Genomic DNA, 288,358 nt, shown 5'->3' on the forward strand with positions numbered 1-288,358 from the left:
TCCTCTCACTCTCCCTGTCCCTTCCTCCTACTCTGCCTCTCAGGTTACGATGACTGGGGGTTTTCTTGCTTCCATCTCGTAGAGTGTCTGTGTGTGTGTGTGTGTGAATGCATGTGTGTGTGTCTCCCTCAGCGCTGAGCTGTGTCCTTGTCCCTGCCTCCTGGCAGCAAGGAGCCACCCAGCAGCCGGTCTGTGATTGGGCAGGGGAGTGGGGTTCTTGACACAGCGCGGTGCTGACTGCTCCGGGACGTGTTTCAACAGATGGTCGAGGTTAGAGAGTGTCATCACATCGGAGAGAGGATTAGAGGAGAGAGGTTGTCTTCCAGGAGCTGTGTGGTCCCCCCTACTCTTCAACCCAAAATCCCAGCACCAACACACAAACCCCTCTATGAGCAGAGGGAGACCCGGTGAAGAAACGCGAGAAGAAAACACAGAGAGGAATCCTGCCTCTCACTCGGACAGCACTCTGCTCTCCTCCCTTTCAGGTACTTAACAACTTTCTCTCTGTCTTTTTTTTTTGGTCTATTTTCTACCATTTTCCACCATTTCTCCACTGCTTTTTGCAGTGTTTGTGCCTGTTAGTTTGTTTAGTTGGCACTACATTTCTGATGCAGCATATAGTCAGAAGTGGGAGTTTACTAGCGCAGTAGATCTGTGTTGCCTGTACAGCAGCTCTGTGTGTGCTGGACTTCATAGTTTCCCCCCTGAATGACAGGAATTCCCTCCGTCGCAAATTCCTCCGTCTCAAGGGATTAGAAGGCAGCACATTCCATTAATGTCATTTTTTCCCTCAATCCATAAGCACCCATCTGTTAATTTCTAGTTTTCTGAATGCAGGATATTTGTATTTCAGTGGGGGCATTCTATGAGTTATAATAGGGACAAGGGTTAAAAAATTCAGTTTGTATATCTTTTTTTAAAATCCTAAACACTTTAGTGAAGATGAACTGTCAGTTCTTGTAATAGGAAATGAAAGCAGAATTTTTCTACATTCCCAAAACTCAGTGTGGCATTTAACATTCCCTCGCTTCAGCCCAGATAAGTTTTTTCATAAATCTTATTCAGAGTGCACCTCTGGCAGATCGTGTCAGTATACGCTAAATGGATGAGCTGCTGAAGAGCGCTTTCCGGACAAACTGTCAGAGCAAAGCAGAAAGTCAGGGAATGTACACCTCACTTCAGCTATTTAACTCAAGTCAAGTGAGAAGGGAAACCTGCCAGTGGAGTGGGAATATGATGTATAGTATTTATACCTACCTCCAGGCACTCTGTGTGTGTGTGTGTGTGTGTGTGTATGAGGTGTATGCTAATGGAGATTGTGCAGCTGTGAAAGGAGAGCTGAGAGGAGAGGAGGTTGTATGGGTGAAAGCTGCTGTTGTGTGAATTTGTGTTTACCTTGGTAAACCAGCAGTAGCTACACTTCCTGCTTGTTACTTGAAGTATTTAACACAACCACCAATAGGTTGTGATGACTGCTGCTTTAAGGCCAGTGGAAACGTTCGTACAATTTTGCTGTATGAGCAGATCAATGAGGGGAACAGTTGAAAGATTTCTGAGAGAACTGGGAGCGAAAGTTGATTATATATAGTTAGATATTAACCAGAGACAGACATTACATGTACATATAACATTGCGTCTGAATGATATTAAAGTTCCTTTGTTTTCAGGACCAAGTGAGTGACTTGGGACACTGTATTTTATTATTTTATGTATTATTCTATATATAGCCCACAAAAAGTAGAGAATTGATCCTTCTGAACTAGTTTTCCTAAAGGGCAATATTATGCTGTGGTCCTCTTCAACGGCAATTGCTTACACCAGACACAATTAGCAGAGTGGCTTACATTTCAATACATCGGCAGAGCCAATTTGTGTTAGTGAATGAGAAGGCTGGAGAAATGTGGAGAAGCCTAAGATCAAACTTTCAGTATTGACGAGACTGTCCCATAAATCTTCCTTCACTTCAGTTTCACCCAGCAGTGTTTAGATTCAATTTCTGATTACCCTACCCGGAGCATAGCAAAGCAGCTTTGGGGCATTTTAAAGTGCAGCGCTGACTGCCAGCTCAGAAGAGAAGGGAGATCCTTTAAACTGTTTAGCTTCACTGTGCTACAAACAAGAGCGTGAGCAGCTGCTGCAAATAATTAGGTTCTGGGGGGTAGACGCTTGCCAAGACAAACGTTGTTCCAGTAGCAGCGCTGCCATCACTCGAATCTACTGTGGTGTGTGTGTGTGTGTGTGCGAGAAAGCAATAAGTGAAGTAATTCATTCTTCTGGTAAGCATGGTGAGTGATTGAGTAGAAGGGAAGAGGTAGTATCTGCGCTTTTCATTATTTGTACAAACAAGACCAAAAGTGTGTGTGTGCGTGTGTCCTTTAAATGCCAGCCACAGTGAATCAAAGACTTCCCAGACAGTGTGCGTGACTTCATACTCGCCTACTGATGAACAAGGTCAAAGGTATTCACGGCAGACTAATTATTGTAAGACATGAAAAGGACATTAAATATATGCATTTGTTCTAATATGTGCTGTACCTGTTGAAGGTACTGCATTTCATTAAGATTCTAGTATGTGTGAGCAGTGGAGTTTCAAGGCAACTGTCCTCCCTTCTTCACTCCAAATCAGTACCATAATTTTTTATCTCAGCCAAGTCAGACTGTTATCATGCTGCGTTTTACTTTCTCAACTTGATCCTACAATGACAGAAGTCACATTTATGAATTCTGTCATTATAGGGTTGGTTGCAGTGAAATTGAAAGCCTTGCAGATGACTTTCCATTGTCCTGTAAGAATAGGGAGATGCTCATGGCCAACAAAAAATGCTCCAAGTTCAGATGGTGTTGAAATGGAGAAGATCTGGAACTGGAGAATCTGGCATTATCCAAACTGCCGAGAAACGTTTTGATCAAATTGCACTTGATCAGTTAAACTGGCTGACGATTTAATGAATACTCTTACTGAATTATTCAACATCTTTGCTTTTGGGAGACTAGTGGTTCCTTGCATTTTTCATCTCTCTGGAAAATACAGAAAGAGATGCTTTATAACTATAGTGTGTGTGTGTTCTCTTGTGTGCGAGCATGTTAAGAAAAGATTTCCTAAACCACCCTCTCCTCCGGCACTTGTTTATCTCTTCAGCTTAATGATAGTGTTCCTCATACTAGCCTGATTGCATAGTAGCGCTGGAGTAGATTGCACAGTCCTATCACTGCAAATGACCAGTATTTGAACAGCGAGCATTTGGCATGCTTTTATTTATGTGGAATCAAGAAAGGCTATCTTTAGATGAGTCAGCCACTTTCTCAGTTCCTTTGTCGTCCTTACTGATCAAACATTTCCATGGAGTTTCAATGCACTTGCATGCAGCCCTTAAACGTGTCCTTGACTTTTGAGGATGTATCTCCAGGGAAATATACCATGCATATCTGGATGCACACAGACACACTGCATAGATCTATTTTTGGGGTGTTGGGTAGCTCACAATAGCACCCCCAAGTGTTTGTTCAGCCTTTCCTTTGAGCGGAAAAGGTCAGGGCATGCAAACATCACATTCTCTCATCATTGGTAGGAATGCCTGATCCTCCTTCCTGCGATCTAGTACTTGCACACGTTAAACAGAGCAGCAAACCAGACGTATATTTGATGCTTTTTTACTTTTTTGCGTCTGGCATTGTTCCCCTTGTCTTTGTCTTGAGCCTCAGCCCTGATGACTAGTTGGAAAGATAAGATATGTTTTGTGAAGAAAAGGTTTTGCAAAGTTCTCAGCTATGCAACCGCCAGGAATGACCCCTGACCAGGTCCGTGCAGTTTTGGCCCGAGAATGAATGGAGAGAGAGAGGGAAGATGCAGGATTTCTGTTAGGCTTTATTCATTAATGTGCACTTTTAGCCACTGAGTGAGAGAAAGAGAGGGTTTTAATGCTTTTTCTGTGATGTCTTGAGCGGCTTTTGTTCAAATGTCACTGCACATAGATGCAGCATGGGCTTAGGAGGGAGAAAGAGAAAGCTGGGTCAAGAGAGACACAGAGGGGGAAGTGGAAGAGGGATAAAGCAGAAGAGGCCAAGATAAGAGAGAGGGAGGTGTGAACATGTGATAAAGAGAGGAAGAAAGTAGTAGCTTGAAATGGACAGAAAGATCCAATGATCTTGTCGTGATCACAGGCTCGATCTTGCACACACGTTCTTGGTTGTCACCCACACGTGCGCGCATTTGAAACACATGGACACAAACATAATCTTCTTGTGACACAGGCATGTACAAAAGAGAAACATAGAAAAAACCGTGTACACACACACACACACACACACACACACACTACCCACAAGCTTACCCCCTCCGTCCTCCACCCCCCAGAGGGCTGCACTGTCCCTGCTTTGTCATCTCTCTTGTCCAATAATCCCCTCCCCAGGGAGAAGCAATCTGTTTTAGATTTGAAAGAGAAAGGGCCCTGCCTGTATCACGTACAATTAAGCAGCCGTCAGAATGCGTCGGCGTAAGTTTGGAGGGAGAAGTGCTGCCACTGGGGGGTTGTCCCTTTCATCCGCCGCCTTTCCAGAATGGAGATAATGGGGTAGGAGGGTAGGAGGGATGGGAATGGATGGGGGGGGCAGAGGGAATGAATACATTTCCTCACCCCTCCATCCCGCTCCACAGCTCAACTAATAGAAGCCAGCATGCGTTTGTTTCAGCTCTTCTGCTCCCTTTCTTCCCTTCTCCCCTGGAGCGGGCAAACACATTCAGCCTCTGCCAGCACTCCCCTCCTCTGCCCGTGTGTGTGTGTGTGTGCGCGCGCGTGCGCGTGCGCATGCACAAACACTTATATGTGTGGACTTGGCCATGTGCTACTGGTAGCCTCTGGTCCTGTTTGCCCTTACGTGAACAGCCCGACTTTGCCATGTGGATGCAGAGTGGCTGGATATTTGAACAGTTGTAGTATTAAAGGTTGAGTAACTTTGTTTATACTGACAAGGTCCAGCGTTGCATGACACACATTATCTTCGCTTCGCTTTTCTTGAATTGCCTGCGGCAGCTGAGTTTGGCTGGTGTCTCTTGAACATGTTGGGATGATGTGTTGACTGCATTCCTTCAGCTTTGGCTCAAATGTAAAGAAATGGAAGCATTTGGAGGGGTAAGCTTCCTGTTTCATGCTTTGTAAGCTAATTAGTCTAGATATCGTATTTTAGATATTTTACAATGCACTAAGATCTGGAATTTTTGCCAGACAGGATAAAGTTAATTAAATTACAAATGACGTTACTGCATGCTTTGGAAAGCCACACACTGAGCCAGAGGCAATGGAAGGGAGAGCTCCCCTGTGTACAAATTACAGGTTACGTGTCTGTCTGTCTGTGTTCACGTCTCACTGATTCTTACTCTGGCTGTTTCAGTGAATGACTAGTGCCTAGTGACTAACACACGCAGAGTATATGATATCCAAATACACAAAGGCATATCCGCCCACAGGCATAGACCGAGAGAGGGGTGTGCTGAACGGGCACAGGTGCAATCGGACGAATGTGTTTTTATGAGTGGTATCATGTTGGTGTGTCACAGCCATGGAGAAGTTTGTTTATGACGTCCAGGGTCACGCAGGCTGGTTCTCATGGTCTATGTTTGTCTACGGTTCCCAGAGAATATGCCTACACATGTTCCACATTTTAGGGGTGTTAAGTTTCATGCACCAGCAGCAGCGTTACACTTAACTGGGCTTTGCTGACTGAGCAGCTACCATCTCAACCTTTTTCTCCTTTTATTGATTGCCACTTGATTTGGTTTATATTCTCACAATTAGGGGAACTTTATATTAAATGTTAAATGCTCGTTCACATTTCATTCCTCTACATCAGCTGGCTCTACGGGGCAGTAGATAGCACTGTTTCTGTAATATTAAGCATATTTCAGGTCACTTTGCTTGTGACCAGTGACTAGAAATAGAAATCATTGGCTATTGGGTCTGTCTGGTCTTTGTAGCAAACATGTCGGCATTACTGAGAGGAGTATTATTATTAGTAGTAAATCTAAATCATCTGCTTAATCTATTTTTTAACTTGTAGCTAACTTGGCTTTATCAGCTCAAAATAAACAGTTATTGGTACAGTGAATTTATAATAGTGTATACTATGTTTATTGGTTGAGTTTGATACACGCTGATCATCTTCATAGACAAAACAGCTGCTAAACTTGTTTCTTTTCTCAAGTTTGCGTTTATTTCAGGTGCACGCAGTTGTCTGACTGTCTGTCTGTTAGGAATTATGTCATAGATGTGATGTTTCAAGGCTTATTTTCCCCAGAAGCACAGTGTTTGTTCAGTTTGAACCCAAACACATCTCTGTCTGTATTGACATTGACATAATTCTCTTTAGTCTGTATTATGAGTTATTTATATTCTAAACACAGACCCACACAAACACAGGGATGGGAAAAGTAAAGCTCATTTTGCTATATAAAACACGATTCTGCCGTATCCTACCTTTCCTACTTAAATCAAGTCAATGGGTTATCCAGGATGAACCACAGTCTTTTTTTTTGCCAATTAGTAATCCCACGTCTTCCTAATGATGTGTTACTAGTTCAGTTACTGAAACTCAACAACAGGTCTTTTTTTCCTAGTCAATTTCCATGATATACAAGACAGAGGATTCAAGTCACACTCCTCAAGTCAGCAATCAGTGAACATTACAGGGCTATTGAACTTGGTAAACTGCCGAGCAGCACAGAAAGAAATCCTTCAGACTTGGTGCATTTGCTCTCTCTCGCTCCCTCTTTCTCTCTGTCTCTCGTTCTTTCTCTGTGCCACCATGCTGCTGATTTCATGGAAAAGAAGTCAATCTCTTTAGTCTTGACAATTACCTCAGTGGAAACCCATTGAAGCAATTTGCCATAGCTCTCTTTTGTGGTAAAAGGAATAATTTATCTGGGGTATATTTGACGAGTCAAAGAGACAAGAAAGCCACCCGTGAGTGAGCAATACACTCTATTCCCTCTCGCTCTGACTTTCTCTGGAGCTCTCGCAGCCTGATAGAGTGTTTCTGATGGGAGTGCGGGTTTTGACAAGAAAGTGGCTGGGGGAATATAAATGCGCTGTATTTCATTCATCTGAGGTCGTCTATCGCTAATGGTTTCCATTCATGGCTTAGAATAGATTTAACGAGAAAGTGCTTGCTTTAGGCTCCTATCATATAACTGTGGCTGCTGATCCTCTGATTGTGATTCCATGTTTTCTTATCACACTATAAATCAAAGGAGTGGTCCCCCTTTTGCACCATTATATATATATATATATATATATATATATATATATATATATATATATATATATATATATATATATAAAGCAAATGTATGCAGTACTGTTTTCCCAGGGCACTGAACATAATGATAATGAGTGTACGTGAGTGGTACCAGTCGTGTTGACTGACTCCAAGCCCTAATTTGTCAGTGTTACCAGCATGAAGCTTTTGCTTAGATATACAGACCTCAACAAAGGGTGCCCATGGTTGAGGATATGAACACTTAAATATACACCACCTTCAGGACAGGAACACACATACATACACGCATACACAAATAAATACAGGCGGCTTTCCCCATTTCTGAAATGACCTTGTGTGTTTTTTAATCATTTCCCTCTTAGGGTTCTTAAAACCCCCTCATGATTTCCAACAGACCACCTGGTGGCCCGCAAGCCATTCCCACTTTGAAGTCTTTTGGACCAGGATTCATTTAATTATACATTAAGATGCATCCATAATATTGATGGGGTGGCCTGGCAGCCTTGGCACTACAAAGGGTCTCTTACCAAGTCCGAGAGAAACATGAGGGGTTTAACTAATGGCCGTGAATGCACTCGCTCCAGGTTCACATTTCACTGAATTGAGGCCATTCTTCTTCATTAAAGTGGCCTGCGTTGTACCCCAAACACGCCGCATACCAGTGGATGGGAATCATTTCTAGCTGTAACATCTGAAGTTTTATAGTTGTAGCATGGATGAAATGAAGATCCTGAATGCGCCTGTCAAGGTTAAGAGTTGTGTAGCCATAAACATGTTGGAACAAAGAGCCAGTGATCTCTTCTCACTGGAATTTTTTGTCATAGATCCTACACTAATTTGGGCATTCTGGTCAAACAAATCAGTGGAGTTAAGAGTCTGAAAACACCAAGGTCTGAGCATTTTCCGAGTGCATACCCACAGCCAAGTGAGTGGACTGGGACAGAGCTCTCCTTCAGTCAGCTCAGTGCGGCTGACGGGCGGGTCTTGGTGGGTACAATGTGCTGCCCTTGGCCTGCCGGGCACAGCGGGCCCTGACACAGGCCCTCCTCAGTGTAAAAGGCCCTCGTCAGTCCTCGTGGCAGCAGACCAGCCAAATTCCCTCGGATTACAGAAATATTTGGACAAACCTTAATCTAAGGCCTCGCAATAATCATTTTTTCCCCTGTGAAATGGAGAGGGTGCAATCTGAAAAATGTCACTGGTCTGAAGCAAAAATCAAGAGATCTAACATTGTTCTCTGTCTTTTATCTCTTCTGCTTTGTCTCTCGGATCAGTTTGTAACCAAACATGTACTATATTTCTACTCTCTGTGATTTTATTTTCTCTCATGGTAGACGTTGGAGTTCCTACACAAAGTTGTGACTGTATGCAGAAAGGCCATTACCGTTGTTGCTAGTCATGGAGCCTGTAGTCACAGAACAGCCTCCAGAATTCAAACTATGCCATCAGACTAATTCCCCCCTCTTTGCCATTGTTCCTCTGTGACCTGGCTGCTTTAGAGATGGACTGGGCAAATAAAGAGGGAGCGAGAGAGAGAACGGACAGGAATAAGAGGGATTGGAGGTGCTTTGAAATGGCCATTGTCCTTAATAGTAAGGCCGTTTATGAATGACTGATTTACTTTAGCGCGGCATGGCATCTGGTTTGGGTTTGACTTGCATCTTGTTTTGAGACGGTGAACCCCCTCACCTCCAAACTCTCCATGTTAAGTTGAACAAGATTCAAAATCTGTAGGCATTAGAGGACAGATACGCTGCTTTAAGGGATACATGGATTCATGGCTGTCAGTCAGTGTGGTTTTCACTTATGCGTCTTCTCAGTGCGTCTGCTGTTTTTCAATGACAGCTGATAAATGTTGACTGCCACTGCTGACTGAACAGAACCTAAGCCAGATGCAGCCTGTCTGCCATTTCTGAAATGAATATGCAGGCCAATCACAACCAGGCTTTTACAAGACTTTTGTTACCTTCATACCTCTGTACCGAGCCCCCTCCACTCAGTTTTTTTTCTTCCCTCAGAGTTTCCCCTCTTAACCCCTGTGTGTGGGTAGCCTCAGGTTGCTGAGGTTAGGTTAAACAAGCCACCATCAAAGCCATATTACCACTTGGGTCAGAGGAGGGTCAGGGTGCAGCAGGGTGTGTGGTTTGAGGCCCTAACTGGAGGGCACAACTGCCAACCAGCCAACGAGTACTGCCCTGGATGGTTACACAAGCAGCAACTCTATTATGTTCAGCTTTACTCAGCGCACAAAGCACAGCTGTCTGTACAGCCATACCAAATCACTGAGCAATGCTGCATGTGCCAAAGGAGAGTAAGTGAAAGAGCTGTTTTCTGCAAGTAAAGTAGGAAAAAAACTTTACAATCTTGAAAGTAAAGATTAGTATGGTGTTGAGGTGTGCTAAAAGTCCCTAGTGTTGATGGCCATTAATCTGAAAATTGCACATCTTTTATGTATCTGGCAGCTGTGTGTCTGAAAACCCCATAGTGGCCTTTTTGTTCCAGTCCTTTATACCCCTGGGCATTTTACGTTCCTCCCATCCCTCCCCAATATTCCTTCCCCAGCTTAACCATGATGAGTACAGTAAAGGCTCATTTAAAGGGTCATTAGTGCTAATCCTCCAAAACAATGAGGAAGGAGAAACAATGTGCTCCCTAGTCCTCTGACTCTGTCCAGGAATAAAGACCTCTTGTCTGTTCTACAGATGTATAGAAGAAGCCTGTTCTACTTATATCACGCTAGATGACACAAATAAATGAGTCATTCAAAATGAAGCGTTTATGAAAATGACATGAAACATTCTCATAGAGGGTTCTCAAGAGGTTCATGAAATTGGCAACATGCATTTTAACTCTGGAGGCAAGTAAGAAGCGGTGGCATAACAGAAGAGTGGTTCAGAAGCCAATTATATAATAACTTTCAGATTTTAGCATATTTGCTCATATTATTTCTTGTATTTACAGTGTATGAGCTGCCTCTTCAGTCTGAATATATTCAGCAATGTTTACAGCTGGATGTACTGGGTACCTTCCCTGCTGCGTGTGTGCAAGTGCGCCTGAGGGCAAGAACTCTTTTTTTAACTTTTTTAAAGCGTATGTACAGAACAAAACACTCGGAAGTGACTATTTGAACACACTGATCTAATTCAGTTAATCTTATGCGGTGAATCCTGATAACCAGTAGTGATTTAAAGCTGCATTTAAACTGTCCAATGTGGACAGTTTAAATGCACTCAAATGTTCAAATCTGGAGCGGATGTAGTTTTTAATATACATATTAATTGTAAGTATTTACCATTAATAGTGCTTTGTGCAGTTGATTTAAATCCCTTGACAAGAGGTTTTAGTAAAACTTGATGCATATTTAAACCATTTCATACCCTCATCGCCCTCTCTGTAGCCTCTGGACTTTGACTTTGTCCATTCTGATTGACATACACTCAGACTAAGGCTGTTTTTGGTTCTTAACTGTTTATTTTTTTAATCAAAAGTATGCAGGGAAGAAATGTCTGCTAAATATTGAAATATTTATAATGGAACACACTTGCACAAACACACACACACAAATAATCACATAATTTTGATTGTGCGTAAAGTCACTCTGCCATAGGTCTTATACACGTAGGTCAATACAGCCAGCCAACTGCCATCAATCTACACACTGCTCTTATCACTTAGCTGCTCATTTCCTTTTAGCAGCTTAAAGCTCCATATGTCACATTAACATGAAAATGTCTGGTTAATGAGGATGCTACATAAATAAATAATTGTGGTGTTTCCTTTGATGAGGGGTGACTTTGAGATGGGCAGCTGTCAGTTGATCCAGGGGTACGTTCGTCAGACCCGGAGCTGCTGGAAATCCTTTTGGTTCTAAGTGAACTTCAGATGACCTTGTGAGGAAAGTGGATCAGGTGAAATTGAGTTAGGATGAGAGGTGGCCCAAAGGACAAGGGGAGGTCTTCTCTAGTTCGTGGCAGCAGCTGTGTCGTTTTGCCTGCGTAACCTCGGCCCACATCCCATTGGTCGTTATGTGAGGCACTTTATTAGTCCTGCCATCTTGGCTGTTTCAGACAGTGTAGCTATTGATACCACTATAGCTAACCACATCAGCACCACAAGGTTTGTATCAGATTCCACAATGAACCTTCTTGTCTGTTTTCTCACTTCTCTAGGTCGCATGAAGAGGCTATTGCTGGGAACCATTGGCATGTAAAATTGAATTTGCGTTGGGTGCTAACATTACACTAGTTGGCTGACTGGCTTACAGTTGATTTCAAGTCGTCCACAGTTTGACAGAAATAGAGACTTGAGTTAGATTTGGGCTCCGTCTATTGTTTCTGGGAAGCCTTCCCGTTTATGTAGGAGGACTTGGACCCTCACAGCAGGAGAATTGGTTTTTGTGGCAGAGAGCCTTTTGTGTGTGAGTGTCTTATGAGTTTCCTGCGTGTCACCATATGTTTGTACAGTAGTTTGTGTTGTGTGTGTAATTCACTATGAGGTTCTGTGCACTCTGCCACCCTGCGCTGGAGGGGTGTTTGTCCTAACGGCGCCAATGTTTGCACAGGGCTGTCACGATGACTGGGTTGGCTGGCCCGGACACTGCTCATCTGAAATGCAGGACAGACCAAAGTGCTCTTAAAGCTCCGCCTGAAGCTCTGCTTATCACAGACAACATCTAACTAGAGGAAAAACAAATAAACAATGCAGTGCAAGGAAAAGAACATGACTCACCTATTCACCCATTTGATGTGTTGGTTGAAGAAGGTTATTTGTAGTGGTGTTATCTTATCAAGGGCCATCTGTTTAACACATCAGAGCAAGTGTTTGCAGATGTTTGCAGATTACTTTTTCTGGATGTTAGTTGGACAAATAAACATTATGATTATGATATAGTAAGGGCTGATACGTGGCAATGGAGTTAGTGTGTATTATGCTAGGCCTCGTCCATCTTATCATTCATGGCCCTTTGTGGAGGGTGAGGGCGGAGCCACCCAGTGGGGTTTGACCAGGCTCAGGTGTCATAGACCTGCCATTTGTTTCCAGGCCATTAACTCAGAATAGCGAGCAGTATGGTGCCACACGGCGGGATTGCTGTCCATAAGGCACTTTTTCGCAGGCAATGATGGAGTACTCATTGTTACAGCGTCATAGTTCATCTCACAGCCACAGGCCATTCTTCAGGTCACTGAAAGTTACCTGCTAATTTAAATCATTCCATTTTGTCCATATTACCTGTGCACTCTTTTAATCTTTTAATGTTACTGTGGATTTGCGGATCAGTGTTTTGAATTATGATGTGTTTAAAGTGTGATCTCTCTTTTGGTGATAGCATAATAATCGGCATAATATCTACCTTCTTGTGAAGTTGGTTAGACTCGTGCTTAGTACTACTGCTTGGTACTACTATACATTTTTCCCTGGTCCCTGGCATTTAGGCAAAGGACATGCAGACCATGACATTGTAAGTGAGCAAGAGGCTGCAAAGTGCTATGATGACTCAGTGGTAATCTGTGATTGGCGACAGTGGCACTGGGGTTAATGTAGCGGAACCCTCTCTCCGCCTCCCGTGCCCCCTAACCCCCTCCCCCCTAGTGTGGTCCCATCCTCCCCACTGGCCCTCTGTCACGCTTGACTCACCAGGGGGTGACTTTTGAGTGACAGGTGGAAGGTGGACTGCGATTGGCTGACACAGGAGATTGTATGTGGGTGTTTGAGTGCAGACAGCCAATAGCGCAGCCTCTGCACAGTTAGCTGAACAACAGCTCTCCAGCAGTGATAGAGAGTTTCCGTTTGTGAGTGTGTGTTATCTGCCACAGAAGGAGAGAGTGAAAAACACAAGAAAAAGTACTTGGATAATATGAGAAAAGATCAAACAAAATGAGACTTATGGGATTCTCTGAGGTGAGATCTGTGTTTCTAGTTCTTTGCTGTTCTTTTGTTGTTTAAAATGTTTCCATGGGTTGCCAGGATTTAGTTATTTTTTTCAGGAGAGTTGATGTCGAGGGATTTTGTTTTCAAGGTAGAGTATTGATGGGGTGGATGCAACATATGTTGGAACTGTTGGGTAAGTTTTCCTTGGTGGACCATCAAGGGCTAAAGCACGGAAGAATTTTTTGGCTTCTCTGTTTATGGATAAACTGTTTGAGAATGATCTGTGACCAGATGCACACAATTTCTCTAAAGTAAATATGCTTAAATCTTCCTAGAGGGAATCTTTGCTTTTCACTGACTGTCTCTCTGAGAATATAATGCAGTTCTCTCTTCTACTACTTTAAAATGTCCCTGTGTTCCTTGTTTTAATGTCTCCATGTGTTTTCTCCTTCTGTCTCTTCATAGTTGACCACAGCTGTGAGAGCTGCACGGGTGTGAGTGAGTGGCCTGGCTGGACCTCTTCTCCCTCCCTTCATCCCTCCATTAATCCTCCCATCTACCCATCCTGTCTCTAGCCGTCTCAGGCACCATGCTGATGCAGTGGCTGGCTTGGATGGCCCTGCTGTCTTTGGACTGGGCTCCAGGCAGCTGGGCCTTCATCACCACCAGGGCTCAGGGCCTGAGGGGTCGCATCCAGAGAGACCGCAGAAACATCCGGCCCAACATTATCCTCATCATGACTGACGACCAGGATGTTGAGTTGGGTAAGGTTGGCACACTTCCTGGTCTTCCTGGAATTCTACAGGCCCTCTTTACTTTTCATTTGGGTCCTATTACCTTACTTAAAAAAGAAAAACTTAATTTCTGTGATTTTTCTCTCTATGCTGTCTTAATCAATTTCTTTGTCTTTGTGGATATTTGCATCAGGATTTATGTGGTCTTTCTCCACACATGAAATATTAAATAGAGGCCATAAGCCAGAGCCGAATGGCCATCTGGCCTATTAACTGCTGAATTCTAATTGTTTGCCACTTAGAGAGTTCAGTGAGAAAAGGTCAAGTGATCTAAATAGACTGAACTGTGTTTATCCACATGAAAATGAAGTCATTTTCGTTATTGAAAAAAAGTGATAAGTCAACATAAAAACATTTGTCATGATGTGTATTGGCACAACCTATTTTTCACAGTATAAACAATGAACGTATTAAATGAAGATTTCAGTGACACATAGCACTCAGCACTGACGTCCATACCTTGTCCTCCAGGTTCTCTACAGGTAATGAATAAAACCCGTAAGATCATGGAAGACGGAGGCACAAGTTTCACCAACGCCTTTGTCACCACACCCATGTGCTGCCCGTCACGGTCCTCCATGTTGACGGGCAAGTATGTCCACAACCACAACACCTACACCAACAATGAGAACTGCTCCTCCCCTTCCTGGCAAGCTCAGCACGAGCCACGCTCATTCGCTGTGTACCTGAACAACACTGGCTACAGGACAGGTTGGTGAACAAAGACATGCACTCACGTATGTGACCACTTTCCTGTATACAATAATCAGCATTAAGGGTATTAGGCTGCTGTATGTCCATCAATGACCTTCTAAATGCAGTGCTGGTGATTTAATATGGAAAAGTTGCATTTTTCAGGTTATGATTGGGTACCATCCCACTTTTTGCCAAGATACTGTCAATCACCACCAGCTCAAATGTCCTCCTGGCCCCTCTGTATTCACTCAATGCAGATTTTTTACAGTAAGCTAGACTCTGCCGCCCTGCCTGGCTGTCTGCTGTGAGAAATGCAAACATGGTGAGCGTGCCAGGTCGCTGTCATGTCTCATCAGACGGTGTCTGTGTGAGTGATGGGCAGGCGTTGGACTGGGCAGCTCAGTGGGGTCCTGTGGGCTGCAGCACGGCCTGCGGTTTTCGAGCTGATGCGTTAGTCTGCAATTAGCCTTCTCTGGGACAGGCTGGCTCCCTGCCCAGCCTATCCGAGAATGCTGTGCAGTGGAGCAAGGGAAAAAGAGACGAGCAAAAAAGTTATGCGTCACATACTCTCACACACACACACAGATAAAGTCACACAGACGCCCAGAGTTGAGATTTTCACAGGTAAACAAGGAAAACATGCATTTATGGCATAAGACTGCAAATTAAAAGAAACCCTATTTTCTGTCTACTTCTCTCATGCAGGCTTCTTCGGCAAGTACCTCAATGAGTACAATGGCAGCTACATCCCACCTGGGTGGCGCGAATGGCTTGGATTGATAAAAAATTCCCGCTTCTATAATTACACTGTCTGTCGGAACGGTTACAAGGAGAAACATGGTGCCGATTATGCTAAGGTATGTGTTCCCATAATTTCTAAAAAAGGGACCATTAACTCAATCACTCATTTGTTTTCCCTTTATGACCTAATAGAAAGACTTCGCCTGACAAATTGCAGGTTCCACTCTACTTATAAATACAGACAGTGAAGCACTTCACTTATCACGGTGTTGTGATCCAGGCTGACAGGAATTTTCATTCGAGAATTAAAGGGAATGAGCTGACTCGAGGTGGCGTCTCCTCTTTCTGCGGCATCCTTTTATTATGACACTTACCTCAACATTTATGCCCTGTAAAATTGAAGCATATTTATGAGAAGCCAATGTTGCCTGTGATAAATACAACCCTGCACTTGTTTTTGTCTCTCTTTCTGTCTGTCTGCCTTTTTCCTCTTCTTTTTTTCTCACTGTGACGTTTTGCAGAATGATTTTGTGCAATAATACCACAATAAATAAAAAAAAAAGGAGGGGAAATTTCACTCTACTACTGTCAGACTCTGGGGATGAACACTGTGGTTACACTGTCTTTCTGTGGCTCCGGATGGCACCGGTCATCAATCTTCCCCAAATGTTTTTGTAAGAGCTGTCAGTTTGTTTTTGCAGCTCTATGCCAATATCTTCCCAGGTAGCGTAGTCCTGGGTACATGAGGAATCCTTGAGGAGGGTTTATAGTTTGGATACATGTCAAGTTTCAAGATGGCCTGCCCGAAAGATGGGCAAACAAATGTTTGGACTGCTATTACTCTGCCAACTTGGACTGAGGTGTAAAGTTACCCACAAGCTGAGGCTGAGGTGTTTACATGACATGGGCTTGGTCAGCAGATTGTGGTTTAAAACCAAATGGACACACTATTTGCTATTTACTGCCAAAACCATTAACCTGCGACCACTGGGACAAACACAGCTCCTCTTTTTAGATTCACACAGGGTGAGTAGGTCATGGTATTCCACACAGTGAATGCATCTGGCACACCTAGTCATTGTGATTAGATGAGGCACTTGCCCAGTGATTTCATTCAATTTGGTCCCATTTGATTTTCCATCCGTAGGAGGATGAGTTCATTGAGGTTAAGGCCTTTGTGAACGCCTTTTGTGTGAGATTTAGTTTGAGAATATGATTCATACCCTTTTTTCTTTCAATTCCATGTCAGAAGACAACTGTTATAAAGACACAAAGTAGCCAGATGTGGTATGTCGGTGTCATCAATGCTAACAGACATTTCATCAAACAGCTTGAAATTAATAGACAAATCCACATCTACAAATCTTGTAAATTCAAAGCCACAGCACCCCACAGCTTTGACAGTCAAACCACGTAAGTTATAAAACTTAAAATGTCAGAATCTCAATTTAAATAGATGAATGTCATTGGGAAATTAAACCATCTGTACATTAATTTGTATTACGTGACTGCTACTTAGCGCTCATCATCTCCAAAAGGTTCTGGGAAAAGTGATACTCTTCACCTCCCTGACAATTTTATAGCTGTTGGCCAGGCATTCCCCATGACACTGTCACTTCCTTTTGACCTGCCAGAGCCCTTAGCTGCAGTGGCTCAGATTTTGGAGAGCTGGTAACACAGAGAAAACAAGTATGGCAATGCTTTGCCATGTGCACGCAATCACCAGCCTCCACGGGCATGTGCAGCCGCCAGGCCATTAAAGCTGGCCTGGCTATAAAGCCTATTAATAGAGACAGGATGAATCAGCCAAACCCACTACTGACATTTCAGGGAAATCACCCTTTACCCTTTCATTCTGAACCTGGCACTCCCTTCCGCATGCTGTATGCCAGACAGTGGCATGCCAAAACTGCAGGTAGAATGGTTAATCTACTGTTGGAAACTTGGCAAATGCTTTTGTGATTTTAGTTCAGGGTGTGACCTACCGTACATTCACAAAAGAGACGCCACCTTGCCTGGAATAAAGGTTTTGATAAAATGTCACGCTTGTGGGTTGTTTGATGTGACAATTTCACATTTCCGAAGTCTAAGTTCTTTACAGTAAGTTATACTTACATTCATTCTGTTGTCCTCTCTTTGCCCTTGCCACTAAAATTTGAAAGAGCACTCTGGGAACTTGTGTCTTTCCCATCTCCTGTATACAAGTCATCACTCACCCTAGCACTTTTCCCCAGTAATGCCTGAGGCTTATATCTTTTGAGGTCATTGTGCCTGTTTTGTGTGTTCCATTATCTCCCAGAGTGAATCGGTGGGAATGAAAGAAAACACATGTTAAGAGAAAAGGGATATAATAAAATGAAGCTAAATAGGAAAACGAGAATGGATAGCCCGGAGAGGAGTAGAGGGTGGGAGCTGTCATAACAACATACCATTTGAGAGCGCCAGGCTCCTCTCACCATCAAGTGGTGTCACATTCAATAGTGCAGAGATTCACTGATGAGGCAACAGCCCATATTCTGTATACACATACACACACAGACTCAAGCGCACACTCACATTTAGACACACACACACACACACACACACAGGCAAGCTGCCAGCTGTTGACTCGACAGATTGGTAGTGTAGTGTACTCAATGGCCCCAGTTCATATCCCCACTGGCCCCTCTCCATTTATTTGAAAATGACTGGAAGAGGGAAAGCAACATGTCATGGTGATTGGACTGCGAACGAGTTTTATCAAAGCTTGTGTTGTTTTGCATTTTCCCCCAATTCCACCTCCTCTTTCAGCCTTCACTAGATGGGATTTTAGCCCCGCAGCACCTAATAATTCCAATGTATTCATGGTATAATCTCTCTCTCTTTTCCAGGACTATTTCACAGATCTAATCACCAACGACAGCATCAACTTTTTCCGTATGTCCAAGCGGATGTACCCTCACCGTCCTGTGATGATGGTCATCAGTCACGCTGCTCCTCATGGCCCAGAGGACTCTGCTCCACAGTACGCTGAGCACTTCCCAAATGCTTCGCAGCACATGTAAGTTTCACATTCAGACTCACATTATCACACACGCTCAAACACATTCAGGGTTCCTACATTTCACCCTGGAAAATAATGACAAATGAATGTTTAGGGCCCATATTTAGAGATTATATACACAGACACTCCGGCAGCTTTCATCTGCTGCTGTATGGAATTTTCCTTGTTAACATCCAATTAGAGTTTTTATGATTTGGTGTACCTAACATTATTACAGTGCACACGCCCCTCAATCCCCAGTGATGACAGGTTGCTCAGAAGCTGTGAGGGCCGACGACTCGGCAAGCGTGAAATCAAAATGATTTATAATCCAAGAATAGCTGGGGCACATACCATCAAGAAGATCAGGGATGGCTTGTTTTACGGAGCACTGCGCTCATGCCAAGCCCACATTGGCCTCCCACAACTCTCATCACCGAGTTGAGGCAGCGCTGCAATACTCTGGGTCGTTCCATGGCAACGTGCCCTGCCATCTCTTGGTGGGCCCTCCAACAGGCTCCCAGAATGCACTACTGGTGGGGGGAGGGATGGTGTTTTAGAAACATAGATGTCGTTTGCAAGGCTGCCATTTCTGCTCAATATTCCTCTTTCTTTCTGTTTCCCAGTGCTTTCAGTGTTTTTAACTTCCTTCTTCTCACTTTCTGTCCACTTAACATTCCCCTCAGTCTGTTTGCTCTACCGCTGTGTTGCTCTATCTGTATATCTCTGTTTGTGTCTGTCTCTCTGTTTATCTCTCCCTCTGTGTCTCCCAGTGTCTTGTCTCGTTTTCCTATCCCTGTGCCGCTCTCCCCACCCCTCCCTCTCCTCCTGTGAAATTCTGCAAAGGGCTTCCTGATCCTGTCCATATCAATCAGTAGCTTCTCCCCGCGGCTCTTGGGACGAGAGGAATGCATTGTGTTCTTCGGAACACCCTTTTGTGACATTATTAATTTATTTTTAGCTCGAGCCTCCGGGTGAAGGGGGTGGAGCTGGGGCCCGTGGGTGACTAAAGGGGTTGCCCCAGTGATTGTGTGTAGGTGCAGTGTGTGTGTGGAATATGTGGTGCGGTTGCTGTGGCAGCACAGGTGGTTGATGTGGGTGGGTGTTTTTGTTTTGGTGTTTGTTTAGTACACACTTCCATAACAGAAAAAGTTTTATTCACTGGCAGATGCTGTGGAGCAAATTTCCTTTTATAAATGTGATTTTGTTTTTGGCAATATTCCATTTTGAGTTGGTTCAGAGGGCTTTTGTAATTCTCTACAAAAGCCAGTAAATCTGTGGTAAGGTCATCCACTAATGGAAAGATATGACTGAAAATGTGTTTGGTCTGTCATTTTCTGTCTTTGCAGCAGATACAATATACCTCTAATTCGTAATATATTGAGTTGGGAAGAGGCTGCGTGGCAGTAAAGGAGGAGCCGCCTCATAAATTAAATGAGCGTCTGTACTTTTGACAGCAACAATAGCAGGGGAGGGTTTGATGTTAATGTCATTAACATTCCTCACTGAAGGTGTTTTTACCCGGTCTCTTAGCCAAGCTCCTGACTTATTTTAAGCACTATAGATGTGGTGCGGTTTCTCAATGGCATGTCTCTCTAAAGCAGGGAGTGAAGGGAAGTTATTCTGGTCGTAGCTCAACAAGTTGCTTTAGGGAATGTCACTAATCCTCATGCGGGATGTGTCTATGTTAAGTTTTGTAAGGTCAGGAGGCATTCTGGGGTGAACAGCGGGCCCTGGGCTGCTGTAATCCAGGGCTAATGCCACAAAACATCGACCTATATGTGACAGGTGGCAGGTGTGACCTCTCCTATGGACCGGCTTCATTCCACTGACCTCTGCATTCCTGGTTCCCTGGTGCCCAGGGCCCCATACTTTGGTGGCCCATTGCCCAGAGACAGGTCCCTTTGTGGGGCTTATTAGACCGCCTGGCTAGGTGGGTGAAGAGTTCACGCTTCTCACAAAGCAGACCTGAGGAGACGAGGGCAGAAGGCAGCTCACTCAGTCAGAGCAAAGCAGCTCCCATGGCAGGTCTTCATTAAGTATCTAAGGCCCTGTTTACACCTGGCATTAACATGCGTCTTGGGTGATCCAATCGCAATTGGACAGCTCTAAATACGTCAGTTCATACCTGGCATTAGAATGCGTCTCGAGTGACCACTTGTGATCGGATCTCACTTCCCCGCTCTATATGTAAATAAACAGGTACATCATTTCCGTTTGCAAAGACCAAATGCATTGTTTTTAATTGCTGGGAGGCAGCAATGCACTTCACGTGCCTAGTCTGTCGCAAATTAAAAGTACAAATACATTTAAAAAATGATTTTATTGTTGTTGTTGTTTCTTCTTCTTGTGTCACACTTTAATATGATGCTGTTGGTGCGCGACTGAGTACATACTTCAGCTTACACAGAGGACGTCAGTTGAATAGGCAGTCCTTCAATGTACACACTGCCAAAAGAATGTGGCCGTATGCGGTCTAGACCACCTCCGAATGTGGTCTGAAACTTTGCAGACGCAAAGTCAACTTCATACATTAGTCTACTGTTTATCTCCCTCCTTTACTTTACAGGTAATACCGCAGACGGGTGATAACCCCATATAACTCCACAAACAAGACCGCTTCTCTCTCCCTCTTGCTCTTTATCCACTCTTGTTATTCCCCCATTTCAAATGACCATGACTTATTGAGTTTTTGGTCCTGAAGTTGTTGCAAACTTGACTTTGGGGCCTATTATTTTCTTAAGCATGTGCCAACCCTCAAATGACTCGTCTGTGCCAAGAACACTGTGGAGCAAGGAGACTCTCGTCTCTGTGTGAGGGGAGAGATGGTCGGAGAGAGGTGTGGAAAAACAGCTAAGGTGCTGGCTGCTGAGCATTAAGACATTTCCTTCAACAAACAGAGCAGCTATTGATGCGTGTCAAACACAGCGGACAACTGTGGCACCTGTTACTGAGCAGTAGTTTGTGAAAAGTAGCAGACAGGTGTTTTTTGGCATCTTAAATCGAGTCTTCATAGCTGTTGCGTGCTCTGATAACTCACATCTAGACAAAAGTCCATAAAGATTTTCTTACTGACTTCATCAGGCACACAGAATATATGTATGTTCTATCAATGCTAAATAGAGTCAATTTTTTCACTGTCTCCTCTCTCCCTCCTTTGTTCCCTCCTAGCACCCCCAGCTACAACTATGCTCCAAATATGGACAAACACTGGATCATGCAGTACACAGGCCCAATGAAACCCATCCACATGGAGTTCACCAACTTCCTCCATCGGAAGAGGCTGCAGACTCTCATGTCTGTGGATGATTCAGTCCAGAAAGTAAGTGTAATTACTAATATCTGCTCCTTTCAGGCATGTAGTTACTGTAAATGTCTTGGTGGTCCACTGTTTATCTTCTCAACGTCACTCATTTTACTTCCCAGGTTTATGACATGCTGGAGGAAACTGGAGAGCTGGACAACACTTATGTCATCTATACAGCAGACCATGGCTACCACATTGGTCAGTTTGGATTGGTCAAGGGCAAGTCGATGCCTTATGACTTTGACATCCGTGTGCCGTTCTTCCTGAGAGGACCCAACGTAGAGCCAGGGGCAGTGTAAGTCTAAGCATCAACTACAATCATTATCAGAGTTTCTTTTCTTACAAATGACATTGTCTCCACATTGTATGAACTGCAGTGTGTGTGTATCTTGATATTCTTTCCCTCAGCATACAGATTAAATAAACTTCATGTGCATGTACTTCTTCAGAAACCCTCATCTGGTGCTGAACATTGACCTAGCTCCCACGATCCTGCACATTGCTGGGCTGGACACCCCTCCAGACATGGATGGAAAGTCCATCCTTAAGCTGCTGGAACAGGAAAGGACTGGCAATAGGTCTGTATGGATCCATCATGCCATGTTGTAATGGATATTATGTACAGTAATTGCACAGTGTGCATGATATGTGCAACAGTCATATTCATTTGCCATTATTGAGCAAATGCAAATTTCCATAGCCAAAATAATTGCTTTTACTCCAGCTGAGCACAAAGTGGGTTCAGGGCAATTTGGTGGATTTTCCTTGGCTGTGGGACTTTGGCTGGGGTTCACTGAGGTTCCTCTTATGAAGTTTCCTGTAGAATTTGTTTGCAAGTTGAATCATTTGTTTTCCCAGTATAACCCACTGTAAAACAAAACAGTGTCTAATATAAATACAAAAGCATTGTCCTTTACTAGGCATTTAAAATAGCACAAACAGCAACTGATAATATATTTGCACTATTAAAGAAGAAAATCAGTGAAAATGGAAATCATTTCCAGAGCAACAGAGAGAACTGGGATAATCTATTTAAAGCTCACCCACAAGGTCTTGAGCTTGCTGTGATCAACATAATGTTGGCTAGCTGCATGCCCGGCATGCTGTAGCTGATGGTGAGTGCATAGGCCATATGAATTGTATAAACTTTGTGCGTTTTTATTTTCCCAGATTTAAACCCAACCGGAAACCCAAAGTCTGGAGGGACACATTCCTGGTGGAGCGAGGGTAAACTGGGGCTCTTTATTCCCTTTCCACACCACAGGCACATCCATGTCATTGCACAGCATTGTGTGTCATACAAACCTGACAAAACATTTCAATGAACCCGAAATGTGTGAGGCTCAGTGCACGTTCCCTCTTCCAGCAACACAGTCGCTTTTCCCAGTTATTTGTTATCTGACAGACATTTCCTGACCACATTCGGCTTGGAAGGGTACAGCGGTGGACGAGGTTGAAATATTCAAAGTTGTTTGGTAAAGCTATAAGCGGCTGGCAAATTGTGACAGTTCACGCAAGAGGCGCTGACACATGGGTAACCAGGTCATTTGATCATTTACAAGAAAAACAAGCAGGGCCTTTGTCTTGTGAGGGGCCTAGCATATATTGAGCACATGATCGGGGTCCTAAACCTGACTTAGTCTGCTGTTCATTCACTGGCGGAGACAGACGGAAGATACATTTCAGTAACATGGTAGAGCTAGACACACGCAAAATAAACAAAGGCTAGCCAGGTTCAGGATGATGTTACCTGAGGAATGGCTTGAAGGCTCACTCTCAATCCACGCACAGGACATGTCACCAGCTCCCCCAGTGTGGAATGCAGCAGCCAACGCTTGACTGTTTCCCCAAGACTGTTTTCTTTGTAGTGCACGCGATCACATATAGTACGTGCTCTCTTACAAACCCCGTCGGTTCTTTATTTAACCTCTCCTCTGCTGCCAGATATATGTTGCAGAAAACGATACCTCCAATCTGACAGCAGGCTTTTGTTCTCTTAACATGTTAAGCTGTGGTAATGCCAGGGGTACACTGACAGAAACCTGACAACTTGGAGAGAAATAATCCCATCAAGTTTGTTTTCGCATGATACAGGTGCCAGAGGGAAAAAAAAGGTTAAAATTGAATAGATAAGGAAGGAAAGACATATGGGCATTGGAAGGAAAATGAAGGGGGAGAGAACAGTAACAGTGGTTGAGGCCAGATTTTGCTGGCAGCATGTGTAATGAGACTGTATATTACAGTATGTCATGTTCTCCCATACAGCTGCTGTTTTTCCCCACTATCATTTCCTCACAATCCCTATTTTTTTTCCAAATCGCTGGCTTGGCCCTCTCACCTCCTTTCCTCTAATTTGCTCATTTGCCAGCGACTGCGTCAACATCTGCAGACACGTATCCAAGAGCATATAAGAAGCATTAGTTAGCTCTGCTGCCACGCATGCAGTCTCCTGCTGGCATATGTTTGTGTGACTGAAGAACTAGCTGCTGGTCTACAGGCCGCTGCGTATGAATTGAAAAGAGTGTGACCTTTGACCTGTAGCGGCTTTAGCTCTTTCAATCCATTCCTCCATTAATCCACACTGTTTATAAAGGCTGTCTGCTTATGCGCTTGTCTCTAAATGCTGAGATTAGCCTCCACAGACCTTTCACTCAGTTACTCGGGCACAGATGTAGCAGCACACACACAGTAGCTAATGTTTTTTGTACAGTGGTCATGTGATATGCTCTATGATTTAATATCCTCGCATGACCTTACAGTACTGCACCTCTGAGCCTGTGAAATGCTGACTGACAGCTGGGACTGACTGTGTTGTTTGAGAATCCAATCATCTACGTAATGCAGCCGTCAGGGAGTGACATCGACAACAACTGTTAGCTCTTTAATCACCCTTGGCTAAAAGCAAGAGACTATAGCCAAGCCACTGTGTGAACATTGGCTGTTTTCTCCTGGAACAGAGAGCTAGACAGGATCGGACAAGACAACGGCCCTACTCTTGAAGGGGACAGGTTGTTCTGTGCTTCGTTGTCGCCGTCATTCTGTCTGTGTGTCGCGAGCTTACCAGGCCATGTTGGCAGAGAGTTTGGGATAGAGCAGGATGGGGGCAGGAGTTGTTGGCATGGCCTTAGCAGAGACGCAGCCAGGCCTTGTGGTGTGGGCAGAGGAGAAGGGGGCAGGGCAGTTGAACGTGATGCCAAGCCGAGGTCAAACAGCTTGGCCTGGAGCTGAGCACTGGTGTGAGTCTGAGCTGAGCGCCATGGCCAGACCCTCTGGCACACACAGACGCTACATAACTTACCCATTCATCAGCCATGACCATGTGAAGCACAGAAACAGAAAGTAAAAAACAGGAAACTCTTACAGTGAATAAAACTTCAATTCATCTCACTTAAGTTCAGTAATACTGTAACAGTATATTGACTCCCTGAATATGTTTCTTAGATTCTGATTTCCTCTTGATCCTGTTGTGTACTTGTGTTGCAGAAAGATTCTGAGAAAGAAGGATGACTCAGTGAACACTCAGCACACCAACAGCCTGCCCAAGTACAAGAAGGTCAAAGAGACTTGCCAGCAGGCCGAATTCCAGACACCCTGCGAACAGCCTGGACAGGTAAAACAAACACACCCATACAGCTTATTTCTTCAAACCTTTGTGAGCAGAAATGAGTTCCCCTGATATCCACTGAGAAAAGTTTCTTCAGTTCTTTTCTAACAGTAATGAGTCACTCGTGAAGTGACCTCCATGATGCCTGCTGAACTATTCTGAAGGAGCCACAAGTGAAATAGTCATTTACAGTCCATCAGTTGGTTCATAATTGGACCCTTTTGCACTGTTTTGTGGTGCATTCATTTGTTGGTACTTCTCTTTCATTTGTGCCCATTAATGTTCTGGCAGATCAACAGCCAAGTGCTACAGTATGTGGCCTTGGAGCACACAGACCAGAACAATACAAATTGTTACAAGTTTCAGGTAGCGTTAAATGACAGGCAAAGTTTCTGAGGGGCTGACTAATGTGATCCAGATCCAGTTTATGGTCACATAAATGTGTGTATGTAACAATCAGTTATTAAAGACAGCAATGGAACAATTTGAGTTGAGCAGTGTGTGTCGTGTGAATGCACGTGAGAGTGTGGGTACAGTGTGTGTGTGTGTGTGTGTGTGTGTGTGTGGACCTGTAATAGTGCACAAAAGATGTGTAGAAATGTGTCTTTTTGTAGCTGTGATCATTTACAGTATGCAGCGTCATAAGCATGAAGGACAAGATTTGATCATAAATGGTCCGTCTGGTATGATTTAACATTTAACATGGCCTCCCAGTGAGCAGCCTGAGAGCTAGTGGAGTGTTTCTTACCAAACTGCGGACACTTACACAACTTACACACAGCAGGCAAGTGCTCTTCATTTTATTTGAATCTTTCTTATTCTAGCTCCTGCTTCTGTTTACGTATGGAGGAAAAGTTTGATCAAACTGAAGCATTGTATTGGAATAGTTAAAGGGGCCTTCAGGTCTTCAACAAGGACATTAAACCTCAGCCTTGAACCTGATTTAGGTTGGAATGAGAGAAGTTTTGTTCTTGAAAAGCCTTAAAAGTTACTGCCTCTTGAATATTGACCACATGATCTTGGTTCAGACAGACCAGATTTTTAACATGACAGTGAAAGTGACTTGCGGTCGTCCACTTAGCACTCATGTTTCAACTCGCATGGTCATCCATGTCTGCTCCTATCTAACCACTCCCCTCCATCTCTGCTGTCCTGCTGCTGCAGTGGCACTGTTGTGCCTCAAAAGCACTCACAGGAGGGAGAAGGATAAAGAAATCTCTGAGTGACAATACATCACTCTCTCTCTGTCCCTTTCGTCTTGTCTTATGCTGATATAACAGCTCTGTTGGGCCTGTAAGCTCTTCCACTATATGAGCCTTCCAAAGGAAACCTGATCTGCCTTATGGCCCTTTGTTTGGACCCTCGTTCCCACACTCTCCACTGATCATCTGCGCTGCACTCTGCAGATGTGTCTCTTCAATTTATATGAGACTTAACCAGCGGCACTTCTCACAGCAATTAGCCTCAGCTTTCTTTTCCTGGTGGGAATGGATGTTGAGAAAGACACAAGTGCGTGGATATGTATGTACACAATTACACTGGTGACGCACTTGGCACAGACATAGCCAGTGTGAGAGTGATAGGGGTTTCCACTTTATTTTCTAGACACCAGACAGGCCCAGTTCATCTCATGTGGTTGTTTTGGTTTATCTTTCCTGCTGCTGTTGGATGCCATTCTTTTCCACAGGCTGAGATTTGAGATATATCTGTCACAGTTTCTAAAATCACAGCAAAACAGAGGCTTTGTCTGAGATTAAGATTTTCATATTGTTAACATCTACAGAGCTTAGTAGCTATGCCAGAAAATCTGTTCATTGTTAAAGTAACGTGGTAATTTAGATCAAGAACACTTTGGTTTGTTGTTATTTCTAGAAATCTACACACAGAAATTGAGTTAGGGGATAGAAAACTTAAAAGACTTCATGAGGGAATATTATTCCTCCCTGTTTATTTCTGCTTTGGTTGTTGACAGAAATGGCACTGTGTGGAGGAGATCACAGGGAAGTGGAGGATACAGAAGTGTAAAGGTGGTTCAAAAGAAGGCTCCAGGAAGAGGGCCCGCAGCCTGAAGCCCCGCAGCAGTTATGACAACAGAGAGAGGGGCTGTGACTGTGGGGACGCCGTCTTCAAACCCTCCAGAACGGACCGCCGCTCCCACCGACAGTTCTCTGCCTCATCAGGCCAGCGTGAGTATACGTGAACCTGTTATTGCTTCATCTAATATTGTATGAATGGAGGATCGGGTATACATGTGTGTAGGTTTACTGTTGTTATTTCAGTTCAACAGAATCAGAATCAGAATCAGAAACTGTTTATTGCCAAGTAACATACATTACAAGGAATTTGCTGTGGTCTGAAGGTGCTATTGTTTTGATAACAAATAAGTAGAATATAAAAGCTAAAATAAGAATAAGAATAAAACTAAAAATAAGATAAGATAAATAACAACAGTGCAGTGACCAGAATAAAGCAGTAAAGCAATAAACAGCAGAGGATCTGGCACAGGGCAGACTGCCTCATTTAACATCCAGCTTTTTCTTAACTTATAACATTGTATTGATGTCTGTCTCTCAGTACCAGTTGGTGAAAACGAAGTCTGCAAAGGCTCAAGGCTTTATTTCCCGTAATGGATTATTTATGCTCTAAAGGGAGACAGATGCACGGAAAAAGCAAACATCCTGCAACAAGTCCTGCAATTTGTTCTGTGGATGTTGCTGTGTGTGTATGTGCTGTTGGGATTGGGGTTTCGAATGGTTTGATGCCCTCTACTGTTACTTTGAAAAGGTGCAACTGAAGTATGAACAGGATTTGGACCTTGGGGTTTGAAAAACTGAAATAAGGACTTATCGTCAATCAATTAAGTGTATTAAATTAGTAAAATGGGCGCAGAAAAGCATTTTTTGACCCATGTTATTTTTTTTATAGGTTACCGGCCACGTTTTGTCCACACCCGGCAGACCAGGTCTCTGTCTGTGGAGTTTGAAGGTCAGATATATGACATTGACCTTCAAGCAGACGATCAGTCAGCTGTCCGCCGCCGTGTCATCTCAAAGCGTCACCACAACCCAGAGGACCCAGAGTTTGATTTGGGGTCAGATGACGGTTCAGAGGAAATGCTGGCGGACGATACCAATGCTGTGGGATACCCAAACTCTCTGAAAGTTACCCACAAGTAAGAAGGCAGCCTCGCTTCAATATTTAAAGAATGTCCCAACAAGGACTTCTCACATGCATGTTTACTGTATGTCCATCAAGACAGCAGTGTAAGTGTGTTTTTTTTGCATGTTTCAGGTGTTTTATCTTGATGAATGACAGTGTCCATTGTGAAAGAGAAGTCTACCAGTCCTCCAGAGCCTGGAAAGATCATAAGAGCTATGTAGACCAGGAGGTGAGTGTACAAAGCTCAGAAGCTCAGACCATAAGACACACACACACACACACACACACACACACACACACACACACTCACCATTTCCAGGTTACCCATTTTGTCAGCGGTCAAGGATTTGTCATGATTGATAAAAGATCATTGATAGCATTTGTTGCGTATTTAATTCCAGATTGAAGCACTTCAAGACAAAATCAAAAACCTCCGGGAAGTAAGAGGCCATCTGAAGAGGACACGACCAGACGAGTGCGACTGTGGAAAGAAGAGGTTAGTGATTTAAATTTCACCTCAAAAATACGTTTCTCTCTTTCATGTGATTTCCATGCAGATTGCAAGTTATCTATAACTTGTTTAAGGCCTGATGCAAAACCCTATTTGAGTCCATTCCTGAAGAAGTTTTCTGTCTGGTCCTTAGTCTCTCTCTCTGTTTATAAAACCAGCTATTATAGCAAAGGAGACAGAAACAAGGCAGAGAGAGTGAGGAGCAGGAATGATCAACTCCATCCGTTTAAGTGAGTTTCTCTTCCCCTTTAATTATGGGTTTGCCCCGTTTACTGCCACCCCTTTCCTTATTAATGAATACTGACCATGACTGTACATTGCTGTCCTTGTTGTTGAGTATCTGCATGGTCACTGCATGTCCAGTGTAAACATACAGCTCACCTTCATTTAGATGACTATGTAGATCCCAGATGACCGGTCCAGCATGTGTGTGTTTTGTATCTGTAGTGTGATGTGTTGATGATGTTTATGGCCCTAAAATAGTTTCTAAGGGAAACATGTTATTTAGAAATTTTCATTCAGTGTTTAATCCCTGAATGTAGTATAAATGACAAAGCAGATGTATGGTCAGGGACCTATTTTATGTGTGTGTTTCTGGAAGTGATTGAGTCGCATGGAAAGATAGAATGACTCAACAGAGGGGAAATCAGTCAATCCCTCAAACACAGTGATCAACTTGCACCAGGAAACATTGGGAACAGATTATGCCGATATAAAGCAGCTGTTTTTTTGCGGTGTCTGTTCTGTGTTCAGGGGAGGAAGAGGGGACAGTGGCTACAATTTCATCCCAGAGAAAATTAGACATAGCGAGAGCTTAAACATGAAAGTAAACAGACTGTCACATCCTGGCATCGGCGGTGCCTTCTGGAAGTCCCCTCCAGATCTCCCACCACTGCGGTTGCTGGTATTAGAGAGGGTAGGGGGCTGATGACATCTTTGAATCGTGCCCGTTTTGTAATTCTCTCACGTTTGTGTCCAACAGGGAGGCTGCGCAGGAAATAGATGGGAAGACCCAGTTGTACAACGAGATCCGGAGAAGGAAGAAGGAAAGGAAGGAGAAGAAGCGGCAGCGGAAGGGAGACGACTGCAGCCTGCCTGGCCTCACATGCTTCACGCATAACAATGACCACTGGCAGACTGCTCCCCTCTGGTCATGTATGTACACTGACATTAACAGCTTTTTCTACCATCTACACTACCGCATTTCTTCATTCATTCATCTTACACACATCAACTTTATGGTTTTTCCTCTCTAAAATGTGAAAATGGCTTATTTGTACAATCTGTTAAGATATTTGTTAGTAGCTGCAGGAGAATTGACTGCAATGAATCTCGATTGCTGTCTAGTGGGTGGATTCTGTGCATGCACCAGCTCCAACAACAACACCTACTGGTGCCTGAGAACCATCAACGACACCCACAACACACTGTTCTGCGAGTTCTCCACCGGCTTCCTGGAGTACTTTGACCTCAACAGTGACCCGTACCAGGTGGGCGAACATCTGTCTGCAGTCATTCAGCTGTGCTTCCTGTCTGTATCTCTCGAATGTATTATAGAACCAGTAATGTTGAAGGTTTTTATGTGGAAACAGCAACTTGCAATGTCATCCTGCCCTTTCTTGTAGATGGATAAACATGCAGATAAAACATCGTGGCACTAAAACAACATTTTGTGTGCGTAGTGGTTAAATATCTGTTTTTGTTTCACCTGTGCAGCTGACCAACGCGGTGTATGCAGTGGATCGGGAGGTACTGAACGCTCTCCATGCCCAGCTGATGGAGATGAGGAGTTGTCAAGGTTACAAGCAGTGTAACCCTCGCCCAAAAGGCTTGGATGCAGGTAAAAATGCTCACTTTCAGCCTGTTTATCGTTCCTACGTATCTGCCCTAGGTTGGACATATGGACTATTACACTGGGTTTAGTGGTAGTTGTGATGCCAACAATGACTGAAACAGATTTTACACACAGAAGAATTAGAGTGAAGTGATTTAAATTTGAATTAGTTTGAGTTAAAAGGCCACATAGATAGTAATATTTCAAAGTGACTATATGGTAATAGGCATACTTAATATATTTCAGTCTAGTCTTCTGCTGTGTTTAGTATCTGTTTCAGTCTCGGTGTGTGTTTGCACATATCTGCATGCTGCATGTGTTTGGGGATGATCCACTCAGTGAAGTGTGCTGAAATTTCAGGTGGAGGTCAAGGAATCATCACACACGTGTGTCCTTTTGTTGATGTGTGTTCAGTGTTTTCTTTATGACGTCACATGCACACATACACTCTGACCTCTCTTTCTCAGCCCAGGATCTTCCACTCTGCTGGAATATTTTCCCCGTTTACATTAACTGAGTTCTAGCGGTTTGAATTATAGTATTTTACAGTAAAAATAAGGCCATGTTACAGTTGTGTGTGCTGGCCCCCATCCCCTTTGTGACTCACTGAGCGTTGGAGATATTATTTGAAGGATGCTGTCATCACGGCAATTGAGGCTGTCATTTTATTTGAGCCTGTCATGCATCACCGCTATAATCAGCCACAATATGTTTTTCACTACCAAAACATGGTCCAAGCCTCCTTACAGAGCAGACATCCCAGCGACGGAGGTGGCTAATAAGTGATGTCGTGATGACCAAAGCCCGTAGCGTTCGTGTGTGGTGTGAGCTGGCCGCGTTGTTTATGTCCCGAGGATAAAAACTTAATGTCTGTAATTACCAGCTGGAGAGTGGAGCACTGGAGCGGCCGAGCTGCTCTGAGAAAACTGATTGTGTTTCAGTGCTGGCACGCTGGACTTGTCAAACACACGCCAACACATGTCACATAGCAGCCTAAAATCTCTTACTTGCACTGGCTGCCCTGGCTCGGGTACGATGCCAGCGCCGTGAACCAATGAAATTGCTGTTGTGGTTACACCAAGTGGTGTTTTTGTTGGAGGAATAGATTATTAAAATGTAACTGGTCCGGTGAAATGGATCTAGCAGTTACTTGCGTCTATTTACAGAGTGTGACTTAACTGTCATTATCACCTGACTGGATAACCTTGTGTGTTTTGCTTTGAAGAGGAAGCCCTGTTGAACTCGACACCTCACGAACCACTCAATTCTGATCAATCCTCATCTCTCCATCCAGCCCAATCATATGACCTTTCAAACCTCCCTGTTTTCATCCAATTAAAATCCAAATCTCTCTTCTCCTCATTCTGATCGTCCAATAATTGCATTTCTCCATAGGGACTAGCAGCTGTGCATGAAGACAACTTCAGTGTGAATGATCTTTTTATTTCCCCCCCTATATCTCCTTGAATCAAGACATTAACAATGGATTGCTTTTATTTTTCTGATCAGGAGGTAAAGATGGAGGAAGCTATGAGCCACACAGGTATCCACCAATTTTTGTTTCTCTTCAGTGGCTTTTTCTTTAACACCTGCATGGGCCGAGTTTTGCCTCATTCCCACTAATACATCCATCCATGGAGTGCTGGCGTTTAATCTGTGGCTGCATGCTGGGGACACGCTAACAAATCATAACAGATGATGTTTTTGTTTTTTTTCCTCATTAAAGCAGCTTCATTTGTTGTCACCTCTGTGCGCACAATCTGTCTTCACTTGTATCTGCTGTGTGATGTCATTCTGCAGCTGTTTGAACATACAATCAGCAGTTCAGATGTTCTTGACCGCGTATTTTCACACCTTTGCTTGAGAGTGCAACATTTATAGTGTGTATATATATATATATATATATATATATAAAGACTCAAATTGATCCTTTTTTAGCTTTTCTTGTGATAGCATGGCTAAATAAGAATTGAGAAGTTGTAAAGCGGGGTGCTGAATATGTGCTTCTACTTGAGACCCACCCAAGCATCAAGTGCACGTGAATGACAATGCATGATACTGTGTCACCCCCCCCTTCATGCATCACATTCTACATGAAAGCTTAAGGGAGGAGTTCAACATTTTGGGAAATAAGCTTATTCCCCTTCTTGCCAAGAGTCAGATGAGAAGATCGATACCTCTCTCACATCTGTGTGCTAAATATGAAGCTTCAGTCAAGATTCTCCAAAGCTAATAAAGCTAATGAAGCTAATTAACGTATAATATCTTGTTTTTTATAGCCTGTGCAAAAACTGTTGTGTAAAAACAACAATTTGCGTTTTTGCAGGGAAGTCGGGCTGGCTGTTTCCCCCTGCTTCCAGTTTTCATGCTAAGCTATGCTAATGGTCTCATACGTGTACTTAACAGACAGACTTGAGAGTGGTATCAATCTTCTCGTCTCACTCTCGGAAAGAAAGCGAATAAGTAACATTTCTCCCCAAAATGTCAAACTATTCCTTTAATATCACCCTCCACGCCACATCAGCCATTTCCACAAATCATGGTCACATTAATGTTCCAGTGTAACATTGCATTCAGATACCTCTCACATGTGCTCATGGCCATTAGCTTGTGGTAGAGTGGACACTAGAGTTGCTGTGACCTCTCTGCCCCCCCCCCCACTGACCTCTCCCCCTGTTGACCTCTGTTTCTGGCACCTGCTTACCAGGCAGCAGCAGCTTCGAAAGTGGTCAAAGAGGAGACCAAGCCTCTCCTTCCTGTGAGTCTGTAAGCCAAAGTCCAACCATCTCCATTCTCTAGCTGCAAGTAGTCACAAGAAAGCTGATCTCACGCAGGAAAGCCAACCTGAAGTGGCACTTAAACTTCTTTTCCTCAGTTTTTACTTGCAGACATCAAACTGAGCCAGACTCTGTTTTAGCCATTTGCTGCCATTTTCCTTTATTTGCCTCTTTTTCTGATAGCATTTTGAATTCCTTTATTTATTTATTCCTTTTCTGGGGCTATATCATTCAGCAGCAAGCTCATTTTCCTTGATCTTCTCATTTTGTTGATCACCTTTTTGTTTCCTCTGCTGTTAAGTTCTTTTATTCCAGGTTGCCTGACTTTGCATTTCAACCCAGTCCAGGCTTATCATTAACTATGCCATTACATTTTTCTTGTGCAGCTCAGTATGTTAGTCCATCATGATGGATCATTAAATATGTTTTCTTTTCAGTCCGTCTTTCTAATGTAAATTTCTAAGGCAGCATGTGTTTGCACTACTCATGGCTTGAGCTTAGTGTGGGTGCTGTGTTTATCTAGTTTATATAATGCTGCTTTGAAGTGTGTATGTGAATTTGTGTGTGTGTGTTGCTTGGGGCCTCAGACCCCATGGAGCTATCTGCTTTAGTAAGAGCTGGAGGCTGGGCATGACTGCATGGTGTCTGAGTAAACCTGAAAAGAGCTCCCTGTTCTTTCTGCTTCGCATCCTTACAGTCTTCTGTTTCTCTTTGGCAGCACACAGCCAATATGGGACGGACGACAGGGTTAAGCTACCCAACTTGACAGACGAGGAGGTGAACTGGCAGGGACTGGAGGATCTGTATAGCATAAACGAAAGCCTTTATGAATGTAGGCCTGACTACAGCCCCAGCCCAGACAACTGGTTCAACTTCCAGAAGGATGTAGATAATATATTTGCACTGCGACACGTTTTAAACAAATTCAACCGAACCCATGAGCTTGACGACTCCACCCTGCCAGAGCTGGGCTCCGGGGCCGGGGGTGGAGGCCTTGAAGAGAGCAGCGGGGAAGAGTTAGCCTCGGCCAGCGACGTCTGGCCGGGCCTGGCTACAGAGGTTCTCCTCGCCACCCCCGCCCCCAGCAAAACGCCATCAGCACCACCCACACCCAGGCCCACACTGGAAAGGACACTTGAATCTGTTGTCAACGACCTTCCAGAGAGGCTTATAAACAGACCTGGGGTGTCCGCTATGTCAGCGTCACCGGTGACGGAATCATCATCAGGTCCAAGAAGAGATGCAGTCATCTCCCAGAGCTACATGTGGGCGCAGCGGCTGGAGGAGATGGAAGGAGAGACGTTCAGCGGGAACGGACTGACTGAGCTGGAGACACGACACGACAACCTGCTGCGTACTCACAACAGCCTGCAGGCCCAGCTGGAGCCTGGCCTGGGCCACGGAGAGGAAACCGGCCCACATGGTCTTGGCCTGGACCACGAAGAAGAGGAGGACATTTTCCAAGCCCAAGGCTACCTCCCTTTCTCCCCACAGACACTGAGGCCCAAGGTGCAGGCCAGCACCACCGGGAGCCCCCCCACCACACAGACTAGCGCCCCGCGGAGTGTCGGGTTGGTACTACAGGTGCTGCCTCAGGCGGCGCTGCCCCTCACCTTGGACTACGAGGGCAGCGGCTCTCTGCCTCATCCCTCCAATCAGACCCTCTGAGGCAGACTCACGTGCCGGTCTGCCAGCCAACGAGCTGCTGGTCGCCATAGAGACACAGAGACACAGTGATTGGGAGATGAGCTCAGTCAGTCAGAGTTGTATAATGAGTATTAAAGTTATTGTTTATTTTTTTACAGGTGCCTACATTTATTAGTACAGAACAGTGTTATGTTTTTTTTTTTTCAAATATATATTTAGAAAAGAAAAAGCCTTAATGCAGCTAAACTTAAGTGTTGGGATTAAAAAAAAAGATTAATTCCATACAGATAACACCATTGATGTTTTTAATATGTTTTTATGAAAAACAAGTGTGAGTGGTGAAACCATTTCAACATCTGAACGAGTAGTTAGCATTAGTCAGCTTTCGGTACGCTCCAGTCTTTAAAGGATCTATATACCTGCCCAGTCACACAACAGCACCCACTCACTGAATACATAACAGCTGAATTTGACCCCAGATGCACTTTTGAATTTTCCACATTATAACTTTCGCCCTCCACTGTTTGTGTCCATTGTAAAATCTGATTTTTTGAAATGATTATTTCTACTGACTACTTTTTAAAACTAAGACTGGATTGTCACTTCTGAGGACGTTACAGAATCAACAAATGCACATCTGTTTCACAAGTTATTTTAAGTTTGCTATAATGGGAATATTTTAGCATTTGTTTTTACCTCCTTGCCTTATGGCGTTTACAGTATCAGACAGTTTCGACAATCACGGGACATTTTTAACAGTTAATATACTGACAGCTTGACATCGTCTGAATTATCCAGCCGCAGCAAACACATCTGACACTCTGAGTTCACGATTTACTGATTAGTTGCACCACTGCACCAGCTCTCACTTTGCACATTTGACACTCTTCACAGCATTTTATTTTTGACACAAGTAAAACTATCTTTACTTATCACAAGCAAATGCTGACACGATCACCAGGGGTTAGAAAATGTTCATTGTGTAACTTTTTTTTTTGTAAATGTCACCAATGAATCATGTGTATGATGTAGTGCTTTGATAATCCAGAGTATTATGTTGCACATGGCCAATTCATTTCGAATGTAACTGTATGGTCCAGTAGAACAGCACACTCTTTGTCTATGGTACAATACTCTGCAGACACAGTCATTGAGGGTAAAATGTTTAAACTTTGTGCCAGTAGTTCATCTCTGCTGTTGGTTGTAGAGTTGGTGCTTCACAAGAACAACCGAGATGTTAGAAAACTGGTTCTGCTAAAACCTCATGCTGTCCTAGAAGTGTTAGAAACAAATCTGGTTTCAGGAGCCGTGAAGCTGTTAAGAAATAAATCCTTTGAACCTTCCTGGTGATGTTTTGGCCTGAAGTGTTGTCCCAACGCATGTCTCTGTAAATAATACTCTGCAGCCAAGTCAATTTTTTTCTGTTTTTTTAATGACAAATATCAAGTATTCAAGGCATTTGTAAACCAAGTGTTCACAAACATCAATTGGACTTCTGCTCCTGAGGAACAAAAGCAATAAGAGCTCGACTTTCAGAATACAGCTTCTGTTCTGTCCAGGAAATTCTCTCAGTTCAAATACTGATGAAAGGAAAACGCGTTAAAGCAAATCTACAGTCAACCTGAAGTCGTCTGTCAGCAGTAGTAGTCCAGGCATTTGAACAGCAGGACATTTCCAAGTAGTAGGTGTACAGTACAGTAAAGGCAGACATCCCTGCATTTACTGTCTAATGTTCTGTGCGGCATTACTGGATGATTCTCTACACTTCCCTGCAAAGAGTGCACAGTTTGGTTCACTTCACCTCCTTTTCTTTAGGCGGTTTTGTGTGTAAAAGCCAATTTCTGACCCGTAACTAAGATCACAGAATCCACAAGATATGAACTATTTTTTAATCTGATAAAATAATCAAAATATTAAATATAACTGTTCTGTCTAGCAAAGGAGTCAATAAATAAAAGCTCAAGAGTTTGCAAAGTTAAGTAAGTATAAGGCTCTAAGAATCTATTTAAACATTTTTACTCAACATTTGGTTTTTTATCTGAACAGAATTTCATAAGCCGCCATAACACGAATGGAGTAAATATTTCATTGTAAGACGACTCAGAGAGGATCACGTTTGGCGTAACATTAGCCGAGGACCTGATCAATAACCCTACAATGGTATTCTTTTTTTTTTTTTGAGACTGATAAATACAGAGCACTGGAGGAAGGGTAGAGAATCATTACAGATAAAGAGAAGGGCATTCTGGGTAGCATAACTTGAAAAAAAAAAATACATTGCAATAACCCAACTCCCTCCCCACATGACGTTAAGTGAACTCAACCCTTCCCGTGTGAATAATACTGTTCAGGCACCGCGAGACAACTCCACTTTTTTTGTAGCTTTAAGTCTTATTTTTTAACTACAGTGTCATGGGTTAGTTCATAAATATGCTTCTAACTATGCGTGAGCTCTATAATACGCTTCATTTGCTTTGTCAATATTTACACGATGAATCACTTATGAATATGTCATTTGAGGTACTAAGTCACGATAATACTAAAATGAGTCACTGCCATTACCACTTGATAATCTTCACCTGGCAGAACACCATGAATCTTAGTAAAAAATGTTAACTTTTAAAATGGAATCACTGCACCAGACTCTCCGTTCCTCCGCAGACTTTTAATGACTAAAATGAAGTTGAACTCATCAGAATGTAAAATACAATAACTTTATTCTTATATGTCCCCCGCTCTGAAAAGAAAAAATACTCAAAAAATAAATCTGTGGTTTTCAAAGCATGTGCCACATATTTTACTTCTTTTTAACAGGAAAAAGGTCGTATTACCACTTCTTCGATTCAAAGGAAGGAAAATCCATAAGATACTTAACATGAGCCCAAGGTAAAAGACAATTCTATTAAAACATGGCACCTGCTAACATTCGTGCTATATACTGACTGTTGTGTGGACTTCAACTAGCAGACAAAATAAAAAAATTTAGTCACATGACCTGCAGCAAAAATATCAAAGACAGCAGGTCGTCTTTTGCTCAGGCATATCTTCGGGAAACTGGGGAGCTAAATTCAGTGCAGTGATTAAGTTTAATAATTAACCTTTTAACCAAGAACTTCATAGTACAGTAGGTCTGAAAAAGGGCAACATTCACTGGCCTTCACACAATCATCTCTCTGTCCACTAGAGGGCCCCAAAACACCCGGGAACTGAATAATCCACATCGGATTACTCTTGCTGATAAAAGGAGGTTTTACATGCTTGCCACGGTACTTTTTTTAAAAGCCTAGACTACTAGATAACTACTATGTACATCTGATGACCATTAGAATGGAGGCGCCTTTAAAATACGAAGCCAAAATGATGCATCCTTTCATTTGTTGCTGATTGTTGCAATAGATCAGATACAAATCATTTTACTTTGAAGAAGTTGTGTTGAAAAATGGGTCAAATTTGTAAAGAAAACAGCAGTTTTGCCACATTTTCTTAAATCTCCATCGCATTTCCAGTTTCAAGTACAATCACATCTTTTGGACACAGTAGTTTCAGCACATGGTCAGAGATGAGATACCCTTCTTATTCTTTTCTCCTGTTTGCCATTTGGCTAATTATTACACATTGTAATAATACAGTAGTGTGATGTGTAATGAAATATAGATTTCTTGCTCACATTTCAAAGAAGTCATTAAACACTGTACCATTGGTGCTTGTCGGCTTTAAGCTACATGGTTACCTTGCCGAGGCGAGAAGCATCGTCCAACGCGGCGCAACGACTCGAGCTCGGTGACAACTGTTCCCAAACACAGAAGCTGAGGGCAACAAAGCAGAATATTGTCGCTTAACTGAGAGGACAGTGACTGGCTTTTTCGCTAGCTAGCATTTACCCTGGTAGCTAGCTTTGTATACTGGACTGGCCGAGACAGCCTGAGAGGCACTGTTACGAAAAAAAGGAAAAAGAAAAAAAAAAAAAGGAGGTGAGAGGATTGAAAAATATCCCACTTTTGTCAATTCTGAAGATGCAACACGACGAGAGAACAGGTAGAAGAGGCGGATATGTTCACAGAGACTGTGAGCCAACAACAACATGGTGGTATGTATGAACTGTGCAGGGGAGAAGAAAGAGGTACAGATGGAATACAGGGGGAGCTGTACAGTACCAAGAAGGGAGGAGCTGTACATTGGATCTTGCATAGTACAGGTTTGTCAGTTGTGCTTTAGATGCCGTGTTGTTGATGACTCGTCTGTCTGTACAGAGATTTTAATGCCCTGCCTTTGAACAGTAGCACCATGAGACGTCTTTACATCGTCCGAACCTTGAAGTCTGACCTTCTGTGTGGCTGCAGCTGATGCTCAGAGTAGCAGAACATCTGTCAGTCTCCGGTTATTATAAACAACTATGAGCAGCCCTTTAAGTGTGGTGGGCACACCCGTGTCTCTGCCTGTCAGTCCTACAGCAGCTGTGGAGCCCCGCCTGGTGTCTGATTGGTGGAAAGCAGAAACACAAACAGGAAGGCACATGTCACGATGAACCCCGGAGGGAGGTTTGGCGCGCTCTCAGACATGGGCAGAGCCTCTGTGGTGATGCGGCAACAGGATGGGCGGGGTTATTGCTTTGAGGGCGTTGCCAGGGCAACTGAGGCTGCTGTGGCCCCGGTTGAGCAGCAGGGCGGCGGGCGGGTCGGCCCGCGGCGGGATGAACACGGGGCAGGAGCGGGTGCGCGCGTGGCTTTTCTGGCCCCCGGCGTGGCAGATGAGCTCGCTGACGGTGCCCAGCGGAGGGAGGTGCTGGCGCCAGCGCTCGGCTCGGTCCTCCTTGTGCTTGATCGAGTACCAGGTGAGAAAGATGAAGATGAAGCCGACAAATTTGAGGCTGGCGGCCAGGCCGAAGTAGACGAAGCGGAACGAGGTGACGTCGTACTCCCAGCATGAGCCGTGCACGCCACAGTCCTGCTGCCACAGCATGCAGGTGGTGTCGATCACAGCTCCAAAGTAGATGGGTGTGGGGATGTAGGCTGAGGGAGGAGAGAGATGTTGAGATAAATAATAAGTCCAAACTACATACTAATTATCAGCTGGTTTCGTGTATAAAGTGTGTTCACACTGCAAAGTTAAAGGCTGTGAAAACCTATTTTCTCAATCAACTTTTTATTACAAGTGATGGGGTCCGACATGTACACACTATTTTCTGCCAAATTTACAACAGTTTAGGTTATTTCACATGAGTTTCTATGTTTGTGTTTTTGGAGCTCAGTTGGAAAAAAAGTGATGTCATCGTATTTCCATGAACCAATCAGTTTAGCAACATTTGTAAGGCTGTTTGCCTGCCAAGCCCTGTCAATTAAATCTGATCCAACAAACCACACCGACAGAGTCCTGACGAAGCGTAATAGGTAATACGTTTTTGAGTGTTCACAAAAATGTTTTGGGTTTTTTCTTTTACTTTGAGTGTTACTTATTTAGTCATAAATATTTCATTTACTTAATATGACTTGTATTGAATTCAAGTTTTCAAAGGCTTTAAGTATTCTCCAGAAAGTGCATATGCATACTAAAAAAATACTTGATTTTACAGTTTTTAGTCAGTTTGATTGAAGTCTGCCAGCCCATACTGTATCATTTACAGTTAGTACAACACAGTAAAGCACATTCATTTCATATATACTTGCTGCAAAAAACACTTAACTATGACAGTTTGTTTATAGTACACACTGTATACAATGAAGTCATGCAATTGGGATTCAGCACTTGAATGCAGATTTACTGTATTGTAGCACCAATATTCTACCACTTGGTGGCACCATTTCATGCAGATCAGAAGCAGGTTTGATCCCCACATCTGTGTCAATTGCACTGGACAAAATATTGGAAACACCTTTCAAAATAATGACTCCAATACAACACCACCATTAACTCAAAAATGTAATGACTTTAGTGTTGAATCAGCACCTCCCTGGACACAAAAAAATGGAACTTGAACTATGAATGTAAAATGCGTTGCAGAGCTGTTGTATAGGATTGCATCAGACTGTATAATTAACTGATAACAGCTGGATTTAAAACTCTGAGTGAACTGAATAACCACACAGATACAGACCCCCTCCTGCCCCCTTATGTTGCCAGCACATCACACAACCATCAGATGGTTATAGAGAGGTGATGTGACAGCTTTATGTTCACGCAGCCATACCAAGCGCATCAGAGGCATGTTAGGGCAACGCTTACTAACCCTGAGGGCTTTTCTACACTTATCTACACAAACATTCAGAGAGGTCCACTGCAGCGCTGCACCCCTGCTCTCTTTCAACTTGTAGGACAAGAGAGAGAAGTAGAACCACAGAAAAGGGTGTTAGAAAAGAAGAAAAACCTCACCAATAGAAATTAGATGAGTAACGTTTCGTTCCAAATCCTTGAACTGCTCTGGTGGCCATTTACTGTCCAATTACGGACAAATTAATTACAAATACATTGCTTTCACTAAATTACACCCTTTGTGCTTTCTGAATAACATAAATACTCTTTATGACCAAAGTAGATACTGTGGATTAGAGTGTTTTAACCCGATTCACAAGATCACAAAGCATACAATGGGTGGTTCCAATACGTTTACTATTCATCATCACGCAAATATTCAGGAACTCACCAAGAGTTCGGAGCAAGACGAACTGCATCCCAAGAGCAAAAGGCCTCTCCTGTTCATCAACAGACCTAAGAACAGAGAAACGGCATGTAAATGATACAGATTGACTGCATCCATACAAAAGGGAGGTAGGAAAAAAACATCCATCTATAATTCAGGTCAAACAGACAGAAAATAAGACAGCCATTAGGCAGAGTGGACACAAAGTGAGACAAGCAGCTGATCGCCAGCTGCAACAGTAATCCCCTCTCCCAGTCCTACAGAAAGAGAGCTGGGGCGGATAAATTAAACTCTCCGTTACCTGAGTGTGACGATGATGGCGGAGGGCTGGGCACAGGCGGTGATGAGAGTGACGATGAAGAGGAAGATGAGGAAAGGGATGAGAGTGTTGCAGGTGCGGTCGCACTTCCCTGACACGGCGTAGCCGTTCTCATTCAGGTAGGTCTTAACGATGACCAGCTGGAGCTGGTTGACCTGGCCGCCGGAGGACGGAGTGATGACCTGTCTGCTCTGCACGCAGCCGCAGTCAGTGTAGTTCCTGATCTGTGGTCAAAAACAACTGGAGTAAATCCCACTATCCACGCAAGCTAAGTTGTCTCAAATCTGAAGCTAATGTCATTAAAAGACTATTGATATTGTCATTACATTGAAAAATCTAATGTGAATTCACACACAGACGGACAGACTGGGTGGCAACAGCAATGTGGTGCAATCAGTGATCTAGACGAAGAATCTGGACATTTCCTTGTTGTTATAATTTCCTATCAGGCATTATTGTGAAGTCTGTACATTCTCCTCCCCTAGCTCTGGAAGTACAGGAAGTGTCAGAACCGGTCTTTGTGTATCCATTATGATTAGTGTGTTCGCTGAAATCGTTTTCATCATTCTACTTGATGTATAAATGGCTGCATAGCAATTATTTCTGAGGCAGGAAAACAATGAAGCTATGAGTGTAGAGTGTGTGTGTGTGTGTGTGTGTGTGTGTGTGTGTGTGTGTGTGTGTGTGTGTGTGTGTGTGTGTGTTCACCCCAGTGCTGTCGTTGCCCACGGTGCTGCATCCGGCCAGACAGGGGTTGAAATAGGTGATGCCGTCTGAGCCACAGACTGGAGCGTACTCGTGGATCCTGCAGCCACAGTTCACGTTGCAACTGCCCGTCAGGTTCCTGTGGGTCATCGTCAGGGTCGGACTGCACAGACGGACGCAGAAAACATTTGTTAAGAACAAGAGGGACCCATCGCATCCATTCACTAGACCACAATACGACAAAGCTGAACTCCTGAGCCTGGAATCTCGGTGCCATTTACAAGTAGTCTTTTGTTTAAGTGCGGGGGTTGTGTGCTTATTTGTAACTCTAACTTTGTTTTTCCTAGCCTTTCAAACCCTATAGGATGATGTCATATGGCATTAATAAGGTTGTTTTTCTTTTTTAATTCACACTTTGGAGATGTATTTTCACAGTAATGCTGTGTCAGCAAAGGCCTGAGGCAGGCGACTTGGCCATTTTACCTATCTGTAGGAGCATTTATTCATTTTCTACACATTCATTTATTTAGGTTAGTCTCAGTAAAACCTCTTTCATAAGTGTGGACCTGCTGGGATAGCAGCACACCATTTAGCTCCAGAAATATTGAAAACAAATTTATGGTGCTATATGTCGCATTTTAGACCACATTTTACCATAAAACCCAATGCCTCCTGCTGCAAAGAGGATAATACTTCCACAGTATCACTCCATAATGTTTTGTTTCGACAGGAAAAAAAAGAGCCAAACAATGTTGTATATTATTTGCAAAGTTAAAATAACTTCTGTCAAACGAAACAAGAGCGTGTTTCATACAAAGCTAAATGTAGCGTGGAAGCTGACAAAGTCTGCCAATCTTCTCGACAATGTTTAGTGTAGTCTCTGTCTTGTTATTAATCTGCGGCACATAATCCTTTTAATTAGCTTTAATCTAGCTCCTCCACCAGCTGTGATGATAGAAGGACAGACACGAGGGGATCGAGGAAGTGACACCTCCAGTGGCTCGACAGGCAGTGTGGGAACAGTCGCTCTAAGCCAAACAGGACTTTGGCTTAGTCTACACCAGGAGCAGTGAGGCGAGTCCTGGGTTTTCTCTGGGAAGCTTTGCTCTGAGCCCCGCGGAACAGCCGGGGACAGGCCCTGACACCACAACAAAAACAACACTCACAGGACATCTCTTTGTATTCTGATAATATGTTTAGGATGATTATTTGTCATATAATGGCTGGCCAATAGTCCGATTTTATTTTATTTAAATTTTAAGACATTTTGTCAAAGACTACCAACAAATGAAAGGCCAAACAGGAAAAAGTTTAATTATTTTATGCTACTTCTTAAAATCAGTGGACCATCAAGACCATACAGTGATACTGATCCTCATTTCTATATTGGTTGCAACAGGAGAATCACATTTGGGCCTGTCCTGACATAACAGTGTCACATTCCAGACACATGAGGGGGAGAGTGTGTGCGTGTGCGCGCGCGTGTGTGTGTGCATATTTACATGCACGTAAAAAAGGCATCAGCCCTGCTGGACTGATTGCACATGTCCTTTTTCCCCCCAGACTAAACCCTGGCCTTGGCTGAACCCTCCAGATGTTGTGTCACTGTGTGCAGGCGGCACTGCATAAAAACCCAAACACAGAGCCAAGAGAGCGAGCGGCTTAAAGGGAGAATGACGGCAAACAAATTCTGAGGTCTTATAACGGAGGAAACAAAAGGGTGTGTTTGGCAGAGCCTGACTATTGGACAGCTTTATTTTGAAAGTCAAAGATGACTACACAGCAGCAGCCAGGCCAAAGTCATAATCAAAAACACTTTTGCAGATATTCAAGAATGTGGCTCTGAAAAGGTTGAAGACCTTTGGTGTGTGTCCTGTCCTTTTTTGTCAAATAGTCTCCGGCCTGTCAGCGGGGCAGAACTGCGTCTAGACTGGTGTGTGAGTTCAGACGAGTGACACAAAGGGTGGGCTTGGGCTAAACATTCCTCATGTGGGTGCTACCAGTGACCAGTGACCGGTGCTGTCCATAATGAGGAACCCCGCCGGCTCACATGTCTTGTTGACCCCTCCATAAACACCGGCTCAAACAAAGACTACAGTTATTAAAGGGTCAGCTATGGGGCTCTAAAGGGCACACCGACTAGTTGGCAAATACTCACTTTGATTAACGTAGTTATGTGAAAAGTAAATTTCACAGAGGTTTAGCAGTTTCACCTTTGTGTTCAGTGAACTCCTGTTGGCAGTTGGCCGGCCCATACAGCCAGGTCCATTATCAAATTTAATACTTATGACTAAATGCTTGCAGAAAGAAGTTTTTCATTTCTAATTGAAACGTTTGTTGATTTTTGATACATGACAGTTAGCAGCATACAGTATGATGAGATGGGATATTAATACAGTAAATGTGTAACATGTTTGCGGTGCATCATCCAAGGTCACTCCGTGCATGCTGCCTTTACGCGTCTGTCTGTATGAGTGTGTTCATAACCGTGTGTGCCGACAGACGTCCGCTCCGTATTTCTGTCCGCGGGGCCTGACACATCGGATGACTGTTTGTTAACTCTGCAGCCTGGCTGCTGATGTGGTGTCGAGCAGCGGCTTCAGAAATAGAGGTGGCAAAGTGATTCAACGGAGCCACGAGAGCAGATGCCAGTGTTGCTAATTAATCATTCGCACTCCAACTCAACGCCACAACGCATGAGGATGATGGGAGTGGTGACAGCATCCCAGGCCCACACCCTCCTCCAGTATGTGTGGATTTCAGATATAACTTCATATGCAGAGTAAGGTCTAGAAACAAATGTATACCTGGCTCCCAAGTACATCATGCGTGAAATGATTCATATTGTACATAGTCATGGAAAAGGGCTTACAAATCCTAACCCACATGCTAATGCAAAAAGCAGACATTTGCATGTGCACACAGAGGATCTAAAGTCTCCTGCATACTGAAAGACATCTAATGCCCTCCGACTCTTTGTTAGCATGTTTTAACCCATGGCTGATTAGGTCACTTCTGTCTATTGGCACATTTGTCCTTACCCGGTAGTGTAGGGTATGTTGATGCCTCCTAAATTGATGCTTTCACAGCCCACTATGAAGAGTGTGGAGAAGCAGAGTAGAGACACCCCGCTGCAGATCATGGCCAGCTTGGCCGACTCTCTGGCACCGAGCTTCAGCTTCTTGATGATGTAGCCCCCCAGCACGATGCCCACCCCGGCACTGGGTACGATGATCACACCTATGAGAGAGAGATCAAAGAGAAGAGAAGAGTGGGTGAGACGGGGGGGAAACTTCAGAAGTGTTGCAAACGGCACAGAAATAGAACAGCTAATTTGTGTCGTGAAATAAATGTTAACACTGAATTAATTACTGTAAAGCATGAAGCATCTGATTTACAGTATTTCAATCAGGCACACAACATGAATAATATGTGAACATGTTGTGCTTTTATATGAAAGATTTTATGATGTCTTGTTGGACACGGTGGCTTGAACAACAAACATCAATCTCAATGTGACTTCCCCCGTCAAACCAAGAATAAATAACTTCAAGGAAAAAAACAGGGACCAGAGAAGGCTCTGCTGCATCAATGTGACCAGGCTACGCTTCGGGCTAGCAGTGAGTCATTTCAGGCTGTGGCACGTGCTCTCAGTCCACTAGAGCTAGTCTAATTGACAGTATGAAGAAAGGCAAAGCTGGCTGCTGGCAGGATTGACCGGGTGGAAAGTGTCAGCGTGCAGGAGTTAAGGCCCGGGGAGGCTGCACATGGCAGCCCTCGAGCCCAGCCACAGGCGCTCGCAGCCGGGTACCGAGCAAGATGGGGTCAGTCAGCGGGGGCGGAGGGTCGTCAAAGATAGAGGATCAACGGAGAAGTGATCCAAGTACACAGAAAATGTCATCTGGCTTTTCCATCTCTGTATGCATGTGAGTAACAGAGCCATCAAGAGAAAGATGGAGAGAGAGATAGAAAAAGTGCCTCTTTGAGCGTGCTCAGTGAGAGCTCGGCAACAGACAGCTGTAGCATAATGTTATCCTGTAAGTGCATGTTTATGAGCTAAAACCTGCTTTCTGCAGGATTAAACATGTACACAGCCAAACCAGATATCATATTACAGTGTCATAAGGCACACACACACACACACACACACACACACACACACACACACACACACACACACACACACACACACACACACACACACACACACACACACACACACACACACACACACACACACACACACACACACACACACACACACACACACTATGCTGTCATGTTGAATGCTACGTGAATGATATACACATATACTTTATCTGGATTAACAGCTATGCTGGCATGAATGTGAGTGTTTTTTTCCGTAGTTATTTGAGAAATGAAGTCGTCGTGACTCTCCTGACAAGCAGAGACAGAAGAAAAATGCCTTGGACACACAAAAGAAAGAAGAGAAAATAGAAAGAATGGAAAGTGCATATTTAAAAGGAACACTGGCTGAGATTCAGAGAGCCACCAAGTGAAAATAAAGTCAGAGAAGCAGGCAGAGAGCAGCAGCAGCAACATGGGGGAAACTGCAGCGGAGGGAGGCGTGTGTGATATGTTACAATGCTATTTCTGTAGCAACATCTAATGAGCATGTAGCAGTGGCGGCAGGAATGACACAGACTCATCAAAGTGCGAGACTTCTATTTGCTTTCTACACTGTTGTGTTGTATATATGGTTACTTCCTATAGACTCTGCACTCAGTAAGACAAAGACGTCAGTTATCTACACCCTTCTTTGGACCTGTCAGCCACTGCAGCTGATTCTAGGTACCTAATACTTCACCTATTTATTTCTAACAAAGCACTGTTGGTGTTGCCGAAAAATTAAATGCATCATTCCTCTGTAGCTCAGAACATTTTCCAAAAAGAGAGTAACCTGACAAATACAGCAAATAAAATATTATGTTGAATCCACGGGCAATTCGGGCTGGGCTCTGTTAGCTGGTTCCATTTTGGATGTGGTATAAAGTTGGTAAAATAACCAAATTTTTTCCTGCCTTAACTAATGTAGGATATTATCATAACTTGATAAAGCCAACTTGTTAGCATACTGTTGATTATTTACACAACCAGTATGTACGGAGCAACATAACAAATAACAAATTTAAATTAATTAAAACTGTATTCCTATTTTTCTCTTGCAAAGTAATTTTTTTAGTTCTCCGATTGTCAATCCTTTTTGTTCTTAAACACCAACTTCTGTTGCTTCAACTTGTTGAAAGCTAATCCTGACTGGATTAGGTTTTCTACAACGGTCACATTTATGGTGGTCACATGATTACACATGCAAAAACACTGGTCTGGTCTTTCGGTCATTCTTGAAAAAAACAAACCCTCACGATCATCGGGGACATGTCGGAGTTGGTCATCTGCTTAAAGAAGCACTGTGCTCCCATCGACAGGCGTGCCCTCTCCTCCTTGCCAACCATCATCACATCCTAGAAGCTTGGCATCGTTTGGGTAGCCATAGCAACCGCACCACCCGTTTGCCCTTACCCCTTGTATCCTGGCAACAGGCAGATGAGATGAGGCAATGGTATTGTGTGTGTGTGTGTGTGTGTGTGTGTGTGTGTATGTTTAGAGATGACCATATGTTAGCCAGCAGAATACTTGGACACACACAAATACACACATACACCTTTCTGTTTTCAATCACTCCTTGCTGTAATAATCCCGACACCAGATTACTGTGTATCATCTCCGCTCGCTCTTTGTACAACCTACATATGTGGTGCACAAATTACAGGCAGAGCAGAGGGTAGTGTGTGTGTGTGCGCGCATGTGACCACATTATGATGAATGTGTCTCCCGCAGTCAATAGAGACTTGTGTGTTACAGTCAGGGGATGTAATGGAAGCTTATCACTGAATGAAAGTCAGCAAGACTGCATGACTCATAGCGCTGCCCTCCGACTGTGAGTCACTGTGTGCACGTGGAGAGGTGAGAACAAATGTGAGCTTAAACTGGTACAGACTGATGGCGCATTTAGGACGTGATGACGCATCCTTTATCTTCCTGTCCAGCATCAGGACGCACAGAATAAACACAAAGAAAGTAACACATTATGTAGAATAAACCACTTTTCACCAAAATCCATTATAGTGTATTAGAGCATATTTATGTAAATATTTCACATGTGGGTCTCACAATAATAATATATTTGCTACTCTTTAGTTGTAACCATTAGGTACAATTCAAAAAGAAAAAAAATCTATGATTTCTTTTTAAATGCTGCAGTGTAGAGGAAAAACACTAATTAACTGTTCATTGAGATAAAAGTTTGCATTATTTCAGATCTTTTCAGGGACAGTTAGATTAATGAAATTCTTAAACCTTTATAGACAAATAAACACACAATTCCTTCTACAAAAGACGTCCAACATTTCTTTCTTGCAGCTGAAAAGTGATGGCAGAGGAAAACAATCTAATTTTCTCTGTCCTCAACCGGTCCATTTACCCTCATTGATTGTTGAAATTTTCTTACAATATTTGTGCCTATTTTAAGTGATGAAACAACTACTTGATTAATCAATTAGTCGCTTGACAGACAATAAAATCGCAGACAATTTTTATGATAGCAAAGTGATTCATCAAGCACAAATGCCAATGCTTCTGAAATGTGAGAATCTGCACTTTTCTCCATTTCATCTCATTGGAAATGACTCTTTTACAGGCAGTCATATGGTGCCTTCATGTTCTACTGCATCGTTTTCAATGGAATATTTTATTTCACTTTATTGATCAGAACATATTGTACAGAATCCCTCATTAAAGGCTCCCACACATCCTTGAAGGTGGCCCACAGGGGACAGAGACTGCAGCGACTCACAAGACGACTCAAAAATGTGTCCAACTCTGCTGTACAACTGTGACGAACTGAATGAGTGAATACAACGGGAAATAACTGATGTAACAAAAAGAGTGAAGTAACAAAGAAAGACTTACCAGTGTATATGCTGGCGTTGGAGGCGGGGATACCAAACTGTGACTCTATAAACTTGGGAATGAAGGTGATGAAGGCGGTGACGATGGCACACTCTGCCGTGTAGGACAGGCTGACGAACAGGAAGGTCATGTTGCTGAGGATCCTCAGTGCTGCTTTGGGAAGGTCTGGAGACGGATACAAGACAAGACAGAGAACTTCATTACCTTGGCTCTCGCTTTCACATAAACTCCATGGAATCATCAGAGGAAGAAGAGCTGTAATTAAGAAAAGGCAGAAAAAGCTGCATCTGTAATCCAAATAAACCTTATGTAATGATAACCTTAGGTAATAATAGAGTAAAGTTAACACCATCTTTAAATGTCTCTGAAACACACACATAAATAAACACTCACATTCAAGCTTGTCTCATTACATCTGGATAAGTATCCTTGTTTCACGCAACACTGCAGGAGCAAACAACAATACATAAACACACAGATGCTAGTTGTAGCCTGAAATCGTATCACACTTTAAGAAGCTCAAACAGCTGACAGCGACTTTACTGTACAGTGCAAGCACGTGGATCATGTGCATCTCTGCTGCCAGCCCAAAACAAACCAAGCTCCGCAAATCCGCCCTGAATGCCGTCATCCTTGGTTCATCATAACAAGGGCGAACATGCCCTTTCGTCTGCTCGAGGACACTGTCCATGTGATTGGTGTTGGCATGATGCAGAATGCCCTCTCATCCTGCCACTCAAAAGTCATGTGGCCAAACTGTAAGTACATTACTGTTACTAGGCAGAATAAAAGTGTGCTGATGAAAAAGATAAAACTCTGCTGAAACTTTCTCTCCGTCAGAGGAAATGCAGTGCTAATGGGGGCTCAGTTTCTTACTCACGTCACATCTGCAGGGCAGATGCTTGCTGTCATGGCAACTCAAACATGGGCCTCCAGTTGAGCGACAAATCATGACACCACTATGCTGTCCACGCACCAACTCTATAAGATGTCTGCCAGTAGCAATAGCCATTTTTACTAAAATGATAAAAATGCCTGATCCATTTTTACCTTGTATCCATGGGTGAACCTGAGCACATCAATGCACTATTCCAAATATGTAAAAAATGCATTTCTGTGTATTTCATATTGGAATCCGAACCATCTACCTGTCTGACCTCTCATCATGCTCATGTCATCCAATAAGTGAAGCCAAGTGATTCTTAAACAGCTACCATCAGTGCACGATCACTTCCATGTCCCATCCTGTTTAATGTAGAAACATGTCACCACATTGGGATAAAAAAGCTACGAGCTCTGTCTGGTAATTTTAAGGCTACTATGACGGTCTTCTTGATTTGTTCAGGGTCTAGCCACTTTCATTTGAAAAGTTTGCTTTAAATGTCCTTGCCAGACACTGGAGCATACAAGCTCCTTCATCTCAACACGACTGAGGCAAAAGATTTCAGCAGCAGGTTTGACAGAATGGGGATCTCCATAATCCACAGAGACCTCAGATTCAAGCTGCTGCTTCTCTACATAAAAAGAGAAAGCTGATGTAGTTTGGGCACCTGGTTACGATGTCCTGAAGAAGACCAAGGACGTGCTGCAGGGACCACTTCTACAAACTGGCCTTGAGCTGGAGCAAAGTGCTGTTAAAGCAGATGTCTGGTCTGTTCTCTAGCCCCTCTTACAAAAATTATTAGATTGAAATAACCAATTTTTCAGAGTGAACAGAAAGACAGGAAATGAAAAAACAATTTTCTCTTTGCTTTTTTTTATGCAGCTGAAATCTGAAAGGCCAGGAAAGGTCCCTCCATCAGAAATAATGATCAGCAACTTAAAGAAGCGAGGTCACTTCAAGCAAGCAAAGCTTCTATATTCAGATGAATTTGGACTTTGGGGTCTGATTCCAGTCAGACTGTTGGGTTTGTTCGTCTACCATTGACCTTAACTACCTGTGGGATGAAAGATGGGGGAGGATGGCAACCAAAGGAAGCATTTATTAAAGCCTTTCAAACTAAAATGTTATATTCAGGTTTTTAGATTCTAGAAGTTTACCTCAGTCTTTGGGCTTTCTATTCTTCCTCCCACTCTGTAAGTGTGTGATATGTCAAGGGCCACATTAGGGAACAAAAGTCAGACTTCAGAGCATTTGGCTGGGGACAGCTCTGTCCTATGTGTGTGGAGTGTTTTAAACCCTGAGAGCAAATATTATGACTTTACAGTCATAAGGCTATCACGGGGACTTCTTTTGTCTCACATGCTTCACACACAGACGCCTCAAAGCAAAGCAAGAACAAAAGAAAAGGCAGGAAATGTACTGGGGATTATTACTGCCTTTTACTGGGGAGGTTATTATGAAGCTGGCCGGCCTAACTGGGTGGCACAGTGCCTTGATTTGGGGACAGTCGTCTCAGCACTAATTCCACTAATCTTGTTGTAGGTGGGGGAATGTTAGCACCTGTCAGTGTTATCTCAGATGAAAAGGTAGGAATGGAATAGTGACGCTAATTATTTCATTCCTGGGGAGCTGTAGTCTTGTCTGGAGGGGGACAGATGGCGAGGTCCCGGTGACGTCTACAGCAGCTGCTCCCTCTATCAGACAGACCACTGGCTCGCAATGGTTGCCACACTTGCTATTTTGTTTCTTTGTGAGAGTTTATTTGATGACTCGGCCAAATTGCTTCATCCATCTGCTTTTGCGAAACATTTCCCTTTGAGTGGAGACGAGTGGTAACAGCTTGTTATTTGTAATATCTATAAATGCCCTGCAGCTCATACAAGTGATGTTCCGACCCATGAAGCTAGTAAAGTCTATTGGTGTGCATGAGTCCTGCACAAGAGGTCTCAATGGACTTATAATCATTTTGAGCCTTAACAATACATCAACTTCTTAACACTGAGCAAATGTTAATTCTGCTAGTATTGAATGATTAATTGTTCAACAGAAAAACCACTAACCACCAACTATCTTCACAATCTGTATCTAGCTTCTCCAATATGTGGACATTTAAGGACGTCAAGTCATCAATGAAACTACATTTTGATTCTATATGTGTACTTTAAATCTTGTCAGGTAAGCAATCAGCAATTGAAATATGATTGTGATACACATGTACACATGATGTGGCTGCAGTTATTCATCTGTACAAAGTCCAACAACGTTAAGAAGTGCTTCCAAACAGCAGCTGACAAACTTCTGGAACATTCCACAATCAAAAGCATCTGACGGGAATTACTCGAAATATTCAGTGTTAGCATTTTTGAGTTTTTGGGGTTGATCTGAAGGGCAAAAATTCTTGGTGAAAACAGCCACTTAGTGCAGTATATCTTTGACAGAAAGTGCTGAATTTGTGCAGACAAACACACACACCCCTCAATAGAGGGACACGCACAGCACGACAATACATTACAGATCCAAACATTGAAGTGCCTGAGTCTGCAAAACTGGCCATAGTTTGCACAACAGCCCAAAACATCCTGCTGGGACAAGTAAAATAACAGGAGAGCTACCACGGGTCTGAAGAAGCTATTACGCATTCATGGTTACAGGATGTGTTATCTGCTCTCCGAGACTAAACGCTGTCTGGGCTGCTCTGGTGAGCACACAGAAGCGTGAATCTATGAGTAAGCAGCCATTTAAATACAAGAATTCACTTCAGTTATTTTGCATATAATAAAAAGAGTGTGACAGCAAACATGTATGCTACAGTTTTGCTCTGCTGCTCAGTCTGTCCTGTGTGTGGAAACATGACTGAGTTCTACTGAGAGCTCATTTAAAAAGAGAAAGAAAGAAATACAGAGAGAGAGAGAACAAAATCAGACGAGAGCAAAATTCAGCTTAATCAGGGAAAACCAGGAGATTCCTGCTATATCAGGAGATTCCTGGTATATCTGGCTCAGAGAAGAAATAAAAAATGCACAAAGGCACATAGCTGCCAGATGTTAACAAACACAATCTCCAATTTTCGTAATTTCATATTTCTATTCTAGTTGAAGAATGCATGATTTTTGGGAAGTATAATGTCAAAAGCATACTTAATTTCAAATCAAGGTTGCCAAGTCTTCAACTGACAGCAATGTGTGACCTTTAGCCATGTTTACTGTTAATTTACTCAAGTAAACAGAGCCCAATGTGCACTAAAACTGCCCATGTTTACAGTGAATTACCCGCTTCATTAGTCAACTGTGTGGACAACCTCCTCCATCACAAATCAATAACATCTTTAAAGAGGATCTCAATGCAGCTTCCACCATTAGATAAGATGGCTAATCCTGGCCATTGATTGATTATGGGTACATCAATAGCTCACAGCTCCTTTATGTGAGGTACTTGTAGCACCAAGGAGTCCAGTAGGTGGGAGAGGATAGCTGGTAGTATCTGTTCCTTACCTTTGATGTCCTTTCCAAAGCCCATGGAGGAGGAGACGTTCTGGCCTTTGCTACTGGACTTTTCCTTCATCACCTCGTCGTCGCTGGACACGTCGCCAGGCGAGCCGATCTTTTTCTTCCTCCTCTTTTTGTGGCGTGGAGGCAGCTTTTTGGGGAAGGCAAACATGGGAAAGATGACCAGAAGCATAGCTACGCTACACAAGAGAAAGCCGCTCCACCTGAAAGGAAGAAACAACAGATGGCTTGTAAAAGGCAACCGAGAACAGAGTGACCATCACACAGGGAACGCACATAAAGACTCTGGCAGCCGCACAGATGCATGTGCATATTTACCAGTTGCCAACAAAGCGAGGGTCACTCTGGTCGATGTTGATTACGGTTTTGGGGTCGACGTAGAAGCCGATGAGGACACCTCCCAGCAGGTAGCCAGCTGCAGGTCCCAGTGCTCCCATCACATACATGACGGCTAGAAGAGACACAGACAGAACCAATCAGAAACTTCCGTAACATCAAATACTCTTTAAACTAACTGGAAATACTATAAGTACTACATTCTGATGAAGCGTAAATTAACTCATTAAAACACGAAGACAGCACTTTGTTTCAGAGCTTTTCCACTTTATTCATTAATGCTCTTAATGACCCACGGTTAACTGGGACTGTTTAAATCAGACCTGTGGGAGCTGTTCATTACCCCCGATGCATCGCCCACCATATTCAGCACACCTGCACTGAGATCAGTGGGAACTCTCCTCCTGCCCTGAGGTCATTTCTCACAGCATTTGAAGCGTCTGGAACAACTGACCTGAACCCTCCAGAGGTCTCACGCTGACCTAAGGGCACGCCTGCAGCTCTCCCACACCATCACAACCTCAGAGTGAGCGGGGGCGAAACATTAACCCCTCGGGGGCTCTCCGACCGCCACTGAAGTGAGCCAATCACACTCCGTCACTTTGCCCCAGGAAGGGAAAAACTCATTAAAGTTAGATAACCTTAGTTGGACAAGTGGAAAACCCTCCTGCGGACATCCTGCAGAGACGCGAGTCAAAGCCATTTACCAGCTGTAATCAGGGGGCAAACTATAATTACACCTGAAACATTGCCGCCAGCCGTCAGAGAGAGAGTGTGTGTGTGTGTGTGTGTGTGTGTGTGTGTGTGTGTGTGTGTGTGTGTGTGTGTGTGTGTGTTGTGTGTGTTGTGTGTGTTGTGTGTGTGAGAGAGAGAGAGAGAGAGAGAGAGAGACTGTGGGTAGGGATTAGCTCTTTGATGGTTGTGTGTTTGTGCATATGCATTAAAATGTTTCTGTGAATGACTAAATTCTCACCCACAAATGCTCCCGTTCCTCTATTTGTGTCTCTCAAATGTCATTTTCTTGGATGCTGGCACTAAACCCCGTCGGCAGTGTGTCTGCGTTTTAGCAGCAGGTGTGCTGTGTGTCCAGACTCACTCAAATGTTTAATCTCTCCCCCGAGACCAGAGGAGCACCTCCTTTCTGCCAGATTACATAATAAATGCATGCATACATACACACGCACACTTCTCCTCCATCTACAAAGTTTGTTTTTGTCAGAGAGGAAGCTCAAAAGCCATTTTATCTCAGTCTGTTTCACCAAATGTTTCAGCTGCCCCGCCAACATTTGCATATAGCACTCCTACATGCCAAGAGGCTTGTGTCTTTTACTGCCCTCATATTTTCATCCCAACACTTTGAGTGCATTTGGACGTCCTTTCCTCCCTATGCATGTTCACTCCTATAGTGTGATTCCAACAATGTCCCAAAGCCCACTCGCTTATCTAGACTTAATTAAATCATGGCTTCCTTAAACAAAACTATTGGGGGAAAGAGAAAGAGAGGAAAATATTGCTTAAAGAACAAAGGGCCCTTCAACAAATCCTCTTATCAGCCTAAAGCAGACACACACACGCACGCTTACACACAAGCATCATAAAATGCAAGACAACAATGGTCAATTCCCTTGGCTCCAAACACTCTGGTGATCATTTTTTAGCATGTTTCTGCAGAAATACAGTACATACATGAGATGGAAGAGAAAAGGGAGGAGACATGTTCAGCGTATACGTTTTTTGTATACGTGTGTTGTGTGTGAGCCTGAAGGACTGTGGGAGTTTCATCTCTATAAATCTACACCAGTAGACATGAATCTCTTCTCTAAGCACCTAAAGCAGGTGTCTGTCTTTCACTTCTACTGCCTCTTTCTTCTCTTTCCCCCGCATATCGTATTTCATCTCCTTAAACTCCTTTCACTGTGCCATTTCTCATATCCTGCTAGCTGGAGAGTCACTGCAGCAGTCAAACCGTTACACAATGTAACTGGATAAATTACCACCCAGAGACAATAAACAATTAATTATAGTTGGGAAGGACGCCAAGAGGTCTCATCTTATTATCTCCATCTTGAAATTAAAAAACTTCTCACAAAACCTAAGCTAGTGAATCAGGCTTTTATTGTGCACAGCAAAATCATTTCCATCTATAAAGAACAGAAGATAGTCCGTAATGTAAGGCCTGTCTATAACGCTGACTAGACCTTGACGACCGAGTTTAAAAATGACGGTTTCAGATTCAGATCTCCTGCCTCTTGGTTGAGCTTCAGACTAGTCTGATGTTACAAGTGTAAATCTCGACAAATCTAAAGCTGGTTAATAAAGGAAATGTGAATGGACACGACCATAGTGTGTGAATCAGCTCTTGGAGTGGCCCATAAAGAAAAGCCCATCAATTAATCATTCTTAGCTCCTCACCTTGCAGACTGCTGACCCTTCCTGTGCCCTTCCAAATATAACACCCCATCATTTAAAACACATTCTGGCTTGAGCCAGATACACCGGGTGCATCCAGGCGTACATTCGACAGGGAAAGGTTGAGCACCAGGTATGGTCCATTTGGTTGCCGTCCAATCTCCATTCTCGCCATTTCTCGGGCACCCAAGCGAGGACAGCAATATTTTATCCCCCTTAGGCGATTGTGTAAGCACCTGTCTTGCCACTCCATCCATCACGGCAACAGTGTTCTGCCCGATTGGAGGACGTAGGGGCATCATAACTCGTTGCCCTACCCTGCCCGCTTGGCACTGGGCCGGGATATTTAGGGATGAAGGGATTGGAGGGCTGCGGCTGGGCTGAAGGGCGGCCAGGGAGGGCAGAGCCATCGGATTGAGGAATATGCTGGCACAGCAACAGCAGCAGCGCTCCATCACACATGCTGCGGTGACATACGTCAGTGGAGCGCAGGGGGTGCGCATGACAATGTGGAAAGCATGGCGCGCTCACTTTACTCAATTACGCAATAGACCTCTACCAGCAGAACGTGAAGGACAATGCATTATGGGCTTCATATGGCTTTCTACACGTGTGGAGGTAATGGATTAGGAGCTCTCCATTGCAGTTATTGGCTTTTCACTCTTATGTTATACAACGTCAGCATCCAAACCATCTACGTGACCATCAAGCCTGACTTTCACTATGTTGTGGTAATTTTGCGCTGACTTTGCTAAGTGCATTAGACACACATGAAAAGATGCAAATTGAGGATGAAGCCACAGAGCTTGCAAGTTAACATATTACAAGCAGAATCCAATATCAGCAACAAGATATTAATGAGGTTTGAGGAAATGTTTATTGCACAGGCCTGGAGAAAAAAACAAATACGCACACGTGAGCATTGACAGGAACTCACCGAGAAGCACCAAAGCATCAATTACAAAATGTGACGTCAACCAAGGTCAGTCCCTCCCTGAATCTTAAACACACACATGAAAGTGGATGCACATGGACACATGACAGGGGAGGTGCAAGGGCATCAAGGGAGAGAGTGAAGGAGGGATAAGGTTAGAGGGTTTTAGTGCATCATTGACCCCAATTTAGTGTTTCAGCTCCAGCGTTTGTGATGGATGGACACGGTGGTGTCAGGAAGAGGAAGAAGAGATTTACTGGACAATAATCCGGAAAGAAACAGGCAATGTAGCGGGATATAGAAAGCAATAAAAACTGATAAACTGAGAGAAAAGTGGCAGTGAGAGAAAGCAGAGACTACCAAAAACAGATGAGGTAGGAAGAAAGAGAATAACATCTGAGAAGGAGAGCGAGGAGCGATGGAACATAAAGAAACAGGGGGAGAGGAAAGGAGAGGAGCCGGGCTGCAGTCTGTGGTGACTGATCCTGCTGTGTAACTGAGTGATAAAGCTTGCTCAGCAACATCCCTCTCACATCTAACCTTCAGGGACCAGCGCTGCTCTGTTGTCTCCACTCTGCCTCCTCCACGCTCCGCAAGTGACTCTCTGTTTTCATGAGCTGCACTGACTCATTCAGAGCTTGTAGGAATGAATGAAGGTGAAAACAGGAAGCAAAGAGCAGAAGAGGCAGGAATTAGAAGCATGATTACAAGACGGTAAAAGCCCAGGTGTATTGTACCTTAAGGTCTTTGTTATTTTGCCCATCCTTTGTAGCTATCCAGGGCTGCAACTAATGACTTCTCATTTCAGATTAATTTGCTGAACGCTTTTTTATTACTTTTTTTAAATTTCAAGATGACGTCTTCAGATTGATTTTGTCCAACCACCAGTCCAAAACTCAAAGATATTCTATTTACGAGTTTATAAATGAGAGAAAAGCTGCACTTAAGAAGCATTTCTGTTCAATAATTGAATAATCAATAATCAAAAATGGCTAATACATTTTCAGTTGATCGACTTACTGTTTAATTGACCATTTATTTCAGCTTTATAGTTAACCAATATTCATTATAGATAGATGAGATAGATCTCATTAGATACAGATAATGAGAAACCAGTCTTCTTCCCTTCCCTGAAAAATGACAACCTCTGCAAGAAATGCAAGGAATTCTGGGATATACAGCACCCAGCTGCTTCCATAGTTGTCTTGGCTGTGAATGGAAATTCAGGCAAAACAATAAAATGGCGTCTGCGGCAGTCGCCCCACCCCACCCCCCACCCTCCCCCAACCTCTACCGACCTTCTGTTCTCCTCACCCCTCACCCTTGAGACACAGCCAGAGCAGCAGAGAGCGGAGGAAGAGAACGCACAGCAAACCGGACCTGATGAGGAGGCACATTGCACCTAATGAAGCAGCTCCCCGGTGGCCAAACTCATTACCACAGATAATGATTTGATTTAATTACGTGAACAAAATAAAAGGACAGGACTTTCACTGCTTGTCAGAACACAGCGGGGTTAAAAGGTTGAGGCTACAATTCACACGACAGGAGAATCATCAGTGTCAGACTTTTATCACATCTCCACACAAGCTGAAATGAGCACTGTGTGTGTATGCGAGTGTGTTTATGTTTACGAGCAGGCCACGTGCAGTAAGTCACATTTGTTTTGAGATTTGTTTCTCTCGTGTCACTTTCATGGATTACAGGCTGCTGAGGTATGAGCCTGGCTCTGCAAATCTCTCTCCGCTCTCTCTGGCTGGAAACTTGGTTTCAATGAATTATGTAGCGCTCCACCTGGCTATTAGCTTACAAAGCCCAATCAACCTCCAAACAAGCCTGGGAATGGATGGCAGGCAGCAACACGACGACCTTGGATTTGTATACAATGTGTTATGCCTGAGCTATCTAATCTCTAAAAGATGCAATCACACTGTATTCTCAGCATTACTCAAGGGCCAAATTGTGTCGATTTATGTAGCATTATGCATCACACATTACCCACCACTCTGACATGGGTTAGTAATCGATTTCCACAACTGCTGTATGACAGAAGAAAATCTAAATGAGCTACTTAATTTAATAACATCTACTTTATGTGATCCGTCAGCACACACTGCACAGTCCAGCTCAAGGCCTAAAGCTCTTTGGAAAGTGGAGCTGCGGGTGACGGCTGTATGATAGATGATCAGTGCGGTTACTGCTGTTGGAAAGAGAACCAAAAGAGAGGGCTCCATGTATCCCTGTGTTCTGGGGATCAATTCAGTCATGTGACCTTCCCCCAGGCCGAGAGACAAGAGGAGGAAAAAGACAAAGAAATAGGGCAACGACAGCACTGTCATAGCGACTTGCTGACATAGCAGTGTCTTCTTACAAGTCCTAACCTTACAGTTTCACGCAGAGGGCATGCAGGGGGACTATGGCCACACACACACACACACACACACACACACACACACACACACACACACACACACACACACACACACACACACACACACACACACACACACACACACACACACACACACATTAACATGCATGAGTTATCCAGATGATACCCATAAACAACCAGAATTCAACATTGTATATAAAAAGGAATGTTTTCTCTACATCCATTGTATGGAAAGTGTGCTGATCCTCTTTTTTTATGTTATATATCACTGTTATCCTGATGATACACAGATTCTATTTCTCTGCCAAACCCAATAACCCGAATCAACTGTCCTCCTTCCAAGATTATTATTTTAATTGGACCTGATAACTTTGCCACTGCAGCTTCGATCCATTTCACTCAAATATCAAATCAGATGTATCTTGTCTTCTATGGACCTCAAACTATTAATCCACACTTTCATTTTCTCTTTACTAGATTACTGTAGTTCCCTTCCTTAGTTCCTAACTTCCTTAGTCCAGAAACTGATATAGGGGGCCTATTTTAATCATGCAAGTGCAAAGCAGTCTTGGGCACACCTGATTTTGGTTCATGTATGTGCAGCAGCACAGTGCAAAGTGTAAAAGGATTGAGTGAAAGTGGAATATAGATCAGATGGTGTGGTGATTAATAAACACAATCTCAACCAATCAGATCACTTGTATCATAGCTCCGAAACAGCTCTGCCAATCACAGTGATGCATGACAGCAACAGCTCAACAAATGAAGATATGCGTTTTAAGGAAATAATTTTGTTATCTGGGAGGTGCGACATGACGTGAGCACACAGCACCATCAATCTGCAGCCAGAGGCAGATTGTGTGCGTTTGTTTAACAACAAAATTAGATAAAAAAATAAATAATTTAAAGAAAAGTTTGGTGAAGCAGTTAATGTGATTGCTTCATATCTTAAAATGTTATACAACAGCGCTCTCATGTAATACTTTTCAATAAAAAAACAAACCACTGAAATGTTTTTCTAAGAAGTTGGAGAGGAGGCTGTGATGCACAGAATTAATGAGCTCCGGTAATCCAATGTCTCTCGCATAAACAGGCAGAATACTGACCACCCTGATGTGTGTAGAGGTGTGTGTGGTTAGTCGCAGTCTGGTGTAATTTGCATGTGATTTAATGAAGGTAAACACAGTGGACGGCCGTGCATAATGGCACTGCGCTCTGGAGTGGCACGTCTCGAATCGGAGGCTGCTCAACATATCTGTCCTGCTGCCTTCAGATGGCTGCAGGGATTTAATGAACTGAATGAAAAGCTTTTCATACAGAATAATGGCAGTGGACAACAGATACTGCAAGAATTACTCATTAAATCATAGATAAATGCAGACTGATTTAAAAGGGTTCATGTTTTCACCACATTTTAAGTTATTGTTTGACGCAGATTTAAACACATTGCTGCAAGTCTTTAGTTTGCGCCCTGTCCACCAAAATACCAACAACTAAATGAACCTCCCGCCTGTTTGAGCCTCTCCACCTGTGCACTGTGCACTCTGCGCTGGTCAGGAGGTCATGTTTCAAGGTCAGGAGAAAACCTGGTCATTGCGCCACCACAAAAGTAGGGCCCATAGTGTTAAGGCAACTAATTCCCATCCCATGAGTAAGTGCAAATTGTCATTCATAGCCTTGGGAAAGAAAGTTGTCTTTGCTTAAATTAGAAGTAGGAAGTAGAGGTGGTGGAAATAAATGAGAATGAAGTGTGATACAAAATCCCAATTTCCTTCAAGTCAGAGACTAAACTACATGAACCCATCTACACTCACTAACTCTCACAAGTCAGATATTCATAGACAGAGAAACACATACATACACACATTATAGTGGCCTGTCGGGAATAAAATGAGTGATTACATGGGTGGGCTTGCTAATATGGAATGATAATCCAGATCCTGCCAGTGACCCCCAACCAGCCATTAGCACCACAAGCTTGCATAAGTAAATGTGTACTACCACACCAGTACACAACGTACAGAAATAGACACAGACTGACGAAATCCAGACAAAAGCTGTGCAGCTGCACAAACAGGTCAAGAAGTCATTTTCTGCCATGTGTTAAGCCGGAGGATATTGTCTCTGTGATAATATCATGCAGATTTAACTTTGCAGTGGCACACCAGTTGGTTTAGCACTACCAGTCTGTTTGGGCACCCAGACAGAGCACAGCCTCAGCAGGTCTATAAATATGCCCACTGCATGTGTGTGCAAACAATTGCCAGCGAACAGTGTGAACTTGACACACTGCAAAAGGCAATATCTTTTCTACTCGGGAAAACCCAGGTTTCCTTTAATTGTAAATACTTTTAAAATAGTCCAAAATTAAAAATTCACTACTGAATAAAATTATATAGTATGGTGATTTTGGTTAGATTTGATCATTAAACACTTGACCAGACTACTTTGAAAGTAGGGAGTGCATTGTACCTGGAATGGCCGAAAAGATGACAATCATTTGACTCAATCAATTGACTCATGCATATATTACATGTCCATAGTCATGTAACATTTAGCTAATAATACTAGCAGTCTACCAAAGTTCCACATCGGCCAGCGTCCCACAGGCAGAACAGTGGGTGGTAAAAGGCTAAGTATGAAGTTCAGATAATCAAAGCACAGTAAGATGCAGGATGTGGTAAATATTCTTATGGATTAAGTACAGTAAAAGGACTTTGATCCTGGTGTGCAGTCAGTACAGGCTGGTACAGACCAAGAGTCAAGACTTTATCAGCCAGACAAGACTTTTAAGAACCACACGAACAGCAACATCAAAGCCCGTCTTACTCGGAAATTGACTTTCAAGCCACCCATCAGGCTTTTGTTCCATTGCTGTTATAAGCCCCTTAAGCAAAGACATGACTGGTCACAAGGGAAAGAACTTGATCTGCATCTTAGCTCTGGTCTTTCCCATCCCTTCCCCCTACAGCATTCTTTGGTACAGCAAACTACCGCATGACCTAGTGACCTTGTATCTTATCCAGATGTAGGTCATGTGGTGCATGATTGATGGTGCAGAGGTGAGACACACAATGAAGGCAGGTGAAGATCTGATTCATAAATCTTCCGCATATACTCCACATGGTGATTTATACCAAAGCCCCTCACTGCAGGATAGCAATGCCCAAATCTTTTATCATGCAAGCTGCTATACTTTCCATGCAGGGGTTCCCAAGCTCACTCTGCTAATCATATATTTAGAAAATAAGAGAATGGAGGGATTTTCTGTATTTCCCCGTAGCCTCCCCAGCTGCAGGAGGGAGGCAACGGTACAGTAGTCAGCCAGCCAGTGAGGCAATGCTTCAGCCAGCCATGAACATGTGTTTCCTTATTCATTGATAGAAGGCAAAACCAAAAGCATCACAGCATAAAAGATGTATATGAAAGATATATTTCAGCCAGTCCACAAAGAACAAAGCTCTTGTAGCAGTGACCTTCATCAGTTACCACTTCAGCCAGCATGCAAGGCTTTCCTGAGGGACCTGATCCCGCATCTTCTGCAGCTTCTATGTGCGTCAGAGGGGTCACGGATCCTAACTCTTGACACCAAATGACCATTTTCTGCTGATTCCGATGCTGGCTTAAGGTTTCCGGACCTGCAGAGACAGCGCAAGACCACAAATCTGCTGCTGATGCCCACCAGAATGCACTCAAGGGGCCGAAGGCTGGGAGAGTACTGCTGCATCCAAAGAAATCTAAAAGGCAAAGTCGGAAAAATCCACTGGGAACGTGGTGATGGGAGGAGAACCCAGCCAGCGATGCATATCAGGTCAGTCCTCAGCTGCTCGCTCTTCTGTGCTGCAGTAAAACATGTGACTGGGCCTCTAAATCCAAAACGCTGTGTTTGGGACAAAAGATTTAAAGTGTGAGAACACTTTTGGAATCAGATTTGATCAAGTGGGGGTTCCTTTATAAAAACTATTGTGATGTACGTTGAATGAAACAACGGTTTTGTTGGTGTCCAAATTCTTTATTTGAAGATTTTCTTATTCTGATGATCAATTCCATTTTGTTTTATTGCGTTGGCATGCTTGGACCCCGTCTAGTATCTTATGTATTGTGATGTACATCTACTCGTGTCTTGTATGTTGCATATGTTAAAATAAAAGTTGCCAATTTTTTTGCCCACCTCCCAATAATTCTGCTATAGTAGAGACTGAATGCACCTGTCTCTGTCTGATGTGGTTGTAAGCTCAACCAAGGCTATTTATTCTTCTCAGAGAAAGTCTGTTGTGAGGGAAACCTGATGAAAGCCTGCGGCAAACAGCACTGTACACAGTTGCACTTGTTATTTAATAACGACTGAGAATTGTTGATAGGAGTGAGTGATGATTCACTTTTGATTTTACGGTCATATTAAATTCTGTTTTCACCAGAACCCACAAAGGTACTTCTGTGAATGTTGTGCACAAAGCAATCCTACTTTGTTGTCAGTCAAGAGTTTGTTGGAAAGGAGGAGAAAGATTCTCACCATCTATGCCAGTGTTATAAAGTGTTATTTATTAGACAGTTGGAAATCTATTTCACTCCCTCTTCCTCACAATCTCCCCTTGTGACAAACCAATCAAAACAACACAGTTCTCTTTAACTGGTTTAGTGATGGAATGTCATTCAAAGTCACAGCCAAAGAGAAATGTGCTAATTCCTTTGTGCCTCCTCCCTTTCATATTACTTCCCTTTCTAATATTCTTCCGAAGTCTTCCACACATTGCCACATTCAGTCAATCCTTTTGCTCTCCACTTAATTGTCTAATCCATCATCTTTAGTGGAATTTCCTTCTAATCCATCTTTTTTGTGACTTTTACTCCCATTCCTTTGACATAACATGAGCAAATCCACCGTTTTTAGTTTATCCTCGACTAACTGCTTATACTGGATGGTTGATAGGGCATTTTTCTGGCTATTTAGACATTGAAGGAAAAAGGTTCAGGTGCCTTGCAAATGTGCAGAACACCATGCTCAGACAGGGCAACGAGCAGGGAAACTGAGTCCGCTGTTGAGCTTGTTATTTTTTTTCACCACTTTCTGGCCGAGCTGTTAAATCAACAAATTGCTATTCTAGGTTAGGATTAGTCATCAGATTTGTGAGATTAAGGGTACAGGTAATGTTTATAAATGCCTTTCCAGGTCAAAATTGACCATGCTGTAGCTTTACAGCTTTGTCAAACAGTGCAGGTCATTGTGAGGAGGAAGACTGTGCCTTTACCTTCCTCAGTTGACATAAACATATGCAGTTATACTTCTGATCGAAACTGTACGTCATCCAGCCAATCTGAGGAGATGCCTCCTTTCATTCCCTCATGCCAAACACACACACACACACACACACACACACACACACACACACACACACACACACACACACACACACACACACACACACACACACGAGGAGAGTTCCCAAATGTAGCATCAAACACACCAAGTCTGTTGCCAAGTCTGTGTGTTTGCCTATGCATAGATAATGATCCAACATTTGAGAGGGTGGCAGATAATCTTTCAGCTGATGAGTGGCCATGAATGGGGCATCTGGACTTGGGGTATAACCACAATATACTTAGGCTCTGAGTGTGTGAATACATGAGAGTAGGGGCTTTGGTGTTAGTTAGCTACAAGCTTGCACCTGCAGCTTTTCAGCCTCTCTCATTGACAGACATGGCACAGCAATCTGGTCCATGGTGGTAAAGCTGTGCCCCCCCTCACCTTCAGACAGCGCCAAGAATTTGGCCAATTCATCAGCACATCCTCCTCCTTCCAATTCCTGCACCAGCTACTCCTCAAGAGGAAAACAAACAAGAAAGAATGCTGATTCCAAATCTACAGACCAACGGTGAACGTTCAAGCACCAAGCACCATTTCTAATATTCTACATTAGCTCATGCCTTGCCTTCAAGAAAACATAACATATCTGAGATTAGCCAGGATATCAAGGCATATCCTTAATCATATTTACAGATGCTCTTTATGCCTACAAGTGTGTTTTGCTAATTTGTGTCCTGTGTGAGCGCCATTTCCTTGACAACACTTCGATGATTGGATGAAAGGATAAAAGACTAAATGGATATATAAATAGCTGAGCTTATGTGATCTTAACCATGAACCTGGAATACTTTTACTTTTACTGTTCATGACAATATAATTACTGAGGTACAACATGTAGAAGATGGAGTGACTACACAGCACAGCCTTGCTTTCATTCACACAGTTTGGTGTTAATGCAGGTAAGAAAAGAACGCAGGCACACTGTTCTGCAGGAGAGGAGCCTCCTACACACTGTGACAGGAGTGTATGAAGCCGGGCTTGACAGGTTGATAGGTCAGACTTCCCTACCTTCCCCGCAGTCTCTTCACACAGGCACAGATGTTCAAATACCACTGCACGTTGCAGGAAAACCAAGTGTACAGTTTGCAACTCAGAACCCCCCAAAGCCCCAAACCTCACCCACCCCCGACTGCAGGTGCACACACGCTCACACACATACATGGGCACAGACACCCCCTGTGCAAGCACCCTGCCAGCTCTCAACAGCTGCTCTCTCACCATTCACACTCCTAAACTGTCTAACAACAACTTGGCCCCCCAAAATGTAAAACACACAGGAACAAAAGCCAGAAAAGCTGCGTACTTTTAATAAACTGGTAGCATTTTTCTCCCAAACATTCCACAATGATGAGCAAACTTAGTCAGCTAACAGCAGTGGACGACTCTTGTCAAAACACTGTCTCTCCAATGAGCTGTATCATGGTTACATGTTAGCCTATTAGCCCGCGTTATATAATGCACAACCAGCTTAACGCTACATTTGGTGGCATAACAGAGCCTGGCAGAGCCGCTAAGACAGACAGATGAATGTGCAGAGCCGAATTCTCCCCGGTCCAGAAAACGTTTAGTGCCATCCATCTCCCTCAGAGTGGGCTCCTGTCCCTCCAGGAGGCTCGACACAGATGGGTCTGCTATGTGCAGCCAGCACAGTAGAGTAACAGCTGAAGGTCAAACGCCAATTTAAGGAAAGAAAGTCCATGCAAAAAAAGGCCACCCAGTGTATAGAAAATGTCAATAGACAAAACACATAATAAAAGAAATGCTTTAATTTTCTCACCAGTGTTGTTCCAGTGAGCAAATCTATTTGGATGTCCATGTAGAGGACAGCATTTGTTGTGAACAATAGCACTTTTTACCCTCAAATACACAGCTTCTTTGTGTTCCACATGTTCTTACACTTATGTAAATGCCATTAACACTTCTCCCTCCAGCAGCCCTCCCTCCCTCATTCTCCAGCTTTGCAGCATGGGGGTCAAGGAGAACAATAGCCAGTCCACTGCTCTGAGGGCACAGCACTAGAATGGAGGACGATTTTTTTCATCTCTGTAGCAAAACAACACTCCTAACAACACCCTAAAGGCTGAATCAAACTGGAGGGCGGACTGAGCTGTGCAGATAAGATGCACAAGAGGGAGAGAAGGGAATGTAATTCCGCTTGACATGGACATACAGGCCGCCTCTGTTCAGTATTTGTATCTAGCTGATCCAGAGAGAGTTGACAGAGGTCAGATATGTCGAATCCCAAAGTAGAACAGTCAGAGTTTCTGTCTTTTTGGGAATCCAGCGCTTGAGTGCCCTCTGTGCCAATAGCCATCACAGGACATACTGTACCCCTGGCAACAGATAAACATCTGGTAATTACTGACAACAACTCATTTCCTGACAGGACACAACAGGCATTAGTTTAATCAAGGAAAACACAGAGGGAGGTTGTAGGTTTTTGTGTGTTTTCATCCAGCAGAGATGAAAGGGCAGAAAAATATAAAGTGAGAGAAAAATACAATGCAATTTGAAAGTACAGATGCCACATTAAGATGTGTTATCAATTAGATGTGAATCGGATTCTTTTGCGAATGAGGCACAGGTCATTCGTCCAGATTGTAATCCCAGAAGACATTCAATAATTAGGTTTCATGGCTTCGTGGGTGGGGGTGGAAGTGTCTGCATTCCTGAACGTTTTTGCAGTTACTATATAACATCTGACCAAACACATGAACCACCCAAAGTAATCAGACTGAAAATCTGAATCATATTTTATTTTCCAAACCGATTTCTAATGCATAAATGTCCCAAAAATGTAAACGTAACAATCCCCTACACTGTTTCTATGCAGGGACAATTAAACCACTTCAAAAGCTATTTTGGGGCATTATTCAATTTTAACCCGAGCCAACAAGAGCCAGGGATCAAGGAGGATTTGGCGGAACAACGTGGACCAAAGAGCCATCAGAAACAAAGAAAAAAATGTCCATTTCTTTCCTGCATAGCTGAAAACAAAAGGTTTCTCAGCGTTCCTGCTATCACAAAAACCTGTTGTGGCATTTCCCCAGGAACCTTCCCACACTGTCAAAACAACCCGGCCGCAGCACTGAAAAATGTCCAGAAGTTACCGGCCATTGAGGTTGAGCGAAGACTACACTACAGTTGTTGTGGTTAAGGACCCTTGCTTGTGGAAAACAAACGGACTCCCACACTCGTCTGAACTCTCTCTGCCTTATTCCATCACTCCTACTCTTCCTGCGGACTGATTCAAGAGAAAATCGTCTGTGAGGAGTGCAGGTTGGTGGAGAGAAAAACAATAGTAAAAGATTTTCAAGCACAGACAGAAGAGTCATCAGTGGCACAGGTTCAGCCTCAGCAGTTCACAGGGGAGTCGTAGTAGTAGTAGTAGTCAGAGCTGGCAGCCCTGCAGTCTGCAGCTGAAAAGGTCGCCTGCTGCTGAGTAACCCCGAGGGTCTGTGTGGCCAACAGGACTGAGTGGAGGGAGAGGGGACAGAGATATTTAAATCCTCCTTGAGAATAAGCCAAGGGGACCGGCCTATGAGTGCCAGCCTCTGGTAGGGCCCAAAAGTGTACCCTAACCAATCCTGAAATGTGATCCGTCAGCCTGGCGGGGCAGGGAGCAGCAGGGAGACGGCAGGTTCTCCAGGGACTTGTGTGTTTGCTTCTGTGTGTGCACAATCTACATTTGCTTTGGCTGCTAAGCAGAACGGGACACACACAATTTAATGAAACTGACTGAGCGTGCACAGAAAGGGACATGCCGGCGGCCGTGACTGATAATCCCAGAGTCCCCAATTTTTTTTAAAAACTCAGTGAGGTAAACTAACTGTTCATTCCTGTTTTTTTTTCCCTCTCTAATCTGGTGGGGACACACATCACACACACACACAAAAAAAAACACACCTCGGGAGAGAGACTGAGAGCAACTGTTTCTAAATTTGTCAGGCGGAGAGAGCAGAGAACACACCCCTTGTGCTTATGTGAGCATGAGAGTGTGTGTCTGTGTCTATCAGAGAGTGCAGACAAGACCGGTGTTCAAGCTGTCCCTGCGGGTGTTAGAGCTCCTCTCTTCCTTAACTGGGCGCCACCTCTCCTCCGCCTCCTGTTTAGTAAATAAACATTCCTCTACAGTCCCACTGTGTCAAGCTGGGGCTACGTCAGATGCACTCGGTTTTTCATGAGTATCTAACAAAACATGAATAATACACAAACACCAATAACACACACCAGTATGTTAGTTTCAGAGTCATCTAGTTCATGCAGAGGCAGCGGGACTCTGAAGGCCAGAGGGAATCCATTAACATTATCCTGCATGTAGAGAGGGTGGCTACATGCATATTTGTATGCAAAGCGGCAGCAAAGTCTAGACAATAAAAAGGTTATAAAAGAACAACAGTGCATAATCAAAAGGGTTATAATAATTTCAGGTAAATCTTTGCTGCAAGCTAAGTTTATACACCTCCTCTGGGAGGTAATGTGGACATGCAGACAACAATCTAATCAGAGCTGACCTCTCCGTTCATCCCACATCAATAACAGCTTCTCAGCATCATTACCTTGTAAATCACAGAGGCCATCAGTGCAAAAAAAAAAAGAAAAACCCCGGCCCCCTCTCATAACCGGAGGTCACAGCCACTGTTCGAGGCTTGGAACGGACCAACAATTCAATGAGGAGAAACTAGATTATTGATCGTTTTGATCTGTGGGTCATTGTGTTGCCAAATCAGGCGGAAGATGGTGACAGATTGTTAGAGACTGGAGACATTCAGAAACAGCAGAGACAACAAAGAAGAACAAAAGCTGGTGTTTCAAATAAGTTTCCAGTTGAACCTTCAGCACGAATTGTTGAAACCTCATCTAATGCAACAAGCCACCTTCACACAAGATGGAGTGGCTTCTCAGGAGAGGGCTACAGACAAACGTTCACCATAGTAACACCAAGAATGGTATGTTGTAAATCTGTCGGAGCAGAAAGAGAGAAAAGACTGACGAAAGAGGCAGAAATGTGCACACGGTGGCTACTTTGACACTAGAAGCCGCCAGGTCTTAATACTCTCTAGAGTACTAAAAAAAAACAAAAAACACACACAATCCTACAATTAAAAAGAAGCACAAAGCCAAATTAGCTATACCCTAATTTCACCATTTCCTCACAAAGTAGAGTAAAAGAGTTAAAGTTCAGATGCTCTGCCGTTACATTACCATAGTGACGTGGGGCCAGAGCTGGGAAATGGGGTGACGGGTCAGAGGGAATGCCCTACTGTGTATGCATGCATACACAAAGATAACATCCTGACAGAAAGACACACACACACACACACACACACTCTGTCTCTTTCTCTCCCTCCAAGGGCACCAGAAGTACCCCTCAGTGTAAACCCTATTGTCCTAGAAAAACGAGCAACTCCTCCCCTCTGAGCCAGTGGAAATTGAGATGGGGTGTACATTAATGGGTTTGGGGGAAAACCACCTCAAGGTACGAGTGGGGGAAGCCTCCTGAAGATATGGGTAGCCTACATCTCCGAAAAAATTAAGTTGGGGATATATGGAAATGGCTTTGAGGATTTCTGGGTGAACAGGTTTATAGTAGTGCTCTATTTTCTCCTACCTGCAGGGAGGAAGGGGGATGGTAGAGGTTAAAAAAATAACATTTCAATGTTAAATCTTACACTTACAATGTGTTTTTTTCTGAGCTTTGAAAAGGTGAAATAAAGATATCTGACGGATTCTATTCAAGCCCACATCACCTGGACTTCGCTACCTGTGGCTAGTTCCTGCACCAAATAATACAACATGCCTCAAGACAATGTAACAGATAAATGTACTCCCAGTCCAGTTACCATGGTTATGGTGATACAAATCAAGGACATTTTTTCCTCACTTCACTTATCCACTCCCTCTGACACGTCAGAACATGTCTGTTATCCCAAACAATGCTTTGCTGGAACCAAACAGATTATCCCTCTGTGAGTGGCCATCAAGGTCATCGCAGCGAGTGCTGCTTTTGATGGATATCTGTACAAGGGGGTGTCTTGACTGTGATGACTCAATGAGCCTCACGAGTCCTGATGCATTTTGCTCTGGAGTACCTTTGCCAAGGTAAGGGACACAGCGAGCCTGTGTTTGAGGTTGTTTCCCTCCTTGTTTTTCTGCCTGGTTCAATAGCTATGCTGCATTGGCTCCCTGTGACGCAGGGATCTGATCAATACTGGGTCTCGAGGGCAGCGGAGCAGCCAGCCAAAGGACTCGACATCCAATGTGCTCCATAGGCTGTGTAATGTTGTGATCAAGGGCTGGTGTCAGCACTGTGGCTAATGCTGCACAACCATCTCAGTGTTGTTTTTCATCCGACATAGACACAAGAATACACAAAGACAGGTAGGCAGATGAAGATACACCTGCATACAACTCAGCCACTGAAGTCAATTCATCGGTTAACCAAAAGTTAAATTGGCCGTACTTCAATCAATCGTTGAAGTTATTCATCAAGTGAAAACGTCACCCTGGGCTCTGTGAACCTGCAATGGCACATTTTATAGTGTACAAAATGTGACAATTAATTAAAAATATAATCAGTAGATTAACTGATGATGGAAATAATCATTAGTTGCAGCTCTACACACAGGTCAGTGGGACGGTGACCATCTGTGTTAGACACTGCACCAGACTGAAGGGTGCCCCATGTCCCAATTACCCAACTACAGTGCGCAGACAGGCGAGAGGATTACTTCTGCAACCATGAGCTCCTCGATGAGCTATGTAGAGTATGTGGTATGTATGTACAGGCAATCATTCGGAGCAAAACCATTAAGGCCAGCGAAGCCCCAGCATACCAGATGATTTACAGGATACCTGTGTAGAAATGTACAATTTGGCAAGGAAGGCGACAGACAATCTGCCAGCCTTCAAACAAAACAGAAACTTGTCTTTCCTGGCTAAACATGAGAGCAAGCTTTCTAGTGCAGACACACACAAGCCTGAGGACACACAGCACAGGACCATTAATCATACGCAACCCAGTTCTGCTTCTCGCCCCACACTCCTCTCATGTGCTTCTGGCCCACGGTTGACTTTGCAGTGTCTGTATTTACCCCAGTGTGGTGCAGAGGTTGCATGCCGTGGAGCTTAAATTAAAAGGACAGGGGGGCTGGGGGGGGGGGGGCAGTTGAACTCTGCGGGCACACATACTGTACATGCACATGCCCTCCTGGTAAACATCAGCAAGACCAAACCAGTTAAAAGGCTGTCTTTTAAATCTATCAAAATGCTAAAATCTAATCCATTCATAATGGACACGAAATCAGCTGGGAGACTTGACACTAATTATGTTAGAGATCACTAACACACACTCACACACACCAGAGCTGCTTCGTTTAAAATGCGGAGCAAGACTAGTGAAGCTGCTCAAGTCTAAAAGGCAGCCTGTCTTCTGTGTTTATTCAAATAAATTCAGTAAGTCTGGACTGTGTAAACTGTTTTTGTGATGCAACATGATTTCTTCACTTTGTGTAAATGTCTTTCATACGCAAAAGGAAAACAAAATGGACTACAGGATGAAACTGATGTAGACACCTGCCATTAATCTAGCCTCCCGTTCAACTACTAGTACATTCAGATTGTCTTACCCAGGTAGAGAGATGCATTTTCTTTCTTCACATTGTCGTCCAGGTAGGTGGGCCCCAGGGTGTAGATTGGCGTCGACCCCATGCCCACAAGTATCTGAGCAACGATGAACAGCGTCACATAAAGGTTGTGCTCATTGCCTTCCTGGTCGCGAGGGCACGATGCCACATCCAGTTCCCGTCCGCTGCTGTTGACGCTCTGACAGAGGCCTTCGTGGCCCGCTGACGAGTTCATCTCCTGGATCTGGTACGGTGGTGAGATGAAGTGGGGCAGGGAAAACAATGCCGCCCCCACAGCAATGACCACACCACCCACAGCCAGCCAGCGTGGCCTTTGACCTCTGCCCCCGAAGTAGGAGATGAAGACCACCACCAGCAAGCTGCCGATGTCAAAGCAGCTGACCAACAGGCCGGACTCAGAGCTGCGCAGACTGTAACGCTTCTCGATGGTGGTGATGACGCTGCTCAGGTAGCCCGAAACCATCAGGGACTGAATAAAGGTCAGGTAGCACATACAGAACAGGAAGCAGCGGGAGTCCCTAAGGATGACCCGCACATACTTCCTGGCTGGGATGCGGATAAGGCATGTGAGAGAGAAACCAAGTTTTTTACCCCCGGAGCCAGCGGCCCTGTGGCCCTCCACAGGTAGAGAGCTGCTGAGACCCACCATGCTGGACGCAGAAGGGGAGAAGTCTGTCCTGGAGGAGGGAGACTCCGGCTGGCTGGAGTCTGGGGTTTTTGGCTGGAGCTCACTGTGCTCCTGCACGGCCACACAGGTGTGGGTGGTGTTGACAAGTCGTGACTCTGCGGCCTTTCCATCTGGCTGACAGGGTCCATTCAGGATGGGTAAGCTTTTGGACTTGAAGCAGGTTTCTGGGTCCATGTACTGGTCCTGGAGCTCATGGATCTCCAGAGACAGGTCACTCCCCGTTTCATCATTGTCCGATGAGGTCATGGCGCAGCTAGAGATGCAGCTTCCGTCGACTCCTGGCTGTGCTGACAAGTCGGTCAGTAACTATTGCCACATGAGGACACAGTGGAGCTGCTGCAGGGCTGGGTGCTGGAGAGAAGACTCTGCCCTGCCAGTCGCACTGGGTCGGACTGAAGCCCTCAAGTTATCAGCATGTTTTATTACACATAGCTATTTACAGCAGCTCTGCTCTGTCACAAAAAGCCTCTCTCAAAGCACAACATTAGCTCCAAAATATTCTTACCAGCTGCTAGTGATAGCTGAATGAAGAACATCACCTTCCTTAATTTAACACTTTGGAATATTGTCTATGGAGTGAATTGTTTACAATAAATAGCTTATAATATTAAAAAACAAACCAATAACAAAAAAGGTGCTGTCTTAATAATGTTTTTGTAATTTAGGATCCCAAGCTGATGTTGATTTTATGGCTCTTTGTTAGATAGCAACCTTGGTTCATGAGGGTTTTTCGTTTCCTTTGTCCCATAGCTGTGCAGCATCCTAGAAAAAAAGATAAAAACAGGAAATTAAAACATTATCAAATATAAAAAAAGGTTTCTACTTCCAAGGTGGACACATTTATATAGCCTACCCAGAAAATCTAACCCTTTCCACTTCTGGTATTCTGGTAATATGTCCACCCTGGATTTACCTGGTCACTTCATATCGCTAAATTAACTAGATACAAGTAAAAGATCCCACCAAAAACAAAAAATAACCCACACGAACAAACAGTCGCATCGGTGTCACAGTGTCGCAGCGGGGGAAGCTAAATTACAGCCAGCTCCCCTTTGTCAAAACGAGAAATATACCTAGAGAACAAAAGACCACGCTGCCCAACAAACGTCTCAGTCATGACTTCGAAAAGAAATTTAAAAACACCCGACTCAACACGAGACATTTCTGAAATCCAGCAACAATAAGTCCTCAGCTGAAACGGCGACAAATATTATTTGACATAACTTCTAGGAAAGGCTAGAGGTACCGAAGGCTGTAATACTCACACAGGACGGAGGGAGGTAGCCTGTTGTTCTCCACGGAGCGGCCACTCAGTGAATGAAGTCTGCTGGATGCGGATGGCTGCTGCTGCTGGTGGGCAGATGCTGCTTTCAGGACTATCGGAAATGGTCAAATTCAGAGCTCGGAGCACCAACACTGAATGCGTCTAACTGATCACGTGAGCTCATAAGATTAGAATTAAGATTGAAAAGGTGATGTAGATGATGATTACATGACATAATTTATTCATCAGTGATATCATCCATGAAGACTCACCCATAGCCTACTCTTTTTACGTCTATGACTCAAAGCAGCTCTGTGCTACTTGAGCTCTAAAATGTAAAAAATAATCATCAATAAACATGTCTTGGTCTATTTTGACGGTCTTTTTCACCAGGCACACACATATACGACAAATCTTATTTGCAACTTTAAAGCTCCAAGGTAAATCCCAAAGAGGAGTATGTAACTTGAACGCAGCAAATCGTGGGAGAGAATGTTTTTCACAGCAGCCACACTGGGAGTTGTAGTTTCTTTCGTGAGACTAACGTGCGTTCAGCTGCACTATCTGGCGACATGTAAAACTGAGATGACTAAGATATAATCCACACCGAATACTTGTGGAGATGTTGATTTAGTCATATTTTCATTCAGTTAATTTCGATTACAACAACTCTAGGACTGCATATACCAGCATGCTTGTCGGACCATATGGTGGCTTGTTTAGCACACCACGTCATCTGAACAGCTGGGACCCTTGCTGACCTAGCAGTGATTTACTGGTCACAGGCTCATGTACACAATGGGCTCTCTGCCCTGACAGTCTCTCTGACGCAATAAATTGTGAACAAAAACGTCCACTGAAGGCAGTTTATTTCTTCAGAGGATGTATAACCACTCAGTCACTGATGAAAAGTACTTCAACTCATCCATTACAATGAAAATCGCACTGAAATACCTCAGAGGAATCTAGTTTATGCCCCTTTTTAAAGCTGAAACTAATCTTTATGAAATATATTCATACTACACATCAACAAGATATAATCACATTAATGTAAACAAATATTAATGTGGACAAACTTTGATTTAATGGTCTTATGATCAGGATTGTAGTTCATATTGATAACCCCTTTTTCTGATGACCATTGCGACATCACTAGTCATACATTTAAGGTAAGGTAAAATAATATTGTGACATATAAATAGAGGTATACTGATTCTGTATCTGCCATTAGTCTAAACATTAACATTTGACATGATTTTATATTTTTGAAAGGTAAAATTTCACTGAGTGGAGATTAAATGGAAAACATCTGTGCTGACAGAGAATAAGATGTACCTTTTTTTGTAGAGAGCGTTGACTCCCCGTGCCTGTCAGGGGGGATGGATGACTTTCCCCAAGGTCATTAATTCATTTCCTGGACTAGCTAGGCTGGGTGATCAATCCCACTCCTCCTCCTCCTCCTCTTTTGCTCCTCATTCTGATGCTTTCTGGTTCCTCCTTGGAGGAACAGCATTTGAACGAAGCCTGAATGTCAAGTCTCTGCTCCACTACCCAAAACTGGTACGTGTGGAGGCAAATGTCTAATATTTTTAAGATGTCTCCTAACATTAAAAACATTTAGCACGCTTAGCCCCCACCTCAGTGTGCAGGATTATGCAGTCCGTCGTCTCCTTGGTGTCTGAGAGAGAATGATTGTCTCTTAATAGTCAATCAGAGGGATCAATGAGAAGCATCATGGTCCATCATAGAGGCCTCTGTGGCCTCTGTTCAGGAGTTTTTCATCTCTCTCTCTGGCTATCAGCACACAGCAGGCTAATCGATACCACAAACCACCATGAATACACAACAGCATAAAGGGATGAGAGATCATTATGGCAGAGCTAGCTCCTCTGCAAGTATACCTACAGCAGGAAATCTATTACAGAGGCAAAGCCTTACCTACAGTATGTACCACACTTTGGAATTTAAAAACACTATTAAACATTTCACAGTATGTAGGAAGGTTTTTTTTGTTTATTTTCTTTCTTCCATAGAGCAGCTCTGCAAACCACAATGATCCAGATTATTTGGTCCTATTGGTAAGAGCAAGTTTTTACAACCAAAGTCATCTAAATCAGTGGGTGGCAACATTTACATTATGTAAAAGTCAGGAAAAGAAACATAAATAGTGAAGCAGAAATATGTCTTTTTGTCTTATTTCCTATATCCCTTGAGGGGGTTGAGAACCACTGACACAACACATACATTTCACCAATTTTCACTGAGTGTCTCATTTTTGTACAATCCTTAGCTGTGAATAATTTGAATGTTGCAATAATTTCATAAAAAGTGGCCACACTGAGTGACTTTAACATCATGACATCCAAATAAAGACAGATATTTGGACAGGCAACCTATTTATTATTATTTATTTACTTCAGTGAGTGAAGCTGTGTTGGAGTACAGATTTTCCTTAATCCATATTATGTTTCATGATTTATTTGGTTGGGATGGTCTGGCTTGTGCTGGGCTGAGAGATTCAGTGATTTGCTCAATGACACTACAGACACCACATTCTTGACCCTGGCTCTAAAGGATAGATTCACCCTGCCACTTGTCACTTATTGTCTATGAAGTATATACTGTTGTATTACAGGTTATGTGTGGTTCTACCGTTCCGTAGCTCTAATTCTTTGTGATCAAGTGGAAGGAGTATAAGAAAGAATAGGAATATTCTCGCCAGTCAAATGCCCATTGATTTAGAGAAGCTACACTGTTAGCCCAGGGACATTTAGTTAGCCTATGAACTTTCTTAAAACACGGAGAGAGAGAGAGTGTGACTGGAGGCTTCACAGATGACCGGGGCAGTCCTTCCTAAAGGTTAATATGTCCATGCCTTCTCAGAAACAGTTTTAATGGAGTACAGTGCAGCTTTAGAAGAATTTGGCAAAACGTTTCTGTTTTTGGTACAGAAACACTAACAGAAAGCTTCCCATGTGAACGAGTGAACCAGTACAATAGAGACTGAACAAGCATGCCTGCATTTTTAAAAAAGGGGGGAGTCGCTACAAAGATTTCCTTCATATCTAAATGTTTCCCACAACCACTGCCAGCAGTTATTGCCATATTGCATTTCTCATATAACCAGCAATAAAATACACAGCCTCTTATTAGAACAACTGTAAAAACTGTTTAGCACTCACAGAGGGTCAGAAATCAAACCTATTTAAAAATATCAATATTTGTGGGCAATATTCAGACCAGTGTTACACAAAAAAATCATTTCCTGTTGAACTGGCTTAGCAGATGGTGATATAATGAAGTCTTATAGAGAGAAAATTCAATGGAAATGTAAACTCTTGGATATTACTCTGTAAAGTTATGTATTTATAATGTGGTGGAGCAAAGGTACAGCTTTCAAAACTGAGCACTTCCACAAAGGAGAGAAATACAACACCACCCTCTAGTGCACAATCCAGTTCAATGAGGCAGGATCTGCAGAGTGCTTGTGTTTCTGAACGTGACCAGTAGATGGTGCTTTGTCCTCAAGATTGTTGCCGTCAAAAGGAGGGCTGGCCTGCTCGTTGGGATACAGCATCTACAGACAAAATGTATTTATTCATGTAAATTGTTTTATTTTGCTTTTTTATTTATCCAATTATATTTCTAAGCAGCGTCCACTGATTTTACACATGCAGATCAGCCCATAAAAACGGTTGTAAAACGTCTCCTGTGGCTGTGGAGAGAGGAAACTAACACTGATGACCTCATCAGGTTATCTCAGACTGGGTTTGATAAACCTGTGTTACAAACTGGAATGATGTGAGTTTTTAAAAAAATTTTTTAAATGTTATCTCTGCCTCTGCTGCATCAGTTTTGATTGATGTTTTTACACAAGATTTTTCACAAGAACAAAAAAGCTTGCCAACTAATTTCTTTTTTTAATTCAATGAAAATACAAAAGCTATATGAGTTAAACTGGCTATGTACAAAACCTGAAACTGTCTAAAGACATTTTGCCACTTTAGCACTATAACATGTTATTTAACAGCCAATGATGTTCAGTGTGTCTTTGATTTGGGCATTTCATATTTCTTCTTTTGTCTTCTGTTCCAGCTACACACATTAGATTCAGTCTGGTCAAAGTGCTTGTTTCAAAGATATTCTGCCAGTGAGATCTCCTGTCAATTCATGAGGGATGACATCATCATCATCATCACCATCATCTGCAGCCTGGTCCGACACTTCCCGTGGCCTTGGGCCAGTCTCCCCCTTGCTCCATCCCACACTCTTCCTGTTAACCATCCCAACTTTATTGACATTACAGGAATCACTAATGAAACACAGTCTGTTTATCGCACACAGACTTCATAAATATACTGTACGCCCCCCACCCCCCACCCCCTGGTTCACATCTACACACACAGCAGCCTTTTCCTGTATGCAGCCTTGGCTGTTGTATCCACCAAGTAACATACGGGAAAATGCTATAATGACAGACATTAAGGTGTGTGCATCTGTAACTGGAAGTCAGGGGTGCTGCTAGGAATTCCAGGATACCTGCCTCATAAGGGAGCATAATGAATCCTAAATATTCAGTGGGCTCTTCATCTCAGGGCCTCTTGACTCGTTATTGTTTTAGCTGCCTGAAAAGAGGTGAAGGTAAACAATCCAATTGCCTCCGACTGTTGCACGATTTCATCAGCTAATGGCTTTACAACAGCACTCAAAGATATAGGAGGACTCTATGCTTGAACTATAACCCTCTGTGGTACTGTTTTACCACATTCTGCTTACCGGAAAGGCATCCTTTTAAATTAGCCGTCCCCTCTGTGCTGCTGTCTAAGGACAACATTCTTGTGTTGTGGACAGACTCCCTGGTCTGTAGTCAGGACTACTCCCCAAATTAGTTTACCCCATTCAGAGGGGCTTGCAACTGGAAACTTTGCAACCCCGAGAGAGCGACTGATGCATATGAATAAGGCAAGCAGATCAGGACAGAAGGGTGGTGTTGTAATTGTGTTAAAAAGTGCAAGGGTCCCAAAATAAAGACCCCCAGTATAAGCCTGTGGAGGCCCCCTCACTGTGCCGAGCAATCCCAGCAGATTGGGGCCCATGCTTATGCAAAAGTCCTCACCCCCTCCCCACTAGACCCATCACCCTCAACCCTGCTATCACCTCCAAAATCCTGATTGGTAGGTCAGGTAAACCAATGAGTGGACTCATACACAGGGTCCTCCATGACAAAGGCTGGCTGAATGTCCCTTTCCTAATAAATCATGAGGACATTAACAAATATGTTCCTCGCTAAGAAAAGCACAACAGCTCCCTTCCCTGTAGGGATCTTTAATGCTGATAACACACAGCCTCGATTAGCAAAGACTACCCGAGAGTTCTCCCCTGCGGAGGGGATCATTGGAAAACTTTTCACTATTATGGATGCTAATAATTTTTAATCAAGAAAACATTACACAGTCACTGAAAGTCATGCTTGAAAGTCCAAACACAGAAAACTGAAAACACTGTGTAACATAATCAAAAATGATATACTTGGTGGTAAATTTACTTATTTAATTTCAGATTAAATAGAATAGCACCAGTCATTTAAACACACATTAATGCAATACATGTAATCAAACTAATGAATGACTAAAACACGTGTAAATTGAGATGTTATATTTAACACAAGTCTTATCATTGTTAGTGACGTTATCAAGCCGGTTTGCCATCAATTTTGCACTAAAAACAGCAATTGTAGCTCATTTTACAGTAATGAATTACCAAAGCTATTTCTCTGTTAGAATACCAGTTACATTTCCTCCTTTTTACTAAAAAACACATTATTTTGATTATGAAGACATCAGAAACAGAGATATCAAGCATCGGTCATTTATTTTAATTTGAATTCAAATAGGACTATGCACGTAAATAAATAAGCATGCTGTTTAATAGACAGCAGCTGATGAGTGGGCTGCTGGTTTGAGTTGGAAAAGCCTCCTTTAGCTACATATTCAGCATGTCTGTCCTTCCAGAAGGGACCCTGAGTTTACTGTAAACAGGGGGGGGTGCTGTTTCAAGCCCTCCTCAATTCCCCTAACACATATGGAAATGGGCCATACCTTTAGGGCTTTGTCCTTCTCCAAGAGCATCCACACAGCCCTCACAATGTTAAAGGAGGGACTGGCAAACATTTCATATTCATGGGGCACAATTACCTCCATATGAATGGAATAATTGCTCTTTAGAGGCTTAAGCTACCAACTGAAGTATGTGTGCGTTTTTGAGGCCCTTGGGCTAAGGTGATCAGCCCTCAGCAGAGGGTGTGCTCTATCATCTGCTGGAGGGAAGGGACGCTTGACTGCTGTGCATAAGTACGTTGCGTAGGTCCCGTTGTAATGTACAGTGCGTGCACGTGTGTGTGTGTGTGTGTCAAGGATTGCTATGTCTGTGCATGCAACACTCCAGACTATTTATTTGATCGCTTATCAGCTGAAAAGAAATGCTACACTTAAAACGGATCATTTCTTTTGTTTGTTTTTGTTTTGAAAAGGAAGCACGATTGCCAAAGATAGCAGTAAAATGATTTAATTTCTCTCATTGACTCAAAATTAAGCAATTAAACAATTACTTTTAGGATGCAGAACTTTGAAAGGAAAAGGACTCATTTGTCTGCTGAAACTTTTTGCAAAAGAAAATGTGTTTGTAGTGCTTTACTGAATTAAATATTTCAACGGCATCAGATCATGACAGGTGTATCTCACATGTGAACCAAAATGTTGTCTTTGGAACAGCTGTTGATAATGAAAACATGTATGTTACCACTAAGCTGTGGTGCACCCCTTTTCCACTGAGCAGGGTGGGTCCTGCTTGGATGAACCTAAAGGGAAATCCCTTTCCTATTGTTGTCATACCACCCTGACACACACCAGCTCCTCAGAAGCCAGAGGTACTTGAGCATGTGCCTCCTTAACCCCTGAAGAGGATCCTTCTTCCCAGCTCATCCCACTAATTACCTTCTAGCCATACTGTAAATGGGCCACTCCTGATAATCAGCCTAAGCTGGGAAGAAGGCTGGATGGAGGCACAGACAGAGGGAGACATGGATGGATAGGGGATGAAAGGAATGAGGGTGTTTCAATGAAGCTGATTAGCTGAGGCCAAAAGCTTTAGTTTGACAACTTGTAAAGTTTTGATGACATCATCCCTGATGCATACGGTGTCTTAAGATCAATCCAGCTGATTTATTTCTTTTTTAAGTTTGTTTCTGCTTACAGAGTTGGGAAACTCAACATGCTGTGGTAGCAGTGCAACATCATGTTTTTGTACCGTCAGTCCTCTCCAACGAGACATGGTTTAAGCTTCAGAGAATCTTTCACTAATAATGTAAAATAGAAGCAGTGACATTTAAAACATTCAAAGGTTAAGTACAAACAGGCATCTCCCTTCACTGTGGTGTAGGGTTTTTTAGGTGGTATGAGAGAGATTTGTTTTTGATTTTTTCTTTGGTAAACTGATGAAACTTTCTTCTTCTTTGAGCATTTGAAAAGAATACAGCCACACATTCTAAATAATATCAAAAATGTGTTTTAGGAACACCTCAATTGAATATTGCTGGTCTGGTGAGTCTGGTGATATTCTATATTTTACTTTTATATGTATTTTACCACAAAAAGATCAAAACCTTCAAAGAACTGATCCTACTAACAAGCACTGTGTGTGTATCCAAAGCCTGATATATCCATATATATATATATATATATATATATATATATATATATATATATATTCCACTGTTGTCCAAAAACTATTGAAAATAAATGAGTCACATTGTTGCACCAGGTGTTATGCTGAACATGGACACGGCAGTTTACTTTGTGTCAAACCCACATACATCACCAAATCTGCTGCCGAAAATCATCCCCCCAAAAAACACGATTTACACCTCTTTGAGTAACATTTGCTAAAAACTACAGCATAGGGCTGAGAGTCACAGGGCAGGGAAGTCAAATATTGAGAGATGGAGTAACACATTGTTGGTTTTGGTCTTTTCAGATATTTGCCTAATAAGTACAATAAATAGAATATCACCAGCGTCATCCTTTAATTTGTTAGATAGAAAAACAGTCTTTTTTTTCTGGAGGTTCTTCTGGATCATCCTACTGGCCCCCCACACACATCCTCCTCTTACAGTAGTCACAGCTGCTAATAGAGCAATGCCTTCTGCCCCCAATCCACACATCAGCACACACACATACACACACAATGCAGCGGTGTTTGCACTGTAATTACTGCAACACTGTCTTTGTCTGGACCATAATCCGGGGGATCCATTGTCGGTCATACGTGCCTGCTCCTTCATTATTACCAACACTTACCCTCCTCCTTGTCCCTCGAACCACCCCCAGACCCCTCCAAAAGGCTGTCTCTCTTTCACCCCCACCGCCCCACACACAAGAGAAGTGTGCTGCGCCACAAAGGGACTAAAAAGAGGCACAATTAGCCCTGTGACAGTAAGCCCCGGTGTGGGCCAGGAAGCATGCCGCACAATGGGTCAAACTTTTATACGACACTTTAATGCAAACACTGGAGTGTGCTGCCTCGTGCCTCGGTGGCCACTCTCATCACAGGCCTTTGTGAGCGAGAAAACAAGTGGTCATTCATTTCATTTATTAGTTACCCATTAATTGGGGAGGCACAGTGTTGCCATTGAGGCAGTGAGGGAGATGGTGTTACACAGGCTGGATGAAAAAAAAAGAAATCATCAGTGGGCTGAGCCTTTAATTGAATCCCATGCTAGTCATTCAGAGATTGCCCTGTCAATGATTATATGGGGATCAATACACTGAGGGCAATTGCTATCTGAGATGGGGTGAGCACCCAGTGTTTTTTACTGTATGGCACACACAGCTCTGCCAGTGCATCTAGTAGAGTTAGCAATTTGGTTTGCAAATTATTGTCCCTCTTGCAAACCCCCTGACACAATCTTACAACACAGAATCACACACACACACACGTTGTTCTGTCCTTGTTTGTGCTGCTAAGCTGTGTCGGAGCACTTCAACAGGTTTCCACTGCTGCTCCGTATCTGCAGGACCCACATTAATGATCGGCAGACTTAAATAAACCCTCTGTGGTAGTTCTTTATCGATCAGGTGATCTGGCTATCAGATAAGCTAACAGATCTATGAGAGGCTCGTGCTGTAATTGAGTTGTTCAGTGTGTGTGTGTGTGTGTGTGTGTGTGTGTGTCTCATGAAGCACATGTGTTTACAGGCACATATGTCCAAGGTATGCTCCTGGAGGATTATCAGCACACTTTTGGCACATAGTCTTGCTTTTTTGTGTGTGTGCTTCACACTGTCGACCCAAGTGGGAGATGTGCTCCCTGTGCTAATTATGAGTTGTAAAGCAGGTTGTGATTGCGGTTGTTGGTTTGAGTCCCAGAGGGGGATCAGTATTCAGTCTGTCCACTGCGCTGTGTGATTAGAGAGACAGGGGAGAGGAGGAGGGTAAAGTTTAGGTTGAGATATTGGACCAATTAATGCAAAGACTTCATATGTATATGCTTTTGTCATTTTGTTGTATTTGACTGGAGGGCATGCATCTTATAAATAATGAAACGTGACTTGTGTTGCTCAGATGTCAAACATATTGGTAAAAAGTCAGACCATTCTCATTTTCATCTGATGCCTATAGATTTCCTGAACACAACACTGAACCCTTTTTGGGACAATACAGTCTGACGGGACGGGCCATTCCCTGGGAACACTGAAGAAACAATACAAAAAAAGATACAGATCCTTGACTCTAGCTTTAACAAGACATTGGAGGAAAAAGTAATTTTGTCAAAGAAATGTATTCAGTGGAAAAACTGGCCAAACTTTTGGGAGTTAAAAATGATGTTTTTGACAGAAATGGGGAAAAATTGGTTACTTTTTATATGAAGTAAGATACTAAAGTAACATACGGAATAAGTTGAAATGAGAATGTATGTTTTGTACATGAGTACCCCATAACAGCTATTTGTTCCACTTTATGTTGTTTTTACTGCCATGTGTAACATGTATTTCATCTGAAAAACCACTAAAAATGAAAGTATCAAAAAGAAAGAAAAGCAAAGGATGAAAAGTGTTTTACTAAAAGTGGTTTTGAGTTAACAAACTGATACAAACACCACCAATGTGTACAGACCTCAGAGGGGATACTAATTAAGTTACACAAGTAGTGCCATAAACAGTTTTTGTATGTGTGTGTGTGTCGGGGTATGTGCATGTGTGTATTCCCACTCATTTGCGTGTGTGTGTGCATGCATGGAGCTGCCATGCTTCTATGACCACCTGTGACGCTAATGTTACCTGTCAGCTCCCTCACCACAGCAGCCATACCGGCGACATAACACTGACTAACTAACACACACACACACACACACACACACACACACACACACACACACACACACTCTCTCTCTCTCTCTCTGTCTCTCTCTCTGTCTCTGTCTCTCTCTCACACACACACACACACACACACACACACACACACACACCAATCATCAAGCAAGAGATGGGTTACAGGACAACAACAGTCACAATTAATGGACACTCAGTCTGGGAGCTGCCTTCATTAGGTGTGTAGTTTTTTTTCCGCAGGAGTTGAAGGGACAGTCTAATGGTCAGGTTTAAGGCTAATAGGGCACAGGGGGGATAGGAGCACCTGAGTGAGGCGCGCTGCATGCATATTACAGACACACATATTAACACATGGACTGCAGCAGTGTTGACATACAAAGAGAATATAGAGGCATTAAAGTGACTGTTACATTGAAGCAGGAGGGGAGGAGAACTAGAAAAGTAGAGGAAGTAAAATACTTCCATATTTTCTAATTTTTAGTTAGATTTAGATTTAGTTTTATCTGCGGGGGCTTTTTGATTTCTTTGGTAGAAAGTAACGCCAATAAAAATGGTTCACAGAGAGGGACTTTCTGAAAAAGGATGCTACAGGTGAGTTTTTAAAATGCCCTGAGGGCCACAAGGTACATTCACCCACTGGGATGGTGGCAACATTCTCAGAGACAGATATCTGAAAACCTCAGCAGATGTAACCAAAATGGGAAAAATACTGAATGTCTCTTGGTTGAACTGTCCCCTTTGGAGAAATCAAAAACCCTCGTCAGAGATTTTCAGTTATAACTAACATCTGTGCTTTTCAAATTTCATTCTCAGTTTAGATGTTTTATTGAGACAGTGAAGAGCCATTTATCCTGCCAGTAACTCAAATATTAAAGGATAGGTTCGCATCTTTCTGTCTTGTCTGTCTTAAAACAATACTTGCATGCCCATATGTACATTAAAATAGTGAAGATTGTTTTAAGACAGAGTTGAAAAAAAGCGAATCCTTTAAAACACCATCCAAAGCAGGATGCCTATCGCAATTGTCTGACCCTGACCTTACAGAGCAGCCCCAGTTTGCATAACTCACACACAGTTACCTCTGTGGAAACAACGAGGATCCACGTCTCAGCCTCTAAATCAGGGCCTGTAGCCCATTAGAGTTTCCCCAGCCTGCCTCCACCTCTGCTCCAGACAGGACTGATGGCCTTTGTTTGCAGAGGAGCATCATCGCTCACAGCTGCTGCTGTAAATCTGGCTGGCCTCATCCATCCGCCAAGAAAGCCAAATGAGCTCATCCTTCTGGCCTCACTCTGTTACAGCGGTGAAATATCGAGGATGATGATGATGGCGATTATTGGTGATTTCCTCAGCTGTGTGTGCGTGTCATTAAGGTGGAGGAGGGGACTGTTGTTCTTTGTCTTGTTTATGCATGGAGGATCTACTCAAGGCGGGATGAATTGTCTGTCCTCAGGTCACTGTTTGGATCACCTGGCTGATTGTATTTCAGCTGTTGATTAACTAAGGCCAGATTGATGTGAAAGCTATATATGGCAAAAAAAGAAAGAGTGATTCATGTAACTGTGTCGTTCCTCAGCTGTTGTCTTTATAAATCGGTGCTTTATAAATGGAGCACTGAAGTTCTCTATCTCTTTTCCAAGGCGGACCCTATAGACCCCCTGCTCCTCTCCTCTCTCCTCATCTCCATGTTCCCTCTTCCTTTAATTACTGTCTTCATGCTTGACAGGCACTGATGACTTGATTAAGCCTGCCATGTGCAGTTCCAGTCTCTACCCTGCTGATGAATGAGTCTAAAGCTTATTAACTTACTCATTCTGATCAATAAGGCGCTGGGCTTGAACACTGCAAGGACAGAGAGGAAACTGCTGTGCTGCTGCCCTCAAATGCTGGCAGCAGGGAGGAGATCAACACACATGATTAGCCTGTGTAACCAATCCGGCTGCTCTGTGGAGACAGGAGTACAGGTGAATTGATTTTCTGGATTACTTTCAGTTGCAGAGGCTTAGGAGCTGTCTGCCTGCTTTTGCAAACTTTTTCAATTACTTAGCTTGAAATTGATCATGTAATGTTTATTTTAAGACATACAAACCAGGACGTAGACTTAAAAAGGGACATGGAGTCAAAATGAAGACTGCCCTAAACTAGGTAATTGTAATAATACATTTTGGACGTCAATCTGACTCTGATATCTGATATCTCATTTCAGACAATATGTTGAATTATCTTATCTTATTTAAGAATTGTGCTTATAATTGCAGAAAGAAAACACATTATGGTCTCTTGATGAAAGCCAGATCCCCAAATATTGAGCAATGGAGAGAAATGGTTCAGGTAGTTTGTGTCATCATGGCAAAACTTTAGTTTAAAACAAAAATATCCATGGAAAGATGGGCATTACTTGCACACAAATTACATTTTTTAGATTTTTTAAAAGGTCATCTTCTCTATATTTGTGAATGTTTCTGTTATGAGTTGATTCAATTAAAAAAAAAAAAAATGTTAATTTTGGCCAAGCGGGTTCATGTGCTACAAAAAAAACTAAACGGCCAACTTGTTTTGGAGCTCAAAGCCAATCATTCAGTATAATTCTCAAACCATTACCACCTGCAGAGAACACCCCTCATGCATTAGCCAGGCTCCCTCTACTCTTTTATACTCAGGAGGCCTTCTGACAGCATCCAGGAGGCAGCGGATGAAGAAGGGTTACATCTAAACCCTATTCCCCCGAGGAGGCCTTTCAGTTTGACCAGGGTCTTTAGAAATGAGAAACTCATCATTGCAGCTAATATGACCTCCAATGGAAGCAGCCAGCATGCGTGCAGCCTATACAGCAGTGAGCAGATATTGTTTGAAGGTGACACTTTCACTGGTAATCCTTGGAATACGAGATTATGACTGAGGAAGGTGCCATGTGTCTGTCTGCACCCTGGAGCCACAGAAAAAAAAACATGCTTCCTACTCTTCACATTTCGATATTGATCATTTTTTGTGCTGCAGATTTAATCTTTTATGGTAAGAGGTGCCAGTATTGATGTATTGTGGTCAGTGATACATCAGCAAGCCCTCACACACACACACACACACACACACACACACACACACACACACACACACACACACACACAGGGCTGAAAGGTGTTTGATTCATTTTTCATGTCAAGAAAACAGAAGCTTCCTGTTGCAGAGAAGATGTGGACCATATGATACCTCCCCCATACACCCTCATGCCTGAGAACCATCTCTGGTTTTGTCAGGGTCCTTGATGAACAGGACTTTGTAATGTAAGCATTTAACTGTTAGCAGGCCTGGCTAGGCTAAACAAGACTTGGTGCAGGATAGCCCGTGTTGACCTTTGTTTCCCCTTTGGCTGGCTGCTGTGTTCGGAGCATGTGTGAGAGTGTGAGCAGCAAAGTCTTCTGGGAAGATCCCTCACCATTAATGTGACTGTAGGTCGGCTCCTTTTCAGAGGCATTGATCTGAGTTGGAGCCGGAGTCGGAGAGAAGGACCACAGGTGGATGATGTAATGAGGGATACTAATGCAGGCATACTATGTTTAGTGACTTTGACCTGTTGTCTGCTTCTCTTAAAGAACAAAGAGTTTCCTAGAAATTAGCTATCATCACAACTTTACTTTGTGTTTTCTTCTCCACAGGGAAACATTGGAGCATTTTACTCTATTTGCAGCAGTTATAATGATAATGATAATATCAGGACATTTCCTGATATGATACAACTGCAAAGGACCAAAAGGTGGCAGTTCAGGCATTTTATACTCACATGTTCCATACACCCTCAAATCAAGTATGTCCACGTAATTATTTCATCCTAACAGCTACATTCCTGGCAGCTTTCAGAAATGTAACTCGCTCCACCTCCCCAGCCTGCTCCTGTATTAGCATTTAGTCGTACAGGAATTTTGAACATGCTCATTGGATCATTAGATGTTGTGTATCTCAGGCTTTGCCGGGGAGAGTCTGTGTCAAGTTGCTCAGATTTGTTCCAGGACATTGCATGAGTCACACCACCAAACTAAAAATGCATATTGTTGCAGTAAATAGTTAAAACCTTGACGTGAGTGTCCTGATTGAACTAAGAACATGAATGTGCAAAACAGATTCAGGATGAAACACAACAGAATAGAGGTAACAGACTGTGTGCATGTGCATATGTATTGTACTTGACTCTGCAAGTGGATCCTTTCAAAATGTATTGAATATTTACATCTCTGTTATTGTTTAAATCAATGTTTCACATGTGCATTGAAGCCTTTAAATAGTATTCCATACATTTGAGGAATCCCTTGTTGCAGTCCAACCCGTGTGTCTGGATAAATGCTTTGAGATGCTGTAGCAGATCCTCTTGCTTATCGAAAGACTAAGTACATAATTGAAATAATTAAAGAGAAGAAGGTTGACATGTAGAGGAATCTATTTTACAAAATCTATTTTAAAAAAAGCCAGGGATACGTTTTATACCCAGACTCCAGACACTCAGCAGGCACCAATAAATCCTGAAGTGAAGAAAATACTTGCAGAGCTCTGCAGTTTTCCTCTGATGAATGTACATTATCAGAAATATAGACTGACTCTTACCGTATGTTGAGTCTGAGCCATCTTCTGTGACTTCTATTACCTCAGTCAATAAGAACATTGTCAATAAAGTAGTCTGCGATGTGTAGTTTGTATTAAGAGAAGGGGTTGTGTCTTTTTGTATTGGATATTTAGTTAATACAAAACAAACAGGTCTATTTTATCAGACAGTATTTATGGAGTTGCTTTATTGCATTACTGAAATGGCAAATGTCACAGAGTAACTGATAACGCTTCGACTACAAAAAGCAGCAGTGATTGCCATCGCTAATTAATTGCTCTGGTGTTACCAAATGAATCAATGGCCATCAGAAGATTGTCTGTGGCAGAGATGAATCTCATGTGTTGGAGATTGTTAAAAAAGCATAAACAGATCAATGGAGCTCCACTTTATAGGCTTGGATATGGCTTAGATGTCCGTTCTGCTTGATGTTGGAGTGCGTGTGTGTGGGGCCGAAGGTCCGCCTGGTAACCAGAGCCGTAACACAAGCCCATTTAGCATATGGCATTTTTTTTTTTTTTTACCACCGAGAGGTAAACACAGTGGGGAGGCCAGGAGAATAGTAAAACACACTGCTCAGGCCAGATCTCCCTGTGGACCCACACAGGGTGGACACACACAGAGGACACAGTGTCCAGTCCCAATGACAAGCTGAGGTCACTCTGCTCAACACAGGAAGCTATACTCTTTGTCTTTCCTTCAATCTGGTCTCTTGCTTCTGTCTTTAGTCTTGTGTCAGGGTTGTTACAAAAGTAAATTATCCACCTGGTCTTATTTTTTCCACACTCCATCTTAAAGTTTCTCATCCACAGTCCCTTCCTCCTGCCCCACAGCCTTTATTCCCCTCGCTCTTTGGGTCATTTAAACCTGTCACAACACTAAAGGATGTTGATATCAACTGTCAAACCTTAAACCCTAATGGGGCTTTTTTTAAAGTGACAATCTTAACAGATCAATGCACCCCGTTAGGAGTCAGATTTCAAAGACAGTCAATGACCACACGTGAAGGAGAGGAGAAAAAAGAAAGGGGAACAACATGACACTGGAAGCATGCGACAAAATCAGCCGGATCTATCCCCAGTGCAACCACATACCTGCAGCTTGATTTAATGGATGTCTTGGGGTAATTGTGCTGCAGCCATCCTCTGTGCGCTCAGGGAACCAGGGCGAGGCCTCTCCGACAAACTGCTGAAGGGGCGTAAAAGACCAGTGGTGGCGGGGTGTTAAGAAGTTAGATGCCGGGAAGCAGCACTAAGGTGGCGCTATGCTAGAGAGAAGCCATAAAGGCCTGTTAGGGTACATTAGGTGGACTAGAGGGTCATAAGGCTTCATGAATGTTTCAGCAGGACCGGGGGGGGGGGGGCTTTTCTTTCAGAAAGCCATCATGACTCAGTGTTGGGGGTGGGGGCAGCTCCAGGACCAAGACACTCTATTTTCCTACATACACAATCACAGACGTGGACAGACAGGACAGACACTCACACACAGCACGACAAACCAGCAGAAGAACATATACTCTTAGCTGTGGTAGTGCACTCAGTGCCCGCCTCATCCTTCACAGTTTTCATCTCCATCACTGTCAACACACTTGCTGTTGAATCATTGCCTCGAGTCTCCTGGACGAGCAACTTTAAGACCTTTCAGCTTTACACTCGCTAATGTTTAGCACCATCGCAAAGCATCAGGTGCTTAAACAGTCATTCCAGCCTTGAGGTAGCCGCTAACCACTCACACCCCAGGGCCTTTCAGCTTCTTCTGCCCTTTGACCCTGTGGGCCTTTGGGAGCTGCCTGGGGTCATGGTCAATTGTCCCATGAACAATAGAAGTGTAGCTGCGAAAGCAACAGAGACTATATAACCTGGTTGGTAAACTGTGTTTTTCAAAGGCAGTGGAAGGAAGGAGTGGACCCTGAAAAAGGAGGATATTGACCCTGACATCAATGTTTTGTCATCAAAAGTGTCAGTACTAGCTTTTGTATGAGTTGCAGGTCTGTTCCTAGCAGCTGCATATATGACAAGAATATTGTCTGTATCAGGGCAAGGTTACATTTTTGAATTTGGCCACTGTTTAACTCAGGGAACAGACTGTGCAAACTCTGAGCCGTATTATCATTCCATCCCAGGAGTTCAGATTTGCATAAATGCAGAGTTTAAAGCACCCCCCGGGCTTAATCCTTTGCAGCTTCACACCGTAACTTCTTTTAGTTACGTCGTTGGCTCCCCAAATCAGACTGTGAGCTGAAAGTAGTGGCAGTATTACAGTGATTAGAGAGGGTGAGGTAGGGCAGAGGAGGTGATGAGAGGAGGAGGGAACTAACTAGCTGATAAAGCAGTTGTCCTCCCTTGTCTCTGCGCTGTTAGCTTTGTTAAATGTGACTGACAGCTATTGATGGATATGTGGCTGACCCGCCCCCCTCTGTCCATCACTTCATGTGCATGTTATGTTTGTGCATGAACACATCCTTGGGCATACATTGTGTAGATTTGTGTGCATTTGTTCAGCTGCATGCACACGCACACATACCCGTGCATTGGAGGGTTTGGTGTGCAGGGTTATAGTGCACTGTGTGGCTCACTCCTGTACTCTCATGGTCCATGGGGAAATCAATCATCAGCTGTCCTGTGTGGCTTGTGACTGTGCATTCTCCAGGAGGAAGAGATGAAGGGAACAAGGGAGGTGAGGAAAAGACAAGAGTGCTTATTAGCTAATCCACTATAAGACGGTTGAAATTTCCCACTTCCTTCACTATCTCTTGCTCTATCTCAGATACATAAAACACACTCCACACCCAGTGCAGAGTTGATGTCTGCCATACGGGAGTGTTGCCCTAGAGTGTCGTCTAAATGGACAGCTTAGTTGGGATTAGTTGGACTAACAGCAAACATCTTTAGAGGCAGGGAGGTCACCACGTCTGTGCATCGATGCGCATGTGGCCGGAGTACAGTGTCCATATGTTGTAAATCCTTCCCTCAGGGACAACACATGCAGGCCTTCTTTTACTGGTAGAAAGTACACATTCTTAGGCTTTTTTAACATTTAAATCCTCCTCTGATCTCTGAAAACCCAAATAATGCTTTATGAAGATCAATCGAAGCTGTCTGTAGAAAACTGTATAACAAAATGTCTAAATTTAAAGATTCCTCAGGGATACTCACTGAACTTTCTATGAGTTTATGCAGGACACCAGCGTGTGTCTGTCCTCTGGCCAATAGTGTCGTAGCAGCATGTGGCCCAACTGTCCTAAAGAATCAGTTTAAGACAAGCCAGGGCCTTTCAACACCACGACCCCACCGAGAGAAACGTTCGCCTGAGAATAGACCCTGGCCCAACAGGGGCAGCCAAAACCATGATGTAACTGTCACATGGGATTTACATGGTCACAGTCTATCAGAGCAAGACACATACATGTTGTAGGCTGCAATTTCTGTCAATTTATTCAGCTATTGTCACAGACATGAGGAAACGTGCACACCCTAACGCACAGGCGGAGGGGAGCAAGAAATGTGGGGTGATTCAGAAACACAAGTGTGTGAGAGAGAGGGAGGGTGGGAGTACTGTAACAGTAGCTCCTCTCCTCACTACCGAAGCTAGCTTCATCACCCACAGGAATAACAGTTGGGTACATACAATAGCCTTGCGCATAAAGACACACAAATAGCACACCGAGAACTATTGTAAAGCGCAAGGCATGGGGAGAAGAACCCTATAACACTTTCTAACATCCCGAATGACAATGCCAGATGTCAACCTACAAGCAGATTTACTCCTTTCAGCACTGTTGCATATGAATTGGCCTAAAAGAAGAGCCCGGCAGTCCATCAGGGGTTAAATACTTCAAACAGGAGCAAGGACATAATGTTTTTTTTAAAGTTCTTTTACAACATAGATTGATAGATAGATCCCATGAAACTTTATGCTCAGGTATACAGTAGATTTTACGATGAGTTGCTTTGTGGGTTGCTGGGGGTTATGTGGTGTGTGTGTGTGTGTGTGTGTGTGTGTGTGTGTGTGTGTGTGTGTGACTGGGAGCGGTAGGCCAAAATATGTTGCCCCATGGGACCACAGTGGAACCTCACACCAGCCCCCACAGAGAAGGATAAGGCCATCTGCCCACCTCACGCATCAATCCCACCTAGAAGACACACACTCACACACACACACACACACACTGAGTGCTGGGTAGCAATATGGAGAGGCTTTGCAGACAGTGTTTGATCTGCCTTTCATCCAGTCAGCAGCATGCAGGCCGCTGAGCCTCTCTGTGTGTCTCCTGCTGTACTGTCCACTGTCCCAGTGGAAATCACTAGCCGATAACAACAGCTCCAACCTGAGGCATGAATGGCAGGACACAAGCTGATGGGGGGGGGGGGGGCTCCATGGATCCATTCAAACTTAAATGACTTAACTCAAATGTTTCTTTAAAGGCAGAAGTCACACAGATAACATGCCACTGTGACGAGAGCCAGTTCAAACTAAGATTCAGAGTAAAAATGCAGAAAAGCTTAACCTGGATGAAAAAAATATAGCTGAAGGGTAAAAGGAAAGTCTACTTCCAAAACAACTGGATTTATTGTCTCAAATGCATTTAAAAATGCTAAAAAAGGGGGGAAATGTACATGATAGAAAATGAAATCTAATGAAATGAAATTAGACATAAAATAACAGACCAGAAATACAGTTATAGTGGACTTACAGTTACTGCTCCAAATTCAATAAAGGAATTAAAAGTACAGTTAGTGCAGGAGGTACTATAACAAGCACGTGGTGGGACATGTCCAACTATGATAGCCCACTGCTGCAAAGATGGTATTTTTGATGCGTCTTCTTAGAAGAACAGTTTGGTCTTGAATAGGGAGAAAAGGCATCATCACCACTAGGCTCACCTGGAAACTTCCTACAAAACTAATTAATAAATTGCATGGTCTTCAATTAGGCTGATCTTTCAAAACTAAAGTCATGAAGAGATGAAAACCTGCTTTTTTTGGGCATGTTTTTGAAGTGTATATAAGCTGATATATTAAGGGACAGGTGCCACATTTACTGCAAGAGCACTACAAAGTGTCTTTATATATGAAAAACAAAAAAGTTCCACGTTTCAGAATCCTCCTTCATCTTCATCATCGCTGAGGTTTCCATGTGGTTTGAAGCAGACTGAGGCACAGATGGACAGAGAGCTGGTGTGGTTATAGTTTATGAGTCCACTCAGCTGAGAGTCTGAGGCCTGTCTGGAACAGGGGCTAGCCTCAACATCAGCCAGACTACAGCAAACACACACAACACTCACACACACTACACTGACATCTATTAGGGAATCAATAGAAGCCAATACATCAGAGCATTTGACCACTCAGCTCCACTAGCTTAGCAAATGCAAAAGAAGAGAAGAGATCTATCAATCATGCTGTATGTAGAAATGCAGAAAATGAAGCACACAGGTGGCCGCAAATGTAAGAATATCCCTGCAACGGCAATCTCCTCTTTATACCAATAGACATGACTAATTGATCACAACATCAAATTCAGTTGTGGTCACATTTATGGGATGAGTTGAGCGTAATAAAACATGCACTGTTTTATGGCCGTTTGCCTCAATCTCAGAGGGAATTAACCTCACCAAATCTACACCATAAAACTCCAGTGCTCTTATCATTAATATCACATTAATATAGAGATTAATCTGACGGATAGCCCTCCGGAGGCCCTGTTAACTTGCCAGGAGGTTAAGTGTGAAATCAATCCGTATAAACGACCTGGATATAAAATTCTCTCATGCTAGAGCCTTGAGTCCTAAATCAGCCAATCAAAGAGGTGCTAGTAAAACCAGTCTTTTAGCACAGCTCGCTAACAATCTCAGTATTTCAGCTCTGGCAGCTCATTCTCCTCTTTTCTCCTTCTGTCTTTCTTTTTGTCTTTGTTCCTTGTCCCATCCTTCTCCTCCACCCCTCTGCTCCTGGAGGGCCACAAAGGGGAGTATCCTCTCTTTTCACAGCAGGCCCCTCGTGGAGGCTCGGGGGTTGTATACATGGGAGGCGCAGGTCCAATGAAGGGTGATCTACACTTGTTCAAGCATCCATATTTCGTCTATTTGAAGGGAGAGGGAGGCTGTTAAACATTCAGTGAGGAGGCGACTCCTGACCCTGAAGGCTGCTGTCCATCCGTTACAGAAAATAAACAGGGAGGCTGGGCAGAGCGGTGCTGACTTTACTGCTCTCCTTCCTGCAGTGCAGACACAGCACAGAAAGATGTGCAGAAAAGCCCTTTATCACGCTGATCTGATGGCAAAACAGGAAGATTTCAGATCTACATCATGCAGGCTGAATAGTTTGTTTAATCTTTTATGCTTTATGGAAAGACACCCTGTGACTTTTTCAATCACTTCCTTTTTGCTTTATTTCTCTTCTCCCACTGCTTGAATCTGTGTTGTAGCGCTCACTTTAGCACTGTCGCAGTGTTGTTGTGTCTGACTACATGCCCTCAGTGTGAAGTATGGTGACGCAGAGGTTAGAGGTGACATAACAGAGCACTGAGACAAAGCCTGGACGCTGTGTCATCTGTCAGACCCCATGCTGCCGCCACCACAAGCAGCAGCACCAAGTGGGGCTTTCCTCAAATTAACCAACACACACACACACACACACACACACACACACACACACACTTACAAATCTATCTATCTATCTATCTATCTATCTATCTATCTATCTATCTATCTATCTATCTATCTATCTATCTATCTATCTATCTATCTATCTATCTCAGGGTAACACATGTGGGACAGTTGGTGACAGTGTGAGGGCAGATGTCAGTCATACCGAGCCCTTTTGTGCGTTGGAGCAATAGACCACCCTACTGCTCCACTCTATTGTCATTCATTTGGTCCAGTGGGGTTTGTTCACTTTTACTGTGAGCACACAGTCTCCAATTCATCACGTGGCTACATATAGACACACTAGACAGTGGATACACACAAAGGGACACAATGCACTTTGGTGATAACTGGACGTGCATGCAAAACACACAGGGTCCATACCTAAAACACACACACATGCAGATATACATGCAACTGTCTGCTAAATGTTCCACGGAACATTATCTGAATTATTTAACAACTTTACACTGTCTTTTAACTGCACCGATGGACACTAATAACACATTTGAGAGAAGACTCAACAAAATAAAAATATAAATATAACTGATAAAATTGTAATTGATTTCATGAAACTACTGGATTGAGTAAAATCTCTCTCCCATTTTTGGTTCCTCTTGCATTTAAAATTATCTTAATAATGCTTGTCAAAAGTCATTCACTAAAAGATATAACTACATATATAAAGCTGTATAAAATAATATAATAATAATATTATAGATACTAAAAACTCATGTAGCCCAAAAGGAAGGTTTGTGTTGTATTAATTCGTTTTTTTATTTGTTCTCAACCAACATTTCAAAGGAAAACCTGCTCAAGGACATAAACCAAAAGCAACAATCTGGTTTCCATGCGCTGATTTTTTATTTGTTAATAAAAAGCAGACGCTCATAGAGAACAAACGAGGACATTTCTCGATTGCTTTTGCAGCCGTACATTACAGTAAAAAATATTATGATACGTTATAAATTAAGAGAACATTTATTTTGTACACAAATAGGCTCAAATCTACAATGATAAAAATAGCTTTGCTTTTCAAGCATTAGTGGATGCAAGAAAACCCAACCTAATAATAATAATAATAATAATAATAATAATAATAATACCCGTTATTATTATTATGGAATCACATTGGGTTCACAAAATCATTGCAGACTGGAAGCTTTAAGCCACAAAACAACAGACAACATATTTTAACATATTATAAATAGATTTAGACACATTTTTTTTTGCCAACAATTTAAATTAGGATGAGCTTATTTAAATAGGCATTTTATAGAACAACATTTTTTAAAGCAGCATTTACACAAAGAAAAACCACAAGATCCTACCTTAAAGGCCTTATTTATTTATCTCTCATGGTATTACCACAATGGTCCTGTATAGGTTTAGTCTAAAATATTACACACGATTAGCATGGTTCTTCTTTCTGCGGACAGTTTAGCTCATATAGACCAGTTAGTTCCAGGGCCGATATTCTGGATTTAAAACTGTTAACCCGGAGTAAGGAAAGTTTTGTCCGGCGTTCTTCTGTGTTTTTGGGTTGTCCTTCACTGGAAACCCGGGGTCCTCGTGTAATCCATTCTCTGGAGAAGACGGAAGAACTGTGCTGTCCAGGATTTCTGCAGACGGGAAAAAAAAGCTCAATAAATAATAATAATAATTTCCAAGGCGGAAGCAATGCAACATTTTCCTTTTGCAGCCCACGATATCTATTCCACCGAATTGATACGACAAAGACATTTAAACACAATGCAGCCTGTAAGAGACACGATTCCCACACTGATGGCAATAATAAATCTGTTACAGATCGACCTCATTATGGGATAAATTGTGTTTAATTTATACTCCTCTAAATATTCGATGGGTTAAATTACTTGCATTATTTTAATGCCTTTTTATATCACCTTATAACCAACAACGAATTATATCCACAAAATAAAAAGACAAAAAGAGGTGAGCCTGCCTTTAATGCTAAATTGAATTAAGCCTATAACTCCTATAATAATAATAATAATGTCTTACTTTTGTGACTTTTCGTGTGGTACTGAAGTTCCTGTTCCTCTTGAAAAGAAACTCCGCACAGGTTGCAGGCGTAGGGCTTGTCCTTGGCGTGGGTCCGCCGGACGTGGCTGTCGTGGGCGGCGTGGGAGGCGAAGGCCTTCCCGCAGTGCTTGCACTTGAAGGGCCGCTCTCCGGAGTGCTGGCGGATGTGTGTTCGCAGAATACTGGAGGCAGTGAAGGCCTGGAGGAGAAGGGAGGGAGAAACACTCGGTCAGTACGATATTTCCTTTTTCACTATGTTAAATTCTCAATTTCGGCAACAACAAGGGTTTTAACCGCAGTTGTAACCAAAAAGACAGGCCCTGGTCTTTCTTTTATTACCTCGCTACAAGCACACCTGTATTTAAATTTTTATTTCTATTTGATTAAGCTAATCAAGCTAATTTGGCTAAAGCCAAAGTGTCACCTCTAGCAATAGACTTTTACAGTATAATGACTTTATGTAGCCTATAACAATTATTTTTATTACTATTATTTATTATTATATTTTCGTTATATTTTTTTATGACAGCCGTCTGTCGCCTCCTAGCCTTCTGCAATGAGACCTCTGGTCTCGTGTTCTGTCCAGATAAGGAGAAAGGGGATTAGGTTAAACAAAACCTTCTCCGGGTGCATAAAACAGGGGAGGACGTCGAGAAAAAAAAAGAACAAAAAAAACTTCTGCTCATTCCAGAGTCGTAAATTAAAAGTGTAATCTCGGCAGACAAAAGGGTGGGTGTACATCTGGCGATAATTAGCATGTAAGTGTCTCGCGGAGAGAGACAATAATGAGGGGCTCGCGCCAAACGCACCATGAAACGAGGAGACAGTAAATGGATCCAAAATGCTGCGGGTTTAAAAGAAGTGCAGAAGAAGAGGAGTGAGGAGGAGGAGGAGGAGGAGGAGGAAGAGGAAGAGGAAGAGGAAGAGGAGTGAGGAGGAGGAGGAGGAGGAGGAGGAGGAGGAGGAGGAGGAGGAAAAGGCCTGCAGGTCCTGTACTTTAATACTTCCATTAGAAACAAGGAGACTCTTCATGGCTGCAAATTTCTCTTCATTTTCAAGTTTCTTGCAGCTGTAGGCCTCCGGTTAAAGGACACAGTGTGTGATACCTATGACTCTTCTGTATAAACAATGTGCCATTTTTACAAAGTAACAAACTCAAATTTGACTGATTATTTGAAGACGTTTCCGTTTAAAAGTGTAACGTTATCACTGAGCTCATGGGCCTACTTCTGATAACTGTGGTCAGGGCTACATAACTTTTTATTACTATGCATTTTATAGGAGGAGTCTATACTACTGGCAGACTGACTGTATGAAATGTGTAAAGGCTAATATAGCAACATTTCTTTGTAAAAGGAAAATAAAACAGCTCCTTACCTTATTGCAGTAGACGCACTTGTACGGCCGCTCTCCAGAGTGCACACGCATGTGTTTGTTGAGACTGGACGACTGCGAGAAACTCTTTCCACACACTGAGCACTGCGGACCAGACACACATCCGTTAGTCATTTAAGTGAGTCATCATTTTTTGAAGGAAAAACTCATTTACAATTTTGTGGAAGAGTTTATCCTCATTTAGAAATAAGAGTATTGCGCAGAATAATTGAATCGGTGATTTTAATAACCAATGTTGTTGATATTGTCAAGTTGTGATGCTTCACATCACATTCATCCTTCAGAGGTCTTACAGTAACTTGCTTCATTACGAGGCCTAATAAAAACCTGAAGCATCCGTTTGTAAGTGACGCTGCGGGGAGCTGTTCGTTCAGCACCACACACACTTCTGCATGCACCTATCGACTTTACTGCGTGATGCAATGACGAGATGGTTTCATGGGCTGCAGCATTTCAGTACCTTGTGAGGCCTGTGTTTTTCGTGAACGTGCAAAATGTGGATCCTTAATCTGTCTCTCTTCTCGAAGGATCTGCTGCAGAGGTGGCAGGGGAACTTTCTGTCGCCCTGGTCCACGCAGCGTGTGTACTTCAGGTGTTTGTCTCTGTAGTACTTGTAGGCAAACACCTTCCCGCATCTGTCGCACTTGAAACCCTCACCAGCATCTAGGGACACAGAGAAAGAAATATGTTTAGCATGGTGGTAAAACTAACCAAAGAGGCGTTGATTAAAGCACGAGTCAAATCAACAGAAGAGATTAGATTCTGACCTTCAGCGGCAAGAACCACGCTGCTGTCCTCTCTGGGGTCTTTCAGGGTGAGAGGGATGCCGAGGAACTGCATGTAGCAGTCCCCATACCACACCAGCAGCTCCTGTCCTGGCCGGATCTCTTTGCAGGCCTCGTAGAAGATCTGACCCTGGACCTGTACAGCAATTAGGTTCTGCTCGTCTGGGAAACGAGCGCACTTCACTAAAGACATCCAGTTCCCTGAGCCTCCCCTGCCGTCCACAAAATGACTCAGCCGGCCGTTTTCAAACACCTGAAGGAGGAAAAAGAGTGTTTCTGCATTAGACAGGAGTTAAAACGACCAGACTCACTTGGAACAGGACTTTGGGAACAGCTGCAACACGTTACCTCCCACATCAGAGTGTTGTCGTCGTATGTTTTAATCTCGCTGGTGTTGACCAGTTTGCCTTGGAAAGGTCCGAAGCGCGTCCCTTTAGGGATGCTGCTTTTCTCTGTGAAGACTCCGCGGTGCGAGACGTTTCCCCAGGCTGCCTGCAGGATGGTTAACCCTGCAACACAGTGACAACACAGCGTCAAGTCTCAGTCGTGCCATCATGAATTCAAAGACACAGAATTAAAGGTGATTTATGTAATTAAAGTTTGCAGGTCTTACCCTCTGGAAGTTCAAGCGTTTCTTTGTCCAGGGGGAGAATGAGAGAGTCCGAAACTGGAAAAGAAAACAAACACCAAATGAGGAAATGGGGAATAAAACTCGTGGGTTCGTTCATCCAATTTCTAAACATTATTATTATATAAGTAATAAGCAATATAAGACCTATAGTTAACAGACAGAGGTCCTGGAGATTTTGGCTTGCAGGATACTAGTAAAAGTTTGCCGTTTTATCTTTTCATATACGACTAAATGAACATCCAATAACTTAGGCAGAAGTCTCACCTGACTTTTCGGGCAGGGCCAGTCCTGATATAGCGTGACCCACGTTTCGCTCCTGGCTGCTGGAGTAACCGTAGAGCACCATGAACAAGTCATCCTCGCTAAAGTTATAAGACGTGCGCCTTTTTTCTGGCGACAGGTCTGCGCTCCGGAGGCGAAACAAACTCTCCTTCGGCGGTGAGATGGAAGAAGAGGACCTCTCACTGGACGGGCTGCTGAAGTCCGAGGACAGCGGACCGGCGGCGTGCTCGGTCACCACAGCAGCCAGCTCCTCCGGTTTGGAGTACAGAGGGTGTCCGGGCAACATCTGGCTCAGGTAGGGGATGCCGGAGGCGCTCAACATGTGTTCGTGCAGGACCGAGGCGTGGTGGCCGCCCTGGCCGAGGAACGGAGGGGCTCCGCCGTGCAGGCTGAGCGGCAGGGACGCCTGAGTGTCCGACACTAGACGACCGAGGGACTTGAGGGGATGGAGGAGGCTGTGAGTCCGCGGGAAGAAGTCCATGTAGTGGTGGGGCGCGGGGAGAGGGGCAGGGTAGAAGCCCCGAGCGGGACTGCCCTTCAGCATGCCGGCATGGTAGCTCTTGTCCTTCAGCACGACAGGGATGCTGGACAGGGACACCGACATGACAGCACGGAGGTGAAGCAGAGGTTCAAATGGAGATGGTGGTGTATCCTTGAGTGGATGAGAGGGAGAAGAGGGGGGTGGGAGAGGAAGTGGGGGTGAGTTATAAAAGTTTAATGCAAGAAATCTAAAAAAGGAAACATGACATCAAGAGAGGTTGACCACACCTGAAGGAATGATTTTTAACTTACTTTAGTAATTCAGCTGACACCCTAACAAAACAGAGCTAAAACAATCTAGTAAACTAAGTGCAGTAAATGAGATAACCTTTGACTGAAATACCAAACTACAGATCCTGATAGGACATTAAGAAAGAGATATGAAAACACCATAAAATCCTTAGTGAGAATCAGGGACACGTTATTTGCTCCGCAATGAATATAACAACATGTTCAATGAATCTACAACATCCAGAATTTAAAGTTCAAACCTCACCTACATGTGGACTACTGCAGATGAAACTATTGGGCAGATATTGAACAAAGCTTTTGCATAATAAGTAAAAGCACTCCACGGTGAAATTGGACAGCCGATTTTGCAATATTTCCAGCTGAGAGGACACACACACACACACACACACACACACACACACACACACACACACACCAGACACACATCCAATGTTCATCAGCGGCTTTAAATGACCGGCTGGAATATGGCGTGTTCTTTTTGGGGGCCGTTTACCGATCAGCCAGTAAATAGAGACACAAACCAGGGTCATGACACTAATTAAAGAACAGTCGGACAGAGCAGAGGTCAACATTAATGGAGCATTTTATAGACTATACAATTACCTTACAATCATTGCCAAAAAAAAAAGACATCAGCAGTGGAATTGTTGGAGCAAAGGAAATTGTTATAATAAAAAAATATATGTAACAAGAATTTGGGATTTAACAAGATGAATGAAAAGGAATAAAGATCAGAGTGTGTCATGCTTTGTGCGTAATTTCAAACCTATGACAATGATCTCAACGCTTTAGAAGCCTATTAGTACAAGAATACACAAATTAATATACAAATAGGCCTTTTCCATATAAAAGAAGTCTCAATAACTCAATGAGTAATTTCCTATATAAATATGCAGCAAAGGGCTGTGATTTTTCAGAAACTGGAAAAGAAGCTTACCTTGTTCAATAAATGGGAGATGTTTCACTGTGGAGTTGTCTCTGTCATGTCCGCAGCCTCCCGTGTATGAAAATCAAACAAAGAAGACAAAGCTCCAAATCGTGCAGGTCTAAACTTCAGAGTGTGTGTGAGCTGCAGGGACCTTTCTCTCTGTCTTTATGTTGGTCTGTGGTCATCTGAGGGCACCTCTACTGTACACGGTCAGGTCTGCTGGAGATGCTCCCCCAGCACCTCCTTCCTATTGGCCAGGAATCAGCTCAGCCTCATGCATCTCAATGCCCCACAGGAATACATTTTCTCAGGGACAACCCACCCTTTAACTTCTCCACACCAGCCTGCTTTCTCTGCTACAATGAGGCTGAGAGGGTTTCCCAAACATTTCCATATGAGGACCCCCACCCCAACACACACACACACACACACACACACACACACACACACACACACACACACTTGATACGATTTTATCTGATGGACCCCCAGTGGAGTATAGGCATGTGTTGTTATGACTTGGATGCGGTGAATTAGGAAGAGAGAAAAGAAAGGTCGAAATGGGCATTTATCGGCTACATCTCTCTCTCACTGCTCCAGACTTCGTTGAGAAAATTAGTAAAACTGAAACGAATCGCCATCAGTATTTTGGTAGAGTTTAGGCCGCACATTATACGGATCTGGTGCTTGTCATGGACTTTTATGGTAATCGCTGCTGTATCAGTGTTTGTGTTTTTGGGCTGTTTTGAATGCATTTTCTTGTTGAGTTTTATGGAGGCTGTTATTTGTATAAAGGCATGACAAGCTTACAAGGTTGTACGCATAATACTGGTATGCCATTGCTTTATACTTTTCTATATAAACATCAAATAAATGAACGAATAGGTCTATACACTAATTAATGTATTTATAAGGCTCATTTTAGGCTATTCGCATTATTTTGCGGTGAATGCTAGCGTGTACCAAAACAGGAAACTAGCTAAAATATTTCTGAAGGAATTTGTAGCGAGTCTGTAGTGATTTTCAAGCAAGGTAAACTTTATTTATGCCATTTCTAATTCATTATTGTTATCTTAAAATGGAATATTTTATCGTTAAACTGTAATTACTTTAAAAGGCATATTACAGTTTGTTATGTGCGTATGGTGTTCTTTATTGAATTGACAGTTTTCATATGATAAACGTTTTCCAGCCGTTTCAGTCTATGAAGCTAAACACAATCAAACGAAAGGCAGGAGGTCTCAGTCTTCACTTCCACGTGAAATAAGAGTCACCCGATTAAATACTGCAATAACAGAATTCTTTATTTACAAGGCAAATAGCATCAGCGAAGCCATATTAGTTCACAACTTGCATAACTGTGGTTTTAACTTCTCTTGTATATCTAATTTTGCATAAAACGCTCACACACACTAGGGATACAAAGATGGATGCGGGTATACAGTGTGATTCTTGTGAACAATGCAGAAAAAAAAACATCTCGGGAAAACACAACAGTATGCTTTCTTTAGAAAGTCCATATAGTATATTACATATTGCTTCAATATCCCTATGTATCATCTTTTCCATACAAACAGTGAGGGGGGGGGGGGGCAACCCACAGAACAGAGAGCAATGATGAGGGACAGTTCAACTGTGACCGAGTCTCCAGCAACTGCGAGGAGTTGAACAATGATGCACCCATTCAATATTGTACACAAGTCATTATACAAATTTATACAGACAGCGGTGTAATGTACAAGAACGAGAACGGACGAAATCTAAGGCATTATGCTAGGGCTTTTAGCATTTCAAGGTTGCATCTTAGCTCTAAGAAACTGGCAGACAATACAAAAGGGCATTTAAAGTTCTTCAAAACCATAAGTTAAAGACAGAAAATATTTTCGTTAAGTGGGTCCGAAGCCTGGATATTTGTAAGGGGCAAAATCATTTATTTGCACCTGTCCTCATTATAAATGCTAAAAAAATGCATTGCTACCACATGGCTTTATATCTTTTCAAAATCTTGACAATCTTTGGAAATTTGCAAAGGGCTGTGAATCATTCTTTAAAATGGCTCAAAAAGGCTTGTTTTGCACGACTGTATGATACAATCAAAACAGCATTTATTTTTTAAAAAAAAAGGTGTGATCTCCTGTAGGCCTACAGCAAAACAACTGCAGGACATCTGCAATGATGACAACCAAAACATTAATGCAGACTTCCTTTGTCCCAAAGTTGACCTGCTACAGCTTCAAATTTCATACAGAACTTAATTAAAAAAAGAAGCAACAATGGGCAACTTCCTACCTAAATGCTGAGAAGAGCACGGTGTAACTGTACAACACCATGTTGTCAACATGTTGACAATAAACACCACCAGTCACATCCTTAGGCCTTTACATGACAATACATTCAGAATGATTCTCTTCCTGTTTTATGCTGCAACATCTACATTAGACCCTGTTAAGTGACATCATCATAAATTTATTGTTTTCTGTGGGCCTCAAAGCATGCTAACCAACAGGGCGTCTCTCACTAGGAAAATAAAAGCTGGTAGAATTCAGAAATCCAATTGAAAGGTGAGGATTATTTGGCTTGCTCCAAGTCTGTCCTGGGTTAAAATAGTTGATATAAAAAGTTTTGTTTTTTTTGAGGAAAATGTACTTTTGAGGTTAGAGAAGATGACTTGCTTTAGATCTTGTGACGGTCAGACCAAACCCCTACTGGGGCACAAGAATAGCATGTCATTACTGAACACTTTATAGTTGAACTAACTGCCTGAGGTCATAAAATATGGCTAAGTGTCTGTCAGAGCAGGTCTCATGAACCGTGCAGTCTTAACTCTGACCTCTGCTATAGAAGAGTGGCTGGAGGCAGAGAGGGTGTGTGTCAACAAGGGGATCACAAACTACCTTCCCTCTTCAGGCCTCAGCCAATGCTGCATAATCTAATAGGAACGCTGTGTGTGGATGTAGACTTTCTTGGTACAAACTGCAATAAAAAACTGTGTTTAATACTGCATCCAAACGTGGAGCAAAAATGTATCCTTTTTATTCAGGAAACTGTACAAAAATTACAAAAACAAAAACACAAAAAAACCCCAAGAGTTTCTCAAGTAATCGTTATTGCTTGTTTACATCACACCAGAACAGTTTGCACCTAGCAGCTTGTATGAAGCAATTTTCACTCCAGACAACATAGAAAGCACACTTCTGTTATTTTTTTGAGTTATTGTATGGCTGTGTTGAAGTTGTCGATTTTTTTTTCCTTTTTTTGTGGTGTTCTATGCTAAAGGCAGAGAAGCAAGCGATAATCTGTACACTGTATACACAGCACACCCCCCTTACAACCCTTATGACCCAACCCCACCCCTGTCTGCGTCGTACCAGAACATCAGAACGTGAAGGCTCCCACTCCACTTCCCAAAAACAAAACAAAAAATAAACAAAACAAAACCCTGCTCTGCTTCAAGAGGCAGTTGTGACCAGACGGGGGAACCAAACCCTAAGGAATAAAATAAATAGGAAAGAAAATGTTTTACTTATTTGTTATGTACAATCTCTGTAATTCATTTTTAAACCATATATGATTTTGACATCCTCTTCTGAAACTACAGGACCAAAGTATAATCCATTATTCAGGTTAATAGAAGAATCTTCTCAGAAAGAATACAACCATTACCGTTAAAATTATAAAAGAAAGTGCCTCTTTTACACTTTTAGAAATATTTTTCTTGTTGCTACTAGGATAAAGAATCATCTACAATAATTAAAATGAATCTATACAGAAAAATAAAACTTAATTTAATACACTATATAAACCTCTTGACTAAATTAGTCTAATCATACAAATCACCATTCCACTCAAACCATTCTTCTGCAGTGTTTTTCAAGATCAGTTTTTTCAACCATATCTTCATTCTACATCTTAATTCTCACAACAAGAAAAGAAAACAACAACTAAAATTATAATAAAATAAAGAACAGCAAAAAGGCAAACCCGGCTAAGTGTTTGAGCTCCATCCATAAATCTGAACATAACTTGGAGTCTTTGCTGCCATTTTGGAACTATGTGGAAATGTCACAAATGTGTGAGAAAGATAGGACATAAAAGAAAAATCAGTGTACGTCATTTTTGAGATGAGATTGTAAATGGCCGCTGTCCACTGAGAGGAATACATTCATCAGAACTAGGGATCCCACCCACTGCTGCCCCCTTAGGTCAGTGTCCCCCACCAGGAGGCCTACAGTAAGTCACACGACGGTGAATGCAGCTGGACAGGCAGACAGACTGGCTCATCACAAGGCTCTCCTCCAGGAGGGTTAGGCATGTTGGACAGAGATCCACAATCCTTCCCTGGCCCTCTTCACACTCCCGTGTCTGTTCGGGGCCAGGCTCCTCCGGGGCCACCGAAGAGGCCCGGCTGGGACAGACGGCAAACTTGGGCTGGGGAGATGGGGTCAGGGCACGGCCTGGTTCAAGGGGCAGTCGGTTGGTTACATGTTTGTACAATTTTTAAAGGGCCGACGTGCTCCTTGCACCAGCTGATCACTGAGGTTCAGGTTAAGAACTCCATGAGGGTCAACAGTATTTCTGCGGAGAAACAAGACATTTAATAAATACACAAATTGGTTAGCTTCAACTTCCACAACCTGAACTTGTCTGGAGTAAATCAGCCACACGTGCAAATGACTATAAACAATTAGAAACCATCTTGGAAAACACCATCAAGCCTAAAACAAGTCAGTAAATCACAAACGCCTGCACTAATGGCCAAACGGTAAATAATTGAAATTATCTAAGTGCCAATATATTTCTATAATCCTGGAAGGAGGATAAATCAAGTGACAGATATACTGGTATGTTACAACAGTCTGAAGTGCAGACAATCAAACAGCAGCACCTTGGTTAAATATTCATGGCCCTTTATTGGGCTTAAAAGCATCATGGACAACAACAGTGCATTGCACATACCAAGCTAACAATACCAGGGAGACAAAGGAAGAAGGATTACCCTGGTTGACATTAAATAATCACCAGAAATGGATTGTGGAAAGTGAAAATATTTGTACATTTACCCAATTTTCTGTCAGCGAGTGAGGTCAGTTGTCTACGTGCAAGTGAAAGTCTGACTTGTCACCTTGCCAAATCAAACTGTATTATGCTTGCATATGTATGTGTGTAGAGGGTGTGGAGGTTCGACAGATCTGAGGTTTCCATGTGAAGCGAACCAGCTGATTAGTCTTAAGTCCAGACAGGCCAGCCTTTGAACATCATACAGTAACATCTATATAGTCTAAATGGTCTGGCTCTAAAGTGCCCGCTGCTAATTACATCATTGTCCTCTAAGTTCAAGTGAAGCATCAGAACTCCAGCTAGAGGAGTTACGTAAACTACTGAGTAAATTATTCACTAGCACGGCTGTGCAATAAGTGTACCCAAACACTTAGGGTCTTACGATAAGACAAACACATAGATAAGCAGCCTGGAGCGGGGAGAAACAAAGACGAACCTTTTAGTTTTTCTTGGTCCCCCGATTACTGTGTAAAACTGTAAGGGGTCCAATTTGTTAACCTCCAAGGCTTAAACTCTGAAAGTGTCTGCCTTGTATTTCTGCAAGAGGCTACTGTAAAGGGACACCCTGAGGATATCACATGCTTAACGATGCCCAACTGTGAAACATTTGAAAACACAGCTTTTCTCTAAAGCAACATTTTAGGTCATTTTTGCTCCTACGAGTTCCCAAAGCATCTTCATTTCAACCCCGTTATGAGAATGAATGTGTCAGGACTGGCCTGGTATTTTACCTGTTCTTGCCCCATTGAGGGCAACCCGGGAGAGGGCCCCGAGGCCATGGACGTGACACTCATCTGTCCGGCCATTTGACCCATGCTGCTGGTTGCCATGTTGGTGGCCATGGAGACATTGTTGAGGTTCATGCCATTGCCGTTGTACATGTTGCTGTTATTCTGCTGGGTGAACTGCGGTGATGCCTGCTGCTGTGAGAACATACTGGGGAGGAAACACAATGCCATGAAGTCAGTGAGTAAGCTGTGGCTTCAACAAGAGCCCCTTTTCTTTTCTTTTGCCCATCTTGGTTTACATTTTGGCAAATTTGTAAAAGTTAAAAGTACACAAAATTAGGCATTAGCAGTTCCTGTTTGCACTGTACCCACGGAGAGACAACTATCACAAACTTAAAAAATTAAGTTGAAGTTCTGGAGCTTTTTTTCTATGATTTTTAAAGGATTTATGGACACTTATCTGCAATAGACATTTGAGATATTGATATCCTTGGAAAGTGTAATCACACTGAATCTAAGGGTCTGAATCAGGCACTAAAGGTTTATTTGGGAGTAACTTCTATCCATCTTTACCTGTTGCCTCCCATGTTGCCCTGTGGCCAGCCGTTCATGTCTGGGGAGCCCTGGAAAGCAGCGTTTCCTTGGCCCTGCTGCATCATTGGGGACTGTGTGTGGGCCATGCGGGGTGAAAGCAGGGGGCTCTGTGGTGTGCCGGGACCTCCAAAGCCTCCGTCTGCCTGTTGGCTCATACCTGTGGTGGGCGCATCAAGACAGGTCAACCAGACTGGACCTGCAGAGACTCAACTGCAAACCAATGTGCTGAGTGGAGTAAATGTTAGCATTCCTCATAATATGCATAATCATGCCACATAGAGATGACTGTTTTGGCAGGGAATGAGCAACTGAGGAAGCATGATGATTGGTGACTGTCCATTCCAGTCTGCATTAAGGATTATTTGCAGGCAGTTTATATTTCATACATGCTTGCAAGCAGTGAACAGGCAAGGCACTAAGAATGGGAATAGGGAGAAAAGGGAAAGAGAGAAGTAATGTCTAGCGGAAGTTATCGCTCTGTACAAACCCACGGGCCAGAATCAGATTAAGGAGTGAAGGATAAATCAACCATGTCATTATACAAATCAGTATTACACCAGATTATCAGATTATGTCCAGATTACACGCCAAACTGTTAGACTGACAGATACAGCCTTGATTATTGCTCTGCCTGCTCACAATCTTAAGAGTCAGGTGTCAGTATGTTTCCGGAGTTAAACTTTGATTATTATGCTCTTGGTGCCCTCTGGTGGAGCAAGGTTGTATAGCCAGGACACCATTTTGGACAGTGCACAAAACAATGAGAGAATTTGACCACACTTCCTAACAGCAAGTCATATGTTGTAAAATTGAAGAGTAAAATATGTAGTATGATTTGGATCATTCAATGGCAGCTGATTAATGCAGTCATCAGTGCATAACATTACAAATCATATGATTGCCGCTAATAAAAAGCATGTGATGCTGTGCAACTAGTCACGTCAACGCACAGACACAATGGCACAAACACACACACACAGGTTGTAGGGTGAAGTGTGTGGTTGGCTGGGGTGTGGGAGCAGTACCTGAGTTGGGAAACTGAAAGGCACTGTGCTGCATTTGGGGGCTGAGTACGGCCCCGTACTGTCCGCCCATCATGTTTGTGTTTCCCATCATCATCTGTGAGGAGGAGGTGGAGGAAGAGGAGGAGGTGCCATGCAGGTGGAGCTGGGGGTTGGGGGGGAGAGAGGGCAGGCTGGGGGAGAGAGGGGAGGAGAAGGGGCTAGTAGGGGGAGGTGGCGAGGCCAGGCCTGTACTGGTACCGTAGCTGGGCGGGTAGGGGAACTGCTGGGGGTTGGCCTGGGGGATCCGGGGGTTACTCATGCCTCCGCCGGCCATGTTGGGAGGCAGGTTGAGGCCCTGGGCCCTCATGGCCATGCTCCTTTGCTGCTGAACCTGCTGGGCCTGCTGCTGCTGCTGCCTCTGTCTCAGGTGATTACTCAGCAGCTCCCGCTGCCGCTGTGCCAACATCTGAGCATTGATGGTCCCCTGGAAGAGGGAGGGGAATGATGTGTAAGAATAAAACACAAAAAAGAAAAATGTCATAGATCTACATTAAGTAAGTCTACTTGTGCCTCCACAACATAACAAACACTGAAAATAAAGCTTTAAATTTATTGCAAGCTATCAACAAACTTAACACCAACTACAGTCATTACATACATACATACATACATCTCTGTGATGACAGATTATGTAATGGCTGCGGTGACCTACCTGGTTTGGAGCATTTGATCTAAGAGGTAGGTTGACATTTGACACACTACTCATCTGAGTCATCATTGGTTGACGGTTCTGGTGGGAAAAAAACAGAAGAGGGTAAGACAAACATCATCCTCTAATGAATTAAAATGTCTTTGACATCTGTACTGAAATTATATTACAGATGTAATAAATAAAACAGTCATTACATGAGTGGATCAAATTCATGTTTCCCATGTCACAATTTCAGAGCAACATGATGAATATTACTCCAGTAAATGCCATGAAAGACCAGCAGATGGCAGGTAGACCTAAATGTCTAAACTATTCCTTGTGTGCATAAAAACCCTGCCAAAATGTCAACCTCAAGGATAATTACACAACTCCCATCTGCATGTTCAATCACACAGCTACTGATCAAACAGTGAGGTTACATCAGAAAGACCAAAGAATCAATGGACAGTATCCCGTCCAGCAGTGTTGGGACAGTCTAGACGCACGTGTACCTGCTGTGACTGTAGCCGGTGCTGGAGCTGCAGTCGTAGTGTGTTGGGCTGGTTGGAGACGACCCCGGCTGGCCTGAGTCCAGGCCGGGCCTGCATCCTCATCATGGGGTAACCCGGCCGCGGACCCATCTGGCCAGACATGGGGTGGAAGCCTTGCTCTTGCATTGGGGCACCAGGGTAGCCCCTTTGGGCCATGTGGGATGGTGGGGGACCAAACTGCTGGGTGTACATGGGGGGCTTTTGGTCTAACATCATGGAGGGGTCCTGGGGGAACTGGTCCGGCTCCAGTGATTGGCTCTGAAACAGGAAGCCACAGATATAGATGAAAAATGTAGAGCCATGAAAAAAGACTACTAAATAAAAAAAGACTACCTATAAAAAGGGAATATGACAATGTGGTATGGATCAAACTTGTTCTACCAGAGTAGGGATCCCCAGAGCACGATCAATCTCCTCCAGGCCATCAAAATCCTTGAGAGCGGTGTACAGCTGGGACATCAGGGCCCCCTCGTCTACTCCACTGCCTTCACCTGAGCTGAGCCCTGTACTACACAGCAAATCATCCTGGGGCGCTGAGTGCACCGGCCTGAGCAGAGAGGAGACAGAGAAGGTACTTTGTACATTTTCTCAATGAGAACATTTTGTCCAGTACAAACCACTGCAAACCGTCAGACCAGCAATCCCACTTCAACAAAAATACTCATATAAATAAGCTTGATAAAACCCCCCAGAAATCTTAATCTTGAGTAGTGGGGCCATTATCTGCATAATCAATACCATGTAATGGTAATTTCCAAGTAAGAAGCTTACCTGGTCTGGTTTACAAAAGCTGTCTGGTCGATGGGCATCATGCTGTCTGGCCAGGGGGCTGTCTGGTTGGGTGGAGCCTGTTGTTGGGAGAAATGGTGGCCAGCCATACCAATATCCATATCAGGTTGGGCTAAATATGGGAAAAAAAATATAACAGATTAAGACAGGATTGTAGACTGTTGTCTATAATCAATTCTGCACTTTTGGTTATGATGAGGAAAACAATCTGGCAACCTGGATGATGGCCAATATTCTCTTAAACCCAGAACAACCAGCACACCGTGCTGGGCAGATATTACATTCACTTCTTGAGTGCTGTACTATGGCTCGCCACTGGGTGGCAACCTTTAAAACTCAGCAGCAACACTATAATATGGATGAGTTGAGGTCCTTTCCTGTGTGCCTCACCAGTCCCCCTGCACCACCACAAGGTTTTAGACGTACTGTGGCTGATAATTCAGTAAAGGTGAAGCTATAGATCAGGGGTATTCAACTAAAATTCGAAGAGGTCCAGTTAGAGAAAATGTCCTCAAGCAAAGGTCCGGAACATCATAATGTCTAACTTGCGTGGTGATTTGGTGCAATATATATTGAAGTAGCCTAGTAGTTCAACGTCTGCATGTAATCAACAACTGACTGTCAAATCAAATAAAGAAAGTACAATTCAAAAATTTTGACAATATTTATTGTCACTTAACATTGAACTACACAGATATATAATACTGTAGATATGTATAATGCTCTTCTCTCATTAAGTAAAAGAAGGGCTGCATTTACAAATAAAATAGAGAAAATAAATAAAATAGCTTTTGAAAAATTGTGCATCTTAAAACAAAGTGCTTAATTTTAAAAAAACGAAATAAAGTGTAGCAGCAGCTTGAGTTTCCCTTTTTCTTTGTTAACCGTTTCACATCTTGACTTAACAGTCTGAACCAATTTCACAATAAATAATGTGTCTTCTCTCCCTGTATCGTTCACTCGTCTCTCACCTCTCTCGTCTGTCTGTATTCAGAGTCGCAATGTTTATTGCCTGGAATGCACAGATTTGATTGGCTGAGTAGCGCCACGTGGGCTGGCGTAACTCGTTAATTGGTCTGAGTTTCCTGATCCGCTAAACCAGCGCCGTAAAGACTAGAAAAGCTGCGCCGGTTAAAATAGGAGCGCCCCGTCAAAATTTAAAATCCCTTAATAATTTATTGATTATAGGTCCGGGTCTGTATAGGACGGCGTCTGGGTCCGGACTTGGACCGCGGTCCGCCTGTTAGTGACCCATGCTATAGAGTGCTTCCATGAGGTTTCTCTATTAAAATGCTTTTGCACCTGTTATATTCTTAAGGAGGCACAATAGATAAATAAAATGGGGCTTTATTGTCATGGGTCAGTCTAGAGTTGACTACTATTACTATACTTTTTAGGGTACACTGAGCTCTCACCATTGGCCATCATTGGGGACTGGAGCATCTGCCGGGGCCCTGGCTGGCTGTTGGGCCTCATGGGAGCACTGTTCGGCACCATCCTGCCCTGCATTGCGCCTTGCTGCCCAGGGCCGGACGCTCCCAGAGGAGGGGCAGAGGCCGGACCCACCCAGCCCTCCTGCTGCTGCATGCCCGGCCGTGGACCGCCTTGAGCCATCAGTCCTAGAGGAGCAAACATACATAGGGGGACGAGAAAGAGTGAGAAATACCTCAGGACAGTCCTCAGTGGATGTCCTCTGATGATGCAATGGTGCAATATAAGGAGGAAAGCCATCTATGTAGTACTGGGGGATGTTTGAAGACTGCTAAAATGTGGGAGTGACAGAAACTTTGTGCCAGAGTGGGTGACACATTTCCTGTCACAGGAAGTGAGTCACTGTGCCATGACACGTCACAGGCTGAGAGACACACAGATCGAGGGAACAAAGGTCTTTCCTCAGAATTTGGAAAGCAGCAACAAGTGCAAAATGATGTAATAGTGCTTCAGCCACTGGTTTTGTTATTGTGTGATTGCCAGGCAGAAATCACACATCACAAAAACCTGACACGAGTTAAAAGGAGATTTTCATTTAATAGTGAACCCAAACTGAAAAAAGGCAATTAAACAAATGTGATACTAGTAAAATGAATTCAATTCTTAACTGATTTTAGTTCGATGCCTACTCTATTAGATACTTTTTCATGGATAACATGCTTTAAGGTTTTTATGAGGTTACTGTATGTTTTGTAACCTTGGTGTTTACACAATCCTATGGACATTTTGTGTAGGTAGTCCATTAATGTTATACAAGTATGACTATTTCGAGGACACAGTAGGAGACCACACCTATGAAGAAGTCTGTTGCTCTGTGGGCTGGTCGTTCTTATTTAATGTACACAACTAAATCAGAGCATGCATCATTATTTGACTGTTGCACCCACCTGTGTTGACCATACCGGCCTGGTTAGCCATCATGCCGTGACTTCCCACCATGCCTTGCTGCTGTTGCTGCTGTATGAGAGTGTATGGGCTAGTGGCCCTTATGGGGTACTGTAATGAGGGATTCTGGGGGGACACATTCATGTCCAGAGACACGCTCCTCACAGGCAGACCCCTGCCTGGCTGGCCTGGTCGGACACCTCCGAAGTCTGAAGACAGGAATAAAGGAGTTTTAGCCAAATGTGGAACAATGGAGAAGTCAATAAATAGCTACATGTTTAGAGCCTTACAACCTCATGATGGGAGAATTTTTCAAACACTGTAAAGTTTTAATATCATGTTGTCTACAGTGAGGGGGAACACCTCGCCAACTAAGTGTGGTACTCACTTGTTGGGCCCATGCCACTCCCGATGCCCCTGTGTGGCTGCTGTGCTGCCATGGCAGGATTGGTCTCGGACATCTGCAGAATGTCATTGATGATGTTCTGTTTGTCCATGGGACTGGGCAACGAAACGGGCCGCGGCTCGCAGAAGAGCTGCGGCTGAGCATTCTGCAGGTCGTTCAGGATGTCATCCAGCTCTGACGACTGGAGAGGCCGGAGAGAGAGAAAAGGGGAATGTGTGAAAACAGATGAACTGCTTAGAAACCAATTGCTACGTCACCTGCAAACGCACAAACACAAATATACATGTGACAGGCATACACATTTACTGTGAACAAACTTGTTCTGTAAACACTTTATCATTTAGAGTCTTTATCTGGGACATGGGAACAGCAGGCCTGGCCTTGTTTATAATACAGCAGTAACCCCGGGATAAAATGGACCACTTTCCATCAAATCTAGGCCACACTTCACTTTGACTTAGCTTATCAGACTCAAACTACTCTACGCTTACCGGCTGGTGGTTTCAACCACACAACTGCGTCTGCTCCCCTTTTTATAGTCTACAAATTTTAGGCACATATGTAAGAATGTCATATCAATGTGAACATTATTTTTGTCCCCCATTGAGAGAAAAACACAGCAAAGATGGAAAATATGTGGCTACTGATGCTGCTTTCTGCTGAGTAACATGAGAGAGCAGCATGAGGCGGCAGGAGTTTGGTTGGTGCCAAAGTTTGAACAGCTCTCTGCCCCCCTACTGCAAACAGCTGCACTGAGCCTGCCCAACACAGCCCAAGGCTGCATTCATACACAGCTGGGCTTTGAACTATCTGGCCAGCTTTTGTTTAGTTTTTCACACAACTATCTTAAACAAAGACAAGGCCGTGCTGGGATCTGGTTTCACTTGCTGAACTGAAGAATTGCTAGGACTGTCAAAGACGAATCTCTTGGAAGCTATTTTTTATTTTAGGACACTGAGACTGTCTCCTCTGTATTTCTCGTTCTCTCTATGACACACAAGCAGTGGACAAAATAACAAATAAGGCGGCCCAATACAACAGCAACCTGACACAATTTCACCAAACGTGGAACATTATTATCTTTATAAAAAGGAAGCATTAACTGGAGCTTTATTGTATTGAATTTAATTGTAATGACAGATAAGAAAATGTGTGTTACCTTCAAAATAGAATAGAAACATCAACATAGGTGATCATAATGCTTCCTAGAGAGGCCTGAGGGACTTTAGGTAAATAAGTTGCACTGGCTGTAACTGGCCACAAGAGTGCAGCACACTTGGAATCACTGACAACTCCTGATCGTGACACACTGTACAGCCGGAAAACAGCACACCCGCCACTGTTTCAATGTTGTACTTCGATGTTCTAGACAATGACATGTATCTATTAGGCATGCAAATGCTGCTAAAGATTACAAGGCTGCCAAAAATGCCTGATTGAATGGTGATCTTAAGTGGCCATGGACTAAAGCCTGCATGTGTTTTTATAGAATAGAAACATCTTCATATACACAGCAGCAGACAGACAGCCACACAATGCTGATCACTGTACGCAGCAGACAAGCATACAGGATATGTGGGAGAGCTAAAGAGAGTAGCAGAGTGAGGGGTGGGGGGTGGCGGTGGTGGTGGGAGAGAGAAAAGCCCTAATGAGGTCAGGAATGATGTAATGCTCCTGTATGCTCTCAGTTTGCTCTTTTCTTCCTCCTCTCCAATTCTCTCTCTCCTCCCACTTTCTATTCTCTCGTCTTCTCTAGTTGCTTTTACCCTTAATGGGTCCTATTTCTATCAATCCCTGTTACTCTCTTCTTTCAATGCATGTCAGCGCATGTAATGTAATCCATGGCCTTCTTTTTCTGCATCTCAGGCTGGCATACTGTATTTGGTTGAAAACTGCAAGGACTTGTAAGGCCGAATGACCATTATCAAATATTTAGTCTCAAGCCATGCCCCATTTGCAGATCATTATTTACGTTCTGAACGTCAGAACGGTACGAACAGCTAGGGACACATACTGTACATCACAAGATGCTGTTTAAGGGCACACGTGAATATTTAAAAATCATGTATGTTTTTTTCTTAATTTAGGCATTATCTCTGTTTTTATCCCCAGGAATTACAATCACTACTTAACTTAATCCTCTTTAATTGTGGTTACTTACTGAATAAAAAAAAATACAGATACAATTATCAGCAACACTTTCATGTACTATGACAATGCAATTTAGCTTTTTTTATACAAAAGGGGACTCAACTACAGTTGCGTGCTTATGAACAGCAGAGTCCGACTTTCTCACAGCAGGGTGGTGGCGAGCCTCTGCCAAATGTGTGCTCTTACAATCTGACTTGAATCCATCTGGGACTCAACTTAAACCAATTACATCTGTAAATGAGCGAGTTGTAATCATTATGCGATACACTTCCTGATCCCAGTTTCACGTACAGTATGCGCCCTAATGTTAATGTGGACTTGAGGTCAGGAGGACTGTGTGCCTCTCTGACCGAGCCCATGTCATTTCATAGGAAAGGGAACTGAGAAAGAGGGTGGGTAAAGCTGAACTGGCACTGTCAAGTAAGGCAAAAGGAAGGACAAAGGAAGTCTTTTCACCCCAGAATGGTGCTGGCCTTTTATAAACTAAAAATAAAAAGAATTGAACAAAAACAACTTGGCAAAAATCTATCACACCGTCTGAAAGAGCTGAAACTGCAATTTTCACAAGTCACAAGGATGGCTGCAACATGAATTACAATCCTTACGTACTGCAATATATGGTTGACGGTGTGTTACTAGGGAGTACTTCTTGTTCCTTATTTGCTGCTGTTTTTTACTATGAGATGAATCTCATTAAGTAATTTGAAATAATTTGTAATAACGGATTAGTTCTCTGTGTGATATCTTGGGGCTTTGAACTCCGAATCAAAAAGGGGAGGTTAAACACAGCAAATCAACTTAAGATGCAACAAACTGAAGGATTGTGATTTAATGCAGGACTTTTACATATTCACCTGTATAACATGCTCTTATTCTTTTCTGATGGCAGGGCCTACTCTTCAAGTTTAGTTTAAAATTATTTAATAATATTTCTGACAACTATTGTATTGTTAATACTCCCTCCCATGTGCTTCAGAGAATTAGAGAACTCTTGACATATTCTGTGCAAAAGGACCCACATAATGTCTGATACAGCAGGTATATTTGCCTGCACCAATTGAAATGACATTTTTGGCATGCAGTTTGACATTATATCATCTTTTGTACAGAAGACTAAGAGAATGGCAGTATTCAGGCTACTGAAGGACCTACTGAAACAGAAGATCGGACTGTATTGGATGAGATAAATTAATTAATTTATTTCATTTACCTCAATATTGAGCTGAGCTGCAATGATTTCACATGCCACCACAGTGAACAGATTCTATCTATTACTGATAATTATTTGCTTAATTTGACAGATTTGACTGATGTGACAATGAAGAATATGTTTCGTGTTATGTCATAATACTTGGTAGAATAAAAGGAAACTAAAACATGAATTAAATTACTTACATGCATTAAAATAAGGATACTACTGTAGTGGAAATAGATTTATTCAGCTTCAGTGTGTTTTAGGGATGGACCATAGCCGACCCTCATTAACAGATTAAAATGTACTATTTAGAATGGTCGAATGTCATGTCACTGTTTGCACGGGGTCACACACAAATAAAACACACAGATAATCCTGCCTCCAATAGTGCCATGGGGCTAGATGACCATACCTATACTTCCTTCAGCCATCAGCTAAGCCACTACTATGGAGCTCTGCTCTGATTTCTCATTTAGTGCTGCTCCAGCCATCAATTATTCAGCCCTCAAACAATCATGAGGAGGAGTGAGGCAGAGGGAGGGAGAGAGGGAGTGACAGCAGAGAAAACAGTGGGTGAGGTTAGTAGAGAGAAGGATGAGTGGACTTTTTAACTAGTACAGTCAGCTTTCACACATGGCCAAGCAGTAATTCACCAGTAAGGAACTGAAACCCACTCACACACATGTAATGGCTCCAATGAAATCATGGCTTAGTTCATGTCTAACAAATGTCCTCGTTCTGGATTGAGTGCTTTAATCATCATCTAACTGTGAAACCCAGATTTTACCAATTTCTACAACAAGGCAGAAATAAATTAACCAATCTAATTTTGTTACGTGTTATACACTTATAGACAACAAAACCTTCAGTATTAAGACATACATATCAAACCTCTATTTCTCTCAATTTCCATATCCCTCTATTGTTTCTTGTACGTTGCTTGTTCTACAAACACACCACTCCCTCTCCCCTCCATCTCCATGGTAGCAGAGAGGACATGCAGGAGCATATGGCTCATCATTTTCACTCTGCCTGCCGAGGCTGGGCTCTCCTGGGGGTATCTACACCTCTCTCATCTCTCCTTCTTTGTTCAATTCAACAGCAGCTCTTATTATCCATCCAATCACCTTTTCCTCTTCTTCATATGTACCCATGTGGCTGAGCACATACTGTACATACACAGCTAGCACGCATAGCTAGCTGACAGTCTGTGCCACTGCCCCTCTGTGTGCATGGGAAAACCACACTGTTATGAAAGGGACCCACAAACCGACGCTGGTTAAACCTGCCCATCTGTCTTTGCACGCTTCTTTAGGCCAGGATCAAGTGCGGTTTGGTTTTATGAAAGAATGAACATGCATTTCGACATAAAAACTGAACTTTCTTTTATGTTAGTGACATTTAAATGGTATCGTTGTCACCTAGACTACTGACTGGTCTAAGAAGAGGGAGGTAATGAGAGTAGCAAAGCGTGCAAGGGAATTCATGTAATTTTGTGTAATTCTATGTAATTCTGTGGTTTAGCAGTGATGTCTGTGATAGAACTACATTTGCTAGACCTGAGTGTTTAACGTGTGTTTAGTAGAGCGTGCCATACACATGTTTCCTGTATGTAAGGTTATGGTCTCACCAATCATTGGTTTTCTTTCCTGCATGAGAGAGCCAGCAAGCTGAAACCTCTGCTACACAGAAATGTTGAGTTTTACCAGCAACACTGTTCCTGCTCACTCCCTTTTACTCTTTCCTCTTCTTCTCTCTTTCAACGTCAGGCCTGACCTGAGCTCGGTGCCAAACCTGAGGATTCTGGCCAAACGCAACCAGGATCAAATGGCTGGAGAACCACAGGGGCTCCTTCCAAATGTCACAGTTGTTTGAAGCTGGCAGAGAGCTTCCCTCAGCTTGTGCTGCCAACACACAGGCAGCGAAAGGACCAGATGTGTTTATATTATATACGTGAATTTAAAAAAAAACATGCATGATGCCTTAAGTGTATATGACAAGAATGTAAATCTGAATGTGACTATATATATATGCCGCAAATGTCTGTCTGACTGCTATACTGCCACACCGCTTGCGTGTATAGATGTAGCATCCTGTGTGGACATGGGACTTGGAGGAGCCAACATCTGCTACCTAACCCAGATTAACGATCAGACAGAGAGGGGAGGCAAGTGGAGCAGTGCAGGGCAGAAAAGTTTGGGATTTTGCAAAGGGAGGAGGTTACAAAATCAGTTTTAGGGCAGCTTTAGTTCTTTCATCTTTGCAAAGATGGAAATGATGCAGTAAACAAGTTATTTTTCAAGCAAGACGACAAAACGTTTCTAAAATTTAACAGCTCTCTTTTAATGTGCACACAAGGAGGAGGGATCTTTTGTAAAAACTGACCTGTTCAGCTCGGTCGTATCCTGTGTCTTGTTTCTCCGCCTTGACAAGGGGGTGTTTGCCCCCTTCCACCTTCACCTCGCCAGGCTCCAGCTTAGGGACCTTGTCCTTCAGTACAGTGTCATCCTTATCCAGTAAGTACCGTAGCAGGGCATTGTCTTTCTTCTTGGGGCTCAAGGGCTCCTGCTTGGGAGCAATTTCTCCCCCAGAAGCTGTACTACCAGCACCCTGTGATGGGTCTTGGCCCAGCTCTTTGCCTGTGGCCTCTGCAGTGAGTTTGGCCAGGTCTACAGGAGACGTACTGTTCTGAAGCAGTTGGTGGAGGATCTTGTGTTTTTCTTTAAGGGATGTGGCATGAGTGTTCCCTCCAGTGTGGCCACCCCGGACCCCTGTCCCAGCCTGGTCCTTGCAGTCTCCTCCTGCGCTAGGGGACAGGGGTGTCTCCAGAGGCTCTGGCTTGGTGGTGAGCAGTTGCAGTAGCTTGGTGTGGCCCTTGTTGTCATGAAGACGGCTGTGAGCGTCGTGGCCCTCAGAGGGCCCTTCCCTCTCCTCCTTAGGCTCAGCTAGGTTGCTCTCTGTCTGGACCTGGGGGTGCCCCTGACCCATCTCTGTGTGAGGTCCAAATGAATCTCCTGTGCCACCAGTAGCACCACTGCCTCCTCCAAGTTTTGACATTAGATGAGTGTTTACCCCTGACCCTGGTGTGACCCCAGCTGGGGAGCCTATCTTCCGGTCTGGAGAACCAAGTGTGTGTGCATGGGGAGGGCCATGCCCGTGTCCTACACCGTGGCACTCACTAAGGGCCTGCAGAGCTGACAGAGAACTGCTAGTATAGCTGTTCGCATGGGTGCTCGTCGTGCTACTACTACTTGCACCTCCAGGCCCTCCACCACACATTCCTACTGGGGAGGGTGAGTGAAGGCCTCCTGCTACACGAGGGCTGCCTGCCCCCCCAGGACTACCTCGGTGCCTGGGCGACAGCATAGAGTTCTGTTGAGGTGGATGGGGCCCACCTGCTGGGCTGGGGCTAGCACGAGAAGGGCTGTTCATCCTCCAGTTGGGGCCCTGCTGTGGTGGTTGCATGCCCCCTGTGTGGTTGTGTGGTGGGGGACAGCCAAAACGGTAGCCCTGTATATGGCCCCCCATGGCTGCTGGCTCTCTGGGGCCAGCAGGTCCTGGAGGGGAAAAAGGCGTGCTGTTGCTGCTGATGGTAGTGTCTTGGCCCTGAGGCCCCGAACCTGGCAGACTGCCTGGGGTTGGAGGAGTCATGGAGGGAGTGGAGGAGTTCATCGGTTTGGGAGCCATCCCTGTGGCCTGACTGCCAGGACCCATGTCCTGGCCCATTCCACATACTGTCTGCTCCCTAGAGGTTAAAAACAAAAACACAGATAATAGAGCTGATAACCTCAAAAGTTTTCATTACTAAGAATTTTCTGTAGAAGCCAGAAAATAGATAAAATTGGCCAGTGCACCGTGCCGGGGTTTATCCTTAGTGCAACACTGTTGTTACAAAAGAGCCATCGCTGCCAATATCACATTATCTTCTATTATTGAACATTATTTTGCTGTTCTTTTTTTGCTGTTATTTGGTTGTTTAAAATCTACATTGTATTGGTGGCAGAAGTCTCAGTAGCAACTGGGCAAATACAGCCAAAACTATCTGCATATAACACGGAAATATGTTTTAACTTCTTTTGTATGAACTAACCTTTCTGTCTGATTTTATTGCGACCCTATCCCCCGATACCCAGACCACTAGCAAGCATGAATTTACATATTAACCCATCCACACAACAGGTCGTGCTGCAGGGCATTAACAAGCTCAAACACGTAACCAAGTTCATGCAGCAGATCTGTCTCTCTCTTCCTGACACAGGTGTAGGTAGCGAAACATACCTCTGAAGAATGTGCAGGGACATGTAGAGTTGTGGTTCGTTGGTGGCGGGCGAGCGCACCAGTTTACTCTTGGTGTGGGCCGACACAATGGTTCCATCAGAGAGGGAAAAACGGTAGATGGGGCTGAATGCCTGACCATGGCGGAGCACTAAGGACACACATATCAGTAAATGCACACACAAAGTATTTTTTATTTAGATTATTAATTTGGATACAAATAATGGAGAACTCACTGCGTTGGGCTACGTATTGTGTATTGTTTAGATTCTGTTTTCAGTTTTTTTTAAGAGTCAAAAAACTGTGATTGGATTGAGGGTCTCAAAGCAGCAGCCAACGATTAACCATTAGCTTTGCTTAAAAGGGACTAATGCTTTGACCAATGATCAAATCAACATTTTATACACATGCAGTCCTCTGACAACAGCATCAGAAAGACCAAAGGAAGTAACCATCAGGAGGCAAGGATTAAACAGGATGCTCTTTGCAATAAATGGCATTACCTTCCTGCTGATGTCTCTTGGCAAAAGACATCTCTCCGTCATTCTGTAGGTGGAACCTCTGGATGCAGCGCCTCACCAGATCCTCCCAGCCCGGCTTCATGGATGCCCGCAGGAGACTGGTATCCAGGGACGTTATCTTACCTAAACACAGAGGACCAGATTAGGGTTGCCTTAGTCAGACATGGAGGCAAGGATTTCTGTACACATGAACAAACCAACACCAGCTGAGCTGATGGGGATTCAATGTCTAAACATAAAATATGTAGAGCAGCTTGTTGACAAGAGGATGCTCTTCACTGGGCCACTCTGCTGCACAGCTCTGTGGTTTGATATCGGATGAAGAAATACTGAGAATTTACTGTATTTACATTGTAAGTACAACTTGTCAAAGGCTTTATCGAGAAATTGCTTCTGTGCCAGGAAATGCCCTGAAATTATGTGAGGAGAAAAGGCCTGGCTACATGGGATTAGATAGTCAAACATAGGTACAAAAACTGTCAGTACAAACTGTAAGATCTCCATTTAGACACTCAATACAACAGGTAGATTCATTTTAAACATCACCAGGGCAGCTTAGGCTCAACCATCTTTACAGCTCAACAAATACACCCATGCTACGTGGGCAAATGCACACACTGCTACGAGCTACAAGTATGCAACAGTTGTCCCTCACTGGGTTGCAATTTAAATGGAGGAAGTGATGCATTTAAAAAAGGCTGACAAGCAGACTGCTACACAAATTATAAAGGCAGCCATATCCAACAAATTATCATAGGCAAAAGAAGATTGCAGAAGCAATATAATTTTACCAAAAATGTTTTCAGAAGAATCATGTGAAGAAAATCATACTCTCAAAATCATGATACTTTTATGATAATTTATCCAGAATTGTGCAGCCCCAACAAACAAATGTAGGCATGCATACATACACACCTACAAACGTCTGGGTGGGGAGCTACAGTAAATTACTATATGTCAGCGAGTAACTATGAGTGTGCGTTTGTGTGTTGTGTCTGTGTGTGTATGCCACACATAAATGGTACAAGCACATCAAAGACCAGGTGAAACGCAGACAACTGTCTGCATTGATGTGCCAGTGTTCAGACAGATACTTTACCTCCCAGAGTGCAGACAGAGGTGGGCAGCAGGTTCAATTAACGAGTTCAATCCTAAGGGCCTTTACCAAGGATATAATAATGTTTAAATACCTAAACCATAGTGTGAGGTGATTTATGGGCTGGCGACATGGGATGAAGTGTGTGCCAGAGTAGAGGCACTATATTATTTTTTGCAACGCAGCTTTATTCAAAACAGCTGCATGTGTGAAAATGCAATACACAAATTGTTGTAGTCTAGGGGGGAGTAGTCTAAAATGGTCATGATCAGCATGACCTATTAGCCACACAGTGTTATTCTGTGAGATAAGAACATGCGTTTTCTTTTCTGTTGGAGAAATCAATCAAGTTTACTGTCAATGTTTACTATATTCATTTGTAGTTCCTGGCTGTGTGAGACTGGTTCATGTACCTTGCAGGTCCTGGCGCGTGGTGAAGCTCTCATGCGTGGGAAGCATGGGTCTTTCCTTCATGGGCACCCTGCGAGCCACACAGATCAGGCAGGACTGGAAGTCTAAAAGAGAGCGAACAGAGGGAACGTATGGAGGAATGAAAAGATCAGGTAGAGGATGTAACAAAGAGGACAGGCCAGATACAGAAGGGATGAAGGGGGATGGGAGAGGAGAGAGGGGTGGATGGGGGCGTGAATGATAGAGACAGAGGGAGGGAAAGAAAATGAAAAGCATGTTATTCCCAGGCAGCATAATTAATACAGTTATTAATGAGCATGGGGATCAGGGCTGCGCTCCTTTCATGAGGAGGAGCAGCTATCGCTGGCAAGGGAAATGATGAAGTGTGACCTTTGAAAGTGTGTGTGTGTGTGTACGTGTGTGAGTGAGTGCATGCCTGTGTGTGTGTGTGTGTGTGTGTGTGTGTTCATGTGCGTCTGTCTCCGGCTGGTCTCACCTACAGTGCCATCTCACACCGATGACACCTCCCCTGGCCCAACATTAAAGATTGCCATCGCTCAATCATGACAGTTGCCTCCAACACACACATAGATGACACCGCCAAGTCCACAACTAGGGTGACCCCAAAAAGTCTGCCATCTAACTTTCCTGTGCCAGTAATACCCACAATCCCACACATGTTTCTGGCAAAGTAATGCATGCCAGGGCTGACACACACGCAAGCATTCCTCATTTTGACTTGTAAACAGGGCCTCTTGGGTGGTCCGGCCCTTAGATCTGTGAATCTCTCTAGATTCTCTTGGTTTCTCTCTCTCTCTCCTTCCTTCCTCTGTCTATGGCTGGACAAATTCCTGCAACTGTAACCACTGATCTTGCCTCGCCACTCACACTCACACACACACGCTCACACACACACGCTCACACACCTCTGGCCTGGGTCCTAGTCAGTGTATTTGCCAAAGTATGGCTGGCAAGCAGCTGGTGCACAAAGGAAGCCAGAGAGGGGAAAAGACAGGTTGAGACTAGATTTGGAGTGAAACATTTGCATTTAATTAACCACCGAGTTATAGTTGGGTAGTGAGAAATTATAGCCACTCATTAAAGCAAACTGAGCAAATAGGAGTTAGATAGTTAAGATGTAGAATATTGCATTTTGAGAGCATTACGTATCAATGCTTTACAATGTGCTGATATTTTTTGGATACTGGGCAGTCACTTGTGATGGAAATTTACTCAAACTACAGGATCTCAAGTTCCTGTCTAAAGCCATGAAAACCACTGGAAAAGCCCAGTGACCTCTCAGTGACTGAACACTGTAAGGAGAGCAGAGACAACATACAATTTAAATCATTTCCCAGGAAAAGGCGAGCAGATGTTTATACTAGTGGCTACCACAAACGCAGCTTCTCTCTTTTCCTGCTCACATATGCTCCAAAACACGTTCAAAGTGTTGACATGCTGTTGTGTTTGAGAATGGTTTGAAAGTTATCAAAAGACTGGTTTGTTGGTGCAATACACATGATTAACACAGCTACATCTTCTCCATGGAGTCATAAGTCCAGGTTTGTGAGGATGTACATGAATTATAGAGAGGCTTTAATGACAGCTGCCCAGAAGCTCGTCTCCCTTGTGTCACTTAACTTTTCATGGATGGAAGTTGAGTGGCACCAGCACTGCACTTCATCAGTTGCTTATACCGCTTTTACATATAATACAACTAAATATATCTAAATCCCAATGATCTATTCATAATAAATCTAAATGAAAATGGCTGCAACTTGAATTAATATTCAAAACCATTTTCCATGTTCTGATGTTTTTTAGACCCAAGCAAGCTTCTTAACTCTTTTGTCCTAATCAAGGTTTCTGAGCTACAACATGAGCAATGAGCTCCTAATCAGACTCTAAAGTTCCTAACTTCTCATTTTACTATTCTATTCTTAAACGTCCTAATCGCAAAGGTATTTATAATTGCTCTAGATTTAATCCTAAACATTAAAGATCATGACTGGTACTATACATATCACAAGAATGAGGCAATTCAGAGAGTTTCAACAGATCCCAAAACAAATCTCGTTCAAGGTTGTTTCATAGGGTGACTACTTTCAGTGTCTTTTCCCACACTATCTCCCCCTCTCCTTCCATACCGTCTCCTTCCTCCTTGATGGACTTGGGCTCTGAAACAGCGAAACACTGCATGGTCTCGTATTTCTGCTGCTGAGTCTCATGCTCGTGCGGCTCGTCCTGGCTCTCGCTGTGAGGGTTGACCAGCATTCGGCAGTTGAATGTGTGGCTGTTCCTCCTCGGACCCTCGCTGGACCACGGGACGCCATTCACTACAGGAGAGCAAGAAGGAGGCAAGGGAGATTTACAATGTGGCTTCCTGGGGATTTTATTCGAGGATTTTTACTGCGGCCAAAATGGAACAACAAAACAGGGAGATCGGGAGCTGCAATGAGCGAGCCAAGAGAGGCTACCACACTGCAAGTGAAAGACATAATGAGAGCAAGACAGAGAGAATGAAGGCGGAAAAAAGTGTAAAAAGGAGAGAGCAGTTGCTGGGTAGAGACCAGTCATAATGAGCAGTTGGCACCCTGAGCCCTGTGCCATCTATCCACAGCCATGCATCACAGCCAGGCCTCCATATGCATGTCCTCTAAAACATCATTGCCAATCTTTCTTCTCTCCAACACAGGCGCGAGCAAACACGCATGTACACACATGTGCAAGCAGACACGCACAAACACATACAAAAAGAGAAAAAAAGACACACACACAACTCATTTAACTCTAGCAAACTCGCATCACACTCCATCTGGTTTGTGATCTCATTCAGTGCATTGATAATCTCCCAGTATCTGGGACACAGCCCACTGATCGTTTCCAGGGTACTCCGCTCGGTGCTGCTCCCCCACCCAGATGGCGGGGGCACTAAGACCTCAATCCGGAGCACCAGGAGAGAGGAGGAGAGGCCGGGGAGAAGGGACTTAGAAAGAGCTCCTGAAGGGGCGCACTGACATACATTACAATCACCTCTTGCGCAGAGGATATGGAGAGGTAGCATGCGGAGGAGGAATGGAGGTAGGTATGGAAGAAGAGAAAGGACATGGGGAAAAGAAGAGGACAAAACCGGAGGAGAGAAAGAAAAAGGCAAATGTCTGTCTTACGGAAATAAATGGCCTGTTTTCATGAGATGAGCAATGCTAGGATAAAGACAATGCTTTTCAGGGGTGGGTTAGGAAATGGGAAAGCGAGAACATGAAAATGGGAACTTGGTGAGAACAACACACAAAGTGAAGAGAAGGGGAAGGAAGGGCATGAGATGAGAATATAGGAAGGGAGCGATGCTGCTGACAGGGGAGAGATGCCGAAAAAGGAAGTTAATTAGTTGAAAAGGGAGGGAGGAAGAAGAGAGGAGCGAGAATGTCTGGGCTGAGCATCAGCAAAAGAGAGAATGAAGAACCTATAGGGTTTATGCACGGTGCCAACCCTGTATATAAAGCTTACACAACACTTTGTATTAGCCAGCTTTCCCACATCCTCTCCGTAGCAGTTTAACCGTAAACGTTTTAGTGCTTTAATTAAACTGACATCACTATCAAACAGCCACCTACAACACACCTGTCTGAATAGGGAGAAGAAGCCAGGGTGTAAACGAGAGCCTGCTAAGTTATGAGCAGAGGTGGGAGTGATGCAACATGGAGGACATACATGCGGAGTTAGGAAAACAGAGCGAGACGTGGAAAACAAGTGAGACAGAAACTGACAGGTAGAAAAAGCAAAGAGCAAAACAAATCCCTGAAAAGAAAATATGCTCGATGCTAACCAAGGGATTTGGGCAGCAGGTTCTTGATGAACTCAGCGTGATCCCCGACGTGCAGCACGCTGTAGACACTGGTGTTCATCAGCTCCTCCTGGTTGTAGCGCAGGTACTGGGTCACATTCTCAGACACGAACACGATGTTCCCCTCCATGTTCACCACAAAGAAGAAGCCATCCAGGGCCTGGGGAGGCGAAGGAGAGAAAAGTTCAGAAGAGAAAAGTTTGTTTACTGATTTCTTTTTCCATGGACACAGAACAAACCTCTAACTGTGAAATGGAAGAAAATGTAAGAGAGAAAAAATATGACTGACCACTTGTATTTCCTAATAATACTGGCTGATAACTATCTGCTAATAACACTGCAGCTGAGTAGGTTATTAAAAGCCTAGTCCTGATGTGCTTTTCCCCACTCATAACTCAAAAGCTAAATTTGGTTCATGAACAGGATTTCCAGGGCTTTTGTAAATAGCCAAAATTCCAGATATAGATGCAGAGGTGGGTAGAACTACTGCAGACTTCCATTGTATGTGTATCTTTGGTTGTCTGAGGTCAAAAGAAGCAAATGTAGGACAAAACTAATCAAGGAACTGGTTTCCTTAGTGTTAGCTTGTTATCTTTAGTGATGTGCCACTTGTGCCTGAGTTGCGGTTATTGTGTATCAGCTAGCATGCACATACAGTACTGAAATTTTGGCACATGTGTTATCAAGTTGTGTAATATGCAGCACATCTAGATTGTGTTTAAAAAGAGGTGATTACTACACTGTGTTCTCGGTACATTATTAACTCCTGCAGATGCTCAACATCACTGTGCCTGATAGAAAGCAGGATAAAAGCATGTGCCTGCAGAGATTGGAGGAAGTGGAGGAGGAGGAGCACTTAATTGAAAGAATACAGCCCCAGGATGGCCATTACACACAAGATGGTGTCAATTAGGCCATCAAATCACCCAGAGCCCTTAAAAAAAAAAGAGGAAATTCTGGTGGTTGTAAAGCTGTAAAATCTAGTGTCAAGATAAGAGACAAGAAACTCCTGACAAAGTGTCTGCTCTTCACCTCTGCTTAAATAATCATTACCTACACACCACACACAGTTTACATTACATGCATTAAAGCATAAACGGTCTTTGAACCAAATGTCTTTATTTATTTTCATGATATAATGCATATTGACTGTCCCATAGTCTGCCACTGATACAGCACCCTGTGCACACCTATAATCAACTGCCTGTCTCTGTAACTACACATAACATACCTGCGATCAACCAGCGGGCTAAGTTTTGGGGTGTAGCAAACTCATACATCCCAGGACAGGTTACACATGATCACATTGGGAAAGACGTTTTCCCTCGCCTGCATTAACACAGCACAAGCTGAAAATAGATTTAAGGAGATCTCATCTATCACTGCATGAAGTGGAGCGGTTCCAAAATGCAACATGGTTGTGTAAGTCCACCCTGTGTGAAGAAAGGCCATGTACTGGACAAGTAGGGCAAACAGAAACAGAGCAAACACTCTTTAGTGCCAACTCCTTCTTCCAGACAATCTTGCATAATGCTGTTAGCCAATACCTTAATTTACAATGCCCTGATTACATATACACTGCAGAAGCTGATACAAATAAATATACTCTAAATAAATGTGCTCTATAGTCATGTTCCATTTTGCACTGAGCCCATTGTCTTGATCTATGACTCTATATTGCTTAACCTCCTACCAATGTACAGTATGCAGTGAATTGTTATAGTGTAGGGAATAGGGTCTGGTCATCCCCTCTCTCCCCTCGGGGTATTACTGTCATTTATGATATGATGCTGGTGCTTTGCAAACAGGGTCTCTCTTCACATACATTCTTACTACACCTGCTGCATTATAGCATGACAAAGCATTACTGTCTTCTAAAAGCAATTCAAACAGGTTTCTAGTAGGGCTCTGTGTTGAACGTAAATACTTTTTTGGTACAGACAGATGTGTCTGTAGTAGTCTCTAAATCTGGCATTGAGTTAAATTTTAGACTGTATTTTTTCAAGGCAAAGTTCCTATAAAGCAACTTGTGACGACACAATGTTGAACATTTGAGAAGTTTGGCTTCTTTTATTAAATAAACAAAAGGATTGTAGAGAAACATGTTTACATTTCTCAAAGTAAGATATCAAAATAAGTATTGTTTTTGCATCAGTACTGAAACTCAGGTATCATTTGTATCACAGTTTCACTAGTACATTTCTAAACATGCTCTCTAGTGTCTAAATGATTCTCTGACGATGATGTCATACCACACAACAGCAACTATACAGAGCAGTCTACCAGGAATGCAAACTATATTCCACAACAGTCTGGTGACAGAACAAGACTTGCTCCCAGAAGGTTAAAACAGCAGCACACTAATGTTTTTTCACTGTCTTCTCTGTGTCCCTCTGCGCACATGAGAGTGGGCAGCAGAGAGCCTTGGAGGAGGGTCATGGGGCGCGTGGGTGCATTTCCTGCCGACAGCCATTCTCCTCAGAGCATCCTGTAATGAGCCCGGGCTGGCGGACGGGGGACATGGCCAGAGCAGCGCGGGTGTGAATGGCCGATCGCTGCGTTTTGGGGCTGCTGACAGATGGGAAAGCATGCAGGCTGCACCGGGCTATATTTAGCTGCGAGTTTGTATGTCGATTCAGTGACGCTGGACCAGGAGAGCTATAAATATTCCATGACAGGACAGATCTAGAGGCGAACGAAGAAAAGATGGGGAGGGAGAGAGAAAAGAGAACTGAACAAGTAAGAGCGAGAAAGGGAGGGAGGAAGTGAGTGAGAGGACAGGCTCAATGGACTGATTCATTCGCCAGGCTGTTGCTTTCTTTCCCATTATACGTAAGCACTTCAGTGGCCCTCCACAGTACAACGAGGCCATTGCTCCGCTCTGTGATTTACACCCAATCCAGGGCAGATACAAGATGCTGGCAGCTTTTACTCCACACAGCTACACTCACACACAACCACTACTGGGGATAGCACTCTTCATTATATATCAATCGTGATTTAAATGGAAGAGTATATCCTATGTGAGTGTTAGTATGAGTGTTCAGTGTGGGGTGCTTCCGTTGGAGTATACAGTGTGTGGTATTTCGATATGACACTATGAATAAGCAAGACAAGGCCCTCTACCCACCTCCAGCATCATTGGTCCCAAGGCATCTTTATCAATCACACTTTGGCCTGTTGATGAGACATCAGCCTTCTGTACCTCCTCCTCATTTGCTGCTGCAGCTTTTTCTGTGAACAGGAAAGTCAGTGACAAAAGTTTTAGAGGCAAAATGTCTTGTGGGGAACAAAACTGCATCACAAAACATGACACCAAAACAAGCAAGTCAAAGAGAAAACAATTTTGCTTTCCCCCTGAAACTGACCCACATACTTTATGGAGGTCACTTGTTGACAAGGCTTTTAACGAGTATCTTTCCAGCTACAAAGCAAACACATTTTGTGCCTTTGTCAAAAACATGTTGCCATGGCTCAAACCCAAGCACTGAGCAGCGGGCAGAGTGAAAGGTTGTTGTAAATGAGTGTGTCAGAGCACGCAGCTGCCACACTGGTGGTAGCCCCTGGATGGATTGCATTGTCATGTGCAAAAAAAAAGGGCTATTATGGAAACATTGACAGTGTGTAAACAACTCATGGTCCCAATAGAGCAGCAAGTTCTTACTATGTTGTCAACTGGCAAAGGCAGACCATAGAAATGTCAAAAACCATAAACCTCTCTTAATTTAATTAATATATATTTTGAAAACATAACTATTTCTGACTTAGAGTGTATTATGTATTCATCAGTTTAGTAAACACAATTAAAAGTATAAACTAGACTATTAAAAATAGATTTTTGATTTGAAAATAAATAAACAGCTTCCAGTGATAAATCAAGCCACACTACATTTCTCAAAACTCTGGTTGAATCTTTAACCTACTCTGATGTTTTGTCACAGAGATATATGATAGTGATTTTAGAGGGTCATAAACGGAGCAATCGTTTGAGAGTTGAGTCTTCATTTTGAACTGTTCCTACAGAACCACTTTGTGGAAAGCTCTTCAGCATTGATACTCTTTAACCAGGGGATGCCTCCCTGGTTGTATGGGCTGCCTTTCTCAAATAACTTCGCTGGCAGTGTCTCCTTGCGAGCTCATACTCCTATTGGATTTCCAAGTATGGACAGAGAGTATGGCTTGTTGCACATGTACTTATGGTCTATAATATTACCAAACTGGACCTCTGCAAAACACAATTACACTAATTTAACTAGCTACACACTGATGTTTCAAAATGATAAAAATAGTACCTTTGATTCCACTGCCTAATAAAGTGCCACAAACCTTTTAATGTAATGATTATGTGATTGATTTGCTTAGAGGTATAAATCAGAGTATCCTGTAAGCTCCTGTACCTGCACTATGGTACTGTGCATTTGTCCATGCGAGTGATTGGGTTAATAACCATGCAGAGCAGCCTTATGTTCAGAGCGTAGGCTGCCCTACTTTTGGAGATGATGATGAGAGGCGGAATATGAGTGGGCTGTTGGGGGGACACATTTAACTGTCACACCATGCCAAGAAGAGGGCTGACCATATGGTGAGAGAATGTTGTGGTGAAAAGCAAACAAAATCATGTCGCCCTTTTTTTTTTTCTTTTTTGGGGTGTAGATGTGTGAAAGCGGACACAAATGCAGCCCCCCCCCCCGTTCTGTGGGCTCGTGCAACACCACGCAGACCCACATTCATCTCTTTCAGCATTAATGATGTGTGCATCAGCAGGACCTCTCCAGGCCCAGCGGGGCCCAGTATACCAGCACAGCTGCCCTGGGTACAGACCCATCACTCAATGTCAGTGCAGCCCTCACTGGCTCTCCATCCGTGCTGTGCCACAGATAGAGGGAGGAACTGATTATTTATAAGGGTAATAACTACATAATTTGTGACTGGCAAGACATTAGCTATATACTCTATTCTTCCCTCTCTTATTCAAAAATTCACATGTAGTGAATTTTGATATTTTTCACATATGTATAATGAATAAAAATTACTGGGAAGAGCGGGTGTGAATGGCTATGATCTGCTATAGCTGTTAGTGTATGTCTCAGCCTCTAGCCAATGAAATCGGGTCGTTGCTGTGTTGGCAAAGAGCAGTTAAGAGTGTAAAGCAAGCTGTAAAACTCTTGGCAATGCCCTATATATATAATTTTATAGGCCCTATAAAAGATATCATAACTCAACATATTGTCTATTAAGATGCAACAAGCTGGAAACAGAAAAAAAGACAAACCTATGCAAAGCACACAACTCCACCCTGATTTCAATTAGCAAAATGTATGCAGACAGCATGACAGGAACAAACAGGGATGAATTAACAGCTTTCGGTAGGAGGCCACTTTTTCAAAGGCCATCTTCGCTGCATTGCACTTCTTTGCAGGGCTGTGACACCAACTGGTCTATAGAAAGAGAAATCGAGCACTACAAACAATCCTATAGAGCCTCAGAACATAACACTAAACAGGTCGGAAGATGAGATGCAATGAAAAGGACAAATGGTGGTGGTAAAATGGTGAAACATCTACTTTGAGCATAAAGAGATCTATATGAGTACACCAAGAAAAATGAAGGGCTGCTGAAAATGCTGCCCCTCTGAACTGTGCACAACGAGGTGCAGCAGCTCTCTATAAGCTATAAAAAGGTGTCTCTTGTTGGCCATTGAGGTCTGAAAAGCAAGGACTGTTTAGCCCTTCCCTCAGTGGTTGCTGTACAAACACAATTATGCCTTCGGAGGCAGGCAGGGGATGGCACTCTAGCCTAGCGTAAAAAAAAGGAGAGTGAGGAAAGGAAGGGTTGGAGGGAGGGAGGAAGTATGGACTAAGACAGTAGAGTGGGAGAGGGCAGACAGACGGTAGCCAGTTTGTGTGTGATTTTTGCATCACATTGCTCACCATTACATAACGCTGGGCTCTGTGAGTCACATAAAACAAGATGACATCATCAGCCTGTCTGATTCATGTGTACCTCGAGTGGGCCACTCTTTGTCTACCAGCCACTCAGCTGCTTTTCTTGTGTGCAAGGTCCAAGCTTATTCACAATTTAGTATTTGCCTTAATATTTACCTCAGGAATGTTACAACTTTTCTAAGCTATGTTTGGACCTGTAAGAAAGAAAAAAATCCAACATGAAAAAAAAAGACAGACCTCAACTAATTGCTAAAGACTACTAAAAAGGAGAAGCTGGCAAGTACAACTGAGCCGGCTGATCCATTTGCCTGATGTTCTGGCTCAGCATGGAAGTGGGAAAGATCGGCAGCCAACAAAAAAAAAAAACTGCTCTGGTTCATCCACATTATATGATGAAGTGATGGAGCGAACAGCAAATCAACTGTGCTGCCCTTTAATAACAACATTATTTACTGAGTATGGAACAGATCCTAAACTACAATATTTATGCAATAAAATCTGATGCATCTGCCAACATAGTACCACCTGTGGCCCTTGTGGTTATATTGGAGCCTTAAAACAACAACAACATCCTAAACATATTCATAAACAGCTACAAATCAACAAGCATTAAACTCATTTCAGGTATTCACTAAAGCTTGGTATATAACTAGTCTGCATGTGGTAAAACTGAAGGGAAAGACTGTGGATGAACAGACATTGTGAATTAAATGTTTAAGAAAAAGCAGCCAGCTGAAAAGTAACTCAGTATTCTTTTCACTGCTGTACTTTGGGACCTATCACCATGTCTGTTTCTTCAAGAGACAAAGTGTCAGAAAAAACATTATAGGTTGTACCTTGCTCCTTTATTTGTCTGATTTGTTTCACAGTTTCCTTCAGGATTGCACATTTGTCAGGCTTGACATTGAAGTTGTCGATGTCGTTGAAGTTGGCGAAGATCAGCTCAGCAAGCTCTTCGATGTATTTGTTCTCGTGCTCGCGGTTACGCTTCTCGTTGCTCCGCTTTGGACTACAGAGACAAAGAAAACACTGGGGTGAGAAAATGCAACGAAGGTGGCGGTAACAGCAGGAGGGATAAAAAAGTATGGAAAAGATGTTCAAGTGTGGGTAAATGTTATGTATGGCAAGAGCAATTCTACCACAATAACAGAATAAATGGGTAGTTACAAAGAACCTGAAGCAGGGCAGAAAAAAAAAGATCCATCTACAAAACTACACCAGAGTGTGAGTGTTCACACACACATCTCTTGACATGACTGAAGAGCCCTCTCATTTTCATAGCTACCAAATGACAGTGCTGACATCTACTGCAAACCTTGGCATGGAGGAGAGTCAGAAGGGGGATAAGGTCAATTATTCTCCATATGGGTGGAAATATATCTCCAGGCCTCTTCATAGTGCCAACATGGAGCACTGCATCAATAAAGGAAACCTTCATTCTTGAGTGCTTAGATGAATTATGCAGATTTATTGTACAGACTTCAACAGAGCTCCGGGGTTAGCTGCCACAATAGCATACAGCCATTCTTGTAGCTACTGGGATGCTACTGTACGTACAGTATTTAAAGATATACGTAGCTGGAGCTTGATTTGACTTTAACCACTTTCAAAATTCTGACATCATCTTTGTTTTACAGTCTTACAATGGATAAGAGGTGGTGCAGGAGGGTTTGGAAACAGTGGGCAGAGCTGCTGACCACACACTTATGATGGAGAGGTTTACTCTGGACCTGACCTTTGTTGCATGAAAATGTCCCCTACACTTTTCAAGTGTATACAATTAAATCAAGTAGAAATGTCTCCATGTGGGAGATATTTTTGGGGTAATCTGCATTTTCCAGAGGTACAAGGTCTTACCTGGGTCCTAGAAGTTCGGCAGAACATTCTTTGCGTTTCCGTGACTCTGCCCTGGCAGGGTCAGATGAGTTTTCACCAACTCCACTCATCCTCAATGCATATCAGCGTCTGGAAAATGAACACATGGAGACAAAAAACGCACGTAAATGTATGATGAACGTATGAAAGCGCACATTTAGATCGACTACAGACTCCTACAGGAGAATTATGTGGAAATGACTTACATAGTAGTTGTGTGAGCATGCCAGCATGTGCATCTGCATACCACACACACACACACACACACACACACACACACACACACACACACACACACACACACTCTGGGGGCACAGGTTGATCCACTCCAGGAGAAATGAGTGAAAATGGAGCGGAGGAAGAGATTCAATCATTTCTCTCTGATGGTGCAGCTCTCCCCAGAGAGACTGAAATGAGAACACGGCGCTTTGCCCACAGCACCAGACTGCGCGCTCAACCATGTACTAAGAAAAACCCATTCGTTACACGATACCGAGCAAAGCCAGCTCACAGCAAGAGCCGAGTGGGTTTATAATCACAACATGTGTCCGTGTTTACCGAGTCCCTCTGAGACTGCTTTACCTGCAGTGGTTTGTAAGTGTCACTCAAAAAATCCAATGTAAGAATGATACCTTGTCCTACAGAGCAGGAGATCTTCGTAAGTAAGAATTCATGTTGTGACTGTTTTGTGCTATCCAAAGTGACAAGCTGGCTGAGGGCTGTTTCTGTTACCAGTACCCCACACACTGCTATCTTGGGTTTCTCTGCAATGTAAGATGAAATGCCATTAAGTTATGGCAGGAATTTATGTTGTGTTCTCTCTAACGACTTGAGAGCCTTTGGAGACAAGTTTGTCCCTCTGCAGATGTTGTGCCCCCGTACCGACATATCTCTTATTCTGCGAGTCAGCACAGGCTGAACTTCATGCCATTAAAAGAAAGACTATCAATTATTGATCAAAGTAATGTCTTATTAATTACCACCATCATCTGCACCATAATTTGATGGTGGCTAATGGACTTGGATTTCAATATAGGACGATATCTGCTGGATAGAAGATGTGAACACTTGTCGTCTTCCAAAGCAAATGGTGACATTTAAAAATATAAGTAAGAAAAACTTATTTCTTCTTGGTTCAAGCAAGATGGGCGATCTGCAGCCCTTTGATTTGAGAGGGTTATGGAGAGAGGGGAAGAGAAAGAAAGTTTTTCCCCAGCACAGTGCTGTGTTGTGATACACTCTTAACCACCCTAACCATGGAAACGGCAGTGACACACACCGCTCACTGCTCAGCCATTACATAAGGCATAACAGAGTACAGCACAGCACAATGTAGAGCAGAGAGGAATAGCATAGCTTAGCAGAAGCAGGCTAAACTAAAAAAGGGAGCTAGTGACCATGCAAACTTGAGTCTGGCTCCCTCCTGGCCTGGAGTGACCTACTTTAAGCTAATGGTAGGGTCTGTGCTCAAATGGATGAAGTCAAAGCAGTGGTGATTGGCCAGAGAGGCAGAGGAGACTCTGAAGGGTAAAACACATTTCTACCATTCTGTTGACAAGTGACTTGAATACTACTGGCCTGTACAGTGTATAGACAGGTAATGAACACAAACGTCACGGTGCATGTGTCCTTGCATTAAGCTCTTATGAATGCCATTGGGGTGTCTTTATGCTGTGGCACTGTGCTGTCCACTGAAATTACAACAGTCTCTATAGCAGAGGTTATGTGCTTTTATTAATGACAACAGAAACAGGCCATTAAACTCTCATAGCTAAGTGGCACTCTCTGCTCCTATTGGTTGTGCCTGGGCTTTCCAGCACAAGTTACCATGGGGATTCTAGACCTGATTGGTTGCGCTTGTCCCGCCGGGCCGGATATGATTGGTTGCCTCGGTCTCCTTGACATGGCAGTAATGATGGGTCAGTGTGCGTTGAGACAAATAAGAGAAACTGGGAGTACCAGGCACGTCTCAATGACACCAGCACAGACAGCCAGACAGCCCGGGCAGCAGGCTGGCAGGCCGGGTTTTGTTGCTGGGGGGTCCGATCTTCACATGGGCAGACTAGCTAGGCATTTCTAATCCTAGAGAAAGCCCAGTATCTCTGGGCAGCTACAAACAGCTGGGCAGTGGTGTTAGCACTTACTGTACAGAGCTATGTCACTGAGTTCATCAACATCAGCCACTAGGGGAGAGTTGCTCTTTCTTGCCAAGGCTCTCACAGTAAGTCTGGAAAGTGAGTGGTAGCATGTTGCTTCGGTGTTTTTGTGTTTAGAACATAAACTCTCATCTCTTTCCACATTTAACACATTTATTTTTTTCTCGTTTTACTCTCAAAAAAATAACATCCTTTGCTGTTCACATTAAATATAACAATGTAAAGGAATATGTCCTGCAGATCTGATGGAATGGAAGGCTTTGGTTGTCGAACACACAACCATTTTGTTAGCAATGAAAAAAAAACACCTGTACAACACATTATACTATGTAGCTGTATGTTACACACTCAACCACAACAACACACACCGAGTCATCAGAGACGTCAAGGCAGTGATGTTCAGGATGATGATAATGGACGATGACACAGGCAATCACGTTTATGGCTCTGAATACAGGTAGAGTGCTGAGCTTAGTTCTTGATGATGCCTACCAATCTCCCTTCAGTATGACACATGCATGTAGCCTAAATGATTCACCCACACTTCAATCACTTGAAAAAGAAAATCACAACAACCAATTTCACCTCGTTTAACTGAGCAATTTAAAAAGGAAAACCAATAGCAACAAAGCCATGTCTGACACAACTAAGAGGCCGTGAAGACAAATGGACAAGACAGCACAATCATGGGTTCACTGCTGTGTACACCACAGCTCTTTAACCCGCCTAAGAATGAATGAAAAGGAACTTGTTTTCAAACAAGGAGGGAGATTCTCAACTGATTTTCAACATTTATATAAATTAATATTCTTAAACTGTGGTTGAAAAATGTTTGTTATAGTTAAAAAAGGAAGAACATTTATAGTCTAGTGTCCTACTTCATTTTATTTACTGCAAACTACACAGTAATGCAAAGGAAGGAGTGTTGAGAGGAAAAAATCATCAACAAACCAAAAAGCATTTAAAAGAGACTAAATTACATTACGTTGTTGCATCAACTGAAGACTAAGCTAGCATTAGCTTTAGCTAGCATACAGACTATGAAATTAACTTTGGAATATGTTAAAAGCTGTGGTAACATGATTGATAAGGTTGAACATAGATCCATGCATGTATAAGAGACTGGCATCCATTGGTACACCTGTGCTGTGTGCAGATATCATTGACTCAGAGCAATGTAGGGTAAAAGGGGGTTGGGCAAGTAACCTCATTATGTACAGGACTGATTGGCATGTTCTGGAAGGCATCTACCAAATTTGCAGTTCATCAAGCTGTCACCTCATTTAGTTCATTAGTATTGTAAGTTGAGACATATGCTCCATCAGTTGCTGCAAGCTACCTTATGTTAGTTATAAACAGTGTGAAATCATTGTTGGGCTAAATGGGGGTTGTCAAGATCCCCATTGGCAAGATGAATGAAAGCAATGCAGCTTTTAAATAACTATTAAAAAGGATATATATAATATAATATCAAAGGAGGACAAGAGATAATACAATACAGCTGACAAACATGAGCCAAGAAAAACATCCTTTTGTTAAAGGAGGGATGCATTTTTCACTTGAACTATGACAAAGCACTGGCAGGATGACGATCATTGGGAAAGTACAAACCGAATCTGACTGGAAATGATGGTGGGGTCACGAGGTTTATTGGAGCACATAGCCTTCCATGCAGTTGTTTTGCTACTTTAAAGTTGTGATGAGCTTAGGTTTCCACTTACATAAGTGTAGTAAACACCTACCTAGCCAGACCCCTCCCCTCTGCCCATCTCTCTCACATAAACACACACACATATAAAAGACAGCAAAACATAATTGTATATTTGTGTGCTGACGGATCAGCTCAGCCAGTGTGAACTCAACACTTCATTACAGGTCGTCATCTTCATCGTGGCCTATCTGTGTGACTGACTCACAAGGCTAAATGAAGGGTTAGGTTATTAAACCACTGTAACAACCACAACACTGCCTCAGCAACACAACATTGATGATTTTCCAATATCTGAACCTGTTTATCAGACCAATGCACCACAAATGAGATTGTAATACCAGGACACCATAATATACAGCATACAATATGCTAAGAGATATGCAAAACATGAAATATTTACTTTTAACTCTACATAACACAGTAACAAACACCTCAGTCGACCAAAAGAAAAAACAACAACAACAAAAAGAATACTCACAGATAAAGACACAAGTTAAAGTTTGAAAAATCAATTGACTTTGAAAGCACTAGGTGCACTTGAGGGAGGTGATCATAGGTGTGTGTCATTGCTTATGTCTTAGGTGTCAGAAGAGTAGACTCTCCAGGACTGAGCTGGAGCCAACCAGTCTGGCGAGGGAGGAATGCAGAGACAACAAGGGGCTGCTGCCACCCCGAGTGCAACATTTCCTCCTGTCAAACTCAGCTGGTACAACCTGTACATGACATGCTGTATCAAACTGCAATAAACACCTCAAAAGGGCAACATATTAAACTTTTAACTGCATCTGTGAGGCTGTAAGGCTGTCCGACTGACATGATATAAAACGTTTCAACTAACAGGAAACATACTGTCAAGCACATTTACTTTTCAACTTTTGAGTTTGACTAAACAGTGATGCCAAATGACGTGGTGATATGATGCTGTTGGCCGCAGGGGAATTCAAAGCCAGTCAGGAAGGCAGTATGCTGGTATTGTCCAAATTTCATACGTCCACCATGGTAAGACTTCAGGGTCTGTTTTGGTCTGCAATTGTGGAGTTGCATGACTGCGATGTCATCTCCTGTCTGTCAGTTTTACAACATGTGTGATGGAGATGTAAAAATTGAGAGTTAGCGATCTAAAATAAGATTATTATTATCACTGATGCCTATAAATTAGGCAATTTTTTAATAAGTAAAAAGTATTGAAAAATGAATACATTGATATTTCATTGATATTTTGGTTATTAAGCAGAACTTCTTGGCTAACAATTAGACATGAGGCAAAGTGGTGACTCTTATGTGTGGTAAAACAATAATTCAATTATATCATTTATTGACTTTCAGCGGATTCAAACAATCTTGTCTACATACATTTATCATACAAATCTTGTGTGAGTCTGGGGTCATGTAATCCACAACAGTGGAACATGTTTAATTATTCAAAATAGATTATTTAATATATAATTTTGCATATTGTAATATACTGGACTGAACTGGACTACATTACACTGAAATGTGTTTCTAATATTCTTCCGCCCTCATGTTAAATTGGGTGGGCAAAACATTAGAAACACTGCTCAATATAATGCAGTCCAGTTCAACACCACTGCAAACTACAACCTCAATAATAAACATATAGCAAAATGAACAGCTCTCTGGCAGTGTACATCAAAACTGAACATCCTGCTTTGACAAGGAATCTATGGCTGAGCTGGCATAGATTTTACAGGTGTTCCGAATAAATGTGGCCACAAGTCAAGCATATATTGATTAATATTTGCATACTGATTTCAACTGATGTCACCCAACCCTAGACAATGCAAATGCTTCTTCCACATTAGATGAATCTGTTTAACTTTGCGTGTTTCTCAAAAAACAAAACAAGACCAAAAAAAACACCATACAGCTGTGACACCGCCTTCTAACAATTACGTCTAACTACTGCTACTAGACAGCTTTTCTTTAACAAAATTCAGCTGCCATAACCACACAAAGTGAGCCAGGCTGCATGCACATCACCAGAGGGGGGACCTTCAAAAACACTGAATCACCCATTCCAGTCATAGTATAATGGTGGGAAAAAACGGATGTGGAGGGGGAAAAAAAATCAGTGTGATTGCCAAGGGGAGAGGGCATATGCCAGTGTGCCATTCCTATAATCATGTGGGTTAGCAGGGCTTTGATTATAAAGACACACCCAGTGCTTCTGGAGCTCAGAGAGTACTGGGCATGACTGTGCATTAAACTGCATCAAAAGCTATTGGGCAAGTGTTTGAAGTCTCCTGCACTATAATAATGAGGGCCCTTCCAGAAAACGCAAAACCACTGTGGGGCACTGAACAATGTCTAGCTGGTGTGTAATCTGTTCTCACATGGCTTCTTGGTACAACAGTCCCCAAGAGAGAATTGGAGAACAAGAGCGCACCAATAAAGACTGCTTCTGGAGGGCTGCAACATGGGCCATTTATTTCCCCCAAACTGAGAGGAAATCATGACAGGGGAGGGGCCCTGAGGACTCATCTCATTTTACATCTCAATATTTGCAAGGGTGAGAAGTGCTGAGAGAGCCAAAACACACAGAAACGTGCTGGAACCATGTCAGATGGTATTAAAGACAAACATGTATTTGGAAACAATATCCATTTCAACAGAATGCAACTTGGGTGGGGATCTGCAGTGAACTCTGGCCTTGCTGACAGCTGCCGTTACCTTGAACCAGATGTTCTGATATTAGGTTTTGGTCAAGGGAAGGAAGGAATGTGATGATGGATTGAAAGAGATTAAGCGTAATGTGAATTTGAAACCTTGAATCTTGGGTGAATTTAACAAGACTTGAGTGACGGGCCTGTCACTTCAAACATATAGAGGAATCGGATCAATGGTGGAGAGCGAGGCGGGGGAGAAAATGAGAGATCAGATGTATGAGACAGTAAAGGAAGATAGGGGAAACAAAGGGAACAAAAATAGGTCATGGGCCTTTTTCATAGAGAAGGTTCACTGAGTGTATGACGTGTTCAGTAGACCCTAGGTGTCACTGTATTTCCACATACAGCACTGCTAAAGCACAGAATTACATTATATAAGTGCTTAGTTACTCTCAGTTCTCTCCTCAAGCTCACTCTCTATTACTTGCTTACTCCAGTTTTCAGAGTCAGCTAAATGACATTTAAACCCCCTAGTTATCCTCTTACTCAGTACACAAAGCAAATCTACTTCATTCAAATTACATGTGTCCAGAAAATCTGACAAAAACACACAAACAGACCGCTGTTGACGTAGTACGCAGAGAGGTATGCACCTTGTCTGTTACTAAGTCTCACTCAAGAGATTGTCCACTCTAGAATCACTGCAGGGTAATGGCTCTAAAGTGCCGGAGTGCAACCAAGAGCCAGGCCCCCCCATTTACTGAAAGCTGATCACGCTCATGAATCTTTAACACTGGCAGTCACTTCAGGATGTCGCAGGATGGGAAGGGGAGGGCTTTCTGTATAATAAGCACAGAAAGCAGGGCTCTGGCAGTCGGAGAGAAACACTGAGAGGAGGAGAGGGCAGGAATTAAGAGAGGGGGGACGGAAACAAAGAGTCAACAGATGGCAAAATGTACTTACTGGTATAAATAAGCACCTCTCCACAACAATCTAGTCAACAATTCATCTGTGGCTGAGAGCATGGACTGAGGGGAGATTCAGATGTCACTGTGGAAATCAGATTATTGTATAGGGTTAAATATAGGGACATTCTGAGCTCAGGTCAATTGAGGTATTGTTAATTAATCAATGCTGATACATATTGATTTGTGATGCTTTGTTTATTGTAACCCATTGTGCTCTGGGTATCCTTGCTGTGTTGAAACACTGGAAACCCTTCCTAACTCACAGGTACACAAGCAAGTGAACTGTGGAGCGGCACAAACAACCAGCCAGCAGTTTCAATGAATGATGTTTTACCTGCTTTAAGCAAATGAATGAATTCATTTAAAATATAGCATTTTTTCGGTGTTCTATGCCTCTGAAGCGTATCACAGAATGCATTTAAACGTCTGTGTTTTGTTCATGACACTCAACTCTCAATAGGTATCATACAAAACACTGCAGGACACGATAGAAAACTCACCATTTTTACTGCAGGTCAACTTTAGTGTGCACTGCATCAGCTATATTATGTAGAAAAATATAAATATTGGATTGAGACTCTGAACACACTCTACATTAGATGACTCATATTGAGGACAAGGAGGAAAAAAGGGTTTTGCACTTGAGCACAAAGAAGGGGCGCATATTCTAATTCTAATACAGGGGGAAACACAGGGTAGTAAAAAGAAAAAGTTCATTTTAACTAACTGCAGCCAAACTCATGTCAGCTCATGCAAACTATTATTTTGAGGAAAAGTTCACTCAGAAAATGGTGTTGTAAGAACTGCTGGCAATACAGTAATCCTAAAAGACACATTCTAGCCAACACCATCTGAACTGTAACCTGTGAAGGAAAAGAACCTCACAGAAGGAATGGTGGTTTCAAGAGTGAAGCATTTTTTCACATAAGATGGATGAATACTGCAGACCAACGGGACTATTGGATGCAGCCCTCACTAGATCTGGACACTACCAGGCGCAGAGAAAAGGCAAGAACTGTGTGGAAATGGGGGAGAGAATTAACAGACTTCCATCTCACAGGGAGACCATTCAACTACAACCTTGTTCAAAACTGAACTCTGACCTGTAAACAAAGTTCTCACTATGTGGCTCATCTGATAGCAGTGGAAAAATGCCTGGAGGTTTTCATATTAAAACCACTATCGACGCTCTTCCCTTATAATGAGAGAAATCATCCAAGAAACAGCCGAGAATACAAAGCATGTAAAGGGAACACTTATCACAGTTAAGAGCATAGATGGAGACAAAAGCCTATAAACCAAATGCTGCAACAGGGAAGACACACATGAAGGCCAAGTCTAATCTTAAAAAAAATAAGAATAAAAAATAAAGTTTCTTTTAGTTTAGATGTTTGCATAATCTGCACAATCTGTCATTTTGTCTTTGGACTGGAGTGTCTCTTTGCCACATTACACAGCAGAGTTGCGTAAAAGGAGACTTTGCTGTGGCTGTGCTTCTCACCTTGGTTTCAGTCCAGAGAGTCCCTCAGGCCATTGCTGCAAGACGGTAATGCTAGGAAACCTTTAAGCATCATCCACTTCTCCCTGCTGAAAGAAATAAAAATTGGGATGTACAATATGTAGTGTGAATCAGCACAACTCTCAGCATGAAGGTAGAACATGTAGGATAAAGGAAGAGCTTAGATTCTCACCACAATGTACGGTGCCATAATCGTTACATGATGACAAGTGAAGGTGTAATAATATATTTAGGGCTGCAACTAAACAATTTTCATTAACGATTAATCTTCTGATTATTTCTTGATTAATCAGGGAAAATGGCTATTACAATTTCCCCAGTCCAAAGTGGCCTCTCCAAATTTCAAAAATCTGAGAAGCAACAATTGAGAAGCTGGAACCTGGTGAAAATCATTAAGTGATTATCAAAATGATTAATGTTCTGTTGATAAACTAATTGTTTCAGCTCTAACTATATTAAAGACAATTTTGATATTTTTTTAAATTTGTGTTGCTTTTATTCACCGTTATGTCATAACAATGCTCTAAAAAGGTCCACATTTTGTCACCACAGTGATACCACTCCTCACATGCACACCCTTGACTGAGAACAGGGACGGCTCCCATGGAAATCTCATCAGAAAAACCAAGAGAAAACCTTAAAAGAACCAAAACGATGTTTGCTGATTGGGCAAAAAGGATTTAACCTCACGTTGCCCAAGTTTTATAATTAATCTGCAGAAAAGGCAAAACTACTGTAAGCTCCTATGGTGAAAACTGCACAAGATCTTCATAGAAAAGTAATGCTATAGTACAGCATGCATATTACAAATCATACTGTGCGTTCTCACAGCCAAGCTCCACTGAGTAATGTTTACTGAGTTTCAGTGCAGTTGAAAACAGCTAATTAGAAAGAAAAAAAACGGTACTTCAAAATAAAATGCCGTCCTTTTGTATTATAAGTGCATTATAAGTGTGAGTGTAATCAGTCAACAGAATGCAAAGCTCAAGTACATGCACAAAAATATCAAACCCTTTCTTAGCTAGCTTATTTTAACAGTCCCAGCAATTCAGTTAACTGTTAATGTGCTTCAAACCCACAACAAGTCCTCTTATATAGTGCTAACTGTTTGCATTAAGTTAGCATGGAGCTGCAAGTTAAGTGTCTACAGGGTCTATTCATTTCCTAGGGGACCTCAAAGCCTATTACATCGTGGATCACAGTGTGCCTTTTTAATCATAGCACACAATTAATTAGACAGGAGAAAAGTTTCAATTTTAAATCATATTCCCATTTGGATAATTAGAAAATGCAACTGGTAACTCAAATAAAAAAGGACTCTGCTAGGCTATTTGGCTATGCTGAAAAAAAAAGCTCCCAATGAAAGGTTTCTGTGGAAGAGCTCAAATTGTACTACATGGAGCCTGATGAACGGAGAGAGCCAGCCAGCCCCTCTTGGCCTGGGTGATTTCTCCCAAATACCTGCCAAGTGAGCCAGCTGAGGAATGCACTCATGTGATGTCATGTGCTGACATAACTGGAGAGTAAACCGATTCCCCTTTTGAACCCTGCACAAGTCCATAGCTATGGAGCCATGAAGCCATGGGGAAAGGTGATATTCAGTATTCTGAACTGCGGCACACCACACGCTCAAACAGCTGACATCTGTGATGAGTCGGGGAAGGTGACCAAACGTGCAGTTTAAAACAAGAAATCCTGAAGAACTCTTCTTTTGCGTCTGTATAGGACTAAACATCAAGTATAGTAAAAGCATAAAATTGCTGATGTATCTTGAATGCTACACTCAATCCTCTTTTTAATGAAATTTCATTACTCCATATTCCTCAACTCCACCTTCATCTTTTCCTTTTCCCTTTCCTGCATGGCTCTTAGTTCTCATCCTCTGGAGGAATTTCCTCTGAGCTTTAATGCTGTCACATGCTCAGTCTCAGTCCGGTCCTTGATCTGTGGGCTGAGTGACAGAATAAGGCAGAGTGTGAAAACACACTATTGAACTAGTTTAGCAGTAATCATTTCTAAATTGCCACACAAAAACTTCCGAGAGATAGATCTTTATAATGAGAGGAGTCCTTTCTTTGTTTATAAATCTAAGTCGATTGTAGAGAAGATCCACTTAATAATAGTGATTTCCTCTGAGAAAATCAGCAGCACAATGGAAGAGAAATGAATCACAGCTAGTTGTTGTCATGCAGCACAGAAAAATATTGTTTTATAAGCAATACTGAAGCATCTCTACATCCAGTTACATCCATCACTTTAACGGACTGCTGGCATACAGGACCCTTGAGTGGTAGCCTCCGCCATCGATTCAAATACTTTTTTATGCGAGTTTTGATTGTCTTAGACTGCACCAAACCACCTCTCACATATTAGACCAGATGAGCCATGCCAACGCTTCCTGTGATGTTAGGGGTGGGGACCTGCGGGTGACATTAGTGGTGTGATCCAAGACCAGTGGCAAGTCACACCAGAAGTATGCATGCACATATGTCTGCATGCAAGTGTGCAAATCAACTAGACACACTGGAGCAGAAGACCTCCTCAGGAAAGGACTGTGGTCCTCGGCTTTCTATCCTTGAAGGGCAATTCTACTTGGCACAGAAGTGTTAAGTGACACATGGTGTAACTTAAACAAAAACACATAACCCTGCCAAGACTGTCTCTGAGCCTCAGCAGCAACATTAATTGAGTTTCATGTTATATTGAATACTGGCACGACACAATCAATAAAGCTGCTTGTAAGTTAAAAATGAAGCCTGTTTCAAAAAATAAAAACTCAATACAAATATGACAAGAAGTCCCAAAGATAGATGAAGCCAGAGAAATATACATGCTAGTAAAGCCCACACACAGTAAAGCTCACACCTTCTTAAAACCTGGCACTGGATCATGGGAGTATCTCATTTGCCCAATACACTCTCAGTCCAACCATCTGTTGGTATTTAAAAGGGAGGTCAAAGATCAGGTTAAAAGTTCAAGCTCCCCTTAAACAGACTGCAGCCAATTAAATCACAACTGGTAACTGACAGTTTCATTAGGCAATGCAAAACCTCACATTATCCTTAATGTTTGTGACAAGACAAAATGATCCCAAGAAATGAAAGTGAAACAAAACCATTTGTGAATCGAAACTGAACAGAACACCACCATAAACTGAGTGACTGAATGACTACAACAGATTTCACCTCCAAGTTAATTCAGCCTTAAATGTGGTACACTCTCATCAAGACAACTGGCATTTCTTTTGGACAAAAACAGGTTGATCATGGGAGACTCTGGGAGTAGTTGTAATCCCTTCTTTCTTCCAGAGTTGGCAATGGGCTCCTTCTGAGTGAAAGGCTTTGTCACCAAGGCTGGGCTAACAATGCTAATGAGCCGGCTAATCAGGTTCAGATAGGACAAAGGGTAGATAGTTCATGTGCTAGAAATTGACCATAATGGCTAGGTCACAGAAGGGCTAAACACCAATGGAGCCCCTACTGGGTGCTTTTTGAATGGCCCACTAATGGCCTTCAATTCAATAAGAATCAAGGCTATGGTCTACCCTAATGAAAACACCTGGCCTTTTAGCTCTAGTCAATGCCAAGGTTTGATCAAGATCCTCTTCCTAACCAATAATCAATTGATTTTGGCCCATCTAGTGGGGAGCAACTGCGAGGTGTGATAAATCACTTAATCAGATTATTCTGCCAAACACAGATTTAATCACATGTATAGGGCACAGGGTGACAAAAGTATACATGCTTTGCCATAAATGGGATTTGTGACAGATTAAAGGTTTAGAAGTATTGTTTTATAAGCACATGGCAGCAGGTTTAAAATCATGGATTGGCCATGGGACTTGCTCTAAAAATTGAAAACTTCACTGCCTCAGTTATGTTTTGGGATGCCCCAGAACAAGGCACTTGATACCCATTTACGTCAGTGGAGAAGCTCAATAGCAAACATTACAGGAATGTGGTTGTACTGGGTTCCTCTGGGAGATCTTTAACTGTACTGCTGTAAAGCACAACACAACTGAAAAAAGGTACCCACAACCCATGGCCAGGGAGACCTTGATAGATGTAAGAGTTGGTTTGTAAAACCTTTTTTAAACATGTAAAAAAATCCCACCTTTACAGCTTTTTTTTTTTTTTTTTAAACTCTTAGTATGTATAAGTATCATTTTCATCTGAAAATGGAAGATGTTAAAAAATAAGTATGACCTTACGTTTGACCTGTAAGTGACCGCATCATCATTGCTGTTTTGTTTCACAAACCAACAAAATTAAGTATTGGACTTTAGTGTGCAAGGTTTCTGTGTGCAAGATTCTTTTGTGGATAGATTTTTAAAAAGTGCAAATGACGTTTTCATACTTCATACAAAAAATGGAAATAATGACCAACCTAAACGCCGTACTTAAGCAATGTAACTAGCAAAAACCCAGGCAAACAATATGTTAAGAATCCCTATACATAAACAATACCATATTCATGGTTCAAGGACATATTCAGAGGGAAGATCTAACAACACGTTTCTATTATTTACAGCTCAACAGAATATACAAATGTGATGCAGTTCCATCCCTGCCTGTACTCAGAGCATGGCCATTTCCATGTGTAAACCACAAAGAGTACACAAAAAACGTACATAACTGGTCTTTCAGCTTTTGAACCCATATTTCAGTCATACACGACTAACTTAACATAACTCCTGAAGCCTAAAGCCAATTAACAAAAATACAATAAAAGTGAACTGTAGGAAACAGTTTTCAGGTCAGGCTTCTTTCACTATTAACGCAAAGGGGGCATGAAGAAGGAGGCTGCTAAAGATTCATACTATTTTGACTGAAAATCTTGTAGCCTTGGTGACATCAGTATATATATACAGAGATCCTCACATAAAACACTTATTTATTAGACTTTGGCACTATGCCAGCAGATTTCAATGAGCTGCTCTGATACAGGCGCAACCCTGTGCCAGGTGCCCTTACATCTGTTGCTCAAATAACAGCCAGCTCCTTCAGCTGTGACCTCAGGAACAGTAAACACAAATGTGTAAGTACCATAATGAGAGTGATAAGATGTGTTGTAAAAAGGTGAGTCATAATGACAAGAGAAAGCAAGTGAGTTTGTAGCTGAAGCAGCCATGGAAATGCAGAGTTGGGGTGTGAGAAAGGGTGTGGGCAGAAAGAACAATTTGTGTGCACAGCTGATTGTATCATGCTTTCAAGCTGATCTGGGGCTCATCTTGTGACTGGTCTGCATGTCAACTGCATATCTATTGTGCCTGTGTGTGTGTCCACCATCTTTTATTGCCTGTCACAGTTTGTAAGGAATTAGTTCCTGTGGAGGCCTGAGGCTGTACAGTGGAAGCAGACTCAGGATAAGGAGGTGCCATGTTAGCACAGAGGGGAGGGGAAGACTAGATCAGCTGACACAACTATGTCACTTTATCAGCCAAAGACTGAGACAATGTGACAGGCCAACGCTCAGACTCATAGTGTCTGATGAATCTGCAAAACATAACTAAACAAAATTTGGATTCATATTCGGTAGAGGAGCTTAGAGAGGACAGAGAAAGAGGTTCATAGTGTTTGTCTGCACCATTGAACCATTGAACGTGTGAGCAGGGTAATAATCTGTGGAGCACGTTTAGGGGGATGCCTTTAAACCGAGCATTACCTGATTAAGAGTGCTGCTGCTCTGACAGTGGAACATGTAATTGGACCAGACAGAGCAAAGAGCAAAGTGAAGCAGCCTTCTCTCCCTCTCTCTCTGTCATTCTCTCCATTTAAACAGTCCCCTGCTGAAGCACTTGGCCACAGCCAGGTCAGGTAGACCCTACAACTACGGCTATTTAACTTTTATTCAGCAAAAGAGTCACTGACAGAGAGTCACTAATAGGAGCTAAAATTATGTTTTTTCACATTTTGTTTTCTGTGAAATAACACCCATATTTGAAGTAGATCTGTTGAGATGCCTACAGTATAACATTAGGGAAAAAGAACTAGTGTTTGTCACCTCCTATCCTTACTAATAACAGCTGTTACCAACAAGGTATTATACGAATGATTCATTTGCTGTGACAACAAGCGCACTCCTCTATTTCTAGGTGGCATCTGCGCAATTTTCTTTAACTCTGTATGACACTAATGACAAGTTCACTCTTGTGTTAAAATGTGACTGAAAGTGTCCGATTAGTGTTAGGCAACTTCCCAAACACTGGTGATATTTGCTCTAAATATTCAGTTTTTAAGGAAGACCCTGTAATGACGGTGAGCTTAACTATATGGTGACATCAGAGAGGACTTAAGTCCTTCATCTCCTGTCATCATGTCTATTAAGGGTCAAAGAACTCCACTCCAACAGAGAGTTTTTAAATTAAGATATCGCCTGTCAGCTTGTGTAGCCGGAGCATCAGTGTAACATCATGGCTCTGCCTCTCCTGTGTAATCACCTCTCCAATGAGTGCCTTTGTTTTGCGCTCCACTGCCAGATGAGATGGGAGGCGGTTTTGTTTTGACGGCCCACATCTTCAGGTGCCAAAACCACAAATCTCTTGGGTAAAGGTATGAATGGGAGCACTTTAACATGCAAACAAACAAACACACATACACACACACACTCCATGTGGAACAAATACAGATAGTTTGGCTATTCTATTGAGGGGGAAATGTAATGAAATCATTTCAGTGCGTACATATATGAATTACAAACATAATCGCACATCTTTTTTTAAAACTGAAGCAGCAGGAATTCATTCTCACTGACAAAAGTGGCCTTTAGCTTACTAACACAGTCTCCATCATTACCCATTTGATACAAAAGAGCTGGCCTTTTAGTGTGGGGGCAGTGGTTAGTGTGTATGGCATCTCACTTTCTAAAACATATGAACATTTCCATTGCCATCGTCATTAGATAGGGGGTGGAAATGCTTCCTTCCCCCTCTACCCCACATTAAAAAAGGACAAGACCTGCCTCATTTTATCTAATTACAATCAACAGATCCCATAAAAACTAAACCCCAACAATACAATTATTGTACTAGCAAGTAGTGTCTGTTTAGTCAAAGCGTGACGTTGCAGCACGCTATAAAACTCCACTGTTATCCAAAAACAAATGAAAGAGCTATGCTGTTGCATTTAGACATATTCCTTCATTACAAATCAACACAGCAAGCGCAGTTTATCAGCTGGTCATCCATCCAAAGAAATAAACACTGAATCTTCATATTTGCATGATGTTAAACATATAATCTATAAAAATGCAAATGGATCTGGAGCCCTGGCAGTCTTATTGTACCAGACACATCAATGAAAGAAAACTCTTGATGTGTGTATTTATCTTTGAGTGTTCAGCATGTATGTAGGCACATGTTTGACAGCTTTTTCTATTGCCACTCAAATTCTCACCGGCCATGCCAGAACTATGACCACTAAACTAACCCATGTGGTGTCAATCAGAAAATGTTTAAATTTTCATCTTTATATTTATTAATACAGTCAATTATATAAAACGTATTACATCTTCTCAAATGAGGGGAAATAATTGGTACACAATGTTCTGTCACTGTGCATTGAGTGCTTTTTGTTCTAAGTTTCTAAGTTTTAGGATATCACGCTAGACTTATGTAAAGTTGTCATTTCTGAAATCATATGGACTTAATGACTAATTGAGACAACTATTGCTATATTACTTGTTAATTGAAAAAATTACCTGTTAGTTACTGCTGCATGTCCATCAGGTAATTATTGCTGATTCACATGCACACCATGTTCACCTATTCTTATTGGTCGTTTCACTCACCATTTATGGTTCATTGTGGAGTTAACGGGGCGTGATACGAGCCTCATGAACCTGCGCAACATTTTTATGTTCTCAGTGATTAATAAAAGCAAAACAAGTACTCCAGCTGATGGTTCTGTGCTCCATTCAGTCATAATAACCTACAGTGTATCTGGACTGTACAGTATGGATGGAAAACACAGGTCAGCTAAGGAGATCTCCTTCTCTGCTGAAAACAGTAAAGATAAAGCAAGCAAAACCATATTACAGGTCACTGAAGGAACACTGCTGAGTCAGCTGAGAGCGAGGGAAAGAGAAATCATGCTGGTCAGAGTTTGACCCTCACAATGTGTACAGAAATGAAAAGCCTGAAACTGAATCCCCACATTCCTGTGGCTTTATGACAAGCGAGTGAGAAATGCTGCTGCTCTGCACATGTCATTCCATACTACCTTAGCCCAGCCTGTGATGGTGGTGAACGAGAGCGTTCACCTCCATTCCACAATAAGACTGTATACTAGATCTTCCTCAGGACCGATTCACGCTGCATATTTTTGGACCACCCACCCAACCCCAGCAGGCAGCTTGCTCAGTCCAAGTTTTCTCTCCCTCCCTCAGTGCCAAGGATTCCACCCTGGGCTGTGGGAAAGGTGCCAACCACATGCTAGCACCCAGTGCCACAAACACATTGTGGAAGAGGGGAATGCAATTCACCCACTCAAACAAATTCAGACTTCAAAGCACACTCGCTAACCTTTACGTACAACTCTATCTATATGATCCACCTATGTCAATCTTTGAGGGGAGGGGGGAGTGTTTTTATACCTTTCCATAAAGAACTTTATAAGCTCTATGTTTAAATAAGTACTTCTTAAACTGCATATTTTATTACCATTATCAGATCTGTGATGACTGTGGAAAGAGCCATGGAATCCCAGCTCCTCTAAAATGAAAATGAGGTACTTACAGTACATATTAAAAATAGTAACAGTTATTAGATTTACTATATAGTACAGCAAGCAATGCCAGCCTCAAACAAAAGTGAAAACAGCTGCAGAAGCATTGTCACACAGTCATGTGACCTTTGTTTCCTCCTCTGTTCAAGCCAAACTGGCTGAGGGCACCTTCTTTGCAATGAGCAGTAGACACCACAATATCATTTAGCTTGGGAGATCAATATGCACTTTGCAGTAGCTGACCTACATAAGTGGAGGAGCGTGGATTGTCGAAATCATTGGATTGCCTGTGAGCCTCAAGATCCTTGGACCCCCGGTAGAGTCTCCATGGGAGTAGAGCATGAGGTAGCCTACGGTGTGATGTTATAAAATCTCAGTTTTAAAAAACAATACAGATTCAAATAACAAATAACAATCTAACATGAACTGACTGCGACCCCACCTGGAAAATGATCACAAACAAAATCAAGGACACTTCAACAGTGCTTTTGTTAGCCAACATAGAGCTTAAATTTTCCTGAACGTTACTTTGAGAGGCATACTCTTCCATAGCCATTTAACACGGATTGAACCTCTTGATAGCCAAACACTGGGCACACAAATTAAAGGGGCAAGTTATCCAAGAGCAAATTTGGGCTCAATTATAGACAAGCGCTTTACTTTCTGGATAACAGAATAGAATCAGCTAGACCAAAAAAGATCCTGCACAGGCTGTTGTTAACAAGAAAGGACCTACTCTCAGCACAGATAGATGGGATGGCTGATTTGAGGTCAGTTAAACAACACAATGACAACATGCCTAGAAGCGGAGAGGGAGTAAATACTCCCGCTCCTCCTCTTCCATGTCAGAGCCCTCTCAGCTTTCCATCAACCATCTCTGCTCTCGCTTTAGACGTCTCTCCTCTGCCGTTTCCCCCTTCTCTCTCCCTCTGCTGTAAAAACCTGGCCATTTCCCCACAGCTCATCCCTCACGCCCACCCAGGACCTGTCACACTGCTGTTTCCATGACAACACAAACGCAGAGACAGCAGGGTGAGATGCCCAGTGAGACAAGGCAAACAGATACCAGGGGGGAGTGGTGCATCATGTCAAGAATACACTGTGGACCTTATACAGCATGTGATGGACAGATAACACAATGTAGTCCGATCTGTTACATCTAAACTTGAGTGGAAGCCACATGGTTTCTCGTGTGTTTGTTTGACTGGCCTTATCGCGCTGCCAAAGTCTATCTTAGAGTTTAAATCATTTAAGGTTATTCATTAATTTAAAAAATATATGTAAAGAAGGGAAAATGCTAATAATTCCAACGTTCTTGAACTGGTCTGGCCAGAGCAATCTCTTCAAAAACAACTCTCCTAACATTGGGTCTTTGAATGAAATGTGCAGATTTGAGCAAGGGCAGTAATAATTTGCAACATCCTTATGAAAGCCCAGAATCCGGTCAGCCTCTCAGCGCTGGATGTTGTCATTTGACACTGCTTTAGAGTACACATTAAAAGAGGATGACAGGGATGTCATTTTCCAGCCTCGTTCAAATGAGTCAACTTTATGTTGTTAGCAAAGAGAAGTAGGTGGAAACGGGGAGCAGCGTAGGTAAATAGTAAAATGTGACAGGTTTAAAAAGGGACTTGTGTCATAATTTAAACGGTGTTCCTTGGATTGCTCAGGTGTCATACATTTATCATCTTTAGCTTTACAATTTTAGCAACAACATGGCACTTCTTAATTTTCCATTGATAGACTAATCGATTAAGTGACTGATCACTTCAGCTATAAATGGAGTTTAAAAACCTAGGTGAGTTTCTGTGTTAATTCTTCTAAAACTGATTATCATTTGAATGCGGCTTTGGTTACCAGCCTGAAATAAGTCCAGTTGTTATGATAAGCTTAATGCCCTAATAACAATGGGACATAATTACCTGGGAACCTCATGTGACTTAGGTATTCACCTCATCTGTGTGGATATACAAAATCAGCATTTCACTTGAATTTACAGACCAGATTCTACAGATTATTCCTAGATACAACTGACACATAATGCTGTGCAGCAAAGTATCAATCAGTATTACATACGGTATAATTGTCACAACAACCTCCCCCATAAAATGTGATTTTATGAAAATTAAAAAAGATAAAAACAATATACTAAGATCCTGGTTCACAGACAACCTCAGCAATTATTATAACCCCTTTGGTCTTGGGTTTGGAACAACCTCTGCTGTAGTTTTTTCACCGGTTGGTCAAGCCTATTACTTATGCTTAAAACTAAAATAAAATAACAACATATATATGAGTTGTCTGCATAAACCACAAAGCATATTTCTGGCATTGGTACAAAAATGTTAATTTTAAGTTTTAGTGGGGCAGTCGTACAAAAAAACCCTCATTACTGGGCTATCATATTAGGCCAACAGTGACAGACATCAACCCAAGAACTGGCAGCGTATGCTACAGAACAAGGGTCAAATGATTACAGTATCACTCAGGTGACGCAACAAAGCAACAGATCGCAGGGCAAAAGTCAGTGATTACAAGATGGGAGGTTTGTCTCCAAGTTCACTGGAAAACACTGCTTTGTATTATAGAATTATGGACATATATTCAACATGGGGTAGCCAACCAAAAAGAGTTAAACAGCAATATAGAAAGATGTGTTTGTGTGAAGGAAATTATAGGGCCCAGGACTGAAAGAAGACAACCAGCAAATCGAATCATGTGACAAGCTGGGCATTACTGTCACACACCTGTTGCTATAGCTGTAGTTTACAATGTGTTCAGGCAGAGAATTACTTCTAGGTAACACCCATTACACGCACTGTGCCAAGTCAGTGTGAGAAAAAAAACCTCAAGTCAGTTATCCTTGTATAAACATCCACATACTTGCATACACGCTCGCATGAATTCCTGAACTGTCATCATCCCAACACAGTCATTCTTCTGCACTGTTAAGTCGAAATGACATGAAACTAATGTTTTAGTGTACAAGCCAAAGGCAAAAGCCCTGTTATATCATTCTTAACACAGACTAGCATGCCTCAACCTTAAAACAAAACACACAAAGGCAAATGCATGCTTCCATCTGTACAGGACTGCATTCTTTGTACCTAGGAGAGGGCTGTCACAGACATCATAGGCATGCTCCATGTCCTCATCTAACACACAGAATTAAAATCCAGTCAGTGAAGGAGGAAAATTTACTTCATGGCTTTTCTTGTCTTCCACGGACAAACAGCTCGATCAGCCAAAGAAATACTGGTAGAGATCAAGTTTTGTTCCACTGCAAATTAAAAAGTCAATACCTTCAGGCACTATGCCTTGGAGATATAATGCAGCTCAGGTTCGCAGGAGGAGCATTTTAAAAGTGGTTAACACAAGGATGCAGGTAAAAGGAATAAACACATATCTTTAAACTCAATTTAATTGCTCCATCCTTTTTCAATGTGCTGTTAATGAAAAAATATGAGCCGCATGCCAACATTGTTCCAACTTCTTGAGAGATTACTTTGCATATGACTACCGGTAGATCTGACTGAAATCCATCGCATCACATCTTCACAGAAGCCCTGAAGTTGCAGCCAAACCGCAGCTGGACAACATGTCATGTTAAATCTCCTATCAGTGATGTGACCCGAGCAATGTGCACCATCAGGTGGGCAGAGTGATGCAACAGAAACTGCTCAACTGGTTCCACAGGATGCGTTCCTCCAGCATTACTGAGAGGAGCGCTGACAATCATTGAAATGGCACAGGCTGTCTGCCTGTATAGTCCTGAATCTGTCAGGCAGGAGAGCCCTTAAAAGGAGTGCAGTGTACCCTCAACACATACACAACAAAGCAACACACACGTCTAACCTCTGAGCAGCATTCCCCCATACTGCATGCATCTTCTGTATTCAATTTAAAGCCCTGCCTATATTTACATCTCCGCATTGAAGCCTACGTGAATCTCTAGTACTTGTGTTGCCACCTTATGATTTTAAACATAATTTCAAGTTTTCCGACGTCTTTGGAAAGCAATGCCACAACAAACTGCAAGCACTTTGCGGACTCTTTCCTCTTCCGATCTTGAGCGTAGAGCCACAGTCTGGGTTTCTGGTGTGTAGCTGAGTCCATACACAACTTTCTGAATACATTTTGATTACATGTTTGAAGCTACTGCTTTAACTGTCAGTGATCACATTATAGCTTGGCTGCTAACTAGCCCCTCGACAATACATGGACACGCCAGCCAAACACAAGAGAAACATTAGTTCAGCAAAAAATAAAATGAGAATGCTCCCTGCACCCTGAACAAATGCAGAAATTTCGTCAACTTACCTAACGTAGCAAGTAGCACGGAGGCATGGTTAATACCACAACAAACAGGGATAACAGCCCGCTCAAACACATGGTGAGAACTGTCCTGACTCACTCGTATATTCTGACAACGACGTCCAAGCAGCCAGACTAGCCTGCAGCTAAACAGTTAGCATGCTAACTACGTTCCTGCTGTACTGGCGAACTTAGTCCGGTGTTGTATGCACGGTCAACCGCTCACTCAGCACAAAAAACAATGACATATGAAAGTATTGTGCACGCTGCATTTTACTTTACATCAAATGTATATGTGACCATACCACCGCCGAACACAAACGGCTGACAAACACTGCATTAACTCGCTTGCAAGCTCGCTGTCTGAGCCGTCTAATTGAGTTTGCTGCAGAAAACACTAGTGACACAGGCAGCGGGCTTAGCCAAGAAGCTAACGCTTGCTAATAAGCTAACGCCGAAGCAAGAGCCTGTGCCAGACAGACACACAACCGAGATTGAAGACCTCGCAGTGGATCATGGATTTCACAACGAAAACACCACGTCCCGTTTCAACAAGGAGCACCAACACGTGTGGCTACTTACGATTTAATACTTTCGGTTGTGTCCTCGCTGTTAAATTCCGTTTAAAAGACGCAGCTCTGACCTTCGCGGTAGTGAAACAACATTTCTGCTGGCTAACTGTGCCGCCATGTTACTCCTGCTGTGCAAACCAATGCTGAGTGTTTATCTGGCTGGTAGCTGCTATCCTCCCCCACACCAAACCACATCACGGGGCTCCAGCAGTATCAACTCACTTACCGCGGAGGAGCAACACTACGGCGATTTACCTGTTAGGATGACACAGTACTTGCAATTAGACAGAATAGCAGTCATTTGTCGACATTTAATCTGACAACCACTAACAGTTACTTCAAAACACCACCGTGTCATGTCAGCCGCTAATGTTTAAATGTATGTTATGACCACGGTTTTATAAGGTGGGCAAACTATGACCCCCATCCCAACTCAGGTTTTTCAATACAGGAACAAAAAAGTGTATTATACATCTATACCGGAGGGAATACTGCGCACCAAGAGGAATGTATATTTGAGGTCATAAAGATTTATGTCAGCCTATAAAATGATGGGTGTAAGCACTGTGCTGCAAATAAAAAGGCTGGTAAAAGGAATGTAGTTTGAGTTTCCTTTAATCACATTTGTAAAAGTTCAATTTCATTCCAGTCTAGTTAATTTTAAGATACTACAGTTGCTATAACACTTATCACTGGCAGTAACTAGACTGATGAAAAAAAAACTGCAATAGCGGGCAATATTTTTTAACAAGCTCATCTTATTTGCTATTTTATGAAATTAACCAAATGTATTAAAACATAAACGGAAAGTTAACCTGACAGGCTTTAGAAATATTACAAATGAGCGTGTCCTACTTATGTAGCCACCTTGATTTACTGCGTGGTCAACTATCCATGCATCACACCAGCAAGCAGGCGTTTTCTTTCAGTTAAAACCTGTGTAACACCGCCGCCATGTGGCTGCTGTGTGAAATGTCAACAGGGTGGTTTCTACATGTTTTCCATGAGCCACAGTAAAGACTAGAGAGAAAGAAACTGTATGTGGACACATTCAACCACACATCACCATTTGTTTAGGTTTTTCTCGCAGTTGCTCCCGTTTGGCAGGTATTTCACTGACTTGTTCAGGACAGTGCTCTACGCAGTATAACGCAAATCTCTCCTCACAAAAACTGTAACTTATTTAATATGCTACATTCGAGTCAGGGCTGTAGCTACCAACAACAATATTGAGGTTTTGCCCTAATTTTAAAAATTATTAGATCAACAAAATATGAAATACCTAAAGGCTTCAGCACGTCACCCGCTTAATTTAATTCCTGCTGGTGTGGAGAAGGCTTTGAAATGACATTTATACCTTCATGTTGAGATGTAAAATTTACAGTCACTGAAAAAATAAAATATGACAACAAGTAATTAAAGCATTTTAGAGACCTTCTTTTTGGACCTTTCTTTTCAGAGAGTGGTGAGGGGTGGGTTAGTGGGGTACTTGTGATCTCAGTACTTACAGCCCTGCTCCTAGGGCCTTAAATAATACTAAAATGTAACTTTTCTCCATTTATTGCATGGGGTTCCAAGCAATATCTGTGACCTAGTTTGGGAGCCACTGCACTGACATGCCAAATAGTTATTACACCTCTCCTCGGTTGACATGTTATTTTGCATGTTGCTTGGAAAATTGACTGCTATTAGTACAGCGAAATAAGAATTCTCTTTTTTCAATAAAACATTTTATTCCTTTGTAGAATAGATAAACCCTCAGGACAAGTGGAGAAAACCACATACACTGTTGATATACTGCTGGAGGCAACCATGACTCACTACTGTGTACCTAAAATTAGTTAATGGGTTCATTCTTTAGATTAAGCCAGTGTTACCTAGGTGATTGATTCTTACAATACAGTTGAGTGCACTCCATAGCTTTGTAAATTCATTTTTATGGCATGTAAGTAAAAGGCATATATCAACAGTCAATCAGGCTCATTTGGCACAGTCAATAGTGGGTAGGGGGGAAAACAGCCAAACAAAATGTGGTTTTGCCTTTACAACAAATCATTCTTGTGGACATTTTTAAGGTAAGCAATAATATGCAAGGCTGAACAAATACAGTAAACCCATTCCACTTGCAGCGAATGAAGAGGGACCATACAAGACAACGATTCAAACTCACTAAAGGGATGTTTTGCCTGATTTTGTCCTTGCCATCTCTTGTAAACTAAAACACAAGGTGTGTTCATTTACAAACAGCGTTAGAGGCAGAACTGTAATAGTATAATTTCATGGCAAGGAACATGTTCTGTTGTGATTACAAAGCTGCTCTGAACTCCAATAATTAAATGCTACATCAGGTCACAGGGCAGTTTTGCACAATACTGAACTGTGAATCTACTTACAGTATTACAGGGTGATGTCTGCTGCTTTCCTTGGTTGCTTTTATACACTCTTCCCTATTCTATCCACGAGTGGCTATTGAAAACTTTCATTTTCTACTTTCCATCTTTAGGTGCATGTTGGTCAGTGACATTGTTGCTGTGTGAGTTTGAACAGTCTGGGATGTGAACCCAGTCATATCCTTAAGATGGAGATTATAACAAGACTGTACACAAACCTTCACTCATGGAAAAATAAAGAGATATAGGAAATTCATAAACGCCACACAATGTTTACAAAAATCCCTTAAAAGAGGAACAGGAGTCAGTGGCAGAGAGAGCTGGGCAGTTACAAGCACAAGAGAAAAAAAGGGGGAAATAAAACACAAGCTGGAATACACAGTATTTCGGAAGAATGACTTGGGAGAAACAATAAACACTGAAGTCATCATTCCTGAAATTTTAAAATTACACACCCTGTACAAAACAATCCGTATCAATAGGCACTTCTTAAATAAGGTCTTTTTTTTCATAGTTTATTTCTGAATTTGTTTTCTTTTTCATTCGGAATGGCACAGCAGAGCAATGATTCTTAAATCAAGGCGCGCTGGACAACTGGCGACAAGTAAAGCTAAATGCATTCTGGCCCTTGAAATCCAGCTGGGAGGTCAGTCCTGTGTGGGAGCTGGAGATGCATATCATGGTCAAGGAGCTGGAGGAAATGTTGGTTGGATACCACGGAGGCATGGGGTGGGAAGATGGTTCTTTGAGAAGGGGGTTAATAGAGGGGACTGAGGGGAATGTATTTATGATGACTTCTCTTTTCTTGCTCTTGGTGAATCAGCTCCGTGGGAGTTCACTCCGTTTACTCCATTGGCTAAAAACAGAGGACACATCCAAATTAGTTTCATTTGACTAATGAATGATGTTAAGTGTATGTAAGCATGGACAGAAGAAATGCATGTATGGATTATATTCTAACAAATATGCGTTTTGCTATGCATTTTATTGCTTGGGGGAAATGTTCAGTGCTTTGTACAAGGATACATTCATAAATCAAGTTAATGCACCCCATACTTTGTGCTCGTTGCTCACCTTTGTCTTTCTTTGATTTGCTCTTGGAAGGAACTTGTTTCTTTTTCAAGGTCTGAGCTTGGGCATGCTCTCTCCACCGGCGCAGCTGGAAGTTGATAAATTTCCACATCATGAAGGCCTGAGTGATGCAGATGGCGGCCAGGACAGTTATCCTGATAGAGAGTTGGAAACAGTATCAGTAACTCAGAAGGTTAACAAAGACGTGTGTGTCACACAGTGGACACTGCAGAAAATACCCACAGTCCAAACAGTCCATTATGTAGTGCTACAGTTTACTTTCTCTGCGTGGTTTTGTTGATTTCTTAATTGTCACCCTTGGCTTTGTGTGTATTGTGATCCATTGCGGATGCCTTTCATTCCAATTTATTGAAGCTGGTGTTGGTGAACAACCCTGTTCCTCTTCTGCAATGGAGCCCTTCCTGTATAATTGTTGAAACTCCATGCGACGTGGTGAGTCTTGAAATTAGCTCTTGTTCCTTTATTCTAAGTGGCCAACCTGATGTTGACGGATGAACTTTATAATGGCTTAAAATGTTCATTTTCATTCAAATGTTCATTAATTCTTTGTGGCTTGATGAATGCTACATTTGAAAAGGCAGATTTTCAGACCTGAATAAATCCACTTCAAATTTTGTTAGCAGTTTTAATATTATTTTAGGATAAATTAGTCCCATTTCTCTTCTCAGACACACTTACCGAACAAAAAGAACATTAAAGTTTCCTGCAGCCAAATCAAAGCCTTGACTCTCGGCTGTGGCGAGGCCAAAGCCCACGGTGAGGACAGACAAGGACAGGGTGAGCAGCCGTCCAAGGACAAACAGGACCGCCCATATGGTGAAACTGGAAGACGAGAGGATGACCATGACACTGCATTCAAGACTTCTCACCCATCAGTAATTCTTAACTGGTAATCACACAATATGAAGAATCTGAAATCATTAATGCTGAGCACGAGAACTCACCCCGTTTGTCTGTTCTCGTGGCTGAAGTAGACCAGGCGGGAAACGTGAAACAGAAGCTCAACAAAGTAGTGCAACACGAGCAGGACAAGACCCAGACGGTTCAGACTGAAAGACACAAGGAGACATGATTCCCCTTTATTACAACTGACGGGAACAACACCACTAACTTTCTTCTGAGGGCGGTGTACAAACACACAATCACACACATAATTTCAGACTTCCTTAAGTGGCAGTTCTTACTTCAGAATGTAGGCGCCTGCAATGTGAACCAGGTACAGGAAGATGTACACAAGCTGGCGTGGAATATCCTCCTAAACAGTCAACACAAAAGGATGGGAGGACAAAAATGGTGAAAATATTTACAGCAGTGTGGCTCTGCACAGAGAATTAAGCAAGACGAGTATGATTCTTCGAAACAATGCAACATAACCAAGGAAGTCAAACAGGATGCAGCCTCGGGGTCCAAACAGACGCTCCAGTACGTCATACTATTCCAAACCAATGGGCCCACCACACACACACACACACACACACACACACTTACCTTCTTTGTCTTTTGGAAATACAGCTCTGGGAGAGAGTGTAACCAGTAGCCAAGCTGACAAATGAAGTAGAATTTCATCTGGAATCTGAAGGGAAAATGAAAATTTTTTTTTTAGAATTCAAAGCCACACTTGAAGCTCTTATACATTAACCAATATAGTAACGTATGTGACAGGTAAATAAATAATATGACCTCTATACACACACAACATTACAACTTACGGCATCAGTGTATGGGGATAACCCTCCCACAGGGTGACTGGATTGGACAGGAAGTTTTCCTAAGAACAAAGAAACATTTTAAATTACAATCACAGGCAGTCTCAGGGCTTAAAACATATGTAAACAAGAATAACGGCAGCTCAGCTGCTGTACGTACAGACAGCAGGATGCTTGCACCCCAGCCGAAGGAGAATAAGTAGAAGGCGCTGAGCTGGCCCGACTCGTTGAACTTGCTGTGCTTCGTTTTGGAGAAGTGCTTCTTCCTGTTGATTTTCTGCAAAGATGAACGACAATAAACAATGCAGAACTGTTTCGTAGAGATTAAAGCCTGTGTCGCTCAAAGTGTGCGTCTCACTTACATCCAGCACGTACTCCTGGATAATGGCATGCATGATGATGGCCACCAGCATGTAGAAGAAGATAGTGGCCAAGTCCTTGATGCCATGGTGGAAGTGGTTCACGGCCGTCTCCTCTGGGCCTTCAGTAGCAGCACACACAGAGGTCACACAGCATCATCACAGCGACCATAAACAAAAAAGATCTACTTTTATCTGGTAACGTGTTACACCACACACAGAGCCTCTTCTGTCTTTCTAAAGTTACATATTATCTAGACAGCCTCCAACTCTGTATCTGTGAAACACTGTGAATAATGTGATGAGTTGTAGCGCAGAGATAGATACATGAACACAGTTCTCAGCAAACAGTTTGAGAAAGCCTGAGCGGTGCTCTTTTGCTCATGGTTTATTCAACCACACAAAGAAATCAATCCCATCATTTGTAAAAGTCAGCACAGACACAGAAAAAAATACAATGGCGTTATTGAATTTGTTCCACTACAGAGAGATTTAGGCGCTGCATGTTATTTGCCTGATTAGATACACGCTGTAAATAAGTTACTAGGTACGTGGTAAGGCCTCTCAGATAAGAACTGAATCACCAGCTGGCAGCCTGCAAACCTCCAGCCTGTGCAACAGAGTACAAAAAGCTCTGAGGTCGTGAGTTCTTTCAACAGTATCTGAAGTTGGCAAAGAAATTGTTAACCTTGAAATGAGCAGGACTTGGATTGAGAGACCTATATTACACCTCAGCCCAAATTCACCCAGCGCAACCTTGCCACAAGAGAACTTTATAAATCAGGCAGCCTAAATTTAGCTCCAAAGGGGGAAAAAAAAGCTCTCAAATGGGTTTGAGTAAGGCCATGCAAGTACCGCTCCAGAATCCAAATGAGAGGCTTCCAGCCAGACAACTCAAAGAAAGCACTGCATTATACGTTAAAGCCAAAACTTACAGTGTTCATTTAACACATTCACCGTCATCTGAAAACACCTGTTCAGCAGCATATGTCTTGTATTCTCAATTGAATCCTTAACTTACCATTCGTTGATATGGTGACATTGTACTGCACAGTTATGAATAACACTGCAAACTTCGAGGTGACCTGTAGATGTAAAAAAAACAAAACATATTAGTAATGAGAGCCTGCACATATGTGACAGTCATTTAAACAAGGATCCGATCAAATGCATGTTTACTGTAAAATCAAATAGGTTGAAAGGATTATTTGTGTTTATACACTCTAAAATTTGGAGCATTGCATTTGTGTATCAAGGATTCCCTGCAAGACCCACTGTGGAGTGACTGTAACTGAGACTTATATGTGAATATTTAAGTGGAACATTGGTTTTAAAGTCACTGAATGTTTTATTTTAGCAATACATTATGGCAATTTGATAATACTCAAAGATGAGACCATATGGGAAGTCTGCCATATTACTGTAATAAACAGAACACAATGTGAGAAAGCACTACCACCCCCTTCTTTAGAGGCATATAATAAAAAGAATAATTAAATCAATGGATGTAGGGATACAGGGTAATATGATTGATGTGTGATGAGCAATTAAAATGTGTTGGAGGAGCAGCGAATAGAGCTGCATTACAAATGCCAAATAATAAGGTTGAAACAGGAAGCAGCTAATTCCTCCTTCACAACAAAAGTACTACGTGGCCAACAAACTGAAATTAAATACACAGAAGAATATTCACTGTTTAGTTAAATTGTCATAAATAGCCAAGATTGTGAAACTGCTCATGCTGCCATTACGATACGATATACACGTTACAACAGCTGTTAGTAGGCAGGGGTTTTACTTTGTAAAACAAAAACAGGAAGTCTGTACACTATAGCGCGTTTGACTGTAATGGCGCTGCTTATCACTGAGGATGAAACACGCAAATGAAACATAAATGGGAGAGAAAGTAGACCCGCATGGAGCACAGAGACGGCCACGCTGCGTGATGCTGCGTGCCCGCAGCATCGAGTTACATTTAGACCGCTGCTTCGCTCCGAGGACAACTTTCAGTTTTGGTGCAAGCGGGTTTCTGTGATGACAGCCCTCCTCAGTCGTTGTATGATTGCCACGTAACACATCTACGCATAAACTCACCAAGTCGAGAGTGTTGCACAAGACTGTAACCAGCCAGATCGACACACTGCTGCAAATCTGCAACATACTGACATGTATCTAAGAATAATTCTGCACATGAAAAACTTTGTTTATGTTAAAACCGAGGGCCTGTGGGCGAGTGATTTGAAATATCGATTTCAACATGGGAGGCAGCCAGATGGAAAGTGGAGACTAGTTCCTATGTCGCTTTAACAAAGACACATTTGGGTTTTAGGAAAACCTAATGCCATGCTACCCGAGTGAGTTGATGATCTCGTGGAATAAAGAAAAAGCGATGCCGCCGTGCACAGAAAACTTTCACGGGAGGAAGTAGTGTGAAGAATAGATCAGACAGCCATGTCAGTTTCCAGGAGAACAGATGGGGAGTCTCAGCAGTCCGTCCACTGTGCTCGGCCGAGCATCCCCGCGTAATCCACAATTAAAACCCATTCAACATGTGGACGGGACTTACCTCAAACATCAGCCCGAGAAGGAACACCATAGCAACACAGGAAACAATGTCTGCATGGTTCTGGATGACAAACTCATGGCTCAGCACCGGCGGATTCTTGTTGGTCTTTTTTCGGATCCCCATGTCGACACGATTCGGCCCAACTTTTGTTTTACGCCGAGCAGATGTCGTCGGTTTCTATCAGATATTATTATTGTTATCCTTCCGTGTGAGAACGCTCAAAGCTCCCTCCTGGTTTCTACGAGCAAAGGGCCAGGCAGCAATTGAATGGCGTGTCACTCTTCTGCTAGTGGGAGGGTCCACGGAGAGAGAGCCGCTGCGCCTGAACAACGAGACTCTTTACGCACAGGGGAGAAACAACTGGGGCTCTCTATCGCCACCTAGAGGACTGGAGTATAACCGTATAATAATAACTACAGCTAGATAGTGTATTTTCTCTCACTCTCTCACACATCTTTCGTTTTTAACGTTACTCGTTCAAGCTAACGTTACATTTATTCTGTCTCAAAAGGTCGGGGGAAAGTTGTCTACAGTTGACACACGTTAGCAGCTGCTTAGCTTAGCGTTAAGTATAAAGACTGGGAACAGTAAGCCTGGCTCTGTCCAAAGGTAACAAAATCCACCAATTAGCACCAAAGCTATTTAGCTTTATAGGTTTAATTAGTTAGCTAACTAATTAACACATTAACTATATCTTGTTTGTTTAATATGTAGTGTAAAAACGACAATTTGTGGTTTTTGTGGGGGTTATGTACAGTGAGTGTTTCTTGGCTGCTGGTTGCCTGGCAACCTCAGGGTGACTCCAGGAAGTTACTGCTCCATGCCAAGAAATAGTCATAACCCCCTGTTTCCTATGCTTAATATTTACCTTACAGATATGCGAGTGGTATGGATTTTCTCATCTAACTATTGGCAAGAAAAGAAATAAGCATATTTCCCAAAACGGTGAACGATTCCTTTAATCAAAATTCCACAAACTAACTGAAGACCACGCAAGGCAGGGGTAGGTAGTATTTCAGCTTTGATGATGGCTACACTCTGATACTTCAGGATACATACACCATGCGAGTGGAACAAGGGGCCTGCAGCTAATTTTTGCCCTGGGGCCCCATATAGCGGGTTAATCGGAAGAATCCGACCCTGAGATTACAAGACAAAACCTGAATTTTATCTACCTTGACTTCCCACTTTATTTAAAACAAAAAATCTGACTTCGAACTGTGTGTATTTGTAACTTGAATCGCTGACCCAGTTGATGCTGAGACTCAGTGATCTCATTACTTTCAGCTGCATTTGGACTTGCATTTAGGGCAGCATATTAAAGTTTACAGACTTAAAGCATGACTATGTAACTTAGTAGAAAAGTATACTGACTCAGTAATGTCAGTTACACAGCAATAGCTAGCTAAAGCTTGTTAACATCAGCTCACTTTAGCCATCTTAAGCTACAGGTCGCACCAGACCAAATAAGGCCATAGCAGTAAAACCCCAGAGAGTATTGAACTGAGTAGTGGTGTATTTTATTGCATATTAATCAAACTTTGTAAGAGGAAGAATGTGTTATGTCTTCTTTCAAAAGTGATGTAGTTTAAATTTGATTGCCTATGCCAATGTATTATATATAATAATAATAATAATAATAATAATATATATTATTTCAAGTTTACATTGTTTGTGTTTGTGTTTCAGTCAAGTGTTATCAGATAAAGACATGGCCATGCTTACTGTAAGTGCTTAGATTACAGGAAAAGCACTGGGTGAGGTGTGTCACCCTTTCTGTTCACAGCAATAAAAATATACACTCGTCTTCATGCTTACACTTGCAATACACATTTCACTTGTAAAATGAAGCAATATGTCTGGGGATATGTCTGGGGATACCTTAGCATTTCATCACTGGCTGGCTGATGTTTAAGCCATCTGAAGAATGTCTTTTAAAGGACAGGGAATTTAAAGTGTGATCTGTCACACACCCAGTCACACACACCCTGTCACACACACCAAGTCACACACACCAAGTCACGCACATGCACACAAGCACAAGATCTATTACGTAATCTAATTTTTCTGGCTTGACTATATTAGTTCAGAGTGTTGTCACTGAGGTGGAGCTTGTCGCATGTTTCAAGGAAAGAGAAAGAACTGATGTGTGCAGAAGTGTTTGCCTCTGTGAATGAACACAGCTGTCTACCGTGGGAAAAATAAGAGGGTAAGTTCAATGACTGTTTTTTGTTTGTGTGTGTCTTACTGTAGCTGTGTGTAAATAAAGGCAGGATGTGATCAAATTGGGATTTGTATATGAACTCATAATAATTTACAAAGAAATCTTATGATAACATAACAATGGCTTCATTTTATTCAAGTAAAGAGAATATGAACGTAATTTTGATAGTTTGTCGGTTATCTTTATCACCAGTGGCTTCTCTGTAAACAGTTTAAAATTATATTGAAGCTAGAGAATTTAAAGAGACTTTACTTGCACTTATGTGATTCAGTAAATCGATCTTAAAATAGTATATTGTTATATAAGAGTTTGGAATGAGCAAGGCATGATTTGTTTTTATCATTTTATGGTTCCTGCTGATAAGGTCATTGATTATTTGTCTATCACATTTGTAAGTATGTCATTTATCAGGACTTTGTATAATAAAGTGTTTATGACAGAGATCGAAGGGCAGCAGACTATGACACAGCAGCTGACTGCAGTCACGTTGCATTTAAAACATCAACTGTCTTAAGCAATGATTTGTTTTGCATTGTGGTAAATCTGCACATGATTTCAACCAAATGTTTGTGCATGTTAAGAACAATGTCTTTTTCATGACACTTATGTAATGCTTTTTTTCAGATGGACCAAAATGGCACCTGAACATTTCTACCTTCTTCACAGAAGAAGGCTGAACTTTTCAACTGACGACAACATGCCTCAGTCAAACATTCAATACACTAAACTGCGATGGTCATTAACCATTGTTGGACTGTTCTTGTATGTGGTGGACATTTGGACAGACATTGGACTGGCACTGAAATATTTCCAAGAGAAGCATTTTGTGTGGGCTGGACTTACTCTAATGTTTGTTCTGGCTGGGCTGCTGGTAACTCAGATGTTCAGCCATGCTTGGTATAGGGACGACATGAATGATGTTCTGATGAACCCTGAGGGAAAAGCAGCTATATCAGGCATGTCCAAAGGTGGACTTGCTGTCCTGCACCTATTTGGCGTGGGCATCTTCGCCAGGTATGGAATTAACCATAATGACAAATGGTGTAATGTTATAAGAGCACTGCAGCTAAAGAAGGCACTGACCCTTGTTATTATATCTACAAAATAACATGAGCTGCTCGTGTAGCCTGCAATAAGGAGCGCCTGCATGGTGTGACTCAAAATGTGCAGTATGCTAATTATGCACAATGGTGTGCTATCATGGAATGTGCAAACTGGAATGACTACATTTAAGCTGTAGTGTATTGTAAGAAAAAGCCTCACAAATGCATCATCGTCTGTGCAGCAGCAAAAGATGAATTAGTAACAATGTACAGTATGTTGGGAACAACCTGTCTGACTTTGTTTGTCATTGTGTTTGACCTGTTGCTAGGTATTATCACCTGCTGAAACAAGGGTTCAAAGTGGTTTGGACAACAACAAATTCCTATACAGTGGATGAGAGGAGAGATGTGCACCACATGCTGTTTTGCCTGGCTACTGATCTGAGCATGCTCAAACTGTTTGAGGCTTTCCTGGAGAGTGTTCCTCAACTCCTTCTACAACTATACATAGTGCTGGGCCACAATGAGTGCTCGGCCATGCAGTGTAAGTAGAGGCAGAAAGTGAGACATTTTCTGCATATTCATGAATTCACTGTATCATTATTTATACCTCCTGTCCATTTCTTTCAGATTTATCTATGGTGTTCTCTTTCTTTAACATTGCCTGGGCCCTGGTGGACTATCGCCGCTGCCTGCGCAGATCCCTTCCCCATGTAAGGGAGATGCCCTCTGGTCTCCCCACGGCAGTCTACCTCCTCTACAAACTCTGTACCATCACCAGCCACATCCTCAGCTACACCCTCCTCCTCTTGCTGAGCACCTACAGCACAATAGCCCTCACCGTCCTCTGGCTGCTGGGGACAACCTGGACACACATGCTTCAAACCAAATTCTGCTCATCCAGAGGCCTCGAGCTTCTGTACCGAGCAGTCATCGGAGTCATCCTCACATTCACCTTTTTCAACGTCAAAGGACAGGACACCAAAGTAGCCATGATCATCTACTACTCCTTCTATTGTGTTATAAACGTCACAGCTCCTTTACTGCTGGCCTTTTTGAAGCCAGAGTTGCAGACAGACACGTTTTTTCTGACAGTCAGTGGTTTGATATATGGAGGTTCAGTGCTGGGGCTGGTGTGCCTCGTGCTGTATTACCTCCTCCTGCATCCCAGAGAGTGGGGGCGTGAGGCAGATGAGGTGGACGGCCTGGGAAATGAAACACAGACCACAAGGAGAATGAGGAACTTTTTACAGCCTTGAGGAAGTTTAAAAAAAAATCTATTTCCCAGCCTGGTTATGGGACCGCAGAGAAAAAGATTGTGAATCTGAAGCTGCCTAACAATTCGACAAGGAAAAGGAAAATAGAGCCTGTACAGGGAGATGTCATCTTGATATTATGCTCGTTATTCATTACACACTAATGCTGCTATCGGTTATTTTACCATATCCTGAGGTGAAGTTAGCTTTTTCATTACTGATACAAATGAGTAGCTAAGCAATTAAGTGCAATATAGTTTAATGTATCAATGACCTTTTATTTATTCTTGTTTTAATAAACTTGTCAATGAATGATATATTTATTCTCATCAAAGTAATATATTTGCTAATCTGAATAGACAGACATTGTCTCCTTAGATTCCTTGAAGATATTATATATACCAAGACTGTCCATTAATAATGCATTAAAATCAAATCTAAAAATTCTATTATGGTCAAAATCAGTTGGTTTCTCTACATTTTGTGTTAGAAAGTCACATTCATGTGATGTACAAAGACAATAATAAGCATACTTGTTATATTGTATACTTGCAAGCTGTTTTCTTATCTTCTTGAGTACTTACTGTCCAGTAATGTCACCTTGCATGCCTTCGCTGGATACTATTTGGTGGGTGTGGACAGACGTTTTCTTTAAGCCTGTAACACACATGTTAAACACAAGGTGGCGTTATTGTCTAGGTTGACTTTTCTCTGTGAGGTCTGCTTTTAGTCAGAAAACATGCAACATTATTCAGGCCTTTTCTAACCACTCTAATGTCTTCTCCCTTAATATTTCCATTGCCTAGTTGGACATAATCTCACAATACTTTAGTACATGTTAATCTTTAAATTCTAAACTGTAACTATGATTTATGTGATCCCTTAATTAGATTATTCAGTCCTTTGTTTGAAATTGGGATGCCTGTTAATTGCTTTTGACCCTCAGCGCCTAATATTCTTGTTCTTTTTCTGCCTCTTTTCACCTATTTCTTCCCCCTAGAATATGTCTTTAGATTAATGATAATGAAACATAATAAAACAATGCTTTATTGATCACCACAAATAAATGAAAGTGCAGGATCAGGTCGATTTTAACAGGACCTAAAAAGGATTAAAGCTCTTGCTCGACGACAGTCCAGCAGAACAGATGCTCGCCAGCACAGGCTTGGATGTAGTTTCTCCTGTTCCAAGTGGCTGCCTTACCACCAACATCATCTTATTGACCTTGAATTAAACTTTAAATATCAGCTACTGCTCTGATCATTCTCATCCTAATCCCTACAAACTCAGAGGTGGCAACTAAACATTTCCCTCTCCTCAGAAATGATGAACACAGGGGTCACGGATGAGCTAACTAGAAATAACAAAACAGTGCTAATTTTGTTTTGACTACCGGCAAAATATTGTGTGAGTCAAGCTGGAGAGCTGAGGATGCTGTTTCTCCCTGGCCAGGGGCGGGGGGTGGGGGTGGCCGTACTTGGCTGGCCCAGCGTGAGCTCACCTGGGAGGAACGCTGACAAACCGCAGGGTCCAGAGAGCACGATGCTTGTTGGCTCTCAAATAAACTCTTTTCCTCCTCCCTCTCTTCCTTTAATTCAGCCAAACTCAGAGCTTTTTGACTTGTTTACTCCAAGGGGCCACTTTAACTTTCATCTGTCAGTTGTGCTCTGTCAGACGCACTCCATAAAATGACAAATTTAAGTGAGGAACTTGTGATGGAGAGGAAATGAATCACTGCCAGGTAGTTACCACACAGAATTCAGTTTTGCTGTGGAGCTGCAGTGCACAGACTCTTTGACTTGTATCTATTAAATGCTTATTCTTTCTGTGTTATCAGAGTAGGCAAATGTATTTGTCCTAGATAAATAGCTATAGAGTAAATAGACATATAATGTTCATGTCGAGTAATTAGATGGAATCCCAAAATGACGCTGATGGCTTACCTTTGGCACCAAAAGGAGGATATTGCACCATTGCACCTGTAGGCAGGACATATCATTAGGGAGAAAATAAAATGACTTCATCCTTTGCATTTCAGATGACGGATGCTCCCTTCTCTCCCCTCCACTGTATATTTCCTTGGGTTCAGTGGACTAATGCAATGTAAACCTGCCAAAGGGACTTTTATTGGGAGAAGATGCATGTGTCCTGGGCTGCAGTCCTAAGCAGTCTCTCCCTCTCTGTCTTCCTTTGCTTTTGTTGAGCCACACATGCTTTTGGCTTTGACTCACTGCTGATAGCACTGCCAGGGACCAGTCACAAGCTGTCGGGATGAAACGTGTTAAGTAAAGCATTACGTCTCTCTCTCCAGGAGAAAACAAGCAGAGTGAACTCTGGCGCTGACAACCTCGCTGTAATTTCTACTTCTGGCACTGAGAGCTTAATACCCAGTAATCTCTCACTCTGATCTCACTGTAATGCACCTCCAGGAGGGCTGGTGAGAATCTGAGAAACTAATAGCAGCAAATCAAAGATGATGATACGTGACAGTGCAAGATGAATCTCCAGAGCACCACAGGCCTTCATTTGACCACTGAGTGCATCTTATTGCATGCACACACACATACACACACACACACACACACACACACACACACACACACACACACACACACACACAGAGGGCAAATGTGCAAACACAAACACATGTAAACTCACACTGCATCACTGTCAGCAGCTCAGTTTTGTCTGATTGAATGGCACTCAGCGTCTACATAAACAACCTTGACCACTGACCTCTCCATAACCATCACTAGCTTTTCACCAAATCTTATCTTTTTGTTTTCCATCACCACTTCCTGTAACAGCCAGTCAGGAGGGGGGCACTCCTGGCGTACGCCATCCCCACAATTTGTACAGACACAATAAACCCAGAGGCAGGCTGTTTTTCATTAGGGCTTCAAAGTCCATATAAACCATGATTAATGAAGTCCTGAGATGTTGTATGTCTTTAATTATTATGACTTGACTGCTGCACCAGTGCTGCAGATGCATTAGCAATGTTGGCGATCTGTACACATCTGCCTGGCTCGCTCTGACATGGCAGCTTCGCCTCATTCTTGGAGAATTCCCCGAATGTGAAGGAGGGCGGGAGGGAGATGGGGAGGGGGGGGGATAGAATCCCCCTTTTTGCAATGGCACAGAGGTTTCTTTAATCACTGTACATGCACACTTACAAATGAGTTTGGGCAGTGACAGATTGGAGAGCAGGCTGAGGATAATTACATGCAGTGGGCTGGTGTGTGTGATCAGAGCATGGCATTGCGTTACCAAGAGGGTTCTGTAAATAAAGTCCTCATGCAATGAATGAGGATATTGTAAAGTGCATTATGCTGGGTACAATAGCACCACCATTGTTACCATTTTGATTTCTGCTCCAGAGTAGCTGATGGTGTAGTATGACAAGAACTGCAACAGGAAGTCAATCTCGGCTTAAGCAGAAAATATTGTGGATGAGTTGGAGTCAGTTGTTACCATAAATCTGACATAAGGCACCAATTACCTGCAGTAACTAGTCATATACTATAGAGAATCAGAATCTTCATTATCTGGGGCTATTTTATATTTTAAAATATAAATTTAATTTTTTTTAGAAATATATCATGTCAAAAAGTAATAATTAATGAAGGCATTTAGAGCACAATGAAGCTGGTATTGTTGTGCAATCACGGTCTAGAATTTAAGTTTGTTTTGCCAATTCACAACATCACAAAGATTATTATTATTTTTATTATTATACATGCCAGAGCCACGCCATTAGCATGGTGATACATTTTGTACATACTGTGCTGTTTGGTGCCTGGTACCTTTTATAAATACAACATACAATAAATATGATGAGAAAAGGTTAGAACAGGATCAGCCAGTGCAGCAAAGATGTACCTTATATGCACAGGTTTTGTGATGTGAAAAGGTTCTACAATTTTTATTACCCTTAAATGTCAACCAAGAACACTCACACCTGGGGGCTGCCTGAAACAACCGCAGTCTTATACTGTTGTCCTCAGAGCAGCTCCGTTGGGGCAGTTGGTGTTTAGTGCTCTTTGGGAATTTAACGATATTGAGGAAGGAAAGTGCGGTAGTTAATCACCTCCTGCTTCCACATTTTCCCAGCCAGTCCATGGATTCAGCATGGGACTTACCAGTCTATTTAAGATACACTGATTGTTTGACGTACTGTAAAGGTTTATTTTGTTGCCCATATGTATTCGCAAACAGTTCTTCATGGCTAAAAAAGAATGGCAAGTTGTAAGCCAATTTATTTCCAACGTGCCATCTTAACTTACCATCAGCCCTTTTCAAACTCAGATCAGAATCATCTTAAAATGAATTGTGGCAGTAATTAAACAAACTGTACTCTCTACTCTGCCATGTCCAGACAGTGGGACACAGAAACAAAGAGCAAAGAGGAAGCTCATTTGTGTAGTCCTCATTTAGTGCAGACGGTTTATGTTTCACAGTCATGGACTGAGCGCTAACAAAATAGCGCTACCCATCCTAGCCCTCACACACGGTCTCTCTCTCACACAGACGCATACACAGATAGAAAACAGAAGCCATGTTTGTGTTGGGCACGCTCCCACAGCACACAGGATGATGGATTATAGAGTGTTCCTGTTTATTTATGCTGTGCTGGGTAGAAGAATATGGGCAAAGACCTCATGCATACAGCCCATGTATGGCAAATACAATCAGCCGTAAAATAAGGTTGCATATTATGAATGAGAAATGGGTTCACACATACATACACATGAAAAGCACTGGCCTGCAATCAAACACACACACATACACACACTCGTCTTTTTGCAGGGGAAGCTTGTCTTGATTAACCTGGCCAGGGGAACCCGACATGTTTTTCCTTTTACGTCATGGCCTGTTCCCTGAGTGGCTCAGTGGAAGCCATCAATTCTAGTTTGTCTGCAGTTTGTCTGTTTGAATTTTGTGTTAATCTGTATTATTCATTGATGGCCTGTTGGCCTTGTACAGGAAGTGCTGAGTGAAGACTGTCGTGGCATTTTTCAGCCAGACATCATACATCATGCTTTCTTTTTTCTTTTAAAATTGCATCTCTCAGTTGGACCTCTGCCCTCTGCCTTCAAGAATGAAACTTTCTTGTATTCTGATGTTTTATAAGGAGGAAGGATGTTATATGTCAATGAACAATCTTTCGATCGGAGCTGCAGAAGGAGAGGATTATCAGCATGATCCATGAAAACAGTGAAGAGGTGCACAGAGCATCTGCGACTGTGTGACTATGGGGGACAAATGTTTTTCTCTCATAGTTACTCTCTGAGCTGTGTTCACTACAGCTTATCACCCCCTTGACAATTTTCTGTTTCTCCCAGTATCAGAGGGCCTGTAGATCTTGAGTGGAGGAAAAGATGCTATGCCTGATTATAACAAGAGGTCAGGTCTTTGATGCCGGTACGGTGAAATTTGTTACATGTTAAGCCAGTGCTAATGTGATTATGGACATTGATCCATTAAATCTACTGTAAAAATGCAGCCTGCACTAGTTTTGAACTCGATACTGAGGAGAAACGTGAGAAGTACTGTGGAACATTAAAGACGCTTTGATGTAATATTTAACCCATCTGCAGCGAACGGGGGGAAATGTCCATAAAACACATATTCGGCCGGAGTATGAGAGACAAGCCGGTGTGAGAAATGAGATGTATGATTTTCTCTCCGGTCTCTTGCTGTGCCGCTGCAGTGTGGGCATGAAAAGGGGCAACTGCCTGTCACGATTACCCTAGAGGACGTTTTATCAGGGCAATAAAATCAGGCTCTGTGTGGCTGGAATACACTTTGGAACTCCCCCGCCTACTAGGATCAGCTTGAGTCTCAGACTGTCACCTCACTCCTCCTCTGCCATGGGAAATAAGACTAAAGTTTACCACAAGTTTGTTCTTAATGCCAGGACTTTTTAGGCTGATTAGCAAACTACTTAACAGGTAGAAAGGTTATTATGCTTTCATTTGATGCCTTTTTAGGCTGATTATTTTACGCAAAAAATCGGTCACAGCACCTTCAAAAAACCTAAAAAATGCAACTAACTTCCAACAAAATGTGTTGTTCCTGCACGTTTGTTGAAGAAAATAATGGTTATTTTAATTATTTAGAGCTCATATAGGAATTCAATGTGTCTCTGTTTTACTGGGTGTCTGTCTGTCCTTCTATTGTTAATATTCAAATCAATATAATAGATTAATTTACAATTAAATACATGTGTGAATTCTGACTTTAACATATGAGTTAAAGGTAAATTAACTACATCAAATTGAATTCCACTTGGATCAGGCGATCGCAGCTACTGACTGCCTCATTTTGTTATGTGCAATGACTGAAGATCAAGATGTTAAGGAAAAATCAATATGTAAATTCAGTTTTAGCTTTAGCTAAGGCTAGCCGTGGCTATTTCACAAACTAGCTTAAACTTGCCATAGCTCTCTTGTGTTAGCTGTCTGGTTGGCTGTCTTTCTGAGGCAAAGATGGGTTCCAGAGTCCAGACATCACCAGACCAGAGTGCAGTTACTGCAGACACAGGCAGCAATACAAAGCCAGAATGCAGTAGCTAACTACATAGCCAGAGTGCACTGCGGTTTGACTTTTCTTTTTCTTTTCTGGCTCTGCTAACTGCAAATTCAAAAAGCTGTTTTCACATAAATTATACATTTTATAGTAGAATAGCGTTTTATAGTAAAACAAATGTCAAAAAGTCAGATTCTGGCTGCTGCTTGTAGCCTAGACATGATAGCAAGATTCTTGTGCACTAAGGTCATGGCTTCATACCTCTAAAATACTGAGGATGCAGAGTGTAACTGAGGACTTCAACCATCTCTTTACCAGACCATGAGGAAATGACTTAATTTAGTTGTGGGTTCGCAGTAATTTCTTAGAGGGCATTCCACTTTCTTTTAAAGTGCGTCTTTCTCATTTTGTAATTGTAATTTGTTCAGTACATTGGATCAGATACCATTTGTGACCACCACCACCAATGTACTGTATGAGGTAGTCTTTAGTTTTATCTGATTTCATGAGCCTGCCATGGACAGTTAATGCCATATAATGTTGCACTAACGATGCCATATTGTGTGAGATCAAACATTTGGTGATTTATTGAGAATTAACTGGGACTCAGATGATTAACTAAGTCCTATCATAGGCAAGTATTTGCCATAAAGGAGACTCTTACTAACTTTTTTTACGTATTCACAGGGATAGCAATGTATAAACTTCCTCCATCCTAGCTGACAGAAATACAGAAGTGGGCTCATATGAACGTCTGTCCATGTTCATTTGAGTGTCAGAAATCTGTCAGTATGGCGTCTCGTTGGGATGTCCACAGTGCACGGCCTTTCACTCTGGCCCATAATGCAACAAAGGTGTGGTGACTGAGTAATCTCCTTAAACAGACTCCCTGGCAAAGCCACGGGTTCACTCCTGGGCCCCAGAGTATCTACCAGAGGAAATTACACCCCCCTCAGATCCCAACTCAGATAAAGCACACTGATGACATCACCGTCTCCCCAGTTTTTATAAAAAAACATCCCAGTGGTCCTCCCTTATTAGCATGTGCAGTGTAGCGGGCAGCGGGAATAATAATGCATTTTCCCTCTCACACCGACTGAACTATTCAGGTTGAAAACCACAAAGCTCAGCAGCAGCCAAGCTAAATAACAGTCAGGGGGAAGATGGTCAAAGCATCACAATTAGAGGCACTTTATTTTGTAATCTGCCCGTGCCACAGGGATCGCAGACTATAATTTGCACCAAAGATGTTTGAGTGTTTATGTTGTTGGAGAAATCTGTGGAAAGTCTATGAAGGTTTCAGATAGAGGAGTTGCGGTCAGAGGTGATTCTGGGTGCAAGCTGACCCGTAAAGTGGAAATGATACAAGTGCCTGTTTTACAGAGAACATCTACTCAAGCTGGACGAAGTTCAAGTGTGAAGTTCAAGGAAAATACAAAAGAGCAAAGAAGCAAGAATGAATGAAGTGCCTTTTTCTTAAAAGGGCAATGGGGAGCTCAAACAAACACTCCCCTGCGTCCCAACATTAACAAATGATTCTGTGATAGGAGCTCTAACTTTGACTTATGATTATTATTGATCATTTTATGAACCGTGTGAAGCAAAAGTATACTTTATGCCACTCAAGGGTCCAGTCCAGGCCGGGCTCGACCATATATACCCAGAGAGGGCTCTGAGTTGAGGCAGGCACATGTGGGATTTCCCCCCACAAACGCACACAAGCTCACACACACACACACACACACACACACACACACATACACAGGGTTTAAGCATTATTATAAAGCTCTGTTCAGGATTTTTGGCTTGTGTACTGTACGCTGCTTATAAGGCTCTTTCTTGACCCACAGGATGATGGGGGGCTGTTGGTGCAGAATGTGGTCCACCAGACAGTTCTGACTGGACCCTTCACATTCATTATGACAAGGTGAGAGATTGTATACCCCTGTACCTGCAACATGTCTTCCTATTGGTTCAGAAATAATATGCAAATTTAAGATGTATCATACTATTCAGATTAATAAGGAGAGTTATTAAATCTTTATCATATTAAAGACAACTGTGTCAAATATGTGTAGTTTTATACAGTGAGATACTGCTATGAACTGCCTGATATGTGGCCGGTAGATGGCGGTATATGTACATGGAAGTGCTTTTCCACCTATGAGGTTTTAAGGCCCCCGTCCCTCCGGGGCTTCCAGTCTCTGGCTGCCCCTGTCTGAGCAGAGGCCAGCGGTCAGAGAGACACCTGATCCGGATTCATCACCACTCCGCACTAATCAGCCGAGCGGCCAGCGCCTCAGCATGTCTCAGGCAAACTGTGCTTTGCCTAATTACGTTTTTAATGAAGACCTTTTAGTGTGAGCACTGCTTCAAGACAACAAACCCGCAGCTCGTCGATGGACAAATAATTCACTAAAATCTCATTTTTTGTTTTGCAGCGAGAAACAGAAATACAGAAATGTATAATTCATCGTTCAAATATTATACAGCGCAAAACAGACAGAATGTTTAGCTTTAACCGATAATTTAAAAATTAAAGAGAAAAATGTGGAATTAACATTTTTATAGCAGGAATGTTACAATGCTGATCGCTTTTTAAATCGTTTATTCTTTATTTATTTTGTTTATTAACTGTGACGCTATATAATATGAGGTAAAATGTCAAAAAAGCTTATAATTCTTGTTGAAATTTGCATTGTATAATATAAAAAGTTCTCAGTAAGTCTGAGACGGTGTAAATTGCACAAACTGCTATTTTAATTGCAGGCCGTTAAATGATGAATTCATTTATTATCGTAATTTTTATTTTTTCGCCGTTTGATCAGAACAATTAAGTGAATCATTGCCTTTATTAAAATTCAAGGCAACATCTAGTCAGGTAATATAATACGTAACGCATTCAGGATGCTCGTCCACGCGCGAGTGAAGTCCCTATTTTCTAGAAAAGTATCATGATCATTATTGTTATTCACACATGACATTGTCGACATGTTGAAGGAGGCTGAATAATTCACCACAATATTATCTATCGATCGACAGTACAGAAAAGAAGCGATCCAGTCTACAGTGAATGTCTCACTCACAGCAGCGAGGGATCGATAATCTCGGCGGTTTGGGACAGTGGGGGCAAGTCACGTGACGGCAGATTCCATGAGAGGCAGCAGGACAGGGCCAACCTTGACACTAAAAGGACTATTGAGTTTCAAGACAGCGAGAAGTTCAAGTTTCCCACCAAAAATGAAGTGCCCACAATTAATGAAACCGGAAAATTACAGTTGGTTGTTGGATGTCTTCAAATCAAAGCGATACGAGCTACAGAGATTTAGAAATGTGTAATTTATTTTAGCAAGAGAAGAAGAACATATGCACATTTAAAACAGTCACATGTCTTACTTATTATTTGTATGAATAATTAACTAGTAACGTTTTTAATGGTTCAAAAAAGTCAATGTCAGAAAGAAAATATTCCAAATGTACACATGCAGAAATTAAAAGCTCCAAACAACCAAAAGTGAAAATGACTTCTCACTTTTGCTTCAGGTCGGACACTGATGCTGCCCTGCCTTCAATAATGCTCCCACCTGTCCTGGAAAGTGATAAAGCTCTTCATCTCACTTGCATGCTTTGCCAGGAAGTGACAGCCTAGTGCTCCTACTTAATGATTTCCACAGGATAGGCTGCGCATGACAGACGCCAGAGAATCAGCTCTCATCACAACACACACACACACACACACACACACACACACCGACCACTACTATCTATCAGAGGGATACTACACTTGGTCCAGCGCGTCTCAGTCTTGCCTGTGTTTGTATAAGCTTGATTTTCACAACTGGAAAGTAATAGCCATCTGCCCGAGCAGGCTGGAGGGGTATCATGTGTGAGCAGGTAACCGACGGCTATTAAAACCACACACACACACTTGGTCCTGAGCTCCTCGCTCTCTCTCCCACACACACACACACACACACACACACACACACACACACACACATATTGCAAGTTGCTGCAAAGAGACTGAAAGAGAAGGGGAGAGGAGGAAGAAAGACAGAGATGAAATATAGTGCAGGCGCCGGTCTGTTAGACACTCTAACACTGGCAGGACATACCAGGCAGAGGAACATGGCATTGATGATTTATAGGTATAATATTTGATAAACCTACGGGACAAGAGGTTTGTTTCCGCTGTATAGAGGCAGAGGGTGAAAGTGTACATGGAAAGTATTCAGGAAAAGTAAAATGTTTCTTTTTCTAGAAATATATCACGTTGCTGAAGCAGTTTTTTGACAGACAAACAGATGCCAGCCAGACTGGCCAACATAAATCCAGAACACACTTATGACCAGACTGACAGGTGACTGGAGTCAGTCGGGTCCAGGTTAGCTGCATTCCCAGGCCTCATCTCTCAGGTAGTGTGGGAAGGCAAACCCCCCCCCCCCCACCCCTCGGCCCCTGCTCTAAGGGCGTGTGCGACCCCGTGATGACATATGACCTCTTCAATGGCCCTCCCGAGCCGCATCTGTCATTTCCCACAATCCAGCTCCCATTTTCATCTCAGGGTAAGCTCGAAATTACAGGAAAGAACAGTGGCAGCTTCCTTTTGTCACCAGACTCAGAGTACAATCTGAGTCCAGTCAATTTATGATAGAGTCCAGGTTGCAAATAAGCACTGTTTATTTTTGCAGCACATAAAGTTGGCAAAAATTGTTCATTTGCATTGAATTTTTTGTGGGTTTTTACAGTTTTTGCTTTTGGTTTTTGCAAACAAACACATGTTTTGGATCAGTTTCTTTATTCAGCATGTAAAGTTGTGCATTTGTGCAACATTTGATAAGAAAACGGAACTTTTCCAAATGCTTTACTAATTGAAAAAAAGAAATCGCTGCACATTTTAACGTCTCATTTATTCAGGGGACATAAGGAGTGCTCATTTATTCCCCCGGCTATCTGTAATGGTCTAATTACCCTCTAAAAGCTTCTCCATTGGCGTCTGTGTAATGAGGCCCCTGTAGACTACAGGTTGACATAAGACTGCCTTCAGCTCACCCCCGCTGCACCTTTACCCCCCCCCCCCCCCCCCCCCTCCGCTGCTCTCTCCCCATCCGGCCTCAAGGGCCTTAAGCGCAGCGACCAGCAGTGGCCCATCTGCACAGGACAGGGCAAGCGCAGACGGAAGCCATTGAGGTGGAACATACAGGAGAGGTCCTGACAAGATAAAGATATCAGGAGCAGACAAGGGCAAAGGAACATATTGATGGAGAGGGCCTCTTTCAGGGCACGCTGACACCAGATACCTGCTATTTAAAACAGTGGTTTCGCTTGCTCATGGATTTGTCCATGAGGCAGAGCCATAACCTAACTGGGAGGGCCACGAACTCTCTCTTTCTCTATCTCTCTTCCCCTCTGCTCCCTCTTCCTCTTCTATGCCTTAACCCTCTTTTACACAGTGTCAAGCAGACAAACACAGTCACCCCTATAACCGCTAATGCTGCCGACATAAGGCTCCATCTTTGGCCCCTAATGAAACCGGAATATGTGTTATGGAGTTCCAAACTGGATCATATTAAAACGATCCTCCCCTCTCTCTCTCCCAGACACTTCCTCATGGCCAATTCAGAGTTAACCATTAATGTTGCTCTAGTCTTTCAGTGTGACGGGGGCCCCCCCCAGCTCAGGCTTGTCTGGCTGAGGGCCAATGCCCCTCTGAGGACGGATACTGGGATCCAGTCTACCCATTGGCCATGCATTGTGTGGAGCCAAGTGACAGTGAGTCTTGGGCAACAGCTGAAAGTATTGGGGTTGGGGGGGGGTTCAATGTGGCTTTGAGCTCTGCCTAAATCTCACAAAAGTGGAAACAGTATGACACAAAAATGTAGTTGTTGTCTGTAGCAGAAGTTGGGTTCCATTTTGGATCTTTGATTTGGTTCCAAGTTGGTAAAATACCTGGATTCATTAAAAGTTTTAGACATGTTTTACCTTCTCTCATTTTTATTAGCAAACAGCAATTCACAAACGTGGCTGTAAGAAAGTTTGAAATCACCCAGGAATGTATACTATACTCCACCCCCCCCGCCCCCACCCCCTTTTTTTTTTTACATCAAAGTGGAATTAAATTGATATCAATATAGCAAGACATGTAGCAAATGGCTATTACTGCTGGAAATGACGAATATTTATTTTCATGTTACTGCAAATACCCATTTTCAGCAGCCATTACTTTAGTTTCATGATGACAAACTGTTTTAGCTCATTCTCGATTAATCATGTTTAAATGATCAGATCTGGTCAGTTTAAATGCATCAGTCAAGAACATGAACATTTCTGGGTGATTCCAAACTATTTTTAGGGGTTTTTACCTCTTAAATATTTAACTTTTGTTACATACATTTGTTAAACCTAAGTAGGTTTGATAGGGAATTTAAAAGGATTTGGATTTTATTAGTATATTTAATTCTGGTCATTTTAATATATCTTATTAATATTACTTTTTGTATTAAACACACCTATTTCATTGTTTCATCCACCAACCAGACACCCCTCCCTCTCTCCCAGCCCATTAACCAACTCCGTCCTTCTACAGTACACTGGCCTTTCCTTTCCTTGCACCCCCCCCCCCCCCCCCCAGTGACTGGCCCCTCCTTTGTCCCAGATCCCATTATAGCCCCTCAGTCCCTTTCCCCCGTCACCAGCTCTCTCCGTTCCTGCCCCCCCCCCCCCCCCCCCCCCCTGTCACATACCCCTGCCCCTGCCTTGTCACACCCCTGCACTGATGGATGGTCGGGGTCAGTGGTTCAGCTGTGGAGTTCAAGCCTGCGGGCTCCATGAACCCCCCCCCACCACACACACACACACACACAACCCACCCCATCCTCTGCCTGCCTCCCCCCACCTTTTTACTACTCCTGCTCTCTCCTCCATTTCGGATGAAAACAATGTCAGAAACCCAGGCAGGGCGCTCAGCTGAGAAAACTCATAACTCCCCTCAGCGCCCACCTTCCCCAACACTCACTGTTAACACTTTCATTCCTCGCTGGGCCCTCAAATAGACCCGGCTTACTGGGGCCACATAAATCACTGGGAGGGTCAGGCTGGGCCTAGAGTCAGGCCTCACCTCATGTTGAATGGGCAGAGGCAGGTCACTCACTGTCACTGCACTGTGAGTTATCTCTTTATAATGACGCCTCTTGGCTGTCTGTGAATGTGTGTAACCCTGTGTGTGTGTGAAAAAGTGACGTGTGATGTGTTATTTGGTTTTTATAAGAAGTCCTCAGCTCTCATTTTCTCCATTTAGGTCAAAAGGCAACAAACTTTTTGTTGCTCACCGTTGTCTTTGTGATGCTGTTTACTGTCTGGTTGGTTGGTCTCACATCAGTGTTACTTGGGCCGCGCAGCTCCTGATCACCCCTGTCCTAACGACTCCATAGCGGGGGTATCTGGAGAGTCTCAGATCCTAGACCTGAATCTATACTGACACACACTCTGCTCTTATGCTAATCACAATGTTTAGGAACACTGAACCGACAAGGGGGTCGAGACAGGGCCGGACAGGGTTTGGGTGGGAGGCCTGACGATTTCCAGTAGTTTTGAAACGTGGCAATTATCAGCATTAGCCTGCACCCCCGACCCAAACCGCCAAAGTGAGCGGAAATGGCAGCAATCAGGCCCGATTTCCCTCAGAGATGCTGGATGGGCTGGACACACACATCTCAGAGACATGGGCCCTCAGTCAGGGAGGGTACGCAGCACCAGAGCCCTGCAAGCCCCTGACAGATGGGAGCTGAGCGGGGCAAGTCCTGGGGCTGACAGCAATGTTGCCAAAATTGCTCTTGGATTGACTAACAATTAAGATATCAAAAGAGATCACGGCAGCTCACTGACAGCTGCTTCAATTGTTTGCACCTGCTCCTCTGGTGTTCTGCACATGTCTGGCATGGATTAGGCCGACTCGTGCTGGCCACATTTCACCTTTCCACAAGTGATTTACTCCAGAATCATCCTCCAGCCTCGCTGCCTTGTTGAGCACACCCTGTGGCTGCTCTCCCATTAGGGAGAGTGGGGAAGGAGGGGAGTGGGCAGCATAATGGCATCATTATCATTGCAATTAGAAGCATTGTTGTGTGTCTCTCATCTCTTCTTTTACTACTGTTTAACTGCTCCGGTGTGGCAGATGCCTCTACATGTGTTCATTTTTACCCCGCACTATAAATGATACAAGAACTGAAGACTTTTCTGTCCGTTGTGTACACATACAGTCTACCTCATATGTAATGCATGTGTGGTGTTGCATCAGTGGCACTTTTCAGCACACTTGCAGAAGACCTTGTTAAGCCTGTGAAAACTGAACTCTGGGTTTGAAGCCCTGGTGTGATAAAGAAAGCCTTTGTGTTGTGCACTGCTGCCTGCTGGTTCCCTATCCCACTGGGGTTAGGGATGGATGGATGGACGGATAGGTAGATGGATACAGGTAAGACAATGTTGACCTGGTCTAGCTCACCAGACCTGTTCTGTTGTCCCTTGCTTGGCACACACATCAGGGTGGAGTTTGCTATGATTGGTCAGGGAGAGATAAAATGATATACTGCCTCTTTCCCTGGTGAGCATCCCTGTCTTTTGTCCTCAGACATCTGTTAGTGGAGAGAAGCAGCTGAAGGATGAAGAGTGAGGAGCACCTGGGAGGAAAGAACAAACTCACATACACACACACATGCATGGAGGCATGGGCACACAGTTATGTGTTTGTATTTGTGTGTATGTGCATGTCTGATTATAATGCATGCAGTTCAAACAGGGCCACTCTCTCCTATTATCTTTCCATCAGCTTTAGGCTCCATTAAAACTGCCCTCCCCCAGTGCACAATAACACCAGTATTCCCTGTGTGCTGTCATTGTCCAGGCCCATAAGGCACGGTTGCACTTTTTTTTTACCTGGTGGAAAGCTTCCTCTTTGTGTGTGAGTGTGTGTGTGTGCCAGTGTGTACCAACAGTATTGCTTATGGACCTGTAGACAAGCCAATTACTAAAGTATGCCCCCCCCCCCGAAAAAAAAAACAAGAACAGGAAGGAAGGATGTAGAGGTGGCAACCGGTATATCCCTCCCACTACCACCGTACACAACTGCACACACACACACACACACACCACTCTTCCCCTTGTCTGGCAGGGGGGAGACGAGGCCAGTTGTACCCAGTGCCAACCCCTCTGGAGCCAGGCCAGTCCCGCTGGACCCTCTGGATCGTATTCTGGTGTGGGCCGTTGTGGCTGGTTGGTCCCACTGTGTAACTCTAGCTCCGTCTCTGACACAGTACAGGTATGTCCCCTGTGGCCCAGATTACCAGGGGACTGTGTAAACAGCCCTGCTAATCTGAGGAAGTATCCTGTTGGCATATTTGTGAAGCCTGCCTCAGCGACAGGTTTGGTATTTCATTTAGAGAACCATTGTGGGCATCATAGGTCTGACAGTTGAGACGAAATTCAACAAATGTCATCTTTTAAATTCAGGTTAGCATCACTTCAGAAATGAAAAACCTTTGTCTGTTTTTGTTCCTTCACAGACTGCGACATGAATAGAACCTCTTGAATGCATTGAATTCTCCACGTTCATCCCACATGAATCATCTGTTTACATATGAACTGAACTGTCTACATGTGAAATTAAAGATTGTCTTAATGGCAGACGAAAACATGGAAAGATGAAACAAAAACCTAAAGTTTTCATGCCTGGACTTAAATCTGCCAAGTTATTTCAGTCAATCTGATAAAAAAAAGAATGTTTTTTCACATATGACTCTTTTGTTTGGGGATGCATTTTAACAAAATAAATGAAATCTGGATATCATAGATATTAATATAAACAATCTTGTCAGTGACTTTAGACTACTCTAACATACTGAGGAAAGGCATAGACTTCGACCGACCTTACAAAAATCTCTGTATCACCTCCCTTACCTTTTGTCATGGAGAATTCGGGTCCCTGCATCTTTAAGTCACTTTAATCTGCTAACAGCTTGGGCTTGGGCCACTCGGTCATTTCTTTGGCCCTCTTTCCATTGTCCTATATGTCATCTCCAGGCAGACACTGTTTAGATATTAATGGCTGCATGATGAGATGGCCTCCTTACAAGGCTGCCCTTGCTGGATAATTGATCATGTAGTGAATGACATGATGTGGTTCAGGTTTAGGTCTAGCTGCTCCGCCACGGAGGCATGATCAACTTTTTTCTTTACGGCACACCTTTTCTTTGAGGTAATGACTTCATAGTCTCAGGTGGATAAATGAACATCTATAAGACGTTGGTTAAACTTGTAAGATTTGGTGAAAATCAAGGGTGGGAATCCCATTCACTCCCTGTCTATAGAGGAGGAGAGAACAATCCAGCCATGAACGGAGAAAAAAAACAGAAGTTACTGGAAAATCCTGAGAGACATAAATCACACATTAAATAATAACTCTTACTGTGGAATACAAACAAGTTTAAAAATCTCCGAGTGGTTTCTTTGATGACTTTTCTGTTGCAGTAACTAATCCAAGGGCCAAATGAGAGAAGTAATGAGCATTCTTTTCTGACATGAGTGTGTTTATAGCAGCGCAACTCTAGCATGTAAAGAGAGACGCATGGAAGCACTTCTCTTCCTTGGAATAAAGTAATTAAGGATCTCTCGCCCATTCTTTTTCTCTCCCGCTCTCAGCCAAAGGACGTAGCTTTCTCTATGTCAGTCGATCATCGCTGCAACTTGACATCCTGACCTGGACATTTAATTTATTGATCTTCATTTTATTCGGATGTAAGGACCCTTTGCTCTTTTAAATTAATCCGGGTTAATTTGGCCGGGCCCCCTATCCCACCCAGCATGAATGGGCCCTCTGTTGGGCAGAGCTGGCCCTGGCCACCCAGTTTTATGGGAATCTGCAGTGAATTAGAAAATCTGTCAATGCGAGAGGAGCTGCGCGGCGTGGATATGCCGTGTCACTCCACCTGTAAAAGAACTGCTCTTTGTCCATTATCTCCCAGGCTTACCTGAGGAGAGTTAACCTTGAGGTCAATAACATCTCCATGGTGTTTCATGACTGGCTGGGCCTGGGCCGGGGGTCTGAGGAGAGCCATTGTTAACACGGGGGCTGCAGACCCACACTTCCTCCCTCTTTGGCTCTCCACCATCAAATACCTCTGGGAAACAGATCTGTAAAGAGCAGTGACGGGAGCCATAAAGATGTGATCACTTTCACAGGAAAGAGCAGCCACTGTACTAGTTTGTCTTCATTGTGGTTAATATAAATGCCTCATTTCTTTAAATGACGTTACAGACATAAGGGTATATTCCCCCAGGATGTAATTTCTTGCCATCCTGCAGAACTTTTACCTTGAAACCTCTTAAATTCACTCTCATAATTACACATAATATATAACTCTACACTAATGCTCCATCCATGGAGCGCTCTGTACCCCTGAAACCAGGGATGTGGAACTCTTGGCTGCGTGCTCTCTTCGTCTTATTCCCCCCTCTTATATGATTCATGCTCTTCTCTAGCGTGGACTTTGTAGTTAAGCATGCTGGTATTCAAATCTAAGCATCCCAGATTGGACTATAATTTGCCGGTGCGTATCTATTGCTCTGCCCGTAATCATCCACATGGTAGAAATAATTGTAAGATTGTAGGAAAGTTTTAGGTAGTGTGCCAGGCAAATAACAACTATTTTGTCACAGCAGTGCAGCATTCTTTCTCTCAAACCCTTCTGTGAGTAACAGGAAAGATGTTTATGTTTACGGTTGCCAGAAATAGATTTAAGATGACCAAGAAGAATAAACTGACTTGTAGACTAATTAAAAAATATATTTGAGGCTCTTTTATGACAGTATAAACAATTTGAGATTATAGTCGGCAGCATTAATCTGATTATTTCCATTTTTGCGTCTGTGGAGAGTTTATACAAATTGACGTATAATCAAAAGTCAGTTGAGGCTGTCTGTTTTGAAATGCTCCTCTGTTTAGATGGAGCCATTTGAATAGGATTTGACCTGCATGTAAATGGGGGGTTGGGAGAAGTTTGCACTGACAGCAGGCGGGCAGGTGCAGAGCACAGGAAAGTCCAGGTGCGCTGCCGCTGACAATGACACATATCCACTCTGTGTGTTGCTGTTTGTCTTCCAGCTACAAACCAGAGGAATATGAAATTTACCCTCGTAGAAACAGACTTGGTTAGATGAAGTATCATTTAACTCGCTTGTTGCACTGATATTTTCAACTTTTAGCCTGTGCAACTCTCTGTCAGAGCACACAGGGAACAAAGGATTTGCCTAATTTGAGTGGATATTTTCAAGTCAGTCAAGCATTTGTCAACAAAGGCCAACAAAGCGAGACAGACAGCTCTGCGCTACGCAAGCTGACGGCAAATTAAACAGTACTGGACTGATTACGCTTGCTGTCCAACATGGATTTATTTTACCAAACAAAAGCAGAGACAAATGTCTTTTATTGAGGTGCTCATGGGAAACATGTCTTTTTCCCATGTTAAACACAACCATGCGTGCCACAGCTCTGCGACTGTGCTAATCAGGTATTGATCTGTGTTGTAGAATAGAGGGCCCTCTTTCGCCTCTGCTCCTTTTCTTGGAAAACTATGTTGTCATTGCATTCACTAACAGCCCCAAGGGGGTGGTGTGGAGGCAAGGGAACATGTCGGGCCAAGCACATCACCTGTTCCTCCAACCAAAATAGGACACAACTTGAGATTCAATTTTAGCAGCCAGTGGGGCTAACCAACAGCAGCGACAGGGGTGTAACGACCGGTGATGAGTGATGATCACAGGCCTTCACTCACAATCAGCCGTCCCTGGTGGCCTCATTTCACTATACCTGCCACTTACTGTGGCCTGCCATCAACCATGGACACTATTAATAACTTTGGATTTGTTTTTTCTATTCAGGCCTTATTTGAAACTGTCCACACAGCACAGGGGATCATACTGTTATTTGTTTTGGGTGAGGTAGTTTCTGTTTTATACCCGTTGAGTCTGAGAGGTTCTAAAGAAGTTTGTACCCTCTGTGCTTTCACATCTGAGATCATCTCACTAGTAACAATGGAAATTAGACCATGGCTGAGAGGACAGGACAAGCTAAGTCAAGCAAAGCCTTTGAGAAAGTGAAAAAAGCTCCTATTTCCTATGAAATCTGGATCTGAGTAACACAATCAAAAGATTAAAACTTGAATAATCAAACAGGGCAGTAATCAAAATCACAAATCTTCCTCAAAGGAAGAGACAGATCCTTACCCTTGATTTCAGCAGCTGCATCTTTTACTTTTTTCTGCATTCAATTTGCGTCTCGTCTTGCTGCCATATTAAAACACAATAAACCACAAAACAAATATTTGTTTTTGTTTTCTCCCTGGAAGTAGAGGTCTTTGAAATCCAAACCAGCCGCCTCGCAGCTCAAACTGGTGCTGTGAAATCAAAAGTGACAAAGCATTTTTCTCTCTCCCTCTGAGACTTTTTTTAAAATCTGCTAAGAACAGCAGATGTTTCACTTTTTCATCATTTGGAAAATGTATACCTGCCTTTTTTCTGCTATTGTATATTTAATCCTTTGTGAAGGCTTGTGGATATTTGTGGTTGTAATTAGGTTGTTTCCATTAAGGAATATTACTGCTAAATAGATCCATTACTGTAGACCCTACTTCGTCATAGGAAAATGCCCGACCACCACAGTGATTGGAAGGAGGCCCAGCTTGGATCTCAGAACAGAAAAGACTCACACCTGAGAGAGACAGAGGCAAAACTGGAGTTCCATATTGTAATCTGAATCCATTTTCTGCTGCTTATATGGGTCCAGGTCAAGGTGGCTACAGGCAAAGCAAAGTAGCTGTGATGTCCTTCTTCCGAGCCCTGTCCTACAACTCTTCCTGGGGATCCTTAGACATTATTGGGCTGGTTGAGATGTGCTAACCCACCTTGGTGTTTTGCACTGGGGTCACTCCGCAGGGAGGCATCCTGATCAGATGCTTGAACCACCCTGAATGGGATTCTTTCATCACAAAGGAGCAGCAGCTATGCTCTGTCCGTGGTGAAGAGTGTCCAGTTTGGTGGCTTGGGGTTGCATCTATGCTTTTTCGCTCAGTTAATCTGGCCATAACCTCCATCTCCAACCTCCGAAGAATAATTCACTTGTCCCATCCATATATGTTTTTAAGGAACAATCACCCAGGAGAAACACATCCATCACCAAGTGAAAGAGGGCAACATTTAGCATGTACAATAAGTGGGGCCTTATACAAGACTCACATTGTCTTCTTAAGGTCTGTGTTGAAAACTTTGACTCTTTTCCTCCCTGTCAGGATCACGGCAGCATTGACCGAGCTTACAGCCCGCAGCGTTTCTTGTCACTGATATGGCTGCGCTGTCCCGTAAATAGGTGACACTGACACTAGGATGTCACCTGGACTTTGTTTCTTAGCGTGCCTCCACCTCTCCACCCTCGCCCCTTGGGGTGATTCCCAGCCTCAGCTTCTCTCACTCCTCCCTTTTGTATTGAGAGACTAAACAATGCATCCCGGAGCCTTAAGGCTATTTTTACACCTCCGAGCTTTGTTGTCCTCCCTTCTCTCTCTCTTTTTTGTTAAATGTACAAAATGACGGGGCCGATCAATTGCAAAAAAATATTTTGGGAACTTTGGAAGAAGTACATGTGGCCCACAGGGCTGCTCCACAAAAGACTGAAGGCCTTATTGTTGTTGTGTGCCATTATGGTGGCAGCCCATAGCGTGACAGCACTGTGACAACAGCTCCTTTCTGATTTAATGCTGAGTGACGTATTGCTGATAATCATGAACAGATTGAGATCCTCCATGTTGCTTGTACTAGAGAGTGCTGCAGTTGGCATACGTTACATGGAAAAAACACTGTTATTATGACTATCATTCCTACAGTGTTTGATTTAGTTGATGGGAAGCACCCTCCTCAAAAATGAAGTATTACTGTCCATTTTAACCAGAATGAGGTTGTTTTTATAACTATGGTAGGTGCGGTTTTGGAAGGTCTTTTACAGCCTGTTGAGTTCAAATCAGTTTCCTAAAAAAAACATACAACTGTGTCACAGTAAACCAAGAATCCTCTGGCTGATGGACTATGTTTGACTATGAACCTCAAGTCATTAGAAAATAATGTACTTCCTCAAATTCTCCAGTGAATATAATAGATGCTACAGAAAACCATGCCAGTCCACAGTTTACTGGTTATGTGTCGGCGTATGAATTTGGCACTCGTTCTTTCTAACATTCTGCCCTGTCGGTGAAGCGTGCCTGTGGATCTTTCTCTTCATTGTTATTAAGTGCCTTGTATCCCTTGTCTTAACCGTGATGACAATGCTTTCCAAATCCCAATCATTTAGAATTCTGTAAACAGACCACCGCTTTCATGTGAGCACAAACTACACAGTGAATACCCTCTAATAGCGCATATCAATTGCTATTAGGACCAGGGGAAAGAGAAGAGAAAAAAGGAAAAAAAAACAGGGGGGTCCGATTATCCCTGAGTCTCTAACAGGCCAAATAAATAGTACCATGTGAGTGATTTGGCCCAGAAGGACACCCGAGTCCAGGGGAGTTAGAGTTGTCCAAAAACCATCAGAGTATAGGAGGGAAGTCAGGGTACCTGCCTTACCTCAGCATCCCCTCATCATTAAGGGCTTAGTGTCCCAAATGGATTTTACAGTCACTACTCTAGGACACACGCCGGCATGGAGGCTAGGAGCTGCTCTAGGCTACACAGCCCAATGAAAACCACTTGTGGAGTAAGAGGTGCACTTTTGAATGAAGGACAACAGTATTACATCATTATTATTTGAAAAAGATTGCAATACAAGTTTAAAAGTTTATTTCTAATTTACTCCTAGTGGTTTCTAGACACATAGATTTTGAGACATCTATTTCTACCACCACCCAAACATAATCGAGATGAATTGAATTGCGTTTGCGGTGCTCATAGCATTCAAAAATGAAATTTAAACAAGGCTAAACAGATGTGCTAGCGGCTCTGTGGGGCTGTACTTAGGCACAGTGCTCTGAGCATGCTAATGTCAGGATGCTAACATTCTCACAATGAGAATGCTAACATGCCAATGTTGAGCAGGTAATATTTGCCATGAAGAATGTCAACCTCATAGTGATACAAGAAGAAAAGTCAGGGGATTACCAAAGTCATTAGGGTTCATCGTCTGGGAACCATGAATGTCTATGCAAAATTTTGTGTTAGTGTATCCAATGGTTGTTGAGATATTACACTCCGATCCACATTGCCATCTCTAGAGCCATGCCGATTTAACAGAAAAATGTCTTTCCAACAACAATGTCAGGGTTACTCTGGATAATCCACAGACCTTCTTTGTAACTCCCTTGGAAGAAATAGTCCCTGTAAAACTGATGACAGGGAGGTCTGTGGATTATCCAGAGTAACAGGGATGCTGTTTCTGGAAATATGCTTTTTTCTGTCTGTCTGAAATGTTTCTGGAAAAAGAGAATTTTTCAAATATAATTTCTCAGTGCTGTGAACACTACAAGCCAAATTCCATTCACTTCTGTTGCATCGTTGAGGCAGAAATCGCAAGGGCAGATCATTGAAAAAAAGAAAAAACAAAACTATCTGCATGGCTACACACCACTAGGGTGAGTTTGTTTTTAAAATCAGGTGAACCAACTCTCATCTGTTTCTACAGGTATTATATGAGGATAAAAACCCTGCTTAGAGGTAAGTGAGAAGATATGTATTTTAAGATTTGGGTGAACTTTTGAAGTTCAGAATAGAGAGAGCATCCAACAGAATGACAGATGCAGTCAAATGCAGATCCTGGCAATCTTCCCATCAGCGCAACGTCTGCCTCCACAGTCGGCCTCATTTGTGTGTGTAAATAAGCCTGAGCCGCGGCCACGCCATCAGCGATGGAAATGAGCCTCAGTGTGTCAACAGCCTCAAAGCAGTTCAGATCAACTTGCTCATCCTACTTCATTTAGGATTTGCTGTGCCACGGTGACAGTGCTAACTGGGAGACTTTACCTGCCTGTCAGCCTCACAGATTGATGCTTTTATTTTTGAGTCTCCACCCTTCGGAGAGACAGTAAAAAGCAGACAACATCTGTCTACCTATCAACTGCAGTGACCGCTGACATGAGTTTACTTAACTTAATATCACAGTAGTGACCTTATGTAGGCACCGGCCTTCTGGTGCATGGAGTGTAGTGGAGCCAAGTGGGTCCAGAGAAAATGTGTCCTGCTTCCTAGTCATGGGCCTGTATGTCTAAATGCAGCAGCACATGGAAATGGTTGCAGTCAGGCCTGTTTGCTAGAGATGGAGCCTGTCTTTTATCAGTCCCCATTAGAGGGGACAGGGGTCTAGTGTGAGTGTGTGCGCCCGTGTTTGCGTCTGTGTGTGTGTGTGTGCGTGTCTTACTTGAGCAGCCACATTAATCTCCATGAGTGAGCGCTAGCAGGTGTTAACCTATGTCACTCCTAATCGCCATGGCAACAGAGTCGTGGCACCTGGAGGTGTCTGTGAGGCTGTGTCATGTTCAGGTCATCACCCCCACTCCCAATACATGCACACACACACGCACACACATATACAAGTATAATATAAAGAGACAAATAACTTGATTACGAGATATGCTTGTTTGCTTTCTTGCCGAGAGTTAGATGAGAAGATTGATACCAACCTCAAATCTATTTTTCAATGAGGCTGAAGCCAGCAGCCAGTTAGCTTAGCATAAAGACTGGAAACAGGGGAACACAGCTAGCTGGACTCTGTCCAAAAGTAACAAAATCCACCTACCAGCACCTCTAAAGCCCTCTAATTAACACTTTATATATCTTTTTTGTTGCTTAATCCACACAAAAACCAAAGTATAAAAATGACAAGTTGCGGTTTTATAGGTGTTTATGTGCCCGACTATTTGTTAGCCGGGATCAGTGACTTTGGAGAGAGCTAGGCTTGCTGTTTCACCCTGATTTCAGTCTTCATGCTAAGCTAAGCTAACAGTTACCTTGCTCTAGCTTCATATTGCACAGACAAATATGACATCTTCTCATCTCTCTTATTAAGTTTCCCAAAATGTGGGACTATTTCTTAAGTGGTGATGTTTTCATTATTCTGTGTTTACTGGTTGTTTCAAACAATAATTAATACAATAAAAGAAAAGAACAAAATAAAAGGTGAAGAGGTGAAACAGTTTTCTGAAAGATCCAGTCGTCGTCTGAAATAATAAGCAACTAAATGCAAGAACAGCATCATTTGCTCCAAGGGCAGCATCAATACATCCCATGTAGGCCCTTAAGCACAAGATGAGACTATCTTTTGGGATCAACTTCAAAATATCTTCCTTACAGTGTAATCATTTCAGCTGAGGTCAAGTACTGATGGTTTTCGGGAGAGCTCTCTTAATGCACCCTTAAGTCCTCTGGCTCTTCTGGCTACATTCGTCTGGCAGACAGAAGTAAGCGATGGCTTGTGGAGGAAATGCTTGGGGAGGACTTTTGGGCTGGAATGTGGCGCGGTGCGCTCCCAGAAGGCCGCATTGCAGAGGCCCCAGTGTGGCTGCCACACGCCGTGATTGCCAGGGGTCACTGCCCCAGCCTGGACCCTTCAGCTCCAGACTCGCTGCGCATGATTTGGGGTTCACATGTCAGAATATTTCTCAGTTTGGAGGCCAACCCCCACATTGTTCCTCCACCCATCATCCTCTGGGACTCTGAGAAGTCTAAGGATGTGTGCGAGCGAGAGCCCAAGTGTCAGATAAGCACATTCAGATCAGAGATAGAAAAAGAAAAATTAGGAACGAGATAGAGTATGACACAGAGAACAGTGATCTCACTGAGAGACGCGTTGCAGCGGCGTTGTTTACCTTCTGAAGGAGGTGATGGTGAAGCCGAGCGCGGCTAGCTAATGCTGGGTGGCAGCTCTCTGAGGCCGGCCCCCCTGGGCTTTCTGTTGGCTGGCCCAGCTGTCATCTTTCTAATGATTTCTTTATTTTGCAGGAAGAGCTTGTCGCCAGGGGAAACGCGCCACTTCCGGCATGGGGAAACCCGACGCTGGGCCAGGCCGACGCTGGGACCCACTACGTCTGCAGCCACATCACAAGGGACCAACACACCCTTTCATCCTGCCTGTGTTTCTTTGCTTTCTTTCTCCCTCTATCCACACAGTCATCAGTATCACCCTTTCTTTTAGAGCTCCCATTTGTCCTCGGGGGGTTTAACTTTACTTCTCAGTAGTAATAGTTTTCTTTTGACTTCTAAATGATTATTTAGCATTCCATTTTCTAACACATAACAGTGCCGCTGATACTTTGATAAGATCTAATTACTCTTCAGCTGTAAGGAACAACATTTTCCAATGATGTCAGTCATCTTTCTAAAGTCCTTAAATTTGTTTTCTGAAAGGCAACACTTTAAGACTGATTAATAATTGTGTTGTTGAAGTTGAAAAGGAACATGTCCAATATGTCCAAACCTATCATTAACCATGACTGAATTTATTCCGTTCTTTTTGAAATGGTTGTTGTAACTTCATGGCAGATAAACATACCAAAATGTTTTTGTCCACATTTGAACCCCCCGATTGATTTTGTGATGTATCTGAAATCCATTAGTGAGTTTGGCCCTGGCCAGTTGGATCGGGGTGAGCGGGGCTACAGGCCCACAGTGACTGACCTCACCCTGGTGAAGCTTCTCTCTCGAGGGCGAACTTGCACAGATCCCCAGAGCCCTCACTTTCCAGCCCTTCGTCAGAAACCTTGAGAGGGCCTTGAAGGAAACAAAACGACCCCCCCCTCCGCCCCTGCCCGAGTCGAGCATAATCAGGCCCAGCCTCCCAATCATGAAACCCAAGTTGAGCGCGACTTACAGCAGTTCCCCGTGCTCCTCTCCAGGCCCTGGCTGCTGATTGTTCCAGAAACAACAGATGGAAATTGTGAGCGTAAACATGTAAATATTGCAGGAGTCATGGCTGAGAGCAGCGTGGAGCAGAGGTCCTCTCCGCCATCACAGGGAAGCTATTACAGCATGAAACGGAGCAAAGCCTTCAGAAAACAACCACTTTGTGTCAGAAGTGATAGCTGTCAGGATCTAACACACAGAAGCATAAACACACACACACACACACACACACACACACACACACACACACACACACACACAAACACATGCAGTCCAACCAAACCAACATAAAAGAAAGACTGAAATCAAGCGTATGTGAATGGTTAAGGCTGAGGCACTTTTTGGTTTGGTTAATCTGATGAACAATGCTGCAAACAAAGTAGACAATAACTGACTAACTTGAAATATGAAATTATCAGATGAAATACTTCAAACAAGCAGAAAAAGATAATTGTAAAAATGTTTTTGTGTATCTCCCAAAAAACCTTCTCCATCTGACAGAAAAAATGACTTAGCTAACAAAAATGTACTGTATATATGTCTGTGTGTGTGTGTGTGTCCTGTATGTAAAATTACTCTCTCTTTGATAGATCTTAATTGTGGTCGAGCAATCTATATAGGGGCACCTGAGAGTCAAAGCATGCAGCACAGTTGAAATGTAAACATTTTTGGAGACTGATTGGTATCCAAACCACAGGACCGTTACCTGTCAAGTCCGAGCAGCGCTTACTAACTTGATGAGATGTGTGTGTGAGCGTGTGTGTGTAAATTTGTGTGTACATACATGATTATATATGATTGAAACCCAGGCCTGCTCGAGACACTAAAAAAGCTCTGGTTAAAATCAGAGGGTCTGATCTGCTCCAGACTGACAATGCCATCATATAATCTAAATTCTCAGTGATTTGCTTTCTGACAGCACAGCAGGGGAAAAAAAGCAGAGAGAGCGGAGCCTTGATGAACCAGACAAATCCTTTTTCAAGATTATATGATGGTCAAAACCTGGCAGTTGACGTTTGAAAGTGAAACTGTAAATATAATTTTAGATACAGATGACAACATGAACAGCATGAAAACTTCTGATATTGAAATATGCAGATGCATGTTGGTAAATCTCCTGGATAAAATGGATATCGATATGTATAATTTGTTTCTAACCTCGTGAACCACTGAAACAAGTAGTCTACAGCAAATCAATCAGTGATAATTTGCTCTGTTATAAAACAATATAACATACAATGTTTTTAAATGTAAAGATTTCCTGTTTTTCTCTATTTTTATGGTTGAAGACATAACTTTGTATGTTGTAGACATTAGTCTTTAGTGTTTTATATACATATTGTATATATCTTATTATATATTTTATATTTTTACATTTTATATTATATAGACTACAACTTGAGTAAAATGAAAGTTAATTAGTAATTAAAATCACCATTAAAATTACAAGAATCTGTTTTTATTGGCATTAGAAAGTGTGCCAACACGAGAAATCAATTGCATTTTTTATTTCAGCTCAACAGATTTGAAATTTTGAAATCACATTGACGTTGCTAAAATGTATCACACCAGTTCCCTCACTTTTTGGAGAGGTTACAGCTTCAGCTGTGACTACATGGTGCTCACTACATAGCATTGCCATTGTGTTGTCTGGGAGCTGAGAGCTCCACCATTAAAGCTCAGTGATTGACAGCTGGGCCCGGCCTGGAAACTCTATTGGGGGCTCAACACTATGGGGAGGCTGCCATTGATATCCGTTGTGTAATTTTCTATTGGCAGGTGGGTGATGGCTGTGATTAAATCTGGGCTTTAGCTCCTGCCATCAGCATTATTGTGTCGGGATTCCCCGAGTCCCTGCTCTCCGGATCCTCTGTCACATTCTGTCATGCCAGCTTTGGACCCTGCCAGCTGGCCCTGTGGCATGGCATAACACAGACCATGTTAGCCTCACAAGGGCCCCCGCCTATGCTATCTCTCAAACACACAAACACACTCTTTCAATCATGTCTTCTCACTCCTCCCCCTTTCCCACCCTCCATCACCCACCATTTAAAGCCCCACGCTGTCATCCAGCAGCACTGTTTTATTTATTTTAGTCTTCTGCCGGTCTCTCAAGCTATGCATCTGTCCATCATGCTTCTGCAGATCAGCTGGGCACAGCCAACGATGGCGGAGGAGGGTCACGCCGGGTTTACGATGTAATTTGCGTGGGCGAGCTACGTGGGTGTCAGTGATTACTGCTAAATGTCTGGGACGTGCAGGTCTGGTCTTGGTGGGCACAGACTGGGACAGCGGCTAAAGGTCAGGCGTGCTAAAACAGAGACGCTTCCTATTGATGTCTGACTGGTGTGTTTGTTTAAGAGCAAGGAGGCGAGGAGAGCCACGGCCGCTCTCATTGGCTTTGGCTGAGGCCACTTTACCTCACACACATAATTGGGGAGGCTTCAGCATGAGTTTGAATCATCTGTGGGCCGTCAACATCATAATTACCCCATTTGCCCTCCAAACACTGACAAATTATTCTGACGTAATCTGACTTTATTCGGTTCATTCAGTGATTTCAAATACTTACAGAGGCATAAAATAATAAGTGCAAAATAGTATAGAAAATTAGCTTTAAAAAATGTGCTTTAATTTAGCTTTAATCTTTTAAATACTTTATATGAACTACTAACAGAACTATTATATGCTAACAGAACTATTATATGCTAACAGTCTCTCTAAATGATTACATGATTTATTATCTGCTAATTGTGTCAATTTCAAAATCATCATAATCATTTTACATGACAGAAATTATTTTGGATGTGCCTGAACTGCACATACACAGGAAAAAAAATAGTAAGCACATGATTACATTTGGTCTACCCTAAAAACATGTGGTTTGGATGAAAATCTGTCAGCAAGAAATAAATGTGTATCTACCTAATGTGACTTTTATTTATTTATTTATTTTTGGTTTTATTTTCCCACATTTCTCTAAAGAAAAATCTCACACATCTGAACTGACAGCAAATGCAATATATGACGTTTTATTAAAGCACACACATCCAAATATTAAATTGTCATATTAATACATTTAAAAAAATATAATTACATATGTATATGTTTAACTCATGCTTTAAAAACGGTATAAAACAATACATATGTAATAAACACCAGTATGCATGTACGTACTGTATGTGTGTATGCGTCTGCTATCGCTTAGAGTTACATTCGAATATTATATTTCCATGCGGCTCAGCTTTCTCTCATTCTGTCTGGTGGCCGAGGTAGTTGACTGATTCAAAATTAGTCTGTGACACGTCAGGTGCGTACAGTATATCATCAGCGCAGTGACCTCTTGAATAGCACACCTCATGCTGTGAATGTGTCAATATTATGAAGTGCTGTCATCTGATCTAATAGGGTCCATGTCAGTGGACAAGCTGTGACCCATGCCTCCACACACACTCACACACACACAGGGACAGAGCCTGTTTCACCCTGCCTATTCCTGGCTATTGTTTTAACAAAATGGTTTACCCGTGTGCAATTTGTTCAATGCTGTGTTTGTGGCTGGAGATGTATCTGATTACATTTTTCCTTGCCATAAGACTGTCTTGGCTTACTTGGGCGCTCCACCTCTGTTGACAGGAGCGTTTTCCTTCATATTTGCAGATTCAGTGACAGCGTTCTTATTCTGTCAACTCAAAATGGAGGCCAGAAAGTTAAATGCATTGCAGCCTTGCCAGTCAATCCTCCACCTGTCTTCAGAGCGTAATGTAATGCAATGATCCGTCTTGGAACACACCATCCCCAGACGGAGTAAAATCAAAATCTGTGTGTGTGTGTCCACGCCCTGTATGGTGCTGCGTGCGTTTTCATTTATGTGTGCACGTGTGGACGCCGATGTGATGCCTGTAAAAAGCAACAAAATGCCAAAACACACAAGAGACATCAGTTGTGTGCTCAAAGAGGGCCTGACACCGCCGACGTTTACAAAGACGTGGAAAAATAGATGGTGAAAATCATCATTATTACGGCTTGTTTTTATTTCATCTGCTGCAGCACAGTATCTGCCATTGATGTCGCCTACATTCGACTTTCTTTCTTGTTTACCTTTAGTATCTATATCTGTTTACCTTGGGTGTGGGTGAGTCCTTTGGGTGCTTGAAATGATTTAGCCGATGACCTCATCCAGTATACGCACTTGTGAACTGAAGTGAGCGTGGAATTGGTTCATACAGAACATTTTGGCCTTTTTAAAAAAAAGTGGATGTAAATGATATATTTTCTCACATAGTTGAATAGTCTGGGAGTCGGGAGGGTTGTCACAGAGTTAGCCAGCTCCGCTCAGCTGGCCCTGCTAGCAGACGTGCATACTGGCAGCGTGCTCATCACAGAAGGGAATGCTGTCAAGTGGAAGGGTGTCTGTGTGCCACATGAGCATACCGAAGTTGTGATGTACGCTGTACCCATAATCTTCTCTACAGTTGACACCAAGCCAAACACATGAGACAATCAGATTCATGATTTGTTCAATGCATGAAATAATTCTGTAGCCTATCCACGTGTGAGCCACCTACAAACACACACACAGACTCAAACACACGTCGACTGTGTCTGGGACTCAGTGAATCCCAACGGTAAAAGCCACATTAAAGGTGAGTGTTGTTATTCTGCCTTCAGTCCTGCTAGACTCATCAGTTATCCTCTATGGCCTCCAGGATGTCTGCCATCCCCTCCCTCCCTCCCTCCTGTTTGTTTTAAGAAAAATCTCACTCTGAAAGTGGGAGTATGGAGTGGGTGTGTCTGACACAAAAGTGAAAACACATCTTTCATGTCTAAATAAATCTGACAAAGAAATGCTTTATGAACTGCCACCTGAAGGTAGTCCTAAAAGCCACAGCAAGCAAAGTGGCCATAACGTTTAATCCAATTGGCTTCCTAGCTCCAAAACCGTCTTAGCAGATGGTAGGCTGTAATATGAAAGTTATTCACCCACTCACTACGGCAGTGCGTCTGTTATATCACCATGTCCTGTTATTCTTTATGGCTTCCATAGGCACTAAAGAGGAGAGAAGTTATTTTCTTTTCATTACTTCTCTCTCTTGGGGCACTAGGAGACTGGTCCAGCTCTTCCCCTTCAGTCCAGAAATTCTTTTCAATTAAAGGCCTATCCTACCAGATGGTAGAGACATTAGGCCAGTGCTCTGTTGATGTGCCGCCCCTGCAACCGATGGACAGCCATTTCATTTACCAGGCAGTAAATCTTTAGGCACCTAATGCCCCGCAGCACAGGGCCGCCAGCGCCCGACAACACACACCAGCCCGGCCAAAGTGTTACGCGCCGCGCTGAACTTTTACCGCATGAACCCTCCGCTCTCTCAATCACACGTGTATTGCCTTTGCCACGGATCAATTAAAAGGATGAGGTCTAAAAAAAGGGCCATTTGTAGAGTGGACGTCCTCTAAGAACCGAAACAGCAGCAGAGAGCATTGGAAGCGTGAATAATTTATCCCGAAACCCTATCACAGTGTTTGTATCAGTTTCCATCATAAAGCTTGGCGAGGGAGAGGGGGCGGAGGGGAATACATCAGCCTGTGTGACAGGCTCTGCGGGGAGGGTACAGTAGAGGGTCTTCTGGGCAACCACATACACATAAATCCACTCGCTGTCACCGGAGGAAGGGGATGAGAGGAAATGGCACAGTGAGAGTGTGTGGCATAAGGACTTTGCCAAACCTTGTACCTTCAACAAAATCCCATTTTTTAAAGAAAAACAGCCTTTTTTTTTACAGTGACAATCTCAGACTTTTGAAGCTATAAAGGCCTTTGGTGATCAGTTCACGTGTTGTAAATAAATCATAAACCTCCTGAATGCATAAAAGAACACCATAAACAAAAGCATGAAAATCATCAAACTTTACACATATTTCTTTTCACATGACAGCCACAATTTACAGCGTAGTCTATGTAGTTTTACTGAGGCACGTGAAAGCACAAGAATTGCCAGGTGATACAGATGATTTCAGCTTTTTTTTAAGGGAAGTGCTTTTTTTTTTGTAAAAAGTGTAATATCTACTGCAGCTATTGCAAAAATATACAAGGAGAAATGAGAAGCTTCTGGAATCACAGTTAATTTCTTCCAGTCTAAATCTAGACTTTATTTTACAATGAATGGTATGTACCTGTGTCAAAATAGACACCACATACTTTTCTCAGTTTGGGGAACTGGGATGAGCTTCACTGTTGTGAATGAATACATGTAAAGGAGAAGAAGCACGTCTCTCACTGCTCTCTGTGTTTTCCTTTGTGCTTTCACCGACATGATGAAAAGATAATTTTGCATTTGGGAGCAAAATTTGCTCTGAAGAAATGTTTGATTCCATAATGCACATACCAGACTCTGATTGCTTATCAAAGGAAATTGCCCAGCATGTTCAATTTTGCATATGTTTTTCTCTGTTGCTTTAGCTTGCTTGAAATGTGAGTGAATGATGAGAAGCAGAGACGCTCCATGGGCAGAGGAGAGGCAGAGGGATGAAGGCAAAACGCAGAAATACATCGGGTTTGTCTTTGGAAAACGCACAACATAAAACACCTTTGCTTCCCTCACCTGCAGAACAAAAAGCGAGAGAAAAGAGTTGTGTCTCTGAAGGAAAGGGGTGATCTAAAGATATACATACACTGTTTACTGTAACCTGTACAGCTGATTTTATGGTAACGTATGTGAAAGCCATACTGTCTCTATTGTTTCTTGAACATAAATGCAGATTTGATATTTGATACCTGACAAATATAGACAGGTTCTCTTATGGGTTGATTTACATCTCCATCAAATATCTGCTTTTTATAGCTTGGAATACAAGGATACATGTAATTGTATGATATATTTAACCTGGGAAATAGAATTCAAATGTAGTGTGTTTTGATGAAGGACACCATAGCTCATTTGCTACCCATTTCCTGTCACGTTTGGAGCCTTGTAAAAACAGAGCTCCCGGCGAGTGAGTGAAAAGCAGCTAGTCTGAGCTCACCTCGGCTCTGTCCGGGCCAGTAATCACAGCCCGTAACTTCCACTGTTCCCAGCTGCCGAGGCGGGGAAGAGGAGCTGGGGACTGCCTGGCTCGCTACTGCCAGCGAGCTCACCGCGATCTGTGTCTGAAGCCTGGGCCAAACCTCCCCTGTCCCAGTGGAAAGTGCCATTTTCTGCAAGCGTGAGTGAAAGTCTGGTTTCAGACGGAGAAGGCAGCTTGTTAGGCTGCTCTCCCTTTACCCACTCCTCGTTCAACGGGAGCACTGGGATGTTGGAGGAAATCCCACAGAGTTGAAAAGAGACTCAGTCCAAACAAAGGCTCCTGTCAGGGCCAGAGACCACAACCATTTTCACACATTGTTCTACCTGGTAAAGGTGTTTGCAGTCACTTTACTTATTACATGGATGGGTGGAGAGGGGCCTGATGTATTTTATATCTAAGGGAAAATTCCAGTTTATTACAATTTAGGTCTAACTTCAGTAGCTTTGACCGATCTCAAGTTTGTAAGTATGAGACTACAGCCAGGAAAAGATTAGCTCAGCTTGGCCTAAAGACTGAAATCAGGGAGAAATAGCTAGCCTAGCTGTCAAACGTACACCCACCAGCATCCCTAAAGCTCACTAATTAACATGTTATATCTCTTTGTTTAATCTGTACACAAATAACGATAAGTTGTGTTTTTATGTGGAGTTATGTGCTGGAACTATTTCTTGGCCGGGTGCAGTGACTTCATGGAGTCTTATCATCACCCTGAAGACAAGGCAAAGAGCGTAGACTCCAGGAAGTCGCTGGGCCCGGCCGCTGGTCGCCAAGAAATTGTTAGGACAGAGCAGGGCTAGCTGTTTCCACCTACTTCTAGTCTTTGTGCTAAGCTAAGCTAATAACCTCCTGGTTGGAGCTTTATCAACAGACAGATACAAGACTGGTATCAATCTTCTCGCCTAACTCTAGGCAAGAAAGCAAACTATTCCCTGAAATTTTTTGTTCTAAATATCCAGCAGGAAGTGATGTATCTACTTATTCAATGAGCAAGAGCTGTACAACATGTGTATTTCAGAGAACCACTTGAGACTTTGTTTTTGAAAAGTGGTTGACCAGTCCTCCTTATTGGATCAAAAAAGGATTCACTTTTTAGGTGGATGTAGGCACATCAGTGTTGTTTTATCAGGCATGACTTCCGTATGTCTGACTCCTGCATGTAACATATGAGAATGGTCTCTGTCTTTTCTTTTTCCCCTTTCAGACAGAGGGGTCTGAGGGTGAAGTGTCATTTTACTCAGCATCCATAAATAGAACGTGCAGAGCATATCCCCCATGGAGGTGAATGCATATCATGTTAGCGGGGCTGAGTAGGTGCTAACCTGCTGCTGGCAATCTCCACACTAAACAATACTTGTTACAGAGAAACACAGAAATTGGATCACTGTTGTGTGAAAAGTGAACTAATGTTATGTGGAGTAAAACACAAGAAAGTGTAACGCAATCTAATGCTTATTGTTGTCAAGTGCTGGTTCCCTTGACAGAATTACATTACAAGCAATTGAGTAAAAACAGGGATGTCTCAAGATTGTATAGTGTGATATGTTTCATTTAAAATTAGGTAAAATTCGCAACGTGAAATAATGGTCAAATCTAATTTAAAAGAGAATATTTTGAGTGTTTCCTGTTTTAATTTTCATCTGTGTTGGAGAGTTACGAAGACATATAGTGAAACTCAATTTCAGTTAGGTGTGAAAAAAATAAAAATACAACACATGATTCAAATTAGGAACAATTTGTGATGGTGCTTAGTTACAGTTGTGCAGTGAAAATGCTATTATTGGGCAACATTTTACCCTGGAGTGACAGTTTACCTTAAAGCGAGACTATGTCACTTTTGCTAACAGGCATTGCTAAATGCTTAACTATTGTTTAGCTAAATGTTGCTAAAGAATTTAGCTAAAATGCTGCTTAAGCATTTAGCTAAACAGTAGTCTAGTATTTCGCTAAGCTTTTAGCTAAAATGTTCAGCTACAGTAACAGTAGCAGTGAACTAAAACAGTATGCATTACACAGCAAAATGTACCTTGAATTTGCTAACTTTAGCTAACATTAGCCACCATAATTACTGGTCATACCAGACAATGTAGCAGCAAAACCTCTCAGTGTATTGAATTGAGCAATAGAGTGTTTTGTTACTTAGAATTCAACTTTTTTTAAGAGGAAGAATGTGATATTTGTTGACTGGCTTGAAAGGCTGGGTTTGACCGGAGGTTTGTTGTAATAAATTACATTTTGAATGTCCCTCTGATGCTATCTTACAGCTTTACTGAAGTGCTGCCAAGGTTAAATCTGTAACAAATGATCTGATCCCGTCTGTCCTTTACAGGCTTAATCATCCCAGACCCTTAAATACAGACTGGGCCTTGTGGTTAGGTGAGTAACAATGTGTAAAAATTACACGCATTAAGACAGTGTCAATTACAGAAACCTCAACATTGCTATTAACATAGAACAGACACGCCACCATCTTGAGCTCTGACACCGAACACGCCCTGATATTTACCTGAGCTGGTGTTGGAAAGTCAAACGCAAACCAAAAAATATCCCGAGGCATCAAACAAGCCGTCTGAGAAACCACTAACAAGTCTGCTTCCTTCCGAACCCCCCCCCCCCAAGTAAAATTCTCAGAGCCATGCCAGTGAACACTAAGACATAAAGACGTGATAACTAATATAGTCTTGGCTACCTCGGCGTGCCCTGCAGTCACAAGCCTATTGTTGTCGTGCTCTTTTGAAGCCTGAGAAAAATATCAAAGTGTTGGAGGCTGACAGAGCTTTGAACAATTAGATTTTGGCTCGGTGACAGGAAAACCTTAGACAACAGGAGAGAGAGATGGAGTGAAAGAGAAAGAAACTGACAGATAGAGAGACTGGAGTGTGTGTGTGTGTGTGTGTGTGTGTGTGTATGTGTGCGTGTGGTGATTTTGGCTTTCCCAATTTCTGACTGATGGGGCGAGGAGCGGGGGTGGGGGGGGGCTCAGATATTACTGTCCTGAAGCATGACAGTTTGACAAGGCAGCCTCCATTTGAAACTTTACAGGAAGGAGCAGGCCACTCACAAGCCCTGGCACATGAGTGAACTGCTACAGATAGACATGCAAATATGCAATATAGACACACACTCCACCACACGCATATAGACATGCTCAGGAATGTGAAAAACAGTGTCAGAAGGTGGACTCAGTGCATCGAACAGTGGAGCGGACAGGCCAGGGAGGATGCCAAAGACCTCCAATAATCCCATTTCCAATCTTGTCAAAGTGGTATCCTCCATCTGACAACACGGAGCGAGAGAGGATGAGAAAGAATGGCAGAGGAAGAGAGCGAGAGAAGGAGAACGTCTGGTCTAGCTACAGCCTGTGCTGCTCCTCTGTTCCCAGCCAGTGCAGGAAATGAAGAAATAGGATCACATCAAAATATGCACGCCCTATCATCCCGAGCACACCTTTCCAAAGGCTGCATACAAGCCAGCATAGGATTTAGGAGATTAACCTTTTGCCAGATGAAACAATTCTATGGAGTTTATTAAGAAATGAGCAAAACTATGGTAAAATATGACTATAGTAAAATAAACCAAGTCGGTCTGCAGGACTTGCCAACCAATACAGAACCCCCCTAAAAAGAGATTACGAAGCGATAATTAAACAGTTGAACCAAAGAAGAACAAATACTAATGGCTTCAGCAATGTGCGTCGTTAGCATACGAGACTATACCTTCTGCTGAAGTACTGCGGATTGTTGCTCCATTACAATAAACCTGGGCACTGTACTTTATCTTGAGTTGACACACAACTTCCTGGTGCAGTAAATTCTCAGCAATGCATCAAATGTATATTAATCCGACACTGAAAATAGTCCCCAGCAAATACAAATGCCCTCCTGTTTGAGTTATATTTGCTAAAAGCTACAGTGCCCAGCTGTTTTAGGAAATGACTATGCCCTTGTAAAAAATTAAACTATATATTTGTGACCTGTTCGGGTTAGGGTTAGATCAGTAGGATCGAATGGGCTTGGGCATGAGTGCCACAGTCAAGGCAGAGAAAGCAGAAAGTATCGAGTGAAGGAGTATGAGAGATGGTGGGTGGGCGTGAGCTGTGCGATGGTGACATAAATATATAACACCAGCGAAAAGCTGAGAAGAGGAAGCTTGCATGCGATGCTTTTGGAGCAGGTGGGGCTGTTTCCCTCCTAGTGGGCAGTGATTACTGTTGGCTTAGGTCCACCCAGCCTGCAGCTAGCAAAACATTATCTATGGCTCCGCAAATTCCCCTTTTATTTGATTTCATTTTTTGGGGGGGGGTTTCAGGTTGAGAGTTTCTGCGGTTCCGTGACAGAATCCCATAACGACGGCACACTTTGAAGCCCGAAAGTCTAACACACGTCTTCATAAATCCCACTTTAGTTTATAAGTTTGTGTGTATTGTGTGATGTTATGGAGGGGGGAAGTACATTTGGGAAGTGTAAACATATGTGTGACGCTGTAGATCATCCGTGCTATAATCAGGGGAGCAAAAACCCAGGCCCCTGATTAATTTACTGCTCGTTAACACACACACACACACACTCACACACACACTGCTCACTAGCTGACTATTATTAGTCAGACACACACAGAACATTTATTCTTAAATGTTTATCTCACTGTAACATAGATTTTGAAGCAGCAGTCTCATTGAACAGTATTTGCAAAAAGGATGAGTATTATTCTTTTTTATTACAGGTCTTAAGAAACTGTGGATGTTTATGGGATACGCTCGTAGACAGTAAAAACACACACATGGGTATCAGCTGGGTTTCATTCCTCTCTTTTTTCTCCTTTCCGTTACTCTCTTCATTGAGACGTGGGGAGCTCATAAAGTGGCAGAGAGAGAGAGAGAGAGAGAGAGAGAGGATCTGGGTGATGTAATTTGCTCATAGCGTCAGTGAGGAGCAGTCCGGTGATTTAGCAGAAGTGTGCGGAAGACATGACAGAGACTAATTGCTTTCATTAATCACGTTTTGCTGGGCCCATTGCGAGGTAAACTAATTGAAATCCTCTTACCTGTCAGGGCGCCAACCATTGTGCGCCCGGCAGGAGTCACGCAGGGAGGAGGGGCGGTGTGTGTGTGTGGGGGTAAAGGTGCAGGGAGAGAGTGCAGGAGAAGGAACAGGCAGGAAATGAAGCTTTAACTACAAATAAACCATGTCTTTGTCTAGACAAATCTCTTTTCAAGCCGTAATGCTCTCTGAAATGTGTTAATGTCATGTAAAGTCTTTCAGGGGGCTGCAGAGCTGAGGAGAAGCCAAGCGCAAATGTGGCTTGGAGAAGAAAGGCTCTTTTCCAGCATAAAATACCAAATCAAATTATTCCCCTGGCCCAGCTGCCAGTGGCGTCGGAGAGAGAGAGGCTTTAGGCCTTAATACCTTTGTGTGTGTGTGACAGGGGCCATTACTGAGGCCCCTTTATGGTGGAACAGAACAGAGACATCAGCCCGGCCTCTGCAGACAGACAGACAGACAGAGACGAGATAGAGGAGAGTGGATTCTCTGGACAGCATGTAAAACACAATGTAAGAATCAATTACTCCGACCGTTGAGAAGGAAGCTTGACCACTACAGTTACACTCTAGTTGTGTATTCAGATCCAAATATAGGAAAAATAAATTTTTGGTGGATATTTTGGAAACTTTGAATAACTTAAAAGTTATAAAAACTCCTAAATTTTGAGCTGCATCTTGTTGCACACAACTGGTAAAAGAAAGGAATGGCCTTTAAATATCCAGTAGCATAAAGACTGAAGTGGATGAGCAAGAAGTATTAGGTCAAATCAGGAAAGGATGGCAGCATTCACCTGAATTCACCTGCTCAACCTGCTTCATGAATGGAGCAATTGACTCCTCTGGAATAATTAATAATGCAGCAAGTATGATTTTTCCATCTTTTATCTGCCTCTCTGTCTCGGGTCTTCACAAAAAACAAATTGAATCCAAACTGTCAAAGAAGTTGAAAATCTGCTTCTTGTCTTTAACTTTTTCCCCTTCCTTTTCTGTAATGGTGGTATGAACACACATTACGTTATGTAATTATCAAATGAGTTATAGGTTTCATGATTACAGCGTATGGTCTTTTTTTGGACATCAAAAACTAACCAATCATGTGACCTGGGTGTCTAATCCACACATACCTGTCCACCGCACATATATTCAATGCCAATCAACAGGGGGTTTGGATTTAAAGAAGCGGTCACACCTGCATATATATATACACACACACACACACACACACAAAGACACACATACATGCACACTTCTTTTTGGCAGTGGTATTCAGGAGTTGCATAGAGGACAAATCCAAAAGTGATTGCCGTGTGAAAGGCCCTCCTCCTGCCTTCAGAGTGCGTCTCCAGTTACGAGGTCACAGACAATTAGAGAGAGAGGATCAGACAGCCTCCACTGTTGTCATGGTGCTGCAGAGTGACTCTCTCTCTCTACACACACACATGTGCACCAAGTTCACCAGTACAGTACATGAAACATTCATATTGACAGATATCTATAATACCTTGCACATTATTTAATCACATACAAAACACTAACATACACATAGCTTACATAAAGACGGCTCACTGCCGGAGACGGCCGTCAGCTAACACCTTGCACTTCCTCTTTCCCCCTCCATCCGTGTCAGACAGACACAGCCTCAGGCATGGAGAGCAGACATTGTTTTTTGGGAGGTGAAAATGTAATTTAAGGTTCAGGAATGAATTTATTTGCCAAAAAATATTATCTGTCGATCTGCAGGGTGTTCGCTGCTTCCTGAACACCTACTTGTCACTGTGCTGCCTTCCCTTGTGGTGCAGCGAGGAGGAGAAGGGCCTGCAGGGACACGGGCCGACTCCAGATCTTATCGCCACTACCATCCCGTATTGGGTTACATCCATTTTTTAATTTAGCATACTGGGAGTGAAGTCGGCATTCACAATGAGGCCTTTATGATCTGTGTCAGCTCAGTGCCAGGGACGAGTACTTCTCTTCATCTGCGTACTAACAAACAGACATCAGTCCAACTCCTTCAGCTTCGACTGAACAGGACATTACAGTCGGCCTGCAAAAGATGCTACTTTTGAAGCTTGTAATGTTACATTTTTGCTGAGGATGAGTCAGTGGGGTGTAGATTTAACAGTAATTTGTGATTGTTTGGACGTCTTGATAATCCATGGCAGTTGACCCTTGTTGCCATGCTTGCTTTCCATTCTTGCACAGCACAAATGCTGCTTTCAATGATAACATTGGCAAGTTTGTAGTATTTTTGAAACGATGGGTATTTGATTTCATATAAGGAAATAAAAGCAGGCTTCTCATTTCTAGCCAACAACGGGAAAACTGTAGATAACAGATTCTATCAGATGCAGTTAGCTAGCATAATTAGCTAGCAGTAACTTTGTGACAAGGCCACCTTCTTTTCATGCTGACTTTCCACAATCTTCTGAACTCTCTCTCACTCTCCCATGCTAACCTTTGCAGTGTAAGAGTAATAGGCCTAGCAGCTTTTTGTCAGGAACAATATCCCTCCAAAAGGCTAAGTGCTGATGTGAATTGGCGTAGGGTGCGTGGCTGAACAGTCCTGAGCAGCTCATGGACTAACAGAACCAATTAACATAGTGAACTCTGTCAATGCTCTGATTCTCTTGGCCGGTGGTTCAGAGGAAGAATCATGAATTATGGATTAAGGTTTAAATACTGCCACCCCCATTTTCATTCGACCCGTAGGATGCAGGCCTTCAGATTATGCATGGCGATCTCATTCGTACCTGAGCCGAGCGACGGCTGCTGTTGGCCAAGGTGTACCTCAAAGCTTTCCCTTTGATTTGAAAGTGAGATCATACAATAACATATTCAGCCATCCTTTGATACAGGGAGAAGGGAAGTGGGACAAGCCATGGTCCCCTCATCAACTGTGTCAGTGTGTGTGAGTGTGTTTCGAGTGGCATACTGTACAACATGCCTATTCAGGGTAGAGGGATGGGCGATCGGAGGTCTGGGAGTGAGCAGGGGTGGCGTAGAAGAGAGGGCATAGCAGGGGGTGAATGTAGGGTGTGTGTGTGTGTGTTGGGGGGCAGCTGGGTGCACAGGGGAAGGGAAATGGGTGAGGTGTGGGGAAGAAGAGAAGGGGGGGAAGCCTTGGTTTCCTGTTCCCCAAATTCCCAGCTCCTGTCTGCAGAGCAGGTACACAAAGCCTCCCTTGAAGGGTTTGGAGAGGGGCGGCAGGATGAAACGCAGCCACTGATGGTTAACAGATCTGTCCCCCTGGACGCCCCCCCTCCCTTCCCTCCTTTCCCCTCCCGCACTGCTAGCCAGCGCCCCATTTGTTTACACTCTCCCAAGCCTTTTTAGCATTTTCTGGCCAGGCTGGGAGACTTGGCGGGACTCCATGCTGCTGATTGCCATATTCTCAGACCAGAAATGTCACTTACCACTTTGCTTTCCTTCATCCGCCAGTTAAACCCTTTGTAATCCCCCAGAAGAGCAGAGTCACCCAGGATATAGAATATTTTCTCCTGTCCCAGTGGCTCCTCGCCCCTCCATCTTCTCTGTGTCCCCTACCCAGGCAGACGCAGAGCAAAGAAACCATTTCAGCCAACTGGAACGAAACATTAACATTCCTACTGGGGCAGTATGGGCCCACGAGAAAGACAAGATACCAAGAGAGAGAAATGTGGCATAAAACAACTCTCATGTGGCTCTTTTCTATTTACAAGATGAGTGTCCCTCCGGGTCTTTTTTATGTGCCCAGGTTTTGAGATTTCTGTCACCACAGTACAATGTAGGCAAATGGAATTTAATTTGTGCCGCTTACAGATTTAAAAATACATTTTAAATTTTCAACAACATGTCAGACTTAATCTGGATAATTCACAGACCTTGTTGTGGACAGTTTTCATTGGAACTACTTTCTACCAAAGAAATAGGTCTTATAAAACCTGTTGACAGCGTGTTCTGTGGATTATCCAGAGTTACAGGGGCACTGCTTTTGGAAAGAAATGTTGCTGTTGAACTTTTAAATATAAGTTTTCAATGCTTTGAGCAACACTGACAAAATGTAATTCACCCACAATGTATCGGGGATGGCAGCAGAAATCTCAGCAGTATTACCAGGGGTAAGTGAGGAAAAAGCTGGGCAAGTTACTTGAAAAATGTACTCAATTATTACTCTACTCTACTTACTGACTACTCACTGAAAAAAAGTAATGACATTACTTTAATAAGTAGTCATTGGCAAAATAATGAGTTACAATACTTGCTTGTACATTCATGCCTCTTCACATCTATGGTGTTTAATATGTGTAGAAATAGAAAACAGTCATTATGGTTTAGCAAGCAGCCAGCCTAGGGTTTGCAGGGATTTACTGACCATCAACAGAGCTAGCTTAACATTAGCCTCAGTAACTGTCACTTTGGGCATACACACACCAAAGTCTACAGTTAGCTCCTGAGGGAGTCCACTTGACCAATTGAAGGCTCAGTCCTTTGCTGTTTTGTTCCTTGAGTATGGCTATAGATTACAAAACTGGAATACTCCAATATATGTGGTTGTAGCTTCAGTCATGATTACCATCTGTTCTTGCAAGTGTAAAATAATTAAATGAATCATCTCTGCTGTAGTATTTCTAGACATAAAGCAGCAGCAGGAGCTTCAGGACTAGGAGGGGTAAAAAATCCAACTGGAAAGAATATACAGCCCACCTACAAAACAGGGTTCACCTTTCCTTCATTTCTACTTACAGAAAAAAAAACATCACCCATGACTTATCGAGCAAAAACAAGCCAAGGTGGGACGCAAGGCTGTTTTATTAACCGAATGACATCGAGTTTATTAAACTGGCTCTTTCTGCTGCCAGACGGGAGGGAGCTTGGCCTGGGTCCGAGACCCAACTTGGGAGAGCCAGCCCAATTAACACCCGAGAGCGAGGTCCATGCGAACACACACATACACATACGCTTTCGGAGCACACACATACACGTAAACACACTGCGCATGCTAACACACAGGGCATGCAGGGAGGTCTGAAGGGGCAGCAGCAGGCAAATAAACCCTTGGGGACCTGGTAGCTCATAGCTGAGAAGTCATGCACACTTACACACACACTCGCAGTTGTAGGGTGGCCTTAGCTTGCCATATAAATCTCTGCCACTCACCTTCAAATGGAGTGGTGCGGTGGGCCCAGTAAATATGAGGGAGTGTGTGTGTGTGTTTGACCGCAGATGCAGGTGGAGTCGTGGTGTGGTCGGGCGGACAGCGAGCTTCGTTCCAGGTCCAGCCCTGGCAACGAGACTCAAACACTGCAACCTCGAGGTGGTTATGAGCCACAGTGAGAGGTTGTGTGAAAGTGTGCCTTTGTTGCTGAATTTGCTCAGCGAATGAACGTCAGTACCTGCTACGCTACAGCAGCAGTTGTTGTACAAGTAATTACTTTTTGCAGGAGGCTCGCTGCTTCAACATCCAAAGAAAATGGTTTAAAAAAAGAACAACGCTGCAATCAGAAGACAAAAAGACTAATACAGCATCTTGATGACTGGCAGACACAAGGGTTACATTTCAACATGTTTCTGCTTTATGAAATTTAATCACAAAAGGATTGCAGCAACTAACTGCTGAGCTAGTGTAGGAGAGATGCATGATGAGAGACTCATACAATGGCTACCAGTGTATCTCAACTCTTTATTGAAACAGTATGGGCTTTGTCAAAACAACTACTTCTGGTGAAATAACACATAATTTGCAATGGTGGATTCCACAAAACCCTAACGCAATATATTGCAAATACAATCAACCCTTTCCTCATCTTGTGGCTGCCTGAATGTGTGTATGAATGTGTGTATGAATGTGTGTGTGTGTGTGTGTGTGTGTGTGTGTGTGTGTGTGTGTGTGTGTGTGACTAACCCTCGCTGACCTCTACCAGTCACAACCCACTCTGCAAGTCCAAACTCTCCACCAACATCTATGCAAAGCATTGTCACAGTCTAGACTCACTTGGGAATGCCTCGCCTGTGCGGGACAGGCATAGTTATGGGCGCCCGGCCCCTTCGGAGTTGACACTCCTGGCCGGGATCCCTGGAATCCACAGCTTCCTGATTACCAGCTGTCCCTGCCCCACTCTGCCTGTCAAATCCCAGTAACTGAGAGGTAAACAAACAGTAAACAAAGGGCCTAGTTTAGCACCACTGCCCGCCACAGCATGACAACAGGTTTGTCACTCTCGCTGCCTGCCAAGGCTCACTGAGCCTTGCGCTCTGGAGAGGAGTAAGATGCCTTTCTTCATCTTGAAACCACTGGAGGAGGAGGAGGAGCTGCAATCAGTGACAGCGGGTTTGTCTATCCCGCCTCAAGACAAACAGCATCAGCCAAACCAAGACACAAACCAGAAATTTCAGACTGAAACAATCTAATAGCGTGTCGTTTTGGTTCTCAGATTGAGCAGAAACTCCTTGCAGCTCTGCTCAGGATGGAGGCTTTGTGTCTCACTCAACCCCCCCCCCGTTCTCTCTCTCTTATTGTCTCTATCTGTGGACATCTGCTCGCTACAGAGACAAATTCCCCTAACTTGAGACACACTAGCCACCAAGAGGAGAACACAGGCCTATTAATAGGCTTCCTGCTCATAAAAGAGATGTGGCAGATCAGGTTTTTTGGGGGGAGTTTGATATGCATGTAATACAATATTAGTTCAATTGTGATGCACCGTCAGAGGCCCCCTCTATGGAAATCTGCATGAAATCACTGTCTAGGCAAGGTCGTAAATCACCAATGGCGTTGTTTATTATTGCAGTACAGTTTTATGGAGGGCGGGCACTTTGCTGGGACGTCCCGGAGAGGAATGCCCAACAGAGGACCTGCTAGGTAATGGCCCCTTTATTTCCACAAGGGGGTTGATGGGAGTTCAGTGAAGATCAGGCCTCTTGAGAATTACATGGTTACTGTAAAGCCTGATTAAAGCACAGGAACGCCTCTATCTAACAAAAGCAAGCAAATGGCATGTTCGCCGAGCAGCCACAAACACCAAAGGATGATAAATCTCACAGAAAATCAAAGTCCTGGTAGAGGATAGTCAGGAAAGAGACACAAGCCAAACAGACACAATCTAGCTCTTACTTTTATTCCCCTTCTGCTTCTTACGAGCAGAGCCAGAGCGGCTGGCCGACATGCCACAACACCCACTTTTTCTTTCTCAAAATGTCTGGTCTGGTTGTGTCTGACTTGTTCTGCCAGGTCCCTGAGCATCGGGAAAACTTATCAAAGAGAACAGACCTCTATTCTGCACCGCGGAGAGAGCAGCAACTCCTCTCCTAGAAAGACAGCCAGTCAGGACCTCAGACGCTACTTAGTCTTTCAGCTGTTCGGAAGTGGGAGAAGCACATTAGGGGTCATTGTGCTGGTGCATTCCAGCGGTAGCAGCCCGACTTGCTACGTCCAGCCTGGCCTCACCCCGGCCATCACTCCCGCTCCATCTGAAAACATAATTGATCTGGATATTAAACAGGCCGTGCGGCTCTAAATAAAATTCCGTGCATGCTTAATTCTCCAGCGTGGTTTTGGAAGCCGGACACTTTCTTCCCTGTCCGGGCTAGTGTTACATGCTGGACTGTCTTAGCTGTGACCACCTCATAAAATCAGCCTCATAAATAATTTTCATGTGTTATTTAAACTAGCTCTCTATGGCCTGGAGAGGTTTGATGTATGTTAATTATGCACAGAGGCTCCTACAGACATACGCTATGAGGATAGAACTTTTGCAAATATTGGGCCGAGCATTGGCCTCAAGAATGTATGACGCATGTTGTACATTGTTGAGGCTCTCAAGAAAATTTAGCATTGTCTCGCAGTAATGAAAAGATATAAGGAGCCTTTGCATTATTTTTTAAAAGTCACGTTAGCTACAGCCACAAAAGCACGTCTGCCATTCAGATGTCGCCTTGCTGTAGAAAGTATTTTATAGCAGCTATTGTGCAGATTTAAAAGATGTGATTAGCATGTGGGTATGTGATGTTGTTTGGTCTAAACTAAACCAGCTCCAGTTTCTATTTGCTTCCTGGTAGGATTAGTGGCATCAGTGTCAGTCTCTGGACACTGGGGGCAGATAGTAATGTTATTCCAGTAGCATTAACACACAATGGAAAGTACTAAAACAAATATGGCCTTAAGTATATGTTAAAGACAGTGTTAAATTGTATTTTGCACCTACTGTTCTGTACACAACATTTTAAACAATGTATTACGTAAAAAAAAAAGAAGAAAAAATCAAAGGGCAACATATAACAGTTCACAAATCAGTTTTATTAATTTAAACACAATCAAATAATAATGTCAAAAACATCTGTACACATATTTTGCAGACACAACAATCTTTTGCGTTTCACAATGAGGCCCATGTAGTGTAAAGTATTTCCAGTTTGCATTTATGATTGCAACATAATAAAAAAAAGCGTGCTGTATGAATCTATAAAACATTTCCTATTTTTTTTACCTACCATTACCTTGATCTAGCAGCAATATGTAGATACCCCTGGAGTGCAGGGGGGAGAAGTTGTTTTGAGAAGACGGGGGTGGGGGAGGCAGGGGGGTGGTGTTAGGGGGAGAGAGGGATCCAAATTGAAATGTAAAGGCCAACAGTGATCATGTGCAAAGGAGGGAAAAAATTAGAAACACAACGAATGGGTTTCTGTTTAAGAAATTCACAGTCGATAGCACATGTCCTGTATGTTCACAAACCCCTCGAAGTTAGTGGCTTTTCTCTCAATGTTAATTATGGTTTCCCCATCCACAGACGTCGAAGCATTATGAAAAGGGCTTTGTGTATTTCAGCTGTTCAAAGAGGGACACAGAATGTATTTTCAAAGTCGAAATAAAAACACTACATCATACAAAATTACGCTCGCTGTACAAGAGTTGTTATAGCGCTTGTATAAAAGATAATAAAACCTATTCAAGCCTGCTTTTTTAAATATCAGATTTATTCAAATTTGTTGTTAAAATGGCGCTCAGGAGGCAGGAAGCTGTGAGTTTTCTCACTTCCAAGCCACATCCGAAAACCCTCATGAGAATGAAGTTTGCTTTGAAATGTATGGGGTCAGGGCTGCAAGCTGGTGAAATGCCGTGAGGACACAAGTTGTGAGCTACCTTTCTGAATAACTAAAAAAACAAACAAACCTCTTTCCCTTTAAAATATCAATCTAAAAAGGACTTGCAGTAGAGGAGACCTGTTATGCTGTATAAAGATGTGACTGAAGTTTCCTGTAGGGACGAGAAACATCACAGAATCAAATGAAAGGTCATTGACACTTGACATCCATGCTTTTGGTCTTGACAAAAAACGATTTATCACAAAATCCCATTATCTACATATTTGTTTTACTGAACAAAACTCGAACACATCAACACGTTCAGGCTTCGCACAAGCGTATGTGCGATGGGATGCCTTTTTTTTTTTTACTTCAATGAAAAAAGCATTGCCACCTTTAAAGAGCACGTACCTAAATGAATATAGGAAGGAATAGTCCAGTGATTACAAACTTACACACACAAAAAAAGATTTCCTCTATACACGATTGTCTCAGCGTTGTAAATAAAGTTTTTTGTATTTTTCTTAAATTATTAGAAAACCCCCTTTTTCTTGTTTCTTCCATAAATGTCTTCCTCTCTGCTGCGTTGGAAATCAATAGTACTTTGTAAAAGGCACGAGTCTTTTGTCGTCGAGGTACCTTCTCGGTGGCACGGCGCCACTAACAAAGTCTCCGTTCATAAATAAGAAGCACAGGACTCCCAGGCCGACAGTTAACAGAGGAGCAGTCGCTTTGTCTGTCTGTCCCGTGACGGAAGAGAGACTAAAAAGTAGGTAGACAGATAAGGGACAGCCCGAGACGGGAGGTGAAGAGCGGAGGGGGAGGATGAGCTAGAGGTGTGGAGAAATGTCACCACCAGTAGTCGTGGGCCTGCGGTTTACTGTGGCTGAGTTCTGTGGCGAGGGGAGGCCATCAGTAGCTCTGCTCTCCTCACAGGTGTGAACCCTGACAGAGTCCCGGCACAAACAGGGGGGCCGTAAAACACTTGGACAGCTTCAGAAAGTGGCCGATTCACAGTAACCAGGGCAAGCAGCTGCAGCGCCATAAATTCACCTCTCTCCTTCGCTTCCAGCAAAAAAAAAAGAAAAAAAAAAGTTTAGGGTTAAGACGAAGTGTGACCGTATGTCAGCACATTAACCGTGTGCTCAGCCTTTTTCTTTTCTCCATTCTCCTCTTCTTTTCTTCCTGTGTAGTGGAAGACAGACGGCAGGCAGCACGGGGGGGGCTTTTCTGAGTTGTAGGTGTCTGTGGCAAAGCGTGGGACTGGGGCTGGAGGGCGGAGGTGAAAGGTTGCAGGGTGTGCTGAGGCGGAGCGGGGTGTACCATCGTGGTGTAGTGCTACAAGTACTCCAGGTCTAGAGCGTGGTGGAGGGCCATGAGGTCTGAATGACTGGAGATCCTCCAGAAGGGCATGTTGTGCTGTGGGAGGAATAAAAACATCATATTTTATTTTTTAGTACGGTAATCAACAAAATTTCAGTCCTTTATCAAAGCAAAATGCAAAAATGAAGATTTTATTCTTTATACTGCCGCTTAATACATTCATTGAATGAAATGAGTCTGGTCCATTCACCAGGAAAAGCAATCATATCAATAACACACCACGACTGCTCCTCTTGCTCCCTTGTGCATACCTTTATGCAGCCAAACAGTACATTTGTACCTCTAACTAATTTCTCTCCTGCATCAACGTGTAGTTTTATACCACCAAACTATTCCAGTAGCTGTCTTCAACCTCAACAGGACTGAACTCCCCACAGTGTCTTTTGAATGAACCTCCTGCCTGCCAGTGTGTGTTTGGGACAGTGCAAATGAGCTGTTGTTCCCAAGCAGAGGAAACCTGAGCCGCAGAGAATGAAAGGAGCTTGTCAGGTAGAGTCCTCGGCTCCTCAGTGTGTGGAGCCCATTACCCTCCCCTTATCAAAGGTATGGCCTCTCCCAGGCATATGTTCCGCTTAGGAGAGCCTGCACTGACCCTTAAAAAGCTCTTTGCTTTTTGTTTTGTAAATTGTCTTTGCTTTTAAGTTTAAAAGCTGAAGATGTTATCTCTGCCTCCTCTCCCAGGCGATGGTAATAACTGAAGGCAGAATTGTTTCAGGGATTGTGGATTTCTTTTTTCTTTTTGATGAAGGAATGAGGGCCGAGAGAACATTTAAGACGTTTGCTTTTGTAGTTCCACACAGTGTCACGTCTGATATGTGCCTCCTGACGGGTGAAATTGTTGTGTTATTTCATGTCCTCTCTGATGTTGACATAGAAACCTTTTACCGCATGGCGTGTCATGGGACTCGCACCACTCAGAAAAGGGGAAAAAAAAAAAAAACGCCTTATCCTTCCATCAATGTCACACTCCAACAACTCAAGACTGAGTAAAAATATTTGCATCTTTTTTCCACAATCATCCCTCAAGACCATATTCCCAGGGTGTGTTCGCTTTTCATAATACAGAGCTATTGCTTTACACACTTATCCGGGGTAAAGGTTGCTACTTCTTCCTAATCGCTGGCTAATCACTCTTCATCTGTCCTCACGCTTCTACTTATTGTTTACTGAGAAACAGGTGAAAAAGGAGCTGGAGGCTTTTCAAAGGGAAACTCCACGTCTTCGCCCTGACACTGTGGCTCACCGAAACTGTCAGGGAAGTATGCTCTCGGGCCGCTGATTAATTTGCTAATGAATGTGTTTGCTGTGTGTGGCTTGCATGAGGCATTTGGTTTACATCCAAAACGTGGCAGAAACGCTGAATACACAAAATTGTGGAGCAAGAGCCAACAGGTAACATAAAAAAAGCAAATGTCAGATTGATCTGAGCAGATACCGTCATGTTTTCCTGAGCCTCTCTTGATCCGTGCCGTGCTAACAGGCTTGTTGTTGCTGTAAATATTCTAATTTCATCAACAATGATTTAAGTCTCCTTTATGCGTGCTCTGTTTACAATGTGCCCTTCAACATGCCTGAAAGGGCTTGCCTAGCATTACACATACAGCATTCACGCTGCTCAGGGCACCGAGCTGGAATATATAATTATGCCATCTCTCCCCTCCCCTGCTCTGTAAACCTGAGACGGCGGAGGAAGAGCGCTGATTACACACTACAGACTTTCTCTCTTGTACTCGGATGCCCTATAAGAGGATAAACGAATGAAAGTAAAGTAAGACTCTTGAGGAGGAGAGCTGAGTCCTTTATTTGGAACGGTATGGAAGGTATGTTTTGTGTTCTGTAAGCATTCATAATGAACTCCTGACCTTACGGAAAGTAATCACAAAGTCCAAACATTATCTTTTCTCCTAGCTCCGTGTATTTCTAAAAAATATTTTCACCAGATGACTCAATGTGTATACAGTACGTGGTGTCTATTATTCCAAGACTTCTTACCTTTTTTGAGCCTTGCTCCTCTTCCACACCATCTCCAACAACAATGTAAACAACTTTCCTCCCGAACCTTTGAATCACTCTCTCAAAGCAGCTCTCCTTCCCTGTGGAGGAGTGGACAGCAGGATGTTAATGGAGCGTTTGCGTGATGCAAACAGATACACAGGCACATAGACACCTTCAGGGACCCACACTAAACACCGTCACGTTGATTCAGAGGCACAAGGTGACAGGAGCCCCTTTAAAAACACCCCAAGTACAAAACAGGGCAGAGTGTAAACACTTTGAGCTCAGCAAAGGAGATGTGATAAGATCAGCCCTCAGATAAAGGCAATCTGAAAAGCATTAACTCTGCCCCTTCTCCTCCTCCAACATGGGACAAATAGACTTAAATCTGCTAAATTACTCTTGCATGCTACAGGGTCTGGTTAGGAGGACCAGCGTGCTTAACGCTCAGAGGAACCATGAGCTACACTCGGCTCCAACTCTGCGCTGACGGGCCTGAAAATGGTGAGGGGGTGAAGCTTGATGTTTATTTTGCATTTGAAACAGTGAAGACGGGGAAGGACTGGAGGGAAAGGGGGAGAGATGGGAGGAGGAGGGGGGGGGGGGGTCCTGTTGCTGCGGAATGACATAAATGTGCAGAAGTGGTTTCATATGCAGAGACTGAACAGGAGAGGCCTGGGGAGGCCCAGCACAGGCCCAGCTCCAGGAAAATAATCCCAGGCTGATTAGGCCTATTCCTTCATAGAAGAACATCAACCCTCTCCGGTGACTGAATCTCCCACCCCATCCACGCCTCTGTCCCGTCACTTAGGTAGCATGTGCGTCTTAACGCTTCACACTCACCGAGCTAAAATAATAAGCATTCACGTCCCAAAGTGATAGATTGATCACACAACAGGATTCAAACCACAAATTTCAGATGAAATGTTTACCTATTTTGGTTGCACTATAAATATTCTCGATAGGAAAGACTATTCCCAAGCCGTAGAGCAGGACCTTAGCCAGGGCAGGGATGAGCTGTGTGGTGGTCACCAGGATATTCACACAGTTTGACCTGCAGCAGAGAGACAGGGGAGGAGAGCAAAGGGATGACATCATTTTAAATCACTCAGAGGGAGGACAAAAGAAAACACAGTGTGCCGAAAATAAAGACACTGCAATGTATCAATGGTTTAAAACATGTCCTACAAAGGAGGATTGGATCTCCTTTTTAAAGTCAGACAAAGCCTGTCCAAAAGACAAATTGGTGCAATGGTGTTTTCTTTAATAGCTTGGGAGTACGGAGTTGTATTTACACCACATGCGAGTTTATATATGTGCGGTATGGGACTGGGTACAATTTTCCTCACTGGAGTCCTACCTTGAGTGGATTAATGTTAGTGCTTTCAGTGCCAGTGTTAACCAGGAGTCCGTCAAGGCTTCAATTTCTGCTCGCAATTGCAACCAGGCTTCCCTTTTGGCTGGGCCCAGCAGACCTGAAACGCAGGGTAACATTGTTTGGGTTGGACCAGCCCTCTGAATACCACTGAAATTTTCAAAATTCACCCTGACCAAGTGGTGTGGCATGTGTGCTTTTAGAACACACGTGAACACGCGCAGACACTCACACAAACGCCCACGTAATGAGGGTGCGTACATCTGCAAACTCATTTCGACACGACAGATCGGTGCAGAGCAGCGCTGCTTGTCGGGGATTACCTCCAACGTTATTTTTGTAGGTGGTGTAGATTTCTTTTACTCGTCTGTAGCGGAAGGCCAGTTTTCTCATCCAGTCCACGCCTCCCCGCACGCCTGTGGCCAGACACAGATTGGCACTGGTCGCTGCTGCGTGGAAACCGTCAGCGCCGAAGTTATATGTGCTGAGATAAAGACAAAAAAAAAGAATCTGTCAGCACAGGCTGCACCAACATTGATGCTAGCAAGTGGCACCATTTATTTCAGCTATTCAATCAAGAATGAAAGTGTACCAGTGTTGTACCTCAGATCCTGGCCGTTGTCATCGGAGGACACGTCGTCGATATGTACCTGGTCACATTCCTGGAATACACAAAACATACCCTTTGAGTGATGTAGGATTCACAAATCTATAATTTAGAGAGATTTCTTTCTTGGGAAAGGACATGTTCCAGGTAAGTTTTCACTTGAGACAACATATCTATTCAGGAATTTGTACCTTGGCTGGACACCTCAGTCTTAATTCCCTTCGCCTTGACTTTCTCTATATATCGTTTTGAATCAGTTCCCCACATTTTTCTTCCCTTGTGCCCTCACAAGCTCTGTCCAAACAAAAGCTAACCTCATCATCAGCCCGAGTGGACTACTACCACTAGAGGGGTCTAAAGATATGCACACCCACAGACATAACCAATTAAGTCTCAATCCAGCAACTCTAATTGCTGTTAGCATTAGCTGTTCTAATGCCAGGTTGGCATTAGAACAGCTATGTCTGCGAGTACTGATATATATACATACAGTAGAAGGATGTATGAAGGCTAGCAGAGTGTATAAAGAGCTTTGGCACTAATGGTCTGTACATGAGTGTGAGCATCTCTAAACATATGTGTGCACTCGTCTTCCCCTTTGGGGGTGCCTGGCTCCTCTTGGAAAGGTAGCGGGATTCTGCAGCTCTGCACTGATTCCACGGATACACAGTAACACAATCCAGACTTTCTGGTAAATGAACCTACTAGAAAAATTGAACCTGATGCTAACCGCCAATGAAATTATGACCTCTGATTGCTGCTGCGCCACACACCAACACAGCCCCGGGGCCAGTCGGCCAGGCAGCCGGCAAAAGAGCGCAGGAGAAAGCAGACTGAAAATCTGTTATTAGTTTTCCATTTATAGGAGAGCTCTAGTGCACACCCCTCACCCCCTCCGCCCTCAGTCAGCTCAAAATGTGAAGGAGTCCTGCATTGGCATTCAGATCAACACATTTCACATGGGGCAGAGCAGAGAGACACTAGCTGTGCTTAATTTTGCTAAAACTGGGGGTGGCTAGCAATTTAGCCAAAAGAGAGGTTGAGCAATAGCCTTGTTAATAGCAAAAGTCTTCGAAATGAATGTGACGTCAAACTCTCAATTTGTTTCAGTCAGGCCTAATCTATAACGAACAACAGAGAGCGCATTTGATATCTCTACAAAGTAGTAATTTCTCTGGAAAGCTACAGGTTTTAAATTGGTTGGATAACTTCCAAAAAGGTTAGTCTCACCTGTTTAAAGTTATGTGAGAAATAATAATTTCTCATGGAAAGTGAAACTTGAGGGAGAGAATTCCTCCGGTCTCGAGAATGAAAAATCCCTCCCAATTTTTTAAAGCTTTTTAATTAAGTTTCATCCGGCTGTTAAGACACCAAAACACAGAAAGGACTTCCTTGTTTTAAGTCAGTCTAACTGAGGCCAAATGCTGACGTTATTGCATTCCTCTCTAATGCTAGAGCAGGGTAAGGGTAAGGGCTTTGGACTGTAAACCTTTTTTATTTTACTGGTTCCCCTCTGAACAAATTTTTCATCTCCCTGGATTTGTGGGGAGAGGGAGGGGAGAGCGACGTGAGGAGAAACTCAAACCAGCTGTTCTTTAACAGAATTAAAATCTTGACCCCCAACCCCTGCTCTAATGCAGCCATTCTCTCGCCAAGCCTCTCCCAGCAAGCCCCAAGATCCAAAGAGGAAAAGACTTTGACCCCGTGACCCCCCCCCCCTCCTTTCTGGGGCTCCGGCACCCCGATAAGGGGGTGGAAGGGTAGAGAGGTGGAGACGGAAGAGAGCAGCGGGTAAAGGCTGGGGGAAGAGAGTCCAAAGTGACCGCACATGGAGCGAGCTCTGAGCCCTGCGTTCCAGAAGATGGACTGCCAATTGGAGATGAGGCGCAAGCGGGGGCTCTTAGCTCTGTTGGCTTCATCTGCTTCCAGACACTCACCAGCAGATCTTTAATAGTTGAAGAAAGCAGCAATTTGTCCCAGTTTGAAGGTCTGCTGCCAACAAACTTGTGGATAATTTATGTTCACAAATTATCCCCGATTTTTTTTCTCAGAACAGAATCCAAGCCAGAAGTATTGGTGTGCTTAATTCTTTAAGTAGCAGAGGCACATCTGTTTGTTTAGGAAAACAAAAACAGCACCCTGGGTTAAGCACCTCATAAAGCCTTCTTTCAAAGACCTCCAATTCTGGTGCAAGTGACTGGAATGCTTCTATTATCCAGTAATTACCTGCTGATGAATCACACACAATCCACCGACTGCAAAAGCTCCTGCCACCTGTTTCACTTTGGTACAGGACCATTCAGCTCCACTCGTTTGGTATATCATTGCCTAATTGTATGCTGTCTCCTGGATGACAATAGTTCCACATGTTTGTTCTTCCCCTGTAATGTGTTTCTTTCTGGCAGCCAGAAAGGATCAAAACAGCTTTCTGAGAACAATATTACTCTACTTTAGGTGCCACAGCCAAAGCTCAAACATGACCTGAAACACATAAATATGTCTCAGTAATTAGGCCTCACTGTAGTCATTATAACTGCTGCCTGATTATGAATGATTTTTCATGGACCTTTCCAAATCCTCAAAGCTAATAAACACATCAAACCTCAACAAAAAGTAAGTGTTACAAATTAAAACGGCAAAGAAAAATACAGGGGTTTGGGTTTACATGGCTTTTTAATTCTGTAGATATTATGATGCTAAATTAACAGCTGAAATGGGCTTGAGACCTCCACAGGGAAGTTTGTCTGTGTGTGTGTGGTGAATAAAAAGGGAGGGGGTTGTTGGAAGAATGCGCAGACTCCAACAATTACTGTTCCCAGCTGGGGCTGGCATAAACCTCTGCACTGGCTTCCTGGGAAGACTGGGAAAGCTAACAGAGGAGGTGGCTGTGGGTAATGTTGTACAGTAACCCTTACACATACTCATTAGGAGCCACTTCTGAAGACCTCATAAACACCACAGAGCCATAGATGGTGCAGGTTCAAGTCAGTTAAGTACAGTCGTGTAGTCTGAGTGAATCGGGTGGAAAGAACCACTATGGTGCGGTGAATTTTTCTAACTGACGGACTTGGCGGCAATCAAGCATTGTTGGATGGATGGATTATGAAAGGCCAAATAAATTGAACAGATCTGGATCTGGATATATGGAAATGCACACTGAGTATACAGAAAATAAAAAGAAGAGCAAATAAAAATATGCCTCATAAAAGAAAAGATATAATTTACTGTTTACTTAGTGTCACCTTGTGATGCAGGACTCAAAATAGTTTATAAGCACTTAAAGTTACTGTCACTGACTCATTGGAAAGCTTAAAAGAAAAAATAACATTGTGTATAACACGAACAATAGAATGACAGGGTTTCAAGATGGTGGCACATTGACGGGCAGTCTGAGAATTTCTTAGAACCTTTTGAACATCTCTTTTCCGTCGAATCCCCCCGATTCTCCCCTCACCAAGCAAACAGTGGTCTCTCTAAAACCTACAATCACCACTAACTCACACCAGATGTTCCTACTGTACTCAGGAGTGAAGACCCTCTACCAGAAGCCATCGCAATTACTCCTTATGCAAACACCATGTTTTTCTGTTACATTTCAGCAACATTCTTCTCTTTTATCGGAGTTCTTTCAGCTACCAGACGGTCCTTTATCTGCACAGGAAAGATGAAAACACCAAAAAATGCACAACAATTGAAGACAGGATGCTTGTGCCTCAGGATGCTTCCATCTCTACATCATTCACTCTCTCTTCCTTTCCCCGTCTCTCTGTCTTTCCACTAGTCTGCTGAAAACCCTTCACTGCGGAGGAAGTTATCAGAGCCCTCTTTGTTCCCTTGGCATCTGTCATTAAGCAATCAGCGATGACGGCCTGAGTCTTCCTGTAGCCCTGGAAAGAGCTCAGAGTGCTGACTGCAACAGTCAGAGGCAGGGAGAAGAAAGATGGGGCAAGTCAGAAATACATGCAAAGAGAGGACCAAGCTATCTAAACTAACTCTTAGACCTGGTTTTCCAATGAAGGTCTAGGTCACTGCCATATAATCCACTATATATTCCACTTTTTGGACACAAGCTGCCCCACTCGCCCTCTCTCTCAGGTGAGCTGTTGGGGTGGGGGTGGGTGGTCAAAGCCACAGTGTGAGCGATAACAGCCGTCATCACAGCATTCCTTGTGACCCTACAGGCTAATGCCATGTGAAAAAGGCTCATCCATGGTTCGCAGGTTCTCAATACCGCCACTCCACCGGCAGTGGCTGTCATCCCCCCCGCGGTCTGTGACCCCCAGCAACTTCCTTCTCCGTTCCCACCACAGGCACCCCTGTCTGGGTGGAAAGGAGGAGGGTGCAGAAGGAGGGGGGGCTGTGATTACCTGGGGGTCAAACACAGGATGTGGGTAACAAAGAGAGAGTTCTTCGAACCCACTTCATTTCAATCCACAATCTGTGCTTGAACAGCCACGGAATTCAAACAGCGGCGCCAAACAAAGCACAGGTAAAGAGAAGTCCATACTGGTTTTACAAAAATTCACACGATAAGGAGAAGGGATCCACGGACTGAATTTTAACACTGTTGCAGTAGCTGGAAAAGTTGAAAAAGAAAGAAACCCCCCACAGGTAGGCAGTGAAAAGTATAAATTAGTTATGCGTGATGGATGAGCTGCTTCTCATTTCCTATTTTTGGCGTTGCAAGCCCAAACCACACCTCAAGGAGAGCGACATTAAATGCAATATCAAATCTCAGTCATTTCAGCATTTTCCATTCTCAACAAATGTATCCATAGAGAAACAGTTTATTCTTGCCAAGTGGTCTGTTGTTTGGACAAATCTGTGCAAGTTTCTGCTCTCTTCTTCCACAGACCATGCTGGGCAGGTGCTGTGTCTCCCTCTTTAGTTCGGGACAAGAAATCTATTCTGAAATATCATCATAATGTTATATTTTCCATGCACCCTCAACCCCTATTGGGGCATGAATTGGCTATGTTAGGATAGTGGGTAGAGGGTGGGGGTGAGGTGGAGCTCTGAGGAGCAAAGATTGACAGGGTGGCTTTGAAACCTCCACTTTCTCTCCGTAGTCTTTCCAAAACACATCAGTGGCCCTGCCTTGAGACGTGATGGAGTTATGTCTAGGACAGTGTCCGAAATTAACTCACCGGCCGAGTGGACTGGTAGATGAAAAAATCCACCGGCCATGCCAAAATAATTATGTTGAATACAAACTTAAAGAGTCCAGGGAAAAAAGTTATTTTTGTATGTGCTTCGTCCTCCTTTTTGTCGGTGGTTTTTGTTTTAAAAGTTGGCTTACTCCTTGTTAATATTGCCACATAATATCTATTTAATTAGTCTAATGGTAGCTTGCAGCAGACCGGCGGCAAGTGATAGTTTAGCGGCGTAGCTTTTGTCCCGTACGGTAAACAGTGTCTAGGAGCGCTCTGTAACACCAAAACGGTAGAGACTCTCAGCATTTCTATTACATTTTGGTACAAACATTTACCGGCCAGGGGGATAGCCTTCCAAGATTTATTCACCAAATGGAAAATCTACCCGCATTTGGCGCTTGGCAGGTGTTAATTTCGGACCCTGGTTGAGGAGCATAACAGAACTGCTGCCTCAGCAGCCAGACAAATGATGAAATACCCACATTAGTGTGTACAGACCTAAAGAAATCCCATCTGACAAAATATATTTTATATGAAAATTGCCTTTTTTAGTTCGCTGTTTAAAAATTAAAAAGACAAAAAATAGGAACTCCTAATGAATGTTTTCATAGTTTTAACTGGTGCAGATCTTGACGGGTTGTTCTGTTTTATGTGTTATGATGGCCTTATTGAAATATAAATAAAAAATCTGTGCCACAAAGCTACAGTGTTAATTGGTAACCGATAAACCAAATGACTTCATTTCATGATTCAATGAAAAGTACAGTTAGCATAATGTTCCTCCTTACTGGGAATAAAACCGCAAAAATACACTATCAAGGAAAACACCATAAAGCTACCAATCATACGGAATGGCGAGTACAGGATCTGACTCTCTACAGTGGGACATAAAACCAACAGAATGGCTCCATGCTAAGAGGCTCTGGAGGGCCATTTCAGCCACTAGGAAAAGGTAACCATGCGTTTCACAGCATCTCTCATTAACAGGCAGCCCCTGGGTGAGAGTGACAGAGGAGGTTTCAACCCTGGGACTGCAGGCTGGGAGCTATAAAAGGCACTCAGCTCACAGTGTCACAGGGTTGCTCCACAGGTATGTGTGTGTGAGTGTGAAAGTCTGTGTGTATGTGTTTGCATGTGTGTGTGTTAAGACTTTGCAGCACAACATGTTTAGCGTGCATGTGCATAAGTGTGAGAGCGTTGCACACAGCATGGAGGCATCAGTGGACTAATTTAAAATGTTCCCACCTTTAGAGACCTCTCCCCCTCTCTCTCCCTGTGAGTGGTTTGCCCCCATGCCCTTTATCCTCCAGACAGGGAGGGTTGTTTTCTCACCCAGGGAAGGGGGAGACGGCAGCCCCCGTACCCCACTGAGAGGGGAACACAGGGGGCTTGGCCAGCGAGAGAGAGGCCCCTGGTTCCCACATACCGCTCGGTGTTAGCGTTTGGGCTGCAGTAGCGCACCTACAGTAAACTCACACCCTGAGTCACAGCAGAGCTGTCAGTCTTCCCAGTGAGCTCAGCCTCAGTGGGCTTCATTATACACATCACTGTAGACCATCAATTAACTCCACATTCAACCCCCCGCCACAGCGCTAGAATGAAAATGGCATCAAGTGAAGCTAATTTACTATATTTAAAAAATAAGAACACGTGAACAACAAATCTTAGTAATTTACTCCTAAAAATAGATCACTTAGAAAAATATTAAAAGGTTATATGACTGAGTGTAATTCTGAAAATACAATACAAAAAAAAATTTAATTACTGATCTTACCTTTCCATTAGGGTGTTGCTATTAATTGAGAATGTTGTTTTAATGTTGTTTTAGATATAACATTGATTATATGTTTATCTCTGTGGCTACTGAAATACATCTTCTTCTATGAAGAAAATTAATACAGCAGAGATCACATCAATAGGGATCATATTGCCTTGAATTACTTTCCTAATACGTCCTTCAGTGAGAGCATTTTTGATGATAAAAACAGATTGTGCTGTTCATACAATACTACACCCGTCCTTTAAAGGGCTGAGCAGCAAATGGTTTATGTGGGACGATCGATAGAGAGGTTTGTGTGTGTGTGTGGGTTGGGAGGTCTTTTGGGGAGGTGCAGTATTTCTGTATTCAGTATTTCCTTCAATACCATCTAAATGGTGAATGAAAAAAAAAAAGAGAGCACTGATCCAGAAAAAGGTTAGAGGAGGAAGAGGGAGAGAGAGACGTAAGGGTGAAACTGATCCCTGTTGACCCCTTCGGCATGCCCTCTTTCTTTTTATGACTTTCCTCTGAATCGTCACTCACCAGCTCTGTCAACACGGTCCAGCCTCCATTCACACACACTCACACTCACACACACTTGAACACATAATACACAAGACTAGAGCGGTCGCTCTGGCCTCGGCAGGCCGAGCACAATATTAAGCTTAATTGTGATGTTTAGAGGCCTGTAAACAACGATTGTGTGTTAAAACAGATTAATTTAGTTTAAAAACTAACATTTTAATACAAGCTAAATAATCCGGAACTGCACATTTAGTGAAGTTGAAAGGACGCTGCTGAGTCCGTGTTTAATGTTCGTGTGCAGAGGCTGGCAGGACAACAGTGTTAAGACTTCGATGGACCACTCTCACACACACACACACACACACACCGTTAGGCCACTAACTCTGCACCTGTGTTTCTGCACAGCCTCTGGGGTCTCCGTTTATGGCTTAGACTGAATTAGATGGACCATATGCATTTCTGCACATGCTTAAATACATAACTGCTGCTGGCTGCGGTATTTATAGTTGGACTCTATTTAGCTCTATCTGAGATGGAGGACTGTAAATCAGCAGAGAGGAAACACAACTGGTTAGGCATTGCTGAGAACTGGCACTTAACACTCAGACTGGCCCAGCTCAGTTAAAGAGGAGAGATCAATACGCCTCCAAGAGAATGTCACTCCTCCTCTGGTATGATTGTTAATGACAATCACTGCAGTGTCTGCAGAGAGGTCTTTACATTGGACACTCTAAAAAGCATTCTTGCAGCAGACCACAGATTGCTATTTCAGTAATAATACTACTCTAGTTTTAGCCGGTAAAAAAAAGTCCAAAGCTTTCAAGTGTCAAAACAAAATCTAATAATATCGTTTCTGAGATAGAGCAGAAGAAATGTACACGTTGCATTTTTAAATAATTTTATAAGAAGTCTGAGCTGCCAATTCATCTGTGAACAGTTTCATCACACATGAAAAGAAATCAAAACACAGGACAGATGTTGAGCAAAACCACATTTAAGCGTTGTCACAAACTGCCATTTTTTTCAAATGACTGGGGCACATCTATTAAATAAAGTGCAGCTACAATTGATTCTACATGGCCACGGCATAAGGAAATATTTAACCAGCCAATTGGAGCCAATTAACTTTGATCACAATGACTGCGTTTGGAATCTCAGTCACTCGTCCGTCTGGGAGAGTATGAACATTTTCTCTCTCTCTCTCTGTCTCACATTTTTTCCTCCTCCTTGGGTTTGCTTCGTGTAACACAGCCGAACATGGTGGTGAGTAATGAGACTTGGCTGACTGGCCACAGATCACTTCACACTTAAGTATCAAACAAAACATTTCCTCTACTGTGAGGTCAGCATGAAGCAGGACACTGAGGAAAAGCGATTGGTCAGTGGGATCAGATTCACCGGGAGAAAGAGAGGAGGCGTGGACGAAAATCGCAAAAATAAAAGCACAGTAAAATCGTAGACAGAGAATTGAATAGAGGCAGTGTGGAGGGAAAAACACTGAGATAATTTGCTTTGTTTATTGCTAAAATGTGATGAGCACGCGCTAGCTGGGTTTGACATCTGGATCTGTAAAGAGGGCAGTGGGCGCACGTCATGTGGCACACACTTTTCTATACATACAATCTGAGCCTATAGTCATCTCTGACCCTCTGGTCGTTCACTTCTCCCCAGAGTGAAGCAGACACTCAGACACCTCACAAACCGACATATACACACACACCCCTCCCTACCCTTCATCCCTCTATTCCTGTGCCCCAGGGGCAGATTTTACACTAGCCGTACATGAATCAGGGGGGCAAAGAGGCGTGGGAGGGGAGATGGCGGGGGATTTCACGCTGTGACGGTGGGGTCTGTGGTGTAGGTGGACAGCGACACCAAGCACACAGCATGACACACAGACAGAGCGGCCACAGAAATACTAGAGCCTGACAAATTGAGCTGGCCGCTAAGGGAGTGGGGGGGGTGGTGACCCAGGAATGACGGAGGCTGACAGCACATGTAAAATTCATGGTATCCCTTGGGCTCCGAGGTAATACTTCACCACTATGGGACTGATAACTGAGAAACAGGCTCCACGCTATGAAACAGTTGTGGCTGCTTTTACTATTGTCTTAATGGACTGTTGCTACGCTCCTGTTAGAATATATACACTCCTCTGACCACTACAATCACCCCAAGGTGAACAGAAGGCATTTGTGCAGAACAGGAAAATAGCAGAGCTAAAGAAAGCTTAAAGAGGAGAGAAAACACACAGATAGACGCACCTCTAAGTCGTTAAAGAATAAGTGTGTGTCGGCCAAGTTGAAGATCATTTCTTCCATCCTCAGGCCTAATGATACAGATGTCGGAGGATCCTGAAAAACAGACAAAGACAATTAGATCAAATAAAAATCTTTCTGCTGAATACTGAGGTAATGTTATTCCATTTTTGAAGCAGTTAATGTGAAACAATAAATAATGCTGTTCCCTCAATTTACACAGAATCCCTTTAAATTCCTCAGCAGGCTATTCCCATAAAAGACGACATTAGGCGGACTTGAAAGTCTCAGCCTCTGTTTACGACCCTCCGAAAGGGACCAGAATAGTCATCAGAAATGCCACAGACTTGAATGAATGCAGTAAAAGCATGTCTCTTCTCAGGAGGGGTGGTCAATTTAGAAGAGTTGGGGTCACAGTCTCATCGTAAATAGCCCATTCTCCACATACTTGTGCTGATGCATCTGATAGCTCGCTAGGTGATATAACACAATTCCCCCCTGAAGCAACCACTCTGAGGTGTTAGATTAATTATCTATTAATATTAAAAAATAATTCAAATGTAAAAAGAATGCTGATATTTTCCTGCATCGGGAACAACAGCAATTTTCTCCTTAAATCATGATCTCTGTCAGTAATGTGACACGTGCTGTAATGGTGATAGGGTTGCACTGTCTGTAAGATAATACCTGGAGAAGAGTGAACTACACTGTAAATACTTAATGAGCCTGTGACAATGAGTGTGATTTTCCCTTTAAAATTAAATGAATAGGCAAAAAGTCTTCCGTGTCTTAGAAAGATATAAGCCTTGTATAATAATTTTCACATACTAAGAAGATTGCACATTTATTTTAGTCTAAATTCAAAACATTATAATTAATTAACTTACTGGATGGATTCCATTCTTTTTTGTTGCACAAATTGAATTCCTCTTTATCTTAAATCTGTAATCAGCAGATTGTCTTTAGCAAGCGAAGGATGAAGAGAGACAATGGCAGGCTGTGGAGGAGGATTTTCTGCAGCTGGGTGAGACTGCATTAAAGACGGGCCAGGCAGGACCAGAAGCAGGGATTACAGAGATAAACCACCTGAAGACACACCTGAGCTTTCTGCTGATTAGCTGTCACACCCCACAATGCTTATGTTTTCACTAAAATGACAAACCACACAAGTAGAGCTCAATCCCCACTTCTGGAGGCTTTCTGCTTCCTCTTAACCTCCCAGTTTGAATAAATCTTTCAGTTGGAATTCATCAAAAATAATTAGCCTCCCACATCAACAGGCTACTAGCTCCCTCTCCACAACCTGTGGCGCTGTCGGGTGATTTAGCATTATGGGCTGGTTTGGTGGGAAAAGGCAGCCTTCTCTGGCGCAAGTGAATCCTTTCCAATTAAATCTAAACAATCAGTCAGTGAGGGAGTTAAGAATACAAGCAGGCCAGAAGGCCAAAGTGCTGCTGCTGTCATTGCTCCAGCACCACCTGTCCCGAGATGTCAGTGCCATCCACAGGGGCGCCAAGTCCCCAGCCCCCCCTTCCTCTGAGCCCCTTACCAATAACAACCCCCCCCCATCCCCACCCACTTTAAGCTCCAGCTCTGGCCAGCCCAATAGCAGCACAGCTGGCCTCAGCCATCAGCTTTATGGGGGTGAGCTGCCTTGATGCCAATTAAAAGACCTGATAAGAGCAGCAGTGTGTTTATGTGTGTATGAGAGGGAGAAAAAAAGGAGGGAGTGGGTGGGAGGTCACAGTGAGTGAGAGAAAGTGTGGATGTGCACTCACTCAGATACACATCTATTTATAGTAAGCTCAGAGCAGCAAGGAGGGAAAACTGTTTTGTAACTTTTTTTGTTTATGCCACTAAGATATGGATGACATGACTGACACACAGGAGGGAAGAGAAGGGGGAGAGACGGGGTGGTTCCTGTGGTGGATGGGTGGTTGTGGGGGATGTTGGTCTGCTTCACTTTCTTTTCTGAGGTAGTTTACAGATCTGTGTTTCTGATAGGCTTTGAGGTAGCGCGCTCTGTGGTTACTGTGAATGAGCATGTCTGCCTCTTATAATGCTGCTTTAATGTGATGGTGTCAGCAGGTTGGAGCATGAGAGGAAGAGAGACTTTGCTTAAAAAAGGGTCTGAAATGGGCAGAGGAGGAGAAAAAGAAGGAATAACAGAGAGTGAGAGGGACTCTAGCGGCTGTCACATCCTATATGAGCTCTGATGGAATGGGCCCTTATGGAGTCAGGAGTGTTTCCTGTTTCAGAGGAGCACACTGGAGACCCTGTGTATGCATGTGTGTGTGTTCATGTGTGTGTGTGTGTGTGTGTGGTTGGAGAGTCCCTCATCACTGAGCCACAGCTCCCTAAGCCTTGGCTCTCCCTTTACCCAGCATGCAGGGCCGAGTATAAAGTAAATAAACAGTGGAGGGTCGTGGGGCAGTCCTCTTTCACCCCAAAAACAAAACAGTGCCCCCATCAAACACCCCCTCATACCAGAACAAAGGCACAGAGCACGGGCCGCAGACGCTAAGCTCTCTGACATATGAGGAGCAATATGTCATTTTTGACTTCAAAACCAGACACCTCCATAGCCAAAACAACCGGTGATTAGAAATGCTGCTGGCAAAATAAAATAGAATAAATTCTTCAAGATTCTGCTGTTGTTTTTATTCATACGCACTTTATCTAAATGGGAAAATAAGAACGGATGACACACTTTGAAAGCTATATAGAACCTATGACCTCAACAAAACCATGAGAATAGCATTCTGCCTTATTTCCCAAATTGTTTGTTTTGAAAGTTTAAATTTAGAGAAGCAATTTACATGGAACAACAAATAGCAAAGCCTGGAAAAGTAAACTGTTCATCTTAAAAGCATACACAGAGACATGGGATGGAAAATGACCTTCCAGTATGATAATAATAATATGTTTGTTAAGATTTATATATATACATATGTAATATGTTTTAATTTGAATCCTAATGAAAGCAGGTTTAAAGGGAAGCTCTGTGCTCCGAGTCTCCTGCCAGGGTCTCCAGGGAGATCCCTGCCTGAAAAGGATGGATTGAGAAGCACTTAATTAAACTAACAATGTGGCATTTCTGAAGGAGAAAGGAACACTTAAGATGTGTCAATAGACATCCAGAGTGCAACTGTTGTGAGCCCCTGCAGCCGAGCCTCGACCAGCCATGCATAGCTCCAACAGCTGCAAAGAGCAGTCAAATACTTGCCAAGCCTCATTGGACCTATTAAAAAAAGAAACAATTATCTGTACATTGAGTTCTGCTCACTATAGACTCAAGGCACAGTGAAATCTATCCTCCACTCAATGGCCATTTCCTCCCCTCTGATCCCCCTTTTTTTGTGCTTTGCTGATTAAATGCACCACTACTGCCACAGTCTGATGTCACTTACCCGTCCATATCTGTTGGCATAAGAACCCGTAAGCAAGGAATGGAAAACGATGATTGTTTCATCCAGGTCCCAGATGAAAACTCGCTGAAGAGATGGGGGGCGGAGGGGTGGGAGAAAGAAACAAAGAAAAACAGAGAGAAAAGAGGCAAAATCAATGGTGCACTCTGTAGGGCTGCAAGGTGATCCTCCTGGTCAATAGGCCAGGAGCGTGTATTTGTGCGCCACAGGGACCAGGATCCATTTGCTTGGGTTGGTCACCGCAACACTCCTCCCATCACCCCACCACACGCTTTCCATCCCCTGCCCTTTACATTAGAGTAATCAATAGTGACAAACTAATTAACTAGATATGTTAACATGCCATGATGTCAGTGCTATAATGGGTGCTATTAACCTCGTTCAAATTCATATCATATTAATGAAGAGCCCTCTGAGTTTATCTTGACATATGGCCACTGTCAAAGTGTTGAATGGCTCATGGTGCAATGGTACCATTGTTAGTCACAGCTAGTGTCCGGCCTTTGATGAGTAGAATATATATATTATTCACTTCAGTGATGACTCACTCAATCACATGCCTTATTGTTTATTCACGAGGTATACATGAGAACTTTATGTAAGATATGCGTTTAGTCATATATTCCACGATGCATTAATAATGCATTTATAGTTAAGGAATGAAATCTTTAAGAATTAATGCCCATCAAGAGTTAACACTGGTGTGGCAGCCATACAGTAAGTGGATTAGTGTCCGTGTGCTTCAGACAGGGCGAGGCTGTCTGTCGCCAAGGTAGCAGGCTCACCCTACCTCAAGGTCGGAGTCAGGCGGCGGTGATGGGTTGTTGTTCCTTCTTCCCCGGCCACGTGACTTTCCATCCGAGGCCCGGCGCAATCGATCCGAATCTGAATCTTTAATGGGGGTTGATGGACTGTGGATGGTACTGTACTCAACTGAAAGGAAGGAAAGAAGGAAGAAGGAGAATATAAAAAGAGTGTGTATCAAAGATGAGCCATTATTTCCTTTTAGCAAAGAAGTGTGAGTGAACATTTGTCTTGATGCAGGACAGACAGCTTCCTGGGACATTTTAGTGATTATGCACGTCTACAGGTAACAAACATATCATAAATCAGTTGCAGAACACATACTAAAAGCTATTGTGCTCCATACTGATTTAATAAACAAGAGGTAACAGAGTACATGCCAACTAGAAATAGCAAAGATGTAATTTATCTAAATTGGATGACTGTGTATGAAATTAGGTTTAGTTAAAGCCTGATGTCTTTGGTGTTGATTGATGACAATTTCAAATGCAGCCATAAAATTTTGACTGACTTATAAAGATACAATCAGTGCTCGACTGCCAGATGATGCATTAATGTCACATTAAATTACGGGAAATTCTACATCTGATTTCAGTTTCAACTTTTCTTGCTTTCCACAGAAGTACACACAATGTGATGGCTGAAACCATTTCCTACTCATATTGTGGATTTGGGTTTGTACAAATAAAGACTTTTGGCATTTAGCTCATGTTCTCTTATCAGTGTGCAACTTCCAGTCAGGGAGAAAGAGGGGATTCAGTGGCCCGCTTGTTTTTTTTTTTTTTAAAGACGGCTCTTAGCAGGATCAAACTTATGATATTCATGTTACACAAGGCAACCCTGCTGTCTGTGACCTGATTCTTACCTGGAGGGTTTTCTGTGAGGGCCTGGCTGGTGATGCCAGTGGGTGGCTCCTGGAGGGTGTAGGTGGTGGTGGTGGAGGGTGTGCTGGGGCTGGTGTTGTTACTTGTCATGTAGGGTGAAGTGTAGGGTGAGCTGTTGTAATACTGAGCATACTGACCCTGGCCAAAGGCTGGATAATTGGGGTATTCCTGTTGAGAAAGAGACAGAGTGGGGATATGGTAAAAGATAAGTTACATTTGGATAAAAAATAAGGCAAGTAAAGAAAAACCAAGAGATGAAGAAAGATATGTAAAATGTGATGTAAGAGGGGAGATTGAGATAAAAAAGATGGAGGCGAAGAGAGGCAAAAGGTAGCAGAGTTGAGAAAGAGAAGTAGGGGGTTTGGCAGAGTAATGCGAGATATGCCCTGCACCAGTGTTGCTACTTTACAGTGCAGATTCCAAAACATAAATGCAAACACATGTCTGTTCTGTCCTACATCTGGACAACAATCTGTCTTGGCTTTTTTTCCCCTCTCCCTTTCCTCTGTGGCATAATACATTTGTGTTGGAGGAGGTACAGTAGATAATCCTGCGTACAAAGCTTTTGACATCCTGAGTGATTTATGTTTGAATGTGCCACGGATGAAATGTAACATATTGAGTATGCATTTTTCGTAAAGATTTCCAGGTTGGGAAGAAGTCTGCGATTCAAACTGATATAAACGGATAGCTGCAGAACTGACACCAGATCACAGAAATAGAATGAGCAGAAGGAAGTGCGCGGCTACCTGTTGTGTGCTGTTGAAGCCAGTCGAGTTGGTCAGGGAGTTGTTTCCTGCATACAGTCCTGACGTTGTTGTGAAAGTACCACCTTTAGGGAAAAAGAATGGAACTTTTGAGTTATGTATACACCATATGATATCAAAAAACATTATTAAATCAGCAGTACTGCAAGCAGTGCAGTGACAGAAATGAAATGGCCCATTGTTAGGGGGAAAAAAAGTCTTTTGTGAAACAACTATTTGAGGTGGTGAACAGGGAGGCCTGAGGGAGCGCTCCCAACAGTGGCCTTATCTTTCGCCTCTTCCTTCCTTATCAGTGATTGGATCAGGCCTGATGAATGACGAAGGGGGGCAGAGAAGGGTGAGGGGTGGACAGAACCTGCTCCCAAAGCCGTCCAAGCCCGCACAATGTGAGGTAGACAAGAGACTGTTGTGTGTGAGCTACCGAAGGGTGGCGGCGTGGGGTGAAGGGGGGTGGTGAAAACTGTGGATGCACTGGGACGGAGCATGAGGAAGGAGGATTGAGGTTGGTGTAAGTAGCACTGAGGGGGTTTACTGCTGACATCCAGCCCCAATGAATATGTATGTTCCTCTTTTCACTTGCTCAAAGGATGGTCCTCCTGGGTAATTAAATCATTCAAAGGGGTTGATAGCATCTAATGGCTTAATAATATACGTGACATGAGTTATAGAGGAGAGGAGCAGCAGCGGCCCCCCGGGGGCTCGACTCTCTGCAGTCGCCGTCCACCTGGACTGTCATGTCAGGCAAGAGAACAGCAGGAGGGGCAGCTTAAAGGGGGTCGCAGACTGCTAGAGACCGCAGGCTGACAAGGAGAGTATAAGAGAGCTGTATACATTAAAGCTAAAATTCATCCCAATTACTTTTGCTCATTCTTGAGATTACAGGTATCATGACCATTCAATGATCTTTGAGAACAAAATAGTTTAATTGCACTAAAACATTTTAGTTTGATAACAAAAACTAAAGCCTTGGATGGCTCAGACAATTCAGCTGTATAGGGAGTGTTTGATTTGCTGCGTTAGAGTAGGCAGTCTAAATGTAAAAAAATTAATATTGCATCCATTCACTTTAATTCATTGTGATTGTAATTATTATATGATTATTTATGCAGCTTGGTGTATGTACATTATTCTGCATGCTAATAGTATAATATTTATGCCTGCGTCTCAGGCCAGCAACTTGTGTGTAGTGTCCTCTTTTAAATCTTATCTCAAAACCTGCTTTAATGTAAAAGCCGTCTTATAGTGAACATTTAATTTATTTTGTTTTATTTCTATTTTATTTTATCTTATTTCACTATTTCTATTCAACTAGTTTTTGCTTTTATCAGTTCTTTATTCCCCGATTGCTTCTATATAAATGCACTGCGTAACCATGCTTTCTTTTACTGTTTTAACCATATACCCTGTTTGTAAAGCACTTTATAACACTGTGCTATATAAATAAATAAATAGTTGTCATCAACTAACCATATACATAAAACAACAACAACTGTAAAGCTTTGGGCAGTTGTTGACTTTCTCTAACTAGTAACAGAGGCTTGAATCTGAAAGATTTAATTATACATAATCTATTAAAAAAGTCTAAAATTGCGTGTCTTTGCAGTTCTTCCAGCCTCTACAAATACGGCCCCTGGCCTTTATTATTCGTTTCTGTTCATGCAAAGTCAAATCGCTTCTCCATACATCCAGGGAACATTAATTTGCACTACCATTGCATTCTCTAAGAAAAGCTTCTTCACTTATCACCACAGTGTTCCTCCCGTAGCCAAAAAACATCCCGTAGCTTCAGTGAAAACGAAGGGGGAGATAAATTTACTGTTTCTAAATGGGGGCGTAATTACACCTTTGTTCCCAGAGACAAACAGAGGGAGTTCCTTTCATCCTCTGGTCATTGGCCCCATCAGGAGAGCCCTCCCACACCGTGACAAACGTGAAGCAGCTTTCAGAACAGGGGGAAGGATCAGGGAAGTGGGGGGGCATGAAGGGTACCGTGTGGAAAAAAGCACCAAAAAGAAAAGACGTAAAGCAGTGTTTAGCCTTGTCAGTTAGCTAAGTATGCAGCACTGTGGCTAAAAAGGAGAAACAAACATCCCCCAAGCTCCCAAGATTACCAGGATCCACTAATTATTTGTGCAGGTTTCTCGCTCTCTGCTTCCAGCAATTACACACACAGCAGATTTTCACCTTGTTCTTCATCCTGGCCTCTACCGGTTATTTTCATCAGAACTGTTCTCTCTCTTTGTTGTTCTGTTTGATATTTTCAAGGCCTGCAGGGGGAATTTTTAAACTTTTGTGTTCTCCGGAGAAAGTTCAACATCAAGTGAAAGTCCGACGGAACAATAAGACAGAGACAAGGAGGAGTAAGTCTGAGAAGGACAACAAATTAGCCTAATGCACAGTTCAAACAGTCATAAAAGCTCTCACTGGCAGGGTTTGAGGGCTGCTCTGTGGAGAACAAGGAGCCACATAAAAGCCGAAGAGACCCCTGCTAGCCCAGTGAGAATGAGCCCATGCTGTTGGGAGTGGTGGTGCTGGTTATAGTAGGGGGAGAAAGAGGGGGGTCCCCAGGGGGCATGTTTTCTCTCCCTCCCCCTGTCCTGCTCCAGTTAGTTCACTCACTCAAGACCAGACATCATCCCTCCCTCCTCCCCTCCTTCCCGCCTGCCTTCTGGCTCCACAATTGGAAGTCCATTTGCTTTGCTTGATCAGTCCCCTTGCCATGGGCTATGTCTATCATCAGTGCACAATATTTGTAGCAGAAGTTTGTATGCCCCACTTGGGAATAGACTATCAAGTCCAGATGGGGCTCTCCTTTTAAAAAGGCAACCGAGGCTTCAGCTTCTTCTTCGCACTGCCACTGGGACAGAATGCTGGAATCCAATTATTCACCTAATTAGCATCTGCTCAGTCCCACCATCAGCACAATCTCTCCGTCGCGTCACACACCTCTGATGTTTTAGGCTTTTTCTGACAATCCATGAGATGCACTACATAAACTGCCACAAGGAATCGCAAAACTAAGGTGCGCAATAAAACTGTCCCTTTTATTATTTGGTGCCACGACTTTAGCACTCACACAAAGCTCCATGGCATCGGGCATGAAAGCAAGGAGCAAAAACATTAATCTAATCGTCCTCCGCCTTGACAGCTGGCCACAGGCTGGTGGCAGGGACACTTGACAGAGAGGGGGAGTATCAGATGTGGAAAAAGAGTCCTTGGTTGGGACACCCAGGCCCGAGGCACCTCACCCAGGCAGATCAATAGGCCAGAAAGAGTAATGATGATGGTGTGGCGGAGGGCCAGAGCCACGGTTAGAGAACCAAAGGCCAGAATAGTGGTCAATCTGTCATCTAACATGGCTGTCAATTACTAACGCACTTAACGCTACGTGGGGCATCCGATAGCCAGAGATAGCAGGAGACAGTGAGGGAGAGACAGAAACAGACGGAGGGAAACAGAAAGACAGAGTAAGAGCATAATACTTAGAAGATGAATGGGCACATAATACTGTCATCGTGAGTTAAACCACTAAGGGCGGGACAGCAGCTTCTGCATTCTGCCGCACATGCTCCGTCTCTTGTTCCCTTTCTTCCTCTCTCTCGCTCTCTCTGCCTCTCCTTTTTCAGGCGCTCGGCTGCGCGCTGTAAAACTCCAGCTGTGGCCGACTGTATTTGGTTAAGAGGCGTGGAAAAGAGGCTTCCCCGCGCCACATCTGCTGCTGAGCTGGCGTTATTTATTGTGAGATGCTCTGGAGGCTTTTCAACAACATGTGGAGATGTTTCTACTGTCACACATTAGATATTACAGGACAGAACGCAAAGACTATGTTACTTGTTAACTAACTGTCCCTGCCTAGTGCAGGTGGAAAAGAGGCTTTTTGAACCAATACAAACAGAGAGTCATAGAAACACTACATGGCAGAAGGCCTGATCTACATTTAAACAGACTTTGAATGGACAGAGAGAGCAAAGGAGGGGGAGTGCAGGGCACAACAACTCATCTTTATCGGTTTCAAGGCCATAAATCTCTAAGGTCTCAGCTCTTAAACAAATACAAATATGATCACAGGGAGAGAAAAAACAAAGGCTGGGGAGTGACATAGCTGGTGCCTCCTAAGTGCCTGCCATTTTTCCATCTGTGTTGATTCTTTTAAGAGGAGAGGAGAGGGAGGCAGCCGTCGTGGCTGCACATAACGACCGCCGGGATGCAACCGTCTTTTGGGGTGAGGAAGAGGGCCGTGTTGTGAATCAGTCTGGCTCTACATGCTATTAAATCAGGGACAGGGACTTTTTTTCTCTAATCTTTTTTTTTATAAGAGTACAATAAACCTTATTTGGATGGGCTAAGCAGAGGGAACACATGGCAAAATAATGTCGTACTTAGACACTGAGGTTCAAAGGACAGAAATAGATACACAGAGAGAACAAAACAGGAAAAAACATACCAGCAACCAGATTCCCACCGTGTATTTAGATTGTTGGTGAGCCAACATCATGATGTTAGCCATTTCAACTGTTATAGCTGTAAAGTTGTACATGCTGCCAGCTTAAAGACAGAGTGATGGCATCTCACGCTGCATTTCGACACCATACAAACTGACTTGTGAAGATGCACAGGGAAAAAGATGAGGGATTCACAAAGATGTCCTCACCTTGCATCTGGTAACTGTAGGGGGCCTGTCCTGTCTGCGGCGTGGTGAAGCCAGAGCTGTAGCTTAGGAAGCTCGTCTGTCCCGGGGATTGGGACTGGCTCAAACCCCCCTCTGTCTTTATGCCTGCCCACAATGGACCTAAATCAGTTAGTGACACCAGATCGGTTTGATGCACAGACAACAGTCAACACACAGGTTTGAATTACACTGGACACAGCAAAGGGACACAGCCTGTGTCTGTTAGCATAACACACTAATCACAATGGATGAGCACTGATTATCTGATCATGGATTTTTACTATCATCAGTTGTTTAGAAATATTGAATTCTGTCTCACTGCAAAGGAGCTGTCTTCTTGGCTGTAAAACCAAAAAGCATGTTAGGACTATGATTGTTTGATTTTATGTTATTGTCATTATTATTATTATTATTATTATTATTATCATCATCTAAGATAGGTCATCTGTGAAAAGATGCAAAAGTAATAAAACATTCTGTTTGTGTTTGGGAGTTAAACTGCTTACATAAAATCAGTCACGATGCAGTTTCTATGCAGCGGTAGGTTGCAGGACTTCATTCAAATAAACAGTGTAAATTCCTCCACATATTGGAGAGTCTTTTAGGGTCAAAACACTCTAAAGACTTTGGACAAATAAAGCCTTCAGTGAGCCACGTACTGTGCTTTCTCTTGCAACGCCAGAGGAAACCAGTTTTTGTTTTCAGATTTTTATCACCAATCTTTCAGATCTATCCGAACAGCTTGACAAGCAAATTTTGTTTTATTGCAGTGGAGAAGAATATGCAGGCACTAAACAATAACTCAGCATCTCTGCTGCTCTTGCTTTACTGGAGGAATTCTGGGAACACGCTTTGTTACGAGCAAGGTCTTGGTCTTGACCTTCAGGAAGGAAAAATATTTAGCTGTAGTTTTCTCCCCCTATGCATGGATACAATGTAAAGAGCATCAACATTATTAACATGCATCTTTTAGCAAGACAAGACGAAGCCATGATGTGTGTTAGAGAAATCTTACCATAGGCTGGGATGCCATAGGGCTGGCCAGGCTGGGGGTAGCTAGCATAAGCTGCGGCCTGCTGCATTCCTGTGGTGTACTGCGTCTGCCCATACGCAGCCATATTTTGGGATGAAGGGGTCGGGAGAATATGCGGATATGTTCTGCTATTTGAAAAAAGAAACAAAAGACAAAAGTGAGAAAGGAAGGCAGGAAGAAAAAGGGGACCATGTTTTACCCTGAAAACCATAACACAAACTTTGCTAACTGACAAATTCCTTGTGATTGTGCTACTTCATTTTAAACACTGAGCCAAGCTGTAAGGCAGATAGCATCGCACAGCTCATATACATAGTGAAAGAACAATAAATGGCAAAGTAAATTTTTGCAAGGTAATAATTACAACAGATTTCAGAGTGCACAAGCTGCAGACATCCAGGCAAACAAAGCCTGTTGAAAACCCCCCGATCTAGCAGAAGGATCTAATTAAAGATCCAAATGAAGTTGGATGCTGCTTATTTTTTAAAGAAAAATAAAAGAAGCCTTACTTGGAAGGGTAAATCTGTGGAGAGAACTGGTGAGTTTGTCTTGGGCTGAAGCCACTGGTTCCAATAGCTGTGGAGAGTTGAAAAGAAAAGAGGCAAGCACATATTTAAACATTAAGAAATAAGGTAAATATTATCTTTTGCCAACAGAACTTCTGAATTCCAAGGAAACAGTAATTACACTGCATTACTCTATTTATTTCGGTAACCTTATTTAAGGTTGAAAACCGGAGAGCAATAATGAAGTAAAATAATCAGGTAAGAACATCAGGTTTTTCTGCTGACCCGCGTATCTCTGATATGTCTGGGCTGCTATGACGACCGCTGATGTAAACACACACAGGATGGTCTGAATCAGTCTCGGCCTGTAGCTTCGGTTGCCTTGGGCCTTTCAAGCCACAAGCACATTGGAAGTGACATCACTGATTGCAAGTAATGAGTGCTACTGCATAATCATTCCTTCATTAAGCGTACGACTATGTGGTTCCACGGTGCTGATAACATGTGAACGTTCAGCCACAAATAACTCACAGAAGTACAATTTTGGTTTGAAATCCCCAGTGGGCTTTTTCAGTCGTCAGTGTTATTTGAAGTAACACCTCGAGTAAACTTTTATTAATTGGAAAATGTGAATTTATATTAGTGTTGTGGGAAATGTTACTTGCAGGCTTCAGTTTCAAAATTTGAAATATAAATTCTGAAAAAAAAAAAAGAAATCTAAACAAAAGACACACACACAAGAGCACCAGCCTGCATGACTTCTGTTACCAACTTGACAGTTGTACTTAAAATATACCATTATTGGTTTTAATTGAATTAATCATTTTGGAAATAGTAGGCATAATTTATTGAAAATGAAAATCTAATTTTGGAATAAAACACAACAGATGGCCTTATAAATGAATTAAATAAATTCAAGTTTGATAATACATCTACACTTTATCAAATTCACTCAAAAAGCAGAACAATTCAGGCAACAGTCACAGTCCTGCTGCATTACTTGCATTAAACTGCAGCGGAGTGGCACAGTATTGAAACATCTGTCTAATTGGTCGTGACATGTAAAATAAGGGATTTGGTTGCGGGGGAGCGCTAACTGTATGTAACTGTATGCTGTAACCCCTCACGCACGTTATTAATATTGAACACTTTTCCCACATCAGCAGCACCTGCCACTGGACAAAACCTGCTCTTCTGAACGGAGCTTTGGGTTTCCCCTGTGGAGGATATGGGGTGTACGATTACTAAATTTCATTAATATTGTCAGTCGTAGCACTGATTTATGCGCTTCTCGCTTTAAGTATCAAGTACTTAGTTAAACAGTTAAGGAAATACAGGAAAATTAGCAGCAAGATAATACCATGCACAGTTGGATGCAGTACTGTTAATACATGTTTACAGAAAATATAAGAGAGTGCTGCAGGTTGACATAGATACTGATGTGGCTGGAAAAAAGAAATAAGCTAAGAAATTATCACATTAGTGATTATTTCTTTTACAATTCCTACAATGCTCATTATACTGAGCTCTTGGTTTTATTTAGCGATGCCCCTGTGTGTGTGCTTATGTGCATTCGTGTGTGTGTGATGTTCCCGTGCTGAGAGGGGGGTGTGAAAACCCTGGCTCTGACAGGGCGATAGGGTAACAGCCCGTGGAGAGTGAGGGCCACTGGGACGCCATGTCACTCCACTGGACAGACAGGCTCAGTGCATTACAGGTCATAATTCAGTCCTCACTGGCATGGGAACCAGCAGTGCTAACACACACACACACACACACACACACACATGCAAGCAAGCACAGCATATAAATATGCTGACAAAGGTAAGGTAAGAGTCGCTTGCTCTTAAACACACACACACACACACACACACACACACACACACACACACACACACACTATAATGGTGTTTTAGCTGCAGACACTTCCTGGGGCCCAGCTTATCAGTCACCCATCTCTAGGCTCATCTCTCACTTATCAGTTCTGCAGCTGTATGTGTGTGTGTGTGTGTGTGTGTGTGTGAGGCAGTCAGACACATGAGTGCACACACACACATGCACAGACACACAACAGTCCTCCCTCCTCCAACCTCACCTGATCCTGAGAAGCTGTCTAGAGAGGTGTCTGCTACCGAGGTGGCGATTTCGCTGCTGCTCATTGGCTCAGTTTTAACTGCAAACAAAGAAGCCACATTGTCACTAAATGCACCAAATCAAGTCTGGAAAAAAAAAGACAAATAAAAAAAAAAGATCAGATTAATGTCAAACTACCTTAGGCCTTCAGATTTTCACATTCACCAAATTGTGATTTGAAAATACATCAAAAAGTGACTCAGTGTAAAATAAAAACATAGAGGAAGGAGAAGTCAAACAACATTCCAACAGTATTTATAATGCTGGAACATTTAAATGCTTTATTAACACATTATACATTAAATCTGTTTCAAACAGTTTGTAGATTCTTTTTGATGTGATTTATCAGATTTAGGTTTATCTTTATCACTGATCCTTTTATCGTTCAAACTGGAGAAAAGCATTTTACATTTAGAAATGTGCGCCATTTCCTAATGTAAAGCTTATGAAATAATAAAAAAACTGAATTTGAACTATTTTGCAAGAATAATATAAATCAAACTCTAATTTGACAGTACATTCTACAAAGAAAATTTAACATATAATTTACTTTTAATGATAAATTACTGGTGTAACAGTACTTAAATGAACAGATACAAAAGAGCTCCGTAGGGATGTACGAGTACAATTGAAATGTCAAGGAAATGTATAGTGTATAAAATCTTTTTAAGAGTGTAGCGAACGCTGTTTGACCTTGGCTCCATTATGCAGCTCAGCGATAGATCTGTAAAGACAATTTCACAGCTTTCTGACAGCTCAGGAATCTTTGAAATCAATCCATTTCACTTCAGGCGAGCTGGAGGATTTTTTTTTTCTTTTTTTTGGCAAAACAAATTGACAATGTGGGTAAGGAAGTCATGCTCGGTGGAATCCCTCATGGTTGAAGAAGCCATTTGCTGTCATGTTTTACATGTTTCCGCTATGCTCGCTCAGTGCAGAAACACATGTTGACGAGGGGCAATTCTTTTGAACAACACACCGATGACAAAATAGTGGTAAGGTGCATGCATAAACTAGCACACACTAGCACACAATAACCTCTGTATTCAGGAAACAGCATGGAACGTCCAAATGATAACAAAATAAACAGTATGCAAGATCACAATCTGACCATTCATTAACAATGGACTCAAGTCCAGTCTGTGTCAAACCATGCTTGAAACAGAATACCACAACAATTACAGCAAATACCAAAGAGTTTCTGAATGAAAGGCACAATAGTTGAGGCAATTTTGCATCTGTTAAATTGTTTTTTTGTTGAGACAAATTTAATTTCTTATGAGTGAAGTGGGTGGTTCGAAAAGGTAAACTACAAAGACTGCTTTCATTCTTGTTCTCAGTTGAGTTGAGGAAAACACCAAGTATTGTCCTTTCATTGTGTCACTAAGAGAAGACAAACCTGCAGCGGACTGTGAGTTAGAACCTAACAACCAGTCTGCAGTGGTAAGCATTGTGATGTTATCACCTATGGGAAAGAAAGAATGGCAAAGGGACACATGACAGTCTGCACCATGTCGACGGGTCCTTGAGCTCAAAGCACAGACTAACCTGAAGATTATGTGACGGGGGTGGGGGATCTGTTTTGAATACCTCATGTTGGTTTGTGACATGGGCATGACTGCTTCACTAAACAAAGGCTCGTATTTAAGCACAGGTGAATCACCTGAGTAAATATAACTATGAACAGTAGAGACCTCATGCAAAACTCCATCATTTTCATGCTGTGGGCTTTGAATAATTACATGGTTACTTAAATGCACAGCTAATAGTCCCTGGAAAACAACTACTAGTAGCACTGAACTGTTAAAGTCAGAAATGCTAGGGCAGCAAATAGTCAGTATGGTACAAAATAATTTACATTGCAAATATTGTTTTTCTAGCTGTTTAATACTATATTACTGCAAAAGAGTATTTGTAATTCACCCTAATAACAATAACTACATTAGACACAACAACACTTGCATTCGCTTTATTGCCACAAATGCATAAATGCTATGCTGCATTACTGTCAGATTAAAAAGTTTCACTGACTGCTAGAATACAGTTTCTATCACCATTCTCAGCCCATTTTAAAATGTAAGAATAGCATACTGGACAGACACTAAAGGCACGGCACACATACCTTCAGTGCCATTGGGTGTCATGGAATTGTTATTGATGTGGGAGTTGTCGAGGTTGGGACCATTAGGAGATTCACTGCTTCCACTTACTCGGCTGTGAGGACTGGCTAGATCCTGCATTTCCATAGACCTGATGAGACACACACACACGCACACACCAAATCAAATTACATATTTCACTCTGGTTTCAGGGAAGACACACACGCTCTCATACACAATGCAGTGTGCACAATATGCACAATCCAGCAGTCCAGATTTAGATAAATAAAATAGTGATGATAATATAAAGTTAAAAAGTATTATAAATGAGTTTCTGAGTAAAAGAAGAATCCATTAAAATTATATATAAAATCTACAATTCACTGCATTTTTACTTATTCAATTATATTTAAAATAATGATATTTTTATGGGATGCCAAATGACAAGGACAAAATGAACACATGCAAATGAAAGAAATATACGAGGCAAAATGTGACACACACATATACTCTCACATGTGTACAAAGAAAAACAGCTCAAGCTATGAAATGAAGAGTAAACATTTTGACAAGACGGTCTCTGATTTCTCTCAGTACAACAATCTCACTGCAAGTCACTGTTTTACACGACGGGAACACAAAGTGTTTACTGTCAATTTACTCTGATGCATCTTAGAGCAAAAATGGCCTTAAGTGTATATTGTTTTGTGTGGTATGGAAGACTGTTAACAGATGTTTGCTGGTTTGAGGCGACGGTTAATATGCCTGTTAAAAGTGCAGCACTCTGCTTGATTATAAGAGCCCATGCCTCAGTGATGGGCAGATGAGAAGCTCATGAGGCATGTGTTTGCTCTGGCAAGCTCCTTAATTGTTTCTGTGTTTACACAAAAGACCACGCCACTGAAAACATTATTCTATCTTCTCATTTGTGCGCTCAAAGGATTTGATCGAGTATAGACAATGGAGTAGAAAGACGGCACGAGCGATTTGAAAAGTACGGCCACAAACTCTAGACCCATTTGTCTCTGCCACTGTTCCCACTGCAATAGTAAGTCAATGAAATTAGGACAAAATGTTTTGTACATTATGCTGCCGTTTCCAATTATATTCCAGGGCTCTGGGTATCTCTGCTATCGATACACATTGGCCTTTTACACGAGGCCACAAAGATAAATGCTCAAGTAAGTCTGAGTAGTCTGAGTGCTATCAGATGGCACAAAGAAACCAGAATTGTGAGATAAAAAGATTCAATTATGATATGCATTTACTCTATTTAAGATGATATTATAATGTTATGATATTATGATATTTTGCAGTACAGCTTAGCAAATGTAGTCCTTTCTTGTGGTTCAAATCCAATTTAAGTATTAACAGAAAAAAATAAAACTCATTTTAGACATTACATTACAAATCAAAAAGGCTAAGGTACGAGTAATAAAAAATCACAAATAATAAAAAAAACTATGTTAAAGGCTAAGACAGTCTTCTTCAAACATACTCCAATGATAAAGCTGCATTGTCCTTTTCCCAGAAGTATATTAATTTACTTCTCCCCTAAAAATATCACACCCTCCAAGCATACAACAACACAGAGGTACAAATATAAGCACATTAAGGATCGTCCAGAATAAACTAACACAATTTCTACATTTCACACTCACAACTTAATCCTGTTTTCTCCTCCTTTGCCCAAACCTTTTTTTTCATTAGCTGATGGCTAAAAAGCCTTTGCTATCTCCAATCAGACAACACAGTGGGCTGAGAGAAGCTGACAGTTGTTTAGAGAGGTACATGTCTCTGATGCTGCTGGCACTGGCTCAACTGTGCTCTTACCTGGACCTAGATGGCTTTGAGTCCTCCCAAACCACACTCCCTTTTTTGTATTCTGCCTCCACCTGCCCCAGCAGAAACAATGTCACTCCTTGTTATTGCAGCTCGATGTCACAGTCCAGAGCCATCCATGACACAAAAAGGCTTGTCTGAGAAAACATTATTGTTATTCTGGAGCAGAATGGGAAGAGAGGGCTTGCGGGGGGAACAGAGGCGCACATTGTCTCTCTCCGAGCCGCAGCCCTACTCCACTGTTGTTTCCTCCTCCAGGTCCTCCCTCCTCCCTGAGCAAGGGGAGCACAGCCAAATGACGGAAAGGTGATTCATCATTGGTCTACGACAGCTGCAAACTGGATTAGCCCTCCCCCAATCAACATGCAAAGCGGCTTAGCCAAGGTAAGCAGGAAGGGGTGGGGGGCGGAGGGGTTGTGGGGGTGAAGGAGTGAAGGTAGGCAGAGGGGTGAGGGGTTGGGGAGAGCAGGGGCTGAGGGGCAGCAGAGGGTGGGAGAGCATGCCCGCTTTCCTGCTTGAGGTAGCCTGCTGCTGGAAGGAAGATGGGACTTGTTGAGCAGAGGCAAGTCAAGCGTGACACCCCTAGCATCTTCAGCAGATCTTTCATCTGCAATTGACACTATCTGAAATTTATCAGCACTCCCCCTCCCGGCATACTGACAGGTCCTAATGACCGTCAGGGCTGCTTCCCGCGGGCCTGCCCCAGCCTGGGGCCATGGCACAGCACAGCACAGGAATATACACAACTTCCTAACTTCACAGCCTATTCACAATGGACAGAAAGAGAGAGAGAGAGAACAATATATACACTCACACAGACATTATATAAATCTTTCCTTTTTCTGTGGCAACACAAAAACGTGTCTTTTTTTAATGTCTTTTTCTTTAGCACACAGAGACACATAACTCATGACTGTATGTCTGCATGTGTACACATACACTTATGCACAGGGCACTTCAGAGGCCCCCAGATCAGTGGTGCAAATGCACACACACGCACACACACGCACACACACGCAGGGCACTTTAGAGGCCCCCAGATCAGTGGTGCATCTCAGACAATGAACGAGACGGGAAACAAGAACACGGAGAGCATATGGAGCCACATATGTTTCCTATGACGCTACGAATGCCTCTATTACTCTCCTTTAGCTGACAGTTACATTTTGCTGTCCACTCCCGCTCTGCTCGTCTCTCTCTAAACATCAAGCAGAGCCATATACTTGCATGGCTATAACACTATATTAGACCTGACTCCAGCCCACCATGGGAATACAGGGTCCAAAAAAGGTCAAAGGTATTCAACTGGTCAGGAAAAAGGAAAAAGACATATAAAGTCTTTTTTCAAAAATCCTGGCATGATTTTTAATGGCTGACTGTTTACATGAGCCTGGGTAACCTGAGCTGCATGGTCTTAAGTTTTTTTTCTTCTTCTTTTTTTTCAACAGGCTTTGCTCTTCACACCAAGGCAAAGCCTTCATGAATACCATTCCAGCTTTACAATTTGCCTACTCTCCCACTGCTTATAGTACAGCCATCTTAGCAAAAAACCCATTATATTTCATTCTCACTATAGACGCTGTGGACAACTGCAGTGCCTCCTCCTGGCATTTCCCAATACTTAAATATGCTGCGGATGTAAAAGAAAAATGGAAAAGAAAGTCCACAGAGGTAAAAGCCATAAAGAAGAAAGAGAAACAGATTTTGCCACAGCACATTAACAGTGATCACAGAGTTGGGGGAAGTTGTGGAGAGAGTGTGTTGTGGTGGAGAGATGTGGTATTGTGTGTGTGTGTGTGTGTGTGTGTGTGTGTGTGTGTGTGTGTGTGTGTGGTTGCTGGTTTCTCTGTTCAGCAGCGCAGGCCAATGAAGCCATTACCATGCTGGTGTCTCAGCCATTGCCAGCAGGTGAAACCAGCCAGGTGAAGAGAGGGGGGGGGCAAGAAGATGGGAGAGAAGAAGGGAGGGGGGCAGGGATTTAAAAGCAAAAACAAGTCTTTCTTCTGCGCCGCTAAATATTTATTGTTTAAAAAAAGGGGCTGCATTCAGCATCTTTGATGTGCTTCTTAGTTCAACCTGAACTGCCAGGTCTTTGAAGCTAACAAGAACAAAGCCCGGCTAGATGAAGCGCTGGAAGTGTCATCAAGAGGGGGGAAAAAAAGAAGAAGAAGTGCCACAACACGCTTCACTCACGGTTGTTTGCTGGCCCTTTTGTTTCGCTTTACTTATTTCAAGACCTGCGTTTCCAAAGGTAAACACAGCCACAGCCAAGCTTTTAGCATAGATCATCTCAGCATGCACGCTGTCCAACACGGCACAAATTGCGCCTTCACCTTTGCTACATATTTCATTTCTATTCAGACAAGAGTTATCAATTTCACAGGGTTATATCACCTGCAAACCTTTAATAGATTTGTTTTAGTATTTTTACATATTAAGGTTTACTGTTACAAATAAAAATAATGAGTGAATATGCTTTGTTTATTTCCGTTCTGCACTCCCTGTGTCATCCTTAATATATGTTCATTTTAAAGTCCATGGTCCTTTGAATTTTACAGTCTATGTAAGCCATGTGTTGTGAGTTACAACTTTTGAAAAACAATGCTTTAATCAAAATCTATCTTTAAACGACTAATCCCCACTTAAGCTAGTCAGCTGAATCCACATGGTGGCCCAGGAAAAATAAATCCACTCTCAAAGAATGTAGATGCACACAACAATTGGACACAGATGTGAGTGGAATTAGGCACAGTTTACAAAATGCTACACTTCACTTGTCTCTCTATACGTGGCCGAAAAAAAATGACGGCTGCCAACAAATGCAACATTAAATAGCTTGGTGTTTTTTCAGGCAAGCATTTAGATATGACTATTGAACATTTTTAATAAATTACATTTGAAATGATATGGTGGGGTAATTTTGAACAAAGAGGGCACTTTTGTAAACAAGAGAATATGTTTGTTCTAGCTCTAGAAAACTTAAAATAGAAAATACATGTTTGAACCAAAACATTTTTTCATGTGCATTTATTTATACAGATGCACTGTATTTGTTTGTACTTGGTACTTGCGGTGACAAATTATAAAAGAGCATGGTGCTTCACAACACAATTTCAAATTTTTGTACTTGTCTGTAATTAAAAGCACAATTATTAACAGATGTGCCTGTTTGTTGATGTGCAATTTGTCTCTCTCATTCAGTTCAATCTGACACGGTGCTCCGGCAATTCACTCAATAGCTACATTAAATCCGTTAATACTGTGCTCTTCAACCTTCAAAATTATTTCCAGAAGGCCAGTTCGCCTTTGAGGGGCCATCCGACAAGATTTAAGGTGCACATTTTATCACAACCTGCCCACCACCGTGACCACCGCAGAACAAGAGAGGCTTTACACACCAAGATGAAAGAAAGTCCAGTGACAAATCCTAACGATTATATCGCTTTAATGCTTGTGGCTTGTTAATTGCTAATTCTCTCAAATCTGTAGTAGTGCAGGCTGTGATGAAATTATGAGCTACGCAGCATAGGAAGCAGAGGAAATTCTAAAATTGATTAGTTCATATCAACCTTGCAGATGGTAGTTTTTTAAATTTCAAAAAGCAAAACATTTCATATGATCTGTACAGTGCTATATGCACATGATCTCTTTAAATACAATTTCTGTTCAGATTTTCATCTCAGCAGCTTCCTTTATCCGGCACAACGTAAACATATTGCCATTTACAAACAAACACACAAGTGGATATTAGTGATTGAGGATTGAGGAATCTTTAAAGCTCATTTCCTGTTCTTTCAGCCACATATTCCAGATCCAAACAGTGGCGTGTTAACAAAATAACACCACACAGTATTTAGTAAACAACCCCTGCCCACTAATCACCCACTATGGGCTACTTAATAGGAGGTCCCCTATTTCCTTCTTCTTTCTCTACCGCCTCTCCCTCTTCCTCAAAAATCAGTGAAGCTGGATCAATTAGCCCTCTGTGTCTTTCACCATTTTCAATCTCCTCTCTGAGAGAAGAGGACAAGGGCTCGGCCCGGCTACACACATCTATACAGAAGGCATCAGGCCTTGGGCAAACAATGCCACCGTCACCTCCGACCACTCCTGCTTGTACACACTGCTGCTACACATGCGTGGAGCTCCGCAGCCAGGCAGAGAGACCCTGATCTCTCCCTGCGTAAAGCAAATACACAGTGTAAACAGCCCCAAATCAGCCTGCTCATTATCTGTTAATTGGATAAATAAGGTTATTGTGTGAGTGAATGGTTGCAGCAGGCGGTTACACACACTGCCATGTTTGTCTACACGGAGCGGAGGCCACTCTGCAAGCAGTCTGGCTCACTCTAGCCTATCGTAACCTCTCTATTTCCTCTCTTTAATCTACTAACACACACCTTTCTAAACATCGAAAAGGGCAGGCGTTTGAAAATGACAGGAATTAGAGGATGAAAAAGGAAAGAGGTAAAAAAAAAAAAAAATTTAAGAGAGATGAAACCTTCACACACACACATACACACACACACACACACACACACACACACACACACACATTAATTCCCTGACTTGTGATGTAAGCCTGTGATCATACACAGAACATTAAACCAGAACATCCTTCAATTAGAGAGGCTAGTGATTACAGCGGGTGAGTCATCTTTACTACACGCAAAATACTGGCGAGCGGAGACGCAGCCCGGCCGGGAGTCGAGGCCTGTTGTCTTGGTTCAGACGCTGAGAGGCTCTCAGGTCTCCTCGCAGCATTCCTGGCCTCAGCAGATGGCATTAGATGTCAACTGCTTTAACTGTGTTGGTTGTGTTTGTTCTGCCAGTCAAAAAGGGACTCCTGCAGGGACCAGTATGTTTTCCTTGCCTGATCAAAAATGTAAACTGGGCCGAGCAGAAGAGGATGTGTTTCAAATGGAGGAAATTTGGATACATTTGCAGCTAGGATATTACTCTCCCATGCGAATAAAGCAAACTTTTTTGCAGTTTTAAAAGGTATTTTTAATTACGAGTGGAGAAAAAAATTTAGCTCATAATTTTTAAGATGGAAATTTTAGGGGACATTTTTGTTAAAATGTAATTTATAAATACAGACAAACTGGACTCTTAAATCTATAAAACTACTCGACATTCTCTATGTGTTATGAAAACAGAATGTATAGGAGGATTTTTTTAGCAATTATCAAATAGACTGAAATATACTACAAATTTCTATTTAAATAACACCATGCTATAATATTAAAATTACTTTTTTATCAGGATGTGAGTTGCATTTACTTTCACTTAAATTAAAACTAAACACACACCCAGAGCAACTGTTTTCTCTATTCTATCTATCTATCATCATCAAAGAATTACAGCTGACCTGTGACAATTAAAGCCTTCCTCTTTGGTTGATAGCATTAGATTATTATACATTTTTGAATAGCTCTACAGTATTACGATTCTTACAACAATAAAGATGTACTGTGTGATGGTTTAAACCATAAGAAGATTAGTGCAGAAATTAAACACTTGATATAAATGCTTTAATTGAGAATTATATGCAAAATTAAATGCTGATGCAAATTGATCAAATGAAGGAGAGAATTCCACACACACTGAAATACTCAAAAATTAGACGAGGTAAGACAAGACTGTTAGTAAACTAACATCACGTAGGAATTAAAGTCATACTCACTACAATTATGGTTGAATCCCTGTGAGTTTATCCCCTCTTATATCTTCTTTTAAAAAAAAAAAATCTACAGAAAGATCGTTCAGTCCAGCAGAACGGACAGCAAACTTTCTGAAACAGTTCTTCAGGTGCTGGCAGAATCTGTAGCACAATAACTGTAAGCTACAAGACTACTTTTTTCTTTTTCATTTTATGTGTTGGAACCCATGGAGCCCCGCGCGGTATCTCAGGAGACCCAGTCCTAGTGAGAAAGAGAGTTGTCCGATTACTGCTTCAGGCAGTGACTAGTGAGTGTCTGAGGAAGAGGGAAAAAAAGAGAGAGAGAGTGAGCGAGCGAGGGAGAGGGAGGGAGGGACGGGGGAAAGGCAGTGAATGAGGGAGGGAGAGGGAGGCTGCTGCCGTTTGAAAAAGCAGAAAAGTTGCTCGGTGCTCTCTCACAGGAAGACTTTGGGTCTGGAGGAGGCACAGGGGAGTTGAGCCTCACACCAGCTCCCCATATGTCATTCACTCACAGCTTTAAGCAATAGAGCCCTCTCCAGATTGTATCAGTGGAGACTAAGACAATGAAATAGCAGATCTCTCCACCGGCCTGCCTGTCCACTGGAACACCAGGCTCCGCTCACACACCCCAAGGGCCCACACTTTTCTTCTCCCCCCTTTTCTCTCTTGTTTTTGTTATGCTCTGTTTTTCACCACAGACCACATTTTTTTTTGCTCTCTCTTGTGAGTCTTAGGTCGCTGCTGGATTTCTCTTTGTCACAGAGGGACTTCGGAGGGTAAACAAGGGTTTAGGTCGTAGGCTTAGGTGATGGGGAGCCGGAGGTTTTAACAGCGGCCGAGCAGCTCGGCTCTGTCCGTCTCCACAGCAGTCTAGTGGAAGTCCTCCGTCAACACATACACACCGCGTCTGTGTGCAAGGTAATGACTGCCTTCTGTCTGCTCCAGGTTATTATTTCAACTGTGCGAAGCTACTACACAAGGCCACGCTGCTACTGATGAGCTCAAACTGGTGATTTATTCAAGCTGGTGATGAGGCTTGTACAGCTTTTGCTTCAGTATGTCATGCCATTTTTTTTCTTTTTCCAAGAATATCAATTCTGTGTAATGAATGGTTGAGAGGTCAATGGACCATTTAAAATGTGTTTAATTTCCACATAATAAAACTGTGGGTGAAATACCAACTGTGATACTGAAAAATGATTACCAAGTAAGAGGAAATCATACATTTACTATGGTAAAGAGGTGGTGAGAGAAGAAGAACACCCACGGCTAGAAGAATAGCATACTGTGTTAGCGGTTGGCCTATGTGTGCACTGCTTGTACGTCTCTGTTACCTACTAGTCAGTGGGTGATGATAAATACAAAAAGGGGATGTGTGTCACTAAAAGAGCACATTCAAACCTTTTTTTCCTCATTATTATATTGCTTGTTGTTTCAATCAAAAAATAACTGATAAATTAGTCAGCTGTAGAGTTCACAACCCACACTGAAAGCAGGTCAACACAAACCAACCTCTGCAGCAGTAGTCAACAAGGAGCTGACATAAATAGATCCGAGCTGCACTGCTCCTGATTTAAATACACTGCAGTAATGATGTGGATGTGCTGGAAATGCAAGTGCTACCTCATTTTCCAAACCTACTGCCCACAGGTGGATCCATAGGCTCGCGTTTCAATATCTGAGCATGAAATATATTGCAAATTGAACAGGTTCTTGATAACTCAATCGACTAATAGACGCTTGGGGACTCTCAAGTAACTATTTCTAATAGCGGAGGGGTACACATGCCAATTGAGTTACTACATTTACTCTGTCGCTCTCTATTTCAATAAGCAGCTGTATAAAATTAGCTCGAGATGTAATTTTGCAAGTGAGTTATTTTCAAATTGCACAGTATAATTATCCAGAGTTGTTTATGTCTCGACGACTGAACTCAGATTTTCCTCCTGCATGCAGTGCTGTATGGTATGTTTTGAATCAAGGCTCCAATCAACCTCGCAGTTTTACTGGTGGTGTTTGGTGATGTGTTCCACAGTATTAAATGAGAGGCTGTTATATGCAAACACTCTCATGTAAAAGATAGGTTAAACTTTGAATTTAAATTGTCAAGATGTGGTCCTCTGATGAAAAATATTCACATGTATAAAATAGCACAGTTTAAGAGGCACTAAGACACATTCAACATAAGAAAACCTCATTAGATGTACAAATTAGAGCAATATAATAATCTTTTCTACAACTATAAAAACTTTCTACGTCTGCCAGATGAAAGCTTAACAAAAGAAGCACTGATACTGTTCGACTGACATCAGCGCTAAAACGCCACTTGCCAAAAACTATATCAAGTAAGAAATTTGAGAAGTGAGCTAAGATTAAATGTGAAGCCGTTCTTTATTAAGGATTATCTTGATGGGACTCAGTGGTCTTCATGTGGGGTTGCAGGGATGCCTGCCTGCAATTTAGAGTGAAGAGAGATCTGCACTGTCCTCCACTGCCAACAGGTTATCCACTCAGCTTCTCACACACATGAAAATAGACTCTCTTCCAAACGGCCGATTCCGTAATCAAGATAAGGAATGGAGGGTTAATGTACATCTAACTGGAATCCTAGTACTTGGAAAGTTTTAGATTTTCCTCTTGTTGTTCCACAAAAGAGAACATCTTGGCAAAGTGAGTTTACTTATCTTGACAAAGAATACATAAACAGTGTGAAAGAAGCAGGAACGGTGTGACAAGGGATCAAATGGTGCAGATGAAACAAAATGCTAACACCCTGGTGACACAGATGCAATATTTTCATATGCATATGCTGCAAATTTGTTTGGGTAGAACTACTACAGTGTTTATACAATGTCACACATTGGGGGGATCAAGTTCCTTTTTTGACATAAGTCTCAACAGAGCATTACACTCCAAAACTTCCCCCAAAAAGGGAAATCTGAACTTGGGACAACTTTGGATAAAATAACAGTTTTTATATATTTATACAGGCATTACTAGGTGAAGTGTTCACTTATTGACTAAGGAGAAAATACAAAAAACCCTTAACTACACAAACCTCCCACCCTCCAGCCTTGCCCCTGACACAAGTGGGACATTAAGTTTGCTGGATGGCAATTTGTCAAAGAGCTCTGTAAGTGCTAGGTACTGGATATTCCTGAGTTATTCAATGTGCATAGTTTCCTGTTGAAAATAACCGAGCTGCACAGAGAGACATATCCTTGGTGAAGCAAAGCAACACTGATGACCAAGGGAAATTCAAGATCATTTTCAATACTATTCCATTCCTCCTCTGTTCCCACTGCTTGTGTTTTCATGCGAACTCTGTAATACTGACTTAAAAGCAACTTGCATAGCAACAATGACAGCTAAAGCAGTCAAAGCAAAAACAAAAAGCAACCAACATCATTTTGAGGCCCAAAAAAAACATGTTACCTTGAGTTCAAGATGTATTTCTGCATGCAGTATTCAAGTATACGCAATATAACATTAACCCATCTATCTACCAGGCTTTCATTAAACTCTAAAGAGAAACTTTGATGATGACAGGTTGTCACCACAAAAAAGATTCTGACAGTGTAGACAGATAATTTTGAAGTCCCTCAAGGTAAATTAGTAGCAAGTCAAGTGCTTTCAAGTGGTGAATGAAAGTTACGAGTGAAGCCCGAAATTCCTTATAAACAAACATCAGGTTGGCCTGCCTCACCGAGGAGCAGTGATAAAAGTAAACACAGCATACCTCAACATGAAAATACATGGGAGCTTTCCTCCACAAAAAGCAAGGAACAAAGGAAATGGTTAACCTCAGTGGACGTCACAAACTGAAATGCACAGAGTGACCTTATTGTTGTAGCCATCTTGGTTCCAAAGAAAACCAAGAGAACATGCTTTGAATTAAGTAAAATACCCATTTGTATGTTGAATAAAATATAGTAAGCACATTTTAGCTCAAGCTGTCTCTTAGAAAGAACTTCAAGAATTTACACAAGTCATTATAAATGTTGTATTTGTTGCGATAAAAATCCCAGTGCATAATAACTAGTATTTGGTTAAAGAACACTCAGAGGACACATTTATCCTTGCATATTCCATGAGAGACAAGTTGTACTTTATGACCAGCGAGAGGCACACCTGGGGGAAGTCTATGAGGTCCCCGAAAATCCTCAGACAGACACTTTATTGCTCTCCAATGGCCCCAAAAAAGCCAAACAAGCACACTTTAGAGACCTATTACTCAAAATGAGACATCACTATGGCTGGAAGTATCACAGTGGGCATTACGCTTTAAATATATAGCCTGTTAAAAGATAAAGAGAATAATAAGACTAAATTCAGCTTAATGAGTCACATAAATAAGGTTTGTTCCATAGAAACTGATTTTAGTCATCAATATGTTATTCTAGAAAGCCACAATACATACTTCCGTGGAGGAAGACATAATTTTGTGAATGAAAGGTCTCTCCTCATTCAAACTTCAACACAAACCTTCTGTATACCTTCCCTACACAGTGGAGGACCACATCACATGCTAAGTTGTCACTGGCATTGGAGTTGTTCAGGAACCAATAAATTCCTCCTAAACCATCAATCAATCAATCAATCAATCAAAATCTTTGAGGCAAAAAGTAGCTGCATGCAGTTGCAGAATATCCTCCGTTTTTTATGGGTTTTAACACCTAGTATAAATACTTGTTCACAGGGTTTGCCATTTTTTGGGGGTTGCAGTTGATGTCATCATCTACACACTACAGTTACAGTACAGTTACTGTACTGTTCTGGTTACCAGCTTGGCTTGTGTGATTCTCAGTATAAATGAAAAACGAGTGGTAAAAAGTAAGCTTGAAAGTTTCGAGCTACATTGTGCTATTTTACTAGATTTATACCAGTGATTATTATCAATATAACACCATTTTACTGACACATCATCTGGAAAAATTAATTTAGTATGCCTTTGTGATAATAAAATATCCACAAGGCAATGATCTTAGACTAAATATCTGTGATCACATACTATCAAACACTTTTAGATTTGCTTCATTTAGAAAGGAGAGAAGGTTTTTGTTTGTGCCTCAGTAGTGTGTAATCTAGTTGACAATTTTGGATACAATGCAAACCAAAAAAAAGGCAGACAAAAATATAAGTTCACTGGATAGAACATATCTATACAGTAGATGTTATCCTGTTCTTTCTTCTCAAAGCTGACCTACAATTTGACAATTTGCAAACAGAGAAAACATTTAGGTTTAAAAATCGGTTGCAATTGATTCCTGTAAATCTGACACATCTGATAGGAATCTGATACATACTGTAACTTTGCAAGTTGAGCAGATGTCAGTGATTGTTAATAAAGTAGGTGGTATAAGGGCAGTAAGTGCATGGTGTGACTCTGGTAGTAATCTGTTATTCTGGTTTAAAGACAGAGCCTCATCAGCAACGGCACTAAATCTAAGTCAGCTGCACCCTAAAATACCAATATGTTTGGTAATAAATTTTCAGCGCCCCTCTAATGGCAGCATTTGTCAGGTCTGCTGCAACTGTCTGGGACTGCTTCTGACTTGCGCAACCCGGGCGGCCAGAAATGTGGCACTCCCCGGTTCCCCCACAGCTGCCTGCCCAGTTGGGCCCAGGTCAGCAGAGCGCTGGGGGCCAGGGTGCTCATCAGCAGGCAACAGGCTTGAAGTGGGTCTGGCCCATGAAGAAGGAGGGGCTGGTCATCACTGGGAACTTATGTTCACCACACCACCAACTCCCAATGGGTTAGAGCACAAAACGCAGAAGTTATAGACTTAACTTCTACTTTACAACCCCACTCCCTCAGGCCGACTCCCTGTTCATGTACACCCCCCCCCCCCCCCCCCCCTAACTCCCAACCCCCTGAGTCACTCACCAAACCCCCACTAGTCCAGCCACTGTGACATTTGTGAAGCCAGGAGTCCACATAACAAAAACACATTAGGCAAATGTCTGGGGTCAAACGTCTGTTTGAATTGGCCAGATGAAAGCCACTTAGATTGGGTCTGTGCCATTCTGCTTAGCAACTAAATACAGTTACAAAAGAGGCAGAGCTGTGCGAGCCAGTGGTTTGTCTCACTGACAGAATATGCTACCACATTCAAGTTCTGGTGCCGTGTGTGCCAAGAGACGATACAAGAGCTCGGACAAGGCTATTTAAGCCTGGGGTATTACCAATCAGCTATCTATCCTACATAAATAAAACAGAAATACTACAGACCGGAAAATAAATTATATTTAACCTACATCCACATTTGTTCTCTAAGAAGCAAGTGCAAGCGAACACAGCAGGAGCATTTGCAGTGATGAATGGGCATTCCAGTTGGACACCAGATTTCAGTAATTTTTAACTCCTGGACAGACTTAACAGCTGGGCTTATCTGTCTACCCGGTCTCCTTCTGCGTATGCACTTAAAAAAAGCAGAAGCTCGGATTATCGAGGCACCAAATGTCACTCATTTTATAGAACAGCGGGAAACATGCTGAGCTGCACGATTTTTCACAGCCTTGAGGACAGTGTGAACTATTAGCGGCTTGCCGAACTAGTGGGTGCCTCCAGTCCTGCTGGTGTCAGAGGAAGCACGACAAGAAGTTCCAAAATAACCAATGGGATAATCGCAGTTTAAGACTATGCGAGAGGAGTGCTGACGTATATGCTAATACCTTACCCCAAAGTACCTCTCAGCGACTTCTGTGCATGTGTCTGGTACTTGTCACTGCCGTCATCATGAGTAAGGGAGACAGCCTTTCATTTATTGTTTTTACTACAGCACTACTGCTACACTATCAATATCCAATGAACAGGAAGAGCTGTCTGAGTTACTTTACAAATGAAAAAACAAAGACTGCATCATCCGAGTGAGGAGACCAGTTTATAACAGTGGGTTAAAAACCAGGAGTAAATAACAAATACAACAGCACTTTTACATTTACTCAAGTACTGTACTTAAGTACACATTCAAGGTACTTGTACTTTACTTGAGTATTTCCATTTTATGTAACCTTATACTACATCTCAGAGGCAAATATTGCACTCTTTACTCCTCTACATTTGCCTGATAGCTTTAGTTACTTTTCAGATTACAATTTTTCATGCCCTTTCTGTCCACTGAAAAGCATGCATCTCCAAATGTGGTAGTTATGAATGTTTGTGATAAACTGAGGAAAATTATCCTGCTTCTTAAGCTAAATAAACTATTTAAAAACCCTCCTTGGATTAGCTGGAAAATGCATCGTCACAAAGCTGAAAACAGGGCTGTTAGTTTGAGCTAACATTGAACATATGATGGTCTTATAGAATATGACGCCTTGCTGTAGATTAAACTACCCAACAGTATATAAAGTAGTACAAATGAGCTCAACCTTAAACACCAGAAACATGCAACAAACACATTAATGCAGCAGTAATATTAATCCAAAAACATCATATATAATAGTAAAACAATGGCAGAGACCATTTTACTGCACAATGAGTACTTTTACTTATGATACTTAAGTAAAGTTTTGAATACAGGACTTTTACTTGTAGTGGAGTATTTTCAGTGGGGTATTAGTACTTTTACTTCAGTAAAGGATCTGAACACTTCTTCCACAACTGTACAACAGTAATTCATTGAAAGTAAACATCAATTCTCTCTGTCCAGTCCAGTCTAATTGTAATGCTAGTATACTTTCTTGGGACGTCAGACTTCCTAATGCAGTCCATTTGGACAAACATATCGTTGTGAAAGACATCAATAGAACCGACGGAACTAAATGATATGCCAACTTTCCATGTTTGTTTCCTCTTGATGTGTTTGGAACAGCAGTGGCCCTGCTAAAAGGTGACTTCCTCTATGAGGAAATGGAATTTGCAATGCACTGCTCACACTCTCCCTTTGTACTTCTGTGAAAATATGTTGTATCTCATCTAGCTAGAACTACTCGCAAGTGATATGAGGAAAAATAGCCTCACATTTTACAGTTTCCTACAGCAGTATTACTGTATTGCTCTGTTTCAGCGTAAGACCTTATGTTATAGATAACAAAATAGTTTTATAGTAATAGTTTTTTGCTACAGTAAAAAAAGAGAATGTCAACAACAAAAGCAAAATGTGAGTGACAAAAGCATCACATGACCTCCTCCAGGACACTGAAGAGTCAGTCTATGTCCATTAGAGAATACAGCCTAAGAACAATTATGTTGTCTACTTGTGTTCTATCGATGTGTCCCTGCTAAAAGTTTTTCCTGTAACCTTTTCATCTTCTTCTACTGTAGAATTGTATTTGTTGCAAAGCAGCATTACTGGAATTTAAAAGTGATCATCAGCAATAGGAAGACTGCACAGTAAAAGGTGCAGTTCAAAAGAGGGAAGTAGCAAGCGGACTGCAGAAGGTGAATAACCACAAAAATGACTTAAGAGTGAGCATGATGCTGAAAATGTATTGACAGGTCAGATTTATGTGCATTAAAAAGCTTTAAAGAGAGGAATGATTGATTGTTAGTTAAGTTAATGTATCTAGTCCATAAACTAAATGGATTCCTATTGATATCTCACCTCTCATTCCATCAACTGTGCAGCCTCTTTAAATCTTATTTGTGTGCTGAAACGTTTCTTACTGTATCTACATTTGGTTTTCAAGAAGCAACAATTTTGTATATTTTTATACATGTTTTGGCATACATATTTGGCAACAACTAGTCTTGAACTGAACCCTGAAATTTTTTCAGCTACATATACAAAAAGGCATCTCTGAAACAGAGAAAATAGTATAAAATGAATAGAACTAAAAGTTAGAGGCAGATTTTGATTTTGGGTGGGAGTTAAATTTGCTGCAGCTGCCAAATGCCTTGAGGGAGGTCTCCTCTTGAACTCTCTACTTGACACCTTTGATAATTAATGTACCTTTTCAACCCTGTGAATCAGAGATAAATTATCACTTTAATATGGTGGGTTCCCTGATTAACCCTTTGCTAGAGACGCACACAGTGAGGGGAGACGTGATGAACTGCCAAGGACCTCTGATGATGAACATATGAATCATCAATACCAGCAGCTCTGCAAGTCTTTGCTAAAAACACAAACGAAACCACAACAAAGAGATTCCGGTCATCCGGGGCATTGCCTCTCACTCCAAAATAAACATTACATTTTGTTACAAGGATCCACTTCTGCATTGGAGGGGGGGGGGGGGGGGCAGACAGTGGGAAAACAGGGGAGAAGAGTGTGAAGCCTTCTTCCTCTTGACTTTGTGACTCAATTGCTGAAGCCCCAGGTGTTTTTTGTTCTCAAAACATCCCGTCAACTCTCACGTTGACTTTCAGTGTATTCTAAATGAATGAATACAATTGTTGGTAACGCTTTCTGTGCCTACTAGTACTAGCTAGATAGACCTATAAATAGCTCAGTAGCCTGCCATGGAAACAAACAACCGCCTAGTCTCGGATCAGTTACAGGAGTAGCAACTTTTTATAGGTCACAAAAACTTCCAGTTGCCTAGGAAACAATGTGGAAGAATAGTGCACTTTTGGACGCAGAACAGGTAATACTGGTTGGGGCAATTAGAGGGCCCATTTTGTTGAATGGGAGCTATCAGAGAGCTGGCTTGGGGTAATTGAGGGGTTTGCTCATTCACTGGCCACAGACTGTTCTGCTAACGCTACACCTGGACCAGGGCACCTTGAACAACTCACAATGGAAAGAAATGCCTGTTTGTTTCCTGTAAGCCAGAGGAAGTATCTGTCAAAGGACGGGACTGGCGGTTTAACAAAAAGCCACTATCTGAGTATTGATTTCCATTTTGACTTGGGTAATATTGTTCATTCTGTAGCCAAGCTAAAGTAGAAAGCAATGGATACGCTCTGACTACAATTGTGTCCAGAGCTCGAAACGTGAGGCCTTTCTGCATGTTATATAACAGCCATTCATGTTCATCTCTTGCGGTGTGTCTGCTTTAGATTACTTGTGCATCAGATGCTTTAAAATTTTGTTTTTTGGCAAGCAAGGTGCTTCCAACTGTCTTTATATTGTTTCTCTCCAGGCTTCTTCGGACATCCTTTGTTTCCACACTGCATTTGTTGTGGATACCTGACTACAACTCTCCCACATCTGGATTAAACTCTACTGTACCCGTTACTAAAAATCCTTTAGGCCAATCTACATTCACAGCCTCTCAGAGCAGCCTGGCCCATCCATTGCATGATGAGTATGCAATTTACAAAATTACAAGCTAGCTGAAACCCTGCCCTGAAGAAGCCCCAGACTCTGCCTGAATTATTAATCAACTATTGATGAGGGCCTGATAAATGCACTCGGCTCTCCATCCCAATGACATTCTTGTCTCCTGCCCTGGGCCACTTCTGCGGCTCTGCCTGCCTATATGTTTCTGTCAGTTGATACAAAAGTTATGAAGATGTGAAATGTGCTCATTTGAATCACAAAAGGTAATTGTTTCCAACCATGTATCAGCTTACAGATCTCAACTGCACTGCTCTCTCTCTTGCCCGGGAACTCAAATAAGCACACTTCCATGCCAGCTAATTACAGTTTCACACTGTGTGACAGTCGACAATCTTCCCCTTTTCTGTTGGCCAGCCACCAAACTCTTCTAATGTGCTCACACAAGGGGAATCAACATGCCAACCTGATGGAGGTATACAAACATCAGCAGAGTAAGTAACTGGAGTGCTTACTTTGTATGCGTATATTTTGATTACTTCTCTGCCTTTAGATATTAATATAAAATCCATCAAGCTTTAAGAAACTGAAGAGAACATTATTGTATATTTGAGGGATGCGAAAACTGTGACATGCTCCTCTAAGAAAACTAAAGCATGAATGAATTTATGTAAACACACCAGGGAATGCATAACACCACACATGTATTGCTGTAATGTTAATTTAGCAATATTACGCACATTATCAAATGACAGTCAAGAGCTTCAGCAGGCCTTCTGACTGACCTCTGGGTCTGGTCGTCCATATCTCCACCACCATCACCTCTAGCAGCTGCAGAGCACTTAATAAATTGCACCTTTAACAAAAGGAAAAGGTGATGAATTGAAAAATGTTTAGCCCTTTCATGCATTATTAATGCAGCCTCTCCCTCAAATCGGCCGCTGATAAATAATTAAAATTAATCTCATTATAGGAGTTTTCATTATAGGATAATTTAATTAAATGAAAGCCCAAGGACCTCTGAGGGCCTGGAGCCACTAGGGCCCCATGCCCTACTCCTCTAATGGGTCGAGGACAGGAGAGTGCATTGGTAATGCACAGGAGCCCATACATTATTTAATGGATCCCACTAAGTAAGGACAGATCAATGATAACTTGTCATCTCATCAATGTGTTGAAAGCATTCCAGAGCCCACTGCGGGACAAATCCCAAAACTGGAATAGAAAAATATCTGCACGCACATACAGAAAACCCACACACATGCAAGCTGTACGCCGAGCAATGTCACTGGCTGTCATTTGAGGATGCAGCTATGAATATTCTTTGTTTGTGCGTATTGAAATGCAATACCAATGAGAGGATGCCTGTGCATTTTACAGATGGGAAAGCAGCGGAGTGCTGGAGGTTGGAGGGATGAAGAGAAAAGAGTAAGACTTGACATCTGTTGCCTACATTACACTTCAGGTCAAATGTGCTTCAGTACAAATGGTGAAGGGTACAAGGTATGCATCTGATACCAAACAATAAATGATATCAGAGTCAAATGGGGGCCATTAAAGACATTCTCGGTGAATGAGAGGAGGAAGAGGGTATCTGGGTTTGTCTTGTCTACAGGAGCACTTAAGCGCTCTAATTATCACACAGCAGTGAAGATGCACACATCTAGCTCACATTAAGACTTCTTAAGCTGCTTTTCCGCCACACTTGGGTCGAGTTCTCAGCTAGTCGCACAAGTACCAAAATAAATAGAGGCTTAACATTTGTATGAGTGCATAGCACGAAATGAGGCTCATTTTGTTTTCCACACGATTACTTTTACGTTACGTTTTCTGTTCTCTCTACAGTAGATTTTCAAAATATACTAAAAGTGTTGTTGTCGCCCAGTGAGGGTAAACTTTTTCTAATCATTTTGGTCAAGAGCCAGATTTGATGACTCACATTTACATTCTTCAAAATCAATGTGCCACACAATGCATTATTACTCAGACTTCATTGTTATTGCCAGACATCTACAAATTAAATGAATCCAATTATTATGCTTAAAAAAACATTGTGGGAAGTGTGTGATAATGAAAAACATATGCAACAGAGAAACTCACAAATCTCCCATTATGTATATGTGCGTCAGGCCTGCATTTCAAAGAGGAAATCTTTAACATAAACATTAGCATTTTGTGAAAACAACTGAGTAATTAGTTTAGGGCATAATAAGCTGGGGTAGGCACACAATGAAAGAAAGCATTCTGGCTTTAAAATGAATAAAAATTGATTGTGTCCCAATAAAAAACGAATTGGCGGAGTGTTAACTGGATTCCACATAAACGTCTGTAGCAGTCCCTGGCCGCTTTATTGTGTGCTAATGTAATAGAGAACACTTAGCAATAAATGCTCCTCTCTGATGAGCTCACAGAGGCTTTCCAAGATGGCCTGATGAAATTGTAAAAATTAGATTTGAGCTAGCTGCTAATGACTCCTAAAACAAAGGAAAATCTCTAAATAGAATTAGCCTGCCCTCTTCTTCTCTAAATACATCATATGTAAATTACTGTCATTTGGAGAAATATGCTTGCCTGGAAGGTAAAGCCTTCATTAGAGATCTCAGTAGGTTTGGGACTCGAACGAGAACTCCTCCAGGACATTTAGAAAGTTTGAGCGCTGAGAGAAGGTAAAGGTATTGTTCACTCAATGGAAGCACATCAGAGATATGACTAAGAAATCTATTTTTCATTATTTTAGTCAAACCAGATGGATTTTGTTGCAAAGATAGCTGCTATGAGAAACAAATACTGTGTGTGTAAAATTGCATTGTTTTAATCCATATTTCCATATCCATATTTGTGATGAATTTTAAATCCAATTGTGCCCAATATGCATCAGCCAAATCAATGTACAATTTCTCAAAAAATAGCATGCACACTTACAATATCTTCAGTGAATCAGTTCATAAATTCAGCGCCACACACCGCAGTATAGTGTCTCAGTGAAAGTCATTCAATACAGTTAATTGAATGAATGAAAGTCTGATACGTGATGGTGGTCACTTTGATCATTAAGTGAAGTTTTTAACAGGTCATGTTGAGTAAACTGATTTTTGTTAAATTATCCATTTGCATTTTATTTGCACAATTGTTTTCTTAATAAACATAATGTGTTATCTAATTATGAAAAAAAAGTTGTTTTGATTGAATGTTTTTCATTCAAACCTTTTAAGCAGTCAGAAATATATTGGCATTATACAATACAATTCAGTAGACCGAAATAAATAATTTACTTTGTATGTCAGTCTAGCTCATTCAGATTTCTCCAAGATGAACAATACAACTTTGTCGACTAAAGGTTCAGAAGTATTTACACAATTCCTGCCACCAATTATTTACCCCTCTGCCTCCACTTAACCACTCAATGACCATTCACACTACCCTCTATTGTTTGCATAGGTCAAGAAAAACAGACATGTATGACAACTTTGCAGGAATTACGCAGCAATTAAACAGGATAAGTTGTGTTTGCAGGAGCCGCTCAACTGTTTCCTAATGCAAACAGAGGGCCTGCCAGTTGCCTAGCTTCAGGACACAGCTCTTGTGTGTTCCTACCAGGTAGGTAATTCACTTATCTAGACATTGTTCTCTGTCCATCCCTTGTTGAATTGCATGGCTTTGCCATGAGATTTGCCCAGCTTTCGGTAAAGCCTTCACCAAATATAAGCACAGACCTCACAGGGTTCCCCTAAATAAAACCATGCAGAATGTTTAGTGACCCTAAATATCAATAAAAACAGAAATGCATTTTCCACGCCATGCATCACTGCATAACTGCATGGTAAGCACTGATGTACTGTCAACAATGTTTTATATGAATCAAATTGTGAATCAAAGCAGAACATCTGTAGATTCATGATGCACCCAGAGTGTTTGTTGGACACATGTCTGTATGGCTGCAACTGAGACTAAGTCTGCGTGGTAGTGTGAGTGTTTTCTGGGGGTCTGACAGGAGGATCACATATGGAGCAACAACCAGACTGCAGCTGTGGGGTATTTCCACTGTCCATATGCACTTACCTATTAATGGGCTTAAACAGACTCATAATAACTCAAATCTGTTAAACATTTACTGCACATTCATTAACTCTTACATGCAGCAATTGCAAGCAGATATTCTACATTATATTTCCTGTTTCCTTTGCTTCCATATACAGCATAATGTGTTGTTAACAACTGAGCTATGGTTGACGGACATGAGACAGAAAACAAGGCAAGAGTACATTCTTAAATTTATAATATATTCCCAAACTATCTAAATAAAAACAAAAATATAGCAAAAATAAATTATTTCTATGTAAAAAAATAAGGTCCATTTATGACATGTACTCTAGGTGTCACATCTGATGCATCTAAATAGTTAATCGTTCCTGATGTTCTTGAAGGAGTCAAGCAGCGGATTACAGTAATTGAAAGTCCATACTGCGACAGAAATAACTGTTCTCACACCGGGGCTAGACCCACTGGTGCCTTTTGCTGTCTGTTGGCGAGAACTAAATATATTTTCTGCATTCTGAATGGCATTCCTCTCTAACGCATACGTGCCAGTAGTTAACAGTGTATGAGAATAAATAGCTTTCTCAGCCAAGCCTTGAGACATGTCAAAGATGGGCACATATGTGTGCGATTTGCTTGTTTGTAGAAATGTATATAAGCAGGTGTAAAGAAATATTCATGTCTTAATTTTGTCCCTTTTTATCAGTTTACATTAGTAACAAGTCATACAAACTCGTGCTTATACATATTGACAGAGTAATAACCCTTCTGGCAGAGCAGCGGGGCCTAATTTCTAAGGATCTCAACAGTGAGCCAGAATTATGTCACTCTGACCACCTGTTCCTCTGAAAAACGTCATTGGCCTTAAGTAGTTCCGGCACGTATCCAAAATGTGAACTTCTGAACCGGAGTGCTTACTTTCTCATTTGTGTAGAAGCAGGAGGCGGCAGCGTGTAGCAACAGCCACTCTAATTTCGTGGTGGTAGAGGAAGGGTTTACATAAGGGATGTGCTGTTCTGTGCCTGTCACTCAACCTGCCTCTGATTGGCAAACGCAAGACTAAGGCTGATGCTGTTTCGTGTCACCTAAAGGCTAATGAGAGATTAAACATCAGTAGCAGACATGTGAAATATTGTTAAAGTGGTCCAGCAAGGAGTTCACACATGCATCTGTGGAAATAACCTGGGGAACATTTCCTTATTGGGTGAATGGAAATGTGCTCATAATTAGAAGCTTATTCAAGCATTTTCTTTCTTGTCTCATACAAAGCATCTGCACAAATAAAAAAAATAAAAAAACAGGAATGACACATGATAATTGTTCTAACCAATGCTCACTTACATGATCTATCAAAAATAGAAAATGCAATCATCTCACAAAAGACAGGCTTCATATATTAACAATTACTCATGTGTTAGATTTGATAGAAGGTCATAGAAATAATAGCTGAGCTCTAAAAGACTAATCCTTTCTCTATCAGGGGAAAACACAAAATGTTCTGCTGCTTACACTGTCTGTCTTCAAGACCAAGTTGCATTGCAGGTATACCGCAAATGTACAGTGTATTTCTTTTGGCGCTCTTAAATAGCTGTGCAAGCATTAGTGGACCACACACAGCTGTTTGTGGTGTGGTGCTGCTTACATCATTGGAGTTTATGCCAATTAGCGTTTCTTCCTATTTGCAGGGTGTTTGTCATGAATGAATGACACACGTAAAAATAGATGGACCTGCCTCCACAGCCAACTAACCGTGTGCTCGCTCTGACTGGCCATACAAACATAACAATAAATGGTTAAAAGACATGAATAAAAATAGACTCTGTGACTTATTTGTCATGAAAAATAAAACAACTTTTTAATTTTGCGTTTCTGTGTCATGAGGCTGAGTCGGACACCTATCAGGCACTCCACAGGAAGAAACTGCATTGCCTGCACAGGATGTGTTCCTGTTAAATGAAACAGGCTTGCTGAGGAAATGAGCCCAGCAGTGGTCCGTCATGGGGAGCAGGGCAACCACCATACTGTGGTGGCCTTGATGAAATCAGCTCACACTAAGGCCTATGTGCTGACAGTGAGGATCAGGACGGTCCGAGTTATTCAAGGGGTCATGCCACTCAGTCCAGTGGCTGATAAGCCACAGAGTGCCAGTCTCCACACTGTAAACTACAACAAAACCTGAAGTAATGTTTCAATCTGTGGGCGACAAGACAGAGACAGGCCGGCAGGCAGAAGAGGGCACTGTTTTTCTTCACTGTTACACACAGTACAGTGCAATGACAAAAGTATGATCTAATAAATACACTAAGAAAGTGCCAAAAGAGGATCTTGCTGTGTATAAAAAATAAAATAAAATATATATATATATATATATATATATATATATATATATATATATAAAAAAGAGGATAATCTAACATGTGGACTATTATTACAATGTGGGTCATCATCTTATAATTACCAAGAAAATAGACACACTTTAGGAAAAGAGACAAATAAAATGTTAAATACTACGTTAGGTCCATTCAAGGATTATAATACACCTTCTGTATGAATGTATGAATTTCTGTGTATGAAGGCCGGCGCTGTCCGTCCTGCTATAGTAAAGAGAAGGAGCCACATACCCCGCTCCATTTGCTCCATGTGTTAAGGTGTCTATCATGTGTGAAACAAGCTATTTTTCTTCTGCCGTGCCTTTTTGACTCTGATGACATAATGCTGGAGAGAGTGGGTGCTGGCGGGGGGGGGGGGGGGGGGGGGGGGGGGGGGCTTTCCCCACTCTTACTTTTATACACCTATTCAAGAACAGCAGCCCTTCACACCAAGTTCAGCAGGAAGAAGCAGTAAAATGAAATGGGCAAGACCTACAGTATTTCATAATTAATAGGTAGCAGTGAGAGGAGAACGGTCCACGCTGACGTAAAAAGATCAACAACGTATAAAGTGATCATTCATTCTCCAGAAAATTACGGATGAAAAAGCCAATGCCATATGTTATTCCTTTCACAAGAACAAAATCATAACAAATTTGAAATATGCGTATATAATATATAAATATGCTTTTTATAATCTTTGATTGCTTTGCTTTATTTGGAAGTCCTACAGAGCTGTGACTCTGCTTGCCTATACGATCTAATTTGTTTCTGAGGTGGTCCCAAGCTCATACCAGGTCACCACCTGCAAGCAGTACTGTAAATTACTTGGTGGGCCTAATTGCCCATGTCCGCTGTATTACTATAAACCGCTAGTGCTGTGCTAACTCTATTGTCAGGTACTTAATCAAGGCCACCAGATTTATTTCCCTGCACTAACTCTGGGGACAACCACAAGCAGAGGCCTGAGTAATTGGATCTTTTTTTGCATCTAAAATTAACCACCTATTCTTAGTGAGAGCTGGGGTTGGGAAATGATAACAATAATGATATCAACCAACACCATATGAGGCCTTGCCTTTTCATACTGGGAGTTGCATAATAGACCCAGATGTTGCTCAGACTGACCTTACCTGGGGGGGTATGGTGTCATTATGCCAATCAAACTCTAACACTTGATCAGTCACAGGCCTAAAGCAGACTGGAGAAACTCAATTATTCAGTCTCTTACCTCACACATACGCAGCAGCAGCGGCAGCAACAGACGTCAAGGTTACCCCGATCCCTCCTGCATGGACCTGACGCAGGAAATGACAATGGAGAGAAATTAATAACCACGGTTTAACTGAACACATTAAAACACACATTTTGAGAGCGAACCTTTCACAAGCTGTTTTCACTGCAATTTTTACATTTTCAGTATTGGTCACACTTGACAAAATACTTCAGAAGGAAGACAGAGAACCTGATTGACAAATTAATTCTGTAAAAAAGAGGCATGTCTGGGCAGGAACTAATAAAAGACAAGTATAAATAGAGAAGTATAATGTGCAGACAGAGTGAATTGGGTAATTTGTCGGCTAACTAAATTTTTACATCATATTTGAAGAGGTTACAAAACACCTGAAAAGAAAAATGTAATTAAAAGATAAAACACCTTTTACAAGTCAGCATAGATAGATACTGTTAAGGAACAACCTTAGCACTCTTACAGCATAGGTGTGCTGTATCAAAAGAACACATTTAACGTGCAATAATCTAATTTTAATATGTTCTCCATTCAATTTCTTTCATTAAGTGACTGTATATAGTACTTTGTAATACAACTCCTTTTTGTCAATGCGGTAGGCGAAGCAGTGCGGAGTGAGAGAAGAGTGAGCACTGAGCATGCAGAGGGAATGTGGTCTGTGTAGGGATGTCAGAAGCATAATGGCCAGCTGAGTCATAGGTTATAAAAAGCTGTCATTAGGGATTTCTGTCCTCAGCAGCTCATCACACAGGACCTGTGAATTATTTATTACGCTGGAAACTCAAGTGCCCCGTTACTCAAGACCGCCTGGTTTCCTGCACTTCCCTTTCCTTGGGCTTGTTTAATAAAAGCATAGCATTTACTTGTTGTAATCAAAGTCTTTAAGAGGATCCAATATATAAATACAAATTAATTCTGTTAATGTAACTACTGTGGTGATTTTTTTAATACAGGATATAACAAATTATACACCAACAGTGTGTGCACCTAATGAGGGCTTTTATACAATGAAAGTGTACAATCAAAGTGTTTGTATTATTAGGATAGGCCTTATATTTACTTTGCCCGCAGTCCAAATGACCACCTAATTAGCACTCAGAGTGCATTAATACATTTCTATTATATAGCTGATTTTTTTCAAGATAGGCCAAAGAGACAAGCCTAATGGCAACAATTTGGAAACTCTTAAATATACATTTTCGCATGCATGATGTCGTGACAACAACACAGGTTACACTTTATGTCCTAATATGTCCTAAAGAAAAACATTCTCTAAATCAGTTTCACTTCATTTTTTCCCCTCAGCTTTTGATAGCAAAGTCGATGCAAATCAGCTCAGGCATTTTTCCTCACTTTGTTTTGTTCTCAGTATATGAAAATGGTTAAAAATCCCATGGGTCAGTGAAAATGATCCCTCCACTCCAGTCGCCTGCTCTAAGTCAGCCAAAACATTCCAGACTTCAAAAGGCGGCTTTGCCTACCAGGGCCATTTCAGTGTCCCAACCTCCGTGGCCCAGGAGGACTTGGTTATTTGGATAAATTAATTTCTGGAGTCTGCCTGAGTTGCAAAAACAACCTCCTGCCTGACAGCAAATTAGTCTAACTGAAAAACTAAAAGGAAAACACCCCATTTTCAAAATTGATTTTCTGTTTATTGACTGCTCTGCTGCGTTTAGGATTTTATATATTTTGGGAAATTTTAATAAGAGAATAAAAAAATATTGAATACATCTGTAAACCTATATGCTGGCAGGTGAAGAGTTTCAATAGGCAACATCAGCGCACAGGCTGTAAAACACACCGGCTGTGTACAGTACACAGCTGACAGGCTGTATACCATAAAACAGGCTGAAGTAAAAGTTTAACAACTGTCAGTGGTATTGAAGAAATGATATAAAAATTGAAATCTCTTGAAGACTCAAACATTTATAATAGAGAAAAAAATAAACCGGAGAGCACTGACTGTGAAAATGGGGGAGGAAAATGGTTACGGAGGGAAAATTATGCAAACAGATGAAGACAATCCAGAATTAATGGTCCGCAACATTTTCAGGCACTCAAAGAGCTGTCCAAGGACACCATAGGGGAGACTGCATGGCCCCAGTAATTGGAGGAGCATGTAACTTCAAAAGTAAGGAGAACAGACTGGAGAACTTTCCTCTGAAGTCAAGTCTTAAAGAAAACGTGAAGCACATGTACAGTACAGTAGGGAATCTGGTACATGTGTGAATGAAAATTGTTCTATTCATTGCTGCAGACATGATACATTGCAGTATTCCTGCTGTGCTACCACACTTTTAAAACGTAGAACTTCAAATCTTTAGGTCACAGCTGTTCCATCTCAGGCCAGTGACTGAAAATACAAAACGCAGCAAAAAGAAACTGGGTCAAAACAAAACAAGATATTCCAATAAAGACGTCCATAAAATATATCATTCAGAGGATGTGAGATCACCCTAACAAAAAGAAAAAGCTTTAAAATGTAATGACCATAAGTCACAATAGATGTGTCATTTATGGTGCTGTGGATTTTGACTATGTTCCCTCCCTTTCATAAAATGGATGGTATTTCTGCAAGGCAATCCAAGGACAGGAAAGAGACACTGTGGCCTTGTCAGATGATGATTTAATCACAATATGAGAGGAGTATTACAGTATTAGTAGCATGGCTGAAACGATTAGTCGAATAATCAATTAGTCAAAAGACAGAAAACTGATAAACAATGAATTAATTTTTTATCATTTTTCAAGCAAAAAGTTCCAGCTTTTTAAATGTGAGGATTCGCTGCTTTTCTTTATCTTATCGGAAACTGAATATCTTTGAGTGTTGGTCGCATATAACGAAATGTGAAGATGCCAAATTGGGCTTCAGTAAACTGTGATGGCCATTTTTCAATATTTTCTTACATTTTATAAAACAAACAATTAATTGAAAACTAATCGGTAGATTAATCGGCAATGACAACAATCTTTAGTTCCGGTCCTAATTAGTAAAAGACTAACTTTGTAGATAATCCTGTCCCTTGATCATGCATGTTGCATGTCTGTACACTGAAGGCTAAAATATAATAAACAATATGTACCATGAAAAGAAGTCTGATTACCAACATCAAGAGTCTGCAAACCTGACACATCAGGCTGGATGAGACAGACAAACAAAGCCAACATCATCTGTGTGTCCTGTTCCACTTTTCTTCCATTGTGATTGCAGCACCACATGGTTTGTGCAACCACAGACCCATGCTCCTCCAGCATGACCTCGAGTCAGACATGAGCCAATACTCAGCATAACATTTAACCAGGTGCATAAATATGGCAGCTTCTTGAATTGACATTTAAACACTGAAGGACTACTGATATTTGACAACTTCGCTCTGTGGGACAAAGAAAAACATCCAATCAGGGAACCACCATCTTTACACAGTTGACCCACTGATGCTTATTCAGTACTGCTGCACTGGTAGAAGGCCCGCTTCTGCAACCTAGACTGTAATCATGATGGCATAACTTTGACCTAACCTACACTTCTGTCTTGGTGATGTGCTTCAGCTATATATCATGAAAATGAGTCTGAGTCAGAAGAAAATGAAGACAAACTGTATCATATTGGAATGGGAAAAGCAGAGGGGAACACAATCTTTCCAAGGTCCTTTGGTCTGAGGGAAGAACACCATGCATGCTTGAGTCAATCCAACATACACTAAGTGAGGAGAAAATGTCCATTTTTAACCTGTTATCCATCACTGTCAAGTGTGGTACAGAGTAAAAAAGGAAATAATTAGACAGAAAAATGACTGCAGCCTGGGGCAGAATGAATGAGAGTAGAAACTAGGTACAACTGCTGTTAACTTAAGGCAAATGATATTTTGATGAATGTCCTGCATGCAGCTTGTACTACCTGCATCGCCCTACTTCTGGGAGTGAAAGCATGTTATTCTTACAATATATGCTATTGATGGAAAATGTGAGACAACACATGTAGCAAAATAATGTACAATGCAAGAGCACTCATAGTTCTACTGTATGGTAAAGAGGCTTGTTTTAATGGAACAGCAACTGAATTATGCAGTAGAAAACTAAACTCATTATTCTGAAACAGTGTTGATTACTCTTTGAGGGTCAATTATTGTAATGTAAAGCAAAGGATTCACCAAAGTAAATGTAAAAGGATTCATTATAATGAACTAAACTACAATTCAAATAGGCTATGTAAAAAAAACTATGAAATATAAACCTATGATATAGGTTTGTCTTAATTCACCCAGCCTTAATGTATCACTGCGTACTGCCACAGCTAATAGTAGAGCAATGATTCACAGTGCTGTAGCTGTCCTACTCGAAGTCCCCGCCCATGTTGGAAATGGCTCAACACCACGCTGTCAATTCAACACACAAGGCAAACAAGCAGCTAACCATTGATAACTGTGACGAAACGGCAGACAGAAAAGAAACAGAAAAGACGAGAAAACGCAAACAGAGTCGTCTCATTGCTGCCTACCTGAACTTACTGTATCCCCGCTGTCACCACATGCAACAAGTCCCTCTGTCTCTCCATAACTGTGAGTCTTGTGTCCTCTGAGCCGTCAGCGACAACTTCTTTCCCCGCTGACTGTGTCCGCGACAAACACAAACGCGAGGAAGGGGGAAAGCCGCACACAGAGTTAAAGTGTTTTTTTAATCGCAGCGGAGTCGGAAGGTTACTGAGAATTGACAAGATCTGCTTGCGTCTGTGCGCGCGCTGCCCACTGGTATCAAATGTAACAGGCACGAGGAAAACTTCACACACACTGTATTACAGTTCACTTTTGTCGCTAACAGTTTGTTTTTACTTGCAAATTCCGTATAATTTGATGATACTTTCAAATGCAACTAATATGGGTAAGCCAAGACAATGCTGTCATTTGTTCTATGATTTTTTAGATATAATATAGCTCTATAATAATTAAATTTACAGGTCTTTGAGGATGCACAAATATTAGCAACAGCAAATGTCTTTGCTGTGGTAAACCGTAATTATGGTGCTTGTATACAGTAAAGTACATCTCTCCCTCTCTCTGGATATGAACTACAGCGCCACCTATAGGGCCCTATGTGGCCATAAAGATTGTTGAATGATTTTCAGTGTGAATGGGAGCATTTTTTTGTTGTTGAGTATTTAGTCAAGCAGAAATCTATCAGATGTTTAATGATTTAATTCAGTGGGTCCCAAGCTAAGTCTGGATCCTATAGGGGTCATGAAATAATTTCCCAAATAGAGAAATAAGAAAAAAGGAAATTCTGATGCTCAAAATTATATTTTCAGAATCAGAAATACTTTATTGATCCCCAGGGGGAAATTACACATTTTCTCAGGCTTTTTTCTAATCTTAACTTCTTTTTTGAGAAATCCTGTACTTTTTCAGGCCTATAGAAATAACAAGTTAGACAATCTGCAAGGGGAGAATTGATGCTTATTGCAACTTACAGACATTAAGGAGTCACATGCAAAAAAGGTTGGTAACCGCAGCTTTAATTATTGTATAAATGGACTATTAGAATAAGGATATCTGGCACAACTTCATCTACTTCCAAGGAGCATGGAGCAGGGAAACAGTCTAAAGAGGCCAAATCTCCAGCAGCTCTTATAAGAAATATAAAGAATAAAAGTTGTTGATGGAGTTTTGGCCTCTTTAAATTGACCATTACACAATTACAGTACACTTTGGAGCACACAGCAGGATATATCATTAATGCTTGCATGAATAGCCTCCATACAGTAAAGCAATTGTTTGTCATTCTGCTCCTTTGATAATATCAACTCATTGGACTAGAGGATTGGAGGGACATCCCTTAACAGCCTTCAGCAATACATCACAAGACAATTCTGATGATTTGTTGCATCAATTGACTGTTCACATAATCTCATTTGGGTTGGAAAATGCACTCATCCAAAGGTTCCTGTCGAAGCCTTCATTTCAACACGGCAGCCCACACACCTTCAGATAAAGGGATTCGAGTGGATGGAAAGTGCCACATATCCTTGAGAGCATTTTTTAATTTCTTGGTGCTCCATCTGTTGAAATGATAAAGTGCAGCCATAATGGAGTGCAACAAGATTAAATTAATCAGGTTTGTCCATTACACCGCCGCAGGCTCCTCACAGATGATTGCAATTTTCTCTGTCAGGCCCATTATTGTAAGATCTGTTTAGTGGGTTGATGCAATTAAAATGGACTTAATGTAAATTTAACAATACAAATAACACTTCTGTCTGTGTATGTTTAAGAGGGGTGCGGCTGGAGGGTCCTGAAGTGCAACGGTAAACACCCACTGTAACCATTTTTAACTTCAAACAAACCAGGGTGCTATTTGATTAGTGTGGACTCTGTGATCAATAACTATGTTCCATGTTTTCATGTTCTCTGTGATGTCAAAGGATCCGGTTGCACAGACCACCCTTGTCTGGACATCGGCAGTAAGGAACACAACACCTTCCACAAGCGTATCATGATGCCCATAGATCATTTGAACCTGGAGTGGGGGGAGTTTAATGGAGTTGCTCTGATGAAAGCGTATAAAGTGCACGCCTTTACTCTTGTGTATGAATCTCACGGTTCAGTACAGTAGGTGAGGCAGACTTGAGAGAATTTTATTAATTTTTCCCGGAGCTGATCTAATATTTTCCTGATTGGTTGCTTCCTCCTCCTGGATCAGGTCACTGCCAGGGGACAAAGCCTACAGGATGTGTGCTTAACAGGAGGAGATCTCGGGCCTAGCGCCACAAAGCTCCCACCGCCACTTAAACACGGGAACGGCGGAACTGTCATGCTAACAACGTCAGACGCTTTGTATTCTCAGCACCTCCATAATTTTTGATTTATGCCATACTGTAAAATATAACAATGCACCAATGCTTTCTGTGCATGAAGATACTCCTACACGTGAGCACCAGGTTTTTGGTGGTACCTCTGCCGCAAGGCACATTTTTCATAGATCTATCTGGAACCTCTGAGTCACATCTGTTTTAAGTGATTTTACTGGATTTGAGGCGGCTGAGCTTAAGGTTATTGTGGCTAAATGAAGAATTACCATAACCAATCAGACAATGCACTTTATTACATTATATGCTGCATTTCATTTTGAGGTCAGGTGTTTTGTATTAGTCTCTTATCACATTACAAGCAAAGTGAAGTAACCCACACCTGGAGAAAAGAACATATTTTCTTTGATACATAAAAGGGAGGAAGCTATGTTTTTATTCAAATATTCATTTTTTCTTTACCTTCTTTTTTTTTTAAATCACACAATGAGATTTACAATACCTGGTGTGCCGCCCAGGTAACCTGAGGAGGTATGCACCAGTGTGTTTGTTGGAGGCACCTTTCACACGAGGTGCATTCCAGTGGTCATGGCAGGCCAACAACAAGTCAATCAATCACATTCTGTACACCAGTAATTTAGTAGGTGTCACATTATCTCTTTTGTTAGCCACAGGACAGCAGTGGGGGTCAGAGGAAGAAGCAAGACAACAAAATGCTTTCCAAACAGCTGAGGACACATGAAAAGCAATATGAATCACTGAACTACAATCACGCACAATTTAAGACAGTAATATATTTTTTAAAACTAAAAACAGGAATTTGATACTTTTTTTTATATGATTATAATATGATACTTTATTGACCCCTGTAGGGAAGCATGCTTAAAGTTTGTGCACTAGATTCAAGGAGTTAAGCCATAAAATAGCAAGTAAGTATTTAACAACTTACTCATCAACACTTGTTGACCATGTGTAAACAGTTAAAAGTCCAATCTTTAATTTGGATTTTTGCACTAGATTCAAGGAGTTAAGCCATAAAATAGCAAGTAAGTATTTAACAACTTACTCATCAACACTTGTTGACCATGTGTAAACAGTTAAAAGTCCAATCTTTAATTTGGATTTTTGAAAGTTTGACTTCTGGATTAAAAATAACCATTTTTCTGCTCCTCATATTGGCTGTTTTACTCATGTTTTTAGGGAAGTGCCCTTTTGTTTACATTCAGATCACAGATTGTTCCTTTAAACTTGAAGTTTTTTAACCATTTTACAGCCCAAAACTATTCCTCACAAGCCCTGATATCATGGAAAATATATAAATATTATAATATACATACATGTATTTTCAGTGTAGACCCAGTCATCTACCCAAAATATTAATTTAATTAATACCAAACTATAAAACTCAATGTATCCTTTGGTAATTAATTACTATCTGTGGTCATTTATGTGTTTGACTTGCTAGACATCTGTCCAAATATACAAATACAATAACAACCAAAACACTTTGATTCATTGCTCTGGTGCTATACGGCCTCGAGGTGAAGGCTGTCCAGTTGCCAAATCAAATACCCCTGCAGGTATGTAAAACCTCAAAAAATGCGTTTCAATCTGTCCTCTATCAGCGGTTATATTGGAGAGGAAGTATGGCCAATGTTTGAGAGTGGAGCGCAAAATAATGAGCCGCCCATTCCAAAAAATGTTTAATACAAACATACAAGCACCGGCATCAAATGCCAAAATCTCCCACAAAAAGAGCCCATGAAGCTCCGGTCCAGTGGGATAGCATAAAGTATGGGAAATTTGTAGCGGGGAGAAGTCCTCCAAAACTGCTCAGTTCAATTACTCGGTATGTGTGGATTCTTTTTAATATGTCATGAAGAAAACTGGCACTGAGTGCAAGACCTCTTCTTCGCCTTATACTCAGTCATGATGGTTTATGGGACGTACTTTTTAAATAAAACAGGCATCTTTTAAACATTGTGTTGGCATCAAACTTTTTTTATTATCATATAGAGCTTTTTACCATTGCAGGGAGATATGTTACCTTTTTAAAGTATCACCATAGAAGAATCCTTTTGGCTTGTAATGGAAAATTGCTTTTGGAGGAAATAATGTGTGTGAAGGCTAAAAATGTCATAAGGAATACCAGAGAGGGGTTACCTTATCGGCTCTTCTTGGATATAATATGATTCCACTGGTGTGCCATCCGCAACCAACTTCTTTATTCTCACTCCCTCCCTCTATACTGACACCATTTTCTGCCAGGTTTGCCTTACATATCTGTGGTTTCATATTATAATACAATAACTGGTAGATTTACGGGCTAAGAATACTTGCTTATAAAAACATTATACATAAAAAAATAGAGCTGGCAGGTTAGGTATTTGCTTTAAAAGCATTTATGTGTTATTGTCACTTACAGGTACTATCATGGCATTTTCTATCAGGAGGTTGTGTTTCATGATGATGTAATAATTTTCTTTTTAGGGGGAAAAGACTTTTTGGATTTGTAAAGCATCCACCCTGCTGTTTTTTAATGAAGATAAAGTAACCTCTGCCATAAAAACAGGCCACAGCCCATGTGGTGGAACTGACTTAATCATAACACATAAACCTTCACCAGGACTTGGATGTATTGAAAACATCTATATCCTAAAGTGGGAAACACACATTGAATGAAAATGTGTTTGCCTCATAGCAATAGGTCAGCGATAGGTGTGGTTGAGTCCGCAGACGGATAGTGATCATGTGGATTAAACTGCATTTAGCCACACTTGTCTCATGGGATTTTCCTTGGCTACATGCGAGCAGACACTGAGCCAAAGCCCAGCTCAGTATTTTGACAGCAGAGCCAGAAAAAACAAAAGTGTTTTGCTTTTCCGTTGAAAAAAAAAAGAGAGGGAGAAAGAAATGAAGATGTAGTGGAGAGAAACGGTAGTCCCTCAGCCACTGCCTTACTCAATCCATATGCGAGGCTTAGAGGCAGGAAATACCCACGATTCAGTGTAATCAGGGCAGAGGCCGCCTACCCCATTGGAACGGACCTGGTGGAACTGATTGGGCACCATTAGGGCAAGCAAGAGCTAAATATGCAGCACACTCAAAATGTTTCATTTTCATACAGCCAGAAACACAATCAAAGTAATGGAAGGGAACAAGTTCTATCTCCCATGAAAATTTAAGTCGAAATGGATTTGTGAAGGTTTTTCTGTACGATTTTTAAGGTTCACCACTAATCTAACAGCTTCGGTCTGCTGCCAAATACATGTGAGCACTATCAGCACACACTCGCCTTAGTTTAGAATGACATATTTCCAAGTTACGAATGTTTGATCACTGTGAGAGCACATGTGCAAAAATCTCCCAGACCCTTGTTGCTGCGTGTTTCTCAGTTCCCTTTGAATCACAAAAGTACATTTGTATTATGTTCAGTTGCATTGCTAATGCACAAACTGCAATACCAACGCTCAACCACAAGCAAGACTTCAACAGAGCAAATGCAATGTGCTTCCCTATGAAGGCAACAGTTGTTTGACAGGCTGGTGGGTTTGTTTCATGATGAGGGAGAACTGCTGGCATGTTAAACCATAATAACACTTCCCCCCCAAACTAGCGTGCTAGCTGCAGCCCTGTGTCAGAACCAGAGAGGGGTTTCCCATTTATACAAACAGAGGCAGGCTGGCTGGTTGTCTGTGTATCTTGACATTTATGGAATTTGAGGAGTCTGCATGTTTACTGATAGTTGGTTTTGGTTTGTCCCTTTTGAGAAATAATTGGGGAGGCTGAAGGAAACAAGGGGAGCGACAGCTGATGTGGTTTGGTCAAAGGGAATGGCAACATCTGCCTTTGATTTAATGTGTGGCCCAATAAAGACCCATAGCACTGGTGCAATATCTGTCTTTCACTCTGTCTCTGTCTATTGTTGGATTTGTCTGTCTCTCACACTACTTCACACGGCCCTGTACTTTGTGATGACTTTCTTCTTTTCCGCACCGTAAATGTAAACACTGGCCCATACATTTTGAGTAGAAGAGAGGGTTGGAGTAGTTAAATCCTTGATTTGTACCTCTCGAAAACTCTCACAAGTCCCCCGTGCCCCTCCACCCCCGCTCTCCACCTCCCACACAATTCCCAGGTCAACAGAGCTCTCAATATGAGGCGCGTCTGGTCTACTGTGACAGCATATGGTTATCCACTCAAGGTGTCTAGAGACACTCGTTCATAATACATTTCCAATAAACAATCGAGTAAGGGGATTATTCAATCAAAGTGGGTACTGCAAAGAACCTGTCTGCCTCAGTAAAATAAAAAATGTATATATCTTTAAGTATTAGTTTGCTCATAATCTGCCATTTAAGAAGGTATATTTCCTCAGTACTTATCATGTATACTAATATAGTAAACTGGATTTAACAATTTCACTCTTATGTCTGTCTTTCTGCAATAAAAATATCTCCTTTTCAGCAGTTAAACATCTGGCACAAAGGAGCCATACTGTACGCGAGCAAAGAGTAAACACACTAAATTTGACAGTGATTACATTCATATTTTGAAACGGGGGCTTGAATGGCATCACGTGAAGTTTTATGGGCACTGTCAGTTACCTTTTAAATAATACACTCACCATGGAGATGATGTTTACTTTAAGAAAACAAGTGTACATTTTGCCTGTTAGGGGCACAATTCCTTAAGTGCTCAG

General features: G+C 42.5%; 7 protein-coding genes across 13 annotated transcripts; 2 read left to right on the top strand and 5 right to left on the bottom strand.

The window, feature by feature from the left end:
- The first annotated feature begins 363 nt into the window (after positions 1-363).
- Positions 364-36,575, top strand: sulf1 (sulfatase 1). The gene is made up of 19 exons (XM_070927780.1): positions 364-485; positions 13,606-13,904; positions 14,406-14,645; positions 15,336-15,487; positions 18,242-18,411; positions 21,565-21,715; positions 21,820-21,995; positions 22,150-22,278; positions 22,871-22,927; positions 25,184-25,310; positions 27,277-27,490; positions 28,230-28,476; positions 28,596-28,692; positions 28,865-28,959; positions 29,133-29,204; positions 29,957-30,129; positions 30,322-30,464; positions 30,691-30,814; positions 34,304-36,575. The coding sequence occupies exons 2-19, from the start codon at positions 13,730-13,732 to the stop codon at positions 35,251-35,253; spliced, it is 3,492 nt and encodes a 1,163-aa protein (XP_070783881.1). The 5' UTR covers positions 364-485; positions 13,606-13,729; the 3' UTR covers positions 35,254-36,575.
- Positions 36,576-39,783: 3,208 nt separating this feature from the next.
- Positions 39,784-74,285, bottom strand: slco5a1 (solute carrier organic anion transporter family member 5A1). The gene is made up of 9 exons (XM_070928294.1): positions 73,334-74,285; positions 54,588-54,720; positions 54,255-54,472; positions 49,881-50,045; positions 45,932-46,130; positions 42,894-43,053; positions 42,168-42,409; positions 41,870-41,934; positions 39,784-40,241 (listed from the first exon to the last, which is right to left on the bottom strand). The coding sequence occupies exons 1-9, from the start codon at positions 74,283-74,285 to the stop codon at positions 39,784-39,786; spliced, it is 2,592 nt and encodes an 863-aa protein (XP_070784395.1).
- A 24,097-nt stretch (positions 74,286-98,382) lies between these two features.
- Positions 98,383-102,667, bottom strand: prdm14 (PR domain containing 14). Its single transcript, XM_070928491.1, has 8 exons — positions 102,046-102,667; positions 101,764-101,817; positions 101,499-101,659; positions 101,133-101,403; positions 100,826-101,028; positions 100,348-100,449; positions 98,950-99,169; positions 98,383-98,546 (listed from the first exon to the last, which is right to left on the bottom strand). Exons 1-8 carry the CDS (start codon positions 102,665-102,667, stop codon positions 98,383-98,385), a joined length of 1,797 nt encoding a protein of 598 aa, XP_070784592.1.
- A 5,579-nt stretch (positions 102,668-108,246) lies between these two features.
- Positions 108,247-159,975, bottom strand: ncoa2 (nuclear receptor coactivator 2). Its single transcript, XM_070927807.1, has 22 exons — positions 159,894-159,975; positions 146,257-146,342; positions 137,276-137,383; positions 136,255-136,427; positions 132,604-132,707; positions 129,456-129,633; positions 127,777-127,965; positions 125,632-125,733; positions 124,105-124,245; positions 123,605-123,752; positions 121,712-123,071; positions 115,963-116,161; positions 115,577-115,783; positions 114,614-114,817; positions 113,181-113,310; positions 112,782-112,956; positions 112,371-112,667; positions 111,880-111,957; positions 111,426-111,651; positions 110,143-110,320; positions 109,573-109,777; positions 108,247-108,358 (listed from the first exon to the last, which is right to left on the bottom strand). Exons 3-22 carry the CDS (start codon positions 137,362-137,364, stop codon positions 108,347-108,349), a joined length of 4,395 nt encoding a protein of 1,464 aa, XP_070783908.1. The 5' UTR covers positions 137,365-137,383; positions 146,257-146,342; positions 159,894-159,975; the 3' UTR covers positions 108,247-108,346.
- A 2,830-nt stretch (positions 159,976-162,805) lies between these two features.
- tram1 (translocation associated membrane protein 1) lies at positions 162,806-168,120 on the bottom strand. Of its 2 annotated transcripts, none has more exons than XM_070928106.1 (11): positions 167,997-168,120; positions 166,452-166,515; positions 165,434-165,546; positions 165,232-165,348; positions 165,075-165,133; positions 164,854-164,938; positions 164,550-164,620; positions 164,310-164,414; positions 164,044-164,187; positions 163,348-163,499; positions 162,806-163,129 (listed from the first exon to the last, which is right to left on the bottom strand). In XM_070928106.1, the coding sequence occupies exons 1-11, from the start codon at positions 168,117-168,119 to the stop codon at positions 163,059-163,061; spliced, it is 1,104 nt and encodes a 367-aa protein (XP_070784207.1). In that variant the 5' UTR covers position 168,120; the 3' UTR covers positions 162,806-163,058. The 2 variants fall into 2 exon arrangements, with proteins under 2 accessions (XP_070784207.1, XP_070784206.1); XM_070928105.1 differs by having other exon boundaries at positions 165,434-165,552.
- Positions 168,121-170,917: 2,797 nt separating this feature from the next.
- On the top strand, positions 170,918-172,919 carry xkr9 (XK, Kell blood group complex subunit-related family, member 9). The gene is made up of 3 exons (XM_070928387.1): positions 170,918-171,234; positions 171,593-171,807; positions 171,894-172,919. Exons 1-3 carry the CDS (start codon positions 170,918-170,920, stop codon positions 172,520-172,522), a joined length of 1,161 nt encoding a protein of 386 aa, XP_070784488.1. The 3' UTR covers positions 172,523-172,919.
- Positions 172,920-220,699: 47,780 nt separating this feature from the next.
- Positions 220,700-251,657, bottom strand: eya1 (EYA transcriptional coactivator and phosphatase 1). Of its 6 annotated transcripts, none has more exons than XM_070927724.1 (17): positions 251,534-251,657; positions 250,811-250,876; positions 249,374-249,451; positions 247,282-247,348; positions 246,755-246,900; positions 245,722-245,844; positions 241,053-241,135; positions 240,285-240,471; positions 239,406-239,548; positions 238,598-238,681; positions 235,194-235,283; positions 225,489-225,547; positions 225,209-225,369; positions 224,871-224,985; positions 224,443-224,564; positions 223,508-223,608; positions 220,700-221,551 (listed from the first exon to the last, which is right to left on the bottom strand). In XM_070927724.1, the coding sequence occupies exons 1-17, from the start codon at positions 251,655-251,657 to the stop codon at positions 221,471-221,473; spliced, it is 1,830 nt and encodes a 609-aa protein (XP_070783825.1). In that variant the 3' UTR covers positions 220,700-221,470. The 6 variants fall into 6 exon arrangements, with proteins under 6 accessions (XP_070783825.1, XP_070783826.1, XP_070783828.1 ...); XM_070927725.1 differs by having other exon boundaries at positions 245,722-245,859; XM_070927727.1 differs by lacking the exon at positions 250,811-250,876 and having other exon boundaries at positions 246,755-246,897.
- Between the last annotated feature and the right edge of the window lie 36,701 nt (positions 251,658-288,358).

The sequence above is a fragment of the Enoplosus armatus genome, chromosome 21 (genome assembly GCF_043641665.1).
Source record: "Enoplosus armatus isolate fEnoArm2 chromosome 21, fEnoArm2.hap1, whole genome shotgun sequence".
In the NCBI taxonomy this organism is placed as follows: domain Eukaryota; kingdom Metazoa; phylum Chordata; class Actinopteri; order Centrarchiformes; family Enoplosidae; genus Enoplosus; species Enoplosus armatus.

Excerpts from the sequence above, each read along its gene's own strand:
- sulf1 (XM_070927780.1), top strand. The coding sequence starts at position 13,730 with ATGCTGATGCAGTGGCTGGCTTGGATGGCCCTGCTGTCTTTGGACTGG. Across the intron at positions 28,477-28,595 it reads TCTCTGAAAGTTACCCACAA|GTGTTTTATCTTGATGAATG; the intron begins GTAAGAAGGCAG and ends TGCATGTTTCAG. Across the intron at positions 30,815-34,303 it reads CCCAAAAGGCTTGGATGCAG|CACACAGCCAATATGGGACG; the intron begins GTAAAAATGCTC and ends TCTCTTTGGCAG.
- slco5a1 (XM_070928294.1), bottom strand. The coding sequence starts at position 74,285 with ATGACCTCATCGGACAATGATGAAACGGGGAGTGACCTGTCTCTGGAG. Across the intron at positions 54,473-54,587 it reads CCTCGCTTTGTTGGCAACTG|GTGGAGCGGCTTTCTCTTGT; the intron begins GTAAATATGCAC and ends TCTTCCTTTCAG. Across the intron at positions 50,046-54,254 it reads CTTTGGAAAGGACATCAAAG|ACCTTCCCAAAGCAGCACTG; the intron begins GTAAGGAACAGA and ends ATCCGTCTCCAG.
- prdm14 (XM_070928491.1), bottom strand. The coding sequence starts at position 102,667 with ATGTCGGTGTCCCTGTCCAGCATCCCTGTCGTGCTGAAGGACAAGAGC. Across the intron at positions 100,450-100,825 it reads AAAAACACAGGCCTCACAAG|TGCTCAGTGTGTGGAAAGAG; the intron begins GTACTGAAATGC and ends TCTGGTCCGCAG. Across the intron at positions 99,170-100,347 it reads AGTGCGTCTACTGCAATAAG|GCCTTCACTGCCTCCAGTAT; the intron begins GTAAGGAGCTGT and ends CTTCTCCTCCAG.
- ncoa2 (XM_070927807.1), bottom strand. The coding sequence starts at position 137,364 with ATGAGTGGAGTTGGTGAAAACTCATCTGACCCTGCCAGGGCAGAGTCA. Across the intron at positions 125,734-127,776 it reads CATCAAGGAGGAAGGAGACG|ACTTCCAGTCCTGCCTGATC; the intron begins GTATGGAAGGAG and ends GCTCTCTTTTAG. Across the intron at positions 112,957-113,180 it reads GCTTTTGTAAACCAGACCAG|GCCGGTGCACTCAGCGCCCC; the intron begins GTAAGCTTCTTA and ends CTCTCTGCTCAG.
- tram1 (XM_070928105.1), bottom strand. The coding sequence starts at position 168,119 with ATGGGGATCCGAAAAAAGACCAACAAGAATCCGCCGGTGCTGAGCCAT. Across the intron at positions 164,939-165,074 it reads TATCCCCATACACTGATGCC|ATTCCAGATGAAATTCTACT; the intron begins GTAAGTTGTAAT and ends TTTTCCCTTCAG. Across the intron at positions 164,188-164,309 it reads CACGAGAACAGACAAACGGG|TTTCACCATATGGGCGGTCC; the intron begins GTGAGTTCTCGT and ends CTCGTCTTCCAG.
- xkr9 (XM_070928387.1), top strand. The coding sequence starts at position 170,918 with ATGCCTCAGTCAAACATTCAATACACTAAACTGCGATGGTCATTAACC. Across the intron at positions 171,235-171,592 it reads GGCGTGGGCATCTTCGCCAG|GTATTATCACCTGCTGAAAC; the intron begins GTATGGAATTAA and ends ACCTGTTGCTAG. Across the intron at positions 171,808-171,893 it reads TGAGTGCTCGGCCATGCAGT|ATTTATCTATGGTGTTCTCT; the intron begins GTAAGTAGAGGC and ends CATTTCTTTCAG.
- eya1 (XM_070927725.1), bottom strand. The coding sequence starts at position 251,657 with ATGGAAATGCAGGATCTAGCCAGTCCTCACAGCCGAGTAAGTGGAAGC. Across the intron at positions 245,860-246,754 it reads CTATGGCATCCCAGCCTATG|GTCCATTGTGGGCAGGCATA; the intron begins GTAAGATTTCTC and ends TAACTGATTTAG. Across the intron at positions 241,136-245,721 it reads CTACAGTTACCAGATGCAAG|GTGGTACTTTCACAACAACG; the intron begins GTGAGGACATCT and ends TTTTCCCTAAAG.